The sequence below is a fragment of the Coffea eugenioides genome, chromosome 3 (genome assembly GCF_003713205.1).
Source record: "Coffea eugenioides isolate CCC68of chromosome 3, Ceug_1.0, whole genome shotgun sequence".
Classification (NCBI taxonomy): Eukaryota; Viridiplantae; Streptophyta; class Magnoliopsida; order Gentianales; family Rubiaceae; genus Coffea; species Coffea eugenioides.
In genome coordinates this window covers 2156472-2430506 of record NC_040037.1, presented here as the reverse complement: position 1 = coordinate 2430506, position 274035 = coordinate 2156472, and the positions used below count along the sequence as shown (strand labels likewise).

Here is a 274035-nt window from a genome sequence, read left to right as displayed (position 1 = left end):
TTCTCGATGTTCTCGCTCGCAGTACCAGCCCATCACGGGAAAAGTAACAAGTACTCTCAATTAAGCGAACGTGACTTGACGGTTGCTTCTATGGTGGAAAGCTGAGTCATCTTTGCATAGTGGGAAGAAGTAATAGGAGTAGGACAACACAGTTAGGTGGGCCAGAAAACAGACAAAAAATGAAATTTGCAACCGAAGACAGGCTAGAACAGGTAATGAACAAGGGGCGTAGTTTAATTTTGGCGCTTCCTTAAGAATTAAGATAAAGCCTGTTTTCATGAAGGAATAAAGATGCTGCTTTCGTGTCTTCAGTTCGAGTATCCGTGAGATTTTTTTGATCCAATGCAACATTTCCAATTATTTTAAAATGACGTCTTTATCTCTTTGGGAATTCGAAAGACATTTTAAAGTGGTATTTTTTTTCTATTTTGTTTAAAGTAATTTATCCAATTTTTGTCATTTAATTTTTTAATACTATTTATTGGTTCAAAAGCATTTTTCCTTTATTGCATTTATCCTTTTTAATTCTTTTTTAATATAATTTAACCAACTTTTTTTTCTTTAAGAAAAATACTATTCTTATAATTTGTAAATGTAATGGCTATCCCAACTATCGATGATTACACAAAGGTATGTACATGAAAATTTTCAATTGAGTAATTATATTAGTGAATTATTCTACCATATAAATAATCACAAATACGTTAAATGTGAAGATTGTGTAAATATACGTACACTATTATTAAGATGGAGCACTTAAAGAAACCTAGGTGACAATAAGTCATTGGGTGCTTGAAAAATTCCGAATCAAAATGATCCTCATATATACTTTAAACCCTTATCTAAAAACGTTAAATTGAACATGGGAGCATAATTTGACATCTAAACATCGTTGCTTCCGAGTTAATAGTTAAAATGTCTTAAATTTAGTGTACTCATCAAGTTTGTGATTTATAATCCATCATATTCATTATAACTAGTAGAAAATATTAATAGTTAAAAAGACTCGAAATTTGATATTGCACTTGTCAAATTTGTGATTTGTAGTCGGTCATGTTCATTACAACTAATGACAGACTTAGGACCTAGTTTAGTACAATCTAATTATTTAGTAGGGGAGCTATTCACTGTTTGAAACAATTGCATTATCACTAGGAGTGAGATTTGGAATTCGATTATAACTAGTGCTCATGCACATCCAATGTGTGTGCAATCAAAAAATATATAATATTTATGATCATATATTTTAAATAAAATTTTTTATTATGAAAACAAATTTTAATCTTTTAAATATTTTTCATAAAATAATTTTATATTAGTAGTTATAATATTTATGGGTAGTTATGTTGAAAACATATACTTAAATAGTTAAAAGTAAAATAGTCATGGGTAGTTATAGATAGTTAAAATAAAAGTAGTTTTTATCATGGCAAAAAGAAAAGTTCATTTTTTTATAGGCAAAAAAGTTTATCCCATTTATAATTAAACAAATGATCAAATTCATATTCATTTTTGCACTTAAACAAACAAGATCTAACTTGATACCATATTCATTTTTGTCAATTTATATTTATTTTTGTCTCTAAAAAAGTAAATTTTGACATTTTTGTATATAAAATTATTACATATGAGTCATGTGATAATTTTAGACTAAAAAGTGCTTGAAATTTAGGTTGGGACAAAAAATTGTGAATTTGAATTTGTAAGAGATATGAAGTTAATATTTTAAAAGTAAAAGATAAAAAAATTCATTTAACGAAATGTGAAAAACATTTTAAACGATTTTTCCTATAAATATTTATTATTCAGTATGCAAGAATTGAATATTTTTCAATTATAAATATTTTTTGTAATAATAATTAACAAGAAACCAATTTCATAACCATAACCCAGTTGGTACCAACACGGCATGTTAAGCTGGGGATCGTAATTCTGAAAACGGGACTGGTATGTTTCTGTTTGGATTGTAAATTATTTGAGATATTTTTACTGTAGCACTTTTTGTGATGTGATGTATGTGAGATAAAAAGGTAATTGAAAAGATAAAAAGGTGTGTTGGAAATTGTAATGATGATGTAAGCAAATAAATTTTGGCTAATAATCCTCTATCCAAACAGAGTAGACCCTTGAACTCTTTGTCTAAGTAAAAATAAATCCCTCATCTATTTTTTGCTGACTTTAAGCCCTCAAACTTGTAATATTGGGCACCCATGACCCTTTTAGCCAGTTTCTCCGATTTTGCAACCGGAAGGCCAATTCACACGAATGCCAGTGTGCTTCTTCAAAGAGCATTTTTGTCCGCATTTTCTAAGCAAAAAGGAACAACTTCTCCTTCTTCCCTCCATCTAACCTAACCCAACCGCTAACTTATTCAACAAACGAATTGCAGAGGGAAGAGAGAGAAGTCTGCAAAGAAACAAAAAAAAAGAAGAAGGAGAGGGAAGTAGAGCAGAATATCTGCAAATATCTATCATACATCAAAATGCAAATTATCCTGGTAAAATGCATAAAATGGTATGAATGTTGGAGGGTGAGATCAGGATCACACATGGTGGCTAACAAGAGAAGGTTGTTTTCCCTTGATGCGGTTACCGCAATAGTCTCTGTCATGTCTAAGTCGTTGTAGTTGAGGCCAATGGGGAGTTTCCAGTCAAAGTGGTAGAGCAGAAGAGCTAAAGGGAGCTCAACATTCGCTAAACCAAAAGAAATTCCAGGACAAATCATTTGGATAGAGAATAGTGAGATTACTAAATGGTGGCTCTCCGGCCACTTGACGGGAATTGCATTCAAAATCGAGTCCAGGAGTCTATAATTGATCAATTTTTGCCTCTGAAAACTAGCAGCCAGTGGTGGCGAGACAATGCGTTGCCTCGACCATCTCTTCCGAGCTCATGAGGCTTTTATAGAAAAACTAGTTTTTTTGGCCCTCGCGCTGTGCATAAGAGTGCCCAAGATCTACTTAAATCAACTTAAATCAAAAGTTAACCAAAACATGTAATATTTAGCAAAACAACGGTTATAAACTCATCCAAATGGTTATGTAGTAGAAGTGCCTGTGTCTGTCAAAATCTCAAATCCGGCCAGCTGTCAGGGTTGAATTAAAGCAGCCCACCAGTCCAACCCGGCGAGCAATTTAGGTCCCATGCTACCGCCTGATCTACTTCTACAGAGACACAAAAACAGAGAGGATTGTCTGCGAAATCTGACTTGAGCTAGAGAGAATCCTAGAGCTGAATTAGCATGGACGACGTTCCTATTCACAAGATCCAAATTTCTGGTCCTGCACTGGCCTCCCTACTCCTCCGTTTCTCCTCTTCCCCCGGGGCTATTCACGGCCTTCTTTTCGGCCACGTCACTGTCTCCGCCACCTCCTCTCTCTCCGACGATCCCACCTCCAATCTAGACCCTTCTTCCGCTGATGTCGACGCTGGCACTGCCATTCCGCTTCTTACAGCCACCGTCACCTCCTTCCTCTCCCTCCCTTCGCACCTCCCTCGCTCACTCCAACCCCTCCCGAATCCTAACCCACCTTCCTCCTCCCTCCTCGGCTGGTTCTCCGCCCGCCGCAGAACCCCTCTCCGCCCCTCCCTTAACGACTCCACCACCACGCACGCTCTCTCCTCCTCTACTTCCCTCTCCCTCTTCCCTTTTTTAGTTTCTTTGCAGACTTCTCTCTCTTCCCTCTGCAATTCGTTTGTTGAATAAGTTAGCGGTTGGGTTAGGTTAGATGGAGGGAAGAAGGAGAAGTTGTTCCTTTTTACTTAGAAAATGCGGACAAAAATGCCCTTTGAAGAAGCACACTGGCATTCGTGTGAATTGGCCTTCCGGTTGCAAAACCGGAAAAACTGGCTAAAAGGGTCATGGGTACCCAATTTTACAAGTTTGAGGGCTTAAAGTCAGCAAAAAATAGATAAGGGACTTATTTTTACTTAGACAAAGAGTTCAAGGGCCAATTGGATAATTTGCCCTAACTAATAACAAAACTCAGGTCTTGATGCAAGGAAGTCAGGATTTCCGGGTTCCATCCATCATCAAGGCCAGGTTTGTTAAGCCAACCCTACAGCCGGTTGCCTTATTTCAATTGGGCCCCAATTGACATGTGAAAGATGTCCACGCTGAGTTGTCTTGTTAAGACTTCATCTGCCCACGCCCCACGGTGGAGAGTTCAGTCTACTTTCCACGCTAGAAGCAACCGTGACTTCACATGCTTAGTTGCTAACAGCCGTCTTGACTCTTGATCCTTGTCTGTGGTTTATTCTAATTTGGTCAAAATGCCATGGCTGTTAACGTTAAAGTTGCATCCATAATGAGGAGGGAGATTCGACTACGTGTGCATGGCTAGTCTTGAGTTTTCACATTGAAAAACAGTGGAAAATTTTCATACCTGGTCCAGTCACATTTATAGTTTATTCTTTTTCTAGTTTCACAACCCCGACAACATACTTAACGCGCAACATCTTAGTCAAGATGCATTTTTAATCACTTGTTAGATCATTAAAAAAAAAGCCCAATTAACATGTTCATATGTTTAGGGGTAATAAAGGGAACCACCATACTTCTATCACCCCAAAAAAAAAAAAAAAGAAAAAGGCTAAGCATTTGTCTACTGCATATTTGCTTGTTGTTTATTTGGACCAACTGACCTCTAATCTGATCAAATTAAAGAACGGACTCTTTTTTTTTTTTTTCTTGTCAAACCCAGGAGTATCCCACCTTTGCCGGACTAATCTTCTGGACCTGAAGTAAAAAAGAACGGACTCTTTTTTACTTCAACATAATTCACTTGTCGTATATATTGGTTTTTGAGCTCTATAGAAAATATCTAATCATTACGAAGGATAGCACTAATTAGAGCACGAAAGCATTGCCCTGTGACAAAATTTTAAGAATTTGATCAATTATATGCTATTTTTTACGTGTTGTATGTGAAAATTATGGTTTGAAGACCTTGTCCTCATAATTCAGGGACTTCAAAACCTTATGACATAACTAATACTGGTTTTGCATGAAATGAGCCTTTACCTAGGGCCCTAAGCGATGGTGCTTTGACTAATTTATCCCACTATGTTTGCAACTTTTTGCTAATTGATTTCAAAAAAGTTTTCGATAAAGAAAGTATACGATTTTTTTTGTTTAAAAAAAAAGGAAAGGAATTACTAGTGCAGTTAGAATATTCTCTTTTTTTTTTTATTGTCGATCAACTGATTTCATATAAAGCACTAAATTTTTCTAATTGAGGGGCATCATAATTATAACATATTATTATCTTTTTATCATGAACCTGATGGTTGGGGATGAAAAGGGCATGAGAAGGTGCGGAAGGGTAAAAAAAAAAACTTACGTTGCTTTTTTTTTTGTCAAATCAAAGAGAGTAACTGTTATTTTCCAAACATTAGGGTTATATAAGTTATTTGCTCAAATATAAGGAGTCCAAATGTAATTCCTACGTTACTAGAATTAATATAAGTTACAACTACCTCAGTGAAAGCTTGAATTACTGTTTTCTCCTCAGGCTCATCGTGCTGTTTAAGTACATTTTTGGCAACGCAAGTATTCAAATTCCATGCACCATTTTATCAGTGAGGGCTTTTATCGGTGTCATCGTCACTGTTAAATTAAATACTACACAAGTTGCACTTGGGTAAGAAAGTAAAATACCCAAAGTTTCCTGTTTTCAAGCTCTCCTCGCTGCCTAAAGTTTCTGCTCAATGAACCCTCGTTAACTTCATAGCATAGCAGTCCTTAAGTTTCCTTTCCCCAGTTTTCTCTCGTTCCATCTTCTTCCCTGCTTTGCTCTTGGCAGACTAGAACCTTCATTGCATCCCAGCAAGAAACCTTGACCCCTCTCTCTGCTACCAGGATGAATCCTGAATTCTTCATCGCTTTTATATCATTCGTCTCTTATTCCTGATCTTCTCGCGATTTGGTATTTTACAGTTCTTCTGATTGGCTCGGCTAGCCACCTCCAAGCCCCGCTTTGCATCATGTCTGTGCCGATAGTTAGGGAGGAACAGAACTCTATTATCCTATCCAGATCTACTGAAGTCCAACTTATGATCTGTGGTGGGATGATGAACGAGGGGGATGTGGCCATTACAGAAGAGAGCACTATCAGGTGTCAACCAACTACCGGTCTGCTGCACACAAAAAAGAAAAGATAATAGACACGATAATTTCATGAATTCATTCCAACTATGGATTTGATGAATTCTTTCATGATGATTAGATGAAGGTGAGTGTGTTGAGTTGCAGGTCTGACTTGTTTTTTACGTTAATTAGTTGTCAAAATCTGTTAATCAAGTATCTGGTTCAGTACTTGGACATGGTCTTTAATTTTTTGTTCATTTTCTCATTGGTTTTTCCTCTTTGTTGTTTAGGTGGATGGATGGATTTCGAGCATTAAATCCGGCTGCCGGGTTTAAACAGAGGTTCGCCGCTTGGGTTTTAAAACTGCTGTCTTACTTGTCAAATTTGGTGATAAGCTTTGTCTTTCATACCTGTTCATTATAATTTTCCTGCTTTTTCGGGGGTTTGACAACTACAAATATTTTCCTAAAAAGTGCTTTGTTAGACCATTCTGAATCAAAACATATGGATAGGGCTAGAGCTGTAAACGAGCCGAATCGAACCGAGTATTTCATGTTTGAGCTCTGTTCGTTAAGGTATTTGAACGACGTTCGTGTTCATTCGTTAATTTTCGTACTCCAAACCTGTGCTCGTGTTCGGCTCGTTAAGCAAAGTTCATGTTCGAGTTCGAGTTCGTGTTCGATTCGTTTAATATAAACGAGTTGTTCGCGAACATGCTCGAAATGCTCGAATCCAAATTATTTTAAACCTTAAATATGTCATACAAATCATTAATCATTCTAAAAAATAATTAAAGCACTAAGTGATTAAATTCTATTATTCATTAACTATATAACTAACATTAACATAAAAATAACAAATAAAATCCTCCAAATATAAAAGTCTAGCCATAAAATTAATCATAAAATTTGTCAAATGATAATTATGTCTATGTTCGCGAACGTTCGTTAAAACTCGCGAACATGCTCGTGTTCGCTCGATTATTAATCGAACAAAAAAAATCGTTCGACCTCGGTTCGTTAAAAGTTTCGAACGGGTCTTTCACGAACACGAACGTGTTGAAACGAACCGAATACCGAACAGTTCGGTTCGTTTAACAGCTCTAGTTAGGTCATGATCAAACTAATGTATTTTGTTATCATGAATCACATTGACTTGTTGAGTTTTCCGAAGATATGATTCAACAATATAAATGCTTGCCAAGAGCTATAGGATGGAAATTTTGAATATCAGAAAATATAAATTAATATATAAATGTTGGAACATTAACTTTGTTGAAATATAAATATAAGTTGTGATAACGTGCCAGTTGTATTGACAAATTTATTTCACATTTTCAAAAGGCTTTTGTGACGTCTTTGCAGCTCATTTAAGTGAGGGGTGAGCAATCGATAGGGTATGAATACCAACATAGACTATACTACTTTTGTGGATAGTAAACCAAGGTCACATGTCATCATAGGATAGCGTAATGGTATAAGATTATAGAGACTGTAATTGATAGGATTAGGCACAAGTTTATGCCTAAAAGAGATATTGTTTACATTGTGGATATGGAGACCATAGTAGGATCTGTGCCTGTATTGAACCTTAAAATGTATTAGTCCAATATATAAGACGAAAAAGAACTATCCTAAAATAGATAAGATGAAATTACAAATCCAATATGAGGTCTAATTTTTTTTTCTTTTCTTAGTTAATTCTTTAGAAGGTACAAATCCAATGGGAGGTCTAATTGTTATTTTCTTAGTTAATCCTTTAGAAGGTAAATGATCATAAAACAAATGTAACTATAAACTCTCTGTGAAAACTGAACTACATATTTGTAGTACAGAATAAGTAGTAAGAGATAAGAGTTATTTATTCAAAAGTTTGGTCAATATTCAAATAATTTTGTGATGAATAGGAAATATTATTATTGGTATACAAACAAAATTTTGAAATATTTCAACTAAATTGAAAACTTTGCCCATTCTCATGGAGCCACTATTCATTTGGAGTATTTAACCATTGGAAAATTTTGTTTGCTAGAGTATTGAATCACTTGGTTCCGATGAACTACGAACTATTTTTAGTAGATCATTTAACCATGAACTTTAGTCACTATATTAACAACTCTATTACTTCTGCAAGAAAATGCTTAAATGTGAACTTTAATTTGAGAGATAAGATTAATAATTCTTTCATTGGGATCCTTTCACTAGTTTCATATTAAATATGAACTTTATTCACTAAAAAAAAAGATTCTGCATGAAGCATTTTGCCTACTTTATCGTAAATTGAAAGAATTATAGCCATTATATTAATAACGCTGGCTCTATTGGATGGCCAATTATTTGGAATAATGTTATATTCTTGTTTGTCCCTTTTATTTTATTGTGCTTCTCTATTTTTGGTTGGCACTAATATTCTCTTTAGACTTTAAGGCTATAGAAAGGAATGAGATGAGAAAAAAGGTTGGTTGAGAGAAATTCTAGAATGAAAACGACCTTAATACTCATTTTGAGAGAAATGTCAAGTAAACAAAGGTGTATGAATAGTTTTGTTTTCTTCAGCTTGATCTAATATTAATCATGAATTTGTATTACATATTTTAGACGTTAAATAAATTAAAAGCAAAAGTACAAAAGTAAGTGACAACTATAGCTTTAGATTTAGACAAAAAAATGAATAACATAATAAGTTAGTTTTGAGTGACTAAAAATCACTGACCGTCACTCAAATTAATAGTGATGAAAGTGTTCTTCTTTTAGACCCTTTCATTCTCCCCCACACCCTCTCTACCTGAACTGTCAGACTTAGGATTTGAACTATGAACATGAAGAGCTCTTTTTTGACCACTGGACCAACCCCAGTGGTTTAATAGTGATGCAAGTATTCATTTGATGATTCCTAAAATTTTTCCCTCCCACTAAAGTATCATTCCTCATATTTGTATCACTTACTAAAGCTTTCCTTCTTTAATTTCCTCAGTTTTATTTCTAGTCTGTTATCAACAATGTTTTAAAATTCATTGATAAAAATATATTGAATTATGTCAAACAAAGTTTCTGCAACTTCTACATAAATCATTTTCCTAAGCTTATGTGTTTAACAAAGATTAATAGTTTTGATGATTTTTAACAAACAAAATAAACACTTTGTAACTTTACATGATCATTATATGGAGCCCAAATCCCAAAACCTCAAAAAAAACAAGCCCACTAGATTTATTTCGGGCAAGACACAATAGGTCTTTGGGCAAGGTACCAGAAACGGTTCTTTCTGGGGGTTCGGGTACCATTAAGAAGAAGAAGAAGAAGTCTTTCTGATATACGAGAGAAGCGCAAATACAGAAAGATTAAGACCTCAGAAGAATAATCGGCAACTGAGAAAAAGATAAAATAAAGCAGCGAACTTCATTTCAATTGTTTATTGCTATAAAATAATAAAAGTAAAACGTCTTGTGTTCGTGCACATCTGAGAGAGAGAGAGAGAGAGAGGCACAAATAACATGTTTAACATATTCAAACCCCACTTGCCAGGTTTAGGAATCATTGAAAAGCTGGCCAAAGGGATTTTCCTTTCTTGTTTTTTATCCCCATTTTTATTTACTATTCTTTTAAGTGTAACATGAGGTAGAAATACATTTAATTGTTTATCATACCTAGAGATGTCAAAATTGGTGACTTGGGTGGATTTGGGTTGGATAAACTGGGTAATGGGTATAAGTAAGTCAACCCATTTATATCCATTTAATTAAATGGGTATAAATGGGTAAGTCAAAAATGAATTGGGTAACTCAATTATCCATTTATAACCCATTTATTTTAACTTTTTATAAACTCATTTAAATTCATTTTTGCAAACTAAATTATCAATTTAAACCGCTCTTTGTACCCATCATTAGTTTTAAATATTTACTTATAATGTTCAATAAGCCTAATTACCAATTTTTTTTTCCATTTATACTCTATGTCACAAAATTACATATTATTTAATAATTGAATAATAAGAATATAAAAATTTGAACTAAGTACTATAAAAGTTAATATAAATACTTAATCCAAAAATTTTGAACCCCTAACATTTTTTTTCATATATAAAATTTAAAATTTCAATTTAGAAAGATAAGAAAAGATGCTAGAACTTATCATAAATTGGTAATGCTAAAAAATGAGCAAGTTAACAAGTTAAGAGAAAATAAAATAATAAGATAAAACCAACAAATAATAATAATAATAATAATAATGAAACAAAATTAGTTAACATCATGACAAAATGAAAAATTTGAAAAAAAAGGGGTGGGGGAAGAGAAGAGACTTGGGAGAAGAGAATTCTAAATGGGTTAATTGGGTTTGATGGGTTAAATGGGTGTTATTGGGTAACCCATTTATACCCATATACAAAAATTTAAGATACCCATACCCATTTATTCATGGACGGATATGGGTAAATTTAGTTAAGTGGGTTGGTTTGCCACCTATAATCACACCCTTAAGATAGCCAAAACAATTAGCAAATTGTAGCTTTAAGACTAATAGGCATGACGCTAACCAAATTGTATGTTGAGCTAGTTTTATTTGCATACTAACAATATATCCCAAGACAAATCTGTTAAAGTTGTTCAATCATTATCAAGTCTGACAAGATAAATCTCAGACATCTAATACATAAGGCTAATTATTTAGGAGGTATGCAACAGCCAATCTCTAAGTTGCATTAAAATGCAAGTTCTTTCAGTTCAGTTTAAGTTCACAATGACTGTAAGATCAATTAACAAACTAATTAAATGGAATCGATGCACCCAACTAAATGCCCTGAGATAATAATTTTTGTGATCCAAGTATCACCAACAGTTCAAATAATCAGCTATTCAGCAAAGAGCTATAAAATTTCACCTCTTATACTCAAAGGCCACCTTTCTATTTCAGTAATAGAAACTATAGAATATTCAGTAAAAACAGAACATTTGGCAAAGGTGTCTTCAGGAACTGAATGTCAGTAGGCACAACTTGTAATTAGATAAACTGTACACAATTTCTGTGCAAATGTACAGTAGTTAGTCCAACAACTGCATTTCTTTGAACTAGAACAAGTTAATTAAGGAAAGCAGTTGTTTAATATTAAACAAGTGCAGAATGAACAAAGGTATGAACAAAGGTGTCTAACAATTTCAGAAAATAACAGATTTCAAGTTTTGTAGTTGCTTTCAGTCACTATTTCAAGTTTCTAGCAAACTTTGATGTTAGTAGTAGTAGTTTATGGACAAATAAAGGCTTAATCTCCAATCAGTTGATCTATTTACTCAAAAAAAAATCCACAATAGTTTGTCAATATTTTAATAATTTCTGACCACATCAATTGTATGGGAGTCCATGGATATACCAGTATCCTAGTTAAACTCTTGATTGATAACAAGAACAAATAGTAAAATTTCTTGTAAATTGCATGAGCACTTGCTGCTAATTCATTGAAAATATCATGCTGGATATATTAGGCAATTCATGTCAAAAATTTCAGCAATTAACCTCCGCTAGCTCCAAAATATATGTTTGGTAAGGTCACAACAATAACAGAAATAAAAAGTATAATCCTGCTTCCCCTAAAAAATCAAAAAATAAATTCATTTATTGAAAATTATATCACAAATTTTTCAGCAAAAGGATAGAAGAAAATCCATGAGAAATAAACAAAAAGATCAAAATTCATGAAATACACCTTCTTAATGGTACTCGAAATAATGGTACCCGAACCCCCATAAAGAACCGTTTCTGGTGCATTGTTCGAAGACCTATTGTGCCTTGCTCGAAATAAATCTAGTGGGTCCGTTTTTCCAAAAAAGAAAAAAATAAATTCATTTATTGAAAATTATACCACAAAATTTTCAGCAAAAGGATGGAAGAAAATCTATGAGAAATAAACAAAAAGATCAAAATCCATGAAATACACCTTCTTCTTCTTTTTAATGGTACGCGAACCCCTTGCTGAAAAATTTGTGGTATAATATTCAATAAATGATTTTTTTCTTTTTTGGGGAAGCGAGCCCACTAGATTTACTTCGAACAAAGCACAATAGGTTTTCGGGTAAGGCATCAGAAACATTTCTTTCCATTACTTCGGGTACCATTAAGAATGTGTGTTTCATGAATTTTGATCTTTTTGTTTATTTCTCATGGATTTTCTTCTGTTCTTTTGCTGAAAAATTTGTGGTATAATCTTCAATAAATAAATTTATTTTTTTCTTTTTTGGAGAAGCGAGATTATACTTTTTATTTCTATTATTGTTGTAGCCTTACCAAGCATATATTTTGGAGCTAGCAAAGTTTAATTGTTGAAATTTTTGTCTTTAATTGCCTAATATATCCAGCATGAGATTTTCAATGAATTAGCAGTAAGTACTCATGCAATTTACAAGAAATTTTATTACTTGTTCTTGTTATTAATCAAGAGTTTAACTAGGATACTGGTACATTCATGAATTCTCATACAATTGATGTGGTCAGAAATTATTAAAATGCTGACAAATTATTGTGAATTTTTTTTTGAATAAATAGATCAACTGATTGGTGACTAAACCTTTGTTTGTGCATAAGCTACTGCTACTAACATCAAAGTTTACTGGAAACTTGAAATACGTGACTGAAAGCAGTTACAAAACTTGAAATCTGTTATTTTTTTTAAATTGTTGGACACCTTTCCTTATACCTTTGTTCATTCTGCACTTGTTTGATATTAGACAGCTGCTTTCCTAATTAATATGTTCTAGTTCAAAGAAATGCAGTTGTTGGATTAGGTACTGTGCATTTGCACAGCAATTGTGTACAACTTATCTAATTACTAGTTGTGCCTACTGACATTCAGTTCCTGAAGACATATTTGCCAAATGTTCTGTTTTTACTGAAAATTCTATAGTTTCTATTACTGAAATAGAAAGGTGGTCTTTGAGCATAAGAGGTGAAACTTTATAACTCTTTGTTGAATAACTGATTATTTGAGGGGTTAATCGCACTTTATCCCCTTTAAGTATAGGTCATTTCTCACTTTACCCCCCAACATTTATTTTTTCTCCGTTTACACCCTTCGTCAGTTCAGTTAAGCAATTGCACCGTTAAAAACTTCAAGATTTCGAAATTGCCATACAAAAAGGGCCGTTGGTTTTAGCTACAAATTTATATATAATATACAAAAATATCTCTCAATGAGTTATATATAAAGGGGTGTCTGATATATAAATTAATATATAAGTGTTGGAACATTAACCTTGTTGAAATATAACTATAAACTGTGATAACGTGCTAGTTGTATTGACAAATTTATTTGACATTTTCAAAAGGCTTTTGTGACGTATTTGCAGCTCATTTAAGCAGTAAGAGGGGTGACCAATCGATAGGGTATGACTATCTAACGTTTCCCGAAAAAAAAAATCGATAGGGTATGAATACCAACATAGACTATACTATTTTTGTAGATAGTAAACCAAGGTCACATGTCATCATAGGATAGCGTAATGGTATAAGATTATAGAGACTGTAATTGATAGGATTAGGCACAAGTTTATGCCTAAAAGAGATATTGTTTACATTGTGGATATGGAGACCATAGTAGGATCTGTGCCTGTATTGAACCTTAAAATGTATTAGTCCAATATATAAGACGAAAAAGAACTATCCTAAAATAGATAAGATGAAATTACAAATCCAATATGAGGTCTAATTTTTTTTTCTTTTCTTAGTTAATTCTTTAGAAGGTACAAATCCAATGGGAGGTCTAATTGTTATTTTCTTAGTTAATCCTTTAGAAGGTAAATGATCATAAAACAAATGTAACTATAAACTCTCTGTGAAAACTGAACTACATATTTGTAGTACAGAATAAGTAGTAAGAGATAAGAGTTATTCATTCAAAAGTTTGGTCGATATTCAAATAATTTTGTGATGAATAGGAAATATTATTATTGGTATACAAACAAAATTTTCAAATATTTCAACTAAATTGAAAACTTTGCCTATTCTCATGGAGCCACTATTCATTTGGAGTATTTAACCATTGGAAAATTTTGTTTGCTAGAGTATTGAATCACTTGGTTCGGATGAACTACGAACTATTTTTAGTAGATCATTTAACCATGAACTTTAGTTACTATATTAACAACTCTATTACTTCTGCAAGAAAATGCTTAAATGTCAACTTTAATATGGGAGATAAGATTAATAATTCTTTCATTGGGATCCTTTCACTAGTTTCATATTAAATATGAACTTTATTCACTAAAAAAAAAAGATTCCGCATGAAGAATTTTGCCTACTTTATCGTAAATTGAAAGAATTATAGCCATTATATTAATAACGCTGGCTCTATTGGATGGCCAATTATTTGGAATAATGTTATATTCTTGTTTGTCCCCTTTATTTTATTGTGCTTCTCTATTTTTGGTTGGCACTAATATTCTCTTTAGACTTTAAGGCCATAGAAAGGAATGAAATGAGAAAAAAGGTTGGTTGAGAGAAATTCTAGAATGAAAACGACCTTAATACTCATTTTGAGAGAAATGTGAAGTAAACAAAGGTGTTTGAATAGTCTTGTTTTCTTCAACTTGATCTAATATTAATCATGAATTTGTATTACAAATTTTAGACGTTAAATAAATAAAAAACATAAGCACAAAAGTAGTGACAACTATAACTTAGAATTTAGGCAAAAAAAGAATAACATAATAAGTTAGTTTTGAGTGACTAAAAATCACTGACCGTCACTCAAATTAATAGTGATGCAAATGTTCTTCTTTTAGACCCTCTCATTCTTCCCCACACCCTCTTTATCTGAACTGTCAGACTTAGGATTTGAACAATGAACCTGGAGAGCTCTTTTTTGACCACTGGACCAACCTAAGTGGTTTAATAGTGATACAAGTATTCATTTGACGATTCCTAAAATTTGTCCCTCCCACTAAAGTATCATTCCTCAAATTTGTATCACTCACTAAATCTTTTCTTCTGTAATTTTCTCAATTTTATTTCAAGTTTGTTATCAGTAATGTTTTAAAATTCATTGATAAAAATATATTGAATTATGCCAAACAAGGTTTCTGCTACTTCTACATAAATCATTTTCTCAAACTTATGTGTTTAATAAAGATTAATAGTTTTGATAATTTCTAACAAATAAAATAAACATTTTGTAACTTTACCTGACCATTATGTGGAGCGCAAATTTCAAACCCCAAAAAAATAAGTAAACCCACTAGATTTATTTCGACCAAGACAACATAGGTCTTCGGGCAAGGCACTAGAAACTAGGGGTGTGAATCGAAATCGAAATCGGTAATTTGAAACTTTGAAATCGAAATTTTTCGAAATTTTGGTATCAAAATTTTCGATTGATTTCGATTTCGAATTCACCAATTCCGAATTCGAATTCGTTCCGAATTCAATTCGAAATTCGGTAAATTCCGATTTCACCGAATTCATGAATATAAAAATTATTATTATATAAAAATTATATTACATATATAAATAAAAAATATTAAATATATGTGTGAAAACGAAATTGAAAGGAATTTCGATTTCACCGAATTCATGAATATAAAAATTATTATTATAATATAAATGTTATATTATATATATATATTAAAAAAAGATTTGAAATCAAAATAGAAATTTCGAATTCCGATTTTGACTAAAATTTCAATTTGAAAAATCTCATTACCGAATTCGAAATTTGGAATTCAATTCGAATTCGGTCAGTAAATCGAATTTTTCGATTTTGCACACCCCTACCAGAAACGGTTCTTTTTGGAGGTTCGGGTACCATTAAAACGAAGAAAAAGAAGAATGAGCTTATTTATGAGGGTAGGAATGCTTTTATGAGAAGATCATATCCGTCTTATATTTTATTAGTTTCAGTCTATAAATTTCTCGTGTTACTGGTCTAATGTCCAATCTTTTGCTTTACTGTAGCAATCCCCTAATTGAATTGAAACTAATTATGAAAATGTGTTGAACAATTTCAGAGTGCGTAACTATCTCACACATACGGTCTCGTGCTCTGAAACTTCTAATTTTCTATTAATGGTTTCTGTTGTTGATCTCGTATAATTCGACATGAATAGCTACCATATTTTTATCGTTGGCATAAGAATTAATCAGTGTTAGAAGTGGATAAGATAATGTAAGGCAAAATAATTCTTACTACAGTTTATGATACATGAATAAACTTTAATTTAGAAATCAATCAAATTGTAAAAGCATCCTATTATATCAGGAAATTAATTCCACAATTAAAGAGTAGAGTAGGTACTAAAAGGTGTTTAGTTTGCAATTAGCAAATCTAACATCAATTTATATAAACTCAAACAAAAAGTCTAAAACTCAATTCGATACTTTCCTGCTGCATCTTGTTTAAGAATGGTACGAAATTACATTTTTTCAATAAATTTTCTTTAATTTTTCTCGCAACCTCGCTCAACTTGTCTTCTGTAAGATCCATAGTCTTGACTTTGCCTCCTTTCTCTCGTACTTTTGCTTCTTTCAAATTGCCGAATAAATTCACAATTGAATCGGCAGCCTTGTTGGTGAAACCCTTCACATACGTCACACAGACTTTAATTTCTCGCCTCTCCAACTCGGATTTCAAAGTTGTGAATTTGCTATTTGCAACCAACAAGAAAAGAAGGCGATGAGAGTAAGTTTAACACATTCATTTAAAGAATATAAAGGTTATACAATATAGTTAATTAGCAGAAAGAACACTAACATATATTTTAAAATTACTAACATAACCAGTTTAACACGTTCCTCAGTAGTAGTAAGTCTAGTTTCATTCGCAAAGTGCACTGTCTCATAATTGTCACACTGCACCAACAGTTTCTTGTATTGCTTATAATACCCTTGTGAAACAAAATAATGCAAAACTTCAATAATAGTTGTGAACTCTACATCAAAAATATTTTCGTGTTCTCAACAATATCTCGCCTTTCATGAAAGAGAGATGATTTCTGTATAATTCTTCACAATACCCTTTACCCACAGGACCACCAGAATTGAATATACCATCTATAGAATATGTCAACTCCTTAAAAAATAAAAATATTTTCACTTTCATCAGCTCCAAAACATCAAAATAAGTATAAGAAACAGCAATCCACTATATCCTTTATCCACAGGATTACCCCGATTGAATATATCATCTACAAAACATGTGAACTCCCTAAAAAGTAAAAATATTTTCACTTTCATTAGTCCCAAAACATCAAGATGATTACAAGAAATAGCAGAATAAGAAACTTATTTCTCATCTTGTGATCCTTCCCATTTTGCAATACTTGGGGGTCTCGTCAAATTCTTCACATGTACATATATATCGTGCACCATTTGAATGTTGCATTTCTTTATCAAATTGCACAAGACTCGTCTTTTTTCACAAGGCAAGGAACCGAGCCACCGACACCAACTGTCTAATGAGATGACTATGGGTCGGGAGCTTTCTGTGATATTCATTGTTGGATGCAACGAAACAAGCTCCATTGCGTATTTGACCTCTAACTCCAAAATCGTTTACTTAGACTAAAACGACACCTGAACATATATTTATGATATAGTCATATATTGTTAATCCTTTTAACTATAACTCATAAATTATATAAATTATCAATGTCCGAAAATTTTCTAGAGCGCTGCCATTTTTCATCTCTTTCTCACCATGTATAGGCTGTGAAGGACTTGAATTACTTTTAAGATCAACATATTTTACAAATAAATTAAAGCCTATATCAAGAAAAAATGAATACATAATCAATACCTATCATTTCCTCTCTAATTCCATTCTCTAATTCTGCTCTCACTCTTTCTATCCTTTTTGTTTCTTTCTTTCTTAGACCATAACATTATCACCCGCCAAAACGTTTTATCAAGTTATAAAAGTAATGACTAATCTTGGGTTGTTATGATGTTGCGCAATAAACGTCGAGCGATTGCCAAGGCCATGGACACTATAGGACAAACACAGCATCAACAAATACACAAAGAACATTTCAATTGGAACAAAAGTTGAAGATTAGAGTCAAGCACCCAGGGTTTAAAGAAAGGTCTAACAAAGAAAGAAATAAAAAAGATAGAAAGAGTGAGAGCAGAATTAGAGAATAGAGTTAGAGAGAAAATGATGGGAATTGATTATGTATTCATTTTTCTTGATATAGGCTTGAATTTGTTTGTAAAGTATGCTGATATTAAAAGTAAGTCAAGTCCTTCACAACCAATACATGGTGAAAAAGAGATGAAAGATGGCAACATTCTAGAAAATTTTCATACATTGGTAATTTATATAATTTATGAGTTATGATTAAAAAGACTAACAATATATAACTATATCATTAATACATGTTCAAGTGTCGTTTTAATTTAAGCAAACGACGTTGGAGTTTGAGGTCAAATACGTAATAAAGCTTGCTTCGCTGCATCCAACAATGAATATCACAGAAAGCTCCCGATCCATAGTCATCTCATTAAACAGTTAGTGTTGGTGGCTCGCTTCCGTGCCTTGTGAAAAAAGACGAGAATTGTGCAATTTGATAAAGAAATACAACATTCAAGTGGTGCACGATATAGATGCACCTGTGAAGAAGTTGACGAGACCCCCAAGTATTGGAAAATGGAAAGAATCACAAGATGAGAAGTAAGTTTCTTATTCTGCTATTTCTTGTAATCATTTTGATGTTTTGGAACTAATGAAAGTAAAAATATTTTTATTTTTTAGGGAGTTCATATGTTTTGGAGATGGTATATTCAATCTTGGTAATCTTGTGGGTAAAGGATATAGTGGATTGCTATTTCTTATACTTATTTTAATGTTTTGGGGCTGATGAAAGAGAAAATATTTTAACTTTTTAAGGAGTTGACATGTTCTGTAGATGGTATATTCAATCGTGGTGGTCTTGTGAGTAAAGGGTATTGTGGATAATTATACAGAAATTATATCTCTTTCATGGAAGGTGAGAGATGGACTGATGTTGTTGAGAACGCGAAAAATATTTTTGATGTAGAGTTCAAAGCTATTATTGGAGTTTTACAGTATTTTGTTGCACAAGGACATTGTAAGCAATACGAGAAGCTGTTGGTGCAGTGTAACAATTATGAGGCAGTGCACTTTGCGAATGGAATTATACTTGCTACTATTGAGGAGCATGTTAAACTGATTATGTTAGTAATTTTAAAATATATGTCAGTGTTCTTTCTGCTAATTAACTCTATTGTATAGCCTTTAAAGTTTTTAAATGAATGTGTTAGATTTACTCTCATCGCCTTCTTTTCTTGTTGGTTGCAAATAGCAAATTCATAACTTTTGAAATTCGAGTTGGAGATGCGATAAATTAAAGTCCGTGTGGAGTATGTGAAGGATTTCACCAACAAAGCTGCCGATTCAATTGTGAATTTGTTCGGCAATTTGGAAGAAGCAAAAGTACGAGAGAAAGGAGGCAAAGTCAAGACCATGGATATTACAGAAGATAATTTGAACGAAATTGAGAGAAAAGTCAAAGAAAATTTATTAAAAAAATGTAATTTTCGTACCATTCTTAAAGAAGATGCAGCAGGAAAGTATCGAATTGAGTTTTAGACTTTTTGTTTGAGTTTATATAAATTGATGTTAGATTTACTAATTGCAAACTAAACACCTTTTAGTACCTACTCCACTCTTTGATTGTGCAATTAATTTCTTGATATAATAGAATGTTTTTACAATTTGATTGATTTCTAAATTATACTTTATTCATGTATCATAAACTGTAGTAAGAATTATTTTGCATTACATTATCTTATTCACTTCAAACATTGATTAATTCTTATACCAACGATGAAAATATGGTAGCTATTCATGTTGAATTATACGAGATCATTAACAGTAACCATTAATAGAAAACTAGGAGTCTCAGAGCACGAGATTGTATGTGTGAGATAGTCGCGTTCTCTGAAATTGTTCAACACATTTTCATGACTAGTTTCAATTCAATTGGGGGATTTCTACAGTAAAATAAAAGATTGGACATTAGAATAGTAACACGAGAAATTTATAGATTGAAACTAATAAAATAAAAGACGGATATGATCTTCTCGTAAAAGCCTTCCTACCCTCATAAATAAATCTATTCTTTTTCTTGTTCTTTTTAATGGTACCCGAACCCTCAGAAAGAACCGTTTCTGGTGCCTTGCTTGAAAATCTATTGTATCTTGCTCGAAATAAATCTGGTGGGCTTACTTTTTTTTGGGGATTTGGGATTTGCGCTCCACATAATGGTCAGTTAAAGTTATAAAGTGTTTATTTTGTTTGTTAGAAATTATCAAAACTATTAATCTTTGTTAAACACATAAGTTTGAGAAAATGATTTGTGTAGAAGTAGCAGAAACCTTGTTTTGCATAATTCAATATATTTTTATTAATGAATTTTAAAACATTACTGATAACAGACTTGAAATAAAGTTGAGAAAATTAAAGAAGAAAAACTTTAGTGAGTGAAACAAATTTGAGAAATGATACTTTAGTGGGAGTGACAAATTTTAGGAATCATCAAATGAATACTTGTATCACTATTAAACCATTTGGATTGGTCCAGTGGTAAAAAAAGAGCTCTCCAGGTTCATTGTTCAAATTCTAAGTCTGACAGTTCAAATAAAGAGGGTGTGGGAGAGAATAAGAGAGTCTAAATAGGGATGGCAATGGGGCGGGGGTGGGGCGGGGGATCGTTCCCCCGTCCCCCGCCCCGTTGTCAAATAACTCCCCTTATCCCCCGCCCCGTTTCCATCGCGATCCCCCGCAAGGAAAGAAATCAACTTACGAAAAGCAAAACTCTTCTCATATGTCCAAACATTTTTAAGAACTAATAGGAGAGAGGAAGAATTCCTAAACACTAACCAAAAATACCAAGAACAGTTAAAATTCAGAAATAACAAAAGGCAAAGATCAATGAAAAACATAAAAGAGAAAATTAGCAAAATGAAGGGAAAAACAAAGTCATGGTTGTTGGAACTGCTTATAAATGATATCATAGGTCATGAAAAGAATTCTTGTTCCATTAGGCTCTCGTATTTACATTTTCATTAAGGTTTTTAGACAAACATCTTTTCATAAGTCATGGTTGTTACTTACTTTTTTGTGTGTGTATGTGTGTGTGTGTGTGTGTATATATATAATTTTTATGCGGGCCCCATCCCCCGCCCGGCGGGGGTAAATATTTCGCTCCCGCCTCGCCCCATTTCTACCCCCGCGAGGCGGGCACCCGCCCCCATTGCCATCCCTAGGTCTAAAAGAAGAACACTTGCATCACTATTAATTTGAGTGACGGTCAGTGATTTTTAGTCATTCAAAACTAACTAATTATATTATTAATTTTTTTGTCTAAATCTAAAGCTATAGTTGTCACTTACTTTTGTGCTTCTGCTTTTAATTTATTTAACGTCTAAAATATGTAATACAAATTCATGATTAATATTAGATCAAGCTGAAGAAAATAAGACTATTCATACATCTTTGTAATACAAATCTAACGGAATAGTCTCGAGTCTTAACTTTAGATATTTCAGTGGCCAAAACCAGATATTTAATAGTTTAGTAACCAAAACTCGACGATTGCAAAAATTTAACGAGGCATCCGGATAATTTGCTCTAAAAAGAAAACACCATGAAATTCCAAAGCACATTCTAATCACGTGAATCATTCTTGCTCTGTTCTGTGCATGTCATGAACTGTCAGATTTGATGTGCAACAGATTTGGCCTAGGAAAAACATTAGATCTGACATAACAGACTTAAGAATTTCTAGATCTAACAAAACAAATACAATAAATCTTAAATCTAATAAAAAATAAGAAAAGCTCTCAGAAGGAAGTTATTAGACAAAACAAAACTCAATAGAAAAATCCAATAGAGATAAAAACTCTCACTAAGAAATACTCTGAGAGAAAATATTCCCACCAGAAAATATCATGGAGAGATTATTATTTAAAACAAAGGAAAATAAATTAGAGGAAGGCAGGCTAGCCTCCAAAAGAGAAAGAAAAAATTTGTCTGAAAAGGGGAAAGGGTTAGCAAAAAGGCAGAGAAGATGTTTTACAATTGACTAGCAAATTAATGTTTTTACAATAATTAGCAACTAACTTTTGAGCTCAAATTGAGTGATTAATTATCAATTTAAGCTTAAATTGAGTAATTAATTATCAAAAAACTGAATTGGTCAAAAATCCAAATTTAAAAGACGAAATGTGTTTCTACCGAAACAATGGATACCAAAATAGTCCAATTCCCAAATAATAGGGATGAAACATGCATTTTTCTTCACGAAACTTAAATGAAAGACACCTAGAGAGAACAAAGGGAAAGGAAATTGAGTGTAGTTGGCGTGATTTATTGATCGTGGGTTATCTATGCCAAGTTTCATTAATACTAGAAGGCATAAACACGCTTCCCACGATGAAAGTGTAAAACTTATTGTTTTGTCTCGTTTCATTTCTTGGTGTATCAAGCTACGGAATCAAAAAAGAAAGAAAAAAAATTAAAAACTCTTGTAATACAACGAATTGTCTATATCATAAGTTTTAAAAGCCTTTATTTCATAACTAAGGTTACATTTTAAATCGCATACAAGTGACTGGAAAAAAAAAGAAACAATAAGTGTTTGATAGTTACATATAAAACTAAGGAAACCCTTTTCCCCAAAAACTACTAGCTCTTTATGTGTTTTCTTTATCAACTAAAAATTATCAACTTTTTATAGGCATGATTTTCTAAGGAATTTTTTACTTTTTATTATACCTACAATAGGTTTTCTTACTTTTTATTATTATCCTCGTAAACAAAATATGGCTTTGATTTTTGATTAATAATATGCTCAAAGAAAGTAAAATTATTACAAAACAAAAAAACACTCATTTTCTATTTTCTTTTCAAGGCAGTTCATTTATTTGTTTACAGCTTAAGCCCTGCAATTTTTTTCATCATGTCAATTTTCCTGGCTTTTCTTATTGCTGTGTATTACTATCAAATGGAACTTCAATGCATGGAGAAAAGAAATCGAAAGTGGATTAAGAGTTTTAAAAACACGTGTCCTGCATTTCTATATATGAATGAAATATGATATACAATGTATTGACTTTTAGTTCTCTTAATCCTGTTTGAAAGATAAGTGTCTATTTGAATGGAGAGAAAGGAGTAGAAGTGAACCAAATTATTTTTGTCTCGTTTCATTTCTTGGTTTAATGAGTTGCGGAATCAAAAAAGAAAGGAATAATTGAATGCAGTACAAAATCTGTTATGTGAAGCAATGTGAACTGACTCTGCTTTACAAAATTACTTCTTCACCTTTTAAGACAGTTCATTTATTTACCTATAGTTTAAACTCTTCATTTATATATTTTTATTTGAAACTTAAGACATAAATCACTAATTGCAAAAAACAACCAAGAATTTGGCAGTTACAAATGATCACCCATAAAACACATTAAAATAGAATGAAAAAAGTGTACATAACATCATGATTCATAAATACTTATAAAAAAAAGTGAGTCATGTATAAACTGAAATGGCAATTGAGCCATATTAATCAGCAACCTAACTATTACAAAATTCCTGTGGTTGAGTTCTTTAACAATGATAACTACATAATAGACATTAACTAAAAATGTCAAATGAAATTGTTCTCTAGGAAAAAGCTAAGCAAAATAAAATATTACAATAATCAATTTAACATTGAGCTGCACTCCTAATGATCTCTCAGTTCAACATTCTGCAGCAAAAAATCAGAAGCATAGCCACAAACAGCATAAGTATGAATAACCAATGTATTCCTAGTTTGTACAGACTACTTATTTACAGTCAAAATCCAAACCATGATTGTACATGTAAGAAAATGAACCAACAATTCTGATGAATTAACTCCAAACATACATTTTTTTATGCAGAAAGCTAGAAAGTTTCACAAATCTTCAAGAGAAGATATGTCCAGCATGAGAGAATAATTACCCCAAGAAAATTAATGGAAAATAGGTTTCACCTTTTAACTTTAGCTGCTAGATTTTAACTAAAGCTAATCACCCAATAGAATTGTGTAACGCCCCTGATCAATATTGTCCCACAGTTAACCACCCCATTGGGCCGTGGGTTTTGTTCCTAGAGGTGGGGTTATACCCACAACAAGTGAAGAGCCCAAGCCCGCAGGTCAAGAAGCCCAGCACCCCTCCAAAAGGCCTCGGTCAGGTGGGAGAGACCACTACAAGCTATTAAAGCAGCCCCAGGACTTCCTCCCTAGCCGATGTGGGATCATTACAATCCACCCCCCTTAGGAGACCCAGCGTCCTCGCTGGCACACCGGGGTCGGGAGTAGGCTCTGATACCACTGTAACGCCCCTGATCAATATTGTCCCACAGTTAACCACCCCATTGGGCCGTGGGTTTTGTTCCTGGAGGTGGGGTTATACCCACAACAAGTGAAGAGCCCAAGCCCGCAGGTCAAGAAGCCCAGCACCCCTCCAAAAGGCCTCGGTCAGGTGGGAGAGACCACTACAGGCTATTAAAGTAGCCCCAGGACTTCCTCCCTAGCCGATGTGGGATCATTACAAATTGTTACCAAATATATCGAAATTATTAACAAAACAGCAGTTTGATGTCTAAACTCACTTTTCAGGTTTTAATCTATCTTAAATCTAACTAATGAAAACTGCTCTTTATAGTTCCAAATTACACCCAATAGAGTTAAGTTATATAAGAAAAAACTGCATTAAGCTCAACAACTCATACCTGGGGGTCAACTATCCAATCATGGTAGAGTGGAATGTCTAGTAGATCAAATATTGCACATTCTCGAGTAAATTCAAAATCAGCAATTCTGAATGATAAAATCCATTAGTTACAAAACAATACAACTTTAAAAAAAAAATAAAAAAGAATGCAAGTAAACCTACATAAAGCCATCACTTACCTCCTGAATTTTATATTTACATCAATCCTAAGCAATAGTCTAGGAAGCAAATCAATGGAATTGTAGTTGGTAGACCTTTTAAAATTAACTCCTATTGAGAAAATCATGTAACACATGGAATTACTATAAAGAAGTTGCTCAAATCTCATGGCAAAATCATGAATATCGACAGACTTAGTATCCAAACATTTCTTGATTAAAATAGCTAACCAGTAAACCACAAATTTATTGTCAAAGGCTGAAAAATCATGTATTTAACCTACAGAAGTACAATAGAAATCATGACATAAAACAATACAAAATAGTAGCACAGAAGAACTGACCATTCACAAAGAAACTAATTATGCAAAAGCAAAGAAAAATTTAAAAAAAAAAACATCATAACGAAATGCTACAAACATTTTCGCCAAAAATTTTTTATTCATGACAACATGAACCTAAAAAAGAGGCTTGGGTCCAGTTATAGAGACAATGGCTGTTATTTCCAGCTACAATTAAATAGAAATGCCTCTATCATCAAGTAAAATTAAGAAATCAAACTGAAAATATTATAGGTCAAATCAACTCCTTGTTCAAACCCTATACCTATGTCTCAAAATCTGGAAACTTACATGCCATTCCTGACCCAAATAAATGGAAAATTTTTTTTCTTGCTTGAACTATATATAATGAGTGGCATCCATAAATACTAACCCGCAACTCAACTGATACTTATCCACACACAATTCCAAATATTTTTCATTGATAATGCAACTAATCATTCAACCTAATTATTTCCTCACATAGCAAGTAAACCAAGATCTCAAAATCTTGAAATATGCATTTCATTTGAGGCAAAAAATGAGAAGAGAAGAGGAAACCAAATAGAAAAATACCAAACCACTGGGTTTTTTGAAAAAATCTACCAGGAAAAAAAAAAAAAACCTAATCTCTCTTAATTTAGGGGGGAGCGGAGTCTAAAGAGGTTGTGTATAAGAGGCTAGTAAGTATAAAAAATTTATCCTAATTTAGGGGGAAGGAAAAGCTAAAGAGGTTGTGTATAACGGGCTAGTAGGTAGGGTTAAAATCGTTAACCTACAACCCAAAGATGAACTTTAGCCCTTTCTTGGTGCTCAGTGGTTGACCCACACTTTGATAGAAGGAAATGGTTGTGCGGATAGCCTTGCAAAGTGGAGCCACCAGCAAGAACTAACACCAATGGATAGGCCACCTCGTTAAGAAATGTTTAAATGATGATGTGGGGGATTGCATCCCACGTTTAGTCACATTTTGTCAATGGCCTGCAGGCCTCCAATGCACCGAAAAAAAAAAAAGGCAGAATGAATTAATTTAAAATGCTTCATTGGGATATAAAAGAGGAAAAGAAAACTTTTTCACTTTTTTTTTTACTGGAGATACAATCCTACTTAATTGAAATCATAAACAATTGAAGTGTGTAATCACATGTCAATCTATATAATTATGATTTGAGCAGACTTACGATAACTGGAAGATGTCCATGATACTTCAACTTCAACTTCAACTTCAACTTCAAGCTAATGTCCACGGAAGGAGTTTCAAAATCACAAATTTGTGAATTCTCTTCACTTATAAACATCGAAATTTTGAGTTTGATTTACCAAGTATCCTTTCCCTGTAATTTATTGATCATGCAATATTTCAAATTTCTATGCAATTTTATAATTTTCCAGCACAAATGTTTACGCATATTGACTTTTAGATTATTAGTTAAGAATATAGTTTCATCGCAATTTATTCCATAAACTGCAATCAGGTATTATTTCAAGATTAAAGTTAGTTAAAGAGTGAAAGTAATTTATTTGAAAAGTAATAATGTCTTTAAAAAGTAATTTATTTGAAACAACATTATTTAAAGATGGTTTTAGAAAACTTTAAGGTTTGATTATATACTTTTCAATTACTTTTTTATCTCATATCGATACAATATAATTGTTATAACTCCCAAATTTGAACGTCCTTTCTAACATTTTTGAGAGTATTTACACAACTTCTTTTTGTTTCCGCCTAGTATGGGACAGGTCGGATTTGAGAAGCAGAGGGGAAGGGAGATTTACATAACATTGTTATGTCGATGTCTTGTATTAGGAAGACCATCTCATCTTATGCTACTCAAACTTTCTTAGGATAGCTAAAGTTTGAAGAGATTTTTTTCATTCTATTTTAGTTCGCTATTGCGTTTCTAAACTTTTTCACTAAGACTGACAATCAATCAAGTGTTAGAGATAACCCACCAAGGCACTACTTTCAAAGCACCATATCAGACCATCTTAATGTATCGCATCCCCCTTCTCAACGTTGTCACAAAAAAAGCACAATGGTTGGTGATGCGAGCATTTGGAACCATATTAGATGTCATTCTCCGTTGAGCAGCAGATCCAAATTCCTGGTTTGCTCCCTGAAAAGCCAGTGTGTGATACGATGGTCGGCCAACAGGAATACCATATAATGCTTGTTGCTTGCACGATTGACCAAGTAATGCCTGGTTATCGCAGAAGCAGAAGGAAACATTATCACAAAGCAGAAATAAAGAAACATTTGATGTTTTGCTGGATAATGGTAGGATGCATTTCAATAACCCCAAACAACATTATAAGTAGAAGACTTCAAGGTGAAACAGTATAGCCAATATAGTTCTATAAATTTACTGCACCAGCGTGACAAAACCAGATCCCATTCCCTGACAGATTACAAGTGCAGTTATCCACACAGGCAAATCAGCACGGGCAAATTTTTCTTTAATTATATCATAAGACAGCATTTTTGTGCATGTCCTACCTGTTAAGGACAAATTGAAAATTACACAATGTTTGATTTTGAGCTTAAGAAAGAATAGTGTCAAAGTCATGCTGCCTAAGCTTGCATCGCTTGCATTAAGATCAGTGCAAATCTGTATTAAAGATAGAGACATAAACATGTTATCGGACCAAAAAGGAACAGAACACAGATATTACTCATCCTAACCTTGATTTTTGCAAAAATATAATTTTGAGGTCCAACATTTTTATGATAAAGGCAGCTCAGTATTTTTGTTCAATGTATTGCTGATAAGCAATAGTGTAATTCCAATCCCAAGTAAAGATTATTCTTTGTCCAAGTTTAGTAGCTCAACTAGTAGAAGGCAACATCATCTAATAATTAGTTTTTTAATGCAGGAGATATAATTCTTAACATAGACAACACAGTATGTATTGTAAAGTCGTAAACTGTGATTCTTACAACACGCTACACCCAAACACTAAAACTAGTGATTTCCATCAACACAGAAAAAACCTGCCTTAAAATAGCAGCTAAATTTGACTTTCCTAGTACTGTCTTTAGATGATTTGACAAATAAAAAGAGATATAGGCATCAAACTGATGTATCATTTATGACAGAGAGTCTGATAAGTGCACCAGCTGGCTAAAGATCACACCAAAAACAGTTAACGCTGTCATGTACTTGACATGATACCTGTACTTTGGGAACTTCTATCCTGTGTTCATCCAAATCCCTTTTGTCCATGAGTGCAAAAACATCGAAACTGCTTGGCTCAACCTTTGTTGGATTAACTGACAATGTAAACCGAAATGGTCAATAATATTTCTTCAAGCAAATTGCCATTATTGGAAACCACATAAAACTTCTCTTAAAGGGAAGAATGCAACACTCACATAGCTCATTTATCCAATCTGGACTGTCACCAACACCCTTGCTGGATTCAATGATAGTAACAAACAGGAAAAAGGTATCAGCAGTCAATCAAGGCTTAAAACAACGGACAGGGGAAGAGAGAAAAATATTAAAGTAACATCACAAATCATGTAAAGGCTCAAGAGAAAGGGCATTGGAAAGAGAAAAATGTTTTAGGTTATGCTACAAGAAAGGCTACTGAGCAAGATGTGAACTGTGATATATGGGCTTCATATGGTAATCACATTTCCAGAAATCCATAGTATGTCCTGGTACAGCTTAGCTTAAAAATTTAATACCAATGTAGCACTTCATAGGAGTCCAGAAGTCCATCCCAGGTCCTAGGACTTGTCGTCTAAGACATAAAAAAACCTTAGCACAACAATTTTTTTCCTTAAAAAGAAAAAAGAACAAAATTCCAACAACATAAAAGGAAAAAGACAAAATTTAAGAACAAATAATAAAACTCATGGGAACAATTACCCTCCAATTGGCTTCAGCATGAGAATAATTAGCTTATTCTCTTTTTCATAACCCTCTTCCAAGTTTATTGCCTCAATTTTTCAAACATAATATTGCTAAATTATCTTGGGATATGATTAGCTTGTTTTGAAAAAGAAAAATTCAAAATGAGGACAAAAGCTTATCTGCTAATCTTGAATCATTAACAATTAACTCATTTCAAGATAAAAACTTTATCGCATCAAGTAACATTGTCCCTATATATTTTTCACCCATGAAAAAGCATATAAACTTTTTCTTCTCCAAAGACATATAGAATGCTATAAGTTGGAGAATTTGCTGTAAATGGGTTATCAGTTTCCTTCATAACTCTGGAATATAGTTACATTATCAAAACGCAAGTCAGGACTCGCATTCCATGGAAGCTAGGCCAAACAGAACCTACAAGGGTTGAGCTCATGATAATCCACTCCTTGACTAACAATTTGATCTCAGGATAGTAGAGCACATAGTAGCCTGCGTGGCCTCTCTCTACTATAGTTAAGAAGAAAGGAAGTAAATAGGATATTGTCAGAACTGGTAGGCTATGTTACCAGGACCAGGCTATGGAGTCCCACCCACAGCAATACTACAGTGCAAAATGAAAAGTCTGATAAGGATAGGAGCAGGGCAATTGAAGAGTCCGGACAACAGAGCTGCTAGGGCATTTTGACATATTAATTGACATTATACAACCCTAAGTTCAGTTAAACAGACTAGATGGTTGAACAACATGCACATCTGAATGCAAACGGACACAAAGCAGAACTCAAGATAGGGCATAAATCCCTCTCAAGAACTCCAGTTGACACGTGACAGCTGGTTTGACAGAAGTTGGTAGAAGGCTATGCAATAAACAACCTAAAACAACAAAAGGCACAAACAGCACCAGAACCTGCGAACGCCATGAATGTCTCTATCCTTCACAGGCAATCCTACTTTCTTGAAAATCCAGGCAATCTGTGCAGCCAATTTATCATCAGTCTGAAAAGAATGCATGAAAAAAGTTACGCATCTATGATGCAAAAGGTAAACTTAAGAGCCTAATATAATTAACAGAAAGAACCATAATGCAAACCAGAATGTCTATCTAATGAAAGATTGGATTAGCTGTTTTTGGGGGTGTTTTTGAAATATTTTACTGTAGCAATGTAGTTGAAAAACTTTTAGTGTAGAAGATGAGGTTATTTTTTGTGTTTTTTAAGGTTGTTTTCTTGTTTTTGGTGTTTGTGAAGTTCTTTTTTTATGTTTTTGAGGTTTTTTTTTGTGTTTTTGGTATTTTTGAAATTGTTTTTGAGGTTGTTTTTGTTTGTATATTACTGTAGCATAGTAGTTGAAAAACAAGTTTTTCAAAAAATCCCCAATCCAAGCAGAGGCCCTAGTTTTTCAAATACAAGTCTACAGTAACACACTGCAAAAACAACCCAATACACCTTTCAAACAAACCAAAAATTATCAAAACAAGAACAAATAAATAAAATGAAACAAATAAGCCTTTCTTCCTCAACCACCACCACCCATCTCCCTCCCACCAAATTCTCACCACCTCCCCTGCCCGCCACACCCTCCTCTCCTCCCTCTTCCCACTCTTCTCCCCCCTCTCCTCCTCTGCTCCACCCCGCTCCCCCCATCCTCCTCTGGCGGGCAAGGGGGACAGCAGAGGAGCGGGGTGGGGCAGAGGAGGAGGAGGAGTGGGCAACGGAGGGGGGAGAGAGGGGAGGGAAGGGGGGGGGGTGGAGGAAAGTGGCAGGTAGGGTGGGGAGAAATTTAAGGGGAGGAGGATAATCTTCAAAATTGTTAATATCACCTCAAGAATTTTAAAATTTTAAAAACACCCAAATATATGACATAAACAAAATTTTCTCCAAATACATCTACAGTAAAGTTTTAAAAAACACCTAATTCACATTTCTTGGTCAAATCAATAGAAATGGACAGCAACAAAATTATTTCAAGATTAAAGCTAGATTCTTTCTCATATAGGAGAAACATAGGTGACTGAAACAAATGACAAACCTATAATACGTTACATTCAAGGACTCTTCTTGCATCACAAACACCATTACACATAAATTTAAATTGTTACTATCTAAGACACAAGATTTATGCAATTGTCCAAGTCTAATTATGCCTAAGTTGTTGGATAAAAGAATGAAGATATACTGTCAAGTTTGGAAGGTTAGGTATGTAGGCAGTAACTTTCGAGGCAATATGTCTCTCAGTCAGTTATTTTTCCTACACTAAACCAGGGCAGCATTGATTATGAGTGACAAAAAGAAATCTGCAATACTTAAGAAAGTTGTAAAGCAAGCGTAATAACATACCAAATCCCATGGTAACATTTACTAGGAGCCACATAGAAAAAGTTGATAAAGGCTATGCCAACCAACCAGAGCATATCTCCAGAGAAAGGGAAATGCAAATAATACCTAACAGGTATGAAGCTATACCTGACGTGGATCTAATTGGAGACATGCTCCCAAAGAATCACCAATCCGCTCAAATATGCCAAATAACAGCAATATCATCTTCATTGTGAGCCTTTTATCCTTCCATTTCTGAAGCAGCTCATTATCCAACTTTGCATACAAGGATCTCCTTTGAAGCATATCTAAAACTGTTATCTCGTTTGCCACAAGATCCTCAATATGAATCACTTCATCTAAAGGAAGGCCATGTGCTTCCTTGGAAAGTTTTAAAGGCATTACTATTTTATGGGCTACCATCAGAAGAGCAGCCACTGCAACGAGTTTGCGATTCTTAACATAATTAACAAATTCTTCCTTAACAGACTTTGTCCTTTGTGCAAGCAGTCTAACAATTTCTAAAGCAAATCTCTGCCAAAAAATTACTCAATCAGACAATGTAAAGCCAGAAGAAAGCAAAAATGCCCAACAATATTCAGTAAAAACCTTTCTCGCCCTACAAAGACTATAAATGAGCCTGAAGATTGAATCCCTCCTGGTCCAACCATCGATCCATATGCCTGACCTACACAAAACGAAGGTGATAAGTTTGCGAGCACAGTTGTTAATAGCCAACGGTAGACCTAGTCCTCATCTGGCACTTGCGCCTTAAACTGTGCCATTGTGAAGGTCAATGACTTTGTTTGGTGTTCGCTTCTATTCTTAGAAGATCCCCAAATTAATCAATATGTACTATACATAAAATACCCTTAATTCTTGTAGCAAGTGACTTGCAAAATGGCTTAGGATTACCGTGATATATAGCATGCTTGATAGCAATAAGTGTCTACATGTGTCTGGTTTCCTTGAATACAGTGAAATACACTATGAGCTAAAGATTGTGGGTGCCCTTCGCACTATAATGTGCTATAGGAGACTCAAAACAACAGGTTTGTTTGCCTACAATGATCTGGAAAATTTTTTTTTCAAATATTTTTCTGCTAGCATCATAAACACAAATTTCAACCACCTTTTCTAATCCCAACCACATTTTTATCTCACTTACATTATACTGCAAAAAGTGCTACAGTGTTATGCTACCTAATTTTTCCAAATAATCTCCTATCCAAAAACGCCCAATGGTTTCAAGGATGCATTATAATAAACTTCCTACCCCTAGCAATTCAGCTAGACAAGGAAAGGGAATTTGTCCCAGCAAGAAAAAGATCAAGTAGATACCCTGCAGCTCCAACGGCAAGATCAAGTGGCAGCAAACCCTTCATGTCATCAAAGTCAGTCTCACACTTGTCATCTACTCCAGCTCCAGCCCCACAGGCGAGCAACTTTTTCGTTATTTCAACAGATGCATATGATGCTGCCAGATGCAAAAGGGGGGGCTTGCTACAGCCAGAAAAACATTCATGTCCATATAAACAAAATTTGCTTTTTGTTTGCCCATTCAGTGCAGCAGTAAAACATTGGACAGCATCGAGTGTAAACATTTGAGTCAAAACCCGTTCAGGCACATCTTTTGCACTTTTATACTCATCTATCAAAGAAGTAAATTCATCCACATCATCATGCAGGAGAGCACGCTCAATTAGTTCCTCCAAATCCAAGTAGGGCTCGTATGGCTCACCAAAATCGTCATGATAGGTGTATGAGAAAGTCGACAGCTTCTTTTCTGTGCCCTGATACCTATAGGCAAAAGTAGAAGCCCTCTTCGCAAAGTTGTCATCATAAATGGCGACAGGCTGCTTGGTAACCAATCACGTGTCAAGTCACCAAGAAACAAAATGTCAGAGATATAAACAGACACACATAAGTAAGACAGTGACTACACCAATATTGAAATAACTTTAAAAAAAAATAGCAAATGCCATGAGATGCTGTTTATGCTTCAAGCATTGTGGCTAGCATCTTTTACTCCTAAGATGAAACCGCTCAAATATGGGGAGATAAAAGATGAAAATAGGGTAGAGGAAGGGGTGACCAACAGTCGCCAGCCCACGAAGGAAATTGACCAATCAGTTCAAATACCTCAAAATCAACTTGTGGGTAACATACTGACTGCTGGGAACTGTTTCCGATCACCCCAAGTTTCAGAAGGACAATAGGGAACTAAAAATGATCATAGTTTTCTCTTTCCAATATGAATTGGCGCTGGTGTGTTGGAGTCCTAACGCTCTTGATTTCCATAGAATTTATGAAAAAAAATAAATTATCAAGACCAAGTTTCTGTTTTACTAAGGGGGTGCTTGTTTCACAGATTGGAATCGGAAATGGAAATGGAATCATAGACTCTGGTTTTGGAATTAAACTTTTCATTCCAATATCTAGCTTGGTTCACACATTGGAATTAGCATCATTCCAATTCCTGATGCTTGATTTGATGAGTGTTTCGGAATTAAATGCAATTAAATTTCAAATTTACACCTGATATAACAATTCTTATAAAACAAAAGAATTACACATACGACAAATTAACATCTCCATAATTGTAACTACAATAGTTATTAACTTTTTGATAAAACATAAGAAAATCATAAATCATAAAAAAAATTAATACCAGAAAATAAATATAGTGGCTGCATTAACAAGGAGTGAATTCCCAAAAAAAGGGAGTTTTTAAACTAACTTCCCAAATGGTGGCGATTTTTGAATCTCTTCCCAAAGGGTGAAAAACGCATCCAAGGAATGTATTCTTCCAAATAAAAACGCAGCTTTCAAATACGTTATTTTAATTGTCATAAATTTGTTTAAATATGAAAAATTGGTTAAATAGCGCATAACATACCAGCTCTTTATGAAAAACTGGCAGGTTTTGTAGTATGTTTTGTACCAGCTCTTTATGGGAAACATACCAACTCTTTATGGGAAAAATTAGTTAAATTGCGCCCAAAGGAAAACTAGTATGTTTTGTATTTAACATAAATTAAATATGTGAAAGTTAAAAAAAAAAAAGAAATTGCCCATAACATACTAGCTCTTTATGGAAAACTGGCAGGTTTTGTATTTAATGCCCATAACTAATGAAACTGAAAGGTATTCAGGCAGACAATTTTACAAACAGGTACAAGGCAACCAGAAGCCCAACCAAACTATACCAGTTTTCACGGATCAAATAACCAAAAGATCAAGAATCGATTGACCTTTTGTTTCTGAGCTTCCATTGAATGCTTAATTCAAGAAAACACAGTGAGTAGCGTGAGTGGAATAAAAGTGAGAATGTGATGGATCCAGAGCATAGCATTTTGGTCCAGTTAGTGTTATTGTGTCAGATTCCCTTCTTTCCTTTTTTATTTTTAGCTAGCCAGTGAGTTGCCTGAAAAAATAGAGAAGAAGGAAGAGAAAAGCTGGCATACGGAGAAGAAAATTGCAGAGGCAACGGAGAAGAAATTTTGGATAAGAGATGAAGACTATATGATGAAGAAGAAGAGATAGGAAATCTGATAAAGAAAAAGAACAGAAGGTGCGGCGTGTGATGGAGAGAAAGAGAGGTAGGTCCGTCATAAATGTTGTTGAGGGAATAAGTTGAGGGTTTTGTCCAAAACCTCTCAATTTGCTCGGGAACGGGATAAGTCGATTTTTTAGAAATGATTCCAAAAATTGCATTCCAATAGGCTTAACCCAAGCAACAAATAAGGGATTTATTCCATTCTGTGATTCCCAAACCCTTTAACCAAGCAGCCCCTAAATATGTAAGTACCATAAAAAGTATTAGTTGAAATAAATCACTAAGAAAATAACCAGAAGTTAGAAAAAATTCTACAAATATTCACATATCGAAAATTTTAAAAGCCTTAGATATTCTTACATTTTGTTATTAAGTTTACTATATATCCTTCAAAGAATTCAGCAGCCGTTTAAAAAAATACTATCAGTAAACAAAAGGAACAAATAAAACCCACAAAAAGATGTGAGCAGCTGAACATTTCACTGAGGTACTACATTCCTCAGTTTGCTTTGCTACCTAGCATGCAGAAAACATGACACTTATAGCAAAAGTTGAAACCATTGTATGTTTCCCAAAAGAAAGGCTTGATCAACTAAGCTAGCTACCGTCCCACTCCGTCTTATCGCTTCGATCTATTGAACCCCACTTTATCTTGAACCCCATAAGAACACTTTCAATTGAAGCAATAAAAGCAGATTCAAGAAGTAAACCTCGAACAAAGAGAGAAGAACACACCTTTTCCATTCCGACGGTAGTAGAATTTGTCTGCACCGCATAAACAGGACGGCGTGGAAACCACAAAAACCGGTCAAACGAGTCCTGATTTTAATCACCGAAAAAAGACCTTTTTTTTTCCTCAAATATGCCAAATTATGAAAACAGCTTAAGCATTACGAGGCTTTCTTGATGCTTTCTCAGAAGAAACAGAAACTAGTGAACTCCTAAATTCATGCAGGCTCTCTTCTGTTCAGGTTGGCCCTTAGGTTTTAACCTTTTTCTCTCTCACCAAATGAAATTGAGATTGGGACCTGGCTATTCACGTTTTATATTCACTCTGTCATCCCAATTATTTTGTCAAACATTTATTTTTAAAAATAATTTGCTCTATTTGGAACCCTTTTTTGGGGTGTTTTTTAAAAAATAATTTTTTAAATATAATAAAAATTTTTAAAAAATACTCTAAAAGATAATCTAAAAATTAGTTTAAATTTTTTAAAATTTTAAAAAATATCTCAAAATATATTCTAGAAATTCTTCTACTCTTAAATATCTTAAAACATATTCTAAAAATATTTCAAAATATACTCTAAAAACTCTACTACAACAAAGTTTTTCAAAAACACCCCCAAAATATATGATTTGATTGTAATTTTTGTAATTTTTTTCAATTTTATATCTATAAATTAAAATTTTAAATTTAAATAATAATATGTACATGATATGATTAATTAAAGTGACGAGTAGGGCTGTCAACGGGCCGGGTCCGGGCCGGAATTCATTATTCCGGACCCGGACCCGAATTACTATGCCGGATCCGGATCCGACCCGTTTACCCGACGGGTCTTTTATTCTATGTTCCGGATCCGGATCCGGGTCTACCCGAACAAATTTACCAAAATTTATAATTTCTAATAAAAATGAGAAAAAAATATATTTGTAAACTAATTTCTAACTAATGCAAAGAAAAAATCAAATAAGAAAAGAAATCAAATTAACTTTATTAAAATACATCACCCTAATCAAATTATATTGATAAATATATATTTTTTAAATTATTAATTCATTTATATCCGGATCCGGGTCTAATACGGGTCGGAATACTATATTCCGTATCCGACCCGTTTTTTTTGTTTGCCAAAACGGATCCGGATCCGGATCCGGGAAACGGAATTAAATCCCTACCCATACCCGCAATAATTTCACGGATCCGGTCCGGATCCGGGTCTAGACCCGACCCGTTGACAGGCCTAGTGACGAGTGATTAAAAAGTGATTTGGAGTAAAAAATCTGGAGAGCCCCTAAACTATTGCCTATTGCCGTTGTCTACTCTTAGCTCTTCATCTAAATTTTATTTCTGATTGGCCCTTGAACAATTAAAACTGCACACGTTAAGAACTTTCTATGACTTTAGGCAAAAATTTGGCTAAACTTAAAAGGTATTTTTGTCTATTCATAATTGAACCTTTGCAATCAGCATCAAAAACCCTCAAAAAAGATAACCCTTCAATTTTTTTTCACAAGATTTGTGAAGAAGAATTTAATGGTGTGCTTAAGAAATTGATGGATTATCTCTTTTGGAGGATTTCCATCCTTTGAATACAGCCAAATTTATGCCTAAAGTCACTGAAAGTCCTTAAAGTGTGCAGTTTTAATTGTTCAAGTAGCAATCGGAAACAAAATTTAGATGAGAGGCCAAAAGTAAACAACGATAATAGTTTAGGGCCTCCCCAAGTTTTTTACCTTCTTAATTTTGGAACATTCCAAAATAGAAAAGTACAACAAATCCCAAAATGGATGGAAAGTATGACAATTTAATGAAATGGAGGGAGCGCCTTTTTTATTTCTCCTATTACATGTAGATACACCCCGCTTTCAATTCCACTTGTGTATGTCAATGTATAACTTTTTTATGAGTTTTTTTTAATCAAAATAACACTCTTTCTATAAAATATTCTCAATGTGATTTACTTTCAAATTTTACTCCTATAATGATATTATTGTTGCAACCTAATTGTCATGTAAGATAACAAGAAAAAAAAGTCTTAATTTAGTTTATAGTTTCCAACATGAACTAAAAAATTAATTTTTTTTATTATAGAGGCACAAGAAAATTGCATAAATTTGATAATTCCTTATAATTATTTAAAATAAATTCTACCATTATTGACCTTGCTATTTTTGGTCTCTGCATTTTTTTTAAATGTATCAAACCTATTGCATATATTTTTCAAAAAATAAATTTGAAAAATATAAAATTTGCGACAAAAATTGCAATGAAAATTATAAGCAATAACGAGAAAAGTTACAAAAACTTCAAGACTATCATATTTGTTTATACTATCCTTTCTACTCCTTGAAATAAGTTTTTAAAAAAAGTATTCAAGCCAAGATTTTCAAAATTTGAATTGCAAATTGAAAACTACTGGATTATTATATATGTAATTAACAAGCATAAAAGGCGAATAGGATCCTAAACACGAATCTATGTTGTTATAGAGTGGTTCCTTCTAGATATTTTATCAAATGCATGGTGTGAGAAATCATTTGTTAAACAATTAATATTCAAAATTTTTTGAAGGCCATAAGAATGTCCCAAAAACTGCACAATAGAAAAAATAAGAGAATAATCTTCATTTACCTTAAGATTATTAGTTCGAGAAGAATATTTTTAATCCACTGAAACAATTTCAAGGATGATATTAAAGTTTTAGATACTGTTAATATAAATATTGGATTCTTAGAATTACATTTGACAATGGAAAGATAATGAAAAGAAAAAATTGTGCAAAGCTTTGGAGAGAAAATCTAGAAATTTATTAAATAGGAAAGATAAATGGAGCATGCCCTTATTTCCATTCTGGCACATATGCAGCCTATGTGGCAAAAAAAGATTATAAATGTAATAAAATTTAAAATTAAGTTACTTTGGGTACATGTTTTGGAAGGAGACTATTTTGGCAATAAACTCATTTTTTTTACACTTGTAATTTAGATCATTGTTTGTTTCCTTTCTAAAATAGAAAGAGTTGTTTTTCATACACTGTTAATGGATAATTTTCTTTCACTAGTGCAAATAACATGAAGCCAAGTTTGAAACTCAAATAGTGTGTAGGTGGCATGCAATTATGGTTGCTTGTGCAAAAAATCTCACTATTGTTAGTATTATGTTTGGATTGAAGTTAATTTTATATATTTCATGATCATCATCATATCTTTCAAACACTTTTTTATCATTTCATATACAGCAAATCGCTATCAAAAATTTTTTATGTTTTTTGTGATCATATTTTTCAAATCTCTTTGTACTTTATATCGATCGACTCACTAGAGTATATTTTTCTAAAAAAAAATTATACAAAAAAATGGCAGTCCAACCGAAGTGATTTCAACACATCTAACTGTAGTAAACGTATGATGCACCTATGAGACCAAAAAACGGTTTGAAATTGTGTGTTTGGAATTTTTACCTCGTATACTCAGAAACGTGGCCATCCAAATAAATGTTACGCCATTTGACGGGGATCACAAAATGGGTTTTTAAGTTTTTCAACGGATGTTGGGGAATTTGACGGGATCTTGCATGGTTTGCTGATGCCGATGCAACCGTGATTGTCTATCATCCTCGTAGCAATTTCCCAACTACAACGAAAACTTTGCTGAAAGATTTCAACAGGGTAAATCAGGGAATTCTTATTTCAGTAGTATTTTCCCCAAAATCTTCGCGTGCACAGAAATAAGTAGCTCACTAGCCAGCCAATGCCAGGGCTAGTTGCACCAACACCTTCAAATTGAAGAAATATACACAGAAAATCCCAGAGCACGTTAAGGTCTTAGGCTACACATGTCAAAGACATTTTAGTTGGAACAGTGAATCATTAGAAGCCTCACAGCTTTCCATCCACGCTGGATTGTTGCAACATACAAATATTTGCCAAAAGTCTCTTAGGGCAGACTTTTTGGCAAAACAACGACATGCATTACATAGTAGAGGAGGAGGCAATATCTAGATATACATCAATTCTACCAGCTCAATATGGGGGTAACAACTAACAATCCAAAGTCCTAACCCACCTAACCTAACCGCAGGAACATTCTCAGTATCGAATCCTTCTCCTCATGCTCAAACCCATAACAGACATTTGTGCTGCTGTTGTAAACTTCCGCATCAGTGGTTTCATTGCCTGATTGATGATTCCATCCGCTTGAGTTCTGACTGGTGAAACAAGCTTGACACCTTTGGCAGTATTTGCCCAAGTACAAGAATGGAATGACTGGTTCAGGGGGCTATAAACCCGTGGAGTAAGCTGAGATCCAGCCTTCCTACTTCCCCGTACAAGCTACAGAATTTTACAGGCAAAAATAGTATACAGTATCAATGATCGCATTGGTCACATCAAGTATACAAAGTAAACCAGTCTATTGCAGAAGGGCTCGTGGACTAGCGGAATGTCTCACCCACCAGGGACCTAATACTGCCAAAACAAGAAACTCCATGTGGGGAGAGGATTCCTACCTACTCAAAGTGAGAGCTGAGTATATTCAACCATGAGAATTGCTTTTCATGATGCAACAATGACAATCTAAATGTTGGACTAATAAAACTAAAGCATTCAACAATAAATTGAAAATATTTCAGTTTTTACTCAGTATTCTTAAAAAAGTTTAAGAAAACCAGTATGACTATATTAAAAATATGGGCGCACACTACAGGACATCTCAAAAAAAAAAAGATGCAAGATTTAGTCCAATTTTTAGAGATCTTACCTCAGGTAAGCTCCTCGTCAGATTAACAGATTGAATGAGCTTTGCTGCAAAACAACAAAGAAATATCACAGACATCCTTGTTGCTGATTTGCTTTATTAGTATTTGTATCTGGTTTCATTTTCTCTCTTTTAGTCTTTCTTTATTTCGGGAAAACTACACAACATAAAACATATTTAATCATATAAGGACAAATTACCTTTCTCCAACTTTCCCAAATTTGAAAGACAACTTGCTCACCCAACAGCAGGGTATCATCACATTCCAAAGCATAGAAATTTATCAAAGGGGAAAGATGAAAAGCAAAAGAGAAGCAATAACTGAAATTAGTGAAACGCTAAACAATTCCATTGTGAGTGATGAAATGACACAGACTATGAAACAAAACTAAGAACAGGCTTACCTGTTTATGTGCTCCCGAGACCCAAGAAATCCAAATTTCCACAACAAGCAATGAATATCCCTTGCCACTTTATTATTTAGTGAACTCTGCAAAAGATACCCTAGCCTTACTACAAACACAAGCAAAAAAACTAGGCTCATTACAAATTGAATGGCAGCAAGTCAACAATAGCCACCTTTGAGAAGACAACACAACTGTTCACTCAACAGACACAAAAGAACAGGAAATAGAAAATACTAGAAGCACAATAATAATTAACCCCATCACAATAGAAATGATGATAAACCTATGAAAACACAAAAATAGGTTATTAGCACCATTAACCTTAACAAACATACCCTAGTATTGCTATGACAGTAGTCCTGAATGGCACCACCAGCCGACTCAAAAACTTGAAGCAATGATACTGCAGACAGAAGTGCATCTTTCTTGCTCCTGAAAGGCCTAATCTCTTCACGTTTACCATATGCAATCAGTCTGAACTCCTCACAAGTTAATGATCTCAACTTCTTTGCAATGTACAGCCCGAGGATGGGACCTTCGGTTTCATAGCCTGGAACGGGTTCCAGAAGCTTTTCCCTGGCCCCCATCAGCAATGTAGCAATCTGAACAAGATTCCCATCTTCAACACAGTGCTTGGATACTGATTGAACCTCTCCAGAACTCTGTGCAAGCAACTTCACGACCTCCAGCGGTTTGTGCTGCCAAAAACAAAATAAAAGACAAACTTCAATAGGAAATTTTCGCTCTTCCCTTTCACAGAATCAATTATAAGACTTAAAAGATGAGTGTGGTTAAACCTACCAGATCTGGTAAACAAAGCAAATAAATTAACTTATGGATGGACTTTTCGGGGATCCAATCGGCAAGAAAGTCATGACGGCTGGAATGAGAAGGAAAAAAGCATGATGAAACATTAGAAAGATTCAAAGGTAATAAATTGGTCCAAAGAATTAAAAGAAGGCACCGACTCGTGCAAGAGCCACAACCCTAACATCAAATGGACAATAGCAGCAACAGATGTATGAAATAGATTATGAACATCTTAAACACAGCAGCCGTAAGAAGGCAGATATACTTTTATTGGAAGAACAAGTGTGCATATAAAATACATACATCTATAGAACAAAACGCCAGCCAACATAGATGCATGAAATAAATGCCTAATTGACATCAAATAGCTATATCTGTCAGGGATTACATAAAAACATTTTCTCAAATGCATGGATTCCACTCTCTACAAAAGTTAGATATAATTATTTTTATACTCAAGAACTCCCAAAGTTTTTGCACTTCACCTAAAGCAATGAAATAGTTGGTCAAACACAATGCACAGGCCCAAATGGAGACTTTTGAAACTGCACATTCCACTAACTAGTCCAACTGTGATGATGGTGCTCATTGAAGCTCACAAACCCATCCACCCCCTCTAAGTTCTATATATATTTCCTTTTTTCTATTATAAAGTAATTAAAAGCTACATCTTGTACCACAAAATATATATATATCAACTCAATCAAACTTAATAGCTTGAGCTTTTCAATAAGGTAAAATAACGAAAAAATATCATCTAAAATTCCAACTGTTGTAAAAAATGAAACTGGAAAAGAAAGTAAAGCATATATCCATGAAACCTAGCAACAGAGAACTGCATAAATTTATTGAACCTAACAAACTAGCGATTGAGAAAATCATGTAGTTAGTGTTACTTAATGCCATAAATGATGGGCAATAAAAGCATAATGGGCCCGTAAAGGATGAGATCCATATAGAACCAACTTATGGACTATCGGGTAGTGATTGAAAGTCAAAAAAAGAACCTTATTGCCTCAACTGCCATGTGCAATGGGAGCTTCCCGCTGCTACCAACTACATTTGTCTGTGCTCCTAGTTGGAGAAACAAGTTTACTAGTTCAAATGACAGATTATGAGCAGCAACATGCAATGGGTATTCTCCACTACTCAGTTTGGCATGGAGATCTAATTTTAGTCCAGCCTCTCCTGCAACAAGAGCAGTAGCACAACTCTTTGCTCTGCATTGACAAACCATGGTCAACAAACTCTCCAGTTTAAGAGAAGAGATCCCAGAAACATTCCTTTCTAGCTTCTCTTTGAGCAAACCCACAAGTTCATCTTTGTTGTCATCAGCAATCAAGCTACTTACTTGTCTCAGATAGAAAACCTCTTCATCTCTTTCACGATTCTGATTTAGGTGCTCATCATCTAAACCCTCAAGTTCACCTTTCTTTGCAGAGCCAATTCTTGCTTGTTCCAACTCAGATTTCACTTCACCTTCACAGTTCTGTTCATGCTGCTGTGCAACTAAACCCACATATTGCACTTTTTTCTCAGAGGCACTGATGGTTTCTACTTGTTCCAGATAAGATTTCACTTCACTTTCATGATTCTGTTCCTGCTGCTCTCCAACTAAATCCACAGATTCCACTTTTTTATCAGAGGCATTGATTTTTTTTACTTGTCCCAGATCAGATTTCACTTCAGGCCCCCAATTATGTTCTTGCTGCTCTCCAACTAAATCCACAAATTCATTTTTCTTTTCCAAGGCAGTGACTTTTTCTACTAGTCCCAGATCAGATTTCCCTTCACCTTCATGATTCTCTCCACCTAAACCCCCAAATTCATCTTTCTTTTCAGGGGCAATCACATGTTGTTTCGGATAAATATTAACTTCTTCACTTTCAACATTCTGCATCAGCTTTCTCATGAAAATGTGCATTAATTAGAAGATGGAATGGAAAAGGAACATGAATGACAAAAAGGCGAAAACAAACAAGTTGCACTAGAACAAATAAACAAATTAAATGCATAGAGGGAATTCTGTGGGGTATATTAGATGTTAGAAGACATAGGAGAAAGTTATCTCAAGTCATGCTATATTCTGGTCACATAGGTACCATTTTATACCAAGAAAATGCACTCCCTAAACCACCACGCATTCAAGGGCATTGCATAGATTTACTTTTCTAAGTATTTAGTCATTTATGTTCTCACTTCCCATCAAAGTGAAAAGTTATGTATACTAGTAATAAAAACTGTCACCCATGCTATCAACTTCCAGACAAAGTCTGTTATCACCTTTTTCTTGTTGGTCCAATGGCCCCTACCTTGACTTTGTGGCCTCCGCCTTCTTCAAAAATAACAAATTAATAGTGAAAAAAACACACCATAGTTGGTTGAAGGAGGTAGGTTACTCATTAGTGGTTAAAGCGAAGTAATAGAATGTGATATGTAACATAAGCGTGAGGCTATTAACTAATTCAAGCATATGCAAACTGTTTCCTCCAAGTCTGTTAGCATATCTCAATGTTCCAAAATATGCTACTATATTTCAATATTTAGGTTATTATTTACTCGATTAAAGTTGTTCAGATTGGATTAATTCTTCATGCATCTGTCCCCTACTTGTAATGGCCTATATAAGGACCAAGTTCAGATCTTCCAATTGGAAAATTTTCAATTGAGTCAAAGTTGAGTCATGGTTTGGGTACCAAGGCAAAAGTTTCAGTTCAACTTGTTTTATCAGAACACTTAAAAATGAAAAAGTTCTTAAATCAAATGGGGTGCTCATGCTTTACTAGAGTAGTAATGGTAATAACTTCCAAGTTAAGAACCAGATTCACAGTCTTAGCTAGTGCCTACGGTTGCTTAAAATAGTGAATGCACAACTCTGGATGTTAATCTCAGCACAATAACCTACACCACTAAGCTCAGCCATGCAACAGGACAAACATGTCCAATGGTTTTCTTATCTAAAATCTAAGCAGTTTAAGGTATTGTCATCTATATAAATATTTCTGACTTGTGGAACTGATCTTTTTTACTTCTAGACCTGAGAACAAACTTACTTTTGATAAGATTAGATTTACCATCATGGTATATGTTACACATCCTTAGAGTACAATCTACAGTTGTACATATTTGATTCTCTTTTACTTACAATGGTTTATGGAGAATTCAAGTTACAGAATGGGTGGTTGGTTACTCTATGAAGAACAGACCTGTAAACTATAGGGTTCTCATGCTAGTGATATAAGACCAGGGGGATCTTGCCTACAATAAAATGAAGGATCTAGGGCCTAAGAACTATACCCTTCAAGGGTAACCCAATCAAGACGAGGAAAATAGGGAGCTTTGGCAGAAGAGTAAACAAGGTAGAAAACTAAGCAATGGTTCTATTATTATATGAGTTTGTCCAAGGAGTGCTAGCGGCACTTGTTCATTTGGGTCCATGTGTTAATTTTTTACAAAACTCAAATTAAATTGAGAAAGTTACAATGAACTTGAGTGTATATGTTTAAATGGTTAGTTGTGGGTATCAAGGCTCACTCAGAAAACCATTACAAGACTTTGGGAGATGAAAATCTAGAAAGTTAGTGAACTTCCAAAACCTGAATTCTACTATGATGAGACCTGATTAATGACATTAAGCAACATATTCACCTCATGATTACAATGCTTATCCTCAAGGAATGCCCAAGTGAAGCTTGAGAGAAATTATGAAAACCTTCGAAGTTAGCTTCCATTGAGCCCTTTCTCAACAGCATCATTTGGCTTTAAAAAAAATTAACAATAACATAAAATAAAATAAAAAGAAAGGTTTATCTTTTCAATTTTATTTTGCGAGTTTGTGAGTGTGTATGAGAGACAAACACAGAGCGTCTGTGTTTGAGAGAGAGAGAGAGAGAGAGAGAGAGAGAGAGTAGAATGGCGTTGGAGGAATTAGGTTTTGGTGAAGGTAAGTGGAAAGAAAGCTCAAAAAAATCAACTTGTTACAAGTCAATCAACTTTCACAATCAATATCCAGACTTTGTGATGAGTTATACAGACTTTCCTATTAACCGTGGGAAAGACATACGGGGTGAGCATGATGAATTTTAAAAGCAAAATGCAAGGTGATCACTGGCATACAGCGAGCAGTATAGTGGAGTCCAAACAAGAGCAATGCAACCCTTAAGGCATCATTTTGAACCCTCATCTAATTCATGGAGTGAAGAGTTATATCCTTTGTCATGATTACGCACGAGGGGAATCGCCAACTTTAACATCAACAACAAAAATCAGGCTTGCTTGGTGTCTGTCAGCATCTTGCTTTTGTAACCATATTATCATTTTCTTTAAAACCATCAATTTCAAGCCACCAAACGCGGCAGAAATGAAAAGAATGCAATTCATCTAAGTCTGAAAAGCCCAAAAAAAAACCCATAAAAAAGAACTGAGAAAAGCTCCAATCTTTCAACCCCAGAAAACACTACATTTCCCATCCTCAGGCATAATTACAAAATTTCCCAAGAAATGCACAAACTTAACACTAAGAAACATGAAAACTCAGGCTATGTGATTGGCTAAGGACAAATTTGCAAAGTACCTCTTTTGCTTTCATCCCTGTTACCGACCCCTTCGAAGTTGAAGAAACCCTAGTCTCTCTGTGTTTCTTAGTGCGTCAGGGAGTGATGAAGACCTTTGTATAAGCTGGGCCTTTTGCTTTAACCTGATAAACTTGGATCCTTGCCCCTTTCAGGGGTCCTGAAAGTATACTGGTATTACTTTCAAAAGAAAAAAAAAATAGTGTACTGTTATTCAAGGTTCTCTAGAATTTCTTAAAGGCCCTCCTTTGGGTCATATGCAATTGTTTTGGGGCTTGGGCACTGTTCATCCAACAGATGGACTTGCGTCTTCATGTGTGTCACCGTCTTTACATTAAACTTATCAATTCACAAGACATTGCCACTACGTGTGTGCACAACTTCACATTAAAAAAATATTATAAAGGAAAGAAAAATTTGTTGGCGATTATTAAAATTTTACTGGGCTTATAAATGAGAGTGATTTTCTTGTTGTGAAAAAAGAGAAAGTTATCGTTGGTTTTTGTTAATTAATAGTTTATTAAATAGCAGGAGCGAAAGGGATAGGTTGGATAGTTTGAAAGAAGAAATGTAAGTCAGAGAATCTCGCATTCGAACCTCCCACTTACTCTTTAAAAAAAAAAGGGTTAATCACATTTTATCTCATTAAAGAATACCCCATTTCTCAGTTTACCCCCTAACCTTTAATTTTGTTCACTTAACCCTCTTTAGGACAAAATTGCCCTTGCATTATTTTGACTTTTCATTTACCTTATTTTCCTTTCTTTTATTTCTTTTTCTCTTTCTTCTTTATTTAATTCTTCCTCTTTCCCACAAAAATCTTCACCTTAATGATTGAAATTAAAAAAGAGGAATTGTAGAGATCTATCTTTTCCTTAAATGATTAAAAAAAATTCAAATCACTTTCCTAAAATACAATTTTTTTTAGCCTTTCAATTCTTTTAATTTTGGGTTTTCCTCTTTCCTTTCTAATTTCTCATTTTATTCCCAAGAAAATATCTGAAGATGAAATTGTGACCTGATTAATAATTATCAATTGAAATTTGTGACACGTGGCATCATACAAAAAATCAAAATTAGTTTTTGATGTCTTTTAAACCTTCGCCCAAAAATATGCGATTACAAACTCAAAACAAAAATTTTTGTGGAAATCGAATTTTCTATTGGGAAGGATGATAGAGAGAAGAAAGAGAAAAAGAAATAAAAGAAAGGAAAACAATTTCATCTTATGATATTTTCTTGAGAATAAAATGAGAAACTAGAAAGGAAAGAGGAAAACCCAAAATTGAAAGAATTGAAAGGCTAAAAAAATTGTATTTTAGAAAAGTGGTTTGAATATTTTTTTGATCATTTAAGAAGAAGATAGATCTCTGTAATTCCTCTTTTTTAATTTCAATCATTAAGGTGAAGATTTTTGTGGGAAAGAGGAAGAATTAAATAAAGAAGAAAGAGAAAAAGAAATAAAAGAAAGGAAAACAAGGTAAATGAAAAGTCAAAATAATGCAAGGGCAATTTTGTCCTAAAGAGGGTTAAGTGAGCAAAATTAAAGGTTAGGGGGTAAACTGAGAAATGGGGTATTCTTTAAGGGGATAAAATGTGATTAACCCAAAAAAAAAAGTAGAGATGTAGATGCGCAATATCCTAGGAGGAGCAATTATTTGAAAAAGCGATGGCAACACTTACCAGAAATAGAGTGAAAGTTTGGCACATAATAGATGGATTTATTAATTGGTGGTAACACTTACTAGAAGTGGAGTGAAAGTTTGGCACATAATAGATGGATATATTAAGCTGAAACTTGAATCTTAAAAGAAAATACTAACAAATAACACACAATTATTTAATATCAAACATTTGCTGATGCTTTACATTGAGAGAGTCGAACAATTATTTAACATCAAACTTTTGCTTACACTTCATATACGGAGACGTTGAAGAAGGCCTAACAAAGTCAAATCTAAACTCTAGGAAACTAAAATCTATCGACCGCCATTTTCCCTTTATATAATTTATCCACCCATGTAAGATCCATAATGATAACCTCCTAGGGAGCCAAGGCTTGGAATTTGTTTAAGGGCATATGATTTGTCCACAGAGAGAGACCTTAAATAGCATAGAACAATTTTATTTAATACTAGTATATAGCACAATTATTAAACCTGCCCGGACATCAACCCACAAGGGAAGGTCATCAGTTCAATTGTAGATTTATCAGTTGAACCGCGTGTTATACTATATCACAAAACAATTATTTTTGAGTTATTAAAAATAACATAATAGTTATTGAATTATTGGATGAACTAGTTAGTAGTTGAACTTCCAATTTTGTCATCAGTTGAACCGACAAGTCATTGGCCGGTGAACAAGTTCCTCCTCTATATTAGTCTATTTACTAATCTAACTTGTTTGATCGATTTGATCTGTCGAACTTTCGAGCTGGCCATGCTTGATTACTATGGTATATATAATAATAAGTTGAATAAAGGGCCAACTGAGATAAAGCAATTCTTCTCCCAGACCCCCTGATGTGGTGAAACCTTTTGTTGGCTAAGGATTTGATGGCTATAAAACACCATACGAGGAGCTGTGTGTCAGGATCTTCAAAATAAAAGAGGGTGTCATTTTATACATGAAGTTGTGCATTTGAGTCAGGAGGATTAACTACCATGAATGCTAGACTTAAGATAACAGTTATTTCCTTGTTGCAACTAGTTAGGATAATTGCATAAATAGTCCTCTTGTAACAGAAAACAGTTATGGAATTGGATGTAAGAAATGGTTTCTCTCTCTATTATGTTATATTCTTTCTTCTCACTTTCTCATTTTTCTTCTTCTTCTTTCTCTCCCATTCTCTCTGATTCTGGCTTTAACTAGGAAATTATCTCTGAAACCTGACATTTGGTATCAGAGTAATCGATTATTGGCTGTTAGTGATATCAATCATGGCAGAAAGCACTCAATATTGATCCTTGGAAGACCAACTCAAGAAACAGGAGAATTGACTTCAAGAGCTAGTGGAATCCATGGCCACTTTCCAAGCTTCGTGTCAGGAAGAGTTGCAATAGAAGTTCCATGATGAGATGGAACAAAATAACTTCAAATTGAAGGCAATGGTAGGAAATCTTGACCAGAAGTTCAACAAGATGGAGCAACAGTTCAATACCATGCTAAAGCTAATGATGAAGGAGAAAGGGCTTCAGGACAACGATGTCGAAGCATCAGAACCAATTCTACCAACTCCATTGGCACATCTGAGGTTGACGACTCTAGCGGATGTGCCAGGATTCCAACATGAACCTAAAGGTAAACTATTCGTACCTAATTTGCCTCGAATAGAGTTACAATCTTTTTTTTAGGCAACCCTAGGGAGTGGTTGAGAAAGTGTCAGAAATATTTCCTAAATTATATATCAAATACCAAAGAACCAGAAGTTAGATATGGCTGAAATGTTCTTAGAAGGGAAGGCTGACAATTGTTCCAAGGGATGAAGTTAGCAAGGCCTAGCCTGTCTTAGGGGGAATTTAGTGAGTTGTTGTGTGAAAGGTTTTCTGGAAAAGGTTCCCTTGACATAGTAGAGGAATTCAATAAATTGCAACAAAAGGGTACAGTAGAGGAGTATGAGGAGAAATTTGAAGAGTTGAAGACCCTAATGCTGACCAGGAATCCAAAGTTAGATAAATCCTACTTTGTTTCCAGTTTTGTTAGTGGCCTGAAGAATGAAATCAAACCAATGGTAAAGATGTTCAAATTGTATACATTGACAAAAGCCTTTGAAGTTGCTAAACTACAAGAGTGATCCTTGAAAAGCCAATCGAAACAATCTAAGTCTTTTGAAAAGATTGCAGTAGACCCAAAATTTGGGATGTATAGGAACTCTGTAAGTGGACAAAATCACTATAACTCATATAAACTTCCTGCAATTGCTCTAGTTTTCAAGAAGATTGATTTTACACATAGAGAATTTAGTAAGATTTCAGCTGAGGAAATGTAGTATAGGTGCAAGCATAACTTTGTTACAGATGTGGAAAGAGGTTTGGAGTCGGCCATCAGTATAAATCAGGGAGTTTGAATTGTATAGGCACTGATGTGGAAGAAGAAACTGACTTTGAAAATACAGAAGGGAAGCAAGATGAGCACACGGGTAGAGTTGGGAAACTTACTGATGTATCCTTAAATGCCTTATCTGAAGCCATAAAGAGAAAATCAATAATGCTGATGGATAATCTGGGGAGATTACCAATCAAGATTCTGGTAGATATAGGGAGTTCTGATAGTTTCATTTATCATAAGGTTGTCAACCTATTGCACCTGCCACATCATATAGTTAATCCTTTCATTGTGATCCTAGTAGATGGGACTGACATAATTAGTGGGGCAATCTATCCCAAAGTGACCTGGTTGATCCAAGACTATCAATTCCAGTTTGATCTAAAGACAATGGAATTGGGAGAATGGGATATTATCCTTAGAGTGGACTAGATATGTCAATTCAGTCCTACTATTTTTGACTTCCATACTCTTAGCATTGCTCTTAGTAGCAGAGGGGATTTACTGCACCTCTAAGGCTTTGTAAATCAACCTACAATGGAACTAGTGAGAGGCAAGGATCTCAGATAATTTATACAGGAAAAGCAGAGGAGTTGTGCAGCAATGCAAGCGGAACTTAAAACAGATTCAGAGAAAAAGCTTCCTAAACCTATAGAGAAAGTTCTGCAACAACATTCCCAGGTGTTTGCTCTCCAAAAGGACTACCCTCAGAGAGAGAGTTGGACCACCAGATCATTCTTAAACCAAGAGTTGAACCTTTCAAGCTCAAACTATACAGGTACCCCCATTCCCATAAAACAAAAATTAAAAAACAGGTTGTTGAAAATGCTCACAAATGGGATCATTATGCACAACACCAGTTTCTTTGCCTCCCCTATGTTAGTTAAAAAGAAGGACAATTCCTGGAGATTGTGCATTGATTATAGGAAACTGAATCAGTTAACTGTAAAAGACAAGTTTCCCATCCCAAATATAGATGAGTTACTAGATGAGCTGCATGACACAAAATACATTCCTAAACTAGACTATAGAATTAGTTATCATCAACTGAGGGTTAAAACAGTAGACACCCTTAAGATTGCTTTCTAAACACATCATGGTCACTTTGAATTTCTAGTAATGTCTCTTGGGCTGACAAATGCATCAGCTACATTTCAGGCCCTAATGAACATGATAGTTTAACTATATCTGAGAAAGTTTGTTTTAGTTTTTTTTTTATGATATTATGATTTACAATCCAACTTTAGAGTTGCATGCACAACATCTGCAAACTATGCTTAGAGTTTTGGCTGAAAATCAGCTGTATTGTAAGAAATCAAAATGTTCATTTGCTCAGACTTCAATAGAATACTTGGGCATGTGATCTCTGAGGTGGGAGTAAGGATGGATTCAACTAAGGTAGAGTGCATAAAAGCTTGGCCTATTCCCAATGTAGTCAAAGAATTGAGGAGTTTTTTTTGGATTTAATTGGATATTATAGGAGATTCATTAAGGGGTATGGGTTGATCTGTAAGCCTTTAACTCAGCTACTAAAGAATGAGGGGTTTGTATGGAACCATAATACTCAGATAGCCTTTGAAGATCTAAAAAGGGCTATTACTACAACACCAGTACTGATTATATCAAACTTTGAACTCCCTTTTGTAATAGAAACTGATGCATGTGGAGTAGGCATTGGAGCAGTACTGATGCAGCAGGGACATCCTATAGCCTTCCTTAGTAAAGCCTTATCAACTCAAAACCTTGGACTATCAGTGTATGAAAAGGAGCTATTTGCTTTAGTGCTAGCTGTAACTAAAAGGAAGCACTATTTAGTTGGTCATCACTTTGTCATTAGGATAGATCACCAAACCCTCAAACACCTGCTGGAGCAAAGGCTTACACATCTATTGAAACACAAATGGCTTGCCAAATTGCTTGGCTGGACTATGAGTTACAGTACAAGAAAGGCTCAGAAAATGGAGTAGCTGATGCCCTCTCTAGGAGGAGAATGGAGGAATTCAGTGACAATAATGTAGTTGTGCACCAAAACTGTGCCATTTCCACAGTCCAACAAGCCTGGATGCAAGAGCTATGATAGGGTGTTAATTGTTGGTTATTTTATTGTTAATTTTCCCCTTTATCCTTGCCAAATATTGTTTTAATTATTAATATTTACTTATATTTGGTATTTGGCTCTAATTACAGGAAGTGGAGCAAACAAGTGCTAAAAAGGAGACTTTATTGAGAAAAACACTCCACACATGGGAAGTTCTAAAAGGAAATACAAGCCGGGCTCCACAGGATGCTACAAAAAGGGATTTCCTATCTTTATGCTGAAAAGGGTGGACTTGTACTAGGAGTCTTACGAGTAAAGAGGAAACTAAAAACAAGGACTTTGGTAAAGCTCCAATTCTTTGGCCCTTGGACTCTCAATTCAGTGGGGACCACTAGAGATAGCGTTGGACTTTCTTTTGGCTTTAAAAAGGGAGAAACGTACAGGAGGGAGGTTATCTTATCAATCGATAGTTTTAGTTTAGTTTTTAGCATAGTTTTAGTTTTCTTTTCTTAGCTCTTTCGCATGGTTGTTCTCCATTAATGGAGGACTAACCTCTTAATTCTAGTCAAGGGGACAACTGAAAACTTGGTTCAACAATTACTGTGAGATCTAATTTATTTTAATTGCTTCCTTAATTTATTGGTATTTATATGTTTCCTGCTTTTAATTGCTATAGTTCGTGTGAGTGATTGAATAGATGCGCAATATTTAATTATTCACATAGGCTATTTTGCTAAATAGAGATAATTGAATCCGTAATTGTTCATTATTTTTATCTCAGTAGCAACTGGCGTAATTGGGTTTACGTCAGGGGAACATACGATCTAACTTAAACAAACCCTCGTAGCGTGTTTGTTAGTTAGGATTGGGTTTTTCTAATTATTAATGCAATCTAGAAATTAAACCCTACGGTCGTACCTAGGGTTGTTTTTGGGTTAGAGAAATAGTTAACGGTCGTACCTTAACTATCGAGAAATTAAGGAAATGTTGGTTGTTTATCGCGTGCATGACAACTATAACTAATCTATTAATAAATGTGGAATTATCTGTGAATCAGTGATCAGTGCCTGAACCATTTCTGAAGTGTACCCTTGGCTAGAGTTTTCCCTTAATTATTTCTCTTAATCAATTATTTCCTGCAGTTAATTTATTTAGTTAGTATTTAATCCAAAAACCCCCCATACTTTGGACTCTAGAAGAAACGAATTATCCCCAGTCCCTGTGGATTCGACTCTACTCACCGCTATATACAAAATCTGTATTTTTCTCGAGTAGGTATTTATTATTGCACAGGTTCGGCACCTGTCAAGCTACTTAAGAGCTATAATGGGAATGCAGAGGCTCAACTGAGGTTATCTGAGTTGCTATAAGATCCTAATGCAAATTCAGATTATCAAATGGAGAATGGAGTGCTCAAGTTTAGAGGAAAATTATACACGGGGTCTTCTAAAAATATCAGAACCAACTTAATTAGAGCCTTATATGACTCAGCTATTAGAGGGCATTTTGGTCAGAGGGGATGTTTACATAGGGTACTGGCTTTATTCTACTGGGCTGGAATCAGAAGAAATGTCATTCAGTATGTAAGGTCTTGTGATGTTTGTCAAAAGAGTAAACATGAAAATGTCCCTTATCTTGAACTACTGCAACCTATTTCGGTACCTCAGTAAGCTTGGTCACACCTAACCATGAATTTTATTGAACAACTTCCCCTATCCCATAGATTTGACACCATCTTAATAGTAGTGGATCGGTTAACCAAATTCAGTCATTTCATTAAACTCACTCTTCCCGACAACAAATTGCTCAGGTCTTTCTTGACAATGTATATAAATTACATGTGTGAGGACTCGCAAATTCCTTATATTTTTCTCAAAAATGCCCTTTTATTTGGAAATTATTCATTTGTTATAGCCCTACTACCCAATCATTTCACAATAAGTGCAGATGGACCAAGAAAGTAGGGTTTCACTCTATGTTTTCAGGATTGGAGCAAACTAGGGTTTTTGCGATTTTTCGCCGGATGATTTTTCGGTACGGAGCAAAGATCAAATTTAGTGATTAAAAGTGACTTTTAGGTGAGAAATAATATGTGATTAGGAGCAATGATAAAAAGTGAGTGAATAGGAAGTAAAAACCCTAGTACATGTGATTTAAGAAAAAACGGCGCGAACCGACGGGTACCGCGCACTACCGATTGAACGCACCACTTGACCACCACTTTCTTACCACATGAGCTCATTAATATTTGAGCAAAATATCCCCCTCATTTCCAGCTAGTCTTGACCGAAAATGTGGACCAAATGCAAAGAAAAGAAAGAGAAAAGAAGAGTGGTGTTTCTTGACCAACCAAGAGTCCAACCTTTTTATCCCCAATTTTTGCTCTTTCTTCTTCATTATTTCTGTTGGTGGCCGAGACAAGAGAGGGGAAAAGAGATAGCAAAACCCACCTTCCTTCATCTTAAATTTGAGCTACAAAGTGAGGAAACAAAGAAAGTAAACCGATTAAAGTTATCTTTGAGTGTTGTTTTAGTGAGGTGTTGGTGAATTTTTGAAGGGGAAAGCTAGGGTCGCCCTTAGTAGACACTAAGCAAGGTAAGGATGGTGATATCCCCAATTTTTACTTTTAATCTTGTTTAAATTAGCTTAGCATCTCAAATTTGTGGTGAATAATGGTTGTTATCATGTCTTGGGTGTTGTTTTTCCTTGTGGATACATGAATTAGGGTTTGATGAATTACTGTCAAACTTGATGTATGGTTACTATATGTTGTATCCAAGATTGTATAGGAGGTTTTGGTAGCAAGTGAAGCAAGAAATGAAAAAAGTTATCATTGGAATAAAAAATTCCAGATTTCTGGAAAAATTTTAGCCCATTCTGTTCAGTTTTATTGCATCATGTTAGAGGCCGAATTCGGCTTGGCATAAAACATGAAAGTTGTAGAGAATAGTATTTTATAGGTTCCTACAAAATTTCAACTCAATCGGAGCAATGTAGCCTGTGAAAAGACCAAAATACCCTCGCTGTCCTAGGTTAAATTCCAATGTTCCGCGTAGACAGTTCAGTCCATTTGGCTGTGTTTATTCACTATAATTCGTTCGGATTTAGCCATTTGTCAAAACATGAAAGTTTTAGTACTCTGTTTTAAATTTTTAACGCCACCAAGAACGTCTTAAACGGATCTTGGTAGACTGAGATAAGGCCATTTGAAGGCAGTACGGTTGAATAGCCGAATAGTTGGAGTTAGGTTATGTGAATTGGGAATTTGGTTAGGTTACACTGGAATTTAGACTAAGTGTTCTTCATGAACATTGTAGCCCTATGTCTTAGCTTCGAAATGGTATAAGTTACACACTAATCCGATAAGCGTAGCCTCAGATGTACTCTTTTCGCAAAAACCCGTCAAATCTGTCTTTTGTAAACTTCATTTCCGCATTTGTTATTAGTCGATTTATGTTCTTGTATTGTTTTGAGCCTATGGAACGGCTATTGAATGCATTTGTGTTGTGTATGAACTTGGGCTTGAATGAGAAAAATAATGAAGCCAAAATGGCTAGAAAATTAGGTAAACACAAAGGGCATGCTGCCCAAATTTACGCTCGAGAACTATAGAAATATACTTGCGATTTGGGTAGAGTTGAGATGAATATCACTTGAACCATTTAGGACTTTTGCTACTTTGGTTATCGAGGGTTATACGTCAGAATCTAGCCGAACTTGTACCCCTAGGAAAAGTGGTATTAATCACTATAAATCTGTTTTCCTTGCACTTTCGACTTAAAAGCTATTTCCAAGTATAATTGATACCAAAATTTACCATTTGAAAAGCGAGCGAGTGATTTACGGATATTTTTCAAACAAATTTCAATTTCTTGATTATTATTGAACGAAACGTCTAAGTTTCGAACCTTACATGATTTTCCAAGTTGTTAAGCAACTTTTTATCGCAGATCTGGACTCCAAGCCAGGAGTATCATCTGGACGAGACCACTAAAAATACTATACTTATTTTGGTGAGTGCTTTCAAATATCGAATTGCACTTGATACTTGTATTTGATACGTGATCAATGTGATTACATGTTATGTACGTGTAATTTTGGGGCAAGAGTATACTTTATCGCACTTGCCCTAATCAAACTTGTTATTATTCCATGATTTCACTTGAAATGATATACTTGCATACAAATTTTGTCTTGTCTGGTATTCCAGAAACCCTGTGGCTAGTTAATCGAGTCGAACCGGTAAGAGTCTGATCGATTAGATAACGAACCCTGGGTAACTAGTAATGTCGAGTGGAGTGTTCTCTCCTCGACTAATCGGTATATTCGAGTATTATCACCCGTGTTTTGTGTGACGTGCGGGTCCGGGTAAGGGGGTTGATTGGTGGACGGAAACTGGCGTGAAGTGGGGTTTTTCTTTCTGGAATAGTTATTACTTGAAAGTTGACGTAGTGTCAACTACCAATCGATCAAGTTGGGATGGAGCCGAGGCATGAGCCACTGTATCCTTACATGTGAATATGAGCTATATATTCTTGATTACCTGAAAGGTCATCTCCTCGATTGGACTTGTTTGCTCGCTATTTCACTATTACATGATTATTACTTTGTTTGATGGCTAATTTGATATTTGAAACTTCACTGAGTTTTCGCTCACCCCCGTTAGTTTTGTTTTCCTTACAGGGGTACGAAGGAAGCGTGGGATATGTAAAGACTAGTGTAGTCTAGTTGTTTTGATTTTGACTTGTACTCGCGCTATTACTCGAATAGAACGTTTAGTATCTAAATTGTGTACACTTTGAACCAGTTTGGTTATATTGAGACTTTGTATCTTAATTGTGTATCAATGTAAATTATAAGTTGAAATCGCGATATTTTTATAGTCCATGGTTGTATGCACGTGATACGAGTGAGTGAGTCCTGACGAGAGTTGGACAGGCGGTCCGCCGAACCCTTTGGTACGCCCTAGGGCAAGGTGGGGTCGTCACAACATGGATTGCCAAAATCAATAATAACTGACAGAGACAGGATTTTCATCAGCAGATTTTGGTAGGAATTGTTCAGCTTGTTAGGAGTAAATCTACATTACAGTTCCTCATACCACCCTCAATCAAATAGCCAAAGTAAAATAGTTAACCAGTGCTTGGAGAATTATCTCAGATGCATGTGCCATGAACACCCTTCACACTGGAGTAGTTGGTTACCTACACCTGAACTTTGGTACAACACTAACTTTCATATAAGCCTGCAGATAACGCCATTTGAAGCATTATATAGGTATAAACCAAGTCATACTCCCCTGGGACCTCTCCATGAGAGTATAATACCTGCAGCAACTGACATGGTACATGCAAGGTTTCAAGTTATATCTCTCATCAAGGAGAATCTAGCCAAAGCTCAGAATCTTACGAAAAAATTTGCTGACAAGCATAGGACTGAAAGAGTTTTTCAAGAAGGTGATTAGGGTTCCTCAAGTTGCAGCCTTACAGGTAGCAAACAGTTGCCATTCACAAGAATTTGTAGCTGACTGTTAAGTATTTTGGACCTTTCCAAGTCATTGCAAAAGTGGGGGCAGTAGCCCACACACTAAAACTGGCTAAAGGAGCTAGAATCCATCCAGTATTCCACGTTTACTTGTTGAAAAAGAAGATTGGAATTACTCAAACTATAGAATCTACTCTATCATAACTAAATGCAGCAGATCACTATTTGCTAAAACCTAAGAAGATTCTTAAAAGGCGGGTTATTGTGACAGCCCCACTTTTTCCTAAGGCGAACCAAAGGGTTCGGCAGACCGTCTGACAACTCTCATCAGGACTCACTCAAACTATTCAAATAAAATAAGATATAATCTCGAGAATAAGTGAAATAACAATTCCCAAACTTAAAACGAAAACTTACACTCATATCTATTTCAAGCAGAAATACAATCCCAAATATAATAAAAACTTTAAGTTCCCAATACATTCAGCCCTAACTGAGTACTAGAGCGAGAACAAAGCAAAAATTTTAAAAGAGCTAGACTATACTTTTCTATATAGGTCTCTCGTCCTTGCTCGCATCCCCTGTAAGGAAAACAAGACTAAATAAATGAGTTAAAAGTCCAGCGAGATTCTATACACATAAACAAGTAATTAAACAAGAACATTAATCATGTAATAACAAATAATTTAGAAAATATTTACAATATAAATCAATGATAACACATTTATTAAAAGAATATATGTTCACATGGAGCCTTTTGTTCATTCATTCCACCAACCATTTCCTTATTCCTCCAGTATTAAAATAATTTCATTTGTAAGTGAAAATCCCTCCATTGTTCCTGCCATTAATTCATTCATTTCATTTTCTCCCTTCTAGCCAATTCATTGGCTAGTCTCCACCATATTTCGTGGTCATATTCAAGTATACCAAACATTAACCCAGGGTCACCAATCGCCCGACCGAGTTCTCTTCTGGCTCGAGTCGACCGGTAACGAAGAGCAAGGACCCAATTCAGCCAAAAGACTTACATTCATGCACAAATAGCATTTAATCATTTAATCGTTTAAACATTATAAATTTCACATTCATTTAGGTCAAGTACGATAAAGTACACACTCGCCTAGCAAAATTCATTTTTAAAAATCATTGAAAACAATTAACATTTAATCAAACATTCACAAATAATCACATAGTCACAACAATCCACATAGTCACAGGAAACAGAACGTATATAGAACACTCACCTATTTAAGCAAAATAACGTTCAAAGTATCCTTCCGGATAACACTCTCAATCACCAAGGAACCTTAAGAGTAACCAAGAGAACACATTATGCTTCAACCATCAAAATTTTAGGTGAATCAAAGAAAATTCGAATACCTACTAGTACAATGTATAACTATAATTTTTGAAGTGAAAAGGGTACATTTAGATAAAAGAACATGAGTAATTAAGACTTTCCCAAATCAAAGACAAAATTAAACTCAAAAGATTTTAGAAAATTTCATCGAAAAACAACTGAAACGGATGCCATGTCACAATCTAGCCGGATTCAATGCAGTGAGCATTCCAAATTTTTTTCTTCTTTCCCTGTCAATCCGACCAGCAATCCGGCCAAGATTTGGCCGGATACACGGCCGGATTTGAAGAAACATTTTTTTCCTTTTTCGTAAAATTCTTTGTTTGGCTCAAAACGAACACACATGCAAAGAATTAACATATAACAAGTGTTTTGAGTAAAATCATATGAAAAGAAAGATAAACAAACCCTAAATTCACACCTAAAGTCTCGCTTGATAAAATAAGTTTTGTGGCCGAGAAACCCTATGCAACTCTTCTTTGTTTTGGGAAGAAATTGAGTAAACATTTGAAGTTCAAAACTTGACGTTTGTAACCAAGTATCATGTTTAAAACGGTTGTCACATTCACTATGCGAAAATGTATAAGTTCAAGTGAAATTTAGCTCATCTAATACCATTAGAGTGGACCTAAGCATTTCTAAACAAAGTAAATCCAATGCATCACAAAATCACATTTCTAATCTCACTTTTACTCACTCAATACAAGAAAGTAAACGGACAGCATTTTCCCTTGAATTCTCTATTTTCCACCCTATACTTAACCACAAACATCTATTCAAAACAGCCATAAACACACACACAAATCATAGGCTAGCAAAACCCCTTTAAAATCCAACCGATTGGTAGCTCTAAACTAACCCTAATCATGCTCAATTAGAAACCCTAAAACTGAAATTGATGCATTCCAAACTGGAATTTCTTTAGACAAATGAAACTAACACCAAAACACTAGATTTTTCACATATTAAAATTAGTAAAACATGGCCAACCATTAATCATCACATGTGAGCAGAAAATTCATCATAAAACTGAAATTTTACATAACTCTACCTCAAACCATGAAATATTCCCATAAAGCTACTTATCTTGCACCCTTAAACCACAAATAAGCTAGTATTAGAAGTAAAGAGAGATTTCTTGGCAAGATACCTTAAAACCACAAGAAAGATAGTAGTTTAGACTTTCCTCCTCCAAAATAATTTCACCAAAGCCTTTAAGTTTCCTTAGTGAGCACTTGTATGGAGTAGTTTCAAATTTGGTTGGCTAAAACTCAAGATTTGAGCATATTTGGAAGCAAGAAATTGAAGTAGTCTCTCTTGTTTTTCTCCTCAAAACAGCCGGCCAAGAAGGTAAGAAAATGACGAAATTTTGGGTCAAAATTTGTTTTAGGAAAGTGAAATAATCCTTGTCAAAGTCCAACTTCCAATGAGGTGGTAACACTTGGCTCTTTTAATGTTTAAACCTTATCTTCTTTCTCCCAATAGTAATCTATCTAATTAACTTCTAATCATCTCCTAGTACCTTGTAAAATAATAACATTTAGCACAAAAATCACTTAGTCACCAAATTTATATCGCTCTAGCGGGTCCCACATCTATAATGCACTTCAAATTTAACGTACACTAACTCATATCAGGAAAATGATTTAAAACTGTACTTACTTATAAAAATGTATAGAAACTTTAATATTTTTAAGACAAGTATTAAAATGTAGGCAAAGAAATAAAATAATGTCTAGAAAATGTGAAAATTTTCGGGTTCTCACAGTTATCATGCGAAATTCTCAATCAATCATTTAGTATTTGGTGAAATAGAGTAATCTACCAGAGTCAGAATCATCTTGGGAGGATAGGAGTTTCATTGACAGGCAATTTCCAGAATTCCAAGCTTGAGAACAAGCTTCGTTTAAGGGGAAAGGATTGTTTGGATCTTCAAAATAAAAGGGGGCGTCGTTTTATGCATGAAGTTGTGCATTTGAATCAGGAGGATTACCTACCATGAATACTATGTCGATAGATTTAAGATGGCGGTTATTTCCTTGTTGCAACTAGTTAGGAATAATTGCATAAATAGTCCTCTTGTAATAGAAAATAGTTAAGGAATTGAATGCAAGAAATTGTTAGAATGGATAGAGTATTATCCCAAATAATTATTTAAAATAATTATTGTAACATTTTTTGTGATGTAATATATGTGAGATAAAAAAGTGATTAGAAATATAAAAAGGTGGATTGAAAAATGTATTTATGATGCAAGTGAAAATTTTTTTTGGAAAAATTTGCTATGCATACAAAGTCTAAATATTCTTTCTTCTCACTTTCTCTTTCTTCTTCTTCTTTCTCTCCCATTCTCTCTGATTTCGGCTTTAGCTGGGAAATTATCTCTGAAACCTGACACTGTGCAGTACTGATTTTTAGGCCTCTTTTCATATTTTCCCCTCTACTAATAATATAAATAGACAAATTACCGACTAGTAGTATTTTTTTTTTGGAGGGATAACCTCGGATGGATTGACATTCTGACAAAAAAAAATACTTAGTCTGAGCAGTATTATAATCACGCGGCTTATTCTAAGTTGAAAACTAAATCAGAGCTGTACTTATCTGTCTCAATTGTGAGAATGCACATCTCATGAGAAAACAGACATATTGATTGCATGACTGTTTTGTTTTTTAGTTGCAGACTTAATGCGGGTTGAATGATATTACATACGAGTCCTATAAAATTTTCAATACTGCCTAGCAAGTGTTAGATTTTTTAACTAGACAATTTATTGCAAAATCTGGAATTGTTTATGATTGTTTCACATCATAATTCACAACTCACATGCGCATCCCTTGAGTAAATTTGCTTTGTTGGTTATCGGCAAGCCAAAGATATTGTCCTGGGAACAAAAACTGAATTGGTGACTCCTCACCAGTCAGAAAGGCGACGACAACAGTGGTACAGATCCTGTAGATTTCTTACTTGTATCACTCAAAAAGAAAAGGGTTTTATTCCTGCATGCTAAATGTTGTAATGGGCTTACTCAGATTGAAGTCATCCAGCTTCCATCCCCTCCTACCATTTGGAATCTTTGAATGTTTGCTGTAGCATTTTCTTATTGACAGGTGTGAAGCACTGGAAATTTTTAAACTTAAACAACCTCATATCTTTGCTGGAAGATGAGAATAATTTATACAGTTACTGTTTTATATATTCCTTCCCAAGAGGAATAATGCAATGGAATCCTCTGATAGTGACTTTCAAAAAGACGAAAAAGAGCATCAATTATTCTTGTAATTAACTGGACATCCACGAATAAGATGTGTGAAAGAGGAGGACTGATTCTCTATCTTATTTATGTTTGTGTATGTTTGCTTGGCCTGTCTTCTCAGGTAGAAGATTAGGTAAGTTTTCACCCAAAAAGGGAAAGTCTTGAGGGAATGAGGGGCATCTTAAGGATTGGATTGCAATGATATGATTCTTCATATTGAAATTGGAAAGAAGAGAAGCAGAATAAGTTTTCCTACCATAAATATTAATTCGAACAATGAAAGGCAAATGGGAGCATAATCTCTAGTCTAAAGTTACTTTTGAGGTCAACAATCAATTAGTGCAATTTTATAGGGTAGAACTGTTGCTTTGGAGGCAGACACGATATAATTCCTTGTTTTCTACTTTTCTAGGAGGGAGAGAAAAGAGGGCTGGGGAAGTGATAAGACCATTAAATATAATTAAGAACTATTAAGAGTATTGAAGTGGGGTGGAGAACAAGAAAAGATGACTTCTTTTCAAGCTAAAGGGATGGTAAATAATAATGTTTAAACTTGCAAGAAGGATTGAAGGGGCTGTGATACTGTGAAACGAGCAGCACAAATCCAAATAAGTAAGGGAAAGGAGAGAAAAAGGAAAGGTGTAGTTTCCATTTAGTACCACGTAGCACCCCAAAGTAGGCAAATTTTTGGCCTTTTCTTTCTGGACACATTAAATTCACCAAATCCTTTTCAAGCTTTTATATCCTGTGATTTTGCAGTTATTCTACAAGATCTGCCTACGCCAACCAGAAAGCTTTCATTGGTTGTCATAACTAGCAAACCTCAAATCGTCCTAAAGACCAAAAGAGAGTAAGACAAAAGAAGGTAGAAAGATGGAGGTTGGTCAATTGCAGAAAAGCTTTGTGGATTACACTGCATCTTTGTTTCGGGAGGTAAAAACCCATAAACTGCAGTTTTATGGTCATGAAATTATGGGGGATCTGTTTTTCTTATGTTGTATTAGTATATCAGGAAGTTAGTTTTATTTAGGTTGTTAGATTCTTGGGTGGTTATGGTAGTTTTGTTCTGTTATTTAAAGTTTATGTGGATTTCAGGGCTTCTTGGATGGTCAGTTTAGTCAGCTTCAGCAACTGCAAGATGAGAGCAACCCGGACTTCGTTGTTGAAGTGGTGTCTCTTTTCTTTGAAGATTCTGACAAGCTTCTCAATGATCTCACCAGGGCTCTGTAAGAACTTCTATCCTGTATCTTCCCCTGCTATCTGCCTCAGCCTGAAAACCATATTTGTCTCTTAAAGTGGTCGTTTTCTTCCCCTTATGCAGGGATCAGCAAAATATAGATTTCAAGAAGGTCGATGCCCATGTTCATCAGCTTAAGGGCAGCAGCTCCAGGTACAAATGACCATTTTGATATTAAAAAAAATCAAAGAAATTGAAAAAGGAAGAATGTTCTATGATAGCCCATTTTCTGAGCATATATGCATTTACAAATACCAAGATTTCCTTAGACAATCGGCTGTGTCACAACTGATAATTTTAGCATCTATTTGAAAGAACTGCAACAAAACTGTTTGATGAAGAAATCTTCCATTATTCTTCCACAGCATAGGTGCTCAGAGAGTAAAAAATGCCTGCGTTGCTTTTCGCAATTTTTGTGAAGAACAGAATGTTGAAGCGTAAGTGTCTCTGCAATCTTGTCTTGAACCAAGGGTTTACTCCCTTTTGATTATTGTAGCTTTTTCTTCTTCTTCCTCTTTTCTCATGTTTCTTGAGTCATTTACTCGCTAAACAATGTATGAAAGCTCCAGGAGTTGTTTTTTCCTTTTCCAGTCAATTAATATCTAGTTTCATAAACTGAAATCTTGGTGACGGGATCTTGTAGGTGCTTAAGATGCTTGCATCAAGTAAAGCAAGAGTATCTCCTGGTGAGGAGCAAGCTTGAGACTTTATTCACGGTGAGTAGATGAACTTTTATAAGCCTATCCGTTCTTCTGAAATTTGAAGCTTATAAAGTTGCGTATTCTATATTCTATCCCTGATTCTGCCTTCTGACTGTTGTCTGCAGCTGGAGCAGCAGATTATCACGGCAGGGGGAGCTATTCCCATGATGGAATGAGATGGTCCTTTGATAATCAGAACTGTGCAGAGAAAACCATAATAAGCTCTCTTTTTGTGAAGCTATCTGGATCTTCGAGTGAGTTACATCACTAAGCATAAGGTTCTCTAAGAAGTGAGGTTTTGTATCTAGGAATTTTTGATTGGAACTGGAAGAGGTGTTGTGTGCCTTTGCTTTGGTGAACTCAGAAAGTTAATGACTTGAGCTTTTCTTATATTTCATCTAGTACTAGGTTTCAGTCTGTTCAGCTGTTACCAAATATCATCTTGGATCAATTTAAGTTCTTGTTCTTTGGTACATCTGATGTTTCAGTTGTACCAATTTGGTGGAGCCTCTGCGTTGGGATATTATTTTCCGGGCTGCACCTTCTGGTCTGCCAGCATGTCCCTAGCCATAGAATCAATATTCTTGAGATCGGTTATTTATCTAAGTAGTTGATATTCCTGTTCGTTTTTCCAGAGTAAAGAAATCGACTTCAATGTCAAGTTCAGCAAAATATCAAATTTAACTGAAGTCAACTTCTTTGCTCTTCCATATCTGAATCACGTTCATTTAGGTCTTCAATAACGCATACAACGGAAAATTTAGGTATTCAAATGGAGCCCCTAGCCCTGCAGTCTGCATTGCATTGGCATATGAAGAAAGAAGAAGAGGACCGACTGATTGATGCTTTCCCAGGAATTATGACAGCCTCCTATACATGCTTTTCGTTTCTTCATAGTTATATTGTCTTGCTTCTTGTTGCTTTGTTGTTCAACTGAAGTTTTCTACGCCTTCAACATATACAAGTACTTAGAGGGCTCACCTGCAAAAAAGTATCTGTAGCGATTGTTGGCGAGAGTGAGATGCTGTTTGAGACGAAAAAGAAAATTAAACACTTCAATTTTCCACTGATTATAGTTGGCTCGGGTACCGATAGCAAGGTTCGGATTAGATTAATTCTTGACTCTTTCGAGAAGAGCCATTTGATTCACCGCCGTATTATTATTTCAGCATCCTGTGCCTCTTTAGTTAAAGCAGATAAGAAAATTTCTGGAAAGTTAACAGGAAATTTTGTAGGAAACGGCAACGTAGGAATTCAGCTATATGCAGAGACTTACAAAGGAAATTTGAAGGCCATTTTCAGCTTCCACAGTATGACAGCACAGGCTGGATTGCATGAGCTATATTGTCATGTATAGAAAGCAAGAGCGATTGTAGCAGAATGGAATAATGACGGCATCCCACACAATGATTGAATGCATTTGAGAGAGGTTAAAAAATTTAGGGTGATAAGGATCAGTAAACCTAACTACAAGAAGTTCGAATATTTCGAGGATGAGTTAACCTAACTATAACAAGTTCAAATATTTCAAAGCTAATGCCAGGCTTTGATGAATATTATCTTCAGGACAAATAGAAGATTGACCCTATTTGGTGCTTAGTTCATCTGAAATAACATGGCAGTTTATCTTCACAGCCTAAACTATAAACGGGTAAAAGAAACTGAACAGCTTTTACAAACTAGAATAAACAGATTACAGTATTCATTATGTAGGCTTGGTTGTTTTCATGATTTCATTTAATTGCACGAGGAACTGCGCCTAATGAAAAGAATGAAAAATCATGGGCTCCTATAAGGAAAATATCTTGGTTTGACTTCCTTTTTCTTTGTTTTGTTGGTATAAGCAACTGACACAGCTTCTCTTCTATGTGATTTGTGTCATCTGTAATTGGAATTTCAAGAATCAAAGGTATCAAAGGAAATATCTGGTGTCCAGAAAGAATTTCCACCAGAAAAAAACTTTCTTTTCTATGCTGTCAACTAATTATCCAAAGGCATTCCTACTTCTATATTGGTGATTTACTCCACAATTTTCTCTGTTCATCAAAGCTTCCAACTATAGCAGACTGGTTTTTATCACCAAGTTGATTCGCAAAAAGGTTATAATAAGCCTTTGAATTCACATCTGCTAGTACTTTAACCAATTTCCCTTGTTTTTCACTAACTATCATTCGTCCATCTTCGGATTCAACGCCTTTTGCAGAGACCTTGACAGTCTTCACTTCGAATGTTGATTCCAATGTTGAATGATCACCCGCAAGAACAACTGCACCAAGAATTTCCCCCAGAAATGTTTCCTGCAGGAACAAACATATTGAGTTCTCAAATAAAATATGCAAAAAAAAAAAATTGATTAAGAGCATGACTCTGGAGTGCAGATGATTTTCCTATCACATGGTAACACTGGCATTTTATATTAAAACCACATATAAATTTCACCTATCGATAAAGATACAAATATTGAGTTGTTCTATGTAAACAATAAGATTGATGTACCATATGCTGGTATCTAGGATGTGCCTGTTTCAAGTCATGTAACTTAGAGAGTAAATTCCTGGCAAACAATGCCTCAGGGGTCTTCTTGGTGAGGTAGAGTCTTTGCAAAACTTTCTGGAACGTGCTGACTCTACGCTGAACTCCAAGTGGAATAAGGGTGATATTAAGTTCTGAATCAAAAACTCTCCTTGCAGCCAATGGATCAAGATACATATTCAGTTCTGCGTATTCATTGGATGGGACATTGATGACATTTCCTTTCTCACAGTTATCATAATTGATGTGGCCTCCAACAATGTATACATCCTGCATCACAAATCAAGGCTTGCGTATTCATCCACCAATCTTACTTCATAAGCTATTCCATGCATCAGACATCCAAAGCTTTTGGATATAAAATTAATCACTGTAGACCAATCTCACATTCCATGCAGCATAAGACATTTTCTCAATGAGCAATTGCATGTATATCTTCAGAATATGGTGCTTAGAAATGGCTTATCAGTCTTCTGTATAGACTATTACTGAGAATAATAATTTTGTGGTTGTTGCTTCCTATCTCAGAGCTTTTTGGTCATAAACACCATAGGGGTTGTTTCCCCTAATGTTGTCATTTGCTGAGATAGAATTACCTTGAACCAAATCCCAGAAAAACAGTGATACTTACAGATTGATGCTAACAAAGCTCAGTGATACTTAAATTTTAACGATGTTAATGTAATGCAGAGAAACTAGCCAGCTAGAATGAATAATGGGTGGATTCTTCATGTCATAAGGGCTAAGAGAATGAAAAAGACCATGCTGGAGGTACATAAGAAACAGGAGTTTAGGTATTGAATATTGAAACAGGGACTGATTTATATGTTAACCTCCTTTCTCATGCCTATGGCCTCAGTTTCTTTTCTTTATTTATAACACAATCAGTATGGAAGAGCCACTCACCTCAATAAAAGAGGTTACATTCTTGCCCAAATCAACAATGTGTGCTAGAGTAGTCAGTGGTCCATTGGTCAAAATGGTAACCTTAGACCCTGGGTCTAGAGTTTTCATTAGTGACTGCCATATCTCCAGTGCAAGCGGTTGTCTGAGCTCAGGGTGACCAGTGTCTCGAGGAGCACCGAATTTGACAGAATTTTCTGCTGTATACCTGCAATTAATGTGGATTTATCATCTGAATTCAATCAGACAAAATGTATGGCTCCAATCAAAGCAACATTTATTTGAAAAATACAGAGAAGTAAGAATCACATGAAGTTGACATTATTTAGTAGTTGAAGTAGTGCAAGATCAATATAACAGTGGCAAACACATGCCTGCGAGGGCTTCGTGGCAAATCACGAGCTAATCCATAGAGAGTATCTGAGTCTAGAAATCCACCACTACCATGAGGAATAGCCTTGTTATACTTGCAGTCACCCACAGCAGACTTTGGAACAGATTGGTTCAATGCAAACATATCCCCAAGGCCAACAGGAATGTCATCACGACCCATCATATGCAGTAAATCATAGACAGCATCTATCGTTGCCGCATTTGCCCATCCAGTTGGAGTAACCAGCACAGCCTATCAGAAATGACGAGATACATATCAGAAAATCATTTTCTCATGAATGCTAGAAAACTAGTTCCCATCAAATATCTAACTTTCACAGAAATGATCCATAAAATTAAGAATTCTGCTTCTCACAGACTAAAACCACAATTACCAAACAAACTTGTAGAAATCTTGAGAAACTATAGTCATAGAATTACAAAGTAGGATGAGATGAATTTTTCTTTCCTTGAATGATGATCCATATCAAAGAAGTCATGTGTCAGAGAACTATGAAGACAGATAAATGAAAATTATTAAAGTTCTTGGATCAGTCTCGCTTGAGCTACGTATACAACATAATCTATAACTTGCAGTGGAACAGTAAATGCAAAAGGCTGGTGTACCTTAAGATTGATAGTTTCCACAGGTAATTTAAGGAGGTAAAAAAGAGCTAGAAAGTCTCCAGCACTCATGTCCATGTCAAACACAACATTCTTGCCAAGTCTCCTTCCCCTGAAATCTGGTTTGTAAAGAATTTCTTTGTAACGAGGAAATTGTGTTGTAATGTTGAATCTTCCTGAGTGTTGAGGATGGTTTAGAACCTGCAGCCATGAGAGATATTGTGGAGTCGTGTAAATTTTGTGCATCCTGGACTAAACTGGAACATGTAACTGAAGCTAGCATGATTGATGCCTTCTGCTTACATATATTGACAAAAAGTGAAACCATATGAGTAGCTGTTCAAGTTTATGAAGTGAAGCAGACTGGATTAACATACATCAAGAAAGCTTCTAAAGAACTCTCTGTTTAGAGGGCTGCTTCTGTCACGATTACGTTTTGCTCTAACAGCAACAAGCACACGCACTGCTCCTTGACCAGTTACCTCTGTTGTATAGCCATCCTATTAATATGCAGTGAATTGCTTATCAGAATTGCAGATATAAAATCATTATAGGATAAGAGAAAATGAAAGCAAAGAAATTCCTGCTGTAGCAGCAAGTACAATGCAAGCGGAGAAAACCATAAAAACAAGGGTTAAAGATGCTTGTTGATGAATCTAGAGGATCTACTACAAAATGCTTTAGCTAACCCTCTTCGTTGCAAGAGAGCTATTATGTTGGAAGAGTGACTTTATGTATGTTGCCATCAAATTTGGTGCATAGATAAGCTATTGGTTAATTCTTCATAATCAAGCTACACGAACTAGAAATATTATTCTGCGAGAGATGGTCAAAATGACTATTTCATAACGATTAAAAGTAGTCCTTGCATCATTAACCAAAAGAATATGAAAAGCCAGAAAGAGATGGTACCTTGCACCGTCCCTTCCCCTTTTTCACGAGGCAAAATGGATCACGAAGTCCAGTCTGGACATGGCCACCATGAACTCCATCTTTTTTCAAGTTAAATTTAGGGGTTTTACGCCCATCAAAGAATGGATTGGAGCCATCAGATATCCCATAGGGCTCATTTGAAGTAACTACAGTGATGTTCATGTACTCCATCTCGGCAAATTCATTCTCCCCTTTTTCGTTGTGTGGCTTGCGCATAATTGAAGTTGCTACACCAGATAAAAATGAGTCCCACATAAAAACACTCTGCATTAAGAGATTAACGGATTATTACCATTAACAACATGCCTCATCGGCCTCTAAACAAGAAGAAGCACTGCATTTGATAAATTACCAGGTCATTACCGTGAAAAAGTGATCATCAAACCAGGTATCACGAGCCATTTTCAAGGACTTGAAGCAGTATTGTGCTTCATAAGTATGTTGATTCTTCTCAAATGTCTCAAAAAACTCCCGACTTATTGGTATGGTGTTTGTGGCATCTAATGGAACAAGAGTAACTGGAATTCCAGAGTGAATCACCTATATTGCAAAAGAAGTTGTTATATGTGTTATTACACATTCTCAAGTTTGCAGGACATAAAACTTATTATCAGAATAACAGTAAGATCTAAGGCGTAACAGCCATTTCTTGTGTCACAAGGGCAAGAGAGGAATGACTTGAGCTTTTCTGGTTCCCATTGCCTAATTTAGCAAAGTAAGCTGGTAAAGCAAATTCATATTACCTGGTAAGCTGCAAAGGGATCTCCAAACATGTTGAACTCTGCATAAGGATTACTAGTGTAGCCTGTGAACAAGTTGCCCTGGTCACCACATTGCCGAGGTTGGCAAGATGAACTGGCATTTTTTGGGCAGCAACCGGTTGGATTCTTTGATCTCACACCACCACCCATGATGTAAATATGCTTGACATTTCTCTTCAGATGTGGATTATTCATAAGAAAAATAGCAAAATTTGTATGGGCTCCAATTATAAAGACAGTTGTTGGACCGGCAGAAATTTTGTCAATCATTACTTGCTGAGCAGTTGGTTGCTGAAGAGGTGAATATTTCCTTCTGCCCTGGATTCAGAGTGATATCAAAGTCAGCAATGCATAAACTAGCTTGTATAACCAAAGACCAGAAATGGATACAAAAGTCAACACCAATATTCAGACATGTAAAACTCGGATAAGAAGTTTTGAGATAAAACATCAATTCTCCCTGGACAGCAATAAAATCTTTATAAATTGTGTCTTCAACTTCGACTCGCCATTCATATATCCACTTCAATAGTTCATACCTGCGGGAGAAAACCTTTGCGAAAGCCAAAATTCGTATCGACGTCTAATCGACCTCCAAGACCTACTGGAATGGCTTGCCTGTATCTACAATATCCAGCTGTACCAATCCCCTAGTTAAAGCAATATAAAACATGAGTAGCAGAATTCAGCTAAACAGAAGAAAATCTGAGAATTTGTTGTCCATTGCAAGAAATACTGTTGAATGTTGCAGCACTTCTGGACATGAAGCAAAGAAACACTTGCTTACCTGTTCAATTAGAGGAAGATATCCTCCTACATTTGCAAGTATGGTACCATCTTCAAGGATTCCACCCTCACCTCCCACTCCAACAGCAATGTCATCACGTCCCATCATGTAAAGAAGGTCATAGACTTGATTGACACCATGTCCTGCATCAGTCCATGCATTTGTGTTTATGGTAACTGCCTGCATTGATACAGTATTCATCAGTCATCTCTCTGTTTTGTTCATGATGAATTATCAAACGATTTGTCGATGACTACATGAAAAAAAAAAAGAACTTTTTTTTTATTGATTGAAGTTTCTATATGCAGTCAAATTGTAAGCCTCAACTAGATTACATCAGTATCCACAAAACCAAAAAAAAAAAAAAAGTGAAAATACATGTACTTTCAGAACTAGAATAATATTTCATTACTGCTTTCAATCATTATCTTTATTAGTTGGCCTTTGCATAATCCTGGTATAAATATTAAGAAACAAACTTCTGGATTTAAGGAACCTAGTAAAGCCCAGCCAAAGCTACGGAAACTGTCAAACTAATGAAACTGACATGGTTGAAACTCAAATTTAATATTCACCAAAAACTACTCCTTAGCTAAATAACGGAACGAAACAAACATGTGAGTAGACCTTTAAGCTCAAGATAAACATCACAAAACCAACCACATCTCCTTCCCCTCATAAAAGATAAACCATCAAAGTAACACATTTTGGAGAAAGCATTGACCTGCAAATCAAATTCTGATCGGTTAAGCTTCAAAAGATACAATAGAGCAAACAAATCATCCGTATCAACGTCTGTATCCAAAAGAATCCGATGGGGCTGCCCCTCCGTAGGGTATATAACCCTTGCAGCTATTCCACTGATCACCAAAGCCATAAACACACATCTGTGTATCAACATTTTCCCTCCTGTCTTCGTCAGTTAACCAAAAAAGAATTTCAAGAATCAGTCTCTCCTTCACTTTTTTTTTTTTTTTTTTTCAAATGATGATCACACGGAAACTATTGCATCAGTCCCATGATCCCTGAGAGCAGAAAATGTAAGCTTAAAAAATCCGCCAAAAGAATAACAGGAATTGAAGGAAAAGAAAATTCATGATGAGTAAAGCCACAAAAATTCAAGAAAAGATCTTTTGTACATATGGAACACTAAGACACAGTTATATGTGGCGATGCAGAGGATTCTCACAGAACCCTGATAGAGAGAAGGACTCAGTACAGCAGAGTCAGTGTGTGACTGTGTGTTTTGAAGATGAAGAGAAACTGTTTACGTGGGTATGAATGATCAGTAGTAGACTAGTAGTATTGAAATAACGTTGAAGAATGAGAAGTTATAAGGCTGGGACCAGAACATGGGAGGGAGTAGAGGATAAAATGCAGAGCATTCAATGACTTACTTCTTCTCCTGCTCTCCTATTGCATTATTAGCACGAACATCATAAGAAAAATCAAAGAAGAGACTCGAGTATGTAAGCAAAAGATCGAGTCTATCAGTATATGGTGCAGAGAGATAGTACAAAGCTTTTATATATGTTGGAAAAGGTAAAACGGTATGGCATGATTCATCAAGGAAGATGCAATTTTCAGTGAAAACAGAAAAAGTCGGTATAGAACTCTATTGTTATCAGTACACTATTATTTATTGCCATGAGGAGGAGGGGAGGCTGTAATTCGATAATTCTTGGAAAACACGAACATCGGAACATGTTTGCTACAAATAAGCATAGGTCAAAGTGATTTTTTTTTCTTCTCAAATAGAGGATTTTTTTTTTTTTTTTGGGGTAGGTGTAAGTTAGAGAGGTTAGACTTGGAAGAAAACAAAAGAACCATTTTGTGTCCACAATTTGACCACTATTTATCTAAAACAAGCAATAATACAGGGATATTACTATTTTTAGGAGTTTTTGTAAAAATAAAAAAATATATTATAATAATTTGATGTAGATGAAATAAAAAAATAATTTAAAAATATAATCACAAAAAACGTAAAAATTTTTACTACCAATAATTGCAGTCTATATATACATGCAAGAGTGAAGTATTTCTAAAAGCAATAATATTTCACTATCTTTGGATGTTTTAACATCACCATACATGCAAGGTTCTAATACAATATTTGACGTGTAAATTAAGTCAATCGAAACTTGCCGATCATTGTTGAACTCGATCGGGATCGATATCACCAGCTGTACTAACTACTGAAATCCAAGAAACATAAATGTTGAAGAAGAATTTTAAAGGTGACAATTATGATTCCTGTGTGTGATAATAGATACAACTCAGATATACGAAATCTTTGACATAGTTGCAAGTCTTTGACTTGACTCTGCATCTACAATTAATATCTTTTTTTTTTGGATGCGTGTGTATGTCTGAACTGGACTACCCATCATGTTTTTGGTTGAATATTTTCGTCGATTGCATGGGCACTAAAGAATCGAACCACCAATGTTTGGGGCTTGTTTTTTATTGATAAATTAATTGATGAAATATCAAGAGTAAGAGAGCTCGCGAGTTGAGTCGAGTCGAGCTCGAGTAGCGCTATGTTCGATCTAGAATTTGGTGAATTTTCGATTACTTAAATTCGACATCGACGTCGACTCTTAGGGGTAATAAATATAACTCGAACTCGACTTTATCTTGTTCTTAGGTTATATCGAGCTTAAGTGCTCGAACAAAAACTCGAATTTTGATAAAACACAAACTCATAATGATCATTTCATAATTAAAATAAATATATTATATAAACAATAGAACTACTCAATTAGACTCGCGGAATAGCATTTAAGGGAACTCGAATTCAAGTCGAGTGTTGCTCACCAGCGGCTTGACTTGTCAGCATCTGCAATCAATTGTAGGTGCACATAGTAAAGATCTTACGTTTTAGTTTAAAAGAATTGTACGGTACCACAAGTACGAAATCTTCCTAACTGATATGAATAGTCTAAAGAAATATATAGCAACACGAGTGCGAAATCTTCCAACTGATATGGAGGGGTGAGACAAAAAAAGTACAAAACCTAGAAAGGAGCAAATATTACAAATGCATAACTTGTATGGAGTTTAGTTCAATGATCCCTTCTTCTTGTTTTTTTTATTCGAATGGTAGCTGTTTCTCGTAATATAAATAATCAAATGAATTAGAATACGCTTAGAAAACATACCCGGCAAAGAGGGCCTGAGAAAGATTTTTTTTTTCTTTTTTTATTCGGCATGATTAAGATCAGAACAGGAGAAAGAAGCAAGGCAAAGTTAGTTGCAACGCTGTTTGAGTTTAGAATCAATGAATAAAGAAGGGTTCATTTCGTTGGTTAGATGTGATCAGGGCATCTGATTTCTAATCCAATGATTAGACGTTGCTGGAATTCTTGTCTCTTATCTGATTAGGATACTACTAAGACATCCTTTAATTTACATCAAATGTTGTCCCTGACCGACAGATATGCCCATGCATATTGTGGATAAAAAAGGGACATAAACTTTTTGTTCGTCACTTGATTCAATAGTTGCTGAGTTCTTAGCTGCATCAATCCATATTTAGTGATGGAGGAGGATGATATATTTGTAAACCTAAAGTGCCAAAAATAGTACGAGTTCTTGGAATGAGTAATAATACATGAGCAATGGACCAATTTTTTTTTTTTTTTTTTTTTTTTTGGTTTGACAAGAGGAGTAATTTAAGAATTTCATGTCCCATACAACAAATTTAAGGGAGGTTAGCGTAATTCGAAATTAGAGAAAAGTTGGGTGAAGCTGTAAGAAACTTCAGAAGGCAAGTCGTTTCTGAAGTTCTTGCTTCTCAGTTTGGAGCACCCTTCGTCAAGGAAAATTCAGTGTGTTGTATGGTCGGCCATGAAAATGAAATGCCCCACTCCAAGTGCTGCTGACACGCCAAAGATCCCATGAGAAGGATGGAGATAGATATGGAGTAAGGAGATGAAATAAAATAGAGGTGGAAAACCCAATCAAGAAAGGTCATGAAAATGGCTCCTCCTGTCTTGCTCTTGCCTTGCAGCAGCAAACATGCAAAACAGTACGAGAAAAATGACATCGGAATCATGAAACGAAACCCCACAACTCTTTCGTTTGACTTTGCTTTTTCCTAATCAAGAACACGTGGAAAATTACAGCAGGTAAGAAGTGCCAGAACTCATTCTAGCTTTAATTGGTTGGCTCTTTGATCCACTGCTGCTTCCTTTTTCTTTACGTAACTCAGCATAATGTAGACGTTTCCTGCCAACCTTCGGATTGAATGAGGCATTAATAAGTAGATCCTACATATGCCCAATATTAAGGATACTTTGATGGTATGGTACCATATTAATTTTCACACCCTCATTTCATTATCAACTACTCTTGGGGAAGAATCTGTCAGTGTTTTGAATAAGAAGGGCATTGAGCCGCCTCAAGACTAGTTTACAATATGAATGCGGAATTCTGAATATTCATAGTTCTTGAGGTCGGAAAAAGTTTAGGATAATGAGAGATCATGACAGGCCAAAGGCTTAGGGAGTCAGGTTTTACGGGATGTTTACAAATTGCCAACGACACAAAAGGAGGACACCAGCATTTGTAACAAAGAGGGGCAGTCGCAAGAAAGTTTGAACCTAAACTTCCTCTTAGAAAAGGTGTTCAAACCTCTTAGGCTTAGGCTTGGAATGGTACAACTTAAAGGAATGGCACAATCATTATGCAATAGCTAGACTTAGGCTTCAATATATAGAACAACGCAAGTGGGATTAGGCGTGGGGAGGAAAATTCTTTTAGCATGAGGTGCAATCTTTAAATTCACGGCTGATAGGGAGTTCTCTTCTTGATTGATGACTAGAAAGTACACAATTCATAACTTAAAGGCTCCCAAAGCACAAGATTCTGCCTTAATTTTCCTTCCCTTATCATTAGCTAAGTACCATTATCTCATTATCAGCTCCTATAGAAACCGCTCGTCCTTTTGGTTCCTTACTGCCTAATATGATGAGATGAGCCGCCTCAGGACTAGAGTAATGACTGTGGAATCATGAATACTCAGTTTAAGCACAACCAAGTATCAGAAGTGTCTTCACATCATATAACATCTATTGCTCAGCAGAGCCATCACTAATCAGCCTCCAATGTCTCTTTGATTCTGAGAAATACTTTTTCACTAAAATTAGAAAAACAACTATGATGGCAAACATTTCCTTATCCTGCAATTGTTAGCTTTAGGCAGCAAATTAGTAGAGAACAGCAACAGTAGGCTACTTGTGGGATTTCGATTGTATTTAAATAGGAGAACGCAATCTTTAATTCCAGCAGTTGATTGGGAGTTCTGCCCATCTAATTTATGAATGACGATCAGAAAGTACACACATTAAAATATAAGACTCCTGAGTACAATATTCCCCCTTAATTATTTTTTTATTCTTTCATCTGTAATAATGTTTATCAGAATCTTGGTGTTTACCAGAAAGGAACTGCAGAGTTCTTTGTTAAATGTATCTTTCCTGCTGTAAACTGCACCCGTCTAGCTCTAGCTATAGTAGCTCAAAAGCATGACCAACTAAGCTAATATACAGGACACCATTACATTTCCTCAAATTATTATACTAAAGAAGATGCTTGCCGAGAAGAATCATACACAAATTTTCAAAAAAGTACCGACTCTCTGTGTGATTCCCCCACGATTTGCTTTGACAAAAGGGTGGAGAAGATGTTTACAGAAGCAGAAAAGGTCAACTTATTATATATTTTCTTAACAAATATTGGGGAGCAGAGAGTTCATTAAGCATGTTGATTATCTTAATCCAATCCACTGAATAAGCTTTTAGCTTTATGAAATGGAGTTTGAGGCCCGCACCATTTCTTTCCCGAATGGTGGAGAGTCAAAATGCATGCTCAAGAACAAGGGGTTCGAAGTGTTTTTTGTCACAAGGAATCATGTAGAGAACACTGTAGAGGTAAGTCTTCTCAAGTTTTGTTGGGCACTAAGAAAGGTACCTTCCTTTCCACCACTAATACAAATGCTTAACATTAGTCAAATCTCAACCTTTCCTTCATCATTGGGTATGTAAACACATAATAAAAGCAAACGAATATGCTAACTCTATCTGCTACTTTCTCCTCGTTCTTATGCAAAGACGCCCTATTGCACATTTGAAACTGACCTATTATGGAAAATTCTGATTCCTATACCCAATGATAATTAAGCATAGTGATGAAATTCAAGCCAAACAATCAACTCTTTTCTAATAGATACGGGCGGCGTGAGAAGAGGAGGGAGAATGATGGATCTGAAGTCTTTGCCACCCTTAAACCACAAAAATCTGTTCATAAAATTCATGGCCGTGCATATCCCTTGTCAGAAAGATAGGGTTCCAAGATAAATATATGACAACATATAGGGCTGCTCAAAAGGGTTAATGGATGCATACAATAAATATGGTTGAAAGTGACAGAAAAGTTGGTGCTTCCATATAAAAAATTAGCACTGACTTCTAAAAAGCACTAGAAATGTCAGCGAATCTACCCATCATATCTTGACTAATTTCTTTTTGTGTGTGATGAAGTAGTGATGACCATGAGTTGATCATAAGCAATCCTCACATAGTTTCTGGTTGACAATGATTTTCTGAGGGCTTTTAGGAATATAGCTAATGGTCATAACTGAAACATCACAAGTATGAACTCAGCTCATGTTTGTATGCCCATAAGCTAACGGCATGACCTAGACAAGAACTGTCCGATTTCCTATGGCTATGCTTAGAACAAGTCAAATGAAAAGGAAAGACATTGTTGTTCTTGACTTACTCTTTATATGAGATAAAAGTTGCCTCGCCATTGGATGGAAAACCTGAAAGGTAAATTGACATCCATTATAGCTTTCAATTCCTGAAATAACATCGTGTATAAGCTCTTTCTGGTGCAAGATCAAGCCCCCATCCCAAGTTTTTCAAAATACTGAAGATGTAACTGCAGGGTTGTAACATAGACATACCATTACTAACTATCAAACGAATGATCTAAGCCATAATGAGGTTTGCACAACTAAAAAACGCCATTCTGACGAGGACTTAACCATTACTAAAGCCTCACTCCCACCACAGAAATCTGGCCTTTCAACATCACAGGCAACTAACGAGGAGCAATGTTGGACAATGGCCAAATCCCCCAACATAGCTCAAGGAAATATAGTTGTATAATCTAATTCAGCCCCATAAAGCCAATGGCTAAGACCTGCAATACATCTTAAATAATTACTACAATATCTATATCTTGACCATTATGTCAATGGTGATAAGGCAACAAATTATTCAACCAAATCTTTTGAACATTGGGCTTGACACTCAAGCAGAGTACGTTGCTGACACACGAGTTGTGTCACTTGAAATCAAAAACATTTTTGCACTGCGTATTCAGTTGTTCTGGGAATAAAAGCAAATATACGCATGACAAACAAGATGGATCCTTTTAATTATGGTAAAACCTTAATGCAGGTCAGTATGATTTACCCAGTCACAAAATCTGTACAAATGAAAGCCCTCACAATGAATCCTTATTATCCAGGTACACATAGAAGTCATGAATGCAAATACTTCCTTCTCTTTTGGTATCTATAGATCAGAGACCATCCCCCAACCCATAACAATAGCAACTTTTCTCTAAGTTACGACCCAGGAAATAATATGTGGGTCAAGTTTGTATTTAGGTCATGAAGCTATATCTAAACGGGTATCCCCAAGTTTACTCAGTTGCAGCTATTTATCTCTGAGCAGTACTCTTCATCCTGAAGTCTTGTCATTTGAAATATGAGTGGTCAACTGCAACAGGAGTCAACATTCTGAGGCCAACTCATGCAGGATACAAGTATTTTCACCTCCAGATGAAGAAAAAAAGTAAAACCGGCAAATGGTGTGCTATTTTCGTTCTTATCTTTGCTGTCATTGTAATTGTCATTCAATTACTACCATGTGCTCCTGTAAGAATTTACTGAATAAGTAGATTAAGAACTGATACCATTTGGAAAACTTTATTCCATACTGGCTATACAGAATTGCGAGGGTTTTGAAGATTATTTAGCTGAAAAAAGAAAAAGAAAATAATATACAAATTACCATGCACACCACAGCCAAACTTCTGACAATAGCTGATATTCTGCAAAGAGCCAGGTTTTGATAGGTCACAGAAAAGCTTTGCCCATCCAACTGAATTTAAAGGCAGGTACCTGATAGGGCATACACCTGCTAAATCCAGCCAGCCAGGCACTAGCAAACTCCTACTACTGAGGGATTGCTAAAACACAGCAGAGTATTGATAGTGCCTATTAACTACTATAATATATAGCCAATGGATATTGAAATTCTACACAAAGTATCAACTCTGATTTTGAGTTGTCATAAGAAACTTAATGCCCCTAGGCTGCAGGACATCTTATGAGAAACTTTAGTGTTGCTTAAATTTGTAAAATAGCATTTTGCAAGTGGGTTAAAGCAGATGTTTGATCCAATCAACCAGTTATAAATAGCATGAGGACTTCATAATTTACAGATGCTAGAACATCCAAAAATGAGAAAGACATCATAACATAGTATTCTAGACTTCAAAGTATGGTTTTTTGCAAACTACTTAACATAGAAAGAGAGAAAAAAATTTCTTATGTTGACTAAAACAGAAAAAGAAAGAGATAACTAGAGGCATTAGTGTCAGTCCATTGCAGGAAAACATAATAACACAAAAATGCTGAAAGATTCAGGAGTTTAGCTCTAAGGGGATTGCAAAACAATTCTCAGTTTCCGATATTTTTGCACGATTTGTTTCAGATCGTCCCAATCAGGATTAAACCTATAGAGAGCTCGTTGAGAATAATAGGCATTTAAGGGTGAATGCAAACAATAAGACGACCTTTTGGCTTGATGAACTATATGCATTTGACGCAGCGTGTCTTCTGCTTGCATCAGTAGTTATTGTTCCTAATGCCGCCCAAATGTATTTTTACCACTTCCGGATTTCCACAATCCATTAAACAGATTCTAGCAGTTGAGAAACAACATAAAACAAAAATCACCCAGCTACATCGGGTTTTGTCATAATTTAGTTGGACGTGAGTTTCCATCACGAGAACAAGGCCATCAGATGCCACCGGTCTTTCTGCTGTTGGTTATTTGGAGAACCTTTAATGTATGCACTAAACAAAACAGAGTTTTTAGTTCCCTTTTTGTTGCATCCGGATCATTTATCCAATCACTAACTCTAAAGGTAGAAAAATACCCTTCAGTAAGCATTGTAAGCTGTACCTTGCATGAAGCTTTAAGCATTCTGTGTAAACCAAAAATCATGAGGAAACAATCACAGCGCTAATTTCAACTCAGCAAGCATAAAAATGTCAAACATTTAATGGAACAAATTTACAAAGGAAAGAGAAGAAATATGAAAAGAAAAGCACCTAATAGAACCCATCCAGCACTGCATAAATGAGAAAGCTTCTTAATTGAAATCTTTAATTTACTAGTATCCACATGGAGATTAGACACGATCATCAGTTGATGACCATTTCTCCTAAACATCTTCAGCAGTGTGAACCTCAATTGTAGATATATGATGCACAGTCAAAATTCCTATTAATAACAAATCCAACAGATTTGAATCTACAGAAACCTCAACTGCTGCATTGCCATATATAACATCACAAAATGCTCATCAATTTACTAGTTTTACATACGTCTATACCATGACTAGTGCACTATGATTTACTAAAAAGCTGGCAGCTTTCATGAAACCTGACAAAGAACAAGAAGCCTTCTTGCAGTTGCTGATTTCCCATCAGGCCTTCCGGAGTCAGACTTACCATGAAGCCACCCCACTGATCTCTGTGCCTCGTATACAAATTGCGAAATTCCTACATTACCCGAAAACAAAAGACTGAATTTTTCCCAATCCCGCCTCATAAATGTACCAAAACCTATAAAAATTTCATTAGCATAATAGCTCAGCATTATACCAATAGAAACAATTGAACAGATTCAGGCTATGCCTAGATTGTCCGGCCAAAAAAAAGGCAGAGATTCACCAAAATCGCATTAAAATTCACAAATTATATGTAAAAAATACATGTACCCCAATATTCTCGAGATTCTCAGATTGCTCTATGTTAAAAAGCCCAAATCACCTCACCCAAATAAAAAAGAACAAATTTTTCTTAGACCCCCTTCCAGAATGCACTAATGAGAGATAGCAGATGAAGACATACTCTACCTCAATATGCACAAATTTTATAAACAAATATACATGAATTCAATCCTGCAGATTTCCAAATTGTACAGTAATCAAAAGCACAGATTTTTGCTGACCCAATAGAAAACTACAAAAAAAAGAACTAAATTTTCTTAAACTCCATTTCAAAATGCACTCATTGCAGGTAGTAGATGAAAACATATTCTACATAAACAAACCATAAAACCCATATATATAAATAAATAAATAAAAGACGCATAAATAGCTCAAATTGCAGATGACAATCAAATGGCTACAGGAAAAAGGGGAGATTTAACGTAAAGAAAGAAGGAACCTCCAGAGACAGTCTGCTTCTTAGCTCTGATATCATGAACGGTAGCAGATATTTTCCAGTAAAGAGGACGACCCACGTAGAAGAGCAGGAGAAGAAGTAGTGTGACCAACACCAGGCGAAAAATGAGCCTTGCTCTTGCTGATGCCATTCCGTGCGTTCAGTACGTGTTTCTTAGGGTGTTTGAGTGTGTGAAAAGTGGGGATTTTAAGAAGGAGAATTCTTTCATTTCATATGTGTTTATGTTAAGACCGGACAGGGTAATATTTATTTGATTAGTTGTTATCTATTAATGAATTTTCTTCCACTTTTAATATCAAGAACTTTAGATCTATTTATATTTTTTAATAGTTTCTAATTCGTTTTGACAAATTATTAGTTTTTTTTTTTCCAAACGATAACATGAGACAAATTATTAGTTGCATAAGTGCATTTTTATCATGTGGCACAAATGTGTTTTGATTAAAGATTATTTGAAAATTTTTTTAAAAAATAATACTATCACTTTTTTTTTTGTGACACAACATACACGAAATAAGAAGGTAATTTTTTAAAAATGCAATCAAAAGCATTTTTGGCAAATAAGGGCCCATCCAAACAAATACTCTCAACAAAAAAAAAAAAACAAAATTTTCCATGATATTAAATGAATAATGCACTTTATGAGCTAGCTTACTTGGTATGAAACTGCATCTCTGCCGCATTGATAAATGTACTTCAAGCTCTCTTACTTGAATATTGCAAAGAGGTAAGAGTCAAACCTGAGTTTGGTCTTGTAAGAGCTTGTTCGTGTGCTACTCAAAAGTTTGATCGAAGAAGAATATGCTCGACAAAAGTTAGGCCAACTGACTTAAATATCATTCAAAATATTTGCAAATTTAAAAAAAGCTTTAACATTTCTAATGTTTATTTTGGTTCTCTCAAAATCATGATGTGTATTCCTAAAAGGAACAGCCGGGGTGGATATCAGCTAATTAGATAGATAGATTACCATTCTTGATTTTGTTTTTGTTGCTGTTAATAATAGGTATGGTTTGTGATTAGGAAGTTATGGAGTAAGTTGCTCAAAACAAGCAAGTACTAATTACCATCCATCTCAAGGCCATGCCTTGTCCAAAATGAAAAGAAAAGGAAAACAATTTATGACCATTGTATTTCCTATTGTTCATGTCAAAAGAATTCCGTCTCAAGGAAACTATATATATATATATACAGCCATCGGCATCAATATCAAAATTTGAGATGTATGCTAATTTGATAACTCAACTTTCCGCACAAAATTTCCGATACATGCTAGTAATTGACAAGTATAGTCATATTTTCCAAGACCGGAAATGCTGTTCAGTATAGAGCCCGCCGTCTTCTTCTGTTTCGCCTTGTAGGCACAGAAATTTCACCATTGCCAGGGAACTCCCAATTGGCAAGAACTCCATCCCATGAAGAACTGACAATCATAGGGTAATAGGGGTGCCAATTGCAGTCTCTTACAGGCCCTTCATGGAAATCAAGTTTTGCAACTTGAGCTCCACTCACCTACAGAACAGGACCAAGACGGTCATCTTCCCAGCTCATGCATATAGCAGGAAAACAAAGAAGGTGAACCAAAAAGATCCAGTAAGACAGCATCAAATGAGAATGAAGACGTACCAAATCATAAATATATACGACAGAATCTGTAGATCCAGTGTAGATATACTTTTGCCCCGTGCTGCAAAAATTCACTTTGGATATTCAATCAGTTTGCCACTGAGAAGTCACATATGTAAAAAAGAACATCCCGTACGTCGTTCTTCGAAAAAAGGTCCAGCAGTTTCATTAACCAAGAATTGATAAAATTGTTCCATGCAGTCTGTCCCTCAATTTAATTATAACACCACACCCATGCATGGGAACTTAGATCATTCTAATTGCCCAGGACATAACAGAGCCTCCCAACTCCGACATCGCAAGAGATTGATGCTCAAACGACAATTGGTTATGAGACAAGTTTGAAACTTCTAAGCTGAAGTGACAAAAGATTCAATTGACTTTGACAGTAATAACAGGGAAAACAAAAGGAGGAGAAAGCAGAGCGGGGGAAGGTGGACATCAAGATCTTCGTTTCAAAAGCTAAAACGTATATGGCCTAAAACTCAAAAGTGCACTAGTCAAAACTAATATAGAAGAAATTCTAACTCTGGTGCCAAGATTAAAATGATAATTAATAACACAGTTAAGAGGACAAAGAAATGATTTAGTTTTTGTCTCAACAATTTTCTTTCCCTTAGAAATGTTAGGCAGAAGTGAAATTACGCCCTCATGGAGTGCCCTTCCCATAGAAGTTCCTTTTACAGGTAGATGCAGACAGCGTATGAGCCATTTACCTATGAGCTGGAGAGAAATAACAGCGTATGAGAGTACGCAAAACTGTATGGCCTTTATAGGTAGTCAATGATAGGTCGTTTGGATTCCTCAAATTTTTTGCACGCTCTGGATAATCCATCCATCTGTAATCCCAATCATAATCTCTACGCCATTGTACGCTGCAATCAAAGTTGGAAACATATGAGCATTGAACTCTTATACATTTTGACCTTAATAAAAGAACATATCTTCTGGCCCATGCAATAGTCATTTGACAAACCCATAAATGAGAAGAGGAGAAGAAAGCCAACAACTGGATAAAACATACGGCCATTAAAACCATTCCAAACACAAAGACTAAAATCAAAGACAAGACTCGAATTTTTTATGATATTAGTGAACGTGGAAGAATGCACATACTAATCAGCATTTGAAGACATCTTGCGAATATCCCAAAGCTTGATGACCTGATCTTTGCCATTTGAGATCAAGTAACGGCCATCTCCACGAGTATCAATGAAAGTAATTCCTTCCAGGTGTCCAATAAGGACTCCAGCTGGTTTCCCTTTTGTGGCAAAGCAACGACGGTCCCAAACCTGAACTCATTATAAAATTTTATATATCAAAAGAAAATTCCCATTTTGCCAAAATTTTTGGCTTAGTCAAGCTGAAACATTGAATATGGTATGTCGTGCATCTCTTCCAAATATGAATATGTAAATCTATTCTAATGATGCAAAAGCATTGCCCAAAAAGTAGCAATCACAACATCTACTAACAGTTCCCATGTTAAATGAGACAATTCAGCTTTCTCATCCTGTCAAATAATAGTAACGGCAGGGCAGAAAAGCTGCAAGCATTTTGCATGTTTACACCTTATAAATGCTTTGAAAGAAAGTTACCTTACAGAGGCAATCGTCACTCCCAGAATATATCAGGTGACCAGTCTCATCCGCAAAGCACACAGCATTCACATCAGACTGCAATGACAAGAATAAAGAAATATACTCGTGTCTTTGTATGATCAGATGCCCACAATAATCCATACATATAAGCTAATGGAGTTTCACTCTAAACCAATTTTGGGATAATCCTTGTATTAAACAGCTAAGTGAATACAATTCAAGGACTCCAAATACATTTTGGTTACTCCTAACGTATAAAGCACAAGAACAATCTGGGAATACATACGGGACTGAAAATTGAAGAAGCCAAAACGAGCAAGGTTACTCTGTCCTTAGCTCAATTCATCTATGCATATGGAACAAACAAACTAAACCTTATCACAAGAAATACGCAAAGTAACACTCACACGTATGAACATCCCTCCTATATGGACCTCTAAAGGGCCTCTTGACTGCCATAAACTGCAATATAGCAGTGTAAGCAGCTTTTCTTCAACAGAGAAAAGATTAGGAAAATTTTGAGCTACCATTTGACAGAAATAAGGCAGATATCCATAAATATCTTGGGCGTTACCTTTTCCAGTGTCCATAATTGAACCGTGTCCACCCCCCCTCCCCCTGCCCAACCCCAATGGAAAAACTAATAGGAAGAGATAACAAAAAGAAAAAGAATGACAAGGAAATGTTAAACACTGTTTGGAAAATCAAGATTGGTCCCCCCCCCCCAAAAAAAAAAGGGAAAAAAAAGGACACTTTGTTATCAACCTTACTCAACAAAAAGGCACAGGTTTGCAACACTTGGACCAGAGAAGGCACTGAATCTCATGCCCTAAGAGTTGACAGAATGAGAAAAAGCTCTGCTTACTTCCAGATAATACTATTAAAAAATCTATATCTCGAACACCACTGTCAAATTATATCCTGCGGAATCCACCACTGGAAGCAGATATATTAACTTACTAAAATTACAAGGTCTAATACCTCATGAGCTGGAATGCAGAGGCTCAGCCTTTTTGCTTCGAGATCATAAACATAAATGGAATTATTACTACTAGCAGCCACAAGTTCTCTGCCATCTGTTGAGAATTTCACGGAGAAAATTCCAAAAGAATACTCATCATAGTCTGAAGCATCTGAAGAAAATTCCAATCCCTCGTGAATTTCCTGCAAAAAGGAAGCAGCAAGAAGGAACTCATTAGGAAGTGTATCTATTGCATCCCATACGCTTAATTAGGGTCTTCAAGCCTCCAATATCCCAGCAGATGTATGAAGGTAAGAGGCTTTGATAAACAATTAGAGCTTTAGTTGGCTCCACTCCTCACTAGTCTTGTGGAAAAGCCTGATAATCTAACTTTCCAACTAAATAAATGCAGACAAGTTATACCTATGCGACTACAAATAATATTTAAATACCTTAATTTCTAAATTTTGGATCCAGTTGAAAAAGTTTCCTTCTAAGAAATTCAAACTGAAAATTACCATACTTCCCATTCTCTCAAAGGACAGTCCATAAGGTATGAGGTAGATGCACAACTATAGAGGAGACAAAAGATATTCCAAATAGATATAAATCATAAGCAACTAAAAGATTCGTGCTCCAAAATAAAGATTTTTTCTTTCCAGTTTGTTTCTGAAATTAATAATAGTAGAATTTCAAAACATACCGTAACATTTGCAAGAGATTCTGTTGCAGCAGATCCAACATCAACAATATGAACTATGGGAGATATACTTGAGTAAGCCTGTCAAATGAACTAAAACCTTATCAGAGAATAGAAAAGAGAATTTGAAGTGGCAGTTTACCAATGATGTTAATTACCAAACGAAATGCCAAACCAACACACAAAAAGGATACATAAGTTGCAAGCCACTAATAAGATCTTTCAAAAATGTCTATTTTTGCTTACTAAATATAAAGCAATGGATGTGTTCTGAAAACAACTTAAATGACTAAAATTACTACACCCAAGAGAAAAATGCGCAATTTGTAGGAAAATTCAGTGTGAGATATAAAGCAACCCTTCCCATTACATAAAGGAAATGACTTTGTGGGATTAACAATATGCCCATATAATTGCAAATATACACTTGTCAAGACAAAAGCATTGAACTTTTCACAGTCCTATTAACAGTTGGTGGCAAAACGTTGGTGCTCCTTACAAAAAATCACTCCTACTTTTCCAAGCCTTTAGTACTTTAATTCCAATCCTGATATCAACGAACTACCCATGCTCAATCTGAATGCAATTCCGAAAACTTACAAGAAAACGACGATCTGGGGATAGGGATGTATCAGTGATTGTCCATCGCAAGCTTCTAGCTCTAATGTCCTTCTGCAGTCTCCATCCCTTGTCAACATTATATATTTTAATCTGACTTTCCTGTTCAGGAAAAGAAAAAATCCCATTAGCCAAATCAATGAATACCAATAAGGAAAAGGCCCTTTCTAAATCTTCCTCGACCAATCAACTTTCAACAGAACAAATGTCATCAATACCTGAAATGCAGCAACAAACAGAGAACCATCTTCTGAAAATTGTGAAACATATGCACCACTTGGCATTCGATCAACCACTGAAGGACCATAAATAGGCATATACCGACTCAAAACATGACAACAGTCTCCTGATGAGAATCTCCCTCTCCCAGAATAATTCCCTTCCCTTCCCACCAACATTTGCACAGGTGAAACGGGCAACCTTGCCTTACCCGGTACCACTTTTCTGAAACGTTCATGCGCAGTTGACGTATATTTTGTGAGTAGCGCTATCTCATGATTAAGATAACTATTTTCTTCACTGATCCTCTGACTACCAGATGATCCCTCAGCTCCATTTCCTCTATCACAACCATCCAAACGCTTTCTAGTCCAAGTCATTTTCTAAACAACCTTTGCCTCCCTTCTTTTAGTATGCAGGCTCTAACAATTAGCTGCTTCCTATACCTATTTCACCCTCCTTTCCAAAATTAAGCTCAATAAACCTTAAAGGGCCTTCAAATTTCACCTTATTAATCCTGCCAAGCAAGAACAAAACAAAAACAAAAAGCCACCCAGAAATCCAGGCGCACACGCACACGCACAAAATTTAGTATACAAACAAGAATGTGATAAGCATGTAAGCAAAAGTCGGTAGAAAATTACTAAACATTAAAAGGGCAAAACTTTGAATAGTCCAAGAGCTTAACAATGTCAGCGGCTATCTATCATTAGGTACTTAATAGAAGAAAAGGCAACTTTACTATAAACTGGCGTAAGAAATTCCAAAACCATCATTTTATACAAACGAAATAGTATGTACGTAAGCAGTGACGTAAGAGTAGAAATCCCTTTAATCCCATGACGATAAATTAACCAATTTCAATCCAAGAAAAGTGGGAAAAAAATGAACTTTGTGGAATCAAGATGAAGATTGAGAGTGAGATTACCTTGAGAGAAGAGGGTCAGACCAAAAATGGCAAATTTCTTTGGTTTGGGATTGATAAATAATAAATGTAGGGAGATTACGATGATGATGACGGACATGAATAGTCAAAGGACTGTTTGAGTTCACTCTTCTTCACACCTGGAACTGGAATTAAAAAGTTAGGGGAGTCGAGTGTAGCTCGCGCGCGAGAGTTAGCAGTTGAGTTGTAAAATGCCTTGAAAGTGTCGAATTCGAATTAATTGAGTTTGAATCGAATTCGAGTTTCAGATACAATGCTCAAAGGCTCGTCGAAATCTTATCGAGCTTTTTAATTTTAATTTTTTAATATATTATTATTACTACGAAATTCTTATATCAAAAAAAATGGTTGAATTTATGAAATGTTTCAAGTCGTATAAAATTTTTAAAGGATAATAATGTTTTTTTACTCAAAAATTGTCAAGGAAAATAAATATTTCTGACTCGAACTTGAGAAGGCTCGAGTTCTATGAGCAATCATTGAGTTCAACCTCGAGTAATAATACTATTTGCTCTAGTTCAAGTATCCTTTTTCGAGTTTGACTTAGACTCGGTTACAACTCTCGTCGCAAGGCATCGTGCTAAATTTCTTGAAAAGAAGCCTCCATTTTACTAATGATTTTCAACTTCGCGCTAAATAGTTTTTCCAATTTCTAACTTTGACCATTTTCTAGGCCGAGATTTTACGTTTTTACCCTCTGTCGTCTGAATTACATTACTCACCATGTGTTTATTATTTTACGATTTGGCCTCAATTATTTACAAAATAGATAAATAGACCCATAATAGTTTCATGTCTGCACAATTGTACATATGTATATTTTTTGGGAATGACCTCACTAAAGATACCTATACTCTAGAGGAAAAAAAATTATATTTTCCAAAATCTTGGGAGTGTAGTTGCCCTTGTCCAATACTTAAATTAGTTTAGTTGGCAACGTTAAGGATGTAAAAATTGTTTATGTCATCTATGTTTTCACATTTGAGACATGTAAATCACCTAAAAAAGTAAACTTTCTTGTTAGAAAATTTAAGTATGGTATTTTTTCAAGGCCCTCAATATCACAGATGTTAATTTTCAATAAAGATATTATATGTTTCCTATTTCACTATTTAGGCAGAATACTTTCGACAAAATGTCCAAGGGTGGATTTCAATTAAACCTCCAAATAAGAAATTATGCTCCAAGTAAAGCCCATTTGTCAATTGATGTTTTGGTCACCTTGACCAAACTTGAGTGATATAGTGAAAACTTACCATTTTTATATGAGTTTAGAAAATTAACACTTTTATATGAGTTTCGAACTCAAATTGGACTCAACCCAAGTTCATAATTATAGACATAATTAATAATTATGAATTACTATAAATTTATACATAAGTTATTAATATTTTATGTTGTAATATGTATAATTATAAATTATAAATATTACTATATTTTGTGTCTATAAACGAGTCTAGTCTTATTCAGGTCTGAATTTACTAAAATCCAAATTTAGTTCACATTTAATTCGAATTTAAGATTCAAGTTTAAACTCTAACTCAATTAAATATTAGATTTTGTGAACTTTTTTCGGGTTTAAACTGACTCGAACCTATTGACAATATTAAACTTGGTAGGTGTAGGTTACCGTGGCCCTCATAGGCTCCTTATTCTGAATTGCTGACCCAATTCTGACCGGAAATCTTTATTTATTTTTTAAAAAAAATAATATCCGCGCGCCCCTATGTGATATCTGCACATTGCTGCCCATCCCCAGTTTCATTGTATCTGAAGTCAACTACAGAGAGCGAGCATAAAAGAATTCTGAAATGTGTGAGCATATAACATTTTTCCTTTTTTTCCTTTTTCTGTGCTTTGAATTTTTCGATTGTTCTCAAAATCAGCCCACTCGTCGATAACTCAAGACTGGGCTGGACTAGTGCTGGCTCCCTGAGAAAAATTCAGAACTGAGCTGCCCATTCAAGATTCTCCATCCCACATGCTGAATTATTCATGGGATTCATGAAAAGACCACCCGTGCTGCCCATTCAGATGAATCTCCATCCCACATGCTGAATTATTCATGGGATGATGAGATCATGAGAAAGACCACCCGTGTAGCGCATGATGAATCCTTGTTCGGTTGATGGCTTAATGCCTTGCTGAAGAGTGAGTGGAACTAATTTGAGAGAAAGAAAAAAAAAATTCATCGATTCTGCATAACTGCAACGACATTTCGAGTTACATGAAAAACTCTTTATCTATCCTACCGTGCCATCCTGCTATTGTGTTCTGTCGAAATCTCAGAATGCTGGAACACTTCCTGCAAATTCCAGTAACATGGTTGTTCACCATTATTGCCAGGAGCTGAAATATGCATTTGTCAAGAAGGAGATTTCGGCCAGCTTTGTTGCATGATGTAAATTTTGCTTCGACTTTTGCTCACTATAAAATCTGATCATATGTGATGATAAATTTTGCTGAAATCTCACTCAGATGTCTGAACCCTCATCAAGTAATACAATGATCTACCAATTCTATCCGTTAATGGAGGCCTGAACCTCCTCCAGTGTTTTACCCTTGGTTTCTGGCACTAATCTTGCCACAAACAGTACAGTAAGAACACAGAATCCAGCATAGATGAAGAATGTCCCTGTGAATGAGCGTCCAAAAAGATGTAGGGTCAGTCAAAGAGCAATGCATACAGGGGAATCCATCCAACTGTTATATGCTGGAAAGTAGCATTCATTCCAGGAAAATTTTGTCTACCTGTGGAACTCCAGCTCATGAGAAAGTTGAAAGTGAAGGAAACTGCCCAAGCACCTATCCAGTTCACCAGCACCACCAGGCTTCCAGCAGCACCCTTCACGTTTATTGGGAAAATCTGCAAGAGGAAATGTCATGTTTCTGGATGGAGTTGAATTACTCTGGGATGCAATTTTTGAGTTGAATCTAACTAGGTTACCTCTGACATTATCACCCATGGGACAGCTCCCATTCCAATTGAGAACGCTGCTATGTAAATCTGATTAATGGGAGGAAAATATGGCACTTCATTAATGATAGGTTCACAAGAAAATCCTGCAACTACAATAGTTGAGAATGTACCAGTACTCCAGAGACAGCAAGCAATGGCACCCATTCAAGCAATAAATTCTGGCCCTGATCCAGTAAAGGAAGAATGCAGTAAAAAATCTTGAATTAAACATGAACTCGAAACTAGAAGTGATCTTACATTCCCCTTAAAACTTACCTTGAGATAGAAAGAAGCACCAGTCAAGAAGCAGCCAATGAATGTGCCTGATGCTGACACCTGATAATGCAAGACTATCGTTACTAAATTTCTGTACGAAATATGCTGCCAAACCAAGGAGATGCAGTGGAGAACAGGCACTCACCATTAGAAGCGGTCTTCTTCCAGATTTGTCCATCAACAAGGCTCCAACAACGGTTAGGAGTACCTACAACATAAAATTAGCCAGTTTAGATACTGAGATTTCGCGCATTTTGGATTTTCAATGATTCCTGATATACACCATTTATCAACACACCTGGACTATGGCATAGGCCACTGTTCCTGTCTTACCCGAAGAAAGCCCTGCAGTTTTGGACATGGATGATTATTAATGACCAACTTCAGAATCATCACTTTAGGTAGATAATAACACACTCAAAATTCTAAATTACCAGCTTCTGCAAAGGTTTCGCTAGCATAGAAACTTATTCCATTTATTCCAATGAACTGTTGGAATACCATTAGTCCCACACCAATCTGAACAAAAGAAATTTTAGGAACAGTTAGCTTAAATAGACAGATATTAAAATGCATGACTGAAAACTTAAATCAGATTGAAGAAGTTTCTTACCATTACAGAACGTATGTATTTTCTGTCGAACAAATCCAGCATTCGAGATTTTGGAAGGCTTCGAAGAGTAACATTATAAGCCTGCCAGTGAAAGAGTAAGATTATTAGGCTACCATTAAATTTATACTGACTCATACCATAAAAATAAATTCAAATCTGTGAAGATACGCAGAGAGGTATATACTTCAATTTCTGCAGCTTCGCGAGTAATGTCAGCATCTTTGCCACGAAGCCTCCTCAAGGCAACCAGAAAATCTTTCTCTCGACCAACATTTGCCTGCAAGTGCAATATCTCATTCAATAAACCTATTTCTGATGTTAAAATGCAGTAGAATAAATGTTCATTTCATGGAATCTTACCAGCCATCTAGGTGACTCAGGGGTGAAGAATAGGCCCACAAACAGGACAATGCATGGAAGAATACCTTCAAGTAAATAAAATCAATAATCAAATTTTTTCTTCCATGATTCATCTAACTTCGTTGTCAAAAATCCTAATTATTTACTTCCAAAAACATATAGTAATTGTTTCAAACTTACCGGTCAGGGCTAGAGTTTGCCATGATACGACGGTTCCTAGCAAGTATGCAACTGATGAACCGGAAACAATCATGAGCTGCAGAACAAACGAGGGAAGGTGGGATTTTATGTCAATGAACACCTGCTCTTCATGAATAATTCAGCAAGAGAAATAGCAAACGAGATGTTATGCTTCTCCAACCTGATTTATGGTTGCTAGACCTCCTCGAAGATTCTTTGGAGCTATTTCAGCTATAAACACGGGGACCTATTCAATATGTAAGACAAGGTAGAAACATCAAGCGCCAAAATGATCCAAATTTAATGAACTTATCTATGAAATATGTAAGTAAATTCCTTTTCACTGCTGATTTACAAGATCAAATAAGCACTTACTGCATAAGAAAATATTCCAATCCCATATCCTGTGCAGAACCTTCCAAAATCCAGGATCAAAGCACCCTGTATCATACCAGAGAATAATTTTACATACTTATTCTTCCATACCGTACTATGTGGTCCTTGCAGTTGAACACTGTATTCTAATTGAAGACAGAAGAGTAAATAAGACGCGTACCGTAGAAAAATAGACTGCAAGCCATCCAATGACACAGAAGACAGCTGATATTCTCATTGCCTAATCAACAAGCACATGAAAAAATTATACTTATGAGGCTGCTAAAGAAAATTGCAAGAACAAAGGGACAATACAACTTGCTTTTTCTGATTCCTCCAGATTCACAAAATCTAACTTATTAACCCTTACAAATTTTTCAATTTGTTATCAAAAGAAGCAATAAAATAGCATTCAACTGCACATACCCCTTTCCGGCCAACGAAGTCTGCAATTCTGCCGCTTGTGATTCCTCCGATCATAGCGCCAATTGTTAATATAGAACCAAACATAGAGAACTGCAACAAAAGTAGCAAATAATTGAGCTCCATTCAACTGAAACTGAGACCACTTTTCCTCTATCGAACAGAATTTCTGTAAAAGAATGACATACCTCTGCTAGAGATAGATTTAAATCTTCCCTGATAGCAGATTGAGTAGGCGCTGAGTATCCCACCTGCAAAAGAATTAGCTTAAGCTAAATAACCTATTTTTGTTCCTTTTTTTTTTAACTGATTTTTTTGGTAGTCCTGATCAAGACGACGCAACAAGAAGAAACGAAACATGTTAATACGGATTCCTTTTGAGATTCAAGAAACTGTTTTCAGCAGCAAGAAACGAAAAACACCTAGAAAATAATACTTACACACGATCCGAACTCGAAGGAACCGCAGACAGCTACGCATGTGCTCAACAGCACCATGGCAATTGAACCATTTTCTTTATCTGCCTCTGATGAACTATCTTCAGAAACGACCATTTTTCCATTCTGAATAAAGGGCTTCTCCAAATCCTCCAGAATATTGTTATGACTAATACCATTTTCAATATCCTTAAATTGATCAGTAGCCATGTCTACAAAAATCTCAATGCAGCAGCTAATACTACAGCTTCAAGAAAGAAAAGCTAACTAGTCTATGTGGAGATGAGAAAGTGGTAAGGGGTGCATGAGACTGAGGTTTCTTGAGGCCTCTATATAGTACTTAGATAACATGCAAGCCTGAGGTTCCTGGCTAGATAATTACGGTATTGATGGTCTCATGAATCAATGATGAGTAAAAAATCTAGTAACCCAAAACTATCATTGTTGTCCACTTTGACCCCTCTGATCTATTTTTTGTCTCCAACTAGCCCTTGAGCATTTCAAAATGTATAGTTTAAGGGATTCTTGCCATTTTAGACAAAAATCCAGACGAAATTAAGGGCCAATGTTGCTCAACAATAATCAAAAGCATCGAAAACTTAATCAAAAGCATCGATAGCAGGAGTAGAAGTTTTGAAAAAAGAAAACTCTTCATCAAATTTCTCTATAAAATTCCTTAATTCATTGATTTCATATCCGAGTGCCAAAGTTTCATCAGATTTTTCATATCCCTCTTGATGAATGTTAAGTTCTCAATGCTTTTGATTATGGTCGGATAAAAATGCCCTTGGATTCCGAAGGTTTAACATGGCCTAAAGTCCTTAAACTATACATTTTAATTGTTTAGGGGTCAATCGAGGATAAAAAATAGATCAAGAGCCAAAATGGACAACAATGACATCTCAGGAACTTCCCAGATTGTTTACTCATCAATCAATGATTGGATGTTCGTTAAAAAAAAAAAAAAGCATAAGATATTTGAAAAATCTGTAAGAAGCCGGGATAGGAAAAGCTGTCACTGACGTGTGATCTTGTCAGACCAACTTGACCTGTTGACTGAGGCGGGCGTGCCATTTTAGGCTTTTTAGCCATGCACTGGCATATGGAATCTGCAACCTTGTTGTTTTCTTCTGATTTGGAGTTAGGAATATCGGAGTGGGATGGGACTGGAGATATTGTCGTTTTGCCCGTGAAATCAGATTGTCCTAAAAGAGTAAATTCGTCCGACTCCCTTGATCCTCCAAACTATATTGTAATTATATAACCTTCCCAGATACTTTCTTTTAAGTTATATCAAAAAAAAAAAAAGTTATATAAATATCTACTTAAAAGCCTTTTTTTTTTCTTTTGAACAAATCTCTTATAGAGGTTTATATTATTGTATACAATCCTTTCGGTCTCCCAACTTTTTTTTAATCGATGCTAAAGGACAGAAAAGTTACAAGTAAGAATTGAACAAATTTATTAACAAAGGAAAAAATATATATATAGTAAAAGGCTCAGTGCAAATGTTTTTATGATTATAAAAAAAGGGTTTTTCCACATGCAAAGTTTAATTCCTTTAAAAAGCTCCAAATACAATCTACCGGAATAGCAAAGGTAAAAAATAAATTAGTGAAATTGGATTTGACAAAATTCAATATTTCAAAGTGTGGTTTCAGCACCCCATTTACTCATTCAATTTAGAACAGGCCCTTTAAACATATGATATGATAAATTACAAAGTCGGAAAGGGTTAAATTGCCTGGTAAAGTGGGAGGAATTGTAAAATCAAAAAATTACTAAGTCCTAAACAGAAAACAAATGATCAAGATTTAAGAAGTAGAAGACATTGGATTCTTTTTTTGAGGACCATTTGATCAATTTACTTCTATTAGGAAAATGGGCTGGCTTAGAAAATAGTGGAAATAGTATTATCATTATTGTCTATTTTATTAGAGAAAATCCTTGGATTACTCAGATCCGACTTGGCGGTCAACGATTTGCTTACTATTCAACGTTAAGATGATCAGTGCCACAGAATCCTTTTGTCTTCGTGTGAGGCTGTTGTACAGGTCTAACTACTTTGGTCACATCTCATCTCATTGTCAATTTCGAATTTATGAAGTGAGCACCACAGAACAAATTTTGAAAGGGAATGGGCTTGGCAAGTGGTAACACCAAATCAATTGTCTGTCGAAGACAAAAAAAAGAAAAAAAAGAAAAAAAAAAGAAGATAAACTAGAACCAAACAAGTGGATCAACTTTCTACAAGAAAATAAACATCATCCCTTTAGAATGAACACTAAGGCCCTGTTTGGCGCTTGAGTTTTTTGCCAAGTTTGTCTGCTACAAGTTTTTTAAAAACTTTAGTTACAGTAACCTCAAAAAATCCAAAATTTTTTTTTAAAAACTTCTATAATAAGCTACAGTAAAGTTTTAGACAAACACCCAAAAAACTCACTTGCCAAACGGGGCCTAAGTTATACAGAATTTAGTAAGTATGCCATAATTTTACAGCACTGCATCTATCAATGCCAAAATCAAGATTTTTATATTTTATATGAACACATTTTTCAATCACCATTTTACATTATGTAAGTTAAACCGCTACAATACTTCTTTTTATTTTTTACAAAGGCTCCAGAAAATAGCAAACAAGTGGATCAACTTGCTACAAGAAAATAAACATCATCCCTTTAGAATGAACACTAAGTTATACAGAATTTAGCAAGCATGCCATAATTTTACAGTACTGCATCGATCAATGCCAAAATCAAGGTTTTTATGTCTTATATAAACACATTTTTTGATTACCATTTTAAGTTATATACGTTAAATCACTATAATAATAATTTTTTTTTTACGAATACTCCAGAAAATAGCAACTCAAACGGGCCTATTTCTTGATTTCCTGCATTCATCTAATTACTCTTTTTATGCCTATCCGACGACCCGTGCAGTGAACAGTTTATTTAACTAATGGTTCTTGATACTCAAGAACTTCGAGTTCAGACTTACAAATTAATGCCCGGTAGTTTCATAATTTAAATTAAATATGGATACAAGGACGGCAATATCAAAAAAAAAAATTCAGATGAAATTGTGGGGAATTGTTAAAAATTAAGTTAAGGAGGTCCAAAGTTGCCATTTTAAATCAAGACAAGAAATAAACCAAATTCCAGAGTTGGCTGGCCCCCCAATAGTGGCCAAATCCATCCCCTGAAAGCATGGACCAACTTTTCAATTCTGGGAATAACAAGAACCACCTTTTTTTTTTTTTTTTCTTTTTGTGTATGTTCAATGTTCATCACAGTTGGCCAAAAGACATTCGAGTTGCGGGCATATAAGGGCCCAGCATATTGTTAGATTAGACTTATTAGTACCTTCCAGAGTCCAAGATCTTTCAGAGATGACATAACTGATAACACCACCCTCCCATCTTAGCTCTAGCTAGCTAGTTTCTGAACTTTCTGTAACAACTTTGCATGGACTTTTGTGTCACAAAATCATTTGCGAGAGATGCAGGAAGTAATCATGACGTCAATCTTTCTTTACTGCACCATCACTGATGGGCATACCAAGTTGTCTTCCAATTATTGTGGGGGGCTCGGGGCACGGACGGTTGCAGGCCATTTTTAACTGCGCGTAACTTTCTTTGTACATCGTGTAACTTTTATTGCACATCGCGTAACTTTAGAGTAATTTTTTGTGGGACCCACACATGGCGTGGAAATCGAGTTACAACTTGTAATCTCAGCCGCACAAATTTTTGAGACCAGATCGTGACCATTAACCGTTCAGGGACGGTCATACTGCTGACCGTCCCTGCCCCATTTCCGCGGGGGTGGTGGGGGTGTGTGGAAAACAAATTAAATACCAAGTTGTCTTCCAATTATTGGTGTATTAAATTAGTGAACTTAATACATGCATTCTTAAGATTCGATGGGCATATCAATTGCTTGAGCTTTGAATCCATGAGAACATATAGATGACTTGAATTGACGATCATGTTACTTTTTGGCGACATTAGAGTTTAGACAAGGACACAAAGCCAAGTTTAGCTAAAGTCTCTTGTTGTGAACAAATTCATGTGTTTACTTGCTCATATCTTGACAATGACACGCTATCTATCGAACCAACAACAACAACAATAATAATGACAATAAATATAAATAAATAAAGTAAAATTTCACAGTTGGAAACAATTTGGATAGTAGATTATTTAGAATAATTTTTTTAAAAAAAAATTACAGTAACGCTTTCTTAATGTAATGACTGTAAAATAAAAAGATAATTAAAAATATATTTATGATGTGAACAAATAAATTTGTGCAAATAATCGACTATCCAAACACACACGGACCACTCAAGCTTGCGTCTAGTTTTTTCAGTAGTTGCACTCTTTCTTTTAAGTACATAAAGCAATGCGCCGGAAATAATAGTTTTGAACGATTTTCCCAAAAATATTTTGAGCATGTGAAATTCATGTCTAAACATACAAATGAGCCCAAACCCAACCATATTTGGACCAAACATTTTGGCCAGCTAAAGCTCTGAATCCCAGAGAAGGGAACAATAGGTGAGATGCCAGCCGCAAATACGAAGGAGAGGAGAAAATATGTTCTGGTATTAGTAATCAAAGTTCAGAAGCACATGAACTCGTTCATCAAAGTTCTGTGCTGAATTTTTTTTCCCTTTTCTTTCTTTTTAAGGCATCTATATGATTATTATCATTAGCTTTCAGGGTTCCTTTCATAAGTGCTATCGAGTTCTTAAAGCAAAAGAAATCCTTGTTCCTGTGCCAGTCAAATTGAACAGCCAAAAATTCATATGAAATTGCAGAAATTCAAATCTTTAAAAGGAAATTTGGACAGCCAAGTATTCGAATTTCTGGGATACAAGAGTATTAGGAAAATTATATATATTCCCCATAATCAATACAGAACATAAATAAATAAATAAATAAATAATGAAGCTACTCACAGTTCCAAGTAAAGAACACACTATTAAGTGACACTTGAAATTATTTTTATGTCATGAACTGAGTAGCTAGGACCGTAAAAACATAAACATTTCTATTCTACCAAAACTTGATACAGAAAAAAAGAGAAATCTACTATTGGTACAACGTTTAAGAACAAAATACAAGAGCATCATGGATACACCCAGCTGTCTTTTCAAGGGAAAACAATCCGTCCAACAATTGAAACCATGTACCGTCGGTTTCCATGCCATCCTGAGTACTATTTCAACTTGTCGGGTGCATCCAAAACCATACAAATGCTGCATATTCCACAGCCAGCTCAACTTCGAGCATCAAAGCAAGAATATAACATTCACCACCTTGTGATTAATCACCTTAATCCCTAAATCTTTACTGTACATTGCGGTATCATTCCATCTACATTTCGGTACACTTGCTCTGGATTGGAGCAACTTGCAACACTACGAATTCTGTTCCAAACACTTCCGAATAGTCGTGGCTACTTCACCAACCTTCTCAGGGTGGAAGAGGACAGCACAGAGTCCAATACACACAGTAGCAGCGGTTACAGCAAAAATGAGAGGCCGAGAGGAAAATCCCGTTTTAATCAACAAAGGACTGCAAGATTTTCCCGGACGTTCACTAACATTTACTCTCATGACCACCTCTCCGGTCAGAAGAGGGACCGTTGTTCCTCCCTCGTGAGAAGATATGTCCACTCTAGCAGTTAACTTTGCCTTACTTGTTACCTCCTCACCCTGCAATTTCAAAGTCAATGTCTCGTTCAGAAAAAGGAAAACATGTTTAATCAGCATAGAAAAGGACACCAGTGGACAGGCTCCAGCTGCTTAGAGTCTAGACAGGAATCTGTACCCAGAAGGGAAAAAACATGAAAAATAACAAAAAGGAAAAGAATAAAGAAGTTCCACCAGTCTTGGTGCAAAACTCAAAATTTGGATGTTTGGAAAAGAGAGTCCAGCTTTCAAAATGTCGACTCCAGTGTACTCCAAGACATCAAAAAGTTCATGAAAAATTAACAGGGCAACATCCAATTATAAGCAGATAGTCATAACCTTCAAATTTGATGACACAGTAATCAATCGCCTAAATGATCATAAATGACCCACAACCATTTAGGGGCAGTGGAAAAAGCCTTCACCTGGCTGTTTGATGTTGCAACAGATGACATATGATCCAGGGAGGTTCGATTGAAAGACCTTTCCCCTAGCAAAAACTTTCTTGAATTATTTAATTGATGTTCATTTCGTTGCAATTTCTGATAAAGTATGTCTCTTGCCTTGTCCAAATTCATCCACAAGTGCTCCATATCAGCATCAGTGATGTTGGTTGCAACAAAATTATTGTCGATCAAAACTCTCGTATAATACACCACTCTGTCCAGTATGGCAGTAGACTCATTTTCTATTAGAAAATTCAAAAGATTAGTAAACCTTTTGATCTGCACAGATGTGAGAAATGGCGTAGATGATTTCATGACAGGCTTCTTCAGTGACCATGCTACATCCATAATAAATTCTGAAAATTCTGTTTGTCTCAAGTCAGAAACTCCACATGAACTAGTAGCCGAAAGCTGTAGTCCTTTAATACATGGTTTAGCAGCAAATCTTTGCTGCATTATATTCATTTCTGCACAAATTTCTTTGTCGCCGATAAGGACAGGAATAAAATTCGAAAGGCCAAATTCATTCTCAACCTACAAAGACAAGTTTCAAGGACCTAAATTTCAGTTCAGAAAACCTCTTGCATTTCCAAAATAAGTAGTCCTAGTATAGCCACAATAATGGGCCTATAATCAGAAGTAGAATTTATATCTTTTCTCAAAGTATTCTTAATAAGAAAGTCATGATCAGAAAACTATAGATACATATTAAGACATACAATTGTCCAGTCATTTACAAAGAGGATTTACAGGAAGTTCTACCTCAACAAATGCAGGGCCAAAGATTCCAGGTTCTGTTTGAGGAACAGATATCTTGAATGAATGATGGTTTAGGCTACCAGCATCCCCTTCAGTCTTACCGCATGATGATGAAACACAAAGATCATGGGCTAGATATTTTCCCGTGAAAGATACAAGGAACCTGCATGGACAACACACATTATATTCATATAATCTCCAAAAAGAACCAAAGCAAGCATGGTACGACCAACAGTTATACCATCGCTTTGCTGACATTCTACATTCATAGGCAATTACATAGTCACTTTGAAACAGCATATTAAAGGTACTTTAGTGAAGATGCAGCTTTTTGGCTTCAATAAAACCACTAAATAAATGAATCCTTCTGTTCTCTCACATGCTTCAATCATACTTGTTCTTAAAAGGAGCTTTGTATTTTCTCAAACCCCTAGCACATGTATTATCCTTGAAACTACAAACATCAAAATACATAAACTTACATCACACAAACCGGCTGAGGCAAAACTAGAAGCAGTTATTTTTCCACCTTATAATTTGGCCTTAGCATAATTATATGAGTGATTGTCCAAGATGAGTGCAGAGAAACAGTTTTACTACTATCTCTTTAAGTAAAGCTGCAGTGACATACCGAAGTTTAGACGGAAGAAGGTTACTTCCACAGGCAACAAACTCCATTGGCTTTCCAGCCTCAAAGCATGTAGGATGAACATGATGGAGCTTTGGAGCCTGCTCATTAACCTTAACTTTGAAGAGAGAACTTCCACCTGTTTCAATACACAATTAAATGAACAATTACTGCAAATTCAAGGATTTTATAGCTTGATGAAGTCCTGGTTTAAAGAACCATATCCTTGCCAAAGAACTACAATATGTATAGTTCAGGTTTTAGGAGTCAGACTCCTAGGGTTGCTTCTATAAGTACAATAGCAATAAACCCTGATATTAAAGGATACTGGTCTACCATTCTAAAATAGGAAATCGCAGCCACATAACAAAGGTCATCCTGATTAAGAATAGTAACCTAACCTTGATTTTGAGATTATAGTTCCACATACAACAACTTCCGGCTTTGATTATTTCCTATTTTTGACAGGGTTCTGAAAACAGATGATATTTTTTATGACAGAACCAAGAATCCCTTAACATCTTTGTCCGTGTTATATGATGAAGGATTATATCAAAGCAATTTGAAATTTGTGCAAATGCAAATTTAAGAAAAAAGTTCCACGTGAAGTAAATATCTATTACATTTAAAAAATGTGTGACCTAAAAATTTCATGTGGTTCAAAGTTGTATGCCACAGAGACAACTGATAGCAGTACCCCTGAGTCAGCCAATAATTACTCCATGGTCTTGTGAAAGATAGTAGCCATGATCATAACCATCAAAAGGCAAAATAGTAGTTAATCCTTGGATACCTTACAAGCAGTACTGCAAGGGAAATGAGTACATGGCAAGTAAAATATGATGGTCCATCGCAAATGATATCTAAACTGACAAGTTACCTTTTATCACACGGAATATCATGTTGTTAAGATAAATATGAAAAGTGTCCCGGCCAGATAGCATGCTTCCAGGAGAGAGAACCAAGTTGTGCAAGCACTCAGCTGGCTTCTCGGATAACTGCTCAATGCAATTAAATGCAGGAGTTAGATTAAGGAAAAGTCCTATCAATTAGACATTTGAATCCACAACCTGGATAAAAAAGCATGGCCATAACTCAGTGATTTTTTTAATTATTTATTTTTTATAGCACGGAAGGGTGGGATTTAAAAAGGAGGGAAGGGGAAGGGTGGATTTGAACCCAGGACATCAAATTCCTGAGGCCATAACCCTGCGATGTTAAATGCAGAGCATTCACAGGAGTTAACGAGTGAATTATCAATGCACAATGTGATCTATCATAAAAAAAAAGAGGTTCAGATAAAAAAAGGCAATTAATCTTTCAGTAAAGTTAGTGTGCTATTGATTTTTAAACTTTGTTGATGTTAAATAACGACAAAGACAATAGGGTGAAACTTCATATACACTACCTTAACCCACATAAACTTGGGCATTGCAATGAACACTGTCAATATTGTACAGCCAGGGCGGATGTATCCCTCCAATTCAACAGGCATGCTAGCTAACCATTGAAATATCTGCAAGGAACATTCAGCCCTTAGTCAAGTAAATTGTAACATACTTTTGCAGAAATATGCATCATCCTCGCACTTATATACTAAACTGTAATAATAATCCTTTAATACTTGGTGCCGGAGTCGTCGAGGAAATTCTGCAGGATTCCAATCATAAAGCTTGAAAGAGATGCGACCAGTAGGACACTACAACAAACACAAGACCAGGAAACACTAACTCAGTAAGCTCGCAAGAAGAATTTGGAGGTACATGACGTTAAGCAACAAAGTTGACGAAAACCAACCACAGAAGAAAATGCATTTTTGTTGTCACAGAAAGACGGGGAGCGACTGTATTTAGGATTTTCTTTCTCTCCGTAGATCTGGGTGTCACCATAAGAACCAGAAGTTACAATGCTATTGTTCTGAATATTTTGTGAATCATGAGCTGAGCAGAGTGTTGACTGTTGCCCTTCAGATTCCAACAATGTTTCCTTCTCTGCATTTTCACTACTCAAGCAAATGCCATCTGTGTCATGCAAAATTCTTTTAGGCCATGAAAAAAATAAACAGCTATGTTGCATGATGCAAGCATAGGAAGAATTGAAAGAGGGACATTGCAAGATAGAAAAATCAAGTGCTTTTCTGTATTTATTTGTCAGTGTTGAATCGGTGTTGTTGCCATTGACCAGTCTATAACAGGACGAGCCACAAGATTAGCACCACAAACGGCATATTTAAAATGCAGAAACACAGCAGGGGTTTTCATGCTTCTAACAAGTGGGTTCAAAACTATAATACCTTTTCCTGCATCATCATCACCGCTAACATCTTCGGCCACAGTGGTCTGCTGATGTTCCGTTTCAACAGTGCCTTTAGGATCATTGGGTTTCCTTCGTCGTCTATTATTGTGACGCTCTAATTTCCTTCTACAGCTACGCTTGCCCTCATCAAAATCAGATAAAATATGAAACCTTCAAAACAAATTCCGTTGTTAACTGATGACTCGAGTCAATTGGAAGACAAAAAACATGAAATCTAATTAGTTTTAAAATTCCAAAAAGTCTAAGTCTGGTTGTCTCTAGCTCAAAATAAAAGAAAAAAAAGGAGGGAAACTGGACAATTCATAGATATAAAGTTAACATGCACAGATTAAACAAATAACAATCTGAAAATTATGGCTGAAGTAATATACGCTCTTAACTAAGCAGAGACTAGAAAACTTATGTACGCAGAGCACAAAAGCATCATAACAAGATGAGTTCTCAATGTTCATGGAAATTTAGATATAAAAAAATAATAATTAACTGTATTGAACGAAAATTGATCAGATAATATCCCAAAGTGTAAGAACAAAGTCGATTTTAGCCATGGAATCAACAACTAATCAGGAGAGCAATGTATCTGAAAAAGTGGGGAAAATGGTTAATATTTGAAGTCATCTGACAAAAACAGTTTCAAATGTCTGCGTTGTTTTAAAAACTGGAGCTGCAGTATGGAGCTGTAATTCTAGATGCACTCTACGTCAGTTCACTGAAGACTCCTTTGGCATGACTACATCTCAAACTGAACCCTTAATAATAGGAGCATCGCAAGGTGCTTTTCAAAATCATCTTTTTCTTCCTCTTAAACAGACCAAATCACTAGTTGAAAAAAAAAAAGCAAAAAACAAAAGCTTAAAATAACTAACAACTTTAGCAAAGTCATAATCAGCTTATTTTAAACAAATGAAAACAAACCCTGAGTATCACCACCAATTTTCTATTGCCTTTTCTCGTAGTAATAACTTTTCATCCCCTCCCCCCACCCCAACCGCCTCTGGGTTTGTATTGCCAATTACTATCAATCATTTCTTTCACCCCATCTGGCGTATTATCACTACTAAGCCACTAACTCCCAGCTTATTTTGAAAGTCCCTATCCTTGTTTAAATGTCTAAGGAGAAGCTTAAATTTGAACTGCATAACTTTGTCATCAGTAATAAATGTCTCGTCAACTACATTCATTTACTTTGGATCCTATTTCAGCTAAGATCAATTAAGGTCATTAGGTCCTCATTCCATGTGTCTTGTAGTAGGTGCAACCAAACATGAATGCAATTTTCACCTATTACCTAAATACTTATAATGGTGCAACAGTAGAAGGAAATGCTCATTCAGGAATGAGGAGAACACCTTACAACACCAACATCAATAATCCATGGTGCCAACTGCCAATATTAACGACTCAAGTCCAGTAAAATTTAGTTTCCCCGGTTATCACATAAAAGCGAAATTCAGCAAACTCCTCTATAAAGTGTACCATAAATGATTAATCCTCAAATGATCCCACTAGTCATGTTCACCGTCAACTCCACCTCCATACTAAAACTTCATTTTCATACTAATTGCTAGTCCATGCATCCCCTCCATCTCAAATTTCCCATTTCGCGTATTTCTTTCCACGACTTCTCAAAAAAAAAAAACCAAAAAAATTAAAAATTGATGAACCTAATGTGATCCCATATAGATGCCATTTTTCAGCATATTCCCAGGCATTTAATGAACATATGAACGTAACGAATTATGCGTTCCGCTAAAATCTTCACTCCCATCACCAAAAAATTGCATCTTTGAGCAGCAAATAACTATTATAATAAGCCAGACAGCAGGCAGGAATTTAAGCTAAACTTACTTGCCACACTGTTGACAATATCTCTTACTCTGCCCATCAAGAACTACAGCACCAGCATTGGCGCACTGCAAACAAACCCGGTGCCGCTTATGATATCCTTTAAGTTCACTGATATCAGCTCCACACCCCGTCACTTGGCAGCGGGCATTAGACCCTGCCGGAACCCTGACGGTCCGGGGTCTCTTTTTGCCCGGCTCGCCAAGGGCCGTCACCTCTTCCAGCTCCAACTTCTCATCTAACTCCGGGCAAGCACAGGGAACCCGACCCGCCAAGAAATTCGAGCAAACCAGCCTCGGGTCCCTCTTCCTAACCCGCCCCGGATCCTCCGCCAGAGGTGAAACTTGATCCGAATCCGAGGGCGAGACGGGTCCCTCCTGCTGTTGTTGATCGGCGGCAAAAGGAGCAGACGCAAAAGGCTCGACGTCGATGTTGAAGTCCAGAAAATCGGACCAATCGAAAAGGGAGGAGTTGGTGGGGTCCTCTAGAATTGCCGAGATCATGGAGGCGTTAGACATGTCCAGGGGTTTAGGATGGGTTTGATGGCGGGATGGCGAAATTGGTGCAATTGATGGTGAACTTGAATTGTCCATCAGGCGTTTGATGAAAAGCCGCCAAGATTGTTGGAGTTTGATGAAAAGCCGCCAAGATTGTTGGAAGAAAAAATTAGCAGAGAAGGGAATCCAGAGGAGCAGAAACGAGTGGTTGGCGGTGGGGTTGAGGGGCAGAAGGGGTTGGTTGGGTGGTGAAAATCGAAAATTGGGCAGGTCAGCTGTAACACTCAGCTGCTGGGGGTGGTGGAGTTAGGTGGTGACACGAAGACGCTGGGAATCTTCAAGGGAGGGATTGACTACAGGCGTAAACACGAGGAGATGAGTAGGCCCAATGTGATGCCTCTTCCTTATCGGGATGGATGAACAGATATGGGTTGATGAATTTGATGGTGGTGGTAATTTTTGTGATTTGGATGGAACATTTTGCTTTGTCAATCATAGAGGAAGAATCAAAATGATTGACGACTATTGGAAATCCTAAGAGCCATATGGTTTGGATGAGGGGCTTCGGGGTTCGGGCTTCGGGCAGGGAGAATATAGGAATATAACTAGTTTTCTTCCTTTATATTTCACGATCAATAAACTTCACATTTATTACAAGAAGAAAATATTTGGTCGATGGTACTATCATGTTGTCGCAGATTAGTCAAAAATCTAAAAAATCATATTATCTTTTGGCTACCATTTGTTTTAAGTTGATCCATTATTCAACGGCAGTTATTAAGTTGTAGCAATTGAATCTGCTATAGTCAACTCGATGATAAGTGCAGCCCAAAAGTTAAACTACTACTCTGTCAATGAAACTAATGGCGTGTTATTTCTTTTTTTTTTAAAAAAAAAAAATTCTTCAAAAACATAGAAGTAAGTAGTATTTGAATACACTAACAGCTTAATTCTTTTGAATCAATTTGGCTCCTTGACATATCATGCGATTAAAATTAGAGGGTTGGTCGAGATTGGTGTGGAATTAGATCAATCAACAAACGGTTGAATCGTTAATGCTATGCATTTTTTTTAAACAACGACTTTGTTACCAAAATAATCAACCAAACGAATGATATTTTGCTAACCAAACTATTTGATCAAGTAAACTTGCACCAAACTCAATCATATTTTCACAAAAATGAACGTTTTCACAAGTCATTTAACTATGTAATATGTATGCAAGATGAGTTTGGCACTAGGGGTGCGTCAGTCAAATTGGAGCAGTACACTATTCAAGTCTACTCGTACTCGATTTGAGTTAAAAAAATTTAAAAGCTCGAGTTTGAATTTGATTTTTCTTTTTTTTTTTGCCTTACTCGAACTCAAGTTCGCAGTCATGCAAATTAAGTCCAATCGAGTTTAATTCAAGTTCAACCGAGATTGGTCGATCCTAATCGAGCTTTAAAACATATAAATTTATATCTTGTATTATTTCAAACAAAGAACAAAATAGACATTTCACACTAATATATATATATATATATATATATATATCTGTGTGTGTATTGCGTGGATCTTTATTGAATTCAATTAAACTCAATCACCTTTCAAACTTTACATATCAGGCTCGACCTTATCGAGCTCAAACTTGTGTTGACCTTGAGTTCAAACTCGGTCAACACAATTTTAAGTTTAACCGAGCAAATTCATAAGTTACTTGATTGAATTCGATTCATTTCCACTCCTAGTTCAATATTTCATATAACAATAAATCGTAGGCATCAGCATTCGTCTTGGCACCTTTTGGTCTATATTAGATTAGATTCACCAAAGGACAGATTATATGGGCTATATATGGCAAAAATTGCTATTTTTTTTGTTTTCTGCAAGAAATTTTATTAATAGTATTTTCTTAGGTTCAGAATTTATCCAGGCTAAATTGTTCTTTCAAACACGCAAGTGTTGAATTAGTGCTCGAAAGTATGCTGAAGCCCCATTTCTCTGTAATTTGTTAAGGTACTCGAAATAAATAAAATTTTTGTTGGGTTTGATTAATTGAGGAGTGGTGGTGCATGGCATCACGTACGGAGCCTGGGAAAAATGTTTGGAAAATGTCAAATCACCTCGAGACATTGAGAATGACATAACAGCTTTTAAGGGAAAATATGACAGCAAAAACTTGGGTAGATCGAGTCTACCCAAGTATTTGTCATTCGTTGTCGAAGTGGGAAGACGAAAAAATGTGATCGAAAAATTTTTAGTGGCACCTTGTAGCCCTCATGGATGTCAGCATGATAGTTAAGCGACACCAATACACACGAAGTTACTGCAGTTTCTTTGCCTCCTTTTTCTTTTCTTTGCTGTATTTTAAGCATTCTTTCCTGTTACTACTTGTTTTGAGGGTGTCCAACAACGTCGTGCAAAATACCAGTCTAATTCTCGTACTGCTCAAACTCCAAGTTACACAAGCATTCTCTTCCGGTTCTTTTTCTTTACTTCAAGAAAATCTCACTCATCTCCTGCTAAAAAAACATTACAAATTTCAAACACTTATTAATGATTGATTGATTGCTAATATTTGTCAGGTTAAATAGTAGTATGAGCTTTCAAACACTTACTTGCTGAACGGGTCCCAACCCAAGTTACGTAAACAGTGAAGCGAAACCGCTTGACGATGAAGCAACTATGACGAAGATACACCACACGATCGACCTCCCTCCCCTTTTTCTCTTCTTTTCTCTTCTTTCTTCTCCCACTCTCCATGTCTGACTGGTAGTTCTCCTGTATCCTTTTGTCCCTTGTCAGTGGTTACCATCAAAAGTTTGGATATTTGTTATTTGGTCTCTGTCAAAATGCATCGTGTGAAGCCGAGTGTTGGTGGTTTAGAGCCCATTATCTCCAAATACGGTGTTTCTAAACAGTAAAGGATCCCTCTCCCCCGCAACCAACCCAAAAAAAAAAAAAAACGATGCTATTTTTAATGGCAATTTGCAGCCATTGATTGTTAATATAGATTACTACTTTTTTCATGCTATTGATCTAACATCTTATTCATTCTATATTAAAACGTGTAGATGCATTTTACATGTACAAAAATCTTTATTATATACTACTATATAGGGAGAAAGGATCATTATCTTATCTAGTGTAAACACACAGTAGTGTTACTTATTAAAGATTTTAATCAAACTTAATTATTAGGATAAATTGGTCCCAATATATTCTAGAAAAACTTACTTACAAGCAATACATAGTTTATCTTTTGAGATTACCCACTAATTATATAAAATTTTCCACAACTATCACGATAGTTAAATAAAAAAAAAGCTTTATTAACAAATAATTTTGTTAAATACATTTATAATTCACAACACATATATTGGAAAGTGCTTTAAGTACAAATGAAAAGAAGGCATGGATGCATGTTACATATATTAAGGGGAATAGTTAGTTTCAAACTTATAAAGAAAAATATTAGTATTTGTTGTTCAACAAAATCCACAATGTAAAACGAAATAAGTATACAATAAGTACGTACTATATGAAAATTAATGCTTTACTAATTAGTAAAGGATAAGGGAGAGAGCATAAGTTATTAGATATGTACTTACAAAGCCTCTACATTAAGGATTAACTTTTTATTATACAAAGTTATTCCTACATTAATCAAATCAAAGTCAAAACAAGAAAGTATATTCCTTAACTTCTCTAACTAATTTAGCAAATTTTGAAGATGGACACAATTAGCGTAGATATTGAAATTCAAATTTTGATAAATTAGATCATTTGAGCTTGAAAGTTGAATTTAACTAGGCTCGGTAAAAGTTCATTTAATTTAACACAGCTTTAAACTAGTTAATGATTAAACCAAACTCATTCGTCATAGCATTTGGATGTATAAAACTATTTTTTTTTTGTTTGTTTAATGAAAAGAGAAGCTCTCAATTTTTTTGTTGGGACAACAACTCTTGTCCCTAAGTCCTAAATGTAGTAGGAGTAGGAGTAGGAGTAGGAGAAGGAAATGGTTCGGATTTCACTCAAATCCAAACAGGAGCAGCTCTTGGAATCTCCAATTATATATAAGTCTAAACGTAACCTTTGCCTCTACTAATTAATACCACCACATCTTTTGCTCCCACTAATTGTTTTCTTTGACGAGCAAGTCTCAGTCTGTTCTGACTTCTGATGGCTGCTGTAGCGGTTGAAGGAATGGTTTCTCGCGCCCTGAATGTCGGTGGCCGAATCGCCCTGTACGCTTCCGGAGGAATTCTCTGCATTGGTGCTTACAAAGCTTGCAACTACATGCACTCAAACAAGACTGCTGCTAACAGCAAGAAGCATCCATCGAAGAAACAAAAATCATGGTGGCTCTTCAAACACCGCTAGGACTCATCCATCATCTGTTGTCCATGTATAATAGATTGCTCATGCATCTTTACTTCAAGAATTTAAAAGCCAAGTTGGGGTTTCTTCAGGAAGAGAAATTAATGTAATGCAAATATTTTTGTGAGATACCACGGATTAATGAATTGTCGTTTCTTTTATAGTACTGTGTTTTATATGTATATGTGTGTGTATATATATTATTGACAGTCTGTGTACCCTGCATGATTTTTTGTTTTCGAGCCTTGTTGTTACGTGGTTTATGCTGTAACCTCTTCTGAATCTGTGAAAATTGATGATATTATTTTATTCGATGAAGTTGCAATCCTCGACACTGCTTTACATGAAATCCTAGCTCTCAGCAAATTACTCGTGCGTTGTTAATTCTCATATGTAAGTAAAGAAGTAAATACTCGTGCATTACATGAGTAAGGAGTGTAGTTTATAGACAAATACACATAACCTATTTAAAGTACCCGTCCTTTACAGATATTTTATTTTCAAATATTTAATTTATGATAAATATATTAACGTTTGTGATTAAAAATTAAAAAGTGTTACAGTAATATTCTCGCAAAAAGAAAATCAGTAGGTTATCTATTTAATATAAATTAAATATTTTTTTAAAAAAGAAATGGCCCATAAAGTATTAATTTTTTATGATTTTCATCCATTACATGAGTAAAGTATTAGCTCTTTATGAGTATTTTATCCTGAATCATTTAATTTATGCTAAATACATAAATATTTATAACTAAAATTGAAAAAGTGTTATATTAATATTTCTACGAAAGAAAAAATGGTAGGTTTTTTATTTAACAAAAATTAAATATTTGAGAGTAAATACAAATCTGTATTTGAGAATAAATATTTGTAATAAAGTAAATGTTTGAAAGTAAAATACTTGTAAAGAGCTGGTACTTTAAATAAGTAATACGTATTTGCCTATAAACTACGCTCCTTAAAATTTATTAATTATTAATTAATTTGTAATACTTTGTCATTCATTGGACATGTAGCACAAAGGGCAAATCAGGTACAAAATTCTAATTTCACTCTCTAAAACAATATTTTAATCATTTGGACTGAATTTGTAAAGGTTAGTAACCTCAGGGGAGGTTAGTGTAATTGTTCAAACCACAGGGGAGGTGAGTGTAAATGTCAAAAACCTCAGGGGAGGTTTCTGAAATTATCCCTAAATTCTATACTACGGGATTAATCCATTAACCTAGAATGAACTTGAAAAAATCCCTAACCTGTTAAGCATATGCTTCAACATACTTTTTCATCTAACTCATTCATTCTTGTTGTCTGAGAGTTTTTTAAGGACAAAATTAAGAGTACATAATAAAGTCTTTAAAGCATAAAATAAAATCCAAACTTTCAAGACTTGGAGTTTTAACCAAAAAAAGAAAAAAAAAACAACATTTGATGGTAGAAAAATCAAATACATTGTTATTTGTAGTGTTCGGATAAAATCAAATATATATATACGTGGGTTTATAGAAAAAAAGCTATTCATACACATGATTAATGAATGAGGGATGAAAAAATTCATCTTGAAAAATATAAGGGATGGAAAAATTTATTTTTTAAAATGTGAGGAACGAAACAATTCATTTTGTAAAATGTTAGGGACCAAAAAATTCATTTTGTGAAATGTGACGGACTATGGATCAGATTATGTAAAAATTTGATTTGACAATTTTACCCTTAAAAAATGATCACATGCAAGTCACGTGGTGGATTCCGGCAAAAAACTAGTCAGAAACCTAGGTAGGGACCAAATTTGGTCAATTTGAATTTGTAAGGAACGTAAAATTACACTTTTAAAAGTGAGGGACGAAAAAAGTCATCTTGTGAAATGTGAGGGACGTTTTGAACGATTTTTCCTTTTTTTTTTTGAGTAGATGCATTTAAATTGTAGTTAAGACTTGTGTTGCAGTAAATGTTAAATTTTGTCTTCTCATCGTAACCTAAAGAATTTATTTCCTGTTCTAACTTTTCACAATTAGTACAATATATTGTTGTAATTCAATAAAGTTTCTAGCAATTGCTATAAATATTCGTGAGGGGTAAATTGGTAAAGTCACTGTATCATCCATAGCTTTGGCACATTAAAAGTCTCCCTCCAAAACGTCGAGGCATCGGTATTAATCAAACGCACCAAAAGTAGAACTAGGGCTCATTGCAACCTCTATCGCTCTTCAAATCTTAGGACTAGGGTTCTGCAAAATTTCCTCTCAAAATTCAAAATTCTCCAAAGAAAGAACGAAAATTTAAAACATGGGAAGGTACAGAAGTCGAAGCCGGAGCCGAAGCTACAGCCCTGCAAGGCGCAAGCGCTATGACGACCCTCGGGACCGGCGCCGGGAACGCCGTAGCTCTCCTGCCCCCTCTGGGCTTCTCGTTCGTAACATCTCTCTTAGCGCAAGGTTGAATTTTCGTATTTGTTTCTAATTGTTTGGTAGAAACTTTTTATGGCAGTTTAAATTTTTTGTTGGTTGGGGGATGTATAGCATCATTGTTTCGCCTCTGAAAAATCATGTTTTTATGCAGTTGGCTATAAAAAAACATCTTGCTTTGTTTATAGATATGTGGATGGTTTTTAGGTGATGTTGCGATTGGGTTCTAGCTATGCTTATAAAATGATTGAGTTACTTGGGGTTTTTTGTTACTTTGAACAATAAATGTATGTGTAAAGCATATTTCTGTTTAGCTGGTAAAATAAATCAGTTTTGTTACTCTTGTCAAAAGCAGTGGTTGTAACCTTGAACTTGTTTTCCCTAGCCTAGTTACTTATTTGTCGTTTTTAGTTTAAATGTGAAGTTCAGCTCTTTGATAGAATTTGATGCTCAACTAGAAATTTATCACAATGGAAGATGAGTTTGATTTTTAGACAGTGACGCTACCATATTCAAGCCTAATTAAGCATGTGGAAATTTGAAAAACTGGTGAATGAAGCTGTCTTTTTAAGAAATCTTTGGTTTTCCTGTTTAGAATTGAAAATGATTATAAAGTTGTTCTGGATTACTTTTTGAATAATTAAACTAACAGAGGCACATCCATCACTTTTTGTATAGTTGAATATGTGTAAGCTTTGCAAGGTAAAATGTATAGGCAGTCATGCTTACCAACACATGCTTTTGGTTTCAGTTTATCCACCCCTTTATCTTCAAATTTTCTCCCAACTCTCTGCCTGCTTATGTGTGGAAGATGATGTAATTCTTGTCCTTTGCAGGCCCGAAGATCTTAGGATTCCATTTGAAAGATTTGGTCCAATAAAGGATGTTTATCTTCCAAAGAATTATTACACTGGGTGTGTTTCATATTGTCAATGTGGAGATTTTGATCTCTCCTTTTGACATGTGTTTACCTCTTACTGCTGCTCTATGTTTTCGTATTTTATGCTGATTAACAATGTATCTAAGATTATTTCCTGCCAAAAAAATGTAAGGGAACCTCGTGGCTTTGGATTCGTGAAGTTTCGCAATCCTGAAGATGCAGCTGAGGCAAAGGCGCATTTGAATCGTTCAGTTATTGGAGGACGGGAGATAAGAATTGTTTTTGCTGAGGAAAATAGGAAAACTCCTCAGGAAATGCGCAAAGTTTCACGTCTGAGGTGTGTCATTCATTCAGTTTCCACCTTTTCCTGTGTTAGTGACTTGCCTGAACAATTGCAGATTCCTTTTTCCTTGTATTGTCTTTACTCATTGTGTCTTTCTCTTAACTTTGTCTAGTAATCGAGGAAGCTACAGGAAGCGGAGTCCATCAAGGTCCCCAAGGCGCCAATATCGCTGTCAGTTTGAACTTCACTCCTTTTCACTAATTTCCTCTTAAGCTTTTTTTCCCCTCTTTTTTTCTTCTTCTGTATTAGAATGCTAACAGTGACATCTATCTATGTATTACTTATGGTATAGATGTGCATGCAGTGCTAGTACCTATCTATTTCTCTGTGTGTCTATGCGTGTACATATATTTTATTTGATATTGTAAAGTACTTTGCAGTTTCCTATTAACTGTTAAATGTTTGGCTTTGCAGCTTACTCACGCTCTCCTTCTCCAACAAGACCTGACTTGAGGTGTGGTTTTGAATTATTTGCAAGTATTGGATTCTTTATGTTGTGTCCATATTTTGGCCTGTCAAAAATTTGGTTATTTTTGTATCTGTCATTGTTCTCTACATAATGAAACTGGAATTTGAGGTGGTCTTTGTTAGCAGTTTCCTTGACCTCTTTACCGGATCTATATTGGAAGTGGTTTTCAATCACTTTTTCTACTAACCAAATAAATGTTTCTCAAGTTATTAAGACTAGTTGTTATTGACTTAAATGTTGCATGTTTAATGTTTAGCCTGTCAAGCAATTTCCTGCATTTTCTTGATATTGATGAGGGGCTGTTGGCATGGTTGAATTGCTGATGCAATGAATTCAAAATTATACAAATAGTCCTGTTCTGGCTTCTGGTTTTATGTTCTTTTTCTTGTTTTAGACGTCTTTGTTTTGCCTTCTGACATGCTTTTATATTTACACTTTTGACTTTTGGTTGCTTGACTTTTTGGATGGCTCACATTGTTTATCTTGTGCATTTCTTGCATTCTTCCACAAGACTTGAATGACATCTCTGGTGGCCTTATGAATGCAGATCCTAATATGAGAAAGAGACTTAAAGTATTCTGGACTAATAAAGACAAAAGAGAAAAGGGATCACAAAATCAAAGAGTGTACTTGCTTACGTACATATCAACGCCTCTCCAGTCTAACCTTCAGTCCTTTTTATGACCTTGGCTTCTAAGGTGTTTACCATAAACTGGAGAACCATCTGGTGTGAAATGGTGTGTAAAATGATTACACTTACAGAACAGCTTCAATTTTTTCTCTTATTGAAATCTTAGCTTGATTTTCTATTGTTGCATACTATCCAGTTAAAGAAAGAATCTAGAGCTTATAGTTGGCCAATGAAAGAACCATCTTCAAAGAAGCAAAGGTTTTTCAAAGTTTTTACTGATTGAGGTGTCGTGAGAATGGCCGTGAAAAGATATTATTGGGTTTCTAGAAGTTGGGGCAAGGAGAGCATTGAAGTTGCTGATCAGTATACACTGCTATAGAGCATTAAAACAGTATTTTGGATGAAAGTTTCATAGTTTTTTTCCAGAAACTCTGGAAAGATGCAGGTAAAGGTCATGCTTCAATCATTAATTTCGAGGCGCTACCAGCTTCTATTATCCTTTATTCCCTTCTTCCTTCCTGGAAGCACTGTTAGGCAAACCTATTTATATTAGCTGTAATATGTAGTGGACTTCTAATTTTTGAGTTGGAAGTGTCTTCCCTTGCTTGAGAAGCATCTTCTTTTCGCTTGGTCTTTGAGCCATTTTCTCTCAGTTCACTTTGGATTATGCACTTTTGGTACTAGCACTTATTAGTTGGGTGATTTTGGTGATGATGTATGATTGAAAGGGGCCGGGATCGTGGTGCACGTGAAGAACGCTACTCTCCTCAAGGATCCAGATCAATTTCTAGATCTGTTTCTCCTAGAGAAGAGAGAAGTTACAGGCCCCATGAGAGATCCCCAAGGCAATCCGGGTCCATTTCACGATCAGCTTCTCCTTGCAATGAGAAACATGACAGGCCAAGCCGCCAACATTCAACTCCAGGAGGTAATGACCACAGAGTTCTTGTTGTTGACCATGTGCCTAGCAGGTCCCAGAGTCCTCGAAGGAACTCTCCTAGTCCATCTAGATCTCGTTCTAGATCCTATAGGTATGTTGGATACTTATTTTTGTTAAATTGATACAGGGATTGGTGAAATAGGACTAGTACCTACCCTGCAAGAGTTTAATATATTTTTTTTTTTGTGGTAAGTTAGATTATACTGAAAGGGCTGGAAAGTTTCTTTCCAAATGTCATTTTATGTTCTGATTGGTGGACACTTTATCTCGCGTTGGATGTTGACAACTATGACTGCTGGTTCTACTATTAACACCCTCATGGCATTTTTGCTCTTTCTGTGTTTCTTTTTTCTGGCTGCACTAGTTTACATGACCTGATCATTGCTTTTTGTTGTGCAGTCCTCGTTGATGGCTGTTTTGGTTGCATTGTAACCATCTCAAGATTATATCACTCTGCCTGAAGAAGTGCTGCCTGCGATCTTAGTACCCTGTGATGATGACTGGAGATGTGAAAATTAGACCTCTAGCGGACTGAAATGTCGTCATGTGTTTTTTCGCAACAATATCTGTTTTTCTTTGTTATATTTTTGTTATATTACACTCTTATGCGAATGCTTTATATTTCAGTTTCAAGGATTGTTACTAGTTAACATGGATGTTTCAGTTTCTTATACACTATTCTACTTAAAAGAATCTCTGAGCACATGAATCAAATAGTTACTTTGTGACATAAATGGTTGATTTTGCTCATTTGACGGGAATTTAAAGCTGCTTAAATCTGACTCCGTGATATTTAAGCAGCTTTGCATACATTCGCTGATTCCGTACTCGACTGGTTTTTGTTTAGCGCTATTATCTTCTGAGAGAACGCAAATGTTGGTTTGGTTACAAGATTCGACATTGAGATTTTTAGAGGGCTTCCAAGATTCAGCACTTGTAGTGCGTGCAATTGGTCTTTATGTGGGGCTAATGACTCGAGAGAGTATGCAAACATTGGTTTATCTAAAAGGTTGCTAAGTTTTGAGGGTCTAGAGAGCTCTACAACTGTCAAGTAGTGGGAAACTTGTTCATCTTTAAGATGCACTATGGCCGTTGAAATACGGCATGGAAAAATGAAGAGTCTGACGTGCTGCGATTCTTCAATTGCATGCTGCAGCATATATGTAGACTGGTGTGGATCAGAAACATGCTCCACTCAGGGGGGCTCACTTTATCTAACATCCAGGTTCACGGATGATGCTGAGATATGAATATCACTGGGCATATAATGTTGCAATAGAAAATAGCGTTCCACCTATAACTTGCGACCTGCAGAGCAAAAAACTCCGCAGACAGTAATTGAAGCCTGAGTTTAGGTTTCCAGATCACAATCTGTAGTTACTGGAGTCAAAAGGGTTCTTCGTTTAAATTCAGAGCTCTCACAAGTGAATTTGAGTATCCACAACATATGGGATGATGAAGGTTGCAACACTGTTCAAGAGGCAATTTGCATGTTTGGGAAACAGTACATCTCGAAGATAACAACACAACCATAACATTGGTATTTAAAACCAGAAGAGGATCAAGTGCAAGTACTTTTAACATAAAAAATCTGCTTATAGCAGATCTGCTCAAATTATTATGTTGATCAGCTGCTGTTTCACTTGGCAATCATTCAGAGAGGGCATGCCTTCTCAAATTCCTTTTGCTCTTTGCGACATAATTCAAACTCATTTGTGTGGTAGTACATGCACCCAGCATAAGCATCCATCTCTTTAGTGCACCTTTGATGAAGATCCTTCAACCTGCGAAGGCAGATTAAAAGCATTAAAGCTTTTCCTTGATATCTAAGCATTGGTCTTTTACTCTATAATTTTTTTTAATAATGAGAGGATTACAACCAAATAATAAAAATCTTCAGGCATATAACGCATCATATGTCAACCTTATGACCTTGATGACCTCAATAACCAAATTTAGTTTACTTCAGTCGAGATTTACTCAAGTGGAGAAAACACAGATAATCATGCTTTAGCACACATCATTTCCTCTGCCAGCATCATTAGATAATTTTACCACCAAAGAGGAGAAAGATTGCTCTAGGAGTCTGAATAACTTGTACCTGATAATAAAGATATAACTGGCTACTTCACTGCCTCTCCACATTCCCCACCAATCCCACACCCACCCCCCAAGAGGAAAGAAAAGCCTGATCGAAGAACCAAAGTTAAAAGTGAAGAATATCTCCAATATATACTGGATAGACCAGACAATTAATGGCTACATATGCTTGTGTCCATCTTATGCACAACCTACTTTCTCCCAGAAGCATGATATAGCACATACTCATTTAGGCGCAGTTCGCTTTGTCCTACTAAAAAGGTTTTAATCGTTGCATGCCAACAACACTACTTTAATAGTCGTTTGCAAAAGAGGGGCTGGACTACCCATCCGTACTTAAAAGCATTCATGTGATGCTTACTGCCAAGCAGGGCACGGCACAACTATGAGCTAGAAGAAGAGATGACAAGTTTAAGCAGATTATTTTGGTGGCACTGGAATAAATCCCAGCCCAAAATCCTTGCTGGGACAGAGTAGCTAAAGAGACAGAGACTCCAATAACTTTGCAATTACATCCAGTTGCCAAGATAAAAATCCCAGCCCAAAATCCTTGCTGGGACAGGGTAGCTAAAGAGAGAGAGACTCCAATAACTTCGCAATTACATCCTGTTGCCAAGATAAATTTACGAATCCAAGTATGAGGGAATTGCACTGCATTCTCCCTAAAAGGCTGAAAGGTGATGAAAACTAGTGTTTGTCGTAACATGATGCTATCACTTTAGAAACCATTCTAGGCAATAGGTTTCAACTGGCATAAACCTGTGTCCCCATGAAGGATCAATTGAGGGTATAACTAAAAAAGAAACAAATGACCTAGATGAGTTATAACCAATGAACCTGAAAAGGATAAGGAGAAACAGGGAACACAGAAAATCTTTCACTAAGCCAAAAAATGGACAGCCAGAAAGAATCACACATTATCAAAATGATATAAGCCCTATTCTATGCTGCAGTCAACAAATAATATCCACATTTTGACTGATCATAATTCCAATATCCCCAAGCTCCCCCAATAAAGAACCTCCAAAGTCCAATTCCAGCAGTCTAACTAGCAAAAAATCCACATTTCAAAAATTTTATTGAAATCCCATTTCTCCTATAAACTTCATTATCTTCCATAAACTAGCGCATAAAATTTCCCATCCCGATGACAATTCAAATTAATTAACTAATCAAGTATTGCTGAAATATGAAAACAAATTAACCATCCATAAACAGAACCAAATACTCAAGTTTCTAGCTTACAGGCTAAGAACACAGCGGGTGACTTGATGGCCTTTGTCAAGGCATTTTTCGGGGTTCGGATCATCCTTCTTGCACTTCAAAAACGCCACATTCGCATCACGGCACCTTGTTGCTATGTGCTTTGAAGCTGCCATCAAAACTGCCGATGTGGGGATCGGATTTCCTGCTGCATCCACCGTACTACCCATTCTCCAAATGCTTTTTCATCAAACCGAAACAAGGAAACCGATAAAAGAAAGAAACCCAGTAAAGATTTTAGTCACTTTTTCTTATGATTGAAACAAATTTTTGTTCTTGGAAATGAAAAACCTACATGCAACAATTTAAAAAAATGGAAAAGAATATGGTACACTAAAAGAATTGGCATTTATGGTTTGGAGATGGAAATTAAAAGGAAATTTGCACCTTTTACCCTTTCCTCAAATGTGGGTTCAAGCTGAAATTGTCCAAAGATCGAATTTTTTAACTTCAGAATTTTAGGGCAAGCAGTGAAGTGAGAAGTGAGAAGAAGAAATGCGCTTTGGCTGTGCTAAAATGCGCACTTATCTTACTATGGCAATAAGTCTGTTGTTAGGGGTACTTTTGTCTTTCCGAGAAATATGCCATCGAGCGGTTTTATAAGGGTTCCAAACTTGCTGAATTCAATACTGGAAGTAAAGAAGGCACGGTGGTGGGGGAAGAAAGAACGTATTTTTGCAGTGAGTTCTTTTAGTTTTTCATGATTAATTTCGAGTATTTTGTTGCATATAAAAGTTGTTTTCTTCATCGAATGATCTTTATAATCTCAGCATAAATGTCAATTTTCGTTGAAGTGTTTATTGCTGTTTCTGTATTTATATCTATGCAAATGTTTGGATTCTTGAATATTCTTTTATGAGCAATAGAATTCAAAGGGTTCTGTGTCCAAATCTAAAAGCAGAGTTTATAGGAGTATTGAAACCCATTTACAAAGCAGAAAGCTTTTCTGAAAATAACGGGAAGATTTTGTGTCTGGTGTAAAAAAGAAAAAAAAAGTTTATTATGCTCTTTATTATTTGGCTTTTCTCAGGAAGGAGAAACTTTAGGACTAAAAGAATGCTGTTGGAATTGCGGTTAAGGGAATAAACTGTTACGATACTTGTTAGATGTCTAAGTTAGAAAAACCCACAACATTTCTCGTAAAGCTGTGTGATTGATGCTAAAAATTCTGGTGAAACAATTGAGTTTTTGAAATTTAGTTAGTAACCTGAAATTTTTTAGAAATACGTTCAGCGTCTCATAAATATCGTTTTGTCTGCATACCTGTGTTCTCGCTGTGGAACTGTGAAATGTGCTAGCATGGTTTGGTTATCTTGTTTCTGTTGAAAGATTGCAATGATGATTAGTAACGTTCAAGCTCAACAGACCGGATTGCACAAGGCTTCTGTACTTTAAGGGCTTATGCATGTCGATTTTCTCTTTACCAAGCGATCTCCATTTTCTGAATCTAAAGGTGTCTTTGTGCATAGGAGGTTGCTGGCCTGGATTTTTATGTGAGATTTCCTTGCGTTGATAGAATTCATAGGTGACAGGGGTTACGTTTTGGATTCATCCGATTATTATCAATATCCTTGTTAATTTTGGTATGCCATTTCTAACTGCAACTTTTGTTCTCTGGTCTGGTTATAATCTGCCTTTTACTTTAAAATGCTAAAAAAGGGTTTGTCTTCCATGAATGATGACATAATTGTAATATGGACGTTTGTTTTCTGGGTTTTTAATTGGATGGGGTTCTGTTATGGGTACTGTTTGACAGAGTTTGATGTTTGCTTTGTTTCTTATTTTAGCTTGTACCAAATGGGTGACAAGAAGAAGGCAGGTTCAATTCTAGTGAGGCTTGTCTCTGCAGCTGGTACTGGATTCTTCTATGTGGTTAGGAAGAGCAGGAGGTTTCAGAATACCCAGGCCAAGCTTGAGTTTCGCAAGTATGATCCTCGTGTGAAACGCCATGTTCTCTTCACTGAGGCAAAGATGAAGTGAGAGACACGCAGAATATTTACTCATGGCGATTTAATATCGTTGTCTGTTACATGTGAATTAAATTTTACATGAAAGAAAGCTCATAGTTGTGAAGACAATTTTGATATTTGCTGTATGATGGTTTGACTGTAATATCATGGCAAACTTGTAGCTGAAGCTGGACGACTCTACATTCTTTTAGATTAATAACAGACCTGCAACTTTGGGATGTTATTATCTGCTTCCCCAATATCTAATTCCAGAATTTCTTTGGGCTTTTCAAATTTAGAAGAATACACTTTTGATGCGGGTTGAGCCATTAATTCATGCCTTTACTTGTCTTCATGGTATTTGTGGCTCTGCAATTTCCTCCCGTCATCTTCATAATCCGGAGGTTAGTCTTACTCTTGGCAATTAGGTATGGTGTATCTATTCCGGAATAGGATATACAGCAAGCCCCTTGGTGATGACAATCTTCAGATTGTCCAACTCTGCTTGGCTATTTCAGGGGTCATGTAAATGTCCTGAAGCTGCATGTGGGGTGTTCATTTGGGTGTCTTTGAACCTTGGTTCTTGAGGGTGACATGTTCTTGAATCCAATTTAGTTGACTTGTGTAGTTGTCAGCAAAAAGGCAGAGTGAAGCGTGATTGAATTTTATACTGGCAGATTTAGATGATCCGTGCGGTTCAGTTCATCTAGTTGATTTGGTGCCGTATAAAATTGAATGCTTGATCACTTGCAATGCTGCCGTTGCCTGCGTGGCTAAATTCTAGTTTCAAGTGTATATATAGTTCCCTCTTGTCCATTTAGTACTCCCCTGTTCCACTTTGATTGATAGTCCTGTTTTCTTTCTTCTTCTATCCTAAATTGTAATTCATTTTCTAATTGAAAAATGTAGTTATCTTTTAATTTCTCTAAAATACCTTTATTTAATGTAGGTTGTTATTAGTATAAATTATTTTATTTAATATAGATTATTATTGAATATAACTTACCGCATTAAATGCATTTAGATTTTCTAAAATATATTGATATATGAAAAGTCAATTTTGTTATTCTTTCAAGCTTATTTATATCAGTAGAGAAACAAATGATGTGAAATAAGGATTGATTTTTTCTTGACCATCAATTCAAGTTACCATGAATAATTAATATAAAGTTGTATTCTATTTAATGTAAGGATGTTTTAGAAAAATAACAATCTAATTTATTTTTTCAACAAAGTTAACTACTTTTTTTTAAAACTGTGTGAAAAAAAAATAAAGACCATCAAAATAGGATTTCAACTGTGTGAAAAAAAAACTATAACCGGCGGAGGGAGTACTATAATAACACATCAATGGATCGCCTTGCATCAACATGTATCATGAAGGCCGCGATTCCTATGCTTTTGGCACCACCTGCATATTAATCACTGGTCACTTAGCATAATCGACTCCTAAGATGGTATGGTATCCATTCAAGATGGATGATTAGGTAGGAAATCTGAACATTAAAGAGTATAATGATGGCTGATAATACAAGCACATACAATTGTTTCAATCGAAGCACTGAATTGAGAGATAAATGCTAATAATGAGCAAGATAGGGCACTAAAAGCAAAAAGAGAAACATCTTAAAAAAAATTTTAGTGGGAAATGGGGAATGCATTCAATTTAATTAAATGCTTCCACGCGTTAGCTGCACCACAGTGCGCCCCATTCTGTAGTATTCCATCTTTCGTTTATCGCATAGATGGAAAAAGTTGGGCAGGCAGATCCTGCAATTGCACTTTTTCTCCGGACTACAAGGTGCACTTTAAGGTGGCAAATGCAGGACCAATGAATTTGATTAGCCAAGTCAGAAGCCTGAAATCTTTTCATTAGACAGCTTTTAATCCTTGTATTTGGAGAATTATTTACTTACCTTAACCAACTTGAAAGTGGAACGGGATCCTATCAAAAATCAGAGTCAAATATACAACTGACATTTGACACCACTTCTTCCCTAGTTGAAGAAAAGATGGAAAAACACGTAGAATCTATCCAGACCATAGTGCTCCTACGTTATCACCACATCTCTCTATCCATTTGGGATTTCTTCCAACGTGGCCCAATCAAAAGATACCAGACCATTTGACTCCTGCATCACTTTCCAATTTTGCAGTATAAATAGGTCCAAAGCAACTTTCTTCAATTCTGCACTTTCAGTTCACAGAGAAGAAGATTCATACATCCCTCTAGTCTGCAATCCACATTCTCCACCCACAATCCGCCATTTCAGCACGATCATTTGCAGTTCTTGCCTTCTAATTTCACACACAGCACACACACTTCATCCAGTCAGAGCTCATTGCTTCTTTCTTTTGCCATTCTTACCTTGTATAGCAGCAGTGAAACCAGAACTGATCCCTGGAGCTGGAATCATATCTTGGGTTGCTTTTCTTGTCAACCCTTTTGTTCATTTTTATTGGGTTTTCAAGCTTAGGCCTATAAAGTGTATGCATCATGGCTTTAAGTACATTTGCGTTCCCTGGAAATTTAAGCGGGGCAGTCGTCCCAGATTCCATAAAGCGGAGTCTTCTCTATTCTAGCTGGCTCTATGGGACAGATCAGCATCTTCATATTCAATCCATGAATAACCAGGTTTGACATCTTTCTGATGATTTAGCTCAAAATAAAATCTTTACAAAACTATCATTGAATGGATATCCTGATAGCCCCTTTTGGATAAAAACTAGTTTTTCATTCCTTCTCACCTGATCACGCCGTTTAACTTGTATTTGTGCGCTTTTTCGTTTGTGTTTGTTCCGTCGGTACTGATAACTTTGTGCTTACCATTGCTGTTATTAAATTGACATTGAATTATCTGTTGTTCTTCTTGCATTTTGTTGAGAGGTACTGTGTTTATCATTACATATCTTAGTATTGGACTTCTTGAATGAAACGTTGGTTTTGGACTCATTTTGTTGTAAAGGTCACAAAAAAGTCCAGTGGAGTTCGGGCATCACTGTCAGAAAGAGGGGAGTATTACTCGCAGAGACCACCAACTCCTCTACTGGACACTATCAATTATCCAATTCACATGAAAAATCTTTCTACTAAGGTGACTACATGTTTGATGAAGTTGTGTAATAATGATTGCTTGTAATGTATATTATTAACTGTCTGAAATTTAAAGCAATTTCTTGATTCAGGAATTGAAACAACTTGCAGATGAACTGCGTTCAGATATCATTTTTAATGTTTCAAAGACTGGAGGTCATCTTGGTTCGAGCCTCGGTGTTGTTGAGTTAACTGTGGCTCTTCATTACGTATTCAACTGCCCCCAAGATAAGATACTTTGGGATGTTGGTCATCAGGTAATGATTTAACCTTGATGGAGAGTAGACTATATGGATGGTGTAGTTTCTAAATTGTTTTATGCCTCTAAATTGTTTAATGAAGGTTAACAATGGTCTTCTATTCTATTCTGCAGTCCTACCCTCATAAGATTTTAACTGGGAGGAGAGACAAAATGCCAACTTTAAGACAGACAGATGGACTGTCAGGGTTCACTAAGCGATCTGAAAGTGAATATGATTGCTTTGGTGCTGGTCACAGTTCTACCACCATCTCTGCTGGCCTAGGTAATTTGTTTCTTCTGGTCAAGAATTGAGTTTGGAATTGGTAGGATTTTTACATTAACTGAAAAGGACCTCAATGTTTAAGTTTTATATGAAAATCCTTTTCAAGAAATGCATGCTTTGTAGATTGAATTTTGTATCCTTTGACATGAAAATTAGTACTTTTATTTTAGTGAAATTTCAGGTTCTACTAGCAGGGAGGGGGGGGGGGGGTTCTGGATTCTTTTGGCATAGTTGTTTGTGCTGTAAATATCCATGAAAACCTATCCTACTTCATCTCACTCCAGTAGATGTCCCTTTATTGCGCAGCATGACAATAGCTCTTTATTGATATTATTAATCTTTATTCTAGTTAACTATTAAGATCCAGCATATGATTCTTTTAGATTTTTTGTGGACAGGAATGGCTGTAGGAAGGGATTTGAAGGGAAGAAAAAACAATGTGGTTGCAGTTATTGGTGATGGTGCTATGACAGCAGGTCAGGCTTATGAAGCCATGAACAATGCTGGATACCTGGATTCTGACATGATCGTTATTCTGAATGACAACAAACAAGTATCCTTGCCCACTGCGACACTAGATGGGCCCATACCTCCAGTAGGAGCTCTGAGTAGTGCTTTGAGTCGGTTGCAGTCCAACAGGCCTCTTAGAGAACTAAGAGAAGTTGCCAAGGTTTGAATACTTCAATAGGACAAAGAATGTGGCAAGCTTTTCTTTTCTGCCCTGGGTTAATGTGGATAACATTTTTTCTGGTAATGGAAAATGCAGGGGGTTACCAAGCAGATTGGTGGTCCAGTGCATGAGCTTGCAGCAAAAGTTGATGAATATGCTCGTGGCTTGATCAGTGGTTCTGGATCCACTCTATTTGAAGAACTTGGGTTTTATTATATTGGTCCGGTAGATGGTCACAACATTGATGATCTCGTTACAATTCTTAAAGAAGTTAAGAGTACTAAAACAACTGGTCCAGTGCTGATCCATGTTGTGACTGAGAAAGGCAGAGGTTATCCATATGCTGAAAAAGCTGCAGACAAGTACCACGGTAAAGTATACCTTACAAAGTTGCAGAATTATTGTCAGATCAAGTTAGATTGAGAATTGAGAGTTTATTGTTTTTGAAAACTCATCATCCAGGACTTACTTTCTCTGAATTTGAAAAAAAAAAAAAATCAATTAGTAGATCTTGATCAGGGAGGTGCTGAACATGATGTGAGACAACCTGATGTATCTTTTGCATGCACGCAGTTTTTTAATTTAATAAAAAGCTCATTAGCAGATTTGCCTTTTGCAGGAGTTGTGAAGTTTGATCCAGCAACAGGAAAGCAATTCAAAACCAGTGCCAAAACTCAGTCTTACACAACATACTTTGCAGAGGCTCTGATTGCTGAAGCAGAAGTAGACAAAGACATAGTTGCAATCCATGCAGCAATGGGAGGTGGAACAGGCTTGAACATTTTCCTTCGTCGTTTCCCAACACGATGTTTTGATGTTGGGATAGCAGAACAGCATGCTGTTACCTTTGCTGCTGGTTTGGCCTGTGAAGGCCTAAAGCCTTTTTGTGCAATCTACTCATCTTTCATGCAAAGGGCCTATGACCAGGTAAGCCAAGACGCTTCCCACTTTGTCCAATTCAATTTTTATAATCTACAATGGTTGTCATTTTTTTTTTTTAGCTTGCAGATCTGTTAACTCAATGGCTTTGCTTATATTAGGTAGTGCATGATGTGGATTTGCAAAAGCTGCCAGTGAGGTTTGCAATGGACAGAGGTGGTCTGGTTGGAGCAGATGGTCCTACACATTGTGGGGCTTTTGATGTAACATTTATGGCATGCCTTCCAAACATGGTGGTGATGGCTCCTTCAGATGAAGCTGAACTATTTCACATGGTTGCTACTGCTGCTGCCATAGATGATAGACCTAGCTGCTTCCGTTATCCTAGAGGGAATGGGATAGGTGTAGAGTTGCCGCTGGGAAACAAAGGCATTCCTCTTGAGGTATGGTTAAACATTTTTATTTATTTATTTATTTGGTATGGTTAAACACTTCATTTAAGTGTCCAAGTGCTGAAGGGAACTTCAAGAAACTGAGCTATGTGAATCTAAACTGATATTTACACAAAAAAAAAAAAAATTTCAGGTTGGGAAAGGTAGAATATTGATTGAAGGGGAAAGAGTGGCTCTCTTGGGCTATGGAACAGCAGTTCAAAGCTGTTTGGCTGCAGCTACCTTAGTAGAAGCCCATGGTTTGCGGCTAACAGTTGCAGATGCACGCTTCTGCAAGCCATTAGATCATTCTCTCATACGCAGCTTGGCAAATTCTCATGAGGTCTTGATTACTGTTGAAGAAGGATCAATTGGCGGTTTTGGATCTCATGTTGCTCAGTTTATGGCTCTTAATGGGCTTCTTGATGGAAAATTAAAGGTATGAATTTGAGGTTCCATGAGATTCTTAGATAAGTTAATCTAGTATCTAATGCAATTGTCAACTAGTTTAGGTAAAAGGGATGTTAAAGGCTAGCTGATGAACTTCAAAATGGCTTGAATTTACACGTCGTAGTCAATCACCAATCTTGCTTAAAAGAACTAATTAGCCTCTTTGAAACTTTTACAGTGGAGGCCACTGGTACTTCCTGATCGATATATTGACCATGGATCTCCAGCTGATCAAGTGGAAGAAGCTGGTCTGACGCCATCTCATATTGCAGCAACTGTATTTAACATACTTGGACAAAAAAGAGAAGCTCTAGAAATCATGTCATGAATGTATGGTTTTAGTTTGTCTGAAATATCCGTACAAAATATAATATAGTGAAAATTGGACTTCAATCTTTCATCACCTAGAATGTAGTCTTAGCTTAATATGCAAAGTTATGTCACTAGATATTGATGCAGAAATTAGCCAAAAACACTGAGCATCCCCGTGTAACATACATGCATACATTAGCATAGCACATATACATCCCCTACATTTTCCCTGCCCTGGTTTGTCCAAGATTTGAACATTTTTCCTTGAATGGCTGCCTGCCGAATTTCAGTTTAGGCTTTTGGATATTGTACTACTATATTCCCTTGAACGAAAAAGAAATTGCAATTCAGGAAATAAGTTTGTATGCATCCGAAGTAAATTTCCTAAAGATAGTAGAATAAGAAAACATTTTATTAATACGACTTGGCAATTGGAAAAAGAACAGAATTTGAAATCTACTGTTAAGGACACTATGAAGGGGTTCTGGGCTAAGCATCGAACTTGCGTCTTCCAACAATAGATGAATTGCACTTGACCAGTGGAATATGATGATTGCTCAGTGGATTTTTTTGACCTCAAGAAATCAAAAGATGTCTAAATGTAGTAAACTCCCCAAGAAAAAGAGGAAAGCCTAATGCCTTGAAAACTTTAGGATTTGTCTAGCTTATAATTGGAGGATGTGGCTGAATAGGAGTAGAAAATGTGCACACTTTAGGGTCAAAATTTAAAGTGCATGGCGCACTTCTGGTCACTTCAGTTTGGCAAGTGTCTATTCTATCTTTCCACACGGGGAAGTATGATATGATAGGACCGCCATGCAATCCGTGGCACCGGCAGGAGGAAGAATCAGCACAAGTACTAGGACACTAGAGGTAAATCTAGTCTCTGTCCATTGTATGTATTGGCCACATTAGGCGACAATGCAACATGGCCACAGAAATAAGTTACTTCTTAAAGATGGTTCGTTTTCTTGATTTTAATAAATATTTCATGTTTGTGGCTATCATTTATATGATTTTTAGTTGTTTTTTTATAGATAAACTTTTGGCAAAATAATGAACGGAGGAGTTTTATAATTCGAGTACGTTCCATTTGTTCCAGAGACTTTGTCGCAAAACTGTTAGGTTTTGGGTTCAAATTTTCCATCGCTCTCTTTCTCTCTCTGCTTCTTAACTTTCATCCCCAACTCCAGTGGGAAAAAAAATTTTAAAAACAAAAAAGATCCAAAACCGCCAATATGAGAAGGCCTAATGATAAAGAAAAATCAGGTACTCGAGGACATGAGACAACTTTAAACTTTCATCAGCATAAAACTGGCTAGTTTGTGGCAAATAAAAAAAGTAATTGCGCACTTCACTTGTAATAAAAGCCTAAGGCCAAGAATTCAAGGATAATAGTGCGATTCGAATCTCGGTCCACTCTTTAATTGAACTCAATGATGGATGTGACAGAGTCAAAGGTTGTTGCAATTGCTGCCACTTGTTTTCAGTCTCATTGAAGAGTTTTGCTTCCCTGAGATCATTCAGCCAAGAAACTGCTAAACCGATCAAAAGCAATTCTGCTCTCAGACAGCAAACGGAACAGAAAGTTAATGGAATCATCAAAGAAGTTCGGAAAGCGCAAGGCAAGAGTCTTAGGACGACAAGCCCACAACAAACAAGAAACCAGATGAATTGACGAATATCCACAATCCAATGTTAACTTCAATGTCTCTACGTCAACAGCAGCAGCACAGACTTGAAGGGGAAACAGAAGGTCGTCCGTTACCTTCACATAGAAAGGTGCGGGGTACTTTATGTGGAGTGAAACTGTCAATGGGGTCAAATCTGATAGCATTTTGTTCAACTTGATAAACCAATAGTGCTCGACTGGCATATGCAAGATAAACGACACACCATTTGAGTTTGATTTTTAGGCAAGATGACACAATTTGTCACCAAAGACGGATTGGCCAGGATTTCTAATTCATCAAAACTAGTATCCAAGAAAGTGAGATTTGGAGTATCAATCTCTACTTTCTCGGGCGGTGGTTTTGAACTAGAGAAAATGTGGACGATTTCGATGTGCTTCAGGCAGTGACTTACAAGGTTATTTTTATCAAATCCAAGGAAACTATCGACCTTGAGAAACTCAATATGCGGAAACCTGTTCACCAAGGTACTGAAAAACGTAGGTCTGAGACATGTCGAGTTCAATGACAGCTTCTTCAACTAATTATTTTGAGCACGTGCATGCAACTCATGTACTTGGTGCGGAAGCCGGCATCGGCAATTAAGACAAAGCTCTGTTAATGAAGAAGAAGATGAAGATTCATCATCTCCAAAGATGATATTCTCCGGTAAAGTATACATTAATGTACTCCCCCAAATTTGCTCGACAGAGATCCGAAGCACCTTCAGGCCTTTATCTACAGCTATTCCCAGCCATCTGTCAATTAGAAGATTGTCAGCAGGGTTGGTCAAAATCATAGAAAGATTTTCCTCTTGAATATGATCTCCCTATCTTCCCAATGTGCTGCTGACATAATTCTTGAACCTCTGGCTGTAGTTTAAGGAATCTTCTTGGAATTGCTTGCAGAGGGCGCGCTTGCTTATTTTATGGGCACTTGAATTATTGGTGTGTTTTTGAAGAAGAGATAATGAAATTCCAATATAGGTTTGTTAAGCCATGCACTCAACCAAGCCTTGGATAGAACACAAGCTCTGGCTTGCTCTTTTGCGTTGAGGTATGAGAGGATAAGCTGGATAATATCCTCCAGCATCCACTGCAGCCGTGATATTGCTTCTTCCATGGCTTTGGATCTCCACGAAACTGATAATGATTTCCGGCTGCTCGTTTAGTTTAGTTTAGTTTTAGTTACCCTTCTTGCGCAAACCCTACCACTACTTCTTAACATCATAGTACCTGTATCCTTAGCACAGGAGTATTACTTATCCTTAGCAGAAGAGTATTACTCAGTCGATTTAGGAAAAGGATTTTAATATGGAAGGCGGTTTACTTTTTTTTTTTTTTTTTTTCCTTTCCTATTTTTGGGCTTTTTACACAGTAATCTACTTTAGTTAAGAGGACAATGCTACAGTGCCTATAGTTATGGTAACGATGTTAAGGAAACCTACTATTACAGGTTTCTATTACCTTTAGTGACAAATCAAATTTTTTAGCGACTTTTTAAATATTATATTAAAATAATTAATATTAACTTTAGTAAGTTTTTAATTAAAACTAGTAAGTATATGCCTGAAAGATAAGTTTTAGTCAAAAATCAAAATTTACCCTTTCAATAATTTAATTTACTTATTATTTGACAAATGTTACTTGTGTTTAATTTAAACTTACTAATACTAAAAGTAAAAAATTTACATATTAAAGTAAAAAAATAATCGGTTTCTGAAAACGGTTTGGGTTTCCACCTCTCCAAAGTTGCTTCCCTTCTTTTTATTTTCTTCTCACCTCACGGAAGATTGTAGAAAATTTTTCTTGGAAAAGGAAGGAGTACAATCATCATCTTATGGAACGGGATTAGCTTTAGCTAAAATTTAGAAAACTGATCAAGCGGGCTAAGCAATTCTATCATATCTTCAGGCTGAACTCTTCTGGTAGGTTTCATGCCTCAGTCTCTTTTTCTACCTTTTACTAAGCATTGATTCTCATTTCGGTCAATCAATTGGCCTGCCTAGGCGTGGAGGAAAAGCTAAATATGCTTTATAGATATCACAGGTTCAGGAGAAAGGGTTTCCCCCCTATCAAACACAACAAAAGGGTTAGCAACTGTGGTAGCCAATCAAAGAACATATGAAAAATAGCGGTGACGAGGTTAGACCATCATGTTCTCTTGAAATCGTTTGATTATATTGCTGTAATTTATTTATATTTCATTTGTTTTGTTTGTCAAGATTTTCTTGCGAAATCAGGGCTGAGAATTTGAAGAATTTATTGCAATTTTGGGGCTGAAAATGTCCGTTAAAACATCTAGGACATGGTTGTAGTTTTGATTGTCTACGAGTAAAATATGCTTAATAGCCATATGAAACATCTAGGAAAGGACTTGAGACTAGGCGTTTAAGTTAAATGTGATTAATTTGTGAATGCATATAAGATGTTTGGTGAAATGTCAAAGAGAAATTTGTGTGTTATGATTGCTACTCTGTGCGGGTGAGAAAATTAAAAGTTCTAATTGCCAAATGGTAATGGCAGTCAAATTGTTAAAAATCTGATGGGAGGCTTCTTAAATTACTCCTTTTTAAGCATACCATTCACTTTCAGCCGGCACATCCTACAAAATATCTGCACTGCAGTCCGCATTTGGGAAATTAATTCAAACCAAGATATCCGAAATATTTCCCCTAAGAATTACTTTGGATGCAAATACTAAAATTCTAAACAGAAATGATGTTTATGATTCTTTAACAAGTCAAGAAATAGATGGACCAACCATTTTTATGGATCAGAATTTGTACTTACCAGTAAGTTCAACTTGCCGTCGAAGGTGGAAGAGACATTCTTTATTAGTTCCTCTCTTTCTGTTCTTGAAGCCTTATCGCAAGTTGAACCATAGACTTTGAAACCCTGTGCTCCCCATTCTTGCAGCCTTTCATTAAGTTCCTTTTGGTTTCTTGAACATGTGTATACTGTGGCTCCAAATCCTGCTAACTCTTCCACTATGGAATGCCTGAAATTTTGGGTCAAATAGTTAAAATGGGGACACGCATTTTGAATGTTGCATTAAAGCTACTAGGGACATAATCGCACATATATACTAGAACCAGTGAAGGAAGTAAGGATTTATGTATACGAAACGAGATATGACCGTGATTGAGTAGGTTTTTCTGCTCATTAAAAGTTGTCCAATTGGTTGTTAACAGTTAACATACCCTTTTGAGGAGTGAATGAGAAAACTAATGTTGAAATGAATTTACTAATTTTTTGATATAAATATAAATACCAGGAACTACATTTGAAGAAATTTGCTTACCCAATGCCTCTGGTGCCACCAGTAACAAGGGCAGTCATTCCATTAAGAGACCACCTACCACTCAATTGTTCACTTGCCATGCTTTCAATGGCTTCCGACTGGGTTGAGAAAAACGCAAGCTGGAGGGAAAGAAATGACCAGATAGATTTCTTATCATGATAAAGATGCAAGGATAGATGATACCTGTATATGTACGCTACCTGTTAAACCACAAAAAGTACTTCAAGATTTTGTGAGATGGGAGGTCAGAGTTTTGAATCTTGCCTTCTATTAATTGTCACTTTATGTAATTTTTTTAAATCCAACAGGTGTCAAGGGGCATCCGTCTAATTCAAAGGTAATTTAGTCTCTTTCTATTCCTAATAATCCAGTTAGAATTGTCCTTTTCCTCGTTATTTAGGAGCAAGAGTAGGTAAAGACATAGATTATTGACATTTGAAAAAAAATCTGCCAAAAGTATAATAATCATTGAAATCTACTATCCATCACAATATTGCACTTAAGCTAATGGTCAGCCGGCTGCAGCCCAATGGCGTAAATATACCAATGGATAAATGTGGTTTTATTGACTAAGATTCCACTGGGGCCCTCTAACATTGTCCTTCAATTAAACAGAGAAAGTGTATGTATATATGTGGTTTGAAGGTCATATTAATGATTTGGGTTACTTGGCTTGGAAGTCTGTGGGAATCGGTCCAAGTTTCATCCATACATATTAATTACCACTGCTTACTTGCTAGGAAGGAGTCTTGCGCCACTCTCAATCATAAGATATGGAGAATTAAGATGACTCCAAGCTCCATAATAAGACAAGCATAGTGGTTGAAGTATTCATAAATACGATTATGTGTATTCTCTTTTTTTTTTGTCCAAAAAATACGACTTTGTGTATTCAAGTAAAAAATTTGGGGGTTTACGCCAATGGGATAGGTAGCAAGTTCAATCAAACTCATTTATTGTAAACTTGTCATTACTAGCTAAAATACTCCAAATGAATGATTTTTATTCTTATGTTCTCAAATAAATGAATTATCTACTTCGATTTTTTCGAGCATTAAAATTGGTACAGGTGGTTTACTATAGAAATGTGTCTCACATGGCTTGTTCTGCTGCTAAAGCTTAGGGGCTTGAAGCACGTATACGTTTTACTATTATTCTTGTCATCATTTGGTTATTTCCGCTTCCAGATATGCTAAAACTGAAAGTCATGTTCTTTTTCAGTACTGGATAGCTCAACGGGATGGAATAAGTGAAAGGAAGCAGGGAAGATTAGCATTAATCATGAAATTCCATATGGATGGTTCTAGTCAAACATGGGGTGCATCGGACACAGTCTCTCTTTTGGTCTTAGTTGTTATAGGTGTTTTCTGATTGCGCTACTACTTTTGTAGTTGTGACCCTGTCACATTTTGTTCAGCTTAGTCAGGGACTATTATGCAGTAGTTGTTCTAATGCTTAACCATGATAAAACCTCAGTAGTTTTATATAAGCAGCTACTTACTACATGCTACATTTTGCTGTAAAGTACTATGGAGGATGCCCTTACCACATTAATAGCGGTGTAACATCCATTCTATCGTAGGAGCACGTACTCTTATTTATTTCTGCGAGCATTAGAAGTTTTTACTCCAAAACGAATGTATCGTTTCGTTTGGACCAAAAAAATGTGTTGCTTTCCTATATAGACTGACGGCATTTTTATGAGAGAGCATCGGCCTTTGTGAATTTAAGTGCCGCGATTTCCTCAGTAAGCCATTAGCAGAAGTCCAAACAAATACTATCTTCCCACGTCCTCTACGAATAAACAACGAATCCACCTTTCTATTTAATGACAATCTGCCATTAGGAATAATGGGACAAACTTTTAGCTAGGCACCTGCATCATATTAACAGTTAATTCCTGCACCATGGACATAGAAGAACCAAGCAGCTCAACTTTCCAATCCCGCCAAAAAGATGACAATGGATGGATCACTTTTCCTTTTATCACAGATATATCCCATAAGTCTCGCAGCAAATTAGTGTTTGTCATATGCACTCAGGAAAACGGGTCGAATTCGGGTCAAACCGTGGGTGATCCGATACGACCCGATCACCTGTTTATGAATTAAAAATTATTTTACCTAACTAAATTAAGTTATTCTTTTTTTTTTCAAAGGCATTAATCACTTAATCCTAAATGAATTTATTTAACTTATTCGAAGTTGAAATTATTATATTTGGACAAATAATGTATTATATTATTTTTTACTTTTATACTGCTTTTATTTATTTTATATTTGGTTTGGAATAAAACACTTTTACGGTGTTTTTAATTTATTTTAGATTTGGTTTGGGATTATTTATTTAAATTTTTATTACTTGATTATGTAATTAGTCTTGTGTGAATTAGAAATTATAGTGGTAAATTAATAAATTAAAATTAAGTTTTGGGTCATTCGGGTCGTCCCGCCAACCCAAAACCTGGAATTTTCAGATTCGAGTCAGATATCCTGACCCATTTCGGGTTGGCGGGTCAAGTTCGGGTCAGCCAGTTTTCTCTTATACCTGGGTCTCAACCCGACCCGTCACTCCGATTTGGACCCGATTGCCACCCCTAATTATATTGGTAAAAAAATAACATATTTTACAAATTATTCCAATTTATTTAGAAAATGTTACTAATTTCATTAGAAATTATGAAATGTAATCATGGTTTATTAATTTTTAACTAAATATAAATACTACATACGAAAGGAAAATATATTTGACTTTGTTTTACTTTGATTAGAAAAACTTGTGGTAGAAATAACAAAATAGTGACAGGGGTGCAAATTTCAAATCAACAACCAACGTACACTTAATTACGATAATTTTTTAGTTGACCAAACTAATATATGCCATAAAGTAGTAACATTTGATCATTTATAAATTGGCAATTTTAGCAGTTTATATACAATTCACCTATAAAAATTATGATTATTATAAAATGACATTTTATAATAATTTACATACTATTTGCCAATTAAAAGTAAGTTTGATAAAAAAAATGTGCATATAAATCCATATTGTAAATGATACAAAATATATTTGAATCTCACGAAACTTGATATGTGGGTAAATTTACTATAGTTTTCAAAGATTATGCCACATTAGTACAAATTTAACTTTTATACTTGTGACCTAGAAAATAAATTTATTAGAACACATAACCTTTGTAAATGATACATACATTTATTAAAATGCTTAAAACACATAACATTGATGAATGATACATACAATCATATATTATACATTTACGTTACCAACAATTACTAACTATAATATTAAGTTTCAATCATTAATAAAAAAATCTTAGCATTATTTTAAATAAACTTCCTAATACTTGTTTCATATAAGTTTCTTTAAGTAAAATAGTAAATTTATGCCACAAACTAGTAAGTCTTGATGATTAACCAAATTTACTATTTTATCAACAGGATTTACTATTAATCCGTGAAAACTTACTATTACTTGAACTAAACTTACTCTCCAAAAAGTAAGTTTCGAATATAGAGTAGTAATTTATTTTTTTTTTAAAAAGTAACTTTCATTTTTATTTCAATTTACTTTTTAAGACATAAATAGGATAACACTTGGATGACCATTTTTGATTTTTTTTATTTGCTTTTAGCGATCATTTGATTATTTGATAGGTCTATCCACCTAAATAGGATAACACTTAAAAATAAGAAAGTAAGTTTTCTATCTAAAATAATAAGTTAACCGTAATAAATTAGTAACTTTTATACTTCAAAAGGTAAGTTGGAATAAATATTAAACTTACTTTTTAAATAAATAAATTACTACTTTATATCCCAAACTTACTTTTTAGAGAGTAAGTTTAATTCAAGTAATAGTAAGTTTTTATACATAAATAGTAACTCTTACTAATAACATGGTAAATTGATTAATAATCAAAACTTACTGATTTATGGGACACATGTGCTATTTTATTTTAAAACATATTTCAAAATAGTATTAGGAAATTTATTTGAAATAACGATAAGATGTTTTATTAATGATTAATTCTTAGTACCTTAGTTAGTAAGTACTCATAATATACTTGTATAATACATGATTATAGGTATAATTTAAAAAAATTATTTATATATTTTAAAATACTATGAAAAATAGTTTGACTTTTCACATAATCTTGTGAAATATGTAATAAAATTTTGTCGTATTATAAGCTTTTAATCATTTTCCATTTTTGAAAAGTTTGAAAGTTCGAATAACAATAACAACAAATCTTCCTAGTTATATATAGAATATTACTTGTTTATATATCAAAATTTTTATAATTTAACACCTATGAATATAATAAGATGATAAAGTTTTAATAAATTTACATCTGAGACACAAGAAATAATAAGAGTAAAAGCCTAAACAAAATGAGAAAGAATATAATAAAAAAAATGACAAAATTAGTATAACAATTAATATAAGAAAATCAGTATGATCTGGATTTTTTCCCTTGGGAGATTGTTCATAAGAATAGGATCCAATAATTATAAATGAAAATCACATGCATGTATAATCTATTGTGTAATTTAAATTAAATTTAGTTCACCTATAAAATGGTCCTAAAATAATTAGTACACTATGATATGTGTTATTTTAACAACAATTTTTTTTTTTACTAAAAGTCTGAAATATCCATTACATATGTATGAGGGATATTTTACCATATTTGTATCTCACATCTAATCATGAAAGTTAATTTGAGAAAAACTATTTTTGACAATAGAATTATTTTAAATTTAACCAACAAGTTGAGATTTTTTAAACAATAAAAGTGAAATATTTTGGGAACTTAGTTGTTTATTTTCCCATAATTAAAAATTTAAAATATGACAAATTATTCTTACATATTTCATAAGGTCATATGCAAAAAAAAAAGTTTTCATGGTATATTTAAAATGCTTCAAACATATAACATTTATAAATGATACGTACAATTGTAAGTTTCTTTTAGTAAAATAGTAAATTTATGCCACAAACTATTAAGTTTTGATGATTAACCAAATTTACTATTCTATCAACAATATTTACTATTAATCTATAAAAACTTACTATTACTTGAACTAAACTTACTCTCCAAAAACTAAGTTTCAGATATAGAGTAGTATTTTACTTCAAAAAAAAAAGTTAGTTCCATATTTATTCAAGTTTACTTTTTGAGACATAAAAGTTACTAATATATCGAGTTAACTTACTATTTTTTATGCAAAACTTACTAACCAAAATTTTAGGTACTATTTCATTTAGATGACCAGTACAACAGGTAATCAAATGGTCGCTAAAAATATTTTTACCTGTTATATCAGGTAAAAATAGTTTCGTTACCATAACTATCGTTACTTCAGACTTTTCCTAGTTAAGAATCCCAAAATTAATTAGTTTAACATTTATAGCATATACATAGGAGAAACCTGTCAACCCTGCTCCCAAAGTGCCATTCTGGGTGATGGGAGATGTGTAGAAAACCATCTTTAGTATCAGGGTTGGGTGGTTGATGAGAACTTGTAAGTCATATATGGTCCTAGGAATGTATCGTGAGGCTGTGGTAACCGGAATCGAATTCACCGTAACCCTACCACTAGTTCTTAACACAGTGCCTGCATACTTAGCATAGGAGTATTACTTTGTCAATTAAGGAAAGGATTTTAATATGGAAGGAGGTTTACTTCTTTTTCCCCTTTTCTTTTGGGCTTTTTACAAAAGTAATCTTTCCCCTTAGTTCAGAATCCCAAAATTAATTAGTTAAACATTCATAGCATATACATGGAAGAAATCTTTCTGTCCTGCTCCCAAAGCGCCCTTAGTTCCAAAATATGCCATATATAGTTCCAAAAATATGTTCTAAGGTTGTGATGAGCGAGTCGAATTCATCCAAATTTTATATGTAATTATATACGTGTGTATATATCTTTCTTACATCTTTTAAGAGCATACTCTTACTTTTTTTTTTTTTTTTTGTATAAATTCATTCAATCACAAACCTGTAAAAAACAAGTAATTAAACAGACTCATATTAGTCAGAATCTTTCCAAACGCATTTAAGGAAAACAGAAAATGGAACTTAGAAGGAAAAAAAAAAAGAATATTAGAAAGGTCAGATTTTCTAAATCACTTCAATAAACGTCAAAGTCTAGTGAGCTTGTGATGCCAAGTAGTTGCTTAAATCAATTCAAGAAAACCACCACCAACAGCCACCCAAATTAGTTTGCATGCATCAATTGTAAACATGTAGACGAATAGTGAATTTTGGTTGGGAACAGAGAGGACTTGAGATGAAAATTACTAAGATGGATGCAGAAAATAATGTACGCACTTTTGGTCGCAATATGAAGTGCATGGCGCACTTATGGTCACTTTCATGAGTTTGGCAAGTTTTGATAAGACCTCCATGCAATTAGTGGAAGAGGTCATCACAAATACTAGAGATTAGCTTATTCCAATGTATTGGTAGGTTGTCATTGGTCAATGATCACAGTATGGATCTGCAGGATGGCTTAAAACCCGAGCCATTATTTTGTTTTTGGATCAAACGCTAGTGACTTTTTATGCTGATTTTTGAAACTTGTTTGGTAGACGAGGGTTTGAAACTTGAATGTAGGTGAAAAAGATAGAAAGGATCAGCTAGATTTCTTCACTTCTTCATTGTTGTTACAACAAGAAGATCAATAGAAATGTGATATTGTTGATCAATTGGAAATGTCACTGCCAAAAATCGGTGATAGTTGTTTACTTAAGATTTGACAAGATCGAGAAGTGGCGATGACCGGGTCCGACTAATACTCTCCATTTTACGCATTAACAACTCGACAATTCCGCCTATAGTCTCCCTTCTCCCGTTCGTAAGAAACTCCGATGGCACTAAGTTTCCTCATCGATCGAGAGTGAAAAAGAAAACAGGGATTCTGGCTCGATGGGGTGAAGGAAAAAAACCAAGAATTCTGGAGTTGTGATGCTGTTCTAGCTGAAAGGGTATTAGTTAGTAAGGTTGAATATGATTGAATTACTGGCATGTAATACCTTATCATTCTATTCATGGGATTTCAGCTAACTTTTGTGATTGTTTATTACGTACATATTCAATGGCATGGACGCTCTTGGACGGGTTGAAATTAAACAGAATTGATCTCTTCATTTAGAAAAGCAAACGTTTATGGGAGACGTACACATTACTAGCATTCATTAATTTTTCTACTAACACAGAACTGCATGTAAAAAAGCACTAGCATGGTCGGACCTTTTTTCTGCCAATAACAAAGAAGTGGATGCACTTTGTCCTGCACATGCCAGGGCACTGAAAGTGAATTCGAGATTAAATTTGTAAGCCTCAAGATGCCAACCCTTGGATCATCGCTAGAATTAGGAGATGCATCCCATTCTAATCTGAAACGAATCTTAACAATGCCCTCAAACTTCTTTAACTCGTCTAGGAAATTATTCCAATTCAGAAACTTTTTCTGCCACTCTTCTTGATGGAAGGTATAGATCTCCATTTCTACCTCCTTTAGATGATTGCGCCAAACTTTCATACCAGCTGACTCACAGAAAGAACTCCCGGTTTCGGCTCTTATCCAACCATGGTTCAAAGTCGCGGTCGCAGCTCAGACCGTTCCACATCGATCTTGACATATCGATTGCGGTTTCGGCGAGACGCAATTTTTAAAATATTTAATATTCTAAAAATTGTAAAAAATATGATAAACAAAAATAATTTAAAAATAACAAAAAAATAAAAATTCGAGTTGACTTGGAGCGACTCGACCGTTTTTATCTGTTTCGAAGACGTCTCGGACGAATTCTCGGTGATTCATTATCTCGAAATTATCTCGTCCCGGTATCGGATCGGGAAGCTCCGTTCCAGTGACGTCTCGGCCGAGTCTTTGAACCATGTATCCAACAGCTTCAGCAGGCACACAACCACCAAGTTCTCATTTAAATGTTTGGGACTGGTATAGAGCTAGGACTGAAAGATTTAGGCTGACAAGGCCAAAATAGACCATCAATAAAATTAATTGATCTATGAACTGTGAATTGTGATGCTAACTTTGCCCGGTACATGTAACTTGAGTTCCTCAACAGAAACAGCAGTGCAACTACGGAGGATGTCTCGACCGTGCTGGAGGATTTTATACTTGGGATATTAAGCAGAATTTGGATGGAAGGAAAGCTTGTGTAAATATCCACTTTATTCTCTATAATTTTTGTATTTATCCACATAATCCCTCTGTGATTTTATATAACATGATTTCGTTATTTGATTTAGCATTTAAGCAAGGCATTGCTAGTATTTCAACTAATAAAATGTTGTATAGGCTATTCTCTGCCAAGTTTTCAATTTACATGAAACTATAGGGGGTGAAGTTGACATTTTAAAATATTAGCAATATCTTCTTCTTTTTTTCAAAAACGATAAAAACGTCAAGAATATCATGTAATAATAGATGAAATCACAGGGGATTATTTATAATTTACCCAATTATTAATAACTTAATGACAAAAAAAAAATAATGAGCCTTTGACTTGTATATCATTCATTTCCTTACAATCACTTGTGTCGTGTAGTAAAGTGATGAGTTTACAAAAGATTTAAAGAGCATGAACAATTGTGTGCGTGTTTCTAAAAATGTAGCTTGTATTAAGCCTTTTGATAGGTACTCTTGATTTAGAAAATCTTTTATGGCTTACTAAACTTCATTATACTGCACATATTGATCTTACCTTGATGAAAATATCCACGTAAATATAGCAAGAGGGCAAAGTCATCGAAATCAAAATACGGGGGAACAAAGGGGCAAGGATTGATTTCTTCACTTCTTGATTGGTGTTACACTTGCAACAATCTAAGTAGAAATTCAGATACTGATAAGAAGAAGATCAACAGAAAATGCCGCCACCAAAAACTGGTGATACAAAAGAAAAATTTAAGATTGACGTGATGGAGAGGTGGTCATGACTAATAGTGTCCGACTAAGCATTGACAACTCGACAATTCTGCCTAATCTCTCCTTCCCCATTAGTAAGTACTCCAATGGCACCCATTTTCGTCATGGATCGAGCAAATAGAGCGAAGAAAAGCCGAGGATTCTGGAGATGTGATGCTATTGTAGCTGAAAGTGGATTGCTTAACAGGGCTGAATCTGATTGAAAAACTGTCATATTTTGGCTCAAAGCCACAAAATAATGGTGAGGAGGTGATTTTCGACCGGCTGAGGTGAGTCCTCCGGATTGAGGAAAGTTCCTATCTCAAATGAGTCACTGCGGCGTAGTCACCTGCAAAGGTTACAAGAGGGGCTGAATCCCCCGGTGTAACTCCGAAGCTTGAGTCAGTTCGGGTGTACTAGAATAGTTTTATGAGGTAAGAGTAGGTGATGTTACCCGAAATTGGTCATCCCCTCCTTTAGTAGAGGCGTTGGGTATTTATAGAGAATTGATTGGAGATAGGGAATGCCTGCACAGGTCCCCAGAGATATGAGATCGTCAGCGCATCCAATGGATTTGACTGATCACTAGGAAAGGACATGATGGGACGTTTTCGTCAGTCTCAGGCGGCGTATCAGAGCAGTTGTCCATTCAGATGTCAGGAGTCAGACGTGTCAAGTAACATTGATTATATCTTGAGCTCGTCTGGCAGTTATACACTCCCTCGGCTACCATCAAGGGATAGCGGGCCGAGCTGCTACTTGAAGAGGCACTACTGGGTGAGGCCTCGGGTCATCCGAGTCGAAATGGCCATCCTCACTAAGCCCCCCAAGCTTCGAGAAGGGCGAGTTCGCGACTTTCCGAGGTCGTTGCTTCCCGAAGCTGATAAGCGTGCAATGCACGAAATCCAGTAATCGTGACTGTTGATGGAAATGCTGAGGATCTGACAGGGGCAGACGAACAGCTTTTCCATTAATGAGGAGAGATGAAACGTATCTCCGGGAATCCCGTACGTCTCACCTTTCCACCTCCCCCCCGAGTGCCTATAAATAGGGATCCTTTTTCACCGTTTCCTTCTTCATCGAAAATCGAAAATCATCCTAGAGTTCTGTTTCCTTGTCTTTTCACTTCGGCTATCTTTCTGTACTACATCTTCTTCGGCCACTCCTTCGTACCACCTTTTATAAGTAAGTCCACTTCTTTCCTTCTAATATAATGGCTAGGACCGCTCGTACGCACAAGGAGACAGTGCGACCGGGTTTTACTGAGGCAGAGAGGCCTGACCCCTCCGAGGAAGACATTGCGCCCGAAGTCGGGGATGGAAGTGCCGGAGCATCCAACCGAGCTGGAGACGAAGCTGGGGCATCCCACCGAGCCGAGGATGAGACTGAAGAGACGGACATTGAAGGTGAAGTCGTGTACGACGATGACCTCGGGGATGAAGTCCCCCGGGATGAAGGTGCTCAAGAACCTTCTTTTCCTCCGAACCTGTCAACGCTGAACTACGGCCAAATGCCCAACTTCGGCAGTAACATGGATCGAGCTTCAGTGACCGAAGTGATTCGCAAATACCCCTGGAGGAGAGATTACAGTATCTATGTGCCCTATCCGCACCAATCAGCCGCACTGCCCCCAAAGGGTAGGACGGCCGTTTATGTGGAGCAGCTGGAGGCCGGGCTCAGGATGCCCACGACGAGGTTCCTCCGAGATTGCCTGAGATACTGGGGGGTGAGAATTACTCAGCTCACCCCTAATGCAATCCGTGTTCTTGTCGGATTTCAACTGCTTTGCCGACATCAGAAGATCGAGCCCACCGTCAACCTCTTCCGCCGCTGTTACTCCCTGAAGAACAGCGGAAGTGAAAAGGGGTGGTTTTACTTCGGGAATAAAGTCCCGAGGTTAGTAGTCGATGCGCCGAGCTCGATAAAGGAGTGGAAGAGGAACTTCCTTTTTGTCCCGGCTGAGGACTTCCCCAGGGGATTTTGGTGGAGACCTCCTACTTCGGTTAAGGAGGTGTCCCCGGGCAAGTTGGAAGAACGCAACTTCAAGAAGTTGACGGGGTCAGGCCTCAAGATTAACTGTTGGGACTTCCCCGAAGTGGTGCTCGTGGAGGGCGGACTCAGCCGAGCCCTGATCAGCTCGAGCCACCCCGTCCTTTTCTCTTCTAGGCTTAAGAAACCTTGTACTTCTCATTTCTCTCTTGTGTTTATTCTTCCTGAATTCTAACTAACTTTTCTTCATATTCTGCAGTGACGAATATTTCTGACTTGATGACTTCGGGAGACGTCGAAGTGGTGAAGAGGCCATCCAAGAAGCGCAAGGATGGTGCTGGGCCCTCTTCAAGGCCAACTAAGAAACCCACCGCGGCGAAGGGCGATGAAGATCCCGCCGCAGTAATGGCCTCTGCCACCCCAGTGGGGATTCCTACTCAATGAGTCACCATAGCCTCCCAACCTCGACGTAAAGGCATGGCCGCGGTCTCAGGTAATCCCATCTCGGGGTTTTCACTCTTCAATCTCCACAACGTTCCCTCCAAGGCGGCCGAGGGGGACAAGAGACACCCCGGATGGCAATGGTGTCCGGAGTGGCACGTCGGCGTCAACGATCGCTGCAAGGACCCCGTGGTTGCTCATGAACTTCTAGTCCACACGATACCTCCGCGGGACGGTCTGTACGCCAGAAAACTGACCCCCGTCGAGCTGATACAGAGCGCCTCGGTTGCCTGGGCCTCCAGCACGACCTTCTTCTCTGAGATGCTTTTGCGTTACGGGAGCCTCATGGACAATTATGAGCCTCCTGCCGAGCTGGAGAAGAAGATCACCGATCTGGAGGAGAAACTAAAGGTCACCGAGCAGGAGCGGGACAAAGCCGAGGCGGCGAGGGAAGAGGCTGAGGCCATGAAGAACTCCATGATATCAGCCCTTGAGGAAGAGAAAGGAAGAAGAGCTCAAGAAGAGCTATCAACCCAGGCGGCTATAGACAAGGCCGGGGTCACCGCAGTAGAAGCCTTCCGGACGTCGGAGTCCTTTAACCGCGACATTGGCGAGCTCGCACGCCCGAGCTTTATGTTGGGCTACATTTCAGCCGTTAATGAAGCTGCGCCTCTCCTCACTCCTGAACAGCTGGAGTCCCTCCAGAATGCTCCCCACTATAACGAGGACGCCACAGAGCTGCTTAATCGTATGGCTGCAGGCGTCCGAGCTGGAAGGGATCTAACCGAGGTGCGAGCTGAATTTAACAAATGGCTCCTGGAGTTCGATCTGGAGGGTGACGCTACTGAAGAGGGCCAGGTTGGCGGAGCTGAGGGAGGACAAGATGCCGGGGTAGGGAGTGCCTAGGAGCATTTTTCTTTTTTTGTAACGAGAGGCCGAGGCTATAACCTCGGTTTTTCATTCAATACAATTATCTTTTGACTTCTTTTTTATTGAGCTCAGTCCTTAACTTTATTCCTGCTTTGTCCCCTTATTTTCCACTTGTGATGAAGTGCGAAGAAGTGAAAAATAACTTGAAGACTTAGAATTAAAGCACGTACCCCTTAAGGGTGATACAACTTTAGATTTTCGGCATGCCAAGTCCGAGGTACTCGAGATCCATCTCGGTATGCCAGTTTACAATATCCATTTTGGCTGGACTCAACTACACGGTAGGGTCCCTCCCATTTGGGACTTAATTTACCCTGAGGTTCAGCTCGGCTGACTGAATTCTTCCGGAGCACAAGATCTCCCGGATTGAATCGTAGATGTTTGACCCGAGCATTGTAGTAACTAGCTAGGATATTCTTGTGGATAGCCACTTTGGCCGCGGCCATGTCACGTTTCTCCTCGGCGAGGTCGAGGTCTGCTCGCCGTTCCTCTTCATTGACTTCGGCAGCATATGCAGCCATGCGTGGGCTCGGCGTGATGAACTCGGCAGGGACGACAGCTTCGGACCCATAGGTCAAAGAAAATGGAGTCTCCTGGGTTGATGACCTTGGCGTGGTTCGATAGGACCACAGCACGCTGGGGAGTTCTTCCAGCCAGGATGACCCAGCTCGGTGTAGTCTGGTCTTGAGGCCATGGAGAAGAGTGCGGTTGAAGTTTTCAGCTTGCCCATTTGCTTGAGGGTGTCCAACCGAAGTGAAATGTTGCTTAATCCCTAAGTTTTCACACCACGCCTTGAAGGGATTATCGGCGAACTGCCGGCCGTTATCCGAGATGACCACCTGGGGTAAGCCGAAACGACAAACCACGTTTTTTCAGAAGAACTTCTGGATTGCCGAACCAGTTATGGTCCTCAGGGGCTCTGCTTCTACCCATTTGGTGAAGTAGTCTACTGCCACCACCACGTAGGCGTAGTTACCTGGAGCTCTAGGGAATGGACCGATGATGTCGGTTCCCCACTGCTCGAATGGCCATGGCGAGGTGATTGGGATCATGAAGTTAGTCGGCTGGTGGTGCTCAGGTGCGTGATGCTGGCAGGATGGGCAACTCATGACCATAACTTGGGCATCGACCCTCATGGTGGGCCAAAAATATCCCAGTAGTAAAGCCTTTTTGACAAGCATTCTGTAGCCGACGTGAGCACCACAGAGTCCCTCGTGTATATCTTGAAGGATTCTCTCTCCCTCTTCTGGTGCAATGCATCGCAGCCACGGGCCGAGGTATGATCTCTTGCACAGGATATCTTGCCGAAGAGCGTACCGAGGTGCTTTCCTCTGTAGCTTTCTCGACTCAGCCCGGTCTTCTGGGAGTTCTCCCCGGCCGAGGAAACGGATAAGAGGTCCCATCCAGGTGTCCCCAGGGTAAATGGGATACACGACCTCTCCTTCATACCCCGACTCGGCTAAAACTTCTACAAGGACCGTTTTGTTCAGGTCGGCAAAGGAGGTAGAAGCTAGCCGGGAGAGGGCATCAGCCCTTCTGTTTTGGGACCGTGGTATCCTTTGGATTGCGAATGACTCGAAGTGTGCCGCCAGCTGGAGGACCTTGGAGAGGTAACGATGCATTACCTCTTCCCTGGCCTCGTATTCGCCTAGTATTTGGCACACGACGAGCTGGGAGTCATTGTAGACCAGGATGTGAGTAGCTCCAAGCTTACGAGCTAGTTGCAGACCGGCAATGACTGCCTCGTATTCGGCTTCATTGTTAGAGGCAGCGAAGTCAAACCTCAAGGCGTATGAACACACCTCTCCTTGGGGGTCTTCGAGGAGCAATCCTGCTCCACTACCCTCACTGTTAGACGAGTCATCTACATGTAGAACCCACCGCCGAGGATCAGAGGTGGCCGGGGTGGTAGCCGGGATGGGCTCTTTCAGCTCGTCAAATGTGAGCTCAGCTAGGAAGTCTGCAAGAGCCTGGGCCTTAACGGCTGTCCGAGGTTCATATGACAGATCATACTCCCCTAGCTCGATGGCCCACTTCGTGAGCCGTCCAGAAGCTTCGGGTCGCGTCAAAATTTGCCGGAGCGGTTGGTCCGTCCTCAAGCAAATGTGGTGGGCCAAGAAGTAGGGCTTGAGCCGGCGGGCCGCGTGGATCAAGGCCAGCACGAGTCTCTCCGCTATGGTGTATCTGGTCTCGGGACCTCGGAGGACCCGGCTGACGTAGTAAACTGGCATTTGTACTCCCTCCTCCCTTATCAGCACGGCACTCACGGCCTCGGCTGCGGCAGAGAGGTACAAGAACAGTTTGTCCCCGGGCCGAGGCGAAGTGAGCGTCGGGAGGTGGTGGAGGTAGTTCTTCAACTGCTCAAACGCCCGTTGGCACTCTTCGGTCCAGGAGAAGTGATTAGCTTTTTTCAGAACTTTGAAAAAGGGCAATGCCTTCGCTGCCGACTGCGACAAGAATCGGTTCAGGGCTGCTAACCGTCCAGTGAGCCTTTGTACGTCGCGGATACACCGAGGCGGAGACATCTCTTGGATGGCTCGCACTTTATCCGGATTTGCCTCTATACCTCGTCTGGATACGAGGTACCCTAAGAATTTTCCCGAAGTGACCCCGAAGATGTACTTCTTGGGGTTTAACATCATCCGAGTTTTTCGGAGGACATCAAGGACCTCTTTCAGGTCGGCCAGGAAAGTGGAGGTCTTCTGGCTTTTGAGGAGGATGTCGTCCACATAGGCCTCGACATTCCGTCCGATCTGGGACTTAAAGGCTTGGTTAACCAAGCGTTGATAGGTGGCTCCAGCATTTTTCAGTCCGAACGGCATGGTAGTATAGCAATAAGTACCTCGGTCTGTGTAAAAAGCCGTTTTCTCTTGGTCCTCTTCACTCATCCCGATCTGATGGTACCCCTTGAACGCGTCGAGGAAACACAAGACCTCATAACCCATTGCCGAATCTACCAAGGTGTCGACCTTAGGCAGGGGGTAACAGTCTTTGGGACAAGCTTTGTTGAGGTCGGTAAAATCGACACACATTCTCCAGGCTCCGGTGTCCTTCTTAACCATGACTGGGTTGGACAACCATGTCGGGTACTGGACTTCCCGGATTATCTGAGCGGGCAGAAGCTTGTCCACTTCTTCTCCAACAGCTTGGCTTCGCTCGGGGCCGAGGTGCCTCCTTTTTTGCTTGACTGGGCGTGCCTGGGGGTCTACGTTCAGCTCGTGCACCATGAGGTGATGCGGGACCCCTTGGACTTCCTCCGTGGCCCAAGCGAAGACATCCCGGTATTTTTTGAGGAGGTCCACCATGCCCCTCTTGATTGGGTCAGGCAGTCGGATGCCGATGCGGACTGTCAATTCAGGCTTCGTGGGGTCTAGAGGAATCTCCTCTACCTCATCCCCAGTCTCTAGCCTAAGAGCCTTCTCAGTTCTCTGAGGATCAAGGCAGTCTATCGAGAGGATGTTGGACCTCTTCTCGCACCTCGCCTCGGAGGCCGACGTGGAGACCGCTTGCAAGGTGGCGAGGTAGCATTCCCGGGCAGCGCAGACGTCGCTGCTGACCTCGGCTATTCCCGCGGGAGTAAGGAACTTGAAGCTGAGGTGGTAGGTGGAGTAAACAGCTCGCAGAGCGTTGAGTGTAGGCCGGCCCAGAAGTAGATTGTATGGGGAGTCGGCCCGGACCACCACGAAATTGATCGGGATGGTTCGACAGCGGGGGTGGCGCCCCACAGTCACTGTCAGGGTAACCATACCTTCGGGATGCACGATGTGTCCCCCGAACCCTACGAGAGGGGTCCTTACCGGGGTCATCTGCCCCCTAGCCAATTGGAGGCTCTCGAAAGTGCGGAGGTACATGACGTCCACCGAACTCCCAGGGTCAATGTAGACCTTCTTCACAATATAGTTGTTGGTGAGTACTTCAATCACCAAAGCTTCGTGGCTGCTGGAGGCAGCTGGGACAGGATCGCTGGGCCCATAGGTGATAACCTCGGACAAGCGCGAGCTCGCCTCGGCTTGATCCGGGTTCGCTTGCCTATAGGTCCTCTTCCGGAAGTTCTGACTGTCCCCTCCCGTTGGACCTCCGGCTATGGTGTTAATGACTCCGGCAATGTTTGGTCCGTAACCCAACCCCTGACCTGAAGATCCGTCTCCAGGAGGCCTTTTTGGCTCCCTAGGCTCCTCAGGGGGTTTGCAACTACTTCTTGAGATTCGCCTCTCGTCTCGGCGTTGGTCACCTCGATTGTCGCGTCGATTCTCATCGCGGGGGCGACCTCCACCTCGGCGGATGAACTGCTTGAGGTGCCCTTGCTTGATGAGGTTCTCGATTTCCCTCTTGAGGTCAATGCAGTCCTCAGTTTCGTGCCCAATGTCACGGTGATATAAGCAGTAGAGGTTCGAGTTTCTCTTGTCTCTGCTTCCGTACATTCTTGGTGGGGCCTTTCCGAGGTTGTGTTGTTCCATAACAGATAACACCTGGGCTCGGGTGGTATTCAGAGGAGTCAGCTCAGAGTCGGGAGTGGGTGACTTCCCCTTGGAAATCCTGTCGAACACGCTTCGGCGGTCTCGGCCAGGACTTCGGAAGCCACTTCCTGTCCCCACTTCAGTTCGGCTGGCTTCTTTTCCTCTTCGGGGATCAGCCCTTGGGCGGGTAGCTTGGACTTCTTTCTTCATGCGATTGAGGTCTTCGGCCTGTATGCCCTTCTCGACCTTCAACCACAAATCGTGCAGAGTGCGGGGGTACTCCTTGTGGATCTCCGTGTTGAACACCCCAGCAACGAGTCCGTGGGTAAAAGCAGCGATGGTTACCTGCTTATTGGGATCAGGTATCTGAACGCTCTCCTCATGGAACCTCTGGACATACGACCGAAGTGACTCTCCCGGGTTCTGCTGCACGGTGAGCAGATATGCCGAGGTCCTGGTCGTAGGTCGGGAGGAAACAAACTGGTGGAGAAACTTCTCCACTAACTCACCCAGTGTTGAGATGCTCTTAGGTTCTAAGGCCCAGAACCATTTTCGAGCTGTTCCCCGGAGGAATACGGGAAAGGCCCGGCATATAACCGGGTCGGGGATGCAGTATAAACGGAAGGCTGAGATGAAGGAGTGGAGGTGATCTTCGGGATCACCTCGGCCATCGTAGGACTGCACCGCAGGAAGCTTAAAATTGGGAGGAAGCCTTTCCTCATTAATATCATCTGTGAACGGTGGAGCCCTCATGCAATCCACCCCGGGTATTCCCAAGGGTCGCTGTCCCTCGGGTCGTTTTCCCAAGAGCCCTCGGGAGAGCGCCTTAGACAGGGAAGCCACCTTAGAAGTGGCCTTGGAGGACGCCCGTTTAGAAGCACTCCGGCTTAAGCGCCTCCCATCAGATTCTTCTCCAGAGGATTCTTCAGGAGATCCATCTGATTTTCTTTTGGAGGACTCGGCTTTCTCCTTGCCTTGCCTCTTGAAATACCTTCCCAACTCTTCGAAGATGTTGGGATTCTCAGTTACGAACTCGGCCATACGAGATATGGCCTCTTCGTTCGCGGGCTGAGTACTTGGGGGCCCTTGCCCCTCAACAATATCTTCCTGTTGAGCTACATTACTCTGCTCAGCCCCAATAGTGAGAGCTTTCCTGCTCTTAGAACGCGTAGGCTTCATATCCTAATGTCTTCGCGTTCCCACAGACGGCGCCAATTGAGGAGGTGATTTTCGACCGGCTGAGGTGAGTCCTCCGGATTGAGGAAAGTTCCTATCTCAAATGAGTCACTGCGGCGTAGTCACCTGCAAAGGTTACAAGAGGGGCTGAATCCCCCGGTGTAACTCCGAAGCTTGAGTCAGTTCGGGTGTACTAGAATAGTTTTATGAGGTAAGAGTAGGTGATGTTACCCGAAATTGGTCATCCCCTCCTTTAGTAGAGGCGTTGGGTATTTATAGAGAATTGATTGGAGATAGGGAATGCCTGCACAGGTCCCCAGAGATATGAGATCGTCAGCGCATCCAATGGATTTGACTGATCACTAGGAAAGGACATGATGGGACGTTTTCGTCAGTCTCAGGCGGCGTATCAGAGCAGTTGTCCATTCAGATGTCAGGAGTCAGACGTGTCAAGTAACATTGATTATATCTTGAGCTCGTCTGGCAGTTATACACTCCCTCGGCTACCATCAAGGGATAGCGGGCCGAGCTGCTACTTGAAGAGGCACTACTGGGTGAGGCCTCGGGTCATCCGAGTCGAAATGGCCATCCTCAAATGGCTATCGAAAGAGTCTGAGCTTCCAGGGTCCATTCCTAGAGTTGTGGTTCGAACAATAGGAAGAGGACAAATGGTCTTCAAGGTTTGAGCATATTCAGAGTCCAAAGAAGGATCTGTGTCTCCTTTCCCTGTGAAATTGTACAGTCTCTTCGCAACCAAATTGCAATGTGTGACTCCAATTGTATGCGCCCCTGCAATCGTTCAATCTCTTATGTTATACTAGATTCTAAATAGTCTCGTTTTCTAAAAGTCCGCAGTATAATAAGTTACCTGATAAGGTTACTAGATCGACAACGTCCAGATTATTACTCTGGAAATTCTGAAGGAGAGTGGGGAAGTCTGAAGATGGTGATGGCAACCCTGCTAATGCTTCAGAATCAACTGAAACTCTTCCGTCTTGCCTCCCAGTGAACACCTGCCACATTGGTCTTTGGAACTGCACATCATACAATAAGTTCAATTTGATAAGTACACGTAAAAGAATAAATACATTTTTTTTGGGTCGAAAGATGAAACAAACAGTCTAGCAAATAAATCCAATTTTTCCTTGATATGAATGCAATTTGTGAGCTAGCTTACTTGATATGAAACTGCATCTCTTGCTGCTAAGGCAAGAATATCAGCACAGGAGACGGCTCCTGGACATTCCTCTTCGAGAATTGACTTTACGATATCAATGAAATCAAATCCAGATAGAGATCGATTGGGTATAGCTTCTTTTTCAGATGGATTATTGGGGGTTGAATCCAAAAGAACTGATCCATCACAACCCTGCAAGAGTTGGATAAATGCTATTTGCATGTCTGCGCAATTAAACCAATTTGGCATTCAAAAGAGTCAAAAGTTTAAGAATCTGATCTGATGATAATAAACCAAGTAATGTGCTAATGTGCGTTGGATGAATTGGCGGAAAGTTGTATCCAGATTGAGTATACTACTATGTACTTCAAATCTGAGAGTCCATCATACCCTGACAAAGCAGTCATGATAATGTAGCCTAAGCAGCTTGGGGGCGAGGCTGGGATTGGCACTGACATTTCTCCAAGTGATATCCCTCACAATCTGTTCAACCCCACGGCAGCTCTTACGATAATAGTTCCTCTGCAGCTCTCCTGCATTGCAAGCACCAAAGGCTCCAAGAATTGCAAGAAAAAGAAATGAAACGACTAATTTTCTCACCATCTTTGTGTTTTTTTTTTCCCAGAGTCAAAATTATACCAAAATGTTTGCTGTAGATGGAATGAGATTCAGGGATACTTTGGGAGTTAATTTATAGGCACCGCATGTAGCTAATTACCTCAAGACATGGAACTTAATTTGAGCTAGCTAGCTGGAAATTAAAGTTTACAATGTTCTTTTGCTGGTTGTCACAGAGACATCTCAATCATAAGCTGTCTGTCAAAACTCAAAAGAATGACCAGCTCCAGTCAATGAACATTGTTACATGCTTAATTATACAACAATCTAGGTGATGTTCATTGAATTATGTAGTACCGTATTTATATACTTCACCTTCACTTAGAAAAATACCAGGAAAGAACATTCTTCTGGCAAACTAAGAAGACAAGTAGTTTCATCAAGTGTTCCTCTAATTAGTTTTGACCTTTCATTAAGAACACTTGCATTGAAAAAACATTAAAGATCTCACATTCCCTCAGATTTCTTCAGACATCATTATTGTATTGGAGTTTAATTCAGGTCTCTGCATAGACCTTAATGTCTCTTAATGTCACTACTACGCACGTCCTATACAATGTCAGTACCCTGGTAATTATATTGCTCTTCAAGAAACAGGACAATCTAAGACATGGGGAACAATATCTCCCCAGTCGAATGTCAAACAAATTCTTATCTCGAAGGAAACGAACCTGGACCATTTCAAGAATTGAAAAACAAGACAAACACCAAAGATGGTGAAAAAAAAAAACCATTCTTTCCACAATGAAGTGTTTACCTTCAGACAAAGGCATGATAACACACATCAACATGCATGAGAATCACGAAATGGAAGAATTTTTCACTCGGCAATTACTCAATCTCAATGGCCCTAAGAATAAATGCCAGACTAATTTTCTTCATCTTTTGTTGAGGCTTTTTCGTACTGTACTTTCATTTGATCTGTCCTATTTTGCTTTTGGTTCATGCATGTAATGTAACTACCTTGATTTGGACCTTACTCATGGGCTAAACATGGCAAACTCAAGGCCCAACTACCTTTTAAACGTAACACATATGTGTGTGTGGAAATGTTATATTTGTTTATTAATAATCCACATTGATCATTATTTGGAGGAAAAAGAAATACAGGGTCAATACAATATGAAATGAGGTTAGCTGCTATGCAGTTTTCGAAACTTTGTGTAGATAAATAACATATTCACGTGGGTACAAAGAGGGAACTTGATCCAAAGCTTTGAAAGGAACTAAAATAAAATGAACTCGATTAATCAATTTATAGTTCTTAGACAACAAATTTGGAGGTTGGGCTGCAAGAATAAAGTATCCGGACAAATGTAACTACTACTTCACACAGCATTCTTGTTGGATCAAATTTATCCTGTTCACTTCACCCCGCTACATTTCTTCCTTATTTCTCCAGCATTTCCAGTAAGAACTCCAATTGCACCCATCCTCTTCATGGATTGTCCAAATTCAGTGAAGAATTTTCCAGCGGTAAGCATCTCATCAACAATGTTGCTTGCACCTCTGTCTGTCAGCAATGCAGCATCTGATTGGAAAAGGCCTTGTTGATGCTTTAAATTTGAGAAATAATGGTTGTCAGATGCTACAGAAATCCCAGGGTCCATTTCTACTGTGGTTGTATTATCAGAAAGGCTTTCGCATTTTGTTCTCAAGAATGCAGCGTAGGTTGAGTTCAGAGAAGGATCTGCATCGACTTTCCCTGTGAAATTATATAGCCTCTTTCTGAACATGTTGCAATGTCCAACTCCAATGGTATGTGCACCTACACACATAAAAATTACATATGTCAATGTCAACATGATGTTTCAAAGTTCTAATTTTGATCTCAAATTGAGTGTTTTCGTGTAATTCTTGAGGGCCGATCAGAAACGCGTGGGAATTAGTACTCTAGAATGTTTTTTTTTTTAAGTGTGAAGGAGATCGAATGAAACGTAAAATTCTGCAGATATAATTTACTCATGCGACAAAATATTTGTGACTTCAGAGATGACTATAAAGTAGGCGTTTCTTGTCCATTTTATTCTTGTAGCATGCATTTTACTTGGGAACATGTTACCTGACAAAATCACAAGATCATGGACTGTAAGATTCTTGCTGGCAAAGGACTGCATGAGGGTGGTGAAGTTGGAGAATGGAGAAGGGATGTTGGCTAGAGCTTCTGATGCATGTGAAGTTCCTCCATCTCTTCTCCCAGTCAATACTTCCCATATTGGCTTATTGTAATTCTTGTCCAATCGAATTACAATAAATAAAACCATAGACATGGTTTCCAAACAGTGGTGGAGCCAGTAAGTAATATATGGAAGGAGGACCACTCGTGAACGTTTTTTTGTAAGCTTTGAGAAAAATAGATATTGAATTTTTCTATAAGGCAAAAGTGATGTAAGGAGGATAATATAGTGTACTAAATCAAGATTTTAGGGGAGTGGCAAGAGAAAAACTTCATACAAATAAGTATAAAATTTTATAGACGCTAAGAGAATTTTTTGATGCTGCCTCCAAAGCTTGGCTTAAATAGTAAACTGACCCCTCAAAAAAAAAAAAAATTGTACGTCCAAATTTCAACCAATGACCTTCAGGCTAGTGGTACTATATCAGCCGTCACCCTCTAAAGTTAAATAGGAAGTATTATATGATATCCTAAGTAGTAAGAAAAAAAGGGTTGATTGGAGGAAGAAGAAAGTTTAATTACCCTAACAAAGCAGTCATGGAAATGCATTCTTAGCCGGCAATCTTGCATTGCTAGCCACATGTTTCCATGTTATGCTTTGAACAATTTGCTCAGCTTGAGAACAACTATCCTTGTAGAAGTTCATCCTCAATTCACCCCCACTACAAATTCTCATGTCCACCAAAATTACCAGCAGGGCAACAAATCCCCCCTTCATCTCTCTCACTTCTTGTTCTTCTTTTCCTCTGTGCGTGTGCGCGCGCGCGATCGCTCCATAATAACCAATGCATGCGTTCTTATATACGTCCTCTTTCTGGTTATTACGTCCGACATGCAAATAGGTTAGTTGAATTTTTTTATCTCAGAGGAGGGGAAATTGCTTTGAATTAATAACGTTACATGAGAAAAAAATTGATATATCAGCCATGGTTTTGCCCCAGAATATGAGAAAAATGTATAATGTATATATGATGAATTATTTCTGTTATATATTGATGAATCTCAAGAGATAAAGGATGCATAGACAGACCTCAGTTACATGCACTTTCTGGTTGGTGGGGGTAGCTTAAACGGTTTTTCCTAAGCAGATTTGTTTGACTAATTAATATAAAATTTTGCCAACAAAATTAGTTTGATCCGCCAGGCCTTGATGACGGTTTTGTTTCGAAAAGTTTCATTGGCTTGGCTTAGATAAGTAAAACCCTTGTGAGATTTGATCAATTCCATATACTCTGTCAGTCTTATTAGGAGTATTATTATTGTCTCATTGGTCAAGTATTTGGAGAAAGGAAGTTAGTTGATTTCCATTGATTCATTCTTTTGTGGCTAAACTGAAGGTAATAAATCGCATTAATTTTTCATCAAATGAACTTTTTTGTACTACTGATTTTATTGAAGGTACATACAGTTGGGGATGGAAGCACCTCTTTCAAGAAAACCACATCTTGACACTAATAAAAAATACTAATAAACATGTTTAAGGCAGAATCACAAGTAAATGTGGTTTATCCATCTGCTAATCCACAAGTAGAGAATTAAGCTAAAAGCGAGTCAAACAAAGTTAGCATGTAGTACTTGTTCAGTTTCTAATTCTTTCCTTTTTCTCTTAATTAATTGTAGGAGTCAAAGCCAATTGGGCAAGCAGATGAACAAAAACTATCCAATTCTACTTGTGGTTATATTGCTCGGAATATCTACTTTGTCCAACTGTTATCTTGTACCATTTGAGGAAGATACAAAGAAATTTGCTCGTTTATTACAATCCACATGCATGAAACCAAAAGAAAATCAGAGAAGAAGAAATGTTTAAGAAAAAAAATGCTGTATTAAAACTTCAAATAATTACTACGATTCATGGAAAACCAGCTGCCAAGCAAGTCTCCCAGAAAAGCCTGTCTCCTTCAGTTTCATGCTCCACATCCGTACTGATACGTTCAACAAAAGTACCAAGTCTTGATTCTTCTATCACCTCTTCTGGATCATAATTGACCACAGCATCATTTGAATCTCTAAAATCTTTACCATCGAATTCCCTGAGCTCGTTGGAACTGGATGATTCTGCATCATCTTGATCACCAGCTAAAGGAAGCCCATCAAGAAAATTCATCCACATAAGATTGCATATACTATAGCACAAGCTTGCTTCAGCATTTTCAAGGGAATTGGGATTACCCTCGGAATCTCCACTAGCCTCCAAGAGAAAAAGAAAATGGTACAATTGATTACTGCACCTCCAATCCATTGCCGTCAAGCAAGAAAAGTACGAGAACGCTGGCTGGACAGTGCTTTAAGAGCCTATTTATTTGCATTCTTTTGTGATGCTAATTAATATGATGATGACTTTAACTGGTGTAATGTTAGAAGTTTCAAAGTCTTGCTTAGTACCCTCAGTTAAGTGGGATATGATTATTTCAACACTCCACTCCATGTAGGGGTTAGACTAATTTTAATGGTGGAGTTTTTCGTGAAGCACCTGTAACTTTTGGCAATTCAATAAACACTTTGGATGGCTTTGATTTGGAGGCTTACCTGATGTGCTTGAGTGCTGTGTGATCTCAATTTCTAGATGCGGGTTAAGTTACATCTAGTGCTAATGCGCCACTATCAATTCATTTGGGTTCTGCCGACGATTTACCACTTCAAAAATTTGACACAGCCAAGGATTTGACAAGCCTAATGGAGTATGGTACCCTTCTATGTCTCCTTTACTTCAATAATCTGACAAGTCGTAAATAAGAAAAAGCAAAATTTTCACCATCCCCCAATGAGGTATGGTAGTTCAGGCTACACAGTCATTTAACAATGATCAAAGGTATGAAAGTAAATTAAGATTCGACAACCGAGTCCAACTACAACTAAAAATTATCATAATCTGGAAGTGTGCTTCCAATATGCAAACCAGAGAATACTCAGCAAAGTTCATGAAACCCTCCGCGAAAATTTCAATCCTATCGGCTGAAGTAGCCTTTATGATGATCTTCAAAACAAAATTCTGAGTGCCTGCACAACTGCAAGTGGAAAAAGGAATCCCATGAAAACAATAACCTGAATCTTACAACATTCTCCAAGATCATGAAAACATAATGGAATTATTATTCCATTGTCAGTGAAAAGCTAACAACATGTTCTGGCCATATGAACGTATGTTTCACATAGCACAAATTCATTAGACACCCTTGTGTTGATGTCAACTATATAAAGAAAAATTGCGATAAAGTTCAGGATAACTACTCTTTAAAATAAATTTGATATCCCCCTTCTAAATGGTAAGATTGAAAAAGGATACAAGGCATCTGTTTTGTCCACATCTATTTCAGTTTAACAAACGTCCAAGACCCAAGACCCTCAAACTCACCCAGACCATCATGTAAATGTTTTGCTCGTAAAGTCATTTGACTACATCAATTACACCTTAATTTGAGCTCTATGTTTACTAGGAAAATTCACTTACAATTTGAGTGACAAAATTGAATTAAACTCATTTTCAGCTTTTGGTAAGTTGGTCTAAATCGAACATTTTGTGGTTGCTTTACAAGCCTTCTACAAGAGTATTGCAATAAAGCACAACACCCCGTAGGGAAGGCAAACACTTTGTTAGTTTGATCATGAGAAATTCAGTGTTGGTCAAGTTTTGCTAAGATTTCAAATAGCTGCTTCTTTAAGTTAACAAAAGGAAGAGCAGAAAGCGAAAATGTTGCTTTAGTGCTTCAGCTTATGTAACATTCTAATAACAACCATCTAGAAGAAAGAGAAAATAGACAAATTTATCAATAGATGCCAATTATTACATTATATCTAGTTGAATTTCTTTGAATATTTGAGGTAAATGATATTTGCACTACAAAATGATCCTCTGGCACTCCACCTTTCTTCAAGTAATAAAATGCTAGAATGGAGTGCCAAGAGCTAGTCTTGGAGTGCAAATATCACTTGCTTTTTGAGGATGAAACTCAACATAAGAATCAAAATTTGTGAAAGACTAGGTGCTCAGACCCTGTGTATTGAACATGACAGCAAACAATATCAGATGCTGTAGGCTAAATTAGAAAATTATATCTCTAATAGAACAGTCAAGTTCCATTCGTCCTACTTTAAATAGTTTCACTTGGCATGTATTTTGATTTGTGAATTACAGTCACCATCAGACAGAATTTAAGAATGGACTATGAGAGGAATATTTAGGAAAGAAGACCTCCAAAACGTAGCTAGGGCCTAGGAACTTTTCCTAGTTCCTGCATCAACATGCCTCCAAGGATTCAAAGCTTCTCTCCTAGCTTGAGCTTCAGGACTATTCTCCCAAACTCTCTTCTCTGACTCCAAAACAGTTACTTTATCATCTGCCAAGACAAAAATTGTATTAATGAGCTGGAGTACTTGTAAAAACCACCCAAATGAAGTTGAACAAATTACTGCATATTTGCTACTTTCTAAATTCTTCTCTTGGTACAGAAACTCAATCAAACATAATGTACACAAAGTCAAAATACCCTTTAATCAACTAAAACAAACCAAAGGTTGCTTACAAAATCAAAGATACTGCTTCATACCCATAAGCCATTAGAGCTTAATCACCATTAGAGCTTAATCATTTATCAAAACAAACTAAGAAGCATTAACAGAGCTCTCAACTACCATAGCTCAGTCATCTATTGGGAGCTCAGGAAATGACCATAATGTTGAAGTAATGATCCATGGGAAAGATATATCAGTGTAAATGATGATTAACACCATATCTATGGAAGCAGATAACAGTAGACTGCTTATAATTCAATTAAACAGAAAACAGACGTTTAGCACTATTTTATGAAGCATAAACGTTAAACCACAACATCCTTATAGACTCTCTTTTTCATCCATTCTCATGATCTGAAATCCAAAGAAATACCACCAATTAAGTAAAGGGTAGTATAAGTCTTCAACCTTAATCAAGTTTAATCATCCAAAACCCCAAATTGTCTGAATTTGCAAGCAAACATTCAGCATTAATCCATTAAAGCATTAGTTGACTGAGTCCATTAAAAGAGATCAAATTTTACTACAACCCGCAGAAAAAAGATCACATTTTTAAGTAGCCAAAATTTTAAAGTATAACACATTTCCTCAAGTTTAGTCAAATTAAGACAAGAATAATAATGGTGCGAGCGAAAAAAGGACAAAACTTAAATAAATACTGAAAAAGAACTTCTGAATAAGTAACAAAGTTTCTATCTTGAAAAAATTAAGAAATAATTGAAAGTTGAGAATCAAGGAGGTTGAAAAGGAGGGTTCTCACACAGAAGCCAGTTTTGATCATGAACAATTCCATTGAACCTCCAACCATGGCGGAAAGAAGTGATATCTTCACGTACCAACCCAGAAATTTCATTCTTCTATTTTTTTTGGTCCCTTTTCTTTGCTGTTTTGTTTTCTCTGCGCACAATAGAAAGTGGTTCAAGATTCCGAGCTAAAGAAATTAGTTTAAGAAAAAAAAAATAGCCCAACAAACTAGCAAAGCAGCAGATTTTGAACTTTCAAATGCTCATGAGGCGAAACCGGATGACGGAGGTGCGCCGCCTATACGAGGAGGGGTTGCGGCGGAGAGTTGGGTGGCAATGAGAGTAGTTGTGTCACCGCCTTCGGCTTTTTCTGTTTTTCTTTACTTTTGGTTCGTCTAACTTGTTTTGTTTCCTCAATTTCTTTTTTATTTGTCTTCTTTTTTTCTTTTTTCTCTGTGGTTATATTGGTTAGGCTAATTAGCCTAATTCAGCCAAAAAAAAAAAAGGTTATAGGCTTATAGCTTCGAACTTACCCTCAGATCAAACAGGCTCAAGTGCAAATTGAGCTTATGGAAATTGAGTTCCAAGTAAAAGATTCTTGTGGTGCTCATTTTAGTTTAAGTTGAAACTCAACAATTTCTAATTGATTTTGTTGTCTTTTGTAGGAGTGTAAATGAATCGAGTTACTCAAGTTACTCATGAGTAACTCGATTCTCAACTCAGAGAAAAACTCGACTCAACTCGACTTTATTGTCTGCGAGGTCAAGCTTGAGTGACTCGAGTAATAAATTGACTCAAATCGTGTCAAGTTCAATTTTTAAAATGCTATGCTCGTGAGCCTAATCAAGCCGAATTGAATATTTTTTATTATTTAATTTTAATTTTTAGTATTATTTATATTTTTACATTTTAATTTTTATATTTACAAAAGTTTTCAGTTTTTAGTTTTTAGCTTTTAATTTTTTATTGATGGATTCACGACTTCCATTTAGACATGACTAATCTTTTTAATCATGTGAATACTAGTTTAAGTGTTTAGACCTTTATAATTGCACATGGATTACTGAAAATTTGTGGTTTGAACTTTAAAAAAAAAATAATCAAGCATGCTCGATTGAGCTCGATTTTAAGCACAAGTTATACTCGAGCATGAACTCAACCCAAAAAAAAAAAAACTCAACTCACGAGCAGCTCGGCTCGCGTACATCCTTAGCTCAAACACCTTTGTTTATTAGTCAAGTCAAGCTCGAATAGGGTGGCGTTCAAACTCGACTTAATTCGATGACACTCTTATTTGCTTGAATAAAATAAGAATGCGGAAATGTTACATAGATCAATCAGAAACATTCCATCCACTTGAGTCTTGACACCACCTTTAAAATAAACTCACCATTTTTTTCTTCTCTAAATATGATTAATATTGCCATAGAACAGTTCCTCTTCCAATCAATAGATATTTAATCTTTGCTTACCAATAACTCCTAAAAAATGAACAAATTATGAAGTAAGCTACAAAGCATAATGGATATCCAGTTCTATTCACTCACTTACGTTTACAGTAACACACTGGATGTAAATTAATACTACAATTTCAGTGTAAATGTGAATTTGAATTAGTAAAAAAATCACGATTACACCACAATTATATAACTTTAGGCCAAAAGTTAATAAAATTACAATAATTGGATAGAACTCGATTGGGATGCCATGATCCAATCACAATATAGTTCTTCTTCTTCGACAGAAATATCGTCCCGATTTACCGGAAACTCGCACAAACCCACCCTCTCTCACACACTCAAATCATGAAACAATATCCACAAGAAAAGAAACATAAAATCAAGAACCAAACGGAAAATGAAGCAAAATTGAAAGGAGAAATGTCTCTCAAACGCTCTCTCGGGTCAGTTCACCGGCAAACGTATTTCGTCTAGCCATTTTGTCAAATAGATTAAGGTCATCACAAAAATTGAGTATTGCTTATGAAATTTGACTATGGCTGAGCTGAACATATCTTGTCAAGCCTCATTCAGGCAGAAAAATGTGAAAAAGAAACAATGAAATTGCAGCAAGTATCATTGTCCAATTTCATTTATCCACATAACAAAGCATACGGGAAGAAGATAGCAATTTCAGTAGCCAAAAAAATTGATCTCAAACGAGAGATTAAAACAAAAAGGGATTATGGAAACCTCACATTGCTTTCTTGATGATGATTTGCCGGTGGTGGTGGTTCCAGCAAGAAGACAGCAACTCTGGCAATGGTGACGGCGCCAGTGAGCTCCCCTTGTTCCTCAGACTCCCTCTTTTTTTTGTGTTTTTTTTTTTGTTGGTTTAGTCTTTTTTGGTTCTTTTCTTTTTTTCTTAGAAAGAAAATGGAGGATACCACTCTACAACTAAGATACTGCAAGGATTTTGGAGCGGTTGTTATGAGTTCATATGAAACTCAAGGTGGATAAGGGATGATGACTACTCATGGTCTTTTATAGTTTTAATTGTTGAAGGATGATGGTCGATAGTTACGAATACAATTGGTGTTGTCTTTGCCAGTGATTGAAGAATCGTTCTTGTCTTGCATTGGAGACTCTAAAACAATTGGAGGACTATCTAAATTGATATAAAGGACAAAATTGGTTTTAGAGTAAAAGTCTAGGGACGAAAATGGTGATATAACCTTGCCCCGCCAACAAACCACAACCCCCCCCCCCCCCCCCAGGGCCCAATCCACCAGACGACAGTCCTAGCTTGGTGTTTGTGTAGTAGTGAGTAACTTCGCGCTACATTCTACAAGCAACAAATTGCTGGAAGACGACGAAACCTTATTTGTATTCGTTCCCATGACAACTGGGGACCATTTCCCACCATCGAAGGTTGCTTGTGCGGCTCCTGATTCAGACTTTCTTTGTCATCATCTTCCCCGGCACCCGAACCGAAACATTGCAACCCTGAAATTTATACTGATGCAATTTGGTCCCTTCCCATCATCTCATCTCCAATTATTCTTTCACCAATTACTGCAGTCTTTTTCGTTGAAACCCGGTCGACTTTTTTGTTACAGTCGTTAAACAACTTGAAAACATAAACGCTTTCTGTTAACATTTGTGGATTAGAGTTGGTAAATGTAAAGACACTCATATTTTGTTAGATAAAGATAAAAGGACTTCCATTTCTTTTTTTCTACTGCTTGTTCTCTTTCATTTACCGATAAAGATCGGGTTTTTATGAGTGAGAACCAGAGAATGGAATCGCCCAGAACTTCAGCAGATGTGGGAATTGCAGTTTCAGCTAATGATGATCCTGCACGACCTGTACAGGTTACTTCACTGCACTATTACTGCTTGTGCTCTTGGGATTATAATTTAGGTTCTTCTGCTGGAATTTTGCTGAATTTTTACAATTTTCATTATGTAGTCAATCTAAGTCATCGTATGAGAATTGTGGTGTCCTTTTTACTTTATTTTCTCTGCGTTCCCTGTTTTTAATTCTTTAAGAAAAGGGATTGCAAATAGGGCAGAAAGCAAAAACTATAAAATGAAAAAGGCATTTTTTGCTGTTTTTTAAGTGCATTATCTTGTGGAACCTATAATTGAAGGATTCTGGATCGGTTGTTAAAAATCCTTCCATAAGTTGCATCTAGCCTAATTTTGGTCACTACTTGTTTCCTGTCGTATTTTATGATTTGAGAGGGTATAATCTTGTTCTTTCCTTTCTGGTCTTACAGCAGATTAATTAATGTGACAATTTGGTCTGTTCACCTAGAAGGGTTTTACTTTTCTTTGAGAGATTGGGATGGTGAACATTTGAGTAATGTCCAACAATGTTTAACATTTACTTTTAATAACCTTACTTCTGATTCTGTGCGAATTCGATGGATCAGTGCTGGGATTAAGCTGTCTAAGTATTCCTTTGATTAAAGCTGTATAGCTTTATCGCCGCATACATGATAGAGCTTAATTTAATTGAGTTACGGCAATTTTTGCCATCCACATCAAACTTTTACTACTGCAATGCTCTATCTGTTGAGGGTTGCTCGAGTCTTTTGACTGGCAGTTGGCATTGGTGTCACATGAATTCTTCATTTTAATGAAGCTTTATTATTTACATTCATGACGTAGCTATATTTTAGTTCCCATTCACAAATGATAAGCATGTTGCGTCATATTTCTGGAGAACTTATTCTGAAATGTGTGCTACATGCAGGAGGACATTCTAGATAGAGATTCTCTTAATACAGTTGTAAGTTCAGGTCCAAGTGCAAGGCGTGCAGATCTGTCCCTTCAAATACCTCCTAAACCAGCCGTGTTTGGAAATAGTCGCAGTGGAAAGGGTTTACTTCAGTCTCCTAGTATCCTGGGCAATTCATCAACTGCTGGCTTCCTCCGAGCTCTAAGCTTCAAAAGGAAGCTTACTGCAGCTGATGGTGAAAGAAGCTCTTTGCTTAATTCAGACCCCAAGGCAGCTCCTGAAAGCCCTGTTTTGGCTAATATCATGTCAAGCCTGTCTTGGAAAAAGAGTACTTCTCTTCCGGTAACGCCTGCATCAAATTTGTCTCCCTCAGTGTCCACACCTACTACCACAAGGACTTACAGTGAAAGAAAAAGATCAAATGTAAGTTGTTATCCTGAATTCTGCCAGTCTGCTATTGCTTTTGTTCTTCCTGGCTGGTAAGAGATGTAAATTAGAAACATTATTTTGAATAGAGCCACAACATCTACACCACACTCATATAGGTTATCTATCACATTGCTCTTGAATGTTGGACATAGATGCCAAATTGTAGGTAAGATTGTAATCATTGCAGTCATCTCAAAATGATTCCATATCCATATATCTTCCCCTTACTAAGATAATTAAATATAAACATATATCCAGATATCTTTACCTTACCAAGATAAATGTAGTTATGGAAACACAGCAGTCTTCCTTCTTCGTCTTCCTCTCTTTTTTTTTTGGGTGGGGGGAGGGGGTTTGGTCAGGAGGTGTGTGCCTTTCTGTCAAGGTTGTAATCTTACAGAACAATACTTCAAGATCTGCACTTGCTGCAGGTTGGTGCATCTAAAGCTGCTGTGTCAAGGTCCCTCTCTGTACCTGGGAGAAACACAGTCATTGTAAGATCAGCCTCTTTTGCCAATGCTGAAGAGTATCTTCCAGATGCTGATAGTGGTATGTCATGCGTGTATCCTTCAGACTTCATATTGTTACTCCAAGATTCTAGCTTACCTCATTCTTGGAAATTTAAGTTCAGTTGCTTGCAATGTTGAAAAATGTTATTCAGTGTCCATGTGATTTAAACTAATTAGTTGGCTTGTACACGGTTAAGTTCATATTTTTGTAGCCTTCTGCATGCAAGATTATAGTGCTTTTTAACTGGCATCCTGGAAAATAATTTTGTAGATTGATTGCTGGTAGGCTTTGTTTGGTTATTGTTTCTAAAACTTCTTCTTTCTTGCAAGTTAGACCAAATAACTCCTGCTCCACCTGACAATGATGAAGAGATTCCTGAAGAGGAAGCTATCTGTAGAATCTGTTTTGAAGCATGTGAAGAAGGAAACACACTTAAGATGGAGTGCAGCTGCAAAGGTGCTCTCAGACTGACACATGAAGATTGTGCAGTTAAATGGTTCAGCATAAGAGGAAACAAAAACTGTGAAGTTTGTGGACAGGAAGTTAGGAATTTACCGGTAACTTTGCTGCGTGTGCCAAATACAGCTCAAAGAGATAACAGGTTGGATGGACAAAGTAGTTTCAGTTCAGAGAGGATAAGGTAATTGACGATTTAAAATTCTGAGTAAAACCTACAAAATTTTTTTTTTTTTTATTTCCAATAAAAGCAATATTTGGGTAAGTAACCCTGTTTCTTGTGGGCTACTAAATTCTCCTCTAGGAACTTGGTTCATTTTCATTTCATTCATCAGTGCTTGTCACCATATCATCTCTAACTGCTAGTTGATAGTTAAGTTTATTTATTTTTATATTTTTAAATCGTTGCTCAAATTCTATGCTCAAAAGTGAATACCTGAATTCAGGGTTAATTTAAAAATTTACATTTCAGGGTTGTGAACTTGATAATACGACATGTACAACTCTTTTTCTTATTCCTCTAAATTATCTCTTTGGCTTTTTAAGTTGATTCTTAATGGATTTATATGTTTCTTATACAGTGCTTGGCAGGACTTTGTCGTTCTTGTCTTAATTAGCACAATTTGCTATTTCTTCTTCCTTGAGCAGTTGATGGTAAGTAATCTGGCTGTGAGATATGAAGTAAAGATAACAAAGTCTCAGAGGCTTTTTCCTTAGCACAATTTCTGTTTTTGTTTTTCGGAGGTGGGGTTGGGATGGTAGTGGAGAAATGGGCTTCCAGATATTTGTTTGAAAGCGATATGTATGTACTTAAATGCTTGAAAAGTGAAATGTAAAGAGCAATATCTTCAGAATTTTGTGAACATAATGAGAGAACTTAGTTATATGACAACTGCTACCAATTTTAGCGTACTTATAGATCAATAAATGTAAGCTTTTCCAGCTCAAGCTGAGAAGTTGGGGGATATTACCAACACTAAGTTTAAAAGTATAATGGCAATTACATCTGCAACTTTTTTCAATTTTCATGGTCTCTTTTTGTGCAGATTCACGACATGAAAACCCAGGCACTCGTGATTGCTGCACCATTTGCTTTTACTTTGGGCCTTTTGGCATCTATATTTGCTGTGATCCTAGGTATTGAATTTGTCTCCTGGGGTTTTTGTTCAACTTATAGTAAACATCAGTCTTAAATCATTTTATTTCTTGCAGCAATTAAAGAATATATTTGGACATATGCAGCACTTGAGTTTGCACTTCTTGCCATTATTCTCCACTTTTTATACTCCTGGGTAAGTGTATTGATTTACTACTTTGTATGCCTCTAATTGCTTTGTTTATATCAATTGCTGCTGCTGTTTGTGGTCTTCTAAAAAATTAAAGACCTCTCTCTCTGTCTCGCTCTCTATCTCTCTCTCTCTCTTTCCCCCCTTTTTGGCTTATCCAACTTATTTTGTGTATAATAATAAAAATCATCAAAAATAAGATATGGCGCTAGTTTTAATCAGTCTGACGGCTTTGACTTAGATTTGTGGAGTTACTAACACCTTGGCTCAAATGGGAGCCCAAAGATATTACTAAACGTTTCCAACAAAACTAGGAAGTAGCTGATGTGTGAAACGCAAACGAAATTCTCTGGCCGATGAGTGTCGTTATTGAACTAGTAAAGTTCCCGATGGAGAAGACAGTAGCACTCAAAACACTTGTTGTAATAGAACTGTTATAATTAAACAGCTGTTGCCACGACCTCTGTGTCTCATGGAGCCCCTGAATTTTGAGCTAACCAATCTCTGAGTCGTGAAAATTTTATTACAAACTTTGTACATGTTGTTGGTACGATTATCAACGCTTTGCCATCTGGAATGCCTTTTACTCAGATTTTCTTGTCATGCCTCGCACTTGTATCTTAGCAAGCTGAGGAAATACTGCGATAGTGAATCTTGTGTAGTAGCTTTGCTTTGAATTGCCTTGACACATGCCTTTTTTTGGCCTTGGCAGGTTCACCTGTCCGCAGTTTATGCAATATTAGTTTCTTCGGTTTTGGCATTTGGTCTGGCTACAAGTCTCAACTGTCTTTACATGCGATACTTCTACTGGAGAGTTCAAGTAACACAAAGCTCCAACCTTGCATAACCAGAGTTTGGAGAGAGAGAGAGAGAGTCTGCCAATCTATTCTGTTTAGTTAGTAGGAAGGTGAATATTATATCAACCACGGAACATTGTATACAGGATTTGCCACCAAGGTTTCAAAAAGAAGTAAAATAACAAGATGCTGGAGGGGTTTTGGACTTGTCATTTCTTTACCCATGGTACCCCTTTTATTTTAGTACCTTCACCGCATAAAGAATAACGAGAACTCGACTTGTGCCAAGTTGTTAGGCTTCTAAATTCTCCACGGTGGGTTGGAAATTTGACTCTTGTCAACCCCCTCCCTCCCTCAAGCCTTGTAGATGCTGCCAGCCCATAATGAAGAACTGATAATATTGTGAATTTGTGTTGTACCACTGAAAGTCGAATAAGCGGTGCAGGTGATTTTGCAGGCGTGGTATGCTCCTCATGTCATTCTTCTTGTTCAGATTAGTGCTACTTTTTGCGTATGAAAAAACAAAAGCCTTAAGGCTATTGCATATAACCAATTATTGTCAGGCAAATTTGAGACTGCACAATTACTTTGATGATCGGAAACCTAGGTCAACAGCTTAAACGGAACAACTTTCCAAGTCATCCCAGTATAATTTGGCGTGCGTGTCCTTGTGGCTGTTTCGACAGATTGTTTCCGTTGAATCTTCTATATGTGAAGTCTTTCGTGTAACGCCATTTACTGAAAGCGAAATAGAGGAGCAGCTCAACGTTTACTGCCCTTTTAAGGATAGGAGCAACAAAACTTTTAGATGCCATAGTATCCCTTCCTAGAGCTGTTAAGTCAATCGAGTAGCTCGAAAGCTCGTTAGAGCTCGGCTCGTTAATTTTGGTTAACGAGTCGAGCTCGAGCTCGAAACATGCTCGTTTAGTTAACGAGCCGAGTAAGCTCGGCTCGTTAGATACTCGAGTAGCTCGTTAGAGCTCGTTAATGAAGGGCATATTTGTCATTTTAGAAATCAAAATTATAAAAATTAAAAATTATAGGTTTTTATTAAGATTAATTTGCACGAGCTCGAGCTCGTGAAGCTCGACTCATTTGTGATAAACGAGTCGAGCTCGAGCTCGAGCTCGAGCCACATGTACATTTAACGAGCCGAGTTCGAACACATTTTAAAACTCGTTTTTCTAACGAGCTCGAGTCAAGCTCGGCTCGAATTAAACTCGAGTCGAGCTCGGCAACCAAATACTCGGCTCGACTCGGCTCGATTAACAGCTCTTTGAGTCATGGCTTGCCCTTTGGAATGACAGCTCAAAGCAAACAGGCAAACACAACCCACCCATCTATATGCTAATTTTCCAATGATAAAGTCAAAACATCAAAACCAGCAGAGCAAGACTAGACGAGGTGAAGACAACCTTATCCAAGTATGAAAACGCTAACATGATACAAGAACCAAAAGACAGAGAAGAGACAATGAATTGAGACTGTACATTGGATCTGGCTTTACAAGATTTTTCAAACAGAAAAACTTATTTGCTTTTAGTAACAGGGAGATACTGATTGGAACTATTTTTCTTCAACCATATTGTTGATCGAGTTCTCTTGACATTATCCACGAATAGACGATGCCTGCAATTGTGTACAGAGCAAAAATGTCAGATAGCAGTGTTAATGGTTGCCAATAAGCTAAAGAATGCCCTGGCACTGTTACCAGGACAATTGTCAAGATTATAGCCGTTTTCATTTTACTCTCATGGTGAACTGTAGATGGAATGGGAGCCTCCTTACATTCTTCTTCTAAAGTTTTTTCTTTTTTCTGCAATTAAGGCCTACAAATAACTTGCATCAAGTTTAAAATGTTCAGGTCAATCTAACCATGCTCATATTTCTAGTGCTCCAGTTATAAATTTGCCAACTCTTGCAAAGGAACAAACCAACCTTTCGTACTCAAGTCTCTGAATAACAATTCCATTCAGTAGCAGCTCAGAGCTGTAAACTGCTGCACCTGCAGATATCATTATGCTTTATACTTCTATAGTATTTGCATTGCTTAATTGTTATTAAATGACAGTATAGTTAATTCCAACCTTTCTCAAGGAAGGGCACACAAATTTCGTAGTCTTCTTCACAAGAAAGAATCAAAATGTCATCTGGGAGTCTTTCATCTTTCCATGCAGATCTTCCAAGTCTCTCCACCGCCTAAGGAATACAACTACGAGTCAATGTTCCAGAGCCATTTCAGATCCATTAGTGGAAAGAAACTAAAACACACATAATCAACTAAGTTCGAGAGTTTTTTTTTTTATGCAGTACTGGTTAAAACAGCGAATTGTAATTCACAGAAATACACAGAGATCATGCAAGTAAATCAAAACTTAAATTTGGGAGCGTGCTTGTGTGCTACTAAAAATGTTTGGGTGAAAGCATCAAAAGTGCCAGGGAGAAGTACAAACCAAACCATGAACTGCCTTGACCAAGCTTCCCAGTATTTCTTTACCAGGCTTTGTGTTTGGGGTGATGAGGACTCTTAGTCCCTGCACATGATTTACCATAAGAGGGCGACTACAAAGGTACAGCAACCAGTAAAAATGATGAGTTCAGGTTATAACCTGCAAAAGTGGGTGCTGGCATGCCCGTGATAATGAAACTGGCATACTGAAGCCAAACTCCTTTTCTTTTCTGGCATCTCTCAGTATATAATTTCTCTCATCAATGAAGCAATTAGCTTGTCCACAACTCTCCAGCCATAAATGTGTCACCACTGGCTTGCCAAAAGCAATAGCTTCTAGCATATTCCTGGTGCGGACAAATTCATCAGTTATGAAGTGTGTTGCCTCTGACAAAGAGGATGCTACCAAAGCCCCAAACCGAGCCAAAATCTGTGACAAAAGAAGTAACTTGAGAATGCATAACTTTGAACAATTTTCCAGCACATGTACATAAGTAGTATAGCTAAGCAAAAGACAGCACAATCCACCACCTTCTTCTGTTGTTTAACTGTATCTGCATCCAGGTGGCGACTGAACATGGCTCGAACAGTAGTCATATCTCTCCGTCTCCTCAAGTCCTTCACACCACCTGTAAATAATGGACTGGTAGTATTTGTCCTACTATTAAGTTCTTTCATGAGAGATGACCCTAACAAATTTTTCCGACATGACTGTTTATGATATTCATCGCCCATGCAGATGGGTGATGCTGCACTTATTGGGGTTGTAAAACTAACAGGAGTCGTGCTTGTAGAGGCCCCGGATTTACGTCTATCTTTGGGTGATGCATCTTCACTTCCATTCATAATCTCCCCTTCAGCAGATCTACTATTATCCATATCTATTTTTATGCCTGAATGATTCGATATTATAGACTTAACCACATTTTCCTGAATATTAGACAAATTTCCATGTAATGAGCTACCGACATCAGTCCTATCAGCCAAAATAATTTTACCTTGGCTTACAGATGTCCGCTCGTCCTGATTTTCGACTCGATTCATAGAACTGCTTGTAACATCACGTTTTGATCTTTTAAACCTCGTAATGTTTTGAGCACCAGCTTCTTGACTAACCAATGGCAACTTCGAACGAGTCCTTCTCCCTTTCGGATATTCCAAACCAAATGTTTTCACATTGCTGCATCGATCTTGATTTGATTGTCCAATTTTCCTCGCATTGTTATGTCTAAGTTTACCAACACCATTTCCCAACCTAGAACTATCCAAGTTGTTTTCAGCCTTTGATTGACTTGCTTTTGCTGACGCCCTAGTTCGACGAGCAATAGGTGTCAAAGAACCAAGTTCCTCAATTAAAGGGTGTCTTTTCAAAGATTTTCGACCAGCAGATGCAGTAGCAAGCGTATGATTAATATTATCAACATCACTTCCCGCTGGAACTCTATCTTCCTTTCTGGGCTCAACCACCTTAGAAACAGTGCTTAAGTTTTCAGTTCCATTTGTAATCAAGTCCTTCAAGTTTGCTTTAGCCCTCTTTGACCTTTTCAAATTCTTAGACTGTTTAACGGATGAACTATATGACTCTCTACTTAATTTGACACCAGTTCTCCTTGCTTTCTTGGATTGTCTCGTAATAAGTTCAGCATCTGATGAACAAGTTCTTTTCTGTGTAATGCTTTCGTTAAAACTTGATCTGTCATCTGTGCGAGCACTCTTTGTCACGCTTGTGATACCTTCATCACCATTCATACAATCATTTTCTTTCACACTTACAGCAAATTGTAAGGCTTCCATAGCATCAGCAGCCATTTGTGTGTCAAAACCCACATCCATCTTGTCTGGCAAATCCTTGTGAGCACCAGCATCTACTACCCTCTCCACAGAAGCATCACTCATCTCTTCATCCATATCTGGTAGAAGATTCTTTTTAAAGCTTGCCTTTCTCGGCTTTGAAGACTCATTTGCTCTGGAATTTTTGGACAACAGCCTTGAATCAGACAAGAATGCATCCTTCAGTTTTCTGGTGTTGTCCACTATCTTCTTCTTATCTGTATCAAGTGGAATGGTTAAGCTACTTTTGGAGGTAAGACATAGAGGTTTTGTGGAGTGGGGAATAGATCTCTGCCTCAGGCTACGATTTTCAAAGAACAATTCCCTTTTCTTTTGGAAAAACTCTCCCCCTCCTTCATCTTCGAGATCATCATCCCAGTTGAAAATCCCCTTTCCTCCATGTGAGCTTCTAACAGCAGCTTTCTTGGCCAAACTTTGAATCCCTTTTGCACTAGAGACAGATCTTGATTTTCTCCTGTTTGACTTTGAGAATGTAACATCTTGATCAGAACCAGCCGCATTGAGTTCAAGAAATTTGTCCACGACATCAAGTGCATTGGCTTGAGATAGATCTCCAGGTTCTTGGGAATCTACATAACTTAAACCTGCCAAATCATGTTCCGATGCCAACTGAGGCACACCTCCAGTACCATCAGAACCGTTCCTACCATCATCTGCTTGTTCGATCTCAGACACCACCTCATCCATAAAGAGTTTTCTCACTGCTGAACTACCTAACTTGCGTGTGTTTTCATTCCCTAGTTCCTTGATTCGTGGATCATAATCCTCCATACTATGTTTCTGATTAAGTTCATCGGTCAACTTGAGTGAATCTCTAGTACTATGTGATTTATCTTTCTCAGCAGGCTGCACATCCAGAGAATCGTTGCACTTTTTGGGACAAGAACTACTATCAATTCTTTTGATAGCCATGTTGCGAGCTGCCAAACCAGAGGCTCTCATGGACGCTGCACGAACTGAAGTAAATGTTCTCGCAATAGATCCTGAAAAACAGATGCATTAGTTTTGAGTTTGAAATGATAGTCACTTCACTTAAACCCATGCCTTTGCTTCCATGAATATTAATGAGACCACATTAAAAGCACACATTGTGTTATCAAAAATTAAATTAAAAAAAAAAATCTGCCAACCCGAACGACGCCCTTCATTGCATAACGCATCGGATTGTGCTTTAGAAGCTCCATCACTTTGTTTGCTAAGTTCAGTGTCCAATGTAATCTCAAGGTCATCTGAACAACCAATTCCTTTTGTTGCTGGGTCATCATCAGATAGCTCCTGGGTATAAGACAAAACCTCAGTTTTATCACTACCCCCAGCATCACTATCAATTTGAACTTGAGTATCAAGGCCATCCAACACTTGAGTTTCACCACCAAGATCCACCACCTGGGTTTCGCAAGTAATATCCACTACTTGGGTCTCATCACCAAAATTCACCATTTGAGTCTCAAATGCATCTCCAAATGGGAAAGCATCGTCCACAGGCAATGTGTCTTGTATAAATTGTAACCAATCATTCTCATGTTCGAATTCACCAGCTAATTCATCTGAAAAGACGAGGGAAATCCAAGTACGACCTTTCAAATCAACTTTCAGACCCACATCCAACTTTCAATGTACAATTTTGAAATTAAAAAACCTGAAGAGAAATTAAAACACGAAAAGGCTATCGTAATAAAGGTTTTTCACATTGAAATACAGCATTGGCTTGTACCTTCATTTCAAAAAATCACAACTTTATTGGAACAAAACAAAATTTATCTTGTAAAAATTTCTTCAAACCAATTCAGACGTGGGACAAACTCATCAAATTAACGTAACATTGAAACAAAATAAATTTTTTTAAAAAAGGACAAATTTTAAGAGTAAAAAAAAAAAGATCGAAATTTTACCATGAAATTGAGGTGGAGAAAATTCCCCATTCTCAACCGGCTGAGTCTCGGTATCGCTTAAATCGGAATTTGATTTGAATTCTGCTTGTTCGATCTTCTTCTCATCGTCATCTCCCGGCTGACCCATCTTACTTCATCTATCAAAATACCACCAACGACTGTAATATCCTAAAAAATATACAAGTAAACGACACTCAAACCCCGAAAAACTAATAATTAATTGCTAGAAAAGGTCAAGCATAATAAAATAGTTTGGATGAATAACGTTGAAATTGTCGAGTGAAAATCTTACACAGAAAGCTAGATCGAAAAGGGAGGACTGAGCGAAGGAGAGGGTTTAGGGTTTGAGAGAAGAGTGGAGGGAAAATTTAGGGATTAGAAATTTTGGAGGGAAATTTAGGGATCGGAATTACTCCTAATCGGCCTTTAACTTATCCTACTTTACCGATTCGGGTTGATTTTTCGTTTCATCAACGGTTAAAAAATGAACACTGTGTTAGAAAGCGTGAACGCTTTTGCTGCGAAGTTCTACGCCTTCAAAAGTTGAAAACATTCTGTTCACATATCGCATGGCTGAAAAAAAATGCTCAAATATCGCACTTATTAAATCTGGGTGTATCTCTACAATAATAAAGCCTCCCTAAGTGTTAACTTTGTTTGTTTTCAAAATTACCATATTATTTCTGACACACAAATCACATTCAACCGAAATTACCTCTCTTTAATTCTCACGTTCTCCCTTATTAATGATTTTTTTACTTCCAATTATACATATTTATGTGTAATACATTTTTATTACATATTACATAAAAGAATTATATTCATTTGTACTATTTTGTGATTCTTTTAATTAAAAATATTTTTTAACAAGTTACACATGCATCGAGTGTGTCTCAATAACTAGTAACTATAATAACATAGTAATACAAATACTCGATGGCTAAATCGTTGAAATGTACCTACTTTGATCCATAATATAGTAACTTTATTTGCACAACGTGTAACTTTATAACAAATTTTTATGAGTCCCACACATATTATTAAAAACAAAATACAAGAAATGATTTGAACCGTACATTTTTTTTAAGTCAGATCCTGACCGTAAAATCCTGACCGTGAACAGCTCAGAAGCGATCCATATGATGACCGTTCCCGTCCCTCGTCCCTCTTACCATCACGCCGCTGTGTCCCTATTTATCCCCCGCGACTTTTTAGTTCATATTGCTTTTGTGGATATCTGGCTTTCGTGTCTTTTTTCCATAATGATGATAAAAGCTGGATGCTTGAGATATTCAAGCGGTGGTCTTTTCCATGATATGATGGTTGGACTCCACAGTCGATAGTCAAATAAATGGGTTGGTCTTATTGAGTTATGCTACTAATTCTGTTTAGGATTATTGTACGAGAAAACTAACTTTGGTGATTAGTTATGCTATATTATGGATATATGTTTCCTTAGGAAAACTACCATATCCAGTAGTTCTTGCATCGAATTAATCCTTAATCCTTAGTTTCGATGGTTAATTTGCATACTACTTCTATTATTGACTTATTAGTAAGTTTGACAACATCACGTAGTGACAACCATAATTAAGCCATTAACCATAATTAGCAAAATTTATGTTCTAATCAGTTGAATAACTATTTTGGCTAATCCTAAATAGTTTTGTTACCATATGTGATATTTGCCCTCAGTAGTAACATCACGTGTTAAAACCCACCCATAAAATGGACGATTCTTATTACTTTTTAACTAATGGATCTTGACTTTCAATTTTAATGGTATCTTATACTGGCTTTGCAATGGTGAGAAAAAGGATGGAAATATATATATGTAGCATGGGATGTGATCTTCTAATAAGAATTACGTGGCTAGGAACAAGAGGATCATGGAACAATAATCCTGAGAGTGAGAGCGGCAACAAGAAGTCAGCAAAGGCAAGCACTGCTTGGAGTAACAGCCACGACGCAAGTATTACCAATTGGGCGATAGATAAAGCTCAGGAAATAATAAGAACATTGATGAAGAAGCAGTGGCAATCAAACTAGTCTTGTGCAAAGCCGTGGAAAAACAGTGAAGCAGAATCAAGATTCAAGTTCGCAATCAGCAACTCTTGAGACAGATTAAATACGGCAGACCCCTTGGTAACAGGAATTCTAATTGAGGATATTTCCAAGCTTAATGACATTAATTAATTGTTTCGGAAAACAAGATTCTTAAATTAGTCCTTGGATATGTAGTGAATCTTCAGTTTCATGGAAGAATTCCAGCTTTTTACTATCAAAAATAAATAAATGCTATAATGCAATGGCACCCCAATCCTAAAGAAGCCTAAAGGAGATAAAAGACCATACATGCATTGTGATTCCGATAAAACTAGTTTTAAGACAGTTCCGAGGATTAAACCCAAAAGATCGGCCAATTCCAAAAATTTTTAAGCCTAAATTCCGATAGCATGCTGAAATACCCCACTGTTAAATTTTTTTTTTTTTTTTTGGCCAAGTTACAGTTACAACCAGGGCTTCCGTACAAGAAAGTCCTTGGTCTGGGAGGCACTACTTAAGTACATGACAAAAATCTGAAGGAAGAGAGAGAGACGACCATCAGCTTGGGCAAAAAAAGTATATTGGAAGTGCAGCAGGATCAAGCTCCCAGAAACCTCTCAGGCTGCCATCTCTCTCTTCTGTCAGGCGGACAGAAGGAATTTGGTGGGAGAATCTGAGCAGCTCCGCCCAAGGTATCTGCCTAGTCACTGTTGATTGTCCTGCTATTTGAGGCTTGAAGACGGACTTAAAACCAGTGACCAACTCTAGAGCCAACACGGTTATCACTTCCTCGTTTCGTTCCACGACTTCCACAACATCATATTCACAATTCTCCAAGTCTGAACAAGTCATTTCAGATCTCCAATGTTTATATAAGGCCCAAATATCACCTTTTTCTGGGTATACGGCATAGACATTCTTCTCAACCTTAGATAGCACTCTGAACTGATGAGAGAAGGGTCCAGTGCTTGTGAACATTTGTGGTTTTCCCTTTCCAAGCTTGAAGTTCCCACAACAAATCGGCATCTTTTTATCGGTCCACTGAATTACATCTTTTGATAGAGAACAGGGAACAAGCCATGTCAAGTGCAATGCAAACCTGGGAGGCAAATCTATCTTCTTAATCCTACCATAGTACTTGGGTAAGGCGTCTTCATCACCATACAAGGCCCATATCTGACCAACTTGGAACTTTTCCTCAGCCTTTTCAGCATCAAAATTGTAAAATTCTGGTTCAGGAATTTCATAAGCTTCTGATGCTGAAGTAGGTGAGTCTTCTTCAATTTCCTTTGCACTACTGTCAAAGCCATTGGAATAGTTCTGAAAATCCTCTTTTTCTGCTTGCCCTAAAACTGAATTCCCAACACCCTTTGCCTTCAGTTCTACTTTATCTGCTGAAGCTTCATTTTCCTCAGACTCTTCTATAAGATCCACCACACCTGCCCAAGCAGCATTTCCTTTGGGCTCCACCTTCAATCCAACGAATTGTGAGGGAGAAACATGTTCACTGGATTTCTCCTTTGGCTCCAGAATATCTTCCTGAGATCCAGAACAAGAACCGTTAGGATGCATGTGTCTCCCATCTGTATCAAAATATTGAGAAACATCAATTCCGTCAAGGGTAGCAGGCAAAGAAGCAGGGTCAAGTTCAAAAGATCCTTGGGGAACACATTTTCCTTTCTTCCCGGACATCTGGAAAGAAGGAATCTTATGGGAAAATCTGAAAATATCCTTTGGTGGAATTAGGAATGAGCTGATTCCATTCCTTGATATACGACAAAAAAGAAATGCAAACCCTTTCAACTTACCCAAATACGCTACACGTACCCCACTATTGTCTGCATAATCAGACAAAACTTCAACAAACTCATACTCAAATCCTTTCTTCCCATGTGGATCACTATGCCAGTTTACATCCCAGTTCTTAAACAAGGCCCATGTTTCACCTCTTCTGGGATATATCTCAAAAGTGTCCATTTGGCTGCCCTTTTTCCACTCGACACGATGTGAGAACATTGAATCATCTGCACTATTTTCACGGTTTCCATAATTGAACTTACCACAAGAAACTGGCAAGCCTTCATTAACCCACTTGATTTTATCCTCACTGTCAGGGACTGGCTCTAGCCATGTTATTTGCAGCTTAAACCCGGGAGATTGGACATTTTGGACCAGAGCATAGAATCTAGGCATGGCATCCAGAGTGTCATAAACAGCCCACATCTGTCCAACAGCAAAACATTCTTTTTTTCTATCTTTGTCAAAATCATAAAATTCTGGATCAGGAATTTCATACAACTGTGGATCAGAACTATTCTCCATGTCATTTTCTCCATTTTGTAGAACCTCATCAGAAGGAGAAACTTCCTTATCTTTCACCTCCTTTTTGTCCTCTACAATGTCAGCAGAAAAGGCAGCTTCTTCGGTAATACTATTATCTTCAACCTCTTTGCGACCAACATTGAAAGATCCACTGCATTTGGACTTTTTAGACGGGTTTGCCTCATCATCCCCACTCAAATTTTCATCATAAGAGACTCGTTGCTTACTACGAGTAGATCTCCGGGGGTTCTGATCACCATGATATCCAGAATTTTGACCAGGCAGACAACCACCGTCTTCTTCGATATTCACATCCGCTCCAGATTCCATGCTACTCTCAGAGCTGCAACTTTCAGTAGATTCTGCTGATTTGTTCCTTTTCTTCATAGTCACTTTTGAGCCCTTCATATTGTCAATCTTCGTGTGGTTTTTGTTCAGTTTAGACTCTTCACCAACGGTAGCAGTGAATCTTTTCTCTGCGAATGAATCCCTATTTACGTTTTTAATGTTGACACTTCCCTGCATTGCCTTTTTAGGAGACGAATTTTTTGTTCTTTGTGGGACAGTAGTAGAGTTCCCCTTGCTAAAAGCACCTGACTGTTGAGGAAATGTAGGCTGACTTGAATTACCTCCAGGAATCCCACTAGGAGGGTTCATCTCATAACCAGTGAAGGCCTTCTTACAGTTTTGACAGCTTAAAGTTTTATTGAGTACCTCCTTATAGTATTGGTATTTAACAGAACAAAAAGGACAGATGGTCCAGAAAGTATCCAATTGAGTCTGCTGTTGCTGTTGTTGCCGGTGCTGCTGGTTCACAAACTGAGAAGTAGAACTGTTCATAAATTTGTTTTGAAACCAAGGATGTCCTCTGACATTTGTCTGCCTAGTTCCTTGATGTGTAGCCAACTTTGATGCTTGATATTTTCCCAGAGCTTTACATTTATTGTCGTACAAACACCGCTTTTCAGGATCCAAAAGCACCTTTTGAGCTTCACCAACCAGTTTAAAAGCGTCTGATGCACCTGCGAACTTGTTTTTGTCAGGATGAAGTGAAAGAGCAAACTTGCGATATTGTTTCTTGATTGCGACCTCATCAGCTGCTGGCTCAATTTGGAGGATACCATACCAATCACTCTCACCTCTGTTAACCTTGTTCTCAGCAGCACAATGCACATCACAAACCAGGATCATCTGAGAAATATTCACGAGATCAGGATAGAGATGCTGGGCCCTGCCAGCCATCTTCCGTGCACTCACAAAATCCTTCTTCTGCATCTTCTTCTCTGCTACCTCCATGGCCCTGATGGCTTCTTCTTTATTGCACTCCATCAGGATCCAAAAGGACTAGTTTGAAATGTACCAAGGTTAATACGCCAGAGCAGCTATCTTTACACCTAATGCCTGACATAAAGACAAAAGAACAATCTTAGAGGTGCTTGAGAAGGTTTGGTAATGTTCAGGGAAAACAACAAGACACAAAACATTTCCATCACTGAGTATGCTAATAGTAGTCAGAATTAACAAATCAAGTAGAAACAATAGAAGAACATAATATTGCCAAAAGAATAAGAAAATGCAACAGAAACGCTCTTGCTTCTATTTGAATATAACTGAAAAAGAAGTTGGTGAAGACAGTAATGCTCCATCCAGACGTGTCTCGCATAGATGAAAAGCATAACTACAACAATAGGAAATATAGAATACAAGGTTTTTGCCTCCACAAAAAACAGGCGCACCCATCCTTGACCTCGGTACAGATTATCAAAAGAATTATGTGCCACAATTCCACATATCATATACATCTATTGATGAAATTATCCAGAAATTCAACATTTAGTAGTGCAACAGAAAGTTTACTAGATTATTCTGTGGATTGATATTTCATTTGCTCAGTTGCTATGTATTCATTAGTTCTGCAAAAAGTTTAAAAGGAAACAAAATTTAGTGCGAATCAATTGAACTCATAAATAATCACAATGAATTAGCTCATAATTTGAATCGTTTAATGATTCATTATTCAACAATTATTCTTTTAAGGTAAGAACCTCAGTGTTAATGAACTCCTACACCTACCAGAAAGCAGCTTAAAATTTCAACGAATAAGGATATTTCAACCAAATGTTTTAGCCAAATGGAAACTGCAGGTCATATTATCCAAAAGAAACATATATCAGATTATTAAAGAAAAATGACATAAACCAGCAACAGATCAGTGCACAGGCTAAGTATCAACAAAAAGACACACTTCAGCATTGCAAAGAGATGAAATAAGTCAAAAAGTAAAACAAAAGAGACAACACTCAAGATTTTAACAACACAATAGCACATAACACTGATAACAGAAATCAGATAAGCATCAACAATCTATCTCACATCATAGATCTCCATTCTTCTCCCTAGTTCCTTCCCACCCCGTCAGCATCCCTCTTATGTAGTCATCATCTCTAAACTTGCTGGCTGATGACCATCGCACCACTTCAAGAACAATGGAATTTTGCTACAAACAGCTGTAAAACAGTTTAACAATCTTAAAATGGCTACTAGGCTGTTAATCTCACTACTTTATAACAAAAATGGGTGCAAAGGAATTGGTATATTACTTTAAGCTGAATTCTGGAATTCTAGTACTTCCAAAACAAGGCAAGTGGTTTTCCTATAAATACAAAAGATAATGACAATAAAAAAAAACACCACGCAGCTGAAGAGACTTTCCAAGAATCTGATGCTTGCATATAATACAGTTTCTGTTACTTCCTCTCTCAAATAAATTCATGGCAATAAACGATGCTTGCTGCCATCACATGGTAGAGAAATCGTATCATTTATCTTCCACTTGAGACCTGATCAAGTACTCCTTGACTGTTTTTGTAAAAAAAGTACAAGACATTAATGGAGCAACAGACATGTGTCCAAAGAGCACTGGATCCAAATCCAAATCAGATTTGTCAACCTGAAAGTATGTGCAACTTCATACAACCTGTAGAACTAGCTATAAGTTGACCAACAGAATTAATACTCGCGCAATGAAGTGCAACAAACACACAAGATATCAAAGAATCTACATGCAACAGGATATACCTTCTTCATAAAAGGTGGTAAATCCTAACTTTCCTAGATACAGGATTAAGTCAATAAACAACAAGAATGCATAGAGACACATTGCAGTTGACAAAAACCTAGAATAGCAAAGCTAAGAACCATTAAAGCAGCCATGTCAATGAGTGACCCAAATCAGAGAGTCCACAAGGCACAGAACAGGGCAAGCCACAGACAAGTAAAATTTATCATGATTAACCACCAAAAAAAAAAAAGAAGTTCGTCCAGCCACTGAATCAGTTCATAACACAAGTTTATAATCTCAAACATATTTCTCTAAATTATGTAACTTGTAATATAAACAGAGTAAAACATCAACCATAAGCTAAACAATCCACTTCCCACCATACAAAATTATTACTTGTGACACACATACAAGAACCAAAACTACCCAATAAAGCGAAAAGGGATGCTCAAATCAAAGAATTAATTGCATGTTCACTTCATCTTAGGTCCACACCTTAAGCATCAGAGCCCCATTCAGACCATGCACACTGATTTCCCAGAACAATGTGATCCAAACAACCTGCAAGATGACTTGAATAGAAGCGATAGCCAATAAAGGTTCATCAAAGACTTGAGAAAGATCAAAACTTTCCAAATTTAATACTAACAGACAACAGGTTTCTAAGGGGATCACTCAAATTTCAACAAAAAATTGTCGCTTTTCATTTTTGCCCCAAAAAAAAGGCTCTTTTTGAGCAATCCAAAAAGCCCTAAACGGGATAAGTTCAAATACACTAAATCAAACTGAAGAGACCCATAATTTGAATGATTAAGAAAAAAATTTTGCATGACAACACAAGACGAGCACAGTGAAATTCAAGAAGAAAATGAGGAAAAATAAATAAGTGAGAAAGCTCACTTGGTTAAGCCAAGGTTGACTTTTTGACAAGTATGCAAGTACAGGCACTGATGGAAAGGGGAAAACTGGGAGGCAATAATTATGTGCGCATGAAGGAGGAGGCTTGGGTTTGTGAGGCAGGAGAGGGTTGGAGGGAGAGGAAAGTAGTCTTTGAGTTTCGATTAATTACTTTCGGAGTCCTGAGACATGTATTTGTGGTGAGTCTCTGTAATTTTGTTAAACTTCAGGGGCAAAGTATTTCACTTGTTTTCCAAATTTACCCCTAACCTAAAACTTAATGACATGTGAAAATATTAGGACTGTCAATTGGACGAGACTAGTATTGTAAATATACTCTGGATGAGAGTGCTATAATAAGTTTACTCATACTTGCATCTATAAAATATATTTACAACGTAACTAGATGTTAATCTGAGCGTTACTCTAATAAGTTTATTCATACTTGCATCTACAAAATATATCTACAATATTAAAACCGCAATTAGATGTTAACCTAGTGTCACGATGTAGAGGTCCTAAGTTCAAATATCTTTCTCTCTCCGTGCTTTTTAAACCTCATCATTTTCTTGTTAAAAATTTTAAAAAAAAAACTAAATGTTAACTCATGCAAGATATGTGCAAATTTTCAAAAAATCGATAATGTAAAATTTTTATAGAAATTTATTACTATAGTGACTGAACCCAACCTATTGACAAATATGGAAAATGAGTCAGGGGTGGACAAGTTGCTAGTCCAATCGATAGGTAAGTAATTAAGGTCCTGTTTGATAATTCAGTTCAATATTTTTATTTAATGGATTTAGATCTTAACATATTCAGACGTTTGATAACTAAAAATTAAACATCTGAATTAATTAAATAGCACTGAATTTCCAAGATAAAACTTGCTCCCAAAATTAAGTAATAAGCTATTCACTTATCACTGAATGTGATATGCACTTAAATGTATTAGATTTAATACTTAACAATTCAATAATTTAATAGATTCAAACTTTAGATTTCAGATTTCAAACTTCAGTTTTATCAAACTTCAGTTTTATCAAATGCATCCTAAATTAACGTATCGATAAAGTGATACTTTCATTAGTTTACTGCATATAAATTTTATAAATAAAGTGCTTGCAAATATTAAACATTGAACTTGACAAGATTATAATATAGAAATATTAATATAAGACTCAAATTCATTTGTCATACTTTATAAATTTATTCAAACCTTCCCTGTTCCCTTTTCCCTTTGTAAAGTTTGAAATCTCCTCTTGAATTTAATCAAAAAAAAAATTGTTTGAAATGTCACTCACATTTCGCTAAATGAATTTTTTTGTCCTTTACTTCTAAATGTAATCTTCTCTATCAACGGATTTGAAGTGGGGCATCTCTCGTTGAATGCAATACAATATAGCTTCGGTTCAAGTCGAGCCTGAATCAAATAGAAGCCCAAATCTTCTTGGCTTAACTGATTTAAAACTATGAATCGAGCAAACCGTTCTGTAATTGATTTTGGAATTCAATAGCGTACCAGATAATGCATAAACCCATTAACAAGAACGTGAATGAATTTGACTTGTGGTTTACCAAAATAAACAAGTGTTTGACACACCACCAGCATCATAATGATCTGGTGATGGCTCAGCTAGCCAATTGTAATCATGCTGAAATGTGGAGGCAGTCCTTTATTCGTTTTCCAGTTTCATTCTTGACCAGACGTTAATAAGATGTCATGAACGTCGTCAAAAAGATGTCAACTGGGTTGAGCCCCGTACGTTTTCCCATAGCAAGCTCTCCCAAAAGTTTCATAAGACGAAGAAATGCAAAAAGGAAATTTGAGCTCAACCAGGGTTCTCTGATCTCTTCATCTTTGTGTTGCTGTTGCTATCCTTCATTTTCGCTTTAGAAAGGCAAGGCTTGACCAGAATAAATGGAAACTTGTTGGATCCGCTGACTTGTGGTTTGGCAGACTTGTCTGATTTTCAGACCAAAAAAAAAGTTTCTTTTGTCTGCCGGTCTCACAGTTTCGAGCGCAGTTCTGAATTTATTTCATCAAGCTTCGATGTATTGCATGGTCTTTCTGTGCTTAGTAAGAGAGACAATTCCGAGCGTTTTAGTCCCACTGGGCGACAGTTATCGGGTATCTCATTTCAGATCCAAGAATCGACAGCATATAACTCAACTCTCTCACGCATGCATTTGATCGTGTTCCAGCCACGAATGATGCCATCTCATTTTTCACCTCTATCCAACTAAAACCTGGTAACTTTTTCACCTGTTGACGAGCCATTCGTCTCCTGATTATCTCAGCTTCTTTCCACTGCCCACTTGCACAATAAATGTTAGACAGCAGCACATAGCCCATCTCATTTTGTGGCTCAAGAATCTGCAGCTGCTCCCCCAATTCCGCTCCCATTTCAATATCGTCTTGACCAGAACATGCTCCAAATAGAACATCACATGAGCTGATCTTCTCACTCTGCACACCAAAGTATTGGTCAGCCAACTCTCTTGCTTCTCTTAAATGGCCTGCCCTCCCCAACATATCGACCATGCAAGCCACATGATCAATGTCAGGGGAGATACCGTGAAGAGCAGTCATTGATTCAAAAACAAAACGGCCTGTTTCTATGAGCCCTGAATGGCTACATGTCATCAATAGACCTATGAAGGTTACTTTATCTGGTTCAAATCCAGAAGCTACCATTGACTCAAAGAGCTGCAATGCTTGCGTAGACAATCCATAGAGTCCATATGCAAACAGCATTGTATTCCAGGTTGTCAAATCTCTCTCAAGAATTTCGTTAAATACTTTGAATGAATCAACTATATCCCCACATTTAGCATACATATTCAGCAAGCTATTGCCAACATAACCATATCTAGAGAGTCCTGATTGAACGACACAACCATGGATTGTTTTACCCTGTCCAAGAGCGGCTAAGCTTGAGCAAGCATGCAAAACAGCTCCAAATGTAAAATCATCTGGCTTGAGACCGCTTCTTAACATGTCAACGAATATGCTAAAAGCGTGTTCCCCATTGGCATTTCGGGCAAATCCAGCAATCATTGTTGTCCAAGAAACGACATTCTTCTCGCGTGCCTGCTGAAAAACATGTAATGCTTCCTGACAATTACCTGCCTTCATATAAGCATCAATAATTGCATTCCAAGATACCTGATTTAAAACCCCAAGACAGTCGATCATCTTTGAAATCTCATTGTGAAAGCCAAACCTCACATAGGCACTAATTATTGAATTGCTCACCTCCACTGCAGAACTCCAACCACTTTTAATGATAAAACTATGTACCATACAACCATAACAACTTTTACTCACTCCAGCACAAGCATTCATGACTGCACTCAATGTCCACTGATCCGGCAAAGAAGAATCGTCTAACATCTTCTTGAACAAATCAAAACATAATTCCACTTCACCACTTTTGGCGTAACCAGCAATCATGGTATTCCAAGCAACAACCACCCTATTTGGCATAGCAGAGAAAATACTACTCGCAACATCAAAATCGCCAGTATTTACATAAGCAAACAATAATGAACACCATGATACTTCATTCTTAGAACCCATATCTTCAAAAACTCTATTAGCATCAGGACTGCTCATGCACTTACCATACATATCAATGAGAGCATTATTCACAGGCAAAAATAGAGTGTATCCAAAAACAACAATCAAAGCGTGAAGCTTTTGCCCAGATGGAAGATTTCCTAGGCCAGCACTTGCGCTCAATGCAGAGGTGAAAGTGTAGTGATCGAGCTTGGAGTTACTAGTTCTCATCTGGGAGAATAACAAAAGCGTTTCTTGGTGAAAACCCAGTCGAGAATACCCACTAAGCATTGCATTCCATGCAATGGTATCTCTCTGACGCATTTCGTCGAACATCTTGCGAGCGCAAACAATGCGACCTGACCTCGCCAAAGCCGTGAGCTTCGAGGTGACATGAGCCAAATGTCGGTACATGAACTAATAATCACAAACTTAAAGAAGCCCATTAATCTGAAGAAAGCCTAAAACCATAAAGGTAGAGGCCTGATGGAAGAGAATGGAGGTAAACCTGAGACCTAAGGTGATCAAACTATAGTGGGGAAGAAGAAAAACTCCAGTCTTTATTGTGGTGCTGCTTCCTGAAGCTTTGCATGGGGTCAATATGTAATTCCTCTTTTGTTGTACTCCAATTTTTCATACCAGAGGGGGTTCCTGAAATTAAGGTAAACCTCAGGGGACGAATCCCTTTTTCCAACGAGGACTTATGAAACTGAACCAGAACAGAGCGACGTCGCGAATCGCGATGCATAGAATAGACGTCGTTTTGCATTATCATCATTTCGTTTTCGACAGAAGTCCGCTTCTGAACTCAAACGAAACAAGTCGTTTTGAGGAATTATCCATGTCGTTTGATTGAGCATTTGCTGAAGAAAAAGTTTTTAAAAAAAATTAAGAATTTAAAGGCGACAACACTTTATATGAGAAATGTTTTGAACGATTTTCCATAAATCTTTCCTACGTGTAATGGCAAGATGAATAGATGCCACGTTTGCAAAATTTAGAGTTTAAATTTAAATTTTGCGATGGAAGAATATTGGAAACAAGTCAAGTAAGGGTGAGGAAGTAAAAACATAAAAGAAAAGGGTATGATTGCAAACAACAGCTGCTCACTTGATCCTTTCTAAGCAGCTGAAAAATTTTGGTTCATAAAAGAAGTAAAAGGTACCAAGTACATTTTGTTCAAATATGTTACAAATACTAATGGTTACAAGGCTAATATAGCACGAAATAGAAAGAATACAAGTGAAAATCCGGACAAATTCTAACATAGGCCTAACTCTCGTGAATGGTTTCTAATTGCATAGTATCCTCTAAACTTGAAGGGTTGATTGTCCAAACTTCATGATTAATGACATGAACTACCCAGAAAACAGCAACCAATGGAAAAATTTACTGATCCATCATCTAACACAGAATGCATAAATGGTAATCCCAACTTTTAACGGAGATGTAGATAAGCTGGATATATAAACTCCACATCATGCCGCGATTTTCCTAAAAAGTTCCTTTGGTGCTGCATTGATACAGAAGAACTTTCATCAGAGCACAAGAAAATAGCCAGAGAAGCTGTGTGCCAAAGAATCCGATAACCAGGAACATCAAACAACAAACAGAAACGTATTAAACTTGTCATACCTGGCAACCCAGTAAATCTTTCGTACTGTTCATATGCCTGCCCAATGAACATTTCGATTCCTGTTACAATTTTTGCTCCAGTCTCTAGTGCCTCCCCTAGTAGTCTTGTAATTTTTGGGGTGTAAACAGCATCAAAAACCAGGGCATAATGTTTGAGAGCTTCCTGCAAAATGAAAAGGCATTAGCCCAAGGCATTGCGGATTTTAAATAGTAGGACAGGTTAATTGATACAACAAACCATGGTATGTTAAATTATATATTTGTGCATATGACATTCACGAGTAAATTTAACATTTCTTTATGTTCTTCGAGTTTAAGACTGTTCAACTTCACAAGCGAAAATTGTTGGTAAGTTCCAACAAATAGTTGAAGATGTTTGTCTATAACAAGGAACTTCCAGAACTGGTAAATGATGACAATATATCCGTTTCTTAACCATTTGCATATTTAACTATTAAGTCATCACATAATCCTAGATATGCAATGCTCTTTGCTCACTACACAATATTTCTCTTGTAAAGAAAAGGAATTTCTTAATTTAGCTTCTTCGCTTTATCATTAACACAAGCAGCACAAATAGAAGTAAACAAATTGTTTTGTGGAGAAAGGTGTGAAGAAGGCAAACCTTAGAAATCGGTGTCTCATTAACCTTTGGCTGCATACCAATGGAGGTAGTGTTTGCAAGAATCATGCCATTCTCTGGATGGAAAGTGTCCAAGTCAGAGAGAGACAAAGCCTGCCCTCCAACTGTATCAGCAATTTCTCTAGCTCTTTCTACGAAAAACAAGAAAGAACATTCAAAAACCAAAAACATAAAAAGCCATCACAACCAATCTATCTATATACATATATATAAGCAGGAATATGAATACTTGACTTTCTTAGAACTGGAAAACTCAGCTAGCATTGAACTGTTTGTTTGATAATGTAGAATAAAAAAAAAAAAAAGAGTCAAAATTTAACGTAAATTTGGCTTCATAAATGACTTTTATTAGTCTTTGCCCCGTGCATAATATGACTTACCATATGTTCGATTAGCAATGACAACCCTTGCCCCCTTTTCCTTTGCGCCATAAGCAAGAGCCTTGCCAGCACCACCAGCACCAATGACTACAAATAGCTTACCAGCCAAGGGTGACTCGCTGAAGTGTCGTGAACCTGCAAATGAAACAATAGGATTATTTAGTTCACACTTACTAGCATGGAATTTTTTACAGCTAGTAAATCATAGATAAAACCTCGTAATCCATCCTCTATGGCAGTAATTGCACCAACATGGTCTGTATTGCAGCCAAATAATTTCCCATCTGTAGGTCTCCTCACAAGGCAATTTACAGCCCCTATTGACTGGAGAACATTCGAGGGGAAATAGAAAAGAAGGACAAAATTGCATTGACAAGACAAAATTAAACCATCTTCACCGAAAAGCAATCATGAAATGATGGTATAGTTTAGTACCTTTGCAACAGGATCTACTTCATCGCAGCACTTAAGAGCATCCTCTTTATGAGGAATAGTGCAGCTGCACAAAATTAAGTTGCATTGGATCATTTCAACTTTGCAGCTATTCATCTTGTACATAATAGAACCAAAAATAGATCACGGATAATAAACAAAAATCTAGGAGCATTATAAGACCAATAAGCATCCAAAAAATAATCTGTTGAGGCAGGAACAGGTGATCTGGAGATCTCAATGATCACGATACTGTAGTTTAAGAGTTAACCTGAAGCCAGCAAAGTCTGTAGAGGAATAGGTCTCGAAAAACTTTCCAACATCATCCACCAACAAATGTATATATACTCCATTAAAACCAACAGATTTGAAAGCTTCATTGTATAACTTAGGAGATTTGCTGTGGCTAACAGGTTTTCCAATAACCCCATATATTTTTGTGTCAGGCCCCAGCTGTCTGAAGCTGTACAAGTTCAGCAAGTCCTCAATGGTTGGTTGCCCCGGAGCTGATACTTTGCCCGAATCAAGAGTACCAAATGTCAAATACCCACCAAATTTGGGGCAAAGTACACGAGACATTAGACCTCTTTCTCCCATGACCATTGCTATGATGGGAACCTGAAAGTTTAAGAGTAGTCACAAATATGCTACTGACCTAGTACACTACTGTGAATGAACTCAAAATTCTCTACAACAAAGACCTCAAAAGTCATTCCGACAAAAATAGTGTATTTGGACTCAAACAAGGCAGCAAAAAGTAAAGAAATGCATTAAACTCAAAAGAAGGAATCAGATGCGTATTTTCAACTGTAATCACAAACATCATATGGAACTCATATAAATAAGGAAAAAGAAAAGAGACAGAAGAAGACGATATAATAAAATAAAGTTGGCAGCTATATATACATCAATTCTTAAAGAAAACCTTATTTGTTTGGCTAATGAAAAAATGATAACTCAAGCTACATTGCCCCCCTGCCCTCACCAAACACCCAGCCCAGGAAAAGAGCCTGTAAATGTAGATAACACAGGAACAGAAGATTTGCATCATGACAGCTATCATTTCATAGAGAAAAAGAAAAGAAACTGAAGTATCAATTTCACAGTTTAAATGATCGATGCATATTCAAGTGACGATTGTAGAAGATTTGAACTTTAAATCAGTAAATTTAAAACTAATTAGTTCTCAATTACATAGTTTGGGAGAAAAGTTCAAGGAAACTCAAAGCCCATACTTCAAGATGGAACTTAGGTCCTTTCCAAGTAACTGCAAAGGATGGTGAAATAAAGCTAAGAAACTGGAATCAGCACAACACTTTGATATCAATTGGAAGAAGAAGGGTGACATGGTGAATTTGAAAATTCCAGAACCCAGATGACATGTAAACATGTTACATGATTTTTAAACCAAGATTATGTCATATCAACTCATTCCTATCAATGAAGCTGTCTATAATGGACCATCTATGTGCCAAAATAAATAACTTATGATATCAACTTCATGCAGAATGCGGACATTATATGAAATAAATGTTCATAGTGCTTGGTTACACTACTTACGCCTCTTACTTGAGAATGCACAGTGATTTGAAAAACTCTTGAAACATCCGTAATGTCTAAAGCGGTTGTTGCAATTTTTACGATATCAGCTCCACTTGCTTGTATACGTGCCACTAGGTTGCCAAGGTCCTCAGAAGATGGCGTGTTGTGATAGTTATGGGAAGAAACAATGACTTTGCACTTTGCAGGCCTATATCCATGCACTGAATCGTTGAACTCATCAATAGCCTTCATGAACATGAGCAGAATGTCAAGACCGTTCTACAACTTTAGCATCATACAAGTAAGAATGAGGAAAACAAAAATTAAAGCCACAAATTTATAACCTCTCATATTCCATATGCCATTCAATAGCATCAATGAATGGTGAAAATTATCTACATTTATCATGTATATGTCCATGAAAATTTTGTCTAGTTCACAGGTCAATGGTTTAAACAAGTCCCTCAAGTTCCTTATAGGCTACCATCCTAGAACTCCCGCTCTTAATAATGTAAGTTTCAATTAGATACTGATACAAAGAAGAAACTTTCCAGCTGAAAAATGCAAAGAGAAGAGATAGAATGCAACCTTAAGCTCAACATCAATATGGTCAGCTCCCAACTCCATTGCTAAACGAAGTGCATCCAGTCGACTCTTTTCATCACCAGCATACTGGCCACCTTCCCAAATAGGCCTAGAAAAATCATAAATGGTCATAAACTTTTCCAATGGGTGCTACTTAAAGCTAACAAAAGAAATTTTGCAATCTAATCTGCAACAAATTATTGCTACATCTTGGAAATAGAACAAGCTATAAAAAAATTTCCATACTTTGAGATAACCATTCAACTTCTAGAATTGACAGTAGAAATCTTTTTCAATGACGAAATGCTAAAGGAATTTCTAACGAACAAAATTTAAATCCAAGAACAACTATTTTGACACTAATAAGCCAAATACATACATCCTCAGTTCATAAGATTTCACGTGAAGTAATGACCAGAAATGCTTCACCATAACTTTTCCGTTTTCTCATGACTCCAAAAGGCATATCTCAGAGCTTCCAGTTCTGGAAAAATATTCAAAACCCATCCTTATTCTTATTTCCCAACTTTATCTATTTTTCAGCAGAATTCAACATTGCAAAGCCTGAACATCATATGCAAGCTAAGACTCAATGAAAGAAGAAACAACCGTATTATTAATTATTCTTTCAGCCAGCCAAAAATAAATCCACCTTCAGTTAATAGGATATTATTCTTAGCCCAAGCCAACCGCAGGATGAAAAACTCCCACTGGTATCCAACAATCTCGTCTTTCTAAAGCACCTCTCCTGTGCCACCGTTATTTTCCATCTTGATACCCATTAAAAACTTTAAAAGATTTATAAACTTTAACCACTAGTCAAAAAATAGTCAATTCTCAGCCGATCAAAATCAATTTCAAGGATCTATGCTGCCCGCTGTCTTTAGTGGCATTAGTTGTCTTAACATTTCATCAATTTCTTTCCGTTCCATGCCATTAACACCTCTTTTAAAGCACGAAAAAAGGGGAAAAATTCATTCTTTTAAGCACAAGCCTTAACATACAAAAGCAACCTGTAACTGCAATTTTAACATTAAGCAAATAAATTTTGTATAGATTACAAAAGGAACCTGTAAGTGAAGAGGGTTGGCAAAGGACAATGCTTGATAAGATTTGTAATATCAGTCCGTGGATTAAAACTCTTCAACCAATCCAATCTAATTTCCACAAGATCAGCACCACTCAGCTTAGCTTTCTGCATTAAACTCAGCATCTGATCCACCGTATCCGCCATTAAAGGTGCACAAATTAACGTGGGGTTCCTCCTGGTTCCACTCTCCATTTTCAAACCCACCTCAGAGGTAACCTGAATCAATTTACACAAAACAAAAGATTCAAAAATGGAACCTGCAAGAACTGGTAACCAGTAGAAAAGCAAAAAAAAAAAAAAAAAAGGGCAAGACCCTTTTGAGAATTGAAGGTCTCGTTCATTTCTTGTTATTTTTTAATTGTAAATTATTAACAACCCAAGTCGTAATAAGATTAGTTTAGCAATATTTTAATACCAAACCACTGGGAAAAAAAATTATAGAGCACAAAATGGAGGGTTGTTGACGCGGGATTTTACCAATTCCATTGTTTATTTGGATTTCTTGGCAAGAAGTCAGGGGAGAGAAAAGAAAGAAAGAAGGGTGGCAGGTGCCAGCTGACAAGGAGGAGGAAGAGGAGGAGAGGAGAAGTAGGCTTTAGTGGGCTGCTGCAGCCTGCAGTGCCAGCTAATTTGAAAAGTGGCGTGTGAAACTTGAAAGCGCAGAAGTGAATTCAATTTATATTTGGCCTAGACTGGGTTGTGGGGTTGAGAATTTAGAAAGTTCGTAACTTTTGAAGGGCTGGTGGGGACGGGCATGAGGGGGGACTTGGGTTGTTGTTGTTGTTGCTGCTGGTGGTAAAGACGATGGCTTGTTTTGCAAACGGTGGTTGGTGGGAATTTGGGATGGATGAAATGACAGTGATATGGTCAGCTGCCGCGAGGAGTCGGTGTAGGAGTAGCCCAGTGGGAAAGAAGACCAATTGACGATCCTAATCGTTAGATGGATCCTAAGATGGTTAAGTTCCTAGCGTGGAAATTTGGCTACGTCGCAACGCTTCATCCTTGTCTTTGTCCTTACCTAACACCCCCCAAAATACCCAAACACGACTTCTCTGTCTTTCTATGTGGGTAAAAGTTTAGGGCTTTACTAATGATTACCAATGTCATCATCAAAAATTAGGCGTCACACCTTTAATAGAAACGGAGAAAATGGAAAATTGCATCAACTTAGATCAATCTAATAACAATAATATTTATATACAATGATTTGATTTAGACTAACTAATTTGTTTATCCATTTTAATTGGATCCGGCGGAATAATGATAAAGAAGGGGAAGGGAGTCTACAAAAAACAGAATTCATAAAAATGAGTTGGTTCGGATAGATTGGATATATGTAATTGAATGGCTATAAATAAGTAAACTCCCGTGGAACCAAACCATCTTCTTCTCTTTTTTGTTGTTTTTTATACACCCTCTTCTCGCCTTTGCTCTTTCGAGCTATCAACACCGTTCTTTTTCTTTGGTCCAACAAAACATTTGCAGGGTTGTTTTGTGGAGAGTTGTTTAAGAGAATTTTACTGTTAGTCAGTACTCTTTCTCCAGAAGTTTGATTGTAGTTGGAAGTGTTTTATACTGTATACGAGGCACACCGCAGGCAGAGCCAGTCAAAATCAGATTTTGCAAGCCATGCTTTATAGAAGGTAGCGTTTGGCAGTTCTCTTCAATCATATCATCATTCTCAAGGTTGTGAATCCAAGCACCCAAGATTCATCTACCGGGTAATGTGGATGGACTAATGAAGCAAGAAATTCAAAGCACTCTTGAATAGCAAGCCGCAAGAATTAAATTACGCGAAACCGAAAATGCAGCACTGTAAAGGAATACCCAAGCCAAATAGCAGAATATTCATTCAGACTCCATGGAGGAATGGAAAACCCAAAACTCTTAGCAAGACCATTAGATTAAGTACCTCAAATAGTAAGGTAAGTACATCATATTAGAACACGGAAGTCATCGTTTCAACCAGCTGTTTATTTCCATATAATTTCTGCTAGTAGCCGGACTTTTATAACAAAAGACTGTTTCATGCAGGAAGTGCAGCAGAAAACCAAGGGAGGTCCATTCAGCCCTGCAGACCGATGATACCTGCATGATTTTGAGAATGTTATATATCTCAGCTTTGGGGAACCATGACTAATAGACAACTTAGTTAATATCCACTCTTTACGCTTACGAAAGCACACAAGTGGTCTATGAAAAAGTTTCTGCATTATCTCAAGGAAAACACTATATTGACCGTTCCTGGATAATTCTTTTGCTATTTACGTATAGTCTCTTAATAAAATTTAATTTCAGGATTCAGCAGCCAAAAAAGAAAAAAAGAAAAAGTTTTTCCCTCGTAGATTCTTGCTTATCCCTCCCGTGATACAAAAACTCGTTGTCAGATAAAATCTATGTAAATCCTAAAAAGAAATTTGAGGTTACTGAAGTGAAAAAGCACTGCCAATCCCTTTTTTTGTCAAGCAACAAGAGTGGAGTTGACAGTCTCTGACAAAAGAACAGTATTAATCAGTTATTAAGACAATGCCGCTTGTTGGAAAATGATAGATTAACTAGAAGAATATGCTTTCAACCACAACATACAAAATCCAAGATAACCATAACACTTACCACAAGCAACTCTTCCCCCAGCATTTCCAGTGGTCTTGCTGAGTTCATGCCCTCCTGCAGAAGAACACAGAGATATTCCAGCCGTAAGGTCACAAAAATGAACAATTTGACCGCTACCAAAAGAGTACATTCACAATTTTAAAAGTTATATGCAGGCAAAGATCCATTTCTTGGATAATGGAAAATTACAAATCTTAAGTGCAACCTGCTGTTTCCACTTATCACTGCAGTGAAGGCCCGACATACCATAGACACAGAGAGAGATGAATTTAGAGGAGGCTAAAGAGTAGGTATGTATCTAATAGCCTTCCATATGCTTCACAATTGTATGTTCCATCAGAAAACAATTCACACAGAAAAACTTTGCTTAACAATGTAATGCCTTGCTACATGCTGAAAAACTTTCTGTTGATAAAAATTTTCCAAAAAGATAAAAATGTGTCAATTTTTCTCAAGAATTACAGAAGAGCAAGTAATATTTATCTTTTGCTTGAAGCAGGTTATATGCTTAAATAAACACTGGTGAAGCTCAGAAACATTTTAGTCAAAATTTATTTTAGCAAATTATAAGAATTTTTGAATTTCAGAAAATTAGGTACAGTTTCTAAAGGTTTCCATGAGTGAAACACGGAAAAGTAGTTATTAGTTCCAAGGAATTCACCCTTTCCGAGATCATCAGGATCACCATGGACAACTACAGCTCTTCCAATGACGGAAAGTGGTCCAGAAAGGGGAATCTGAAATAGAAAACAACAGTTAAGCGATGCATGCAAGTTATGCAGAATATTGATTAAAAGATGGTAGAAAATCGACTGCTCACCTGCTTGTCAGCAATGTTGAAAGAAGCAGTACCTGTGAGATAATGAGACATCATAGTCAGGTGTTATATGGTATAACTCTTCATCACACACTGTATTTAGCAAGCAAAGTGCTCGACATAACTGACCAAATGAAAATTGAGAAAATGCAGTAATGTTTGCATGCTGTGAAATTAAAAGGTAACGGCATCACAAGCAAAAATAATGGCAATACCAGCACACCCGCTCATGAGAAACAGAACATACCAACTCTCCCAAAAGACTGAAGTATAGCTAGGATATTCTGTATCCATTTACAGAGAATGTTACTTTATTCATAAGATGAATTCATAGTTGCTTCGAATATTAAGGAAGGGGGTAAAGTCTCAACCTAAGAGTAAAGCTGATGTAAAATGAATTCACATCCTCAAATCAATTTCCAGAAGTCAACTAGCATTGCAATGCTTATAGCACTGTACCACTATATTTGCTTAATGCCAAAATCTCCATACAGAGCATCCACATATGAATATGAGAAATCACGAACTTAAGAAAAGAAACACACATTTTATTATAGGCAATTTAAAGCAGCACTATGGTTAGTTTCTGAAATATGCCATCTTCCTGCTGCGCAATCGAGTCAGGAGTCTGATAAATGGGAAAACTAATCTGATGCAACTAAGGAGCACATTAACCAACTACTCCACAAGCCTGTTTCAAGAAAGCCATTGACTCCAAAATTATCACCAAGAAACCAAACAAACCTCCAAAGTTGAGGCAATACCATTGCATCCATAATAAACCTCCCCATGGCCTGGCTGCGCAACTCCATGTCCAACTTAGAATAATCAACACCAACAAACCTTTAGCACAATTTTTCAAACACACTGCCCAAATTACACGTCTAACATACAAAGACTAATATGACAACTAAAACTTCAACCCACTATGGGAACCAGTTTAAAGTATCTCCATAGTACATACTTTAATTGGTAATGTGCAATTTCAATCATCAGAAACACGGGTTATTTATGAACGTATATTCCTGATGATGCCAAAAGGGAAGATAGGGTACCATCTTCCCCAACTGTGATATTCCCAAGATCACCAGCATGGCGATTCTCATCTTCAGGAGCACCATGCTCTTTGCCACCAGGATTAAAATGTGGTCCTGCAAATCATAAGGCCTGATTAACTGAGAGAATATTTATGGAAATACGCTGGTGATTTAAGTCACTCCTGGGTCCCCCTATTTCCAATTTCATTTGGATATAGAATTACCTGTTGACAAGCAACCATTAGTTGTGTCACCAAGGGCATGGACATGGAAGCCATGAAGTCCAGGTTTAAGGCCAGAGACCTCTCCTGTTACTGTAGTTGGACCTGGGAAGTCAAAAAACAAACTAATCAGAAGATTCATGATGCAGGAAGGAGTTGAAACAATTCAGACAGAAGTCCTGAAGCAATAATTGGACATAGCCGATTAAGATTACCATCTCCCTCTTGCGTAAAGTAGATGGTGCCCTTAACACCCTCACTGCTGCCCAGAACTACAACAGCCTTCACCATTGTTTTGTGTGATCTAAAAAATATCAGAGAAAATCTCTTCAATCAAAGCAATATATAATAAGCAGCTAAAACAGAGCTAAAAAGTGAATGTTCATCAATGTCAGCCTAGTAAACCACATACTGCCCGAGAAAAAAGAGATCACCCAATTTTTGCAGTGCCAATTAACAGACTAGAGTTATAATTCGTTCAACATGGACAAATGGACACGAGAGCAAACAGGAGCAAATCAAACAAAAATGATTAGGTCTCAGCAAAAGCTACCATTATTTCACCCCATACAAAGCCCATTGACAAGGTTGCTAATCCAAAAAAGGTTTATTATCATTTTTCACCCAAAAATACATATCATCTTTTGATACAAGGCCAATGAACTGTTGATTGAGACCAATATTCTTTGCATCCAACAATAGAGAAAAAGAGGAATTCTTGAAAATCCCCTCTGAGCTCGGCAGAAATCATTTGTAAATATTTCCAAATTTCTGCTAACGAAGCCAAACAAAATTAACACCCCTGTACTCGGAAAACCACAACATCGGCAAGAAAAATAATCCACAAAGAGACATCTTTCATGCACTCAAATCTCAAAAATGACATCTTTTAGGAATTCAACCAACACCATGTGATGGAAATGAAAATTAAATCAAAAAAAATTTCTTTCACCGAATTGGCGATCACCAAATTTTTCTTTCACCAAATTGGTGAGATAAAAAAATCAATCTGCTAGAAGACTAAGCCAAAGTTCACTTCTTTCTCTACACATAATGAGGCAACAACAGTCAAACAAAAGATTTTAGTACAGTAAAGATTAGATGGCCTCTCTAAACCCCAAAAAGAAAAAGGCCACACTAAACCCCAAAAAAAAAAAAACTAAAGATCATACATTTGGATGTTTCATCAGTTTTAGGAAGTAATGTCATAAGTTGAAGGGAAGAGGGAAGACTGAAGGGTTGATTGGTTTTCACCTCACCTCAGAACACCCCTGCTGGTACTGTTGAAAGAGATGAAGAGAGACAAGTCAACTGCTGTTCCTGTGTCGAAGAGATGCAAAAATGAATGTAACGGGATTTTCAGTGAGTGGGGGGAGTGGGCTATTGTTATGGCCTATGAGGAAGTGGGTAGGTCGAGCCTTAAACTTTTTCATTCGTTTTTTTTGTTAGTGTGCGTTTTCGAGTGACCGAACTGGGAAAACTATCAGTAGTGTCACTGATGTTTCACCTACCACTGGGGAGAATTCTTCGCCTCACTGTTCACGCGCTTGGTTGTATCACTTGGCGCGCCTCTTTTTTTTTTTTTTTTTTTTTTGTAATGGTAATTGACCTTAATTGATCAAATACAGAAATACTCAAAAACATGGTTCAAATTTAGGTGCCATTTTGCACCACTCTTGCACTTGGTCAGGCTTGTGAAGAATAAATTTGTAGCATCCCATGACTAAGATTTCATTTTCAAATTTTCAAGATGTATACTAAATACTGTCATTCAACATGTATTCATTTTCATACAATGTATTTGGGTGTAGCAAGTGGTATTCATTTTTCTTTTTACATATTATATAAAATCTGTTACCATTTTTAACTTAAAAAATTTTTGTTACTCTGTGTGAGTAGTAAAGTATTCTTTTTTTATTAGGCATTGGAATTCTAATAGTAGTTATCATATGATCAATCGCAATTAAAAAAGTACGATTTTTTTTTAGTTCTCAACTTGAGAAAAGTGTTGAGAAATCATGTTAGAACCCTCAATTTGGTCAACCAATAAATAAGCAAGGAGACCATTGAGTTTAAAATTTGTCCTGTATAAGTCCAAAAAAAAATCAAGGAAAAATATTCAACTAAAATTGTAGACTGATTATGTGTTGCTTTAAGTTTTTTTTTTTCAAGTGCCTCATTTGGTGTATTTGGAGTATGATTTTTTTAACTGGACACCTATTAGTTACTTAAACTTCACTTAATTTGTCATGTGAATACACAAAATCACAAAATACCTATTAGTTACGGTATACCATGGGTACGTGCAGAATACATGCGCGTGGGTCTGCTTATCTGTGGACTTTGATGGTGAGACTGGTTTGGCAGCAAGGGAATCTATTCCGATAGCAACGGGAAGCTAGCCGGCCAGGCTGGGATGCCAGATTGTTTTGTTTTATATTGGTGCGTGGCTCACGCGAGCTACTTGGGCTGGACTAGTAATTTATTTTGCAGAACTGGACCATAGTGTTCGGCTTAACATACATGCCTGAAGCTATTCTTCTCGGCCCTATTCGGGACTTGAAGACAGGGGCTAATTCTAATAATCATATAGTCCATGACATGGACATCACACGTTTTAAAGGCCCAATATTCTTCAGTGATGACGCTTTTTTTTTTTTTGGTTTTTTCCGAATTATCAGTCTTGTGAAGCAATTCATGTAAGTTTTATTTATTTATTTTTGTGGATAGAACTAGGAGTATTAGATTTTATAAAGCCTCAGTCATGGGTTTAATATTAAAAAAAAAAAATCTGCCATCATTTTTATCTCGAATTCACTCGTACATAATGGAACACTATACAACCGTATCAACATTATTTCCACGGAATTTTTGATAAGGAATTTTGTAAAGGAACTAGTAAATCAAAGTAAATATACTTCAGACTGAGACTTTTTTTTTCGCTTCTTTAATCGATAGACTGACAAAATTTATCCAATTCGATAAGAATTGACATTATGTTAGCCCGTGGAGTAGAGCTGGACTATAAGAACTCGTACAAAACGGCCCTCAATTTTGGCATTTCTATGACATACCTTTAATTAAACGTACCCTTTTTTGTATGTGTGTTTTTTTTTTTTGTAAATTTTTGATGAACTATGCCAACATAATTAATAGGTCACGGTTCAAGTCATCAATAGCATAAATGGGGAGGCACTATTGATTATTTTCGAAAAAATGTGAACATAGTTATTTTCTTGTAAGATTTCTTGAAGACAAAATCCAAGAAAACTTGTGACATATCGATTTAACTAATCCAGCAATCTAACTAAGTCGCATTTTCTTTTGTTTTTGTTGTATATAATAAGCTTAACACTAGTTATCCTAGTAATTTTCAACTACGTATTGAAGCCTACGCAAATTCTAGTAGTAGTTATTGGGGGTATAATTCATCCATGTACCCAAGTTAATGGTATTATTACATCAACGACGAAGTAGCTAGTTCATGCATGGTTGCACATGATCGTCTAAAACAATCTTAGTTGAGTAGAAATTTCCATGTTATCCGGCACCGTACATGCAAATGAACTCTTTCTTCGCCATTAAAGAGGAACTGGACTGCTTCCTTGGTTTCCCTCTTCATTATGCATTTGACCCTGAAACCTTCGTTATGTGGGAAACGCTCTCAGCAGTCAGAAGATTCTCCTCACAAGTTGCTGGGAAATGGTAGTAGAATTTAGATATAGGACAGCATTAAACAATCTGACCCCTTATGGTACCCTACATACCTAAATCAGAGCTTCCACTAATGCCAATCGATTCTCTTTTTCCTGTCACACTTAACCCTGTTTTGTTTGTCAAATTTTCACATATATCAAATGACATCGGACCTATATATACATATATATATATATATACATATATATATATATATATATATATATTCCTATAGCTTGAAATGCAGATTCAGATGGTCCTGATGAACAAGTTGATGAGGGAAGTTATGCCAAGGATGAGCGCAATGTATCTTACTGCTGATTGTTTCGTGCCCTCTTACTGATGAGTGGTCAAGAGTAGCAGAATTGAAATATTTTACTCTGAAAAATAATTCCAATTAAGTTGAAAGTCTTGGACTGATAGATGATACATGAGCCACTTCTTAAATGGGTTGGGGATAGCTTTTAAGTCTTAATTTAGCTAACACAAAACAGGATAATAATCCATTAATCCTTGAAGGAAATGGGCTGCAAAATTCCATGCAGAGCACACATAGGTGATAGGACTAGTACAATGTCAAAGTCAACCAAACTACCAACTTTGAACTAGCCAACACCGTCTCTCGGCGCTCGAACTTGAATACCGGAAATTGTGGCGCCGCGTGCCAGCCAATACCCATGCAATCGTAGGACTTTTCTGTATATAAAGGGTTTACTTACTATTTCAAACCTCCCTTTTTTTTTTTTTGCCTACTTACAATTGACAAATCTCCATTTTTTTTTTGTTTTTATTAGAGTTTTTACATGATTTTTTTTTTTTATACACTATCAATATATATACATACGAGTTTGGTATAAATGTATGCCACGTATAAATGACATACATCTACACGTGTTAGTACAATAAATTCACTAAATTGATAGTGGATGAAAACATAATCCTTTTTATATTACATTATTTTGGCGACTAAAAGATACAAGTATTAACAACCTTTATTTAGGGTAATATGGTTACAAGGAAGAAATCAAAAGAAAACTGTACCCATTTTTTGAAGCTATAGTCCAAAGGAGAAGTGCTCATAATTGGATGTAGTCTAACCATCGATTTTGAAAACAGAACTTTGTACTGAAACTTGGAAATTTTCCAAGTAATTAATCGGCTGGTACTTGGTATTAGTAGGACTCTTAAGGCATACTAAAATGTTAGTTCACTAGCAAAATTGATCAATGTTATGGCACATAATTGTGATTGACATGATGATATCACAGCTTATAATGAGAGGAGTTCATTGTTTTTAGCCTCTCTAATAATCATCTTTCTTTCCTTTTTCTTTATCTTTTTTTGGCCTTTTAGTTTACTAAAACTTAAAGGCAATAGGTTTCCGTATTAGTTCGAGGTCACCAAAATGTAAACAAGAAAGTGTATAGGAGGTTATAACACTACACAAAGGAAAGGGACAGAAATTTTATTTCCTCTTACTTGGAATTCAAGCTGACGGTGGAGCACAAAACTTTACCCTATCATTGACAGGGTATATTATTATTGGATAAACTCTCAGGGATTGGTCTGCATCCATATCATTAGATCTCTACGCTGACTTTTGCTGTCATTATCATAGAAAGTCAAAAAACTTATTGAGAAAAAGTCCAGACATGCAGGAGAAAAGTGACACTGTATGGTAGTTCTATCTAAACTGGGAGACGAATGCCACTTGAAAATATCAACAAATAAGTCTTCTCACGACCCTTAGGCTAAGGCCAAATTACAGGTTGATTTTTATAATCTCCTGAAATTTCCCTCTTGCTTCGAATGGGATTGCTCCCACTTCCTATAAAAGGAGGCCACACTACAAGGTTTTCTGTGTGCTTCTCCAACAAACTTCTCTTTCAGCTTCAGTCTTCTAGCTACTTCTTGCTTGTGATATTACTCTATTTTCCTACTTAAATTTTACTAGCCAGATTTTCTTTTTTCAAACAAACAAAAAAAAAATGAAGTCTGAGTTTAGCCTTCTGCTTTTGCTCTCAATTATTGTGTTTGGAGCCATTACGGTTACAAACGCAGGAGGTGGTGCCCCTGGTGGTGGGGGATTGAGACCTAACTTTTACAGGTTTACTCGCTGTCCCCAAGCTGAGATGCTTGTAAAAGCCCTCACAATAAGCAAAGTGCGAAGTGACCCTACCTTGGCTCCTAAATTGCTTAGGGTGCACTACCATGACTGCTTTGTTAAGGTAAGGCCACTATTTTCAGGCCTGCATGCAATGCATGCATATCATGACTCATCATTTTGTTCTCGGTTGAATTAGTGAACATCTTTTTTCATGCATGTAGAAACAGTAAGGACAGCCATGCATTCATTTTTGAGGTGGGCTGCTTTGGCATTGCTTATATATCTTGCTAAATTAAGTTGAACCCACTAAAATTTCAGGGATGCGATGCCTCTATACTCCTGGACACCGTTGGAACTAATCAATCAGAGAAGGATGCAAGACCTAATCAAACACTAGGAGGCTTTGAAGCAATTGATGATATCAAGGCACAAGTGGAAAAAGCTTGCCCGGGTATTGTATCATGCGCAGATATTCTTGCATTGGCTGCTCGTGACGCTGTTTCCTTTCCTGTAAGTGTTACCGCTATAGTGATATGTATACATATATATACATATATAGGAGAAGTAGATATAATTGCAGTTTATGTCTGTTATTAATGCCCATGCAAGTATACAATCATACACCGTAGCTGGCCTGTAGGAAAGATTCAGAACCAGCCAGCACCGCATGAAAAACCAAGCAAAAAGAACTTTAGAGATGACTTGCAATCTAGTTAATATCACTCATGTTATATCTTGCGCGCAGTTTGGACGGAATTTGTGGGAAGTGCCAACAGGAAGAAGAGACAGCAGGGTGTCTCTTATATCTGATGTCAATGGAAACTTGCCTTCTCCATTCTCAGACTTTCCTACCCTTCAACAGTTGTTTGCCAAGAAAAATCTCAACGTTAATGATCTCGTGGCACTATCAGGTAAAATCATCTGCACTACAAAATTAATTAAGATTAATCATAACATACTACCTACATAATTCACTAGTGTTCTTGTTCTGACAAACAGAACACCAAATAATCCCCGAGATAACATGAATGCAATGGAAAAATGTGGTTATCCTATGAATTCAAAATTTCATGCAAAAATATTGTTACTTATTCATATGTTAAATTTTTTTTGAAATAGGTGCACACACCATTGGAGTAGCCCACTGTGGAGCTTTCTCGAGAAGGCTTTTCAATTTCACTGGCAAAGGTGATATGGATCCAAGTCTTGATGCAACCTATGCTGAAACTTTGAAGCAACAATGCCCCAACCCGGCCAACCCCGCAACAACTGTGGAAATGGATCCTCAGAGCTCTCGTTCATTTGATACTCATTATTTCACCATTCTCAACCAAAAGAAGGGCCTATTCCAATCTGATGCTGCACTTCTAACAAATGCCGGTTCAGCTGCAATCGTGAATCGGCTGCAATTTCCAAGAAATTTCTTCTTCGAGTTCGGAAGATCAATGGTGAACATGGGAAACGTTGAAGTGCTGACTGGAACCGCCGGAGAAATTAGGAAAAATTGCCGCGTTATTAATCCTTTAGCATGAAGAAAATTTTTGATTTGTTGAAGAAGCGTGCTGAGATGTCAAATGACTAAGTTGTCTGATCATCTCTCTTTAATTTCTTTTTTTTTTTTTTTTGGGTTTCTCTTTCTTGACATTGTATTGTTACTGATAATTGTGTTTCAATTGTTTAAACTGCGCTGATGATGAATAAATTGATTTTCTTAAACTTTGACCTTGTTTCATTTACTGCAAAGATTTACCTCAAATCAATTTCCTCATTTGTGACTATATAGCTAATGAGACTTGACTAATTTCTTAATTTATTAGCATTTTTCCTAAAGAAATTGGCTAACTTTTATAGGTTAAGGGAAAGCAAATATTTTCCTATGAACATTCTCAAGTCTTCCACAGCTGGACTTTGAGATTTATCATCGTTTTTGTACTGATCATCTTGACATTTGCTACAATTATGCTACCTAGCTATATTGTGTCACTTAATCAAAATGTGTATTTAATTTATAGCATCATCTGCTTTGAAACCATTTTGGTGTAGAATTAGTCCCGTGAGAAAAGAATGTGGAGTAATAGGCAATTAACTGGTTATCGGACGTGGGACGGGAGAAAGAGAAGTCAATCAACACAGAACTTGCACAATTTAGAAATTTGAATAGAATTTAGACTCTTGCGAAATATAATATTCAATGTCTAAAGTCAAAAAACAAAAAAAAAGAGTACAAACGATCAGGAGTAACCAATTTATTGCTTTGATCGGTACAAGATGTGGAGTTTTATACACTTACCTGTCTAACATATTTGTTCATTTTTTGGTTTTTTGACCTCTGTCATTTTTGTTCTTTAGCTTTTCATACTCGATTTTCTAAATGCATTGCATTCTTGTGTTGCCAATAAATTTGTGTTAGTACTTAATTCGGGCCCAATCTTAGCGGGAGACTCCTAATTGGCTGTAAAAAAAAAAAACAACTAAGCGAAACTAACCCTCTCTTGTTAGTTGTCAATTGTCTTCCAAATTTGTTGACTTCATCTCCTACTATTTCCTTTTCATATACTCCCTACTTCATGGCCAAAGGAAAGAACAAAGACGAAGATGACAAAAGGAAAGAACAAAGACGAAGATGACAAAGTAAGACAGTATATTAATCACGAGTTGATACATAATTAGCTGCATGATCTCAACTGTTGTGGTTCGAAATTAAATTTGATTGCTTTTGATTGGTTAACTAAACAGGTTGTGGTGGTAGAATATAAAGTTTCAATGCATTGCAATGCATGCGAAAGAAGTGTTGCAGAAGCCATTTCCAAAATCAAAGGTTAATTCCTTCCTTTCTCGGGCTTATGTTTTCACTGTTCATTCTTCATTCACAAGATTTTTGCATGCATTGATCTCGAAGGTTGTATATTTCTTGAATCAATATATGCGCGTCTAATCGTGTTAACGTAAATAGATCTTTAGGCAGGAGGCAGAGCAACCATCCTCAAAATCTGGAACATCTTTACAAAAGATTTGGATATTCATCTTTTCGTTTAATTTCCTTGATCAGATAATTCTTTGAAATGCATCCTGAATAAAAATAAGTTTTGCCCCACAAAAAAGTAATCAAGATTAGACTAGAGGAAGCCCCCCCCCCGAATAACTTCCTACGCACAAATTTCATCCTACGAATTCTTAAACCCTGAATTTGCTTCTGTAATGTAAATTTGTACGTCTGTTTCATGGCAACGATTTTAGAGCGCTCATAAATTTCTTTCTGTTTCGCCTTGGATATATTGCAAAAACCACAAAATGTAGGGGTTGAGACGTTTATGACGGACATGCCAAGGCAAAGAGTGGTAGTGAAAGGTAGAATCAATCCTGAAAAAGTTGTGCAGAAAATTAAGAAGAAAACTGGAAAGAGAGTGGAAATTTTGATCAACGAAGAAGGTGATGACACACATTCAGACAAAGAAGATGGAGATTCAGCATTACAAGAAACCTCAGAGCAATTACAGATACAACAACCTTTGGTGCTCGACCCCTGTTGGGATAGTGAGATTTATACCATGTTCAGTGATGAAAACCCAAATGCTTGTTCCACTATGTAATCTATTTGCAAGTGCGCATGGCAGCTTCCGTAAAACTTGTCGGCATACATTTGCTATTTATGTTTTTGGCTTTTCAAATTTTATGTTGAATGGAGAGAGTTGGAGTTGGAGTACGCTAAAATTTTTGGGACTATTAGATGCTTCTTTTGACGCTAGAAAATAAGATTTTTGAAACTAACGTTTGATTTTATTATTATTATTTTTTTAAAAAAAAAGTTCTTCAAATACAAATTGTTTCAGCTACAAAATATTTTGGTATGGAATTATTTGAAATATGAGAATTGAGAAACTAGTAACTAACAAAAGTCAAAAACACAAAGCAACTTGCAGGGTCCAACTGGTACAGTGAGTTTGACAATTGTTCTTCTAATGTAGTACTATTTCTTTAAACTCCAAATTAACTGCTCCTGCCTATTACACTACTCTGTCGTCAAACATGCCAACCTGTAGATCATACAGAAATCCTAAATGAGCCCACATTGATCATTGGTCATGATCCCAAAATTATAATAATCATGGCATCCATCATATATACTCATTTTCCCCACAATTCCCTCTTGTCCTTGGACTCCTCCAGTCACTGCAGTCTCCAGGAAGTGGAGATACTGAGTCCATCATCATTAGAAAGAAAGAATGGCCGCCTTTTGCTTTCTAGTGGCACTCATTGCTGCTTTACTAGTTTCACCATCACTTTCTTTATCTTCCACTTCTCCGCTGAAGAATACTCCCACCATTTCTGCTGCGCCTACAATATTGCCTGATCCTCCACTGTCCCCGAACACAGAAATATCACCAGATATTGCTCCTCTCTTACCTTCTCCTGGATCTACCACAACGACGATTCCCTCGAATCCAAGCCCTCCTAATCCGGATGGAGTTTCATCAGTTGGCCCTGATCCTGCATTTGCACCAGCAGGGTCCTTGCCATTTTCTTCAGCAGTGAATCTCAGTCTAGCAGAGTCTGCAGAACTTCTGAAGTTGTTTAGTTTCATATCCTTTCTGGTAGTGCAGGCTCTTGCTCTGTGAGGTACCAAACATGCGATTAATATACCATCTGTTGGCATAACTTGGTTCATAGTTTCTTTACATCTAGCTGAGTTCACAGAAGTGTCCATATTCTTTACAGAAGATATATGATGTAATGAATGGTATTCAATCCTAGCATATTAAACTGTATTGTTTGAATGCATAGTTGTTAGCTGACTTTCAGTGATTGTATAACCTGGGATAATTGTTCGCTAGCATTTTTCATTAAACTTAGCGAATATTGATTGGTACAAATGCCAAAGGATAAATCAGTTTAGCAAAAGTTGGCTGATCAAGTTTTGTAGCTGACTTCAGAATTTGTTGGGGGCACTTGCACGGTTGCACCACAATTTTTAGCCATAATACTTCAGGTCTTCCAAGATGAAACCCAGAAAAACGACTAATAACAAGGTTGGGAGAGTCTAGTGTCTTGTGCAGATTGGTGTAAGATTTAGAGATGGGGTCATAATTATGGACTAAACAATGCAATTACTGTTCAAACATCAGATTTAAATTAAGGCCTGATTCCTGAAGCTTCTTTCCAGCAACTAATTTGTCCTATGTTGGTAGAGGTAGCTGGAGATGATTAAAAAGGTGAGGCTGCACATGTAAAGCAGCCAACTTGTGAACATAAAGACTGCTCCTGTTTACATAAAATACTACTCTTTCAAGTCTGTGAGTGGAGTAAGTGTGTGTGTGTCACTAGCTTTGCTTTATCCTACAAATTAAGTGATTAGTGCTAATGGGGCACATTCAGTGCCACAGTTCAGGCTTTTGAGTAGTGTACGAAGTTCAGGTGGCCCTTAAGCACAAAGGAACTCATTCAGAAAAGGTAAATAAAGGTGCAAAACAAAAGGAAAAGTCAAAGACCCTGGACAAAAGGCAATAAAAAGTTTGCGAGGAAATCTGTAAGCCAATTTCTTCACAAACTACAAATGTGATGAGAGTTTAGACATAATTTTGAGTCTGTGTTATAGTTTATATGCTCAAGTGCGACAGATTTTGTCCCAAGTAGATTTTAATATTCCAGGATTGGCAAAATTTCCATCTTAAAAGTTCTCAATATCAAGTTTTAACAACATAAATCAGTGCATATCGACTGCTACCTGGGGTTACACTCGAGGATTCAATGAATTCCTGCGCCCCTTTGTTCTTTTTTACTGCTTTCTTTGCGTGCTTAAATTCTTTCCTTTTCACTAGATCTTGAAGCATAGAAGCCAACCACTCTGCAAAAGAGATGGGCATTCTGCAACATCACTTGTCCCAAGGATACTCAAGGAATCCTATGCTCGCCTACCAGATTTCCATCAAGGAAGACGCTTGCTAGAGTTCCGAAGAACAAATCCTAAGGGGATGCCACGGAAAACTAACATTATGTTATACTTTGTGCGTAAACACGTTTTGTTGGGCAAAACAATAATTGTTATAACATTGACGAACCATTTCCGCAGTTGACCCAGACTTTGGAGGTTTATCTATCGGACGCTAAGCTGATTATTTCTCGTTTATCAAATGTCAACGCAAAAAGGGCACTCAGCAGTCAGCACCAGTACTGCAAAATCCATGTTAAATGGACATTTTAAAGTCTGCAAGTCATCATCGTTGTTGCATTAAGGCTGAAATGAGGAAGAAATCCTGATGAAAACAGCTCAAAAAAATGAACAAGCAAACCCCTGTAAGTAGTGAGACTAAACCCAAATTTCACGGCAGGGAATATTCAGATTAAGCCTCAGGCCCTATATACCTCTACTCTAATCAGGACATTCGTACTGGGGGGCATCACCCAAAAATCATGATAATGTCAAACTACAAAATCCAAGAACTTTTGCCACATATAATTTCCGAAACAAAAATACATCTTATGGAGTGGATTCCCAATTATAATGAGAGTCTGAAAAAGGAAAAGGCAATGCAGTTTCCTTTTGGAGGAAATAAATAAGCCTAAACAACACCCAGATAAAGTTTGTTCCAAGAAGCTACGCATGGCTCTTCATAAAACCAGGTGAAGGTGACAATAAAGATTTTACGAAGATGCAACTACAATGCCAATCCTACATCAAAACCTATTTGTGCAATTTGCAGCTCAAAAATTTAAGCACCCTTGTTCTCGATAAGCTTCTCAATCAGATCAGCAGCATCTTGAACAGTCGCAATGTTCTGAGCACTTTCTTCTTCCACACTAATGCCGAACTCCTCCTCAAGCCCCATGACAATCTCAACCTATAAAATAAGGCAAAGTCCCATTCAGTTAAAAATAAGGGAAATGAAAATCAGCCAAATAAAATGTCGCCATCATTCTCCAAGTGGATAGAACAAATAAGTCCCACAAAAAAGAAAAATAATCTGACAAATCATACTACCTACTTTTTAAACAAAGAACTTTTACGTTCTCCTGGCACTTCAATCAACTTCAGTCAAATCATCTAGGGGAAAAGGAAAGAAGTAGAAATGACACCTAGGACTCTGCAAAATAACATCTTTATGGGCTAAAGAAACTGCAATTGTAGCCTGAGAGGGAATCAACTTGGGACTGCGAAATATAGAAGACAAGCTCTGGCAGCATTTGCTGTATTTTCAAAATCCAGGACAAAAAAGTTCCAATTTCCCCCCTCAATACCTCACTGCATCTACCAATGCATGATAGCAACTATGTTTTTTGCAAGCAGAGCTTTGCCAAGGCAACCAAGAGAGCAAGAATGTTTGGAAAACTAAGGATTTATTGGTATAAAGGTGCAAGAAAAGCATGTGAAAAATAGTTTGCTTGTTTATTTCTAACCAATGTGGTCATTACAGCAGAATGCAGCAACTAGCAGGTAAGTGACAGCAAACTATCACATGTGATACGCTATTATTGAGAAGAAATTACAAAAGGGAAAAAAACAAAGAGGAGTTATACCAGAAAAGATCAAAAAACCTTTAGCTATGCACACTCCTAGAAAGACATAATAGCATATAAACTTGTGTGAAAATGTGAAAGATGACATCACAAAAATTTGCCCCAGCAAAGAACAACTTACAGTGTCAAGAGAATCAGCACCCAAAGATGCAAATTTTGAATGTCCAGCAACTTCAGATTCATCAGGAAGAGCCAGCTGCTTCCTCACAATCTTACATACTTTGTCCACTGTCTCTGGTTTGGCCTGCTCAAGTAGAAGGCAGCCTTGAATAATGACAAAAAATACTGCATAATTGACAAATACTGGACGCATGTATCCCTACATGTACCACAGATGATGAAACACACGACCTATAATATTTTCAGGCACTTTTCCAATCTCAAGCAAATCCAGAATTCTTCCAAAAAACAACTTTTTAAACCATAAAAAGCAAGAACGTTAAACAGCCTTAGATTCTAAAAGGCTACAAATAACAAGCATATGGTTTATCTAAAGTTAAGCCCAAAAGGGGAGAAAAACTTGAGCACAATAAACCAACTTATTATAATTGCAAAAGAAATCAGAATCACATGCCCGGGTAACATTCTTTCCTGGTCTAAAGTTACTCTACCACATTAGGTAATGAAAGCAGAAAGGTATACCATGGAACTCAAACACAATCAGGTTCAGCACTGCAATCTAACTAGACACAACTGCCCACAATAAACTTACTCATCACGAATGCTTTTCCCTTCTAAAGGTAATGGCATTAGACTAATTGAATCTTTTAGAAGAAATAGCTAATGGATTTTAAATCAAAGAAAACAATGAGTCAATTAAGGCAAAAAAGAATGGCAAGGACCAGAACATACTGCGCAGGACACACGGAAACGAGCTGGCTGCACCCGTAGAGAAGGGAAACTTTTCCCACTGATAGAGAGCGACACCGAGCCCAATTTAGAGACCCTGTTGACTGCCTGCATGAATCAAACACCAAAAGAATCAATGCAACCTGGCTCGGACCAAGAATCAATCTGAGCAATAGCCAAAGATCTCTGCTTTATTTCCTATATGAGTCCCATAGACATCAATCAGATTATAAATCAATTCATAGATAGCTCCATGCATCCAAAACTTAGAGGCCTAAGAATAGTTTAATCATAGAGTAATCTGCAAATCCCAGAAACGAGCCAGAAAAAAGTGAAAAGGATCCAAATTTTATCCCTTATGACTAAAAATTAACCTAATATCAGAACAGCACCCATGCTGAAAATTCAACAAAAATAACAAAATCCATGATTGAATCAGAAAACACTTGCAACCCATTTGCTTGATGAATCTAAATTAACCAGTAAACAGAAATCAAAACACCCAGAATATACAGATCAATAATTTCTTTAATGTTCTATGCTTCAAAACAAATCTCAAAAAGTAAGGAGCAGAGAAAATGAAGATCAAGAAAGATTGAATTTACCTGGTTAGGCATGAGTGAGCAAGAGAGGGAGGTGAAGGATCCTGTAATTGAGGCCATGGCTGGATCAAGAGAGAAAAATGGATCTGAGGAGAGGAAGAGAAGGAAGGAAAATTGGGAAGGGAACGAAGTGGCGGAGAGCACGAAGAGCGTGTCGAGTTTACTTTGAGCACGGAGGAGTCCGTGAAAGAACAAATATATAGAGAACCCTTATGGTTTGGTTTTTGGTACTGTGCTACTTGGTTTGTATCGAAGATGGTCTGTTTGGACGCGGGGACATTGGACAGATTCGGAATCCATGGGAGGCCTAGATGGGAATTTGGGCCCTTGGGGTTGGGGCATAATTTGAACTTTGTACGTACTATGGGTTTAATCAAACAAACAATTAATAATAAAAAAAAGGGTGTATCTGAACATCAGATTATTCTATTCACAAAAAAAATTAGATTATTTGGAACAAATTTTGATATAACACTTTTTTGTGATTTGATAAAAGGCAATTCAAAAGATAAGAATGTATTTGAAACGTGTTTATGATAAAATTAATTTTTTTTTATAAATAATCACCTATCTAAACAAATTCATTATTTAAAAAAAAAAACTTTTATTTGCATCACAAACATATTTTACAATCAAATTTTTATTTTTAATCATTTTTTATTTCATATATATCACATCACAGATAGTTTAATAATAATTATTTCTAAAAAATTTTCAAATACGTCCATCAAAACACACTCAATATGTTGTATCAAGTTCCAGCTAAATGGTATGAGGTTAATGAAAAAAATTATATATATATATATATATATATATATTTGAGGTGAGAAACAACATTTTCATTCTTATTTTAACTATATTTCCTCTACAAATGTTCACTATATTTCATCTATAAAAATTTTACATTGGAATTCAATGCTTAATTTATAAAAATTGCTCCTTGTGTTTCATATGATTAGAGTTTAAAAAAAAGTACGGTTAATTTGAGAAAGTAAAAATTTTGATTTTTTTTGTTCGACATGCAACATGACTTCCTAACACATGTTGAGATAACTATTACTCATTCTTCCCTTTTTGTCTTTTGTTTTAATCAAAAACAAAAGCACGTCTTCTTCTTCTAATGATATTTTTCTCTTAGCTAAACTTACAAGGCATTTTTGCCTTGACAATTCTAAATACCATGGAACAGATCATGTCACTGAAATACCTGATATAAGTAGTTGCATTACATTTTGACCACCAAAATCCCGCTTGAGGGTGCGTTTGAGTAATCAAGAATTTGAGCACCTAAATAACTGTATCAGGAATTTAAAATCAGGAGAAGTAGTATTCATTTTCTTCAATAAATAGGGGAAAACTATAGGAATCGAGGTGATTTATACTGCCAAACCCATCCCCTGTTTGGCTATTTTCCTGCGTTGCGGACTAGTTTGGCAGCAAACAAGGACGAGCAAGCTGGTCAGAAGTCTCCAGGCACGTGTAGCTGCAGCTGTGATGCCGGTCCATGAAGCCTGTCTGACAATCCGACGGTGTGTTACAACGTGGCCTTATCTGGACAGTAAATTTTCAAAAACAATTATTACGTTTTTCATAAACACATTTTTCAACCACCTTTTTACCTCACGTATATCCTTTTTTTTTTTTAGTCATCACTGTGGGTAGAAGTGGCAAAATGGATAAATGGTTGATAAATGGTTTTAGTTAAATGGATAGTGGATCAAATTGATCCAATCCAATTAAAACCATTTAATAAATGGATCTAAATGGATGTCATTTAAATGGATAGTGTAAACCATGATCCATCCATTTATCCATTTACTCTCCCAAATCCTAAATTTAAGATCCAAATGTTTTTTTCCAAAAAATACAGATCCCCTAAATTTAATAAGAAATCTTATGTTATTTGACAAGTAAAATATTTTCATCACATGTGCACGTAGTACCTAAAAATGTATGAAACTCCTTATTATACCATTGATATACAAGCTACCTTATATTACTTAGTAAATTAGGTGTCTTTTTTTTTGGATAGTTGGGTTGGGTGATAAGGGGAGAGGGATTGCAAGTATGAGGATTTGGAAAAAAAAAAAGGTGTCATTTACATATCTTAACCAATGTTGCGGGGACACTCGTTAGAAAAATTCTTTTTATAAATAAAAGAATTAAAAAAATAAAAATTATTTTGACACTGCATGATGCATTCTCGCTTTTTCTTTACTTAAGAATATAAATGTTTGCAATCATTACTACATGAGAGTTTAATTAAAAAAAATAAGAGTAGAGACTAAAATATAATTTTGAAAAGGATGGAAGAAGTCTAGGAACTAGAAGCAAATAAAATGCAATTAATGTTATTGGCAACTTGGCATGTGAGGAAGTTATGAAGGAAAGAATAGGTGGTCCCACAAAATTAATTTGACGTATGAGAAAGTTATGAAGAAAAGAATAGATGGTCCCACAAGATTTTATCTCACATTTTTATAAATGTGTTTTCTATTTTTTAAGTTAAATGGATGTATATGGATAAGATGGATAATCCATTTAAATCCACCAATATAATTGGATTTAAATGGTTATCCATTTAAAACCATTGAATTTATATGGATCATCCAAATCCATTTAAGATTGGTTTATATGGATGGATTGGTGGATATGAATCCATTTTGCCACTTCTAACTGTGGGTATCCGGGTCTACACCCGACTAATCCCACAGCGCTCCAGCAGAGCGGGCCTGACCGATGCTGAAGAAGATAACAGTTGGGTTGCTGCCCGGGATCGAACCCAGGTGAAACTCACCTAAGGAGGCTACTTCCACCAGCAGACCAACCCTGCACGGGCGTAAAGGGTTTTTCATTTGGTTCTAGAATTAGTATGAACTACCATGCATGGGTTTGTTTGGTTATCAAAATTTGCAAAAAAAAAAAAAAAAATTTGTCCTGTTTACATCATAAACATAATTTTTATCTCAAACATATTACATTACAAAAAGTGTCACATTATTATTTTAGATAATTTTTTCCAAATAATCTTCTATCCAAAGGAGCCCACTAATGATTTGCATACAATATCATGAAAATTATATATATTTTTTTTTTTTGGTGAAACATCAGTAAACATGTAGAGTTGTACAAATACCAACTTTCCTTTTCCTTTGCTTTTATTATTTGACGTGATGCAATTCTTGAAAGGGAAAGAACAACCACATGCCTTGCCACCAAACTTCATTGGTTTCATGCCTACTTCAATCAATGTACTCACTTTTTCTCCTCCTCACATTTCAATCGAATGAAAATGAAAAATGTGATTAAAGAAGTGCCATATTAGTTAGGCTGTTTATTAAGTAACTTATTCACGAGAAGTTGTGAGAAAATGCAAATAAAACTTTCCACATTAAGGACTTCAAAACGTACAAAGGAAATCTTCTTCCCCCCCCCCCCCCTTTTTTTTTTTTTTGTCTATAAATTTTCCCAATACCTCCAAATTCTAGAAAAACTCTTCTTTTTTGAGAAACCATGTTAACAAATTTCCAAATCATAATAATGTGCCTGTTTGACAATCAACCATTCCATCAAATCTTTTCTTCAAGGAAATGCAAAATTTTCTATGATGTCTATGTTTTTAAACAATACAGACACATGATCTTCTTGTTTGATATATACCACTATGGGAATCATTCAATACGAATGAAAGTGTTACAATCTACCTATTCTCAACTTATGAATTGATTTCAAATTTATGAACCCATTAAAAAATGAAACCCAATCTAGTTCCAAACCAGATAGAAATATAAAATGTCTAAATCCCACATCTAGAATGAGGTTTAGGCCTCCAATTCCATAATAATGAATCAAACACCTCCTTAATTTATCTATCTTTTTTTTTGCAGACTTGTTGAGTATGAACTATGAACTATAGTATATTATTAGGAATTCCAAATTCCTATAATAGGTTTCGTTTGGATTGAAAAATTTGATGAAAGATTTCAAAATTTTAAATCCATTTAAATCGCTTTAATTGTTTTGATTGCTTAACAAGCATTTGAATTTGTAATATATCAACTATCAAAATATATTTTAAGTCCTAAAATAATTGATAATTTATAAATTTAAATTTCCCATAAATAATAAATAATGTAAACAACTAGATGAATTTAAAAGAATTTCAAATTCTTCGTCAAATACATGGAATTAATTAGTTTGACATAAACCAGTCACTTATCTTAGAAAAAGTTTTTTTTTTTTTTTTAAAAAAAAAGCCACCACGGATCCAAAGATTTTTTCTTCCCTTTTTAAAATAAGATAGAAAAGCCGCAGTAACGCCAAAAAACTCAAAAACAGATGCAACCGCTCCTCCCAATTTCTCGTCCCTGTCACCGAATCCCACTTCCACTTACCTCACCGCTCTGCTCTGCTTCTCCCTCTTCAAAATCAAGCAACCGTTTTTTCGCGTTTTTCAGATCACCAAACGCCCCTCCTCCCCAATTCCCTTTCCACATTCTCTCAGCTAATTGCCACCAATATTCTCTCCTACCAAAATTTCACTCTTCTTGTTCATTCGACTCTATTTTAACATTTGAATCTGTCCATCCCTCAACATCTGCTTTACATTATTCACTTTCCAAGTAAGCCCATTTATCCATTTTATATCCACGTTACAATGTAACCTTTTGTGGGTTATTGCCCTTTTTCTTTTTACATTGTTTCTCCTGATTTTTAGCAGGTCACTGTTAAGAATTGGTTCTGATTTCTTTATTTTGGTTTGTTGATTTCTTTATCTCTAATTTGTTTCTTGTTTATATCTGAAGTTGGTTACTGATCGTTGGCTTAAATTTGAAGTTAACCCCTCTGATTTGTTGATTCCTTAGGATACTTCATTATGGAGTAGCTAAAATCTGATCAGGTATTGTTGGGAGTACCTAAAAATGCCACATTCACTCACTCAAGTGAACATACTCTTATTCCTTAATTTAATCTTTTCTTTTTTTGAATCAATTTTTTCAAAGATTTTGTATGAGGGGAGGGGTGAGATGGAATATGTGGGGAAAAGTACAGAGGGGGGAAGGAGATGGGGTTAATCCACAGTATTAAATTGTCAACTCGTTTTAAGACCGCCAAGGAGCCCCGGAGGAAGGAAGGAGGGGGGGGGGGGAGGCTCTTATCCGCTGGGCTTTATCAAATCTCTGGTTCCTCTAATTTCCATTTTTTTCCCTGGGATAACTTAATTAGTAATATTTTGGGATATAATGTAATATCATATTTTACAATGCTTATACTTGAGACTAGTTTGGAATATATACACACATACATACGTATGTATGTATGTATGTACGTTACATATGTATGTATGTATGTGTATATGTAATGGAGAATACAAGCAAAAGCAATGATCTTGGCTTGGACATGGGATTTCTTGGCAAATGGCTGCGTGGTCAGGTTTAGGTTGGCCCTTGTTTCTGTGGAGTAATGTGATAAAAGGGCTTTAGAGGAGGGAATATAGGTTTATTATTCTAACTGAACTAAATGATCGGGTGTAAGATCACATTTAGTTAGAGATATGTTGGAATTTATGGGTTTGAGAAGCACTCAGGCTTTTACAAGGCAGAGTAGTACTATATGAGGGTGCAACTTCATTTTAAGGTTGATCATGACCCACATTTATGATGTGGTGGAAGTTTTCTGCAGAAATAAAATTATGCTACCATGTTCAGTGGGATTCATTTTATTGCCCTTTTTAGTTTGCTTTTGTGATTTTGACAGTTAAAAAAAACCAACTAGTGTCTAAGTTCAACTGTTTTTTTCCCCCATACTCTTCTTCAGGAACTCTTCTAAATGCGTGCAGATTGGGCAATTCTTAATTCATCACTGTTGCAGGTAATAAAGAACTTTGATCATGGAGCAACTGGAAGTTCAAAACCCTGTAGTTAAGAAGCAGCTATTGGATGTTCAGCCTCGAGAACTCAAGTTTATACGTGCGTAGTCATCATACTTTGAAATGTTTCCCTCATGAGCAGGAGCTACATTTATTCTCCGCACTTTTTTTTGTGTCCTGTGAGGCATATGGTTTGTTAGCATAAAAGTCACCCACCTAATAATTTACTGTCAAAGTTTATCATTCTCTTTTACACCCCTGATTCTTAAGCAAATCATTGTTGTCTACAAAAATTTAGAGGTTTCTCGTCTAACTTCTGTGTAGTTCTTGTCTGTGTACTCTCTTAAGTAGATTGAAAAGTACTGTACTGATTGTTTTACCTGCTTTGCTTTCATCAGATCATCTTGGATGCAGCATGTTCCCAGACATAATTTCTTTTTTTTGTGCATCACAAATTTCCACTTTAATCATTTCATCATTTTTTTCCTTTATGGAACTAGCTTGTGATGTTTGATGCACAATAAAGTTTGCTCAACAACGTAATCCAAATGTTAAGTAGCTGTGTTTTATAATATCATGATGTGGTTAAGTTTGAATGACTGGTTAATACTTACTAGTTAGAAATCTCCAGTCCTAGCATTGTACAGAATGCTATACCTCTTCTTGTTTTACTATTGAAAGTTTGTAGTACTATAGTAGTGGTTTTTCTTCTTTTGGTTTAGAGAGGACTTTCTAGACGTTGTCAGAACACTAACATTCTTGTGCTGCCTAAAGGCATTTTTGACTTTTACTACTGCAACATGAGTTCTGATGCTTACAAGCGGCCAACATACTTATAGTGTATTTTAGGCACACTTTGCACAGTCAAAAGATTGGATGTCTGTTTTACAATATGCAATTCTTTAATTTTGCTGCTCTCTCTCTCTCCTCCCTCTCTCCCTCTCTCCATTCTTGTGGTCCTGGCATGTGATTTTGATTTGACATCTTATATCCTTTTTGCTTCTCAGTTGAGGTTAAGAAACAAAGTTCGTGTGCTGTTCACCTTGCCAATCTTTCTGATCATTATGTTGCTTTCAAGGTGGAGTACTTCATTGCTTGTGAAAAACCTTTTCTTACTTGGAAAGTTCTGCCCCACATTTCTTGTAATCAGTAGCATCTTTGAGTAAAAAGGATTAAGTTTATTTTAGTTGGATGAATTTTTACTGATGTTTAGTCGTTATTTTTTGGAGAACTAAAAATTTCGGAAAAGTAAGAACCGGACTGTACTTCAATTGCCAGAAAAATGGAAATCTATGCACACAAATTAGGAACAGAGATCTATTTAATGACTATGTAATTTTTTTGCAGGTAAAGACTACTTCGCCCAAGAAATATTGTGTGCGACCTAATATAGGGGTTATCAAGCCAAAATCAACATATGATTTCACAGGTATATGTATATTATATGTACATGGCTGACATCTATTTTTGTTCATGTTTATATATATGGTCATACATGTAACATTCTTTTCAAGTTGTGTACTCTATTTCTTTTATTTTGACGATGTTCTCTGTTTAATCTCAAACTTCTGTTATGCAGTCACAATGCAAGCACAGAAGTCAGCTCCCTCAGACATGCAATGCAAGGACAAGTTTTTAGTTCAGAGCACAGTTGCTCCATTTGGCACAACTGAAGAGGATATTACACCTGACTTGGTAAGTGCTTGCAGCTTGAATCAGATTCTTTTCAGTGATTGTTTTTCTTATTATTTCCCTCTTGTAGTTTGCAAAAGATAGTGGAAAATATGTTGAAGAGTGCAAGCTGAAGGTTTCGCTGACTAGCCCCACACAATCCCCTGTTCTGTCACCCGTTAATGGAGCTTCCAAGCTAGAACAATCTCCTGCAAGTGAAATATCAGAAGAAAAACTGCTGACTCGGGTTGAAAATCTTCCCCCGCTTCAAATGGTAAGAATATTTATTGTTTCTTGACAGCCTTTGCTTGGGTAATGATAATCAGGTTTTTTTCCCCAGTGCAACAGACTATATTTGTCACAAAAATACATATGACTTGTTACATATGATAATCAGGTATTTCCATTTACATATGACTTGTTATAAGTATGTCAGGTTAAGTATCTATTTTCATGCCCCTTCTACATCCGCATAACCAAGGGGGTTTTACTGTCTATCTGTACAAACTGAAATTGTAACATGCAATAATTGTCAATTGTGCTTTGTCAAGATCTTGACATTTGCAACTTTGAGAATTGAGGTTTAGAGATGTCTTCTAGTGTGATTATCTATTTAGGGTAAATTAAAGGTTCATAGCACGATTTTTTCCCCTTATGATGCACTGCTGTAACTAGGCCTGTTTTTGTGATATGACAGCTGGATGAGAAATTTGAGAGTGAAAAACTTGTAATGGATGCAGAGGTACTGACTTCAGCAAAAGTTGAGGAAAATGTCCTACTGCCTACTAAAACGGGGAAGCTTATTTGTGATAGGGATGTGGAATATAGACCTTTGGACGTTGTTGATGGAACAAAACTGAAATTTTCCAGAGATGTTGAGGAATTGAAATCAAAGCTAATCACATTAGATTCAGAGCTGATTCAGGTCAGACTCTTCGTGCAATTGTTTAAGTTTATGTAGATGGCTTTGTTGGGACTGTGAACATGATCATCCTATACTTGCGGCTATACTTAAGAGTATTCAATTCAATAATTACTGGCTTTATTGAAACTCCTTCAGCATTGACTTGTTTGAAATTCTCCTGTAGGTTAAATCTAACATTACAAAGCTGACAGAAGAAAAGAGCTGTGCTGTTCAAGAGAAGCAAACATTAAAGCGAGAATTGGTGAGTGATGCCTTAAAGATGCCTTCGCTTTTTCTCTCTGCTTCTTCTCCTTTATTCTTTCTTTCTTTCTTTCTTTTTTTTTGTTTTTTTTTGGGGGGGGGGGGGTGGGGTGGGGGGTTGGGGGGTTCCTGGGAGGGCTTCTAAGACTATTTCATGCTACGGCTGAATCAGTTTTAAGTTGATGAAACTTTGGAGATTGTACCATCTATTTGGCCATTTTATTCCTTGTCCATCTATTTGGCCGTTGATCTTTTCCACTTAAATGAGACAAATGTGAATTGCATCTTATTTCTTTTTCTAAAATTTGGCAGGCAACTTTGAGGAGGAAGACTAGTGTGAGGACGGTTGAACGGGGATTTCCTCCTCTCTTTGTTTGCATGGTTGCATTAATTAGTCTGACTGTTGGATACTTATTACATGGTTAAAAAGAAGGTTATTTTCAGGATTAGTGATGCCATGGTTTAAAGAAAGGATATATCATAGGTTTAGGTTTTCAGGATTCTGTTAACTAGCCCTTAGCCTTGTTTACTTTGGCATCTTTGTATAACTCTGCAGAGTTTTATGAAATGAAAGAAACTTGGCACTTTTACTTGTCGCAATAATTGTAAAGAAAGGCTATCTTTTTAATAAAATATGTGTTTGCCCGCATTTGGAGCGTTGTCACCACGGCAATTCCTGTCTCAGTGAAGTAGAAGTCAGTTCACTTCCCGATTGACTTGGGAAAGTTTGGCTTAGTTGCCTAATCGATGATATGCTTGGAAAACTTCCTTCTATGCATACATCGCATGATTGAAGGTCAATTTATTGTGATCCTTTATATGCTCATGTCAATTTTCTCAGTTCCAAACGTCAGGCTCGTTAGACTGCAAACTTTAACAGCATTAAGCTGCATTAGGCATTGCAGTAACCGAGTACATGCAAATTTGAGATAAACAATCTATGGCATTGCAGTAATAGCATCTTTGATTTGAACAAGTAAATCAACATTTGTAATCCAGGAACAAGTATGATAGATGCACTCTGCTGTTGTTGACATATATTAACGGCCAAAAATTTCTATTATACATGCAAGTTGAGATGGCAAGTTCTCAAGGAATATACACCGATCTGGTGTTCTAGAAATATGTTGACGGGCAAAAGAACCTCTTGAAGTTCTCATGTACAAACTTTGGGGTCAGCGAATGCCCCCATAGGCAAAATTTTGACTGATGACCACAACTAATGGAGAATCCCTCCTCGCAAACTATATAATAAATTAGAACAAAACCCTACAGTGAAACACTAGAACACTCGAAACACAATATCAAGAGGTCAAAAAAGTGACTTGCATTAGAGGAAACTGGTGAATTTGGTGGCCTTTCTGCAATATTACCCTTCAATGAAATTGATTGCCATTTTGTTCAGTTGGTGAGCCTGGCACATATGGCACGAAACCTCTTCCACCAAAAACAGGACGCATGAAGGCATCGTCAAACTTTCTCCAGTAATAATGCACTGTGTGAGATGGAGCAGTCATGAGCATCCTTAAGCTTGATGGACGAGGCACGTGGGCACCTGGATCACCTTCTGAATCCTGTCCATTGAGAAGAGGTACAATGAAGGATTTTGGGGTTACTGGCTCAGAAGAGATCATTCTGCTCAAGTGCTTTGGTGAGGGAAGCAAGAGCCTTATCAAAGGCTTAGTCATCAAGCCAAAAACCTGCACATACCGGAAATAGTTACTGAATGACAACGGACATGGATTTCAGCAAATATATGTTTCTTTTGATACTGAGAATATAATGAAATGTAGATGTTTGTCGACATGATAACGTCTCAGTTTCTTGAAGTTCACATAAGGGGAAATGCAAGAATCAGAGACCACGGCCACTACACCAGGTTAGCTAATGAGAGTTCTTTCATCGCAACCATTGATGAAAATCAATGACAGGAAGGTGAAATGTTTAATACTTAATATCTTTAGGCAAAGATTTTATCAAAACATGATTTGCAAAAAGCGGACATGCAGTTCAAAAATGCAGCAAAGAAGAAACAGAATTTCCAACACACTACCACCTTTCATACAGGGTTGATGGGAAATTCCCCAAAGAGTGCAATATGATTACTCCATGGTAGTGTCTGCCACATTCCAATTTCCATGTGCTGAATACAACTCACATTCAGTATGACACTCAAGAAACTTAAGATTCTTACCACTGTACTAAAAAGAACAACTGTTATTGTACTGGTGATCATGATTGAATTCCCTGGAAGTTTGGTATAACCTGCCCTTGTGAACTGCACGGATTAGCAACAATGAAGTCTGTCAGACAACTAATAAAATAGACTCCCATCCCTTCACCATCACATGCTAAAGAGACAATAAAATTCCAAGAAAATCAAAGCTTTCCCTTGGAGGAGACTTTTTGAACTAACCTGGTTATAAGCAAGGGCCATGGAAATAGCACCACGCATGAGACCTGCCCACCATATGGTAACCTGTAATATCACAATCAAATAATCATTAAACAGGATAAAAAAGCTAAGGACTGTGTGAACTCTCAACTAGAATTTTGAATTCATACTTGCTGCTTGAAGTGAATTTTCTCTTCTGGAGACTTCTTGGTCAAGTTGGATAAAAGTGACAGAGGAAAGACAAAAGCTGCTCTTCCCAACAAAACAAGTCCCAGTAGAATTGAGCTAACTTTAATTGATGTCTTGGGGCTGAAAAGATGAATCACAACCACTTTAATCTTCAAGTTTTATCACATCCTACTGTATGTGGATGATCATTGAAAATATGTCATAATAACTAATTTTACTTGTGAGCTGTCAAATAGATAGTATACCTGTCACTTACAATCTTCCACTTATCAATGTCCAGGGCATCCATACCAACATACAGAAATATAAAAATTTCAGCAACAAATGACAATGTTGCAAAAGCATGCCTGCAAAACCGTGATAAACAAAACAATTATAGAAAGGTTTCATCAGAAGAAAACAGCGACTCGGTAGCTTTCTTCGGATAGAATACAGAATAGCCAGTAATTCATTCCAAAAGATTCCTTGTCTTCGAAGAATGACATACTTGGTGGTAATTCTTGAGCTCTCTGTTACATTATGCCAGGTGTAATGCGACATCACAATCCCACAGAAAAACACAGTGAGGATAGCACTTAAGTCAAATAACTGCAAAGGAAAATTGACATCCCCAAATCAAGCTCCAGAGGAAAACAAAGAAGAATTTGTATTTGCAAGAGCAATGGAGGAATATATGCTGTTTAGGAAACTTACTTCAGCTAGCATGTACGAAAGGTATGCCATCAGCATCATTAGAGCAACCTCACGATCAGTCGAATGCCTGGAGACAATCAGCAAACAAGAAAGCAAATGATGCATACATGTTAAAAAATTTCATACAGCAATGTCAATGGTGCAAGAAATTATCTAGCATGGTCTTTTCCTGAAGCAAGTCTAGCATTAAAGCAATTATTAACCAACCTGCCAAAGTAGAGCTTCTTTATGATGAATGCGCTAAGCAGCCCAGCCTAAAGCCAAATGTATTGTCAAAAGCTAGGTTATCGAGAATATCTTAAATTTGTACAGATGCCAACCAAGAGAGTTAAACACACACACTAACAAAGAAAGATATAGAGCCTCACAACAACTCCAAGAACAGTACTTGTGATAAATAAATATATGAAGTTTCCAATCAACTTTAAAGCCACACTAGTGTTGACATGAGACAAGTCAAAGTTCTGGACCGCGTTGAAGAGCACAATTGATGTGGCATCATTTACAACTCCTTCCCCAAACACCAGACTGTAAACTAAGGGGGTTTCATCCTGATTGAGAACCTGCACCAATCAGATATAAACATCAGCCTTGTAGAGATGCAAAAAAGTTTTTCATTCTAAATTAGCAAATGCCTGCTTACCTGTAGAGTGCAAACAGAATCTGTAGCTGAAAAGATTGCTCCAATTGCTGGAATCATAAATAAGGTCATGAATAAAAAGAAAATCACATTAATTGTTGCATTGGTAGGGAAGAGAGTAATTAAATAAAAAATAATAATGAAAATAGGCGATGGTACCAAGAAAATCTCCTATTTTCAGAGGTTCAAGATTCATGTTCTTGAAAAAGCCAATAGCACCTGCACAAAAAAGCAATATTTAGCAACAGAGAAGCCATTAAAATTAGTATTGTAATTGCAGTAACTATAAAATATTGATTATGGAATCTGTAATTCATATTTACTGCAAGATGTTTGTTCGCATTTAAAAGGAAAAAAAAAAGACGTTTGTTTGCATTATAAACATGACATAAGAAAACATAATTCTCAAGCATGCTATGAGAAGTTGGTTATATTTTCATGCATGTTCTTTTTCCTAAATGGTAAAAACAAAAGAACCTCGGGAGCAATGAAACATAATTTTAAGGTATGAAGTAATAATACAAGATTAGAATCTAATTAGTTACTAAGTGGAAGACAATTGCTGATTATGGCTATAGTAGACAAAAAGGACTAGTTGAAGTCATTGAAGATTTGTCAAAGAAGAGTAAGTTCGAGAATGTCATTTATTGTACGAGTAAAACATTCTCATGTCTCAATCTTCCACATTTTTTGTTCCTTAGGACAGATATAATGTACATCATACATTCATGAACAAAAGGGGGACCAGGAGAAGATCAGAAAGCTTATGAGAGCATAATTTCGTGTACAGAATAGCTTATTGCTTCACAAATTTGAATGTTCTATGAGTTGCAAGGTAATCCTTTCTGCTTCACTTGCATGAAACAAAGGGGGAAAGAAAAAAACTCAATGGGAACTTGATGTATAAAGGAACCAAGAAAAAAAAAAGTGCAACAAAAACAAGTGCTTACCCAAGGATATGATGACGAAGGATATCAAAGTACCAAGTGCTCCAAACAGCATTATAGTAATGAAATTGCGAAAGAATTGCTTCTTTTTAACCTGGAACCTGATAATTAAGGGGAATGAAAATTGATCCCAAATCAGCCCTGTGCAGAAAACGCCCTTTAAGAAACTAGACTTCGGCTAAGTTTGTCATTTGCCTGCTATCTAAGCAAATTAATTTACTAAAATTCATACTCCCAGCAAAACCAAGGCCTAATAATGCTGAATCTCAGGTTATTTTTTTCTTTTGAACTTTTTCCTCTTTTCAGAATCCTATATTCACGTAGGGAAGAAAATGGTTCAGTAAATTTACTACATACCCAGCATTGAAAATGATCGGAGGAAGCAAATAAATAAAGAAAAGATCTTCACTGAAAACCAACAGATGCGAGCTTGTTCCTCCACTAATTAGTAGAATTACGACTCCAGTGCATACACCCTGTCATCCAAGCAGCCCAACATTTTACTTAATACCAAAAGCACATAAATAAAAGCTAAAAAAGTATTGATTTACACCACTCACAAAACTAATACTTCTATGTCACACGTATGAAATTCAACTTGCTAATACTTGCACACAATCATATGTTCTACATGAATCATAGACAAATAAACAGGAAGATGAACTTACAATAATGAGAGCCGTAATGGATTCATTCATCCACCGATTTTCCTCCAAAAGATGACCAATCACGATACATATACACAAAAGCACAATAAAAATATTCAATGATACCACTGAAGTATGATCAGAGGTTGATGATAATATATTCATCTTTCCTAGCAAAGCTCCCAACTCAAATCCCATTTTTCCACTAACAAAATCCCAGGAAATTCCCAAAAACTGAAGCTTCACTACTTCCTATTCTGCTTCACATTCCCAAAACAAATCTGCAACAACAAACAAAATTCGCACAAAGCAGAGTCAGAAAACAATTAAGAAACCCGAAAAAAAATCAAAACTTTGGGAGAACTGAACCTCAATAATAATACATATTAACATGGAGCCAAAAGTACATCAAACTTGAGCTGTCTGTCATGGGATGAGATCTTAACTTTGAAGTGTAAGTTCCAGCTAATTCAAAACAAAAATTTGCTCCTCCTTCCACAACAGAGCAAAATCAATCTCAAAATTTGGTTTCCATAAGCAGGGAAATATTGCACCCAAAAAAAAAAACCCAGCTTTTTACCTTTCTACAAATGCTGTTAATTTAAGCTTATCCCACTTCCAAGATTTTGTTCGTTATTCCAGAAAAACACATTCGAGCTACAAACTGATTTGCAAATAGCATGAATGAAAATGAACCAACACATATTTGCTTACCCTTTTAGAATCTCTGTAAACTCAAAGCCTATCATACCTCAAAATAACAAGAATTCAGCAACCGTAAGTTCAAACTTTATTTCTTTCATTCAGAGAATCATAAAATCAAGCTCAAAACTGAGTTTTCATAAACAGCAAGATTGAAATTTTCAAAAAGATTTGCTTACCCTTTTGGAAATTGTGCAAATTTAAGCACACCCCGCTTTAATAATCACCAGAATTCAGCAACCCCAGTAAAAATTTGCTTCTTTAGGGTTTTCTTTTTCTGCACAGGGAGATTAACCAAAATGGAATCTTGCAACCATGAAATGGTATGGTATATAAATAGAGCTGCAGACTTTTGAGCACAATTCAAGATTCTGAAAATGGTTCTCTTTCTCTGGAAAACATAAACAAAAGAAATTGTTTTTGTTTTTGTTTTCCAGAAACACTTTGAAAAATCTTTCCAGAACAGGAGAAAAAACTAGAGAGCGAAACGTGGGGAATTTAAGAGAGAGAGAGAGAGAGAGAGAGGGTGAGTGAGAAATGGAGGGGACGGTGAAATGGAATATATTTAATTTATAGGTGGGATAAGGGAGGAGACTTTTGTTTGAAAATGAGAAGATTGAATCTCGGCCTTTGATTCGTATTGGTAACTGGGTTTTAGCCGTTGATCGGCTCTCCTCGTCGCGGGGCAATTAGCGAGATTTTTGGAAGTAAAAAAAAATAGAAAGTATTAAATGAAAAGGTGGGAGTCTAATGATTGTGTCTATGGACGGAATCTTGGCCCTTTGTGTTTTTAACCCACCATTAATGGTAACTTTTGCCTTTTAATTATGTGACTTTTTGTGACCACATATCGAGAATTATACTACTGTTAAATACGGTAAGTTTAATAATGAAAAATATGACAAGTAGAAATTTTGTTTAAAAAAAAATAAAATTCTATTTACTTTGTGATTTAGAATATTAGGTTTAGTTTATCACTCAACGTCGAGTCGTCAAATGTGCGTAACAAAATGTCATCATATTATTACTTTCATTTAGAATCTAATATTAATATTTATTCAGTTAATAGAGACCCTCTTGCATAATCAACATAATTAGCTCTTAATTTCTTCTAATCTATACTAATGTACCTCTATCATGGTATTTAAAATGTATTGTGTGCATCAAGAGGTATACTAAAGAGTAATAAGCTCTTATAAAGTTTGCTTCCTTTTTTTTGTATAAATTTAAATTTGCAATTTACATGCAAATATAATAATAATAATAATAGTTCCACATCATAATGGTTTAAATTTTAAATCATAACAAAAAGCACTTAAATCATCACTTCAAATTTCAGAGCATGCATTCATTCATACACATGCATAATCTTGGGTGAGAAAAGATAATTGAACTGCAAACAGGTGGTTGACAACATAGCGATTTGATGTATGTAAGGAAAAAAGATAACGGGGAAATGTGTTCACGGAAAATGACGAAATTTTTCTACGGAAAACAGCAATCCAAGCAAGGCCAAAGTTTTGGAACTTCTTTTTTGAATCTCTTTTTCTCAGAAAAATTGATCCTATTCTTGTATTCTTCTTCATTTTCTTTCCTTCGAATCTCTTTTGTTTTGACTGGGATGACCTCGTTGTCTGCTGGTGGAGTACGTAACTGAGGTGAAGCTCATCAGTTGAAATACTACTGCTGGTATATTAACCGCTAAACAAGCAATTTTGGAAGACTAAGAATCTTGGAGGCCAAATTTCACCAGTAGATTATGGTCCAATTGCAACCTAAGCGACTTTTTCTTTTAATCTAATATATCTGGATTTCCCCAACATCCGGTTCTGTGTTGGTGCTTTTATGTGCCAGAATTCTTGCGGATTAAAAAATGGCTTGTGAACAAAATTTTTCCTAACAATGACGAAGGAGTCAGGATTTTTTTTTTGGGTGGATCAAAATTTTTCCTAACAAAATTATTTTAATATGTTATGTTCAAAATAATTTTCATATATGCGTGTGCGTGTATGTATGTATAAACTCTCATAATATAAACTAAAATTATAAAAAATTAGGAGAGTCAACTTTATTTTACACATATATTTACACACTGTGAATTAAAATTTTCAAAACTGACCCCTTCGTCATTAATATTGTTTTTGTAATAGCCTTATGCGTGCAAGGAAAGACAAACTTGAATTGGGGGTCCTAAGTGTAAATCTAAAGAAGACTAGAACCTATATTCGGGTAGCCTTGATTCTTTGCAAAATGATAAAAAGTACTTTTAAAAAAAAAAAAATTATAGTCAACCCGCGAATTATTTTCATTTCCTAGTAGGTCAATCTGAACATTTATTTAAATATTTACAAAAAACATATTTGCTTTTCAAGATCTCTAGGAATGAAAATGAGGTGGCAATTTAAGCAAGAAAATATTTGCATTTCTAGAACGCCAACACATTTTGCTGTCTGTAGAAAAAAAAAAAACAGACAGAAAGAGCAACTCACGGGGCCTCGTAGTTGAAGTGTTTGAGGGCCTGCATTTTCCAAGTTAGTGAGAACCATTTTGACCCTTTTTAAAAACACTTGTCACCTTTTAAAACAAATTTAAAAAGCGCATGATTATGCTCTTTTCTCAAAATTGTTGCTTAGGGTACATGAAACCAGGAATGTTTTTCCTAACACATTTTTTCTATTCAATTATTTTAAAATATAGGGTAAGCACATCAAAAATTAAAGAAGGTAGACAATCTTAAAAAGAACTTCAAAATTACTCGCCACCCCTTGAAATTGAACAATATATTTCTTAGGGCTGGAGGTGCTTTATCTAACTATTGAATATTTTTAGAGCTTTAAAATGTATTTTTTTTAAATATTTATATGTATATCTATATGTGTGATATTAATTCTGCAATCAGTGCAGATTTCATAAAATTATAATATTTTATAAGAAAAAAATTAGAAAAAAGAGCACTCAATAGTCAATATCACGTGTAGCATGGTTTGCATTTGTAAATTTGTTGGTAGAAGCAAGAATTTGGTAAGAAGTCTAGCATGTATTCCCACCATATGCACAATCAAGCAGTAATTACTTTTCTTTTTTTTTTTTTTTGGGGTCAAAAGTCATCAAGCCGCAATTAATTAAATGCAAGATAATGTCCTAATTTGAGTTTGAAGACAAATTGCTATCAAACTCTCAACCAAAAGAAACAATTAGCGAAGTGCATTGAATTGTGGAAGATTCTTATCCTAATTGATTCTAGCACATAGCCTGTTGCATATGTAGCTTGAACCTTGAATATCAAAATCAAACAATTGTGTAAGCTGCGTATATAGTAATATATCAAGAGTCCTTCGTGGCTTGGAAAAAAGACAACAGCCTTTCCGGGTAGATTGGGTCACCTTTGAACTTAGCAGCAGGTCTCCTGCATAGGTTGTTATCTCACATCGGGGTTGGGGGGGATTTTGGGTAGGTTTATTAGTCTCCTCAGGAACCATAAGAGTTGCCGGCTTTTGTGGTTTCCTGTGGATTAAGGGTAGTAAAATATCAAGAGTCCTTCGTGGCTTGGAAAAAAGTGTAGGCTGCGTATATAGGCGCATCTTCTTTTACTCTTATCAACTTGGGTGACGATGATATGATAAGCTGTTGGCAATACTAAAGCAGGACCACAACTCCAGCTCTGTTATTGAATTTGCCTTTATTATCTCAGATTCTTGATAAGAATTCTCCAAGCAATGGACAAACAAAGAGACTATACGTTTAATCTGATCGACATAGACGCTGCAATATTGCAGAGTTTGTTTGCTATTCTCAGATTCATGATCCCATTATACCGTCTCATGACTTTTTGGTATATGCAAAACCCTAAATCATACAAGAACAAATTTACAACTGAATGCTCACACCTTTGTTCAAGTTCACCGGTTAGATTACATGTTGTCTAATTCTTTGATACAAGCAAAACTCTAAATCATACTAGAGATTAATCCCTTTACAAGAACTCGCGAGTCGAATCAAGAATCGACGACTTCTTGACTTTCTGAGCTTGATTGATCAAGGTAGCGCGAGCTCGTTTATTATGTATAAACACAGTTTAATTACTTCGTGTAATAAAAAACCTCAAGAATTTTAATTAGTATTTCGTAGTAAATGAATTGCATGTAGTGTAGTCCCTTATAGTAATTAGTGATTGCCTAGTTTGATTGATCCCTCTTTGGTGGGATTTAGAAGAAGAATAGGGCGATATAACGGGGCAGCTTCGCTAGCAGTATTGCTGGTGCTAGATCCCAAAACCATGCCAGTCTACTTGACATGTCTTTTGTTGGGACCTGGCTTTCTGAGTGTCTTTAAAAAATGGAACCACAAGTAATCTATCATCAATCAATTCTTGAACCCACGTTGTCACGTCCTCAAAACATTGGAAAAAAAAAAAACATTTCAGTCTACTGATAACACCTTTTTTTTTTGGCTGTTTTGAGTGCTGCAACACTTCATTGGTTAGACGGATGATTGATTGTGTTTATCTAAAACCCTACCACTCTATATTCTCACTCGGTATATTCTAGAAGAGAAAGAAAATAGAAAACGAAGGGTAACATGGGATTAGATCCATATCATAATATTCCCAGGACAGATTCAAGTTTTAACTCTTCTAGTATTTTTTTTTTCTATTGCTTTTGATGATGTTAATGTGCAGGTCCAGGTATAACCGACCAATAAAAAAAAGAAAAGAAAAGAAAAGAGGGCACTTGTATTAATTTCGAACATAAATTTTGAAGCCGACTTCTTGATTTTGCTAACAGCACTGTATGGTCAACTGTATTACATTCGATAAGCAGGCACGATTACGATGTAACATTTGATCATGGATACTTTTCCATGATTTTGTCTTCATATATGACCACCGGTGTTGGCTCAAAGAATAATGTGGGTCATATTTACAGCACCTGGGACTTGGATCATCTCGTATGAGATGAGATTAGAGATATATAGAGGTATGGAACACAATATTAGTTGCTCTTAACCTGCAAATGCTTGTAAAGGCTTTGATTATATCAATATAAATACGAGTAACAATTTGATCCCCAAAAAAATAAAAAATAAAAAATCTCCATAGGAACCACGGGCACATCAGGCGGGGAACATTGTTGATTGGTGGAAGTATGAGAAAAACCATAGGAGTTTTGGTATAATTAATATTACGCAATAATATTTCTTATATTGATAATATATATATGCTAACGAATAGCGAGTTTTTGGATGCATGTAGAGGTGACAATTTATTCCAAATCCCAACGGGTTACCCATGCCCAAAGAGACTTTGGGCGGAATGGGTATTGCAATTTGATATTGTCCCAATTGTACCCATTAATTGATGGGAAATGTTGGAAAATACTTGGGTACCCATTGGGCCCAAATATCTTCCCAAAAAATTTCATTTCCGACATGGTCAACTCCTCTCCCTTGTCATCTCCGACCTTCGCAGCTCCCTCAACCATTCCTCCGCCTCTCTTCCTTCCTCCGCTCACCCACAGCTACTCCCTCAACTTTTGTCAATTATATCTCGTATTCTGTTATTGCCACCCTCAGAAATCCCGGCAAGTATTTCATCCTCATATCCCTTCCTTCCTAATTTACTCCTCAGTTTTCTTGTTTATATTTGGATATTTTTTTTATAATTTTTTTCTTTCCCTTTAATACAATAATTGATTTTTTGCCTGCTGTCAATTGGCTGTTTCCTATTTGATGTAGTGGGAATTGCTGTAAATGTGTTCTGAAGGACGAGAAAGCTAGACTTTGAACGGGGAAACAATTTGTGTAGCAGATGAATGCTTATGTTCCATATGCGAATGCATGATATAGTTTAATATAAAGGTTCACATCTTCAGCCAAAGCTAAAGAATGGCCTAAATGGTGGGTTCCAATAACCAAAAACTTTGGTTTGGTTGATTATTTGAAATAATTTTTTGAAAAAAAAATATTGTAGAGTGTTAAATGAATTCATGAAAATATAAATTCACAATAAGACTAAAAGAAATTGAATAAATAAAAAATATTAAAGTTATTTTTAAAATAAAAAATGAATTAAAGGAAAAAAATATGTAGAAAATAGATTTGGGTATTGGGCGGGATCAATCTAAACCCATCCTAAAGTGATCCCGCCCAACTTAGTCCCAAAACACATATAGATAAGGTTGGACTCAAACCCATATGATTCGGTTCTATCTCAAATCTAAGCAAATCCCGCCCATCCCGCCACCTCTATATGCATGCTACATTATTTTAATTTAAACCTGAAGTCTGAATTTTGTACTTATGGCATACATCAGTCTGATAGGTGCATACCCTTTCAGAAGAAAAAAACTATTAACCTTTAATAATAAGGGTAAAGATAGCATAATCAAAATTAATGGACTAAATAAGTATAGAGTGAATATAAAAAAAATGAATTAAATTGATAATAGCTAATGTTCATCACGTACAAGCATGCAAGTTCAACGTCATGAGCTGTGTCTCATATGTTGTGGAGATGATTTTGTTCTCAGAGGGTGGAGGGGGCGAACGATCAAACAACGAGTAACAAAAAATTATCGAAATAAATGATAGACACTAACTTGAAATCAAAGTCTTAAAACTAAATTTTGATAGATGATAACTGAACACTGAATGTTTTTTATATATAATAAGAGACAAAATATAAAGTAAAAGATGGAAATTAACTCACGGACCAAAATCATATAAACGTTAACTAAATTCAATAAATAGACATTAACCCTATACAAATTAAGACAAAAATTCTATGATACAAATTTAGAATAAGAAAAATTGACAAATTAATAACCATCAAAAAATATCTAAATCATAAATTTAAAATAAGTGTATGTGTCTAAGTAATCAATGATTATGAATCAAAATATAAAGGAATTGTAAAGGAAAAAGGTTAGACTCACCTTGAAAAAATGGAGTTTTGAGAAGGATGGATATTTGAGCTGCGTTGAATGAACTTGGAGAAACACAGATGCTTGCTTGTTCATTCAGGTGTTAGCTTTTGACTAATGTATCTAAACATGATTAAATTTCCTTTTATTAGTCATTTATTTATTTCCTTACCTTTACTAATGTGAGGATACAGCACTAAATATATTAAAGTTATAATAATGAAATTTAATACATATAAGGAAACTGGAATGAGCTATTATAACACAAATTTTTAAAGAGAAATTAAAGGAGACAAACATGTTAACCAATAAAAAAAAAAAACTTATTGAGAGGACAAAATGATAGAGTTCAAATTTAAATCTAATACGCTATGCAGAATGTTTGGAAAATTTTAGGGTAATGGTTGGTGAAGATGATATGTATCAAATGGGATAAGAATAAGTCATGCTGCCCATCACATTCATTAATCATTTAAAATTAGTCAGTTCAAATCGGTGGGGTCTGGAAAATGACATGTGTCAGGTTTGTTTGGATAGGATATTATTTGAAATATTATTTGGAATAATTACTGTAACACTTTTTATGATGTAATGTATGTAAGATAAAAAGGTGATTGAGAATATAAAAATTCTGGGTTAAAAAATGTGTTTATGATGCAAGCGAAATATTATTTGGGATAAAAGTACTGTCCAAACAAACGAAATTGTAAGAAGTATAATTAAATTTTACTTAGAATTACTCACCTGTCCATTTCCAGCTGTAATACGTCCGATCTTGGGTATTCTACAATTGGTCAATATTGAAGAATTGCAGAGACGTTTGACATGTCACCTTCATGGATCAGTCAATGGCAAATTCATATACGAGTTCCACTCACATTCATCAGGTGGTCTACCATCCCCATGAATTTTCTAATCAAGGGAAATTTTTGGCACGGTCCTGAATCCTGAGGGCCATGTTGGAGTTGATAGCCTTTTGGGTGTCTTGATTTGACTCTCCTATCTATATGAATAAAGAATTCTATGCCCAGCCAAAAGACTAGGCATTCTACAGGAAAGATGACAAAAAACTGCCATGCAAACGTCCTACATCCAAAAAAAAAAACGTCCTACATCCAAAGAAGCATAGCCTACAAAAAAATGAAATCAAAATTTTTTCCGATCAATTACTGTAGATACAACCAACTCCCTCTGGAGAGGAGTTAGTCATTGGATTAATTCTGGGATAGAAAGTCAAGGATTCAAATCTTACCTCTCATCAATTTGCCTCTATATGAGATTTGTTCTAAATCCATACAGATGTGTAGTGCACTCGTCGGAACTGAATTAAGTTTTCCCAACTTAGTTGGGGCACTCTTAGAGTAGGCTCTCCCAACCCCCGAGTAGGAATAGGTTATGTTAGACTAAATGTGTCGTTACTTGAAAAAAAAAAATTAATGTAGATGCCAACGACTTATTTCTTGCTTGCTTTGCTTATGCTTCTAATTAGTGATGTTGTTGAGACTTTTTTTTTTTTGCTGCCTATTGTAGATATTGATCAAATTCCTTTATTTAATCTGCAGTATCGCCCTTGGTGATCTTCAAATTCTGCCCCCGCGATACAAGTAATCATCTGTAATTGAGATAAAACCCAGTATATCAAACAACAGTCGTACGTACGTAATTCTCTTGGCATCAAACAACCATTTTAACGTTAAAATAGATTTCGAGTGTCTATGGATTGGAATTGACAAGGACAAGAACGTTTCTCCGTCGGTATAACTGTCGCAGAACAGTGATAGCCATCAACTTTCAGTGACTGTTGCAGCCTGCATGCCTAAGTCCCATGAATGCAGAACAGGCTCCGATGAATTTTCTAAGTATATCTTCCAAGACCCCTCATTCATGAAGATACTATTCTATAGTATAGTTCATGATGCATGGGGACCAAAAGCTGGCTCACAACTCACCGAGTGAAAGCGACCATCAAGAGCGGTTTGCCACTCCAGGTGCACGAATGGTACCTCCGCCATCAAGTGCGCCTCAGCAAAATCTGATGACCAACTACTTGCTGCATATTCTAAGTGCCAACGTTGTACTGGTGTTTGTTGGTTTGAGCTAACAAGTTATGGGGTTACTTTCTTAGCTCTCTTTTTGGCAAGCAAAACTATAATGACTGTTTTGCTTAACCCCGACACAGCTCCTGCTTTAAGCCTTTAACCAATTGAAGAAAACTTTTTACAACTACTCTACATCTCATTATGTCAACATCCCGTGCAAGCTCTGTGCTCTTTTGATTTTAACTACCATCGATTGTATCAGCAAATTAAGTCAACTAATGAGCTTCTTTCTGATTTGAGTAAAGTCTGCTGTTCATCATCTTCTTGTGTTTTGACTATATATTCATGGCTAAATTAAAGGCGTACACGTATTATTTTGTTGAGCCAAAATTTTTTTTAACACTATGATGATCCAAATCCAATGGTCCAAAGTATCGAGATTAGTAGGATGCCTCCTGCAGATTCCCAATGAGTGCAAACATGGGGGTCTAGAAGTACAAAGATCGATGGACCTCTGATATTTTGTTTTCTTTTGTATCTGTGTTGAGATTTTTGGCAAATGATTTTTTCTAGAATATGCTTCTGGGATCTCAACTAGTATTGCATAGTATGCAAGGATTCACTTTAAAAGCTTTTGGACCACTTAAATCATTCTAATTGTTTCAATTTGTTTAATATAAGCCAAGTAGAAAAAATTCTCCAAAGAAAAACGGTTACATTTTCCGTAATCACATTTTTCAATTATTTTTTTTTATTTTTAATAATCGAATCACTACAGTATATTTTTCTACAAAAAATAAAAAAAAATAGCGATCCAGACAGGACCTAATTTCCTGAATGTGGATTTACAACTTTTTAACAATAACTCAATTGCTGAATGCCTTGTGCTGATATTGTGATTATTGACTAGCTACCCACATAGATGTTGGCATGCATGCATGAAAGCGTGAAGCGATGGAGCAGGCCAGCAAGGCAACGGCCCCCAGCAGTTTGTCACGCCAATATATTGTACTCATGCAGTGATGTAAATTACTAAATTGAGAGACACCTGGCTTTTTTGAGGGTGCACGATTCTGAAAAAATTGAGTGTGTTTGACGCAGTGCCAAACACCACTTGATACTTTCTGCTTTTATGCTTTATTTATTTACGTGGAGCATCAATGCTGGCTGGTGATAATATATATATAATCAGCACAAAAAATTAAGCCATGAGCGGATAACACTTGTCGACGTGGACCCAGGCAATAAAACCATATATATTGCTTTTGTTTTGTTTTTTCCCTTGTTCGTCTTAGTCACTTGTTGCCTCAGATAGAGTCAATTGGAAAGACCTAGTTAACGTGCGGTGCTAAGAGACGAGGTCATGGTGATCTGATTCAAGCGAGTTACTTTCGTCATTAAGAAAAACAAAACAAAACAACAAAGAATCTAATAAAATAACACCAAAGAGGAAGAGAAAGAGAGATATGGAGTTCTGCAATCCATGCACGCGCTCACACACATATATATACACGTACATACACGCACATCTTCATCTTCCATTCGTAGGAATATCTCGTCCAAATACATATATGATAGTCAGACTTAGGTTATGGGGTCATGCTTGAACAAAATAGGTATATATAAACTCATGAGCATACGCATTATTCTAGACTTGATTCTAGGCAAAATGAGCAATTAGTTCACATTCTAGTATTTGGAACAATTGAAAGTTTTAATGGGCTGGAGATTTCTCTTTTCTAACCAATTTAAAGGCAATTGAACGTTTTAATGGGCTGGATTGATCTGATCATGAAATTGAAGGGGAGAACGAGGTTCAACATGCCCCCCTTCTCCTTAAATAGATGGGTGTTTTGAGGCTTATGGGCTTGGAGCCTTGGACTACGTATATCCGCTTTTCTCTCAGTCGTTTAACATTGCGGCAACCCACTCCACAAGTGGGCTGTGATATACTTTCTCAACCTTGACGTTGGTCTGATCTTTTGGGCCTCGTTGAAGTTGGGAATCCAAAAGCACTAACATTTTCTATCTCCATATTCATGTTTAGAATTTCTGATATTGTTTTACTTCTTATTTAAGGTTACGATGGTTATTATTTATTTTCAAAATTAAGCATACCTTTGTTCATGCGATATTGGCTAGGTAACCACGAGTTTTTTTATTCAATTCTCAAATCCTCTCTCATCCATTTTCATTTTCTTTTATAAAGGTTTAAAATCTCTTTTGAATCAGAACCCAAAAAAAAAAAAAAATCTTGGTAAATATGCATTTCTACCAAGGTACTCGAGATCAAAATTTTCAAACCTCTAATATCTAGACTAGTAAAATTGTTAAAATCAAAGCATAAACTACACATAATAATATCTAATAAAGTTTTTTTTCCAATTTTTTGTGGTCTAATAGTATAGGATAAGCACTTGAGAAAGAAGGGATATGCCCACTATAAAGTTTTGACATTTCTTTTACTCTACAAATTAAGTATACTTTTGTATAGAAAATTAAACTTCATGAAACCTTGAAAATATCTCATGGCCTTACCTGGACCGGATGCTAGCAATTACAGGCTCCATGCCCCTTAGATCCAAAGTTAGATGGGGCGAGGGTTAGCCCCTTAAACCAGGAAAGTAAATAGAGATTAAGAGGAGGAAAGCATAAAAGTTAAAATGATACACTAATATGAAGTTTGCAGGGTCTCAAGCAAAGCAACAATCTTGTCCCACTATGGTAGTACTTTAATCCGTCGGGTCAAGCAAATAAAATAAGACACTCTAGCGCCCATCCAAGGGAATTGACCTGTATTTGGATAAGAGATCATTGTGAATAATATTTTTAATAAATTTTTTTTTTTTTGATTTGATGTATATAAAATAAAAAAATAATAAAAAATTATTAAAAAATATATTTATGATATAAGACAAAAAGATTTTTACAAGTAAACCAAATACTACTGTTTTTTTTTTTTTGGAAGGAAAAGTAAACCATTGTTCTCAAACACACCTAAACAGCCAAAATTGGCCTTTATTTAGGCCAAACTATAGAAAACCAACAATTCGTACCTATGTAACTTGTGTCAATTATCGTCAGAACAGCCAAACTTTGTACAAAACCGCGAGAAAGCTGCGTCTGCCAAATCCCTCCCTCTCTGTCTCTCGAATTAGACCATTTGGCATTTGCGACCTCAGTCACTAATACTACCTTGCCACTTGCCACCTCTTCTTCTCTCCTCTCCTCTTCCCCGACCCAGAATTTTCGCGTTCTTTCCCCTTCTATTTTTTCCTGCCAAATTAATACCAAAATTATCATAAATCCCAATTATCTCAAAATCTCCCTCCAGAAATATCACTCTAGGGTTTCCATTTTTTTTCGGATTACACCTCCCACAAATAAATTTAGTTCGAATTTTTCGAAAAAGTTTCTCCCTTTCGGCCCCAGAAATGGGGCATTTTCATTTATTTTTCGAGACATTGGAAGATCAGCTGGAATTGGGATACTGGTAATGCTGCGGCTTTAAAAATTATATGTATTTAGTTTGGTTTTCAATTTTTATTTGTTCGCAGTGGTGGAATTTGACGTGCATTGAGCTTTTTTTGCCCCTCTGTGATATTGCATGTGAGTGAAAGTTGTTAATACGGTAATTGTTGGTTTGATTTTTTCTTTTTCGTCTCTCGTGGGGTTTTCACGCTTTGAATTCTATGCAGTTATTTTTAGTTGGAAAAGTAATTATTGTTAATCTGTTTTGAGAAAACACGCATTATTAGGAGATTCTTGCAAACCATGGTTGGAATGATTAAGCGTTGGGTGGGACCCATTTTACTGCGTTTGTTTAAGATTTTCAATGACCGAATGCTTTTTTGAGCAATGCTGCGGATTTTGAGCTATTTTTTGTTAATTGTGGGTTAGATTTAGCTGCTGTTTTTTATTTTATTGTTGCGGAATTCAAAATTCCATAAGTAGGGCCCAACTTTTCGACAATAGTTTCTGGTGTGGAAGATTTTAAAGATTCTGCTTTTGTTGTTTACCTGTGTAAATTTGGTAGAGCTACGGCAGTTTTGATACTGTCTGGATTTCGTAACTATTTTTTTTTCTTGATAAATGATTTAAATCTGATGGCAGCGCATAGATCACATTGCCTTCCAAGTTTTAATGGTGTCTGCACTTCGAAGTCAGAGAATGGCAGCCTTGGCAAGGCTTCTAACAAGGTCGCATACTATTGCAGGTAAAAGGGAATGGATGTGAGAAAAAAAGGGGTTGGGTATTTTATTTTGAAATGACTCGCGTTTGATCTTCTCTCTTGTTGTCTTGGAATTTGGAATTTGTTACGTAATGACACTAGCAGACATCTGGGCAAGAAGTATTTAGTACTGTCAAGGAAATGCCTCAGTCAGCTTATTAAGTTGCTAATTGCCACACATTAACTCACTGCTAATAGAGTATTGAACAATCAGTGAAAATGAGTACATGAAATACTGAGATGCTAATCGTGTAGTTGCTTTTACACTGTTAATGATATAATTTTTAAGCAACTTCTGAGCTGTGAGTACTGTTCGAATTTTAAGTTTTGCACGACTTCTTTGGATACTATAGAGAACAATATGCTCAATTGGAGGCCATTGTAAAATGTGGTTGGACAGTTATTTATCGTATTAATAAGGAGACATGTTACCGGCATAGTAAGGCAATACTGTCTTGACAATGTTTTCATTTCTGTCCAGCTGTAAAGTTTCTTAAACATGCTCTTCTTAGGTCTCATTTGTAAAAGTATACTAATCTTGGTTTTTTTTTTTTTTTGGCCTCCACCCATATCAGCAGATGACTTTGGCCACGAAAAATTAGCTGTGCAGCAGTACATTCACAGAGAATTCAGGGAGGCAGATGAAGCAAATTTAATTGATGAAATAGGTATTCAATGGATGCATAAATCACAAATTGAGATAGGTTTGAATGTAACTGTTGATTGTAGTACAATGGACATGTTTTGATGAATAGTTAGTTCAAGAAGAAGGCTATCATTTCTTTCAAGTTTTAAATTTTCAGTCAGGTTACGGAAGAAGACACAGTTTTCTTTTGTAAGGAGCCAGCCATTCCTCAAGATGGATGGAGAAACAAGTTTCATGTGGCTAACTCCTAATACATGAGATCAGAAATTCTTGAATTTAGTACAGCATATGGTTGCACGCTAATAACTTTTACCGTACCTTAAAAACTCTTTGTCCTCAATTTAACTTTAATACGTCAATTCTATCTTGCTTCTTCAATGTGTATGGCAAATTTTCCCCCTGCCTTTGGTGCTGAAACGGTCATAAAAGAGGGGCCAAACTTTGATAATAGCATTTTATCAACAAGTTTTGGGCTTGTCTCTGACATGGCTTATTGCAGAATTCTATCATTCTTGTCTTTTCTGACTTGAACTGGGTAATGGTATTTCCTTCATTTAAAAAAAAATAGCAATTTTTTTTAATAAGAGAGTACAGCTATCACAAGATATTTGTTGGATGAGAAGACACAAAGCTGTAAACTTATATATTGATGTTTCATTCCGGTTAATTTAGTGTTGCCTTCATGGTTTTGTCTTGTAGATATGCATGTGTTTGGTTTGCGGCCGATGACAGATCCATTGCATTTGGTAAGCTTTGTATCTTTCTCTTTTTGACTTGTTGCTAACATCTTTTGTAGCACTGGGATTGTAAGGAGGATTGTGTTTAGGATAACCTGTCAAATGTTGTAAGTGGGCCAATTTTCCTTTAATTCCTTCTACCCCACCTCCAATGCTGAAAACAGAAGAAAGAAAACTTTCTACCTTGGAAAATTCTCCAATTTTCTCTCATGGAATATTCCTTTACTTAAAGAAACCAAGTAGAGAAAGGAGAACAGATCTTCCTGTGGACTTGCATCAGTCGCTGTCCTTGGATTGCTTCTCATATATATAGTACATAATGGTGTTTCTATGAGTGAAGAGCTTGCCATCAAGGTCGATTGGCTCTTTTGAGAGAGCATGCACAAATTTGGAAGGCTTAAAAGACCAGTTCACAGTCTTGCTTCGCATACCTACTTCACAAACTTGATGTTTTATTATTTATGACAATATTGCAGAGTTAGGGTGGAAGTATTTCAATGCCTTTATTACATATTAGAAGACATTCATACTGAAAATAGTGGATAGTGTATTAAGTATGAAGATATCTGACATCATTGGGTGTGTTGTCTATACATTGGAGAAATCTAAATCTTTGACATGTCAATGTAAAATGCAAATAATATGCAAGCCCAAAGTGCAAAAATTAAAACTCTTCTGCATTCTGGGTATTGTGGCCTTCAATCTGTAATCTCATCAATAGCATCTTGATTCTTCAAACTCCTTTTAATGATGTTAGTCCTGATGAGAAAGGCTTAGGATGTTAAATTGGGTGTTCAAGAATAGCAACTACGTTTGTGTGAAGCTCAAACAGTGTAACCTTTCAGAAAACTTAACAACAATTATACTGCATCTTTTTTCTCAATCAGCTAGCTCTGCCTTCAAGTGGCATTTCACCCCTAACCACTATTGAGCACATCTATTGAATTTTGAAATTTAATTGAATTATATTTTATATTTTTAATTACTACTAAAAAGTGTTGTCATTATTCATCTATATGGCTTCAACGGGTGAAATATTTTCTCGTAAGATATTTTTTTTTGTTGCGCCTGATGGATTCAAAGGACATTTGATAACTTCAACCTGCCAGTGATTTTAATTGGCCATAATTGCTTGTGTACAGAATTCTCATTCGTGCTACGTACTTCATTTTTGTTGCTTGTTCTGAAGGTATGTTGTAATGCATGTAAGAAGCCAATCAAGGCCAGCCAATATGCAATTCATGCAGGTTAGGTTTCTTTTTTGTTTTACTCATTTTTCTGTATTTTAATATGGGATCTTATTGGGTCTTTTGTTGTTTCTCAACTGTTTGCTTGGTGATGCATTATTGATGGTTGTGGCTGATGCAATATTCACTCTACTTGAAGGGTCCAAGATATTATACTTAAGAAAAGAATTTTAGCAATATTATGCATTAATAGATGTGGAAATTAAGAGTTTTTTGCATGTGTCTCATGGACATGTTCTTTGCAAACCTTAATGAATAAGACATTGTGGGCTGTTATTTGTTAATGCCGATACTTGTAACTACTACATTCCCCTATACTATCAATTATTTTACTTTCCACTTGCAACATGATTGACTGTTTTTAGCCATGGTTTGGACATTGTGTATATCTACTAAGCCTTTTGTTTAACATATTAATAAAATAAAAAAGAAAGGGGTTTTGATATTTGAGTAAGTTTACTAAGAGATGCATATTGTTGAGATTTAGTTTCATACTCTCTTTAAGCAATTTAGTCATGATCTCTGCTGCAGACATATTCATTTAAAGTTTCCTTGTGTGCTCATTAGTTGTCATTTTGAGTTTGAGATCTAAGCAATTTGATATGGTTTGCATAATGAAATTGCATGTGTTTCATTATGCAGTCGTGTGATCTGGGCATGATAACACATTTTAATCAGTGATATTCTTTTTTTCTGGTGTTTGTTAATGGGCTTTAGGCCTAAACATGTGCCTTACCTCTGTCTCCTTGCTAAATGTGTGGTAGCTTTACCCTTATGGATCTTTACCAGAATTTGTGTTTCTGCTGATTTTTTCCAGAGCTTTGTAATTCATTGAACTGTAGTGAAGAAATTGGTTTGGAGCTTGATGGAGGCACAGGGAACAAAAAGCCACCACGGAAGGACCGAAAGAAGTTGCTGGCTGTTAATTCCAGTATCCTTCTACCCTTCTCCTATCATCATGGCTTGGAATTTGGGAGCCATTTCTCATGGCCTCTTTTTGTTTGATTACATGGAACTTCTGGAGGAAATGGATGGTCTGAACTTTCAATGTTAATTTGCAAGATAAAATCAAGTTTGATACTTATATAAGCTTATACTGGATTGCTGGACAATAATTTGTTCTTTTAACCTCCATTAGACCAAATTACTACTGTAATAGATCGAGGCAAATTTGAGATTCTTGATGCCAGTGATATTTCTGCACCGGAATTGTGTTTGGATGCTCCCGCTACCGAAGGAAAAAGTATAATCTTTTGCTCTTGTTTTTTTTTTCCCTTCACATAAAGTTGAATGTCTTAAATTTGCAGTAAGTTAGTCTGGTTATCCATGTTGTTGGATCAACTTATGGAAATCAAATGACTGAAGTCCCCTACACCTGTCCAATTAATGGATTAAAAAAGTTAAAGGGTATCTAATATAATTGCATAAATGGTCCTTCACGACGCATAATTTGTTTTCTACTGTTCATGCTGTCTGTAGTTAATCTACTGGCATTTATGCTAATTTGCAGATGATGCAGTAATAGTTGATGTTTTAGGAACTGGTCGAAATACAAATTGCTTAGGGAATGCAACTTCGCGTCCTAAAAAACGTGCAAAAATGTGAGTTTGTTTATCTTTAACTTAGCATCTCCTGGAGGCATCTGATGTACATTTTCCTTCTTATTTATATTATGCATTCCTGAATTGATTGTCCTACTGTGGGTATAGAGCTTCAATAGTTTAACCAAAACAAAATTTTTTCAGAAAAGTACTTCTAGGTTATGACAAGAAAGTAGTTCATCTTTTGAGATGAGTCCAGTAAATTTATCCTGCTTTAGTGTCTTTTGTCTATTTGCGGTCTGCTTAGGTGAAGAAGTGAGATGGACTTGGACTCAAAACCTCCAATAGTCATTGCTATATGATGTATTTCTGTAGGTAAGATTTAAGATGCAAGTGACCAAGAATATGATGTTATGTTGATATTTCACTTCATTTTTAGCTTTACCCCTTCATCGAGTGTGTCATCCTTGGTGTATGTGCATGAATCTTTCAAACTGGTACTTTTAAATTCAATGGGGAATTGGCTGCAGAACAATAATTAATGGAGTAATACCAATAGAAAGACTACTGGAATGAGTTTGCTGCACTCCCCCAAGCCCCACCCCCACCCCCCGCCCCCCAACAAAACCCAAGTCAGAGAAGAAGATGACATTAGTTAAAATCTGCCTTCTTAAAGGTTTATATTCCAAATTGGTGCATAGAGTACGCCTCCCCACTCTCTGTCTCTTTGTATTCAATATGCAATGCCTTTTTCTTTTGTAGGTCTAAGGCTGATGGTCCACGGCCACTATTGCATCTTCAACCTGCAAATGGTGACATCTCCCAGGAGGCCCTATTATGTAAGGCCAAATCCAAGTGTATTCTAATTTTATTGACTTCTAAAGTTTAGCCTAGGCTTAGTTCAGAAAACAAAAAAGAGGAAATGAGTAACCATACTTAACCAATATCTGAAATACTATGAAAATAAGAGCTCTGCAGATTTACTTGCATTATCAGTTTGTTGCATGGGTTGGTGTTTTTTGGTTTATGATGATCGGCTGTTGGTTTCCGGGCATGGGCAACCAACTTTTCGCAAAATGAATTATGAACATTTCATCGATATCTTTAGGTCGTTCTGTGCACAATGGAGTGCAGTTCTTCATATCCAAGTCCTGTTTTCTTTATAGAGGTGTTGTTATTGTGATGTTCTGTTGAAGAGTGAATGGAAATGCTTTATTATGATGTTTTTTGTATCCTTTGGGGTTACCTCATGTTTGACTATACATTTTAGGAAAATCTCCTAGATTTTCTTTATTCTCTTTATTTCTCATCTCCTCTGTCTTTTTTCCTCTTTTAAAGCTACTTTCAACATTCCAAATTTCTTTCTTTTACTCATCTTATGCAACTTCTTCTTGATTCTTAGCACTGTCATTCTTTATCATCCTCTAGCAATTTTGGAGAAGAACCCACCTTTTCATTGGAAAGATTATTAGGGCATTACAACCATGTATACACTTTCTACAGCTACAAGCTAAATATGGGGTTGTTTAGATATGGCATTATTTGAAAAAAAAAAAAAATTCTTGTATCATGAACACGTTTTTGAATCATCTTTTATTTCACATAAATCACACCACAGAATTAATGTGCTCAAATTGTTAAACTTTTCTTGGATTCTCAGAATAATTTAGTCTATATGCTTTACATCCCCATCTTCTAACATTGAAAGCCTCTGAAATTTGTTCTCAGAGAGTTAGCATAATAGCCAGTTGCTTTTCTAGCATTCCATACATCTCTCATGGAGTTTTTTGTTCCCTTATTAAGTGGTATGGCCCATCGATTGTTATTTTTATCTCCTTTAACAGTCCCTTTGAAGCTTGTGAAGTCTATTTCTTAGCTTTATTGAAATATTACGAAGCATGTAGTTCAATCACTTATTAATTAACTCCTGTTGACTGGATCTCAATGGTATCATTTTGATGATGTTACCTCTTTTAATGTATCAATCTCCATTTTAATTAAACCAGACTTGACTGTTCAGATCAAACTTGAATCTATCCATGGTCTGGTCTGCTCTGGTTTATAGCTTAAAACTTACAAAAGTCAAAAACTTGTACCCTACGAAGAACTTGCCAAAGTTGCCATAACCTGTTAAAGAACTGAAACCGTTTAAAGGATAAAATTAACTGGTCTTATATATTATTTTTATAAATTTCTTTGATCCTGACTGTACCATACCGTTTGAACCAAAAGAAAATCAGAACAACAATTTGGCAGCTGTTCAGGTCTAAAAGCATGAGATATTCATTTTGATGGCAGAGCTACTTGCTTTTGATTTTATATTCCACCATTAGATAACGTGTAATCAGAATTTTCTGCTTCCACATATAGCACATCAGCAAACATGCATCCCCTGCTCAACAAAGATGCTGGCTCTCCCAAATTGAGAACTAATAATAGTTCTAGATGTATTGCATGTAGAAATTTTCGTTCGTGTTTTGGCTAATATCTAGATGCGAGTCAAACTACTGTGCTGCTGGATGAATGTGTTTCACTTGTTGCATCTCTGTCATGTGATCAGGTGGACAGGATACTAGAAGATCAATGACAGGCACTGAGAAGACATCTAATCAAGTAATTACAGACCAAATACCTCAGCAACTTTCTGAATGTTACACTCTGAACAAAGGTATATCTGTTTTTTGCTCACATAAGCATAAGTAATTCTTTAACAACCAAGAAAATCTGTCCTATTGCTTTTAGAGAATTGAAGCTTGAAGCTTAGTGTTAGTTTATCCAGTATTGCCGTGAATATGATTTTGTGTCAATAATCTCAGATGTTCCAGTGCCCCTTGCAACCAAAGTTTATTATTCTCAACGGAATCAGCGCTTGCGATCAGCAGTCAGATATATGTATTGCGAAACATCAAATGAGTGTCATTCAAATGAATTTATTAGTGCAAAAATATGTCAGCCAAATGCTGATCGAATTTTGACTTCATCTCCGAACAGCTATTGTTCTGATCAATTTACTGATTACCAGCAAGACAAGGTAGGAGGCTAAACATTTCTGCTTGACATGCCCTGTTATATGCTGCTTAATGTTATCAAAAGCCAGTTTCTCAATGTATTTATGATTTTTGTTTCTTCTGTCGACATAATGCTTTAGCTGCTGTATTGTCTTATAAACTAAAATGAGTTAATGCTTTCAACATTTTTAGTCCACTAATCTTCTTTTCTATAATTCTCATGCAACAGGAAGCTGGTAATTGTCTGTATTCAGCACATAAACAAGATAAAATTCTTTCACAGAGTTCGGAATCGAACTCATGCAAATCAGGAGGATTGCCACCTAACATGAACATTTCTGATCTGAATAATGTCCTTGGACCTCAAACTACTCTTGGAAAGATGACAAGCAATTACCTTTCTAATTCTTATTCTTTTGCTGACAGCTCTTGTAATTAATTCTTGTTAGCTTCCCTCGTTCTCCTCTTCTTCACAAATCAACTGTCAAATCTAGTATCTTTACAGAAACCACAGTCATGACTCGAATTGTAAATGGCTGATAAGTAGACTAGGGATGTAGTACACTGCAAAGAGTGTTCATTACCAGAAGAGAGTCAGATGGATGTGCTTGCCGCTGCTCAACCACAGAGGATAATTGTTTGCTCTGTGGTGGTTATTTACTTTTAGTCTTTACACGCCCGGTTAGGATCTAATTGCTGGAATTAGTGGTGAAACAGAATTTTCATGCACGGTTTTTCCATCAACGTAGTGTGTTTAACTTATCAGACTCGTATGGTAGCTGTGAAAAAGTGAATCTTTAGTTTTAAATGCCGTGTATGGTTATGAACATATTTGTGGGGTTGTTAATGAAGGACACTATCGGGTGGAGATCAATACCATTCCCGGGTGTGGCTGTCCATGGACCAAACGTCAAGGCTTTGGTCCCCTTTCTCATGCGGTGCTTGTCTTATGAGTTTTTGAGTGGGCAAATGACCTCCAGATTTTCATTATCATAATAGAGCACATCCGCTCAAATTGCTGCTCCTTTGTTCTTGTGAGTATACTTGCCGCCGCCTGTTCTTGTGAATATCCTTTTTCCCGGGGCTACCACGTGAAGAGAACATCATAATTATCAGATTGGCATGCCGTTGCATCTTCCTAATTTTAAACATGCTGAAATGCATTTGTGCTTCAGCAACTGATAGATTCTCCATCTTCTCTCCCAACACCCTGAGCAGGAGAGGGCTCTACCTTTTGGAAGATACTGTTCATGCTGGTAGTTGGTCACTGATCACATTCACTATACTTATTAGTTGCTGCCAGTGCCTAGACCAACTGGGCATTCGGCCTGCTGAATAGAAAAATTGAAAGCTCCATCCATATTCTGGCTGTGGGCGCCAGGGGTTTGGCTGGTGGGTGTCACTTGGTGCTGCTATTCAATGAGATATCGAAGTCCAGTTCCAATGGGGCAGCAGCCTGATCATTTGGCCTGCACTGATGTCAAATATGGTGACATTAAGATAGCGATGGAGGTCGATGGCTTTCTTCCCCCCCCCCCCCCCCCCTACCTTTAGAGAGGGTCATTATCCCCAAGCTATGAGCCTTTAGATGGAGAAAGGCATGATATTAATCATCAAATTAAAAACTGGCAGCTGGCAATCCTCGCAATCTGTCCTTTTGTCTTGCACTAATACTCTCCAGAAGTATTCACTCTGGGATGGAAAAACTTCTCAAGAAACGACATCTTGGAAAGAACCTTCAAAGTAAGTATTGCAGCAATGTCGCACCAATTATAAGCCCAGCCATAACATGTCCACTTACAGGGTGCATTCCTGGCTGCTGCTGCAATCAAGTCTTCTTTATGTACTGTAATTTATTCTGAGAAGGATTACTATGCCACCCATTTAACAAATGAGTTACTGTGATGAAGAGAGATTCTTGCGAGAAACCGATGATGATACGCAGAAGGTGGTTGATTTTTTCCCTTTTCTATTCTTACAATATATACTCTCTTCACTAGTGCATTCAAACTTCATAATGGTAAAGAGTAATAGGCCAAACATAAAGCATACATGAACACGTCAAGAAAAATATTTTATCCTCAAAAGGGGAAGTAATGTTTTAAAATAATTAACGGGCCATAAGTAACAACTATTTGGGCATATTCTTTCTTAATGCTTAGATGAGGTCACATTATTGTTATTTGCAATTTCAGATAGAAGCACGCTAAGAGTAAATTAAGTCTAGTTAGGGCAGCTAAGCTAAGTTAAAACTAAGCTCGGTGCTTAACACCATCCTAGATATTTTGCTGTAGTAGCCTCTTGTCCCCACAAGCTTCGGCTTTGCAAAAATGGGAAAAGGAAAGAAAAAGATGTACTAGAATTTGCCAAGGTGGTCCAATTCAACATCCCAAGTGGGAAAACTTGATTGAGCAAAACTCATATATGTGATTTCAAGTGTTTTTGATTTTGGTTTTGAGTGCTTATGGACGAAACTTACATGGGGGACTAAACCCCTGGTTAATTTTCTCTAAACACAAAGCATCATACCTGCACTAATACATCGGATTCCATCGAAGCTTCAAAATTAAGGGTTAATGCATCTGGACGAGAGAGTATTACTAGTACTAAATACATCATCCCTCCTCCTAATTAATTGTGCATCTAAAACTTAAAAGAGAGATGAATCGTTTAGCTACGGAGGAAAAGTGATATCATAACCCACTCAGAGGATCATTAGTTGGAGAAAAGTTGATATATATACATATGCTCTTGCTAGCTGCTTTTTTTTTTTTTTGCTGGATAATTATGGGCACAGAATGAATGTACTCCATCAAATATGTTCAGATTATACCACTCGTTTTCATGGCAAGGCAAGATATGGCACGCGTATTATCAACTTTTTTTTTTTTCTCTAGCCTGCAGGCAGTGACGGAGCCAGGATTTTTTTTTTGGGGGGGCCAAAATTGAAATTCCATTCAAAGATGACTAATTCCAACAACGAAGCCATTGAATTAAAATTCTCAAAACTTAGGGGGGGCCATGGCCCCCCTCTGCCCCCCTTGGCTCCGTCATTGCCTGCAGGTTTCATATTCTTCCACCAACAACGAAGCCATGTGATACAATTACTAGGACTAGTACATGATACTCCCTAGATAAGTTTAATGGTGGAAGCATCTATCTGATGTTATTTCATTGCCTGCTGCCTTTGTCTCTACTGCCTTGATGGATGTCCCTGTTGGTAGCACAAGAACCACTCAAAAGGTCAGACAACGTTATAATCTGCGTCAGGTTAAACAAAATATCTCCGGCCAAAACTCAAATCCTTGAATAATATATAGTTTACTAGCCTTTTAAGATTTTTCGTCTCAAAAGGAAAAAAAGAAAAAAGGGTTTACTATCCTTGAATCCGGGATGTTTTGTCTCGTAGGCGAGAGGAAAAAGGGTTTAGTCCAAGCACGGTGCTGTCTGAGTTAAGCTATCAAGTTTGTTTGCTTTTAGAACGTCAATTTCACAATTTCTTGTCTTGCATGGGTTGATCAGATTTTTAATTAGACTTGAAGAATGGTGGTAAACTTTGCGAGTGAAAATTTAGGCAGAAGATCATGTGATTTTATGCATTGCTTCGAAGCATCTTTTTACGCAGATAAGAAGGCTTACGGTCGGTAAAATTGCAAGTAATTCTTGGACTGTGGATGCTGGTTTTAAAACATTAATCATTCATTGAGGTTCTTCTCATTAATAAAATCATGATTACAACCAAGGACTGGCCATCTTGTGTGGATTCTACGGTGAGAAAAATTCTCCAGGGTGCAGACCTCATCAAATTAATGATGCTAGTATGGTTTATTAATAATTGTTTTACATTATTGTCAACAAATTCATAATTTGTAATATTAATCAGACAAAGTAATTTTGTTGCACCTACTGAGTTGTCTTTTCAACTCATATGATTGATACAAGACTTATCGTTCAATAAACAAACATCGGATGCCAAAAAATATTAGCTTCCAAGTCCTAATTGCCCCATAATCTGCTCGCAAAAACGTCAAATGAAGGTCAAAGGCACACGTAAACGTACATGAATGATCCATTCTAACCCACAGCTGCTTAATTAGCTTCACTTATGTTAAGACTGACTGACGTCTAAAACTCTCATTTTTCTAATCTAAAGCTGATTTAGTACAATAATCAACTAAACCAAGTTAATAAAAAAAAAAAGATCGAGATAAAGAATATGTTAGACTACACGTTGAAAAAGAAAATGAGAACATTCTATTAACTAGAGTTAGCGTCTTTTTCTTCTTTTTTTTTGTCAACACAGGGAATGTCCCAACTTTTTGCCAGACTAATCTCCCTGCGTCCGTGCACCTCGCCCTCCAAAGATACACGAGACGGCAAGAGAGCCAGAATCGACCACACGACCTGGTTATGGGAGTTGAGTCATATTGAATGTTAAATAATTCGGAGCGGAGCATCGTCAGACCCTTCCAAAGGTGGTTCTCCCAACATTATTTTCTCTATCCACAGGAGGACTCGACAGTTAATGCTTACAAGTATTGAGGGACAAAAAAATATTCTTCTTTCTTGTGAGTCTGGAGGTCGGCTTTCAATAAGAATAACGTGTTTATATGAAATGCTGACCATTCAAGAATTCAGCGATCCTATACTAAGGCACGGTCACAGAAGACAAATCAACAATACCACTACCACCCATAGTAATTTAGAATGCAATAATGTCGTCAACAGAATATATTTCTCATATGAAGGAGTAGACGAAACCATTCTTAATTGTTGTTGATGTCAAGGAAGGTGTTCTTACTAGCACACCAAAATTGTAGCAAACTTTACCGGTCACTATGGTGATTGACTCAATAATGCTCGCAGGAAGGATTGGATTAGATGGTAAAAGGAAAGGAATTGCAAGTAGTAAGTCTGGATTTAAAACTTCGCACTTATCAACAAAAAAAAAAAAAAAAACTCATTATTGTTCACAATTAACATTTCGTATAAAAAAAATTGTCAGATGGACTACGTTGTCCAAACTATTAGTGAAAAAGCTGGAAAAAAAGTTAAAATTGAATAAAAGAAATGAAATGCATGGATGAGTAATTAGTTTAGAAGCATCCATTAAATAACAATAGCTTATATCTTTCCCTCGAGTAGAGATGGAAATAGGAAGAAAACTAATATAGAGGAAGGTAAAGAATTTCTGAGCTTTTTTTTTCCTAAAATAGTGTGAAGTAAGAATGAATGGCTTTTTAGTGACACTAATTTCGGCCATGGTTCCACCAAACACAACCCCGTGAGGCTAATGCTGATCCAATTTCATTTCCTTTTCAGCTAAGCAAATGGGTAAACCATCCTAAAATTCATCATTACCTAATCCTTTGTCTTTCCCTCCAATTATGCGATCACAAGAAGCATTGCAGACCAATCATTGTGACTTTATGCTTCCATTTACAAAACTATCGTCACAAACATCTTTACCATATTATCAGTCTTTTTTTCTTGGTATAACTCACACGTATTCGCATTCGTTTTACGATCAACAACTAATTATACTCGAGTCGGGTCGGGTCCCTTGCAGAGGGAAGCTCTCCCAACATATTGTCTTTTCCATTCCCATGAATTTCGAATCCGAAACTTTATGATTAAGAGATGCAAGCTCATTTCACTTGCACTAACATCCACCGATCTTTACCATATTATCAGTGATTATTGGTGTTAAAGTCTTCAAGAAATTGTTAATGGATCTAAAATCAATCAATAAAAAAATTTGCAGTTCACCTCTTGTGCTCATTTCTAAGCGGGTTTTACGAACACAAACGACAAGGAGAACAAGATCCTTACCTAAGCTGTGTAAATTGAAAACTTCTGCTACTGAATCAATAAAAAGACTGCAAATTTCTAATTCTAAACTGTCAAGAAATGCAAATACCATAACAATAAGACTCAAACAGGCTAATTACGCTTATAAAACTTCATAATTCATATGTGATTTTGTTTTCCCAGAAGGAGGTACATTAATCATAATAACATTATATAATTAATCATTAATCATAATAAAATTATATATAATACATATCACCCTCCAAGGAGGATAAGGAGCATTAACAACTTAAAATATCTGGTACCCTTCTGTCGAAAAAATTATAAAACACTAAATAAGATACACAAAAATAAATAACTAAAATGCAGCACAGTTTTTTTTTTTTTTTTTGACAAAAAATCCAGCACGGCTTTGTCCAATCAGACAAGTTTGTGGACCCTCGACCTTAAATGATTTTATCTCTCTCCATCCACTAGCACTCACTCTCATAAATACAACTGCAAGCTTCCCTTTGTAGCTGGCACATCTCTCTCAATCTCCCTGTTTAATTTCTTGTTTACTGCTGGCTTCTATATTGTTCATCGTTCTCTTCGCCCCTTCTGGCCTTGTCTAGTTCTCTTTTTATAACTGAAAAAAATTCATTATATCTGTCCTTCACTTGGCAATTAATTAGATGCTTTATCTGTAATTGTAACTGAAGCCCGCATATTTATCCAGAAAAAGCCCATTAAAAAAAAGTTCCTGTTTTTCTTTCCCCTAAACAACCCTTCAACATGTCTCTCAAACCAGCTTAAATCCCATCGCCAATCTTCTCAAGTTTCGATTTTTCAGTGCTAAAACTAGTTTTTATCCATTGTGAATTATACCTAGACTGAACCCACATTGTAAATTAGTTTTTTTCCCTCCTGATTCCCAGAAAGATTTGACTTTGTTGAAGATGAAGTTGAGATTGAGGTCACCAAAGGTTGTCCAAGACAGCTCTGTGGCAGGGGAGGCTGAAGTGGATGAAAGGTCGAGCCAGAGCTGTTGGGCTAATATGCCATCAGAGCTGTTGAGGGAGGTATTAATTAGGATTGAAGAATCTGAATACAAATGGCCTTCGAGGAAAAACGTGGTGGCATGTGCAGGAGTGTGTAGGGGCTGGAGGGAGATTATGAAGGAGGTGGTAAAAACTCCTCAAGTTTCTGGGAGGATTACTTTTCCTATATCTGTTAAACAGGTCTGGATACTTACCTGTTTTTTTCTTTTTACAGTTTATTGGTTGATGGGGTTTTCTTCGTTTTTAGTTCTCATGGCTCATACTTTTCAGGTGATTGTTTGTGTGTGAAAGTTGTGAATTCGTCGTGCTTGTTATCTTGTTTTGTGTATGGTGGTGGTAGTTACTAGTTAGTGTTTTGTATTCCAAGTATAGAAAATCTGGCTTTTTTTTTTTTGTCTAATTTTTTGGGGTCGAAGGGGAGGCGCGGGGAAGAAGAAACAGACAGGCCGACGGCGACAGCCGAAATTGGACCTTGATTCTAAGACAGGACGATAAGAAAAGACGATAAGGAGAGGAGCAAAGGCCCTTTACCACTGAGTTTTATTTGATATTTGGTATATTGGAAGGATTTTAGGTGGATTTTGGGTGTATGCGTATGAAGTGTTAATGTCTTAATGGATTCAAGAGTGGAGCTTTTCTTATAAGTGGACACTTCATGTAAAGAGCGGGTGGGAAGAATCTTATCAGGGGAAAGAATAAAGAGTAAGAAGTTAAAACCATTCTGGGACAAAGCACGAAAGGATGATGATTTTAATATAATTCGTTTTGTTTGCTAGCCATGGGTTATTTAAGTGATGGTGATGTAAAAGTTCCTCTAAAAGTTGCCGGCTATATTCCACTATTTGTGCGCCTCTCAAGTTTTTGCTTCATGTATGGGAATTTTACAACCGTGCATCACCCCGGCTGCGCCGACTGAATAGCTGTCTTTTTTTTGGTGCTGGAAGAACATTAAGAAAGTATTGACTTTTTCATAGCTTTCAAAATATAAAAGTAAATAACTGAGTGAAGGTTCAGATAGGCCATCTTAGAAAGAGTATGCTGATATGCCTGTGGCTTTTGATGAATGATCAGTGATATTATCAAAATAATGGAAGCTAAAGGAGGAAAAAATTTCCTTTTAGCAGCCTCATTGCCGAGTCAATGCTTCTAAGTGATGTCACTTTTGTGCTCTAGGTTCATTATTCAGAACCAAATCACGTTTTGCCTTATAGTTGTCAGAAAATGTTTATCTCTATTCAGATTTACAGTGAAACTCTTCCCCAGTTCATCCATTACTTGAGAAGTGCATTATGAAACAATCTTCTTCGACGTAATAGCACATTCATAGAAATTTAGTTTCTTTGCAGCCTGGTCCGAGAGATACTCTCCTGCAGTGCTTCATAAAAAGGAATCAGTCTTCGCAAACGTATCATCTTTACCTGAGTTTAAGTCAGGGTAATAATTCTCATCTCAAAACTTGTATATGACCATTGTACTTTGCATTTTGAATTAATTTCCTTGTCCTTCACAACATGTAATTGGAGAAGGAAGTGCTTCAGTTAGCATTTCCTAAATGAAGTGCCCTTTTAACTCAGTTGAGCAATTGCCTATCCTTAAATGTGTTTGGTGATGAAATATTCATAATATTTTCTGAACTAAGAGCACTTTTAAGCAAGGGTTGCGAGTATTTACATTTTGCTTTACTTGGTCTTTCTTGCAGCATTGGCTGATGATGGGAAGTTTCTTCTTGCTGCCCGCAGATGTAGGCGACCTACCTGCACTGATTACATCGTCTCTCTAAACACAGATGACATGTCTAAAGGAAGCAAAACTTACATAGGAAAATTGAGGTGCGTGCAATCTGCTTGGTCATCTTCCTTTTGGCTGGTAATATATTCTGCTTCAATAGGAGCTCATCAACATGTTTTGCTTTGTGCAAGGTCAAATTTTCTGGGAACGAAGTTTGTTGTATATGATGCACTTCTTCCCCATGCTGGCAATAGAATGGCAAAAAGCCGATCCACTAGGCTGGTAGGGACAAAGCAAGTGTCTGCTAGAATCCCTCCAGGCAACTATCCTGTCGCTCACATTTCTTATGAATTAAACGTGCTGGGAGCTCGGTAAGACTGAAGGTTTTATATCTCGAGTTGACTCATAATATCATATATTTATTTCACTCACGAGTGCTCTGATAACGATTTTTTTTCTTTTTATCATACAAAAGTAGGGGTCCAAGAAGAATGCACTGCGTCATGGACCAGATCCCAGCATCTTCTATTAAGCCTGGAGGTGTGGCCCCAACACAGATCGATTTACCCACTGGCAGTGCTGATTACTTCCCATTATTCCGGTCAAAATCAAGCAAGTTTGAGAAATCCGTTTCTAGCCCTTCAGATGATCCGACAGAGGGATCCTTAGTTTTGAGAAACAAGGCTCCAAGATGGCATGAACAACTCCAGTGCTGGTGTTTGAACTTCCATGGACGGGTGACAGTCGCTTCAGTCAAGAACTTTCAGTTGGTAGCTTCACCTGAGAACGGCCAACCCGGGCCAGAACACGAGAAAGTCATCCTCCAGTTTGGCAAAGTAGGAAAGGATGTATTCACAATGGATTATAGGTATCCAATCTCGGCTTTTCAAGCGTTTGCCATCTGCCTTAGCAGCTTTGACACAAAGATTGCGTGTGAATGAAGAGGAGTTTGATAATTATCCTTGTGTATTCTGTGTGACCTGCTTACAGTCTAAGGCATGCTTGTCTTTTCATAATACCAAGTATATTTCTGGAGTAATACACATACAATGTAACATAATTAACTCTGGATGCTATTCCCCAGATTGTACAGAGCATTAGTGTTCCCTTTGCCTGTTTAGTCACAGTTATTCAAAAAGAATAGCTATTTCTTTTTTCTTCAATCTCATCTTTGCTGTTTGATGTGTCTAAATGGTTTCTGTTGCGTATAATATTCTAGCTAAAGATTTATGGATTTCTTTTCGTGGAGTACCTCCACACTGTTGTTAAGGCTATTCAGTTTTTCTGATTGACGCATATCGATTTCTACCAAGTCTTCTATGATTGTTGTGGCTATCCCTTCCCCGACCTGGGATTCTTCAGATACAAATTCCTTTTTATTTTCATTTTATTCTTATTTTTTCCCAGTGTATTGGTAAAATTCAACAGAAGGGTAGACAAGAATCGAATGCAAACCTTTGCTTTTTTTGAGTACAACATTTGTAGTATGTCGAGATCATCTTGCTTTGCTCAGTTCTTGTCGGTGCAGAATTCCCAGTTTTGGCTGGTATTGTTGCTTTTCTACTTCGTTTGAAAGCGAAACTAATTGCATAATATTTGTAAAGTCAGTCAGGGATGAACAAAAGGATGACGTTCCTTGTGTCACTTGGGAGCAGATGGTACGTTGGAAACAAAGGCCAACCCATCTTTATTTTACCGCCCGCCACCTTCTATACAAATCGCAGCTTTCATCTTCATCAGAGAAATGACAAATACCAGCTTAGCTAGATTCTAAAATAGGTCGAAGTCATCGTAGTCAAGTTTTTCTTTGTTGTTAGGAAACGTGATGAAGGATACTAGGGAAACTTCTCCAGTTTTCCTTCGGTTATTTTTGTTTGTTCGTAGAAGGGGGAAGGAACAGACAAGGGGCGACAGTGAGAACCAAACTTTCTTGACAATGATGAAGGAAGACCCTTTAGGGAGTAGGCGAAATATCACCATCAGTGCTATATCTCTTGACGATCTACCATCGATGAAGAGAGGTCAGTGCTATCTCGACAACTTTCCATCGCATATGTGCAAGAAATTCAAAAATCAAGACAAGCCAAATATTTTTTGACCTCCCTTTCAGCTAACTGAGCTAACAGCAGGGATTTGATCGACGGGCGACAGCAGCTGATAGTAGCGCTTAGGCCTAATTCCCCTGCCCTGCTCAAGGATCAAAACGGAAAAGACTTGCACACCCCAAGACGAAGAATGTCGCATTCGGGGATACAGCATGATGCCATTTTGATAATTGAAGCTGATGATGTACATCCATCGACCTAGCAGATGCAGATAAGCAAGAAACTTAAAAACTTAATCACGAGCCATTGAATAAGTACCCTACCATGTGAGCAACTGAAGATGGGAGAGTTATATGTTTGTCTAGATATGAATTCTTAACTGAGCATAATGTCTAGAAGTCTGCAGTACGCCAATAGAAGATAGACGGTGCAACCATCCTAAACATCTTCAAATGCTTGTAGCTCCAATCTCCACTTAATCAGACGGATGAAATTTTTGGCTTCCTGACATCAAACTAAAGGAAGTTCACAAAAAAAAAGGGGGAAATATTATTGTATTCCTGGAAAGTAACAAAAGTAGTACAGCAAAATAACCAGATATCTATTAAAGTTCAGGACAGTTTCAGAAGATCCGAACCATAGTTCTATCCGATGTATTAAAATTACATTCTCGACTTAAACGGGGTGTCTAACTACTATATATACATAAAATATCACTACTCTAAGCAGCCTGCATTTGGACATTCTTTTCAGGAAGAGATTCTGCAGAATCAACTTTTTCAACCGGCAAATCATCTGAATGCAATTGTGGCTGCCTTAGATCTCGGACAAACGCTGTGAATGAAGGAAAATGTTCTGGAGAAAAGAAACTAGCCCCCATTCTTTGATACGTAAACAAGTCTACTGCATTTTCACCTGTCAAGTTTTTCTTGATCTGTTGGAAACCACTAGGAGAACCTGAAATCCTTTCATTTTGGCCAGATATCTCAATTCCATACTTTCTGCAAGAGAATATGATTTGTTCAAGTAATGACTCTGGACTTGACCGGGTTTCCTTTGGCTGGTCCTCATCTGCCAAGTCTATTCCAGGCAGGATAGCCTTGCATGAATTTCTTGAGAACACTTCTATGATGCCTTCATATCCATCTCTATTCACTGTATTATAGATTCCAGCCATTAGCTCCACTGGGTGAGAACGGGTTTGATACCATGAATGCATTAGTGGAACCTTTCCAGAAACTGCGATTGGGACATCGCTAAAAGTTGAGGAAGCAAGGGAAAGCAGGCGATCTCCATGAGAAATTAGCTGGCCTGCATACCAGGAAAGGAAAAAATCACCATATTGTGACTCCCATGAACCTCCATGCTCCTTTAAAAAGCCACTAGAGGTTGCCAATTCGTTAGAGCTCGGTGCATCATGGGGACCACTAAGTCCCCAAAGAGGGTTCCCAGATGCTTCTGCATGCTGCTTGAGATGGCTCAGCATGTTTTTGTCGTAGCACTGGAATTCTCCAGCTCCTTGACTTTTGGCCGGTTTATGGTAAGAAGGATATCGAAGTTCACCATCTGGTCCAAGACCAATTGATATTCCCTATAAAATATCCCAAAAGACCAGATTAGGGACAGTGTACAAGTATTAACTGCATAACTGCACTCTAAGATTGCTATTTACCGTTATTGTAGAACCCATAAATGATGAGAATGAAGTCTTGAAGTTCTCACAAAACTCTTTGTAAACTTGAATTGGAGTCTTTCCATCAAAAATAGGAAGATCATCCACACTGAGTGATAAACAATCTTTGCAGCGCTGTCCTGAACGATCAGTGAAGTAAATATCAGGTTGAGATTCACCAATCTGAGAGACCCATTCAGGCAGTGGAACACGGGATTCTTTGCAGGCATGGAAACAAAGTGAAACATGAAGCTTAAGGCCCATCTTTTGGACCATCTCTGCAACAGAAAGATATCCTGCCCAATTGTACTGCCCCCTAGCTTCTTTCTCAGCAATACCCCACCAGATGGGGAGCTCTACTCCATCAACACCCAATAACTTCAGAGCTTTTAATCCAGCAGCAATTGCTCGTGCATGATTAATCGTATTAGTGCTTGACACTGCATCCAATGGCAAGCCAACATACAACATCAAGTTGTTGTCCTGCACATTTTCATAAACGAATTACACAACTGGATGAGCTTATCCATTTAAAGCTAGTAAAATATCATGTATGTTCTAACCATAAAGTTCAGTATTAACAACACTCATGAATACTCAGCCACAGAAAAAATATTGGGAAAACCAAATACTAAAATGGCAACTTTGATCAACTCAAAGCTGTGCTGCTAATTGAGTAATTGACAAATTAAGACAACATCTGAGGGAAAAAATCATCACGAACTTAACTATAGCGTGTTTGTCTAAATAATAAGAGGCATGTCAACTGACTCGTGCGTCAGAAAACCTTGCACCAGAGACCGAACAAGAAATCTAGTAATTTGCAACCGAACAAAAAGTGAGATCTATTGTTTATTTTGTCTCTAAACGGTATTAAACTAATGTTACCAAAAACCACCAGTTTAATTTACATGGAAAAATTCGCAAACTCTAGGATGTATATCTGCCTAAAATTCAAAATCCAAGATGCAGACGAACTTAAGTACTTCTCCATTTCACATCCAACAAACAGGGAAACTTCAAAATGAGGAGTGATTCCAGGACCAAAGGTAGACATTTTCCTAAACCTTCATGCTTGAAACGAAGGCAAAATTCCTCCATGTTTTAGTATTTCCGATTTCCTTCCGTCAGTAGTAGATCAGCCTGAAAACATACAGCACAAAATAGAATACAAGTGCTATTTCTTCCTTCGTTATTAAATGTTCAATGTGTTTTGTTTGGCTTTGGACAGTCAAAGCATCACCTTTTCCAGACTAATATGTCCTACTAACACTTAAAATTTTCAGAAAATTTTGTCTGAAATTGGAAACTATTTTAAGAAAAAGGGAGGACAATCACCGTAAAATAAAACAATCACAAAAACGCTAAATTTTAACCGGGCAAAAAAATCAAATAATTACTTCAAATCCAGAAATGGAAGAACAAGAGCAAGCTACTCCAATCATAAACCAGGGGAAAAGTCAAAGACCCAAACTTTAACCTCAATCATAACCAAGGTAAAAACCAAAGAATACGCTGATAAAATTAAAAAAGAAAAGAAAAACTTACAACTTCAGATCTTCTCGTCCCAGAAGCTTTCTCGGATGTAACAGCAGCTTCAGTTTGAGCAGTAGCAGAAGCTTTGACAATTAAAGGGAACAAATATTTTGAAGGCCACGAGATGCTGCTTTGACCAACAAATAATCCTGAATATTTCTGTGAAGAAATCTTAGCAAAGTTCAAATTTTTAGAAAAACTACATAAGCCAACCTCTCTATATCTCAAATCCACCCTGCCAAGATTGTTAACCTGAGAGCTTCCAATCACTGAAACCTCCATATTTATGTGTAAAAGCTGCTTATAGATAAGTAAACCTGATAATTTAAGCTATTCAGAAATTATACAAGCAAGAAAAACTGACAGGAAAAAAAAAAAGATGTTGATTTTTATGGGTAAAATTGGAGCTAGAAGGCCAGAAATTCTGAAAGAAATGGTGGTTTTGATAATTACTTCTGACAATTTTCAGGATCAAGCAAAAGGGTCTTCTGGGAATGTTTGAATTGTGTGAAAAATGGAAGGAATTCAGGAGTATCAATTGATGGGAGCGTAATCAATATATAGAGGAGATGACGAAAAGGAGATAACGAAGAAAAAAGAAAAGTAAAGTAGATAAGTGGGCCATTTCTCTATTTCTTTTGAAGGAAAAAAAGAAGAAAAATGGAACACGTGTTTTGCTTGGGCAGAAACAAACGGCCACCACATAAATTTCCTACACCCCACAAATTTGGAAATTTCGCTTCAGCTCTTTTTTCAATTTTCCTTTTTTTTTTTTTTGCTTTTTTGTGTAATTTTCTCATCTTTTCTCTTTTTTAATGTCCCTATAATCTCAGTTTTATTCCTAAGTATTATCAAACTTGTTTAATTCCTCATGTTGACTATATATTGTCCGTTCAACTGCTTGTTAAAGAAAAACTAATTGAAGATAAAGAAAGAATTTGTACAAAATAAATTAAACGGATAGAAAAAGTTAAAGATTTGAAAGTGATTTTATTGACCTTCCAACAAAGAACAATCAACTAGTTGGAATTCAACCAAAGTATTTACTCATCTTTGTTCTAGATTTTATGCATTAGTATCATATAGTTGAATTTGTCACCTTCCAATATGTAGCACAATCCATTGTGAAATTAATTATCTTGGTCATCTTTTATACATTGCTTACTTAAAACTCCTTCATAAAATGTTTAAAAAAATGGTGCATTGATGAAACTTGAACACATCTGAAAATTAAAAAAAAAAGTTATTCCGATTTTTTTTTGGGGGGGGGGGGGATTTTCATTGTTAATTAATAAGGAGAAACAAAATCTTTTCACCATAAAAAGAAGGAGTAGTAGCTAAATTCAATTTCCAAATATAAGAAAGTCCGCACCATCCTAAAAAAAAAGATTTACATATTTAGCTTTGCATTTAATTTCCCTAGATATTCAATAAACAAAGGACATTTGTACTTGAGCAATTGTATTTTTCTTTGGCAATTCTTTAAGCAATTGTATTCTGGTGTCAAGACAGAATATACCACTTGATGACACTCTCAAATCAAAACGTGTGAGGACTGCAGGATTCTTTTTTCTTTTTTTTCTTTTTTTTTTGGTGGATAAGAAAAAGACACTGCTGATTTTAAAAATAATAATAATTAAAAAAATTAAAAGAGTAAGGATCCAAAGCCAACTTATGCCAACCAATTTAACGACCATTGCATTATTTATTTGCTTTAGCCATCTTCTTTATTCTATGCATAATAATTAAATAAAGGAACCATCACAGTTGGCCTGACAGTTGGCTAGGATTTATGGGATAAGCTGACTCATTTCCATGCCAGACATGACTCTGTGGATCCCTCCTGTATCCGTACGACTGTTTTCAGTAGATTCTTCGCCTGAAGGATCTGACCATTGATAGCCCCGCCACGTAATAAGACATGGGCTTCCAAGTCTAGCTGCCAATTGGAAAATAACACTGCCACAATAATAATGATGATGATGATAACTGCCATTATCAGTATCATGGCTTCATGATTGGACTGTGGATAATGTTACTGTATGACGTGTCATTGCTTGCATTGCTTGTTCCAAATTCGATGTACCATGAATCCATGTTGGAACCAGGTTGGAAGCTTCAAATGATCAATCAAAAGTAGAGCAGTTAATGAATTTCTCCTAGCTCCAAATGATCAATAGGAAGTAGAGTGGTTAATGAATTTCTCCTAGAATAAGCGCCTGCTAATAATCACTCTTTTATAAAGTTTCTCGTTTTGCACAAATTTGGCTCGGCCTGGCAGCATTTTGTAGGCAAGTATGTTTGTGGGTCGGACGCGAAACTTAAAATTAAGTGTAGGCGTAGTAGGTGAATACGAGTGATTCAAATTTCTGCATTTGTAGTAAAATTCAAAGAACGTGTAGCAGTGCACCTCTTTGATTCAGAAATAGAAATCAATTCCTTTAATCTCCCTTAATCTAGTTAGGTCCTTTTTTAGATAAGTTAGAGTAGGAGTAGAGTTAATGTATAGAAGTTGCCGATTGATAAAAAAAAATGTGGGTCAATTATGGAGAAAAAAAGAACATATGTATGTCAATTGTGGAGGAGCAAAGCAACAATATATGCTCATTAAATGTGTAATTAACTCTATCATTACTTTTTTTGGTGTGGGGAGGGAGGATGTGAATGGAGGTACACCATACTTTAGAAAGAATGAATGGCCCTTGTAAATTGTTGGAATTAGTGAAGGGATAATTAAATATGCAATCTACTAATTATTTAAAAATGTCTAAATAGTAAAATAATTGATGAATCACAAATTCAAACAACTCTCAAATTTTTTAAACGATTTAACAGATCTATTTTGAAAGGATTTCAAAACATTGGTCAAATCTCTCAGTTCAAATGAAATGTGATAGTATTTGCCTCTTTGGGATGGCCAAGTGCCCTTAGAACATCGTTCCGGCCTGCCAACCAATTGTATAATTGATTTTCCTCCGGGAACGAGCCAAATCAATGGATAGTGTTTGCCTCTTTGGGATGGCAAAGTGCCAGTTTTGTATTCCGGCGCCGGCCATATCAACTTGTCAAGTGGTTGCTGGTACGGCAAGCAATTCATCCTTCCTTTATCCAAACGTCTATTATAGTATACGTGGAAAATGGAGATGGATCATGGATGACAATATATAATATATAATATATAAAAATGAAGTGAAACCACTAGTGCTTGTCTGGAGGAAAGCCCAAGTCAAATATAAATGCTGCGATAATATTATTGAGTTTGACGCATAATCAAATGAACCCATTGGCAACCAGCAGCCTTAGGCCGGTGGCCAGGCGAACTCTTGCCTCCCACCAATTTGTCACATTTGTGATTCTTTAAAAAATCCAACACTTATCTGGTCTGGTGATGATTCTGTTTTCATTGGTCGTCCATAGGTCCAGTTAGATCTCCTCCTAGTTAGATTAGGATAGAATAGGAGTAAGAGTTGGGATAACGATTGACAAAAAAAAAAAAAAAGAACCCATTGGCAACACTGAATTTCTTTTTACTCTTTTTTTTCCCCTTTTCATTGCTAGCTATTATAACTATAATACTAATACTCCCTCCGTCTCAAAATTTTGGTCATATTTTGGGAATTTTAACATTTTATCAGTGCTTTAATTGTAATGTTTGGACTTTTCTTTCTTTTTTTTTTTCAATCTTACCCCTCAAAATTCAAATTTGAACTTGAATGTAAGATGCATTTGATTAAAAATAGGGACAATTATATCCAAAAAAGAGATCAGAAAGAGTTTTAACTTTCTAAATAGGACAATTATTTTAAGACATTTTAAAATGGAAAGTAAGACAAACTATTTGATTACATTATGAGTAATGTTATTTCTAATCTTTCGGTCCAAGTCATCTGTTTAGTTTAATGCCACGTCGTTTCTTATGCTACGAAACATATTATGGAGTGTTTGGATACAAAACTTATCCTAAATAATATTTCGCTTGCATCATAAACACATTTTTCAACCCATTTTTTTATATTCCCAATCACCTTTTTATCTCACATACATCACATCACAAAAAAGAGCTACAGTAATTATTCCAAATAATATTTCAAATAATACCCTATCCAATCATGGGTGTGATTATATGACTCCATTGGACATTTCACCAACGGTCAGAAGAACCATTAGAAGCCGTCATCATCAAGTCTTCACCATCTTGGAGGGCCAGCGGGAGGTCCACCGGGCCCAGGGGGCGCATAAGGTCCTGGAGGACCAAGTGGTGGACCATAAGGAGGCCCTGGAGGGGGAGGAGGAGGAGGTCCTGGGGGTGGAGGAGGAGGAGGAGGAGGAGGAGGAGGTGGTGGTGGTGGTGGTGGAGGAGGAGGAGGGGGAGGAGGAGGGCTAGGTACGAAAGATGGGCTGGATGGAGGCCCAGGATCTCCAGTTGGGCTTCCAAAACACTCTTTCAGTAGCCAACAGCAGCACAAGATGTAGAAACTGCATGGGCAGGAAAAATAAAAAATAAAAATTTACAGTATAAAAATCAGAGGCCATTTACTAGCGCAAGGTGCTATTCTGGAAGGTTTATTCACTTTTCATTTTTTTTTGTCTAGAAATATTTAGATTTTTGGATGAAAATTCACATTTGAAACCCTTAAATTTGAAAAAAACGTCATTAGTAATTTCTTGGAGGAACACCAAAAGAATTTGCTAGTGTTGGGAAATAAGTGTGTTTGGATATTAAAAAACTGACAAATATCGTTATACTTGTATCATTAACACATTTTTTAATTCTTTTTTTTTTTTTTGCATGTTCACAACTATTTTTTTTATGTGACATACATCATATCATAAAAAAATACTATAATAATTATTCCGAATATTACTGTATCTATCTAAATATAATACTAATATTTCTCGGGCACCCTTCCCAATTAGTTTAACTTCGTGCACTCAAATTAGCTGGGAGCATTTTGGAGCAAATAAGATTTCAATTAAATCATGACAAGAAATTTGAAGTTTCCTAGCAGTTTTAGCAGCATTGTAAGAGTTAGGTCTCAAAGTAAAACATTTTGGAAAAATGAAGAATTGGGAGAGGACTGACCAAGAAGAGACCACATTGCACAACTGCCCAACAAAGCCACCAGAAGACGACCCCGGGCCAGCTGACGGAGGAGGGCCGCCTGGTGGACTCATCCTACTGTTTTTCTCTCAAAGGTTGCAGCCCCTAATTTGCAATGGTCAGTTCAGTGTTTTCTTTACAGAACTCAGAGCTAGCTGGAAGCTGGAAATGGAAAAGGTTGTCCAACAAGTATGTTGAATGGTACGAGTTATGGAGCTTTTTAGCTCATGCAAGAATCACTGGTGGTGCTCGTAGCTTTGTATGCATTTGGAAGTTAAAGGCTTCTGAGTCACTTTGTTTTGCCAAATTTCAAGCATGCTCAACTAAGATACTTGTTGGAAGAAAGGACAAATTCGAAAATGCTACCAATGTGGTAGTGCTGAGCACCTGATTGCTCAGTGCCCTCACCTGCCAAAAGAAGGAAATTTTTCAAGAGCAAAAGGAAACACGTCTAAGCCAACCAATGCCACGAGTAATCGATCGAAAGTGCTGGCAAGGACCTATGCAATGGGACATCAGGAGGTGACAGGCCCATTAGCAATCATCGAAGGTACCCCCCTATCTTCCATCGTATTGAGGTTTCTTCTATTCGTTTCAAAAGATTACTACCATTAAGGCCGATCTACGAGACATTTGCAGTTCATTAAGACTAAAGACCATTGAGACTTTGAGCTAAGGATTACACGGTTGGTTGGTTGTTGGATTGAGGTAATCTGTACCACTCCTGATGAACTCGTTAATGAGGTATTAGAGTATTCGAACCCTTACTCGTGAAAGGATTAAGAAGATTTCACTTAAAGGTTGCAATTTCGAGGACGAAATTCTTTGAAGGAGGGGAGATTTTGATACCCCGACTTTTAGGATACTATTTTTGTTTAATCTCAAAGAGAATATTACGATTTCTTTACTTTATTGTTTTGTTTTACAGACTAGAAACCCTAAAGTCTAATCAAAACCCTAGTTTCACTTGTGACTGATCGTTTTCTCAAATTTCTCATATTTCAACCGAAACCCTAATTGTAATCTATGTAATTGTAAAACCCCTCATATTTTCTTAAAATTCCCTTTTATTTGGAATTTATGATTTTATAATAGCCTTATTACCCAAACACCCCACAATAAGTGCAAATGAATATAGAAGTAAGGGTTTTTCCTTTTCATTTTAAAGTTAGCGCGAATTAGGATTTTACGCTTATCCGTAGTGCGACTATCCGGTACGAAGTGTGGATCAAATTTGGTGATTAAAAGTGAGTTTTAGATGATATTAAGTGTGTGACTAGAAGTGGTAATAATAAGTTAGTGAATTATAAGTTAAAACACTAGTATACGCGATTTAAGAAAAATCGGCTCGGACCGACGGGTGTCGCGCGCTACCGATTGAACACACCACTTGAACACTACTTTATTACCTTCATCTCCTTACTTTGATATCAAAAAAATCACCCCAAAATACCCTTCAAGGCAGCCTAAATTCTTGACCAAGAGAGAGAGAAAAAAAAAGGAAAAATGAGTCAAATTTGGTGGAGACAATTGTTGCCCATCTAAGGGCCTTTGGCCAAACTAATTGTCTTGCCTTCTTGTGAGGACTCGTAAAAACTATTATTTTATGCCTAATTTATGGCTTAATAAATTATTTAATTGGATTTTTGCCACGAGGAATATTTTCTAGTCTTATTAGACCTAAATACATGATAATATAACTTCGTTATATTTTTAAAATGATTCGTTTCAAAAATTAATTCCCTGGAGCGCGTTTAATAAAATAGTGAATAGTGCTTGAAGATTTTATCCGCGTAGGAGCACCATAAGCTTGGAATATTGGAGACTTGTACTATGGTCCTAAAATAGGTAATCTTATGAGTTAATACTCAAGTGATAGTTAGTAGTGCAATCGTTATAAGAATTTATTGGAAGTTTCGTGTTATAGCGTTAAAATTGACGGTACGCGTTTTCACACGCGCGACTTTATTTGAGGGACTTTAGACCCTTATTTCGGGACAATTAAGAGTGAATAATACTTGCATGAATATAAATGCATTGGAGGTTCAGTGCACTAGTGAACCAAACGCGCGAGAAAATCGAACCTAAAACGTGCCAAACGAGCCCTAATAAGAGTTGACTTTGGAGTGATTGTGCACCACCCATTTAATCTTCTCTTGGAAGCTAATTTTGATCAAACTTCACTCCACCTTCTCTCACCTAGCAGCCGGCCAACACCCCCCTCTCACTCACTCTCTTGCTTCACAAATTCCTTCATCAAATCAACCCAAAACCTCAACCAATCTTCACCAAACTTGAAGATCATCTAGCATACTACTTGGAGGTTGGATTTAGCTAACAAAAAGGGCTGCATTTTCACGGTTTCTTGGAGCTCTTGAGGGCCAAAAATTTCTGGGTTAAGGCACTAAGGAGGTATAACTTCATCCTATACCTTAAACTTGGATTATGATGGTAGAAATGCATCTTTAAGCTATTGCATGTGGATGGGTGGCTTGATATGGTTGTAAAATGTGATAGTGGGCTCTTTGTATTCCCACACTTGGGTTGTTGTTGCTGATTAGAGGATCAATGTTGTATTTAATGGTAGTTTAATGGTTATAATGATGGATTTATGGAGTATTATTGTTGGAAACTCAAAGTTGAGGTCATGACAAGAAATTTCCGAAACTGCCCCTGTTTTGTTCGGCCACTATAAGGCCAATTTTTGGTGATTTATTGGCATGAACCTGATGTTTATATGTTATACTATATGTGTAAAAATTTTCGTTGGAAAACATTAACGTTTGGATGGGCAAATGAATTTATTCGTGGACTAGGCAAGCTGGAAAATTATTTTCGGGTAACCCTGTCCAGCGGTAGCATTTTGGCCATAACTCTGTCCTCGGGTGTCGAAATCAAGTGCCGTCGGTGGCGTTTGAAACTAGACATTCCTGGCTTTAATTTGAGATAAAATGTACGTTCTGATTCTTTGTGAGTGAGCAGAACCAAACGTTTTAAGATAGCTGTCCTGTCTCTCGGATTTGCTGGAATGGTTTGTAGAGGCAGCAACTTGAGGCTCAATTTTGAGCTGGTTGCTTGCCAAATTTCAAAACGTTTTCTTCTGTGAACTTTTATTCCTATGAATGCATTTTCTAACGCCATAAACCATGCCTCATTCCGAGTTAAATTGGTTGAGTTGTGATTAAAACAAGAGGACTGCCCTGTTTTGGAAAAACGTAGTATTTGGACTGATGTGGGACAAAAACTTGGGAGTGATCTTATTAATTGAAATTTTGATGCTAAACCATTACCAAAAGTATCATGGATGTATCTTAGACCTTTATTTCACCAATGAACCATGGTTGGATAGCTTTCTTGGTTAAACGATTTGAAATTGGGAAATGAAAGTCAAAAGGCAGATTGCCTTAGAAATTTTCCGGAACTTTGGATGATTAGTTAACTACCTTTCCGAGGGTATTTTTCCCTGAAATTTGATAGAGAAATACCTTGCATATAGGAGTAAAATACTGCCAATTTTGGCATCAATTCAAGTTCGTTTCGATACCGAATTAAATTTCTAGTGTTGGAGGTTCAAAACTGGAAATTCTTCTTCAGTCTTGAATCTTCCTCAACTTTGAGCTACCGTATCTCGGTACTCGAAACTCCGATTCTTGATCCGCTTGTTTTGCTATAAACCTCACTTGCAACTCTAATTGAGTTACAAATTTCAGAGGCCGGTTTGCAATGTGTGAATCGTGCCGAATTTTCAAAGTTGGCCGAAATCCAACTTAATTCTGCCTTGTACGCCGAGTCTGTATCTTCAAGCTCATTTTTGAGTACTTTCCATTTAGATTCATGGAAAGGTGTCTTCTAAGAACTTTTAACACTTTCCAAAAGGTTTCCAACGGTATAAAGTTTTCCAGTTTTGGACTTATATCGAGAGAGATACGAATTTTCAAAGATTTAGGATAAAACTGAAATTTCTCAATTTTCAAGGCAAAGGAGTTTTTCCAAAACTCTTAATTCTCTTAGTATTATTCAAACGTTTTGCCCTCGCTTTTCATGATAAAAACTCAAATAATATTGTACATAATAAAAGGCAAGTTGAACCTCGATTTACGAGTAATTGAGGTTCATTTCGTGAAATATTCCTTAGATTGTACTAGTGTACAATCTTCCTTGACAAGTGGGTTATTTGTGTGATTATCCGCTATTAATTGCCAGGCGCGCAAGAAGGCATTCAAGAGGATCTTACTGTGGACACTTGAACTCCCAGAAAATAATTCTTATTGAATTGCTCGGTGAGTGTCAAGTGTGTGAATCTGTGATACTTGCTTATTTGTGGTAATTGTTGGAAGTTTAAAAAAATAAGGGCGGGTGCGTACTTTACCGCACTCGTTCTAATTTCAAATGAATGATTGAAATGTATTGAATGAATGAAATGTACTGAATGAATGAATGAATGAAATGCAATGTTATGTTATGATACATATGTCGTTGGAGTGAACCTCCTCGACTTTCAAATGAATGGGGGACGCCCAAACTCATAGGCCAACCTTAGACTCGAGCCAGCAATGGGCTTGGTCGGGGACTTAGGCGAGCCATGAGGTAAATATGAGCTCGACCTAATGAGAGGTCTTGCTCGGCATACTCGTGGAGTATCGCCTTATACATGACTTGTGGGCCCTTGAGGTGTACAGTGGACGGAGGAAAGTAAGTGGTGATCTACGGTAATGGAAATACCGACCCGGTTGATAGGAGGGTCAACGCGGGAAGGTATACGAATGACATCGGCAGAGCGAGTGGAACTTAGCTCCTGAGAGCTACTATATCCTTGAATTGTTTCTGATTACTTTTCCTGTTCGAATGATTGATTATTGAAGGGACATGGTTTTATTTATTAAATTTGGGATTGCTATTTGAACAAAGTGCTTGCATGTGTGTTCTTGGCCTCACGAGCGTTTAGCTCACCCTATAGTTTTGTTTTCCTTAACAGGACCGAATCTTGGAGAAGTATGGTGAAACCATTCGTTACACTTTTGTTAAGACTCCTGCTATATTTTGACTAGGCCCTGGTTTGGGTTGTACTTTTGGAAATTGTAAATTTGAAAGTTTGGGCCCTGACGTGTATGTTGAATTTAAGTTGTTTTATGATTACCGATGTAATGGTTACATGTTAAGTGACTTGATAAGCTTGAACGCTTCCGCATTATTGTATTCATGTTGTTCTCTTCGAAGTGTTTAGTCCGGTTTTAAATTGAATGGAATTGCTTGAGTCCTGGCGAGAGCTGGGCAGGCGTCCGCGGATACCCTTTGGTCCGCCTTAGGGAGATGTGCGGCGTCACACTTCTTATCTTCAATTGGCTCCATTTCTTCATCATTTTCTGCTTGTCTTGGCCGAGAGGGAGAGAGAGAAAAATAAGAGGAAGAAACTCCATTTCATCTTGAGTTTGATTCATTTGAGTGAGAAAACAAGAAATCTAAACCGATTAATCACTAGTTTGGAAGCTTGGGAAGCTTGAGGGAAAAAAATTTCAAGGAGAAGTGGAGGATCCTTCTTGCAAGCTCTTGTCTTGAGGTATAATGGCTGATCAACCTTTCTTTCTCCATTAATCATGATTAGGTTGGGTATTAATGTTAGAATTGTGCTTGTGATGCTTGTTTCCAAAAGTTTTGATGGTTGGAGTGATGAATTTTGAGTTAGGGTTTTGATTGATTCACTTATATTTCTTGTGGGTTAGGTGTTAGATGATGTATTTATATGGTATATAATCTTGTAAAGGAGAAATTAGTGGTAGTTTTAAGTCAAAAATGTGAATTATAGCTTGCACATAACAAAATTCCAGATTTCTGGAAATTGTAGCTTCAGTTCTGCCCGGTTCTAGTTCATTATGTTAGAGGCTGAATTTGGTTTAGAATAAAAAATGAAAGTTGTAGAGAATGGTGTTTTATAGTTTTCTGAAAAATATCAGCTCAATCGAAGCAATGTAGCTTGTGAAAAGACCGAAATACCCCAGACTACCATAAGTAGAACGTTAGGGACAGTTTTGACATTTCACCAATCTGACCGCATCTGTTCACCCTGATCCGTGCTGATTTAGCCTATGGCCAAAACAGAAGTTGTATTGCTATGTCTTATCTTTCCAACTCCCCTATAATCGCCTCGATTGGACTTCGGTAGCCTGAATTATTGTCATTTAACCATAGTGCGGTTAGTTAACCCGTATGTGAGATTCTGGTTTTGTACAATGGAATTTTGACCTAGCTGCACTATGAATTGGACTGAGTGTCCTCATCAAAGTTGTAGGCCTTTGTCTTAGCTTTGAAACGGTATAAATTGTATCCCAATCCGATAAGCGTAGCCTCGGTTGTGTCCGTTATGCAAAACAACGTCAAATCTATCTTTTGCTAAACTTCATTTCCGCACATGTCGTTAGCTTGATTTTGTACTTGTATGACTTTGAGCCTATTGAACGAATATTGAAATAAGATTATTTTGTGTGTGACTTTGGGACTGTTTGAGGAAAATATTGAAGCCATAAATGGCTGGAAAATAGGTAAAATCAAGGGGCATGCTGCCAAAGTTTCACTAGAGATAAACCGGTCTTCGAAGTTCTAGTTCTGTCTTTTGCAAATTTGACTTGGATACACCGAAAACTGGGTTGAGGTGTCTTCATGGAAGTTGTAACCTTTTGTCTAAGCTTTGAGACACTACCTAGTGCATTTTGATCCGATAACCACAGCTTTGGTTATGGTCCAAACCGTGTAACCTATTTTTATATCTTTTCATTTTCACGCACGCGCACGTGCATGTCTCAACCGTTTTTGCCGTTTTGGCCTACTTTTGTTATTTTGTTACCATTCCGGCCATTTTGGCCAATTTTGACATTTTTTTGGCATTAACGTCGTTTTTGACCGTTTTTTATTCTTTTCGACCGTTTTCAATCGTTTAAGTTATAAACTGCTATTGTATGGCCGTTTCACTTATGTATGTATATAATCTGTCAATACAGACCGTGAGGCTTTTGACGGTGATGGTCAAGCTCAGTGAATTGTATCGTTTTTCGTGCCAAGCTTTATCAAGTGAGTAATTGGGTTGTTTCTTGATGTGAAATTATCAAAGTGCTTTGTATATGTTAAATAGGTACTTAGGTGAGGGTGTACTTTATCTTACTCGACCTAAACCCATCCTTTATTTTGATTTCATATGTGAGAATACATGTCTTATGTTGAGTATCACCCTCTTGCTGTGTGCTGATGGGGGTGGTTACATGATTTGAGTTGAACCCCTTTTACTATGTGCTGTTGGGGTAAGTACCTTGTTGTGTACTTTGTTGAGAGATATCATCTATTGAGAGATTGGATATCTCAAGGCTTGGTTCCAGCCCTGTTCCAAGAGTAGACGAACTATTCCAGCCAGTTGGGGCTTGGTCGAAGGTAGTTCTATGCTAACCTTGGGATTTCGTTCTTTGTTAAAGCTTTGATTAAAGCTAAGTGATTTTGTTTCGTTCGAGCTGCTGTGTGCTGTTGACTGGCCAGCGGGGGTTGATAAGGTGAATGGAAAAAGTAAGTGGAGTCTACGGACCATGAGTACTTTGGTTGACGGAGTGTCAACAGGCGTTCAAGTTCGGGGAATTGAACTGGCTTTGGAGCCACCTGTATCCTACCTTGTGAAGTTACCTTTCTGTTATTGATGTGAAATATCCTGATTTACTTGGTTAATTATGTGAGTGTACATTTTTTTTTCCCTGATTACTCACTAAGCATATACCTTACCCCATTCTATTTGTTTTCTTTAGCAGGGGGCCGACGCTGGGATCGTTCGGGAAGGTGTTTAGACTTTTGATTATAGAATATTTGAATTTGTACTTGTTCTAAGTTGACTAGTAAGATGTATATGGTTGTCGTGGTGGTTGTAGTTCTCAACTTTTCTAGGGTTTACTTTTTGGTACTCGTAGTATATATGACTTGATGTACTAGTTTATGCAACTTTTGAAGCTGTAAAAGAGTAAATAGAACTTTCTTTTGGCGTGAAATTTATTT

General features: G+C 36.6%; 31 protein-coding genes, 2 long non-coding RNA genes and 1 other non-coding gene across 59 annotated transcripts in view; 14 read left to right on the top strand and 20 right to left on the bottom strand.

Moving 5' to 3' along the window:
* Window positions 1–3240: 3240 nt before the first annotated feature.
* LOC113764965 lies at window positions 3241–3705 on the top strand. The gene has a single exon (XM_027309013.1). It carries the CDS (start codon window positions 3241–3243, stop codon window positions 3703–3705), a length of 465 nt encoding a protein of 154 aa, XP_027164814.1.
* Window positions 3706–5733: 2028 nt separating this feature from the next.
* Window positions 5734–6575, top strand: LOC113766819. The gene is made up of 2 exons (XR_003467798.1): window positions 5734–6232; window positions 6378–6575. It is a non-coding gene; the product is annotated as an uncharacterized LOC113766819 (long non-coding RNA).
* A 20522-nt stretch (window positions 6576–27097) lies between these two features.
* On the bottom strand, window positions 27098–36099 carry LOC113765388. Of its 3 annotated transcripts, XM_027309549.1 has the most exons (9): window positions 35817–36099; window positions 33264–33378; window positions 32864–33173; window positions 32132–32210; window positions 31670–32056; window positions 30115–30203; window positions 28700–28740; window positions 28500–28597; window positions 27658–27935 (listed from the first exon to the last, which is right to left on the bottom strand). In XM_027309549.1, exons 1-9 carry the CDS (start codon window positions 35823–35825, stop codon window positions 27690–27692), a joined length of 1374 nt encoding a protein of 457 aa, XP_027165350.1. In that variant the 5' UTR covers window positions 35826–36099; the 3' UTR covers window positions 27658–27689. The 3 variants fall into 3 exon arrangements, with proteins under 3 accessions (XP_027165349.1, XP_027165350.1, XP_027165348.1); XM_027309548.1 differs by lacking the exon at window positions 27658–27935 and adding an exon at window positions 27098–27527 and having other exon boundaries at window positions 32864–33378; window positions 35817–36098; XM_027309547.1 differs by having other exon boundaries at window positions 32864–33378.
* Window positions 36100–39589: 3490 nt separating this feature from the next.
* LOC113765234 lies at window positions 39590–46519 on the bottom strand. 6 transcript variants are annotated; one of them, XM_027309338.1, is made up of 8 exons: window positions 46353–46515; window positions 42787–43682; window positions 41771–41849; window positions 41305–41667; window positions 40967–41052; window positions 40763–40794; window positions 40566–40609; window positions 39590–40138 (listed from the first exon to the last, which is right to left on the bottom strand). In XM_027309338.1, the coding sequence occupies exons 1-8, from the start codon at window positions 46365–46367 to the stop codon at window positions 39896–39898; spliced, it is 1758 nt and encodes a 585-aa protein (XP_027165139.1). In that variant the 5' UTR covers window positions 46368–46515; the 3' UTR covers window positions 39590–39895. The 6 variants fall into 6 exon arrangements, with proteins under 6 accessions (XP_027165139.1, XP_027165142.1, XP_027165141.1 ...); XM_027309341.1 differs by having other exon boundaries at window positions 40778–40794; XM_027309340.1 differs by having other exon boundaries at window positions 42787–43673.
* A 16527-nt stretch (window positions 46520–63046) lies between these two features.
* Window positions 63047–65102, top strand: LOC113765555 (histidine-containing phosphotransfer protein 1). Of its 3 annotated transcripts, none has more exons than XM_027309777.1 (7): window positions 63047–63178; window positions 63299–63472; window positions 63635–63765; window positions 63861–63929; window positions 64142–64213; window positions 64420–64492; window positions 64603–65102. In XM_027309777.1, the coding sequence occupies exons 2-7, from the start codon at window positions 63413–63415 to the stop codon at window positions 64651–64653; spliced, it is 456 nt and encodes a 151-aa protein (XP_027165578.1). In that variant the 5' UTR covers window positions 63047–63178; window positions 63299–63412; the 3' UTR covers window positions 64654–65102. The 3 variants fall into 3 exon arrangements, with proteins under 3 accessions (XP_027165578.1, XP_027165577.1, XP_027165576.1); XM_027309776.1 differs by having other exon boundaries at window positions 63047–63214; XM_027309775.1 differs by lacking the exon at window positions 63047–63178 and having other exon boundaries at window positions 63187–63472.
* Window positions 65103–66320: 1218 nt separating this feature from the next.
* On the bottom strand, window positions 66321–72298 carry LOC113765790. The gene is made up of 12 exons (XM_027310044.1): window positions 72114–72298; window positions 71390–71569; window positions 71142–71252; window positions 70585–70920; window positions 70205–70381; window positions 69821–70105; window positions 69286–69408; window positions 68912–69109; window positions 68287–68537; window positions 67916–68120; window positions 66974–67279; window positions 66321–66774 (listed from the first exon to the last, which is right to left on the bottom strand). The coding sequence occupies exons 1-12, from the start codon at window positions 72288–72290 to the stop codon at window positions 66484–66486; spliced, it is 2640 nt and encodes an 879-aa protein (XP_027165845.1). The 5' UTR covers window positions 72291–72298; the 3' UTR covers window positions 66321–66483.
* An 8510-nt stretch (window positions 72299–80808) lies between these two features.
* Window positions 80809–82165, bottom strand: LOC113765451. The gene is made up of 2 exons (XM_027309640.1): window positions 81930–82165; window positions 80809–81260 (listed from the first exon to the last, which is right to left on the bottom strand). Exons 1-2 carry the CDS (start codon window positions 82075–82077, stop codon window positions 81133–81135), a joined length of 276 nt encoding a protein of 91 aa, XP_027165441.1. The 5' UTR covers window positions 82078–82165; the 3' UTR covers window positions 80809–81132.
* An 880-nt stretch (window positions 82166–83045) lies between these two features.
* On the bottom strand, window positions 83046–88738 carry LOC113764454 (LEC14B homolog). Its single transcript, XM_027308365.1, has 10 exons — window positions 88601–88738; window positions 87672–88189; window positions 87436–87555; window positions 86839–86916; window positions 86156–86338; window positions 85172–85249; window positions 84690–84865; window positions 84290–84448; window positions 83574–83634; window positions 83046–83459 (listed from the first exon to the last, which is right to left on the bottom strand). The coding sequence occupies exons 2-10, from the start codon at window positions 88050–88052 to the stop codon at window positions 83268–83270; spliced, it is 1428 nt and encodes a 475-aa protein (XP_027164166.1). The 5' UTR covers window positions 88053–88189; window positions 88601–88738; the 3' UTR covers window positions 83046–83267.
* A 2045-nt stretch (window positions 88739–90783) lies between these two features.
* On the bottom strand, window positions 90784–94605 carry LOC113765082 (sugar transporter ERD6-like 16). Of its 2 annotated transcripts, none has more exons than XM_027309133.1 (18): window positions 94245–94605; window positions 93993–94055; window positions 93808–93897; window positions 93563–93622; window positions 93382–93447; window positions 93188–93253; window positions 93007–93082; window positions 92827–92891; window positions 92651–92743; window positions 92467–92553; window positions 92288–92372; window positions 92152–92198; window positions 91999–92061; window positions 91854–91913; window positions 91709–91762; window positions 91566–91625; window positions 91370–91484; window positions 90784–91253 (listed from the first exon to the last, which is right to left on the bottom strand). In XM_027309133.1, exons 1-18 carry the CDS (start codon window positions 94449–94451, stop codon window positions 91138–91140), a joined length of 1473 nt encoding a protein of 490 aa, XP_027164934.1. In that variant the 5' UTR covers window positions 94452–94605; the 3' UTR covers window positions 90784–91137. The 2 variants fall into 2 exon arrangements, with proteins under 2 accessions (XP_027164934.1, XP_027164935.1); XM_027309134.1 differs by having other exon boundaries at window positions 92467–92547; window positions 94245–94604.
* Window positions 94606–99215: 4610 nt separating this feature from the next.
* Window positions 99216–106951, bottom strand: LOC113764834 (squamosa promoter-binding-like protein 7). The gene is made up of 10 exons (XM_027308848.1): window positions 105939–106951; window positions 104068–104240; window positions 103572–103795; window positions 103399–103473; window positions 103183–103290; window positions 102655–102772; window positions 101778–101913; window positions 101150–101309; window positions 100367–100921; window positions 99216–99965 (listed from the first exon to the last, which is right to left on the bottom strand). The coding sequence occupies exons 1-10, from the start codon at window positions 106526–106528 to the stop codon at window positions 99669–99671; spliced, it is 2436 nt and encodes an 811-aa protein (XP_027164649.1). The 5' UTR covers window positions 106529–106951; the 3' UTR covers window positions 99216–99668.
* Window positions 106952–112962: 6011 nt separating this feature from the next.
* On the top strand, window positions 112963–117158 carry LOC113765792 (serine/arginine-rich SC35-like splicing factor SCL28). Its single transcript, XM_027310045.1, has 7 exons — window positions 112963–113232; window positions 114039–114116; window positions 114255–114419; window positions 114538–114596; window positions 114840–114879; window positions 116254–116556; window positions 116865–117158. Exons 1-7 carry the CDS (start codon window positions 113084–113086, stop codon window positions 116872–116874), a joined length of 804 nt encoding a protein of 267 aa, XP_027165846.1. The 5' UTR covers window positions 112963–113083; the 3' UTR covers window positions 116875–117158.
* A 684-nt stretch (window positions 117159–117842) lies between these two features.
* Window positions 117843–120321, bottom strand: LOC113765155 (NADH dehydrogenase [ubiquinone] 1 alpha subcomplex subunit 8-B). The gene is made up of 3 exons (XM_027309234.1): window positions 120216–120321; window positions 119811–120008; window positions 117843–118249 (listed from the first exon to the last, which is right to left on the bottom strand). Exons 2-3 carry the CDS (start codon window positions 119996–119998, stop codon window positions 118120–118122), a joined length of 318 nt encoding a protein of 105 aa, XP_027165035.1. The 5' UTR covers window positions 119999–120008; window positions 120216–120321; the 3' UTR covers window positions 117843–118119.
* Window positions 120322–120421: 100 nt separating this feature from the next.
* Window positions 120422–122021, top strand: LOC113765156 (50S ribosomal protein L33). 3 transcript variants are annotated; one of them, XM_027309237.1, is made up of 3 exons: window positions 120484–120508; window positions 121298–121411; window positions 121616–122021. In XM_027309237.1, the coding sequence occupies exon 3, from the start codon at window positions 121626–121628 to the stop codon at window positions 121806–121808; it is 183 nt and encodes a 60-aa protein (XP_027165038.1). In that variant the 5' UTR covers window positions 120484–120508; window positions 121298–121411; window positions 121616–121625; the 3' UTR covers window positions 121809–122021. The 3 variants fall into 3 exon arrangements, with proteins under 3 accessions (XP_027165036.1, XP_027165039.1, XP_027165038.1); XM_027309235.1 differs by lacking the exon at window positions 121298–121411 and having other exon boundaries at window positions 120422–120508; XM_027309238.1 differs by lacking the exon at window positions 121298–121411 and having other exon boundaries at window positions 120463–120485.
* Window positions 121157–121261, top strand: LOC113767230. Its single transcript, XR_003467948.1, has one exon. It is a non-coding gene; the product is annotated as a small nucleolar RNA Z107/R87 (small nucleolar RNA).
* Window positions 122022–123976: 1955 nt separating the features above from the next.
* LOC113765730 (probable 1-deoxy-D-xylulose-5-phosphate synthase, chloroplastic) lies at window positions 123977–128451 on the top strand. The gene is made up of 10 exons (XM_027309974.1): window positions 123977–124412; window positions 124744–124872; window positions 124964–125128; window positions 125245–125395; window positions 125794–126065; window positions 126162–126435; window positions 126685–126992; window positions 127106–127387; window positions 127530–127814; window positions 128004–128451. The coding sequence occupies exons 1-10, from the start codon at window positions 124275–124277 to the stop codon at window positions 128151–128153; spliced, it is 2154 nt and encodes a 717-aa protein (XP_027165775.1). The 5' UTR covers window positions 123977–124274; the 3' UTR covers window positions 128154–128451.
* Window positions 128452–129419: 968 nt separating this feature from the next.
* LOC113765749 (tropinone reductase 2-like) lies at window positions 129420–133211 on the bottom strand. Its single transcript, XM_027309994.1, has 3 exons — window positions 133111–133211; window positions 132600–132807; window positions 129420–130565 (listed from the first exon to the last, which is right to left on the bottom strand). The coding sequence occupies exons 1-3, from the start codon at window positions 133188–133190 to the stop codon at window positions 130542–130544; spliced, it is 312 nt and encodes a 103-aa protein (XP_027165795.1). The 5' UTR covers window positions 133191–133211; the 3' UTR covers window positions 129420–130541.
* Window positions 131550–134686, top strand: LOC113765750. 2 transcript variants are annotated; one of them, XR_003467780.1, is made up of 3 exons: window positions 131550–131734; window positions 131847–131951; window positions 134332–134686. It is a non-coding gene; the product is annotated as an uncharacterized LOC113765750 (long non-coding RNA). The 2 variants fall into 2 exon arrangements; XR_003467781.1 differs by lacking the exon at window positions 134332–134686 and adding an exon at window positions 133084–133157.
* A 7430-nt stretch (window positions 134687–142116) lies between these two features.
* LOC113764964 (peroxidase 24-like) lies at window positions 142117–155128 on the bottom strand. The gene is made up of 8 exons (XM_027309010.1): window positions 154921–155128; window positions 154232–154626; window positions 153425–153461; window positions 152631–152773; window positions 152241–152432; window positions 151932–152097; window positions 151664–151852; window positions 142117–142334 (listed from the first exon to the last, which is right to left on the bottom strand). The coding sequence occupies exons 1-8, from the start codon at window positions 155126–155128 to the stop codon at window positions 142117–142119; spliced, it is 1548 nt and encodes a 515-aa protein (XP_027164811.1).
* A 2569-nt stretch (window positions 155129–157697) lies between these two features.
* Window positions 157698–162874, bottom strand: LOC113765581. Of its 2 annotated transcripts, none has more exons than XM_027309807.1 (4): window positions 162487–162874; window positions 160309–160443; window positions 159227–159371; window positions 157698–158042 (listed from the first exon to the last, which is right to left on the bottom strand). In XM_027309807.1, the coding sequence occupies exons 2-3, from the start codon at window positions 160397–160399 to the stop codon at window positions 159247–159249; spliced, it is 216 nt and encodes a 71-aa protein (XP_027165608.1). In that variant the 5' UTR covers window positions 160400–160443; window positions 162487–162874; the 3' UTR covers window positions 157698–158042; window positions 159227–159246. The 2 variants fall into 2 exon arrangements, with proteins under 2 accessions (XP_027165608.1, XP_027165609.1); XM_027309808.1 differs by lacking the exon at window positions 162487–162874 and adding an exon at window positions 160543–160652.
* A 166-nt stretch (window positions 162875–163040) lies between these two features.
* LOC113767107 lies at window positions 163041–168164 on the top strand. The gene is made up of 8 exons (XM_027311283.1): window positions 163041–163603; window positions 164490–164897; window positions 165335–165452; window positions 165747–166053; window positions 166451–166523; window positions 166916–167006; window positions 167082–167161; window positions 167868–168164. The coding sequence occupies exons 1-8, from the start codon at window positions 163511–163513 to the stop codon at window positions 168000–168002; spliced, it is 1305 nt and encodes a 434-aa protein (XP_027167084.1). The 5' UTR covers window positions 163041–163510; the 3' UTR covers window positions 168003–168164.
* A 1184-nt stretch (window positions 168165–169348) lies between these two features.
* Window positions 169349–174297, bottom strand: LOC113764629. Its single transcript, XM_027308590.1, has 8 exons — window positions 174145–174297; window positions 173383–173799; window positions 170933–173235; window positions 170562–170831; window positions 170406–170486; window positions 170040–170151; window positions 169891–169957; window positions 169349–169581 (listed from the first exon to the last, which is right to left on the bottom strand). Exons 1-8 carry the CDS (start codon window positions 174269–174271, stop codon window positions 169482–169484), a joined length of 3477 nt encoding a protein of 1158 aa, XP_027164391.1. The 5' UTR covers window positions 174272–174297; the 3' UTR covers window positions 169349–169481.
* Window positions 174298–176482: 2185 nt separating this feature from the next.
* Window positions 176483–182567, bottom strand: LOC113764850. Of its 5 annotated transcripts, XM_027308879.1 has the most exons (4): window positions 182474–182567; window positions 182069–182145; window positions 180886–181019; window positions 176483–179913 (listed from the first exon to the last, which is right to left on the bottom strand). In XM_027308879.1, exon 4 carries the CDS (start codon window positions 179839–179841, stop codon window positions 176749–176751), a length of 3093 nt encoding a protein of 1030 aa, XP_027164680.1. In that variant the 5' UTR covers window positions 179842–179913; window positions 180886–181019; window positions 182069–182145; window positions 182474–182567; the 3' UTR covers window positions 176483–176748. The 5 variants fall into 5 exon arrangements, with proteins under 5 accessions (XP_027164680.1, XP_027164677.1, XP_027164679.1 ...); XM_027308876.1 differs by lacking the exon at window positions 180886–181019; XM_027308878.1 differs by lacking the exon at window positions 180886–181019 and having other exon boundaries at window positions 182069–182134; window positions 182474–182561.
* Window positions 182568–183977: 1410 nt separating this feature from the next.
* LOC113765598 (pentatricopeptide repeat-containing protein At2g36980, mitochondrial) lies at window positions 183978–186717 on the bottom strand. The gene has a single exon (XM_027309829.1). It carries the CDS (start codon window positions 186444–186446, stop codon window positions 184575–184577), a length of 1872 nt encoding a protein of 623 aa, XP_027165630.1. The 5' UTR covers window positions 186447–186717; the 3' UTR covers window positions 183978–184574.
* Window positions 186718–187118: 401 nt separating this feature from the next.
* Window positions 187119–193189, bottom strand: LOC113764767 (bifunctional 3-dehydroquinate dehydratase/shikimate dehydrogenase, chloroplastic). Of its 2 annotated transcripts, none has more exons than XM_027308748.1 (11): window positions 192817–193189; window positions 192320–192555; window positions 191253–191358; window positions 190683–190910; window positions 189394–189740; window positions 189126–189189; window positions 188906–189014; window positions 188691–188825; window positions 188293–188441; window positions 187668–187830; window positions 187119–187545 (listed from the first exon to the last, which is right to left on the bottom strand). In XM_027308748.1, the coding sequence occupies exons 1-11, from the start codon at window positions 192823–192825 to the stop codon at window positions 187511–187513; spliced, it is 1581 nt and encodes a 526-aa protein (XP_027164549.1). In that variant the 5' UTR covers window positions 192826–193189; the 3' UTR covers window positions 187119–187510. The 2 variants fall into 2 exon arrangements, with proteins under 2 accessions (XP_027164549.1, XP_027164550.1); XM_027308749.1 differs by having other exon boundaries at window positions 190692–190910; window positions 192817–193188.
* A 964-nt stretch (window positions 193190–194153) lies between these two features.
* LOC113765240 (superoxide dismutase [Cu-Zn]) lies at window positions 194154–198450 on the bottom strand. Of its 2 annotated transcripts, none has more exons than XM_027309351.1 (8): window positions 198287–198450; window positions 197243–197331; window positions 197031–197132; window positions 196825–196920; window positions 195773–195804; window positions 195614–195689; window positions 194953–195006; window positions 194154–194427 (listed from the first exon to the last, which is right to left on the bottom strand). In XM_027309351.1, exons 2-8 carry the CDS (start codon window positions 197316–197318, stop codon window positions 194405–194407), a joined length of 459 nt encoding a protein of 152 aa, XP_027165152.1. In that variant the 5' UTR covers window positions 197319–197331; window positions 198287–198450; the 3' UTR covers window positions 194154–194404. The 2 variants fall into 2 exon arrangements, with proteins under 2 accessions (XP_027165152.1, XP_027165151.1); XM_027309350.1 differs by having other exon boundaries at window positions 198282–198448.
* A 4261-nt stretch (window positions 198451–202711) lies between these two features.
* Window positions 202712–204344, top strand: LOC113764963 (peroxidase 24-like; the record flags this gene model as incomplete). Its single annotated transcript, XM_027309009.1, has 4 exons — window positions 202712–202951; window positions 203149–203340; window positions 203576–203741; window positions 203950–204344. Coding segments are annotated over exons 1-4 (993 nt in total), but the record flags the coding sequence as incomplete, so codon positions are not given.
* A 2664-nt stretch (window positions 204345–207008) lies between these two features.
* Window positions 207009–207605, top strand: LOC113766963 (classical arabinogalactan protein 27-like). The gene has a single exon (XM_027311127.1). It carries the CDS (start codon window positions 207054–207056, stop codon window positions 207444–207446), a length of 393 nt encoding a protein of 130 aa, XP_027166928.1. The 5' UTR covers window positions 207009–207053; the 3' UTR covers window positions 207447–207605.
* A 1637-nt stretch (window positions 207606–209242) lies between these two features.
* On the bottom strand, window positions 209243–211974 carry LOC113765154 (acyl carrier protein 1, chloroplastic-like). Its single transcript, XM_027309233.1, has 4 exons — window positions 211797–211974; window positions 211195–211299; window positions 210464–210586; window positions 209243–209666 (listed from the first exon to the last, which is right to left on the bottom strand). The coding sequence occupies exons 1-4, from the start codon at window positions 211851–211853 to the stop codon at window positions 209538–209540; spliced, it is 414 nt and encodes a 137-aa protein (XP_027165034.1). The 5' UTR covers window positions 211854–211974; the 3' UTR covers window positions 209243–209537.
* Window positions 211975–216137: 4163 nt separating this feature from the next.
* Window positions 216138–221139, top strand: LOC113765522 (vesicle-associated protein 1-1-like). 3 transcript variants are annotated; one of them, XM_027309740.1, is made up of 10 exons: window positions 216138–216415; window positions 216659–216693; window positions 217665–217762; window positions 218670–218740; window positions 219010–219091; window positions 219242–219357; window positions 219425–219607; window positions 220031–220258; window positions 220422–220499; window positions 220811–221139. In XM_027309740.1, the coding sequence occupies exons 3-10, from the start codon at window positions 217684–217686 to the stop codon at window positions 220922–220924; spliced, it is 951 nt and encodes a 316-aa protein (XP_027165541.1). In that variant the 5' UTR covers window positions 216138–216415; window positions 216659–216693; window positions 217665–217683; the 3' UTR covers window positions 220925–221139. The 3 variants fall into 3 exon arrangements, with proteins under 3 accessions (XP_027165541.1, XP_027165540.1, XP_027165542.1); XM_027309739.1 differs by lacking the exon at window positions 216659–216693; XM_027309741.1 differs by lacking the exon at window positions 216659–216693 and having other exon boundaries at window positions 217611–217762.
* A 365-nt stretch (window positions 221140–221504) lies between these two features.
* LOC113765396 (sodium/hydrogen exchanger 2-like) lies at window positions 221505–227220 on the bottom strand. The gene is made up of 15 exons (XM_027309558.1): window positions 226891–227220; window positions 226031–226290; window positions 225720–225838; window positions 225366–225463; window positions 224575–224634; window positions 224419–224465; window positions 224144–224338; window positions 223983–224029; window positions 223776–223842; window positions 223570–223670; window positions 223328–223429; window positions 223064–223202; window positions 222915–222977; window positions 222693–222776; window positions 221505–222198 (listed from the first exon to the last, which is right to left on the bottom strand). The coding sequence occupies exons 2-15, from the start codon at window positions 226205–226207 to the stop codon at window positions 221875–221877; spliced, it is 1623 nt and encodes a 540-aa protein (XP_027165359.1). The 5' UTR covers window positions 226208–226290; window positions 226891–227220; the 3' UTR covers window positions 221505–221874.
* An 11583-nt stretch (window positions 227221–238803) lies between these two features.
* Window positions 238804–247849, top strand: LOC113764593. Of its 2 annotated transcripts, none has more exons than XM_027308535.1 (12): window positions 238804–239163; window positions 239784–239886; window positions 240480–240569; window positions 241247–241293; window positions 242474–242531; window positions 243349–243462; window positions 243670–243774; window positions 244042–244132; window positions 244835–244911; window positions 246633–246740; window positions 246889–247103; window positions 247310–247849. In XM_027308535.1, the coding sequence occupies exons 2-12, from the start codon at window positions 239814–239816 to the stop codon at window positions 247517–247519; spliced, it is 1188 nt and encodes a 395-aa protein (XP_027164336.1). In that variant the 5' UTR covers window positions 238804–239163; window positions 239784–239813; the 3' UTR covers window positions 247520–247849. The 2 variants fall into 2 exon arrangements, with proteins under 2 accessions (XP_027164336.1, XP_027164335.1); XM_027308534.1 differs by having other exon boundaries at window positions 240477–240569.
* A 5558-nt stretch (window positions 247850–253407) lies between these two features.
* Window positions 253408–274035, top strand: part of LOC113765166 (tubby-like F-box protein 3) — a 28373-nt gene continuing 7745 nt past the window's right edge. Inside the window, exons 1-5 of one of the 3 annotated variants that reach the window (XM_027309250.1) lie at window positions 253408–254111; window positions 255278–255365; window positions 255631–255760; window positions 255851–256030; window positions 256135–256429. In XM_027309250.1, the coding sequence (XP_027165051.1) occupies window positions 253830–254111; window positions 255278–255365; window positions 255631–255760; window positions 255851–256030; window positions 256135–256429 (975 nt within the window). In that variant the 5' untranslated portion in view covers window positions 253408–253829. Of the gene's footprint in view, window positions 254112–255277; window positions 255366–255630; window positions 255761–255850; window positions 256031–256134; window positions 256823–274035 lie in introns of those variants that run through there. The other 2 variants (XM_027309249.1, XM_027309251.1) reach the window with 2 other exon arrangements.
* On the bottom strand, window positions 258230–261472 carry LOC113765165 (inactive beta-amylase 9). The gene is made up of 3 exons (XM_027309247.1): window positions 260925–261472; window positions 259377–259859; window positions 258230–259295 (listed from the first exon to the last, which is right to left on the bottom strand). The coding sequence occupies exons 1-3, from the start codon at window positions 261192–261194 to the stop codon at window positions 258426–258428; spliced, it is 1623 nt and encodes a 540-aa protein (XP_027165048.1). The 5' UTR covers window positions 261195–261472; the 3' UTR covers window positions 258230–258425.
* LOC113765167 (basic proline-rich protein-like) lies at window positions 264961–266294 on the bottom strand. Its single transcript, XM_027309252.1, has 2 exons — window positions 265996–266294; window positions 264961–265388 (listed from the first exon to the last, which is right to left on the bottom strand). The coding sequence occupies exons 1-2, from the start codon at window positions 266085–266087 to the stop codon at window positions 265100–265102; spliced, it is 381 nt and encodes a 126-aa protein (XP_027165053.1). The 5' UTR covers window positions 266088–266294; the 3' UTR covers window positions 264961–265099.

What these genes read in the sequence shown, in the direction of transcription:
- LOC113765240 (XM_027309351.1), bottom strand. Translation starts at nt 197,318, where the DNA reads ATGGTGAAGGCTGTTGTAGTTCTGGGCAGCAGTGAGGGTGTTAAGGGC. An exon ending in CTTTACGCAAGAGGGAGATG is followed by an intron (nt 197,133 to 197,242) that starts GTAATCTTAATC and finishes TTGACTTCCCAG; the next exon opens with GTCCAACTACAGTAACAGGA. An exon ending in TAATGGTTGCTTGTCAACAG is followed by an intron (nt 196,921 to 197,030) that starts GTAATTCTATAT and finishes TATGATTTGCAG; the next exon opens with GACCACATTTTAATCCTGGT.
- LOC113765396 (XM_027309558.1), bottom strand. Translation starts at nt 226,207, where the DNA reads ATGGGATTTGAGTTGGGAGCTTTGCTAGGAAAGATGAATATATTATCA. An exon ending in CTTCGTCATCATATCCTTGG is followed by an intron (nt 224,635 to 225,365) that starts GTAAGCACTTGT and finishes TTTTTTGTGCAG; the next exon opens with GTGCTATTGGCTTTTTCAAG. An exon ending in TTGTTCTTTTTAGTACAGTG is followed by an intron (nt 222,199 to 222,692) that starts GTAAGAATCTTA and finishes CGGTATGTGCAG; the next exon opens with GTTTTTGGCTTGATGACTAA.
- LOC113765522 (XM_027309739.1), top strand. Translation starts at nt 217,684, where the DNA reads ATGGAGCAACTGGAAGTTCAAAACCCTGTAGTTAAGAAGCAGCTATTG. An exon ending in ATCATTATGTTGCTTTCAAG is followed by an intron (nt 218,741 to 219,009) that starts GTGGAGTACTTC and finishes ATTTTTTTGCAG; the next exon opens with GTAAAGACTACTTCGCCCAA. An exon ending in AGGATATTACACCTGACTTG is followed by an intron (nt 219,358 to 219,424) that starts GTAAGTGCTTGC and finishes TCCCTCTTGTAG; the next exon opens with TTTGCAAAAGATAGTGGAAA.
- LOC113765451 (XM_027309640.1), bottom strand. Translation starts at nt 82,077, where the DNA reads ATGGCATCAGCAAGAGCAAGGCTCATTTTTCGCCTGGTGTTGGTCACA. An exon ending in GAAGCAGACTGTCTCTGGAG is followed by an intron (nt 81,261 to 81,929) that starts GTTCCTTCTTTC and finishes CGGGTAATGTAG; the next exon opens with GAATTTCGCAATTTGTATAC.
- LOC113764767 (XM_027308748.1), bottom strand. An exon ending in ATATTGATGTTGAGCTTAAG is followed by an intron (nt 190,911 to 191,252) that starts GTTGCATTCTAT and finishes ATGTTCATGAAG; the next exon opens with GCTATTGATGAGTTCAACGA. An exon ending in AAGATTTACTGGGTTGCCAG is followed by an intron (nt 187,546 to 187,667) that starts GTATGACAAGTT and finishes GTATCAATGCAG; the next exon opens with CACCAAAGGAACTTTTTAGG.
- LOC113765730 (XM_027309974.1), top strand. Translation starts at nt 124,275, where the DNA reads ATGGCTTTAAGTACATTTGCGTTCCCTGGAAATTTAAGCGGGGCAGTC. An exon ending in TGAAAAATCTTTCTACTAAG is followed by an intron (nt 124,873 to 124,963) that starts GTGACTACATGT and finishes TTCTTGATTCAG; the next exon opens with GAATTGAAACAACTTGCAGA. An exon ending in AACTAAGAGAAGTTGCCAAG is followed by an intron (nt 126,066 to 126,161) that starts GTTTGAATACTT and finishes TGGAAAATGCAG; the next exon opens with GGGGTTACCAAGCAGATTGG.
- LOC113764454 (XM_027308365.1), bottom strand. Translation starts at nt 88,052, where the DNA reads ATGACTTGGACTAGAAAGCGTTTGGATGGTTGTGATAGAGGAAATGGA. An exon ending in TGTTTGTTGCTGCATTTCAG is followed by an intron (nt 87,556 to 87,671) that starts GTATTGATGACA and finishes TTTCCTGAACAG; the next exon opens with GAAAGTCAGATTAAAATATA. An exon ending in GTGACGATTGCCTCTGTAAG is followed by an intron (nt 84,866 to 85,171) that starts GTAACTTTCTTT and finishes TAATGAGTTCAG; the next exon opens with GTTTGGGACCGTCGTTGCTT.
- LOC113765234 (XM_027309338.1), bottom strand. An exon ending in TCTCGGGAGCACATAAACAG is followed by an intron (nt 40,795 to 40,966) that starts GTAAGCCTGTTC and finishes TGGGTGAGCAAG; the next exon opens with TTGTCTTTCAAATTTGGGAA. An exon ending in TTTGGGAAAGTTGGAGAAAG is followed by an intron (nt 40,610 to 40,762) that starts GTAATTTGTCCT and finishes GTTGTTTTGCAG; the next exon opens with CAAAGCTCATTCAATCTGTT.
- LOC113765156 (XM_027309235.1), top strand. Translation starts at nt 121,626, where the DNA reads ATGGGTGACAAGAAGAAGGCAGGTTCAATTCTAGTGAGGCTTGTCTCT.
- LOC113765165 (XM_027309247.1), bottom strand. Translation starts at nt 261,194, where the DNA reads ATGGAGGTTTCAGTGATTGGAAGCTCTCAGGTTAACAATCTTGGCAGG. An exon ending in GGACGAGAAGATCTGAAGTT is followed by an intron (nt 259,860 to 260,924) that starts GTAAGTTTTTCT and finishes GAAAATGTGCAG; the next exon opens with GACAACAACTTGATGTTGTA. An exon ending in TTATGGGTTCTACAATAACG is followed by an intron (nt 259,296 to 259,376) that starts GTAAATAGCAAT and finishes GATATTTTATAG; the next exon opens with GGAATATCAATTGGTCTTGG.
- LOC113764629 (XM_027308590.1), bottom strand. Translation starts at nt 174,271, where the DNA reads ATGGGTCAGCCGGGAGATGACGATGAGAAGAAGATCGAACAAGCAGAA. An exon ending in CAGTTAAACAACAGAAGAAG is followed by an intron (nt 170,832 to 170,932) that starts GTGGTGGATTGT and finishes CTTTTGTCACAG; the next exon opens with ATTTTGGCTCGGTTTGGGGC. An exon ending in TCAAGGCAGTTCATGGTTTG is followed by an intron (nt 170,152 to 170,405) that starts GTTTGTACTTCT and finishes TGTATTCCTTAG; the next exon opens with GCGGTGGAGAGACTTGGAAG.
- LOC113765792 (XM_027310045.1), top strand. Translation starts at nt 113,084, where the DNA reads ATGGGAAGGTACAGAAGTCGAAGCCGGAGCCGAAGCTACAGCCCTGCA. An exon ending in CCAAAGAATTATTACACTGG is followed by an intron (nt 114,117 to 114,254) that starts GTGTGTTTCATA and finishes AAAAAATGTAAG; the next exon opens with GGAACCTCGTGGCTTTGGAT. An exon ending in CCCAAGGCGCCAATATCGCT is followed by an intron (nt 114,597 to 114,839) that starts GTCAGTTTGAAC and finishes TTGGCTTTGCAG; the next exon opens with CTTACTCACGCTCTCCTTCT.
- LOC113765790 (XM_027310044.1), bottom strand. Translation starts at nt 72,290, where the DNA reads ATGTTGATACACAGATGTGTGTTTATGGCTTTGGTGATCAGTGGAATA. An exon ending in TTGATGATCACTTTTTCACG is followed by an intron (nt 70,106 to 70,204) that starts GTAATGACCTGG and finishes CTCTTAATGCAG; the next exon opens with AGTGTTTTTATGTGGGACTC. An exon ending in TCTTTAGAAGCTTTCTTGAT is followed by an intron (nt 69,110 to 69,285) that starts GTATGTTAATCC and finishes TCATGGCTGCAG; the next exon opens with GTTCTAAACCATCCTCAACA.
- LOC113765581 (XM_027309807.1), bottom strand. Translation starts at nt 160,399, where the DNA reads ATGAAATTTCTGGGTTGGTACGTGAAGATATCACTTCTTTCCGCCATG. An exon ending in CATGATCAAAACTGGCTTCT is followed by an intron (nt 159,372 to 160,308) that starts GTGTGAGAACCC and finishes TTGTCTTGGCAG; the next exon opens with ATGATAAAGTAACTGTTTTG.
- LOC113764593 (XM_027308534.1), top strand. Translation starts at nt 239,814, where the DNA reads ATGGTGTCTGCACTTCGAAGTCAGAGAATGGCAGCCTTGGCAAGGCTT. An exon ending in GTTGCTGGCTGTTAATTCCA is followed by an intron (nt 243,463 to 243,669) that starts GTATCCTTCTAC and finishes AACCTCCATTAG; the next exon opens with ACCAAATTACTACTGTAATA. An exon ending in TCCCGCTACCGAAGGAAAAA is followed by an intron (nt 243,775 to 244,041) that starts GTATAATCTTTT and finishes GCTAATTTGCAG; the next exon opens with ATGATGCAGTAATAGTTGAT.
- LOC113765598 (XM_027309829.1), bottom strand. Translation starts at nt 186,446, where the DNA reads ATGTACCGACATTTGGCTCATGTCACCTCGAAGCTCACGGCTTTGGCG.
- LOC113765388 (XM_027309547.1), bottom strand. An exon ending in TCCAATTAGATCCACGTCAG is followed by an intron (nt 30,204 to 31,669) that starts GTATAGCTTCAT and finishes CATTCTTTTCAG; the next exon opens with ACTGATGATAAATTGGCTGC. An exon ending in TAGAAGTTCCCAAAGTACAG is followed by an intron (nt 27,936 to 28,499) that starts GTATCATGTCAA and finishes TCTTTAATACAG; the next exon opens with ATTTGCACTGATCTTAATGC.
- LOC113764964 (XM_027309010.1), bottom strand. Translation starts at nt 155,128, where the DNA reads ATGTCTATGGTTTTATTTATTGTAATTCGATTGGACAAGAATTACAAT. An exon ending in AGAGCAATATAATTACCAGG is followed by an intron (nt 152,774 to 153,424) that starts GTACTGACATTG and finishes CTTGCAATGCAG; the next exon opens with GAGAGCTGCAGAGGAACTAT. An exon ending in ATCATGACTGCTTTGTCAGG is followed by an intron (nt 152,433 to 152,630) that starts GTATGATGGACT and finishes CAACTCTTGCAG; the next exon opens with GGTTGTGATGGATCAGTTCT.
- LOC113764850 (XM_027308879.1), bottom strand. Translation starts at nt 179,841, where the DNA reads ATGGAGTGCAATAAAGAAGAAGCCATCAGGGCCATGGAGGTAGCAGAG.
- LOC113765749 (XM_027309994.1), bottom strand. Translation starts at nt 133,190, where the DNA reads ATGGCAAGTGAACAATTGAGTGGTAGGTGGTCTCTTAATGGAATGACT. An exon ending in GGTGGCACCAGAGGCATTGG is followed by an intron (nt 132,808 to 133,110) that starts GTAAGCAAATTT and finishes CCAAAATTTCAG; the next exon opens with GCATTCCATAGTGGAAGAGT. An exon ending in ACGGCAAGTTGAACTTACTG is followed by an intron (nt 130,566 to 132,599) that starts GTAAGTACAAAT and finishes TCTAATTGACAG; the next exon opens with ATGGCTGGGAATAGCTGTAG.
- LOC113766963 (XM_027311127.1), top strand. Translation starts at nt 207,054, where the DNA reads ATGGCCGCCTTTTGCTTTCTAGTGGCACTCATTGCTGCTTTACTAGTT.
- LOC113765167 (XM_027309252.1), bottom strand. Translation starts at nt 266,087, where the DNA reads ATGAGTCCACCAGGCGGCCCTCCTCCGTCAGCTGGCCCGGGGTCGTCT. An exon ending in TGCAATGTGGTCTCTTCTTG is followed by an intron (nt 265,389 to 265,995) that starts GTCAGTCCTCTC and finishes CTGCCCATGCAG; the next exon opens with TTTCTACATCTTGTGCTGCT.
- LOC113764965 (XM_027309013.1), top strand. Translation starts at nt 3,241, where the DNA reads ATGGACGACGTTCCTATTCACAAGATCCAAATTTCTGGTCCTGCACTG.
- LOC113765154 (XM_027309233.1), bottom strand. Translation starts at nt 211,853, where the DNA reads ATGGCCTCAATTACAGGATCCTTCACCTCCCTCTCTTGCTCACTCATG. An exon ending in GCTCACTCATGCCTAACCAG is followed by an intron (nt 211,300 to 211,796) that starts GTAAATTCAATC and finishes TGATTCATGCAG; the next exon opens with GCAGTCAACAGGGTCTCTAA. An exon ending in GTTTCCGTGTGTCCTGCGCA is followed by an intron (nt 210,587 to 211,194) that starts GTATGTTCTGGT and finishes CTACTTGAGCAG; the next exon opens with GCCAAACCAGAGACAGTGGA.
- LOC113767107 (XM_027311283.1), top strand. Translation starts at nt 163,511, where the DNA reads ATGAGTGAGAACCAGAGAATGGAATCGCCCAGAACTTCAGCAGATGTG. An exon ending in ATCCTGCACGACCTGTACAG is followed by an intron (nt 163,604 to 164,489) that starts GTTACTTCACTG and finishes TGCTACATGCAG; the next exon opens with GAGGACATTCTAGATAGAGA. An exon ending in TTCAGTTCAGAGAGGATAAG is followed by an intron (nt 166,054 to 166,450) that starts GTAATTGACGAT and finishes TTTCTTATACAG; the next exon opens with TGCTTGGCAGGACTTTGTCG.
- LOC113765082 (XM_027309133.1), bottom strand. Translation starts at nt 94,451, where the DNA reads ATGGCTACTGATCAATTTAAGGATATTGAAAATGGTATTAGTCATAAC. An exon ending in CGAAACCTTTGCAGAAGCTG is followed by an intron (nt 92,199 to 92,287) that starts GTAATTTAGAAT and finishes CCAAAACTGCAG; the next exon opens with GGCTTTCTTCGGGTAAGACA. An exon ending in CATGGGTGATAATGTCAGAG is followed by an intron (nt 91,485 to 91,565) that starts GTAACCTAGTTA and finishes TTCCTCTTGCAG; the next exon opens with ATTTTCCCAATAAACGTGAA.
- LOC113765155 (XM_027309234.1), bottom strand. Translation starts at nt 119,998, where the DNA reads ATGGGTAGTACGGTGGATGCAGCAGGAAATCCGATCCCCACATCGGCA. An exon ending in ACCCGCTGTGTTCTTAGCCT is followed by an intron (nt 118,250 to 119,810) that starts GTAAGCTAGAAA and finishes CTGCCTTCGCAG; the next exon opens with GTTGAAGGATCTTCATCAAA.
- LOC113765555 (XM_027309777.1), top strand. Translation starts at nt 63,413, where the DNA reads ATGGAGGTTGGTCAATTGCAGAAAAGCTTTGTGGATTACACTGCATCT. An exon ending in AATGATCTCACCAGGGCTCT is followed by an intron (nt 63,766 to 63,860) that starts GTAAGAACTTCT and finishes CCCCTTATGCAG; the next exon opens with GGATCAGCAAAATATAGATT. An exon ending in GAAGAACAGAATGTTGAAGC is followed by an intron (nt 64,214 to 64,419) that starts GTAAGTGTCTCT and finishes GGGATCTTGTAG; the next exon opens with GTGCTTAAGATGCTTGCATC.
- LOC113764834 (XM_027308848.1), bottom strand. Translation starts at nt 106,528, where the DNA reads ATGGACAATTCAAGTTCACCATCAATTGCACCAATTTCGCCATCCCGC. An exon ending in TATTGTCAACAGTGTGGCAA is followed by an intron (nt 104,241 to 105,938) that starts GTAAGTTTAGCT and finishes TTTGTTTTGAAG; the next exon opens with GTTTCATATTTTATCTGATT. An exon ending in GATATTCCGTGTGATAAAAG is followed by an intron (nt 101,914 to 102,654) that starts GTAACTTGTCAG and finishes GTATTGAAACAG; the next exon opens with GTGGAAGTTCTCTCTTCAAA.